This window comes from Leucopleurus acutus (genome assembly GCF_964270905.1).
Source record: "Leucopleurus acutus genome assembly, chromosome: 12".
Classification (NCBI taxonomy): Eukaryota; Metazoa; Chordata; class Mammalia; order Artiodactyla; family Delphinidae; genus Leucopleurus; species Leucopleurus acutus.
In genome coordinates this window covers 2,078,170-2,366,527 of record NC_139154.1, presented here as the reverse complement: position 1 = coordinate 2,366,527, position 288,358 = coordinate 2,078,170, and the positions used below count along the sequence as shown (strand labels likewise).

General features: G+C 37.7%; 1 protein-coding gene, 1 long non-coding RNA gene and 1 pseudogene across 3 annotated transcripts; 2 read left to right on the top strand and 1 right to left on the bottom strand.

Annotated features, from left to right (window-relative positions):
* Positions 1-68,763: 68,763 nt before the first annotated feature.
* On the bottom strand, positions 68,764-204,946 carry LOC309969798. Its single transcript, XR_014326644.1, has 2 exons — positions 204,620-204,946; positions 68,764-68,918 (listed from the first exon to the last, which is right to left on the bottom strand). It is a non-coding gene; the product is annotated as an uncharacterized lncRNA (long non-coding RNA).
* Positions 103,979-148,109, top strand: LOC309970128 (protein O-mannosyl-transferase TMTC2-like; annotated as a pseudogene). Its single transcript has 3 exons — positions 103,979-104,158; positions 145,694-146,752; positions 147,029-148,109. The product of its transcript is annotated as a protein O-mannosyl-transferase TMTC2-like (transcript).
* Positions 204,947-213,333: 8,387 nt separating the features above from the next.
* Positions 213,334-286,944, top strand: GCFC2 (GC-rich sequence DNA-binding factor 2). Its single transcript, XM_082851698.1, has 17 exons — positions 213,334-213,694; positions 217,990-218,115; positions 234,500-234,721; positions 235,630-235,730; positions 248,697-248,812; positions 258,717-258,903; positions 261,345-261,468; positions 262,464-262,545; positions 263,019-263,131; positions 263,887-264,086; positions 265,777-265,927; positions 271,727-271,851; positions 277,908-277,984; positions 279,457-279,523; positions 281,474-281,620; positions 284,688-284,812; positions 285,644-286,944. Exons 1-17 carry the CDS (start codon positions 213,406-213,408, stop codon positions 285,759-285,761), a joined length of 2,370 nt encoding a protein of 789 aa, XP_082707824.1. The 5' UTR covers positions 213,334-213,405; the 3' UTR covers positions 285,762-286,944.
* The last annotated feature ends 1,414 nt before the right edge of the window (positions 286,945-288,358 follow it).

Here is a 288,358-nt window from a genome sequence, read left to right as displayed (position 1 = left end):
TGCTCTTTGAAGTATCTTCCACTTTTTACAGCAATAAGAGGAGAAAATAAAGACCATTTGCTCCTTATTTCTGAAGTTTGAAAGCAACAAAGTGTGAAAAATGGATCCGCTACAGGATCCTCTACAGAGAAGAGCAAAGATCAGTACGTCACTAGTTTAGACACATGTTTTCACCATATTTTCAATCATAGGGAGTATAGAGCTGCTCAGATCTTTGAATCCCAGGTTCAGAAAAATATCACAGAATCTAGAAGAATCATTCAACCATTCTAAGATTTTTTACCATTGCTGACAATAGCATCGATAGCCTATGGATTTTCCTAAAAAAGAAAAAACATTTGAAAAGAGGAATTACAATGTTTTATATATTGCAAAACTTTAACTGACTGGATTTTTCAACCCTCAAAATAATTTTGTATCTCCATTTAATGTTTCCCTTTATTTAATTGAGTAATTTTTTTCTCTGACAGACTGCTGTTTAGAAAATCTTTTTTATTTTTTATGCACAATCATCTCTTTAAAGTTTTCTCCAGGTGTTGACAAATGGTCACATTTGGTTTTCTTTTTTCTAGCCACAGAAGTGGAAACATCTGTATCAGAGCATTAACATCAGGACACCTACTGAAATTTCTAAGGCTCTCCTACTCCATGCACCCACTCAGCCACTGCTCTCCTGAGACTATAACGTAGAATTATTTTCTTTTTATCTGGATTTCAGTTAAAAGGGTTTTTTAAAGTGTATATATTATGTAAATTCAAATGATTACGCTTTGCACATCAAAATCTATAGCAGATCTTCCAATGGTCTTATTATTCAGAGTATATGGACATTTAGTTACCAATTCCGCTGAAGGCAAAAGCTTTTAGAAGGTGGTACAGTGTTTTTTCAAGATGCTATTTAAATAACACTGATTTATATTTATCAAGAGTTAGGATGATCACATCTTAAGAGGAAATAACTGCATGGTCAATCTAGGTGTTTGGGACTGACTCTGATTGCTCACCTCTTAACCAATACTGTTGGTTTCCATGCAATTGCTCACTTATAGAATTGAAAATCTGACCTTGACTGTATCACAATAAATATTGGCCATGGCAAGACAACAGAATCATAAGTGTATAGTAATTTACTGAGAACATCCTAAATTAAAATTGGAGAAAATTCAGTTTTATCCATACTGACAAGTCATTGTGTGACATTTGAAAAAACTTAGGAGAGTAGCTAAATCTCTCTATGGCTTGATATATAATCTTAAAAATAGTTTTTATCATTTTATTTCTTCCATTGGTCAGGACCTGAAATCATTAAGGTAAATTTGACCATTTTTAAGGTGATTTAGAAAACAATCCATCTAAAGAACATTTGTGAGAAACAAGAATGTACCTCATTCCCCAAATAATTCCACTAGTTGTAAGTGTCTCTTAATACATTACACTAGAACCCCAAAGGTTTTTAATTATTTTGCATAAGGAATCACACTCTTTTATAATTCAACTAATTTTGGAAAATAAATATATTAAGGCCTTATTTTAAATAGCATGTCAAGTTCCCTTTCAATATGACACTTAGTCAAGAGAGGAATACTGAAGGAATAGAACATAAGCATGTTTCTGTGTGTAGGAACATAATGTATAGAAAAAATTTAAATATAAGGCTCCAGACAACAGGAAGAACCTGAACAACTGGGCTCTTCAGTTTCACAAAAAGAAAGCGAGAAACAGAATAGGTTAATGGGAAGGACATTGAGAAGAAATATGTCCTATTTCATAGTTTTGACTTTGGCTGATTTTCTGTGTAAGCCAAAGAGTTTTGTTTGGTCAGTTGGTTAGTGTTTGCTGGTTGGTTCTGTATGTCCCAGATCTCTATACTAAGTATTTGGAGTGCCTGATCCAAAAGCTCAAGAATTTGAGTAGTTACAACTTAAAAAAAAAAAATTATCTCCAGTGTGATCTAAAAAGAGAAGAAACCTAAATTCTCAAAGAGCACAGGTGTTCTTTAGCCCCAAGTCCATGTGCCTGGTGTATCCAAGACTAGATGGTGATTTGGGAAATGTGAAGTAATTAGAACTAAACCAGGGGAACACTGTAATAGTATTTAAAATGAACAACGCATATCAAGAGCATTCCAGGTTATGAAAATTAAAGACCCGATGAACATTATTTGTTATTTCATGCAAATGTCATTTATTAGAATGCATAGACAGGCAAAGGTATAGGTAAAACATTGGTGAAATGCAGGTCTCCAATGACTGCTACAAATAATTTATAAATAAATGCAGGTGTTTGAATTGTATTTTCAGATACCCCAATATTGGATCCTTTAAAGCAACTAACAAAATCTACCCAATTCTATCAGTTCTTTACAGAGAAAAGAACTTTTTCTTTTTTGTGACTGAAGACTGCCTGAAAATACAGTCTCCCAGGTGCTGATAAGTATATCTTTCATACTAGTATCATCTGCAAAGTAGTATCCAAAGAAACAAAAAGCCTAAAGAAATGCTTCTGAAGAGGTTATTATTAAATTTGGTGATTTCTCTAAATAATAGGGGTTCCTTAAAAAATTTATTAAAGAATAGTTGAGGGTTAAACAATTTATTTTTAAGAGAGATTCTACCTTGTTACTTACACCCTTAAAAATGTATTTGTTGAGAAGATTGACTTAATGAAGATTTGTTATATCCAGCTGCTTTTGAAATTGCTAAGAAAGAATAATTGAATTATTGGCATGGATAAAGTTGAGTAATAATGAGCCATAGCCATTTCTCACTTTTATGAATGCTTTAAGCTGCAACTAGCAGGAAACCCAACTCTCAGTAGTTTAAATAAATAAGAATTTCATTTTCTCAGGTAAGAAGGAGTTTGAAAGTAGATGATTACATGTTAGCTGCTCAAAAATACCACCAAGGACCCAAGTTCTTTCTGTCTTTCTGATATTTCATCCTTAGTATGTTGGCTTTTACACGTTACTCTCTGATTACAAGATGTCTGCTTTAGCTTTGGAGATCACATTTGCAGTTAAAGCAGAAAGAAGTGGGGATTGGGTAGCAACAGCTTCATCTATCCTCTGTTGTTAGGGTCCTAGACTATTTAGGTTGCAATAGCAAAATAAAATGTAGTAGGTGGCCTAAACAACAGTTATATTCTCACAGTTCTGGAGGCAGGGAAGTTCAAGATCAAGGGGCCAGGGAATTTGGTGTCTGGTGAAAAGTCTCTTCCCGGCTCTTTGCTGAAGGACTTACCTTCAGCTTCAGGTTCAGAGGATTCATCAGCAAAATAACCACTCCACACTTTAATAAGCAAGAAATAAGGAAATTTATTATATTAGTAGTAAGTTACAATATAAGGACAAGCAATATAGAGAGAGAGACACACACAGAGACAGAGGTACATACATCACCAATTTGGGAGAACAAGCAATATATATATAGATAGAAATAAAAGCATATACATCACCAATTGGGGAAACACCTACATCCAGACCCAAGCAATGCTGGGAAGTCCTTGGAACAGCAATCTGGAGTCCCAATTGGGAAGGTCCTGGGCAGTGCATCCACTCCACAGGTGCACTTCAGTGTGCAGTCCAAAGGAGTCCTTCTTTTAACATCAAGCATCAAGCTGATAACCATCAGCTTATGTGCAAATATGCAGCTCTGGCTATCATCATAAATGCTTTGATACTTTAGTCATAAGTTTCAGAATGTTTGTTGATCTCTGGGAGCTGGCCAGATTCCCAAACTCCAGGAAACTTCATGACTTACTCCCTTCTTTATCTGTTGGTTCTCAAGACCTACTTTCACTGTTTCTGCTGATCGGCACATAGTCCAGCAGTTTGGTATGTAGCTTCTTTCAGGGTCTTTGTCAAAGGCTTATTGTTGTCTCTGAAGCCTGAACAAGACTATTAAGTTTCCCAACACTGGCTTATAGACAATCACTTTCTCGCTGTGTTCATATGGTCTTTCCTTGGGAAAAAAAGAGAGTTGTCTCTCTCTTCTTCTTCTTATAATGGCACTAATCCTACCATGAAAGCCCTACCCTAATGACCTAATCTAAGCCTAATTATCTCCCAAAGACCTCACCTCCAAACACCATCACACTGGAAGCTAGGGCTTCAACAGATGAGTTTGGAGAGGATACAAACATCAATCCCATAAGAGTAAGGAAGGCAAAAACTTACCCAGGAACACTCAGCAGAGTGTTCAGACTCTCTGAAGACAAAAGCTTACCAGGAACACTCAGACTAAGCCATCTACTTAGTCTCATTGGTAAGAACTGGTTCACATGTACTCTTAGTACAAGAGCAGGGAAGGTGAAAGTTTAATGAGACACATTTTTGCCTTAAACAATATTAGGGATAGCCTGTCAAGTAAGTAAAAGGAAACGGATATTGGGTAGGTAACTACCAGTGACTGCTATACATGCTTAACTCAGCATAGTTTGCAAAAGTTCTAGGACTTCCTTTAGTTCTAATGAAACTGATGCTAATTTCAAGTCAAGTTTATAATACTTTTCTGAACAAAATTCAATACTATTAAGCAACATTTGATAAAGTCTTACAATGTCTAGCTACTTTATCAAGTAATTTTACTTAATTGTCACAACAACTCTATGAGGTAGGAATTAGCATCCCTGTAACTCTAGTCTCTGAAGGAGTATTAGGTCACATGTTCTACTCTGACATAAACAACAGCAAATAAACCAAGGCCAAATTCCACCCAAAGCTAGAACTCCTATCTGCCTCACAGTCAACATTCTGTTCAACATATGTTGTACTTTTCTGTATTTCAGAGACTGAGGAATGTCATTTCTTCAATTCTTAGTATTACATGGAATAGACGGACAAAAGAAGTAGGAAGAAAAGCAAGTTTAGCAAACTGGAATAAAAGAAAATATTAAGGAAAAATTAGGTTATGATTTTTTTCTAAAATATACCTAAGATAAAAGTAATAAAGTTTCAATTTTCTGAAGCTTATTTGTCCAGGCTTAATTAAGATTCAGCCCCTTCTTCCTCTGTGGCCTTAGATAAGTTACTTAACCTTTCAGAGCTGCATTTTCTTCTCTGTAAAATTTTTACTTTTCATATTAATACTTAGTTCTTATAATTATTGAAGAACTAAATAAACCAAGGTTATTACACATCTGACATCATGCCTGGCAAGCAATACACAATAATGTGTTTTTTCCTCATTTTCCTTAAAAGAATCAATTTTAGTTATCTGGGAAGTTCATCCCTAGTAGCAACTTATTTTACTAAAATGCCACATGAGCAAGGTTCTCGTGGTGTTAATAGAAATATTTATATAAAACTGTCTATTAAGCCCAAAGTCCAAGGTGATGAGGTGATTTGGTCCATTTTATCCTGCTTGCCTAAACCTATTGGAAAGTTGACTGCATGTGAAAGACTACACAAGCAATAACTTTGGCCTTATATATCAAAAATCACTGTACCTATGGTTTCTCTTTATATTTTTGTTAGCTAAGTCTTGCATCTATCATGCTATAAGTGAGGAGCCTCACTAATGGAAATGGTTGCTATCATCTATATTTACAATTGTATTATGGGAAGAGAAGAGTGAGGAGAAGTGGTAATTTGGAGGCGAAAATGTCCAAGGCTGGATCCCATTGTAGGGAGCTCTGGATGCCTTGAAGATTCTACACAACTGAGGAAGAAAGCCACCCAAATAACGAAAGAAGATGTAAATGGAGGAGAGGTGAAAGTGTGGAAAACATCAACAGAATGTTGGGGAATTTATTGGACAAAACTCCTCCTATATCAGTATGTCAAAGATCCATTTTGTTAATTCCCTTTAATTGCAACTTGTCACTTCAGGTATTTATTTGTCTTCATCCAAATCTATTCATATTTCCTAGAACCTCTCAGGGTGTGTTTAAGCTTTTGATAGATGCTAAAAGATAAAAGATGTTCTACCAATTTGGGAAAGTTATTTTATTCCTCATGCCTCAAAGTTACAACTGCACCAATAAGAGCACAACTTAAACTCCCTTTATATATTCTCATTAATTTAAAAACATTGCAGCTACCTCACTACTGTGTGTGGAAGGAGTGGTATAGGGTGTATGTGTGTATGTATGTGTATGATTGAGAAAGACAACAAATCAGGGACAGTGAAACTACATCACCTCATCAATTACCAGCATAAATGTTTACCAGTCCAGTGGGATTTGTAATGGTGTTTTGAAGTTAAATTAAGTCATTCATTTTAAAGAGAAACTTTATTCCCCCAGTGATTTCTTTGTAAACATGGGATTCATTGTTTTATTAGTGTTGGCCATGTTTACAGTTCTCTAGAGCGTGGGTTGGCAAACTATGGTTTCCTTCCATATCTGACAAAATACCATTTTTTTTTTTTGGTAAATAAAGTTTTACTGGAACACAGCCATACCAATTGTTATATATTATCTGTGACTGCTTTTACACTACAATGGCAGAGTTGAGTTGTTGCAATAAAAAAATGTATGGCTCAAAATGAAAATATTTACTATCTGGCCCTTCACAGAAAAAGGCTACTGACCCTTTCTCTTGACAGGAGGTCAGTCAAATTTAATATAGAGGTTGAAGAGGTGATACCTTGGAATATGGAATAAAATATTGACAGTTCAGTTTCTACTTATCTTTTCCCTCCAAACAAATGAAAAATTACACTTTACAATCATTTAATTCATGGGTTGACCAGGATACCCCCTGCTTGTCCATGGATTAGATGGTCACATTTATGGAATGTGGATAAGGTATCTTAAGGAAAAAGATTCCACATATGGAATCTTCTTCCACGATCCAGCATCCTTCCTCACTTTTTCACATCCAACCCAGGATGACATGGTACATTTTATATGTGACTAATTAACTAGATTTAAAAATCATATTATCTATCCAAATTAACCCTTATGAAATGGACACTTTAAAAGATTCATGCAGAACAGGAAGATCAAGGTGGTGGAGTAAGAGAAAATGGAACTCACCTTCCCCTCATGACCATATCAAAAATACATCCACGTGTGGAAAAATTCCCATGGACAATTAACTGAAAACTAGCAGGATACTTGCACAACCAAGGCTGAAAGAAAAATACACACATAATCAGGGAAGAAGGGAAGCAAAGCAATTGGGTTGGGATCTGTACCCCTGGGAGGAAACTAAGAGGACAAGGAAGATTACACAGGTGGACATATACCCTGGGGAATAAGTGGGTTGAACCACAGACTTGGTGTACCAGTCCTGGGGTCCTACAAGTAGGAGACAAGCCCCCTTGGCTGCTTGAAGAACTGGTGGGAGAGATAGAAAGGCTGGAGAAGCTTAGATTCCCATAATGAGGAGTGTATGGGTGCTGGCTTGCCCCCAGGCAGGGCAGAGAGAGGTTTGCCTTAGTGGTTGCACCTCACGGCACTTCCCAGGCCAACCAAGCAAATATCCCAGCCCTGCTCACTCCATGCCACAGCTTGACACTGGATCTAAGATGGCCAGGACCAGTCAAAAGACTTGACCTTGAGATGCAGAACCAACCAAGTCAACTGGGTGGTAGTGCTTACTCAAGAAGAACTCCAGACCACACTGCCAGAATTCTCACAACTGCCTCACTGTACTCCAACCCTAAGCCAAAAAACTGTCCAGATCCGCTCATTTCACACCACAATACAGTGTTAGACCTGAGACAGTCACAACCAGGGAAAAGACACAAATGTGGGTTGCCTCTGAGAGGAGCAGCAGATGCCTGCACAGACATAGCATCAAACCTCTGTAAGCACGTGAGCCCCACTTGCATCAGCATGCCCCACCTTTAGGGAAAATATCCCAGAAGGGACAGAAGGAAAAACACATTTGGAGAGAACAGAACCAGCTCATGCCTGACCCTCAGGGTTTCCACTCCAGCAATGTAGGAGCAAACTCTTACCCTGACAGAGCAGTGATGGAAACTGAACATAGAGGAAGTCCCACCTCACTCCCTGCAGAGGCTCTAACTTCTCCATCACCAGCCTCATCCATTACCAAGGTGATACAGCCAGCACACTCTAAATAAAGAGATGACTGGCACCCACATCAAGCCCAGGTCTCCCACTAAAGACATTGGGCACAAGAAAATTGCATAAGGATGTTCCCACATAAGAATACCACTCATAATCACAAGAGGTAACAGCCCATTCTGTGGCAGGTGGGACAGAATGTGACCTACACAGATGGTCTATGCCACAGATCTGTGTGCCCCAGCCTGAGACAGGTGTACACCAGTGCACATGGGGTCTGAGTGCTGGAACATAGGGTTTGGAGAGCAGACCTGAGGAGGGGACTGTAGTTGACTGTGAGGAGACAGCCTGAGGGGATGGGAGTGAGGAGCTCCACAACCAGGAAAGCTTGTGGAGGAAGCCTGGATTGCCACAGAAGTGAAGCATCATTGTTGAGTGATACACAAAAAGCAGAGCTGCCATTGCAGCCTCTCTCCTCAAGCACTGGTCCCTGCTTCCACTGGCATTTGGAAGGACTACCACTGGAGCCGACTCGAGTGCCCCTGCCATTGCTGACTCTAACCGCGCCCCCCACCCCGACCTGGGTGATCCGCTTACCCCAAGCACTACCTGATGGGCTCTCAAATTCCAATTGCTACCCCAGCACCCTCCCACCTGGGTGGCGCAATTGCCCTGATCACCACCGCGGCTCCTTCCTGCCTGATGGGCTTGTATGTTCTGGCAACCTCTGGAACAGACTCAGGTGAGAGGAGAAGGCAGAGGTGGGACTGAAACCACAGCTGAGCCTCAGGGGCCCTGTGACTAAGGAAAAAGAGCTGACCTCTCCTCACAGCTGTGCAAATTGGGGAGTTACACCTCCGCTGACAACTTTTTAAATTCAGTGACATATGAAAGGACAACAAGTGCTTTTGCAATTGAGATGGGTCTGGCTTTAGCAGCTGTGGGGTTTGTGGGCATGTACACCCTGGGATTGGGCCAGGCCAGAGTATGAGCTGCCTCCATAGCTCCCATAGAGGGTTCAAGTGCACAACTACTGCAGTCCTGGGACCTGACCTCAGTGAATCTGCACAAAGGGCCTGGTGGACCAATGCCTGAGAGTCACCAGGGCCAATTGCCTGCATACCCACAGTTAAGGTGGGAATGAGAGCATTGTCAACAGTGAGCTTTGTGTGCCCGCACAATGGGCAAAAGGGGACACAACAGAGCACATTCACAGGTGCACATATCCCGAGGAGGACTACTCAGTGGCTTCTCTCCCAGTAGGAGTGCTCCTATCCTGCCGACCTTGCACCACTAAGAAACAGATCTCAGAGCCTCTACTGTAACAACTCAAGAGTATGCCCTGTCCCTAACAGGGCAGTTACAACCACAGAGCAAAGGGGAATCCCTGCTCAATAGCTAAGGCAGGATCTTGTCACCACAACACCAATCAAGCCCCCTATTGGGGATAGTATGTGCTCTAGAGTGGGAGCTCGCTCCTATCCCTTCTTTAATCAAAGAATAAAACTTTCCTTTGCTCCTGAACCAAACACCTTCTCATTCTATTGGCTCCAATGAACAAGGCAGGAGGACTCTTGTTGGGGCCTGACTCAAAAAGCTCTGCAAAGGTGATTAGAATAAGGGCTCTTAGAGCTAGAAGATCGAGTACTCTTTCTTCCTGTTCTACAAAACCACCAGTAAGGTGAAGGAAGTGAAGCTCCCAAAGTTCAAGTAATTTGACCAATGACACCCAGGTCAGAAGTGGACAAACCAGATTTGATGCCATCTTTCTGCCGCCAAGTCAAGAACGCTTTTATAATATTAGTACATAATTCAGTGGCTTTAAGAATATTCAAGCGAGAGACCTTCAAGGTGGCAGAAGAGTAAGACGTGGAGATCACCTTCCTCCCCACATATACAACAGAAATACATCTATATGTGAAACAACTCCTACAGAACACATACTGAACGTAGGTAGAAGAACCACACTTCCCAAAAGGCAAGAAACTCCACACGTACCTGGGTAGGACAAAAGAAAAAAGAAAAAAACAGAGACAAAAGAATAGGTACGGAACCTGCACCACTGGGAGGGAGCTGTGAAGGACAAAAAGTTTCCACACATTAGGAAGCCCTTTCACTGGCAGAGATGGGGGGTGGCAGGGGGGAAGCTTCAGAGCCGTGGAGGAGAGTGCAGTAACAAGGGTGCAGAGGGCTAAGCAGAAAGATTCCTGCAGAGAGGATCAGTATCGACCAGCACTCACCAGGCTGAGAGGCTTCTCTGCTCACTTGTCAGCTGGGACGGTTTGGGGCTGGGAGCTGAGGCTCAGGCTTTGGAGGTGAGATCCCAGGGAGAGGACTGGGGTTGGCTGCATGAAAACAGCCTGGAGGGGGATAGTGTGCCACAGCTAGCCAGCAGGGGGTTGAGGAAAATATCTGGACCTGCCTAAGAGGCAAGAGGCAATTATATTGGGGTGCGTGAGGAGAGGGGATTCAGAGCACTGCCTAAACAAGATACAGAGACAGGCACGAGCTGGGGTTAACAGCGCAGACACCAGAGATGGGCATGAAATGCTAAGGCTGCTGCTGCAGCCACCAAGAAGCCTATGTAAAAGCACAGGTCACTATCCACACCTCTTCTCCCGGGAGACTGTGCAGCCTGCCACTGCCAGGGTCCCAAGATCCAGGGACAAATTCTCCAGGAGAACACACGGCGAGCCTCAGACCGTTGCAATGACACAACGGCTAGTGCCACCCCAGGCTCCCACTGCATTATGTACCCCTCCTTCCCCCAGCCTGAGTGAGCCAGAGTTCTTAATCAGCTGCTCCTTTAACCCCCTGCTGTCTGAGCAAAGAACAGATGCCCTCAGGCGACCTACATACACAGGTGGGACTAAATCCAGAACTGAACTCCAGGAGCTGTGTGAACAGAGAAAGGGAAATCTCTCCCAGCAGCATCAGGAGCAGCGGATTAAATCTCCACAATCAACTTGATGTACCCTGCATCTGTGGAATACCCGAATAGATAACGAATCTTCCAGAATTTGAGATGGTGGACTTTGGGAGGAACGATATATGTATTTTTTTCATTTTTCTCCTTTTTGCGAGTGTATTTGTGTATGCATCTTTGTGTTATTTTGTCTGTATAGCTTTGCTTTTACCAATTGTTCTAGGGTTCTCTCTGTCCATTTTTGTGCTTGTTTTTTAGTATAGATTTTACCACTTGTTATCATTGGTGGATTTGTTTTTGGTTTGGTTGCTCTCTTCTTTCTTTCTTCCTTTTTTTTTCTTTTTTTCTTATTTTTTAATTTTCTTATTTTTCATAATCATCTTTATTTTTATTTTAATAACTTTATTTTATTTTATATTTCTTTATTTTTTTTCCTCCCTTTTCTTCTGAGCCATGTGGCTGACAGAGTCTTGGTGCTCCAGTTGGGTGTCAGGCCTGTGCTGCTGAGGTGAGAGAGCCGAGTTCAGTATATTAGTCTACCAGAAAACTGCAAGCTCCACATAATATCAATCAGCGAAAACTCTCCCAAAGATCTCCATCTCGATGCTAAGACCCAGCTCCACTCAATGACCAGCATGCTACAGTGCTGGACACCCAATGCCAAACAACTAGAAAGACAGGAACACAACACCACCTATTAGAACAGAGGCGGCCTAAAATCATAATAAGGTCACAGACACCTAAAAACAAATCACCGTATGTGGTCCCACCCATCAGAAAGATAAGATCCAGCCTTATCCATCAGAACACAGACACTAGTCCACTCCAGCAGGAAGCCTACCTAACCCACTGAACAAAACCTAGCTACTGGGGGCAGACACCAAAAAGAACGGGAATTGCAAACCTGCAGTCTGTGAAAAAGAGATCCCAAACACAGTAAGTTATGCAAAAGGAGAAGACAGAGAAATGCACAGAAGATGAAGGAACAAGGTAAAAACCCACCAGACCCAAAAAAATGAAGAGGAAATAGACAGTCTACCTGAAAAAGAATTCAGAATAATGATAGTAAAGATGATCCAAAATCATGCAAATAGAATGGAGAATATACAAAAAAACCTCTAACAAGGACCTAGAAGAACTAAAGAGCAAACAAACAATGATGAACAACACAGTAAATGAAATTAAAAATTCTCTAGAAGGAATCAATAGCAGATAATGGAGTCAGAAGAATGGATAAGTGACCTGGAAGATAAAAGAGTGGAAATAACTACTGTGGAGCAGAAAAAGGAATGAAAGAATTAATGACAGTCTTAGCAACCTATGGCACAAAATTAAACACGCCAACATTCTAATTATAGGGGTCCCAGAAGAAGAAGAGAAAAAGAAATGGACTGAGAAAATATTTGAAGAGATTATAGTTGAAAACTTCCCTAATATGGGAAAGGAAATAGTCAATCAAGTCCAGGAAGCTCACGGAGTCCCATCAGGATAAATCCAAGGAGAAACACACCAAGACACATACTAATCAAACTATCAAAAATTAAATACAAAGAAAAAACTTTAAAAGCAGGAAGGGAAAAGCAACAAATAACATGGAAGGGAATCCACATAAGGTTAACAGCTGATCTTTCAGCTGAAACTCTGCAAGCCAGAAGGGAGTGACAGGACATATTTAAGGTGATGAAAGGAAAAAACCTACAACCAAGATTACTCTACCCAGGAGTGATCTCATTCAGATTTGACAGAGAAATTAAAACATTTACAGAAAAGCAAAAGCTAAGAGAATTCAGCACCACCAAACCAGTTTTACAAAAAATGCTAAAGGGACTTCTCTAGGCAGGAAACACAAGAGAAGGAAAAGACCTACATTAATAAACCTAAAACAATTAAGAAAATGGTAATAGGAACATACATATTGATAATTACCTTAAATGTAAATGGATTAAATGCTACAACCAAAAGACATAGACTGACTGAATGGATACAAAGTAAAACCCAAATATATGCTGTGTACAAGAGACCCACTTCAGACCTAGGGACACATACAGATTGAAAGGGAGGGGATGGAAAAAGATATTCCACGCAAATGGAAATCAAAAATAGCTGCAGTACTAATTCTCATATCAGACAAAATACACTTTAAAATAAAGACTATTAGAAGAGACAAAAAAGGACACTATGTAATGATCAAGGGATCAATTCAAGGGGAAGATATAACAATTATAAATATTTATGCACCCAAAATAGGAGCACCTCAATACATAAGGCAAATACTAATGGCCATAAAAGGAGAAATCAACAGTAACACAAATATAGTAGGGGACTTTAACACCCCATTTTCACCAATGGACAGATCATCCAAAATGAAAATAAATAAGAAAACACAAGCTTCAAATAATACATTAAACACGATGGACTTAATTGTTATTTATAGGACATTCATTCGAAAAACAGCAGATTAAACGTTCTTCTCAAGGACTCATGGAATATTCTCCAGGATAGATATATTGGGTCACAAATCAAGCCTTGGTAAATTGAAGAAAATTCAAATTGTATCAAGTATCTTTTCTGACCACAACACTATGAGACTAGATAACAATTACAGGAAAAATTCTGTAAAAAATAAAAACACATGGAGGTTAAACAATGCACTACTAAATAACCAAGAGATCACTGAAGAAATGAAAGAAGAAATCAAAAAAACCTAGCAACAAATGAAAATGCAAACACGACGACCCAAAATCTATGGGATGCAGCAAAAGCAGTTCAACTACAGAAGTTTATAGCAATACAATCCTACCTAAAGAAACAAAAAATATATCAAATAAACAACATAACCTTTCACTTAAAGCAATTATAGAAAGAGCAACAACAACAAAAAAAAGTGAGCAAAAGGAAAGAAATCATAAAAATCAGTTCAGAAAACAATGAAAAAGAAATGAAGAAAACAATAACAAAGATCAATAAAAGTAAAAGATGGGTTTTGAGAAGATAAACAAAATTGATAAACCATTAGCCAGATTCATCATTAAAAAAAGGGAGAAGACTCAAATCAATAGAATTAGAAATGAAAGAAAAGAAATAACAACTGACACTGCAGAAAGTCAAAGGATCCTGATAGATTTCTAAAAGCAATTATATGCCAAAAAATGGAAAACCTGGAAGAAATGGACAAAATCCTGGAAAATCTCAACCTCCTGAGAGTGACCAAGGAAGAAAGAGAAAATATAAACAGACCAATCACAAGCACTGAAATTGAGACTGTCATTAAAAATCTACCAACAAACAAAAGCTCAGGGCCACATAGCTTCACAGGTGAATTCTATCAAACATTTAGAGAAGAGCTAACACCTACCCCACTCAAACTCTACAAAAATATAGCAGAGGGAGGAAAATTCCCAAACTTATTCTTTGAAACCACAATTACCCTGATACCAAAACCAGACAAAGATGTCGCAAAGAAAGAAAACTACAGTCCAATATACTTGATGAACATAAATGCAAATATCCGCAACAAAATATTAGCAAACAGAATCCAACAGCACATTAAAAGGATCATACACCATGACCAAGTGGGGATGATCCCAGAAACGCAAATATTCTTCAATATACGCAACTCAATCAATGTGATATGCCATATTAACAAATTGAAAGATAAAAACCATATGATCATCTCAATAGATGCTGGAAAAACTTTCAACAAAATTAAACACCCATTTATGATAAAAACTCTCCAGAAAGTAGGCATAGAGAAAACTTACCTCAAAGTAATAAAGGCAATATATGACAAACCCACAGCCAACATCATCCTCAATGGTGAAAAACTGAAACCATTTCCCTAAGATCAGGAACAAGACAAGTTTGCCCACTCTCACCACTATTATTCAACATAGTTTGGAAGTTTTAGCCACAGCAATCAGAGAAGAAAAAGAAATAAAAGGAATCCAAATCAGAAAAGAAGAAGTAAAGTTTTCACTATTTGCAGATGACATGATACTATACACAGAGAATCCTAAAGATGCTACCAGAAAACTGCTAGAGCTAATCAATGAATTTGGTAAAGTAGCAGGATACAAAATTAGTGCGCAGAAATCTCTTGCATTCCTAAACACTAAGGATGAAAAATGTGAAAGAGAAATTAAGGAAACACTCCCTTGTACCATTGCAACAAAAAGAATAAAATATCTAGGAATAAACCTACCTAAGGAGACAAAAGACTTGAATGGAGAAAACTATAAGACACTGATGAAAAAATTAAAGACAATACAAACAGATGGAGAGATATACCATGTTCTTGGATTGGAAGAATCAACATTGTGAAAATGACTATAGTAGCCAAAGCAATCTATATATTCAGAGAAATCCCTGACAAACTACCAATGACATTTTTCACAGAACTAGAACAAAAAATTTCACTATTTGTATGGAAACACAAAAGACCCAGAATAGCCAAAGCAGCCAAAGCTGGAGGAAATCAGTCTCCTTGATTTCAGATTATACTACAAAGTTACTTTAATCAAGACAGTATGGTACTGGCACAAAAACAGAAATATAGATCAATGGAACAGGATAGAAATCCCAGAGATAAACGCATGCATATATGGGCACCTTATCTTTGATAAAGGAGGCAAGAATATACAATGGAGAAAAGACAGTTCTTTAATAAGTGGTGCTGGCAAAACTGGACAGCTACATGGAAAAGAATGAAATTAGAACACTTCCTAACACCATACACAAAAATAAACTCAAAATGGATCCAAGACCTAAATGTAAGGTCAAACACTATAACACTTAGAGGAAAACGTAGGCAGAAGACTCTATGATATAAATCACAGCAAGATCCTTTTTGACCCACTGCCTAGAGAAATGGAAACAAAAACAAAAATAAACAAATGGGACCTAATTAAACTTAAAAGCTTTTGCACAGAAGAGGAAACCATAAACAAGAAGGAAAGACAGCCCTCAGAATGGGAGAAAATATTTGCAAATGAAGCAACTGAGAAAGGATTAATCTCCAAAATTTACAAGAAACACATGCAACTCAAATTCAAAAAAACAAACAAAATCCAGAAATGGGCAGAAGACCTAAATGGACATTTCTCCACAGAATATATGAACATTGCCACACACACATGGAAGAATGCTCAACATCACTAATCAGTAGAAAAATACAAATCAAAAGTACAATGAGATATCATCTCACACCAGTCAGAATGGCCATCATCAAAAAATCTAGAAACAATAAATGCTGGAGAGGGTGTGGAGAAAAGGGAACCCTCTTGTACTGTTGATGGGAATGTAAATTGATACAGCCACTATGGAGAACAGTATGGAGGTTCCTTAAAAAAGTCAAAATAGAACTACCAAACAACCCAGCAATCCCAGTACTGGACATATACCCTGAGAAAACCATAATTCAAAAAGAGTCATGTACCAGAATATTCATTGCAGCTCTATTTACAATAGCTAGGACATGGTAGCAACCTAAGTGTCCACTGACAGAAAAATGGATAAAGAAGATGTGGCACATACATACAATGGAATATTACTCAGCCATAGAAGGAAAAGAAATTGAGTTATTTGTAGTGAGGTGGATGTACCTAGAGTCTGTCATACAGTGAAGTAAGTCAGAAAGAGAAAAACAAATACCGTATGTTAACACATATATATGGAATCAAAAAAATTGGTTATGAAAAACCTAGGAACAGGACAGGAATAAAGACGTAGACCTAGAGAATGTACTTGAGGACACGGGGAGGGTGAACTGTAAACTGGGACAAAGTGAGAGATTGACATGGGGATATATACAGTACCAAATGTAAAAGTGATAGCTACTGAGAAGCATTCACATAGCACAGGGAGATCAGCTTGGTGCTTTGTGACCCCCTAGAGGGGTGGGATAGGGAGGGTGGGAGGGAGACACAAGAGGGAGGCAATATGGGGATATATGTATATGTATAGCTGATTCACTGTTATAAAGCAGAAACTAACACACCATTGTAAAGAAATTACACTCCCATAAAGATGTTTATAAAGAAAGCCCCTATCCAGGGGATAATGAAACAAGTTTCTGTACCAAACTTACCCACCAAGGGGAAGGCACCAGAAGCAGGAGTAAATACATGCCTCAGCCTGTAGAAAGGAGACCACAAATACAGTAAGGTAGACAAAATGAGACAACAAAAATTATGTTGCAGACAAAGGAGCAAAATAAAAACCAACAAGAACAACGAAATGAAGAGAAGATAGGCAATCTACCTGAAAAATAATTCAGAGAAATGATAGTAAGGATGATCCAAGATCTCAAAAAAAAAAACCATGGGGGCAGAGATCAAGAAGACACAAGGGGCTTCCCTGATGGCACAGTGGTTGAGAGTCTGCCTGCCAATGCAGGGGGCATGGGTTCATGCCCTGGTCCAGGAAGATCCCACATGCTGCAGAGTGGCTAGGCCTGTGAGACATGGCCACTGAGCCTGCACGTTTGGAGCCTGTGCTTCACAACAGGAGAGGCCACAACAGTGAGAGACCCACGTACCAGAAAAAAAAAATAAAAGAAGGCACAAGAAATGTTTAACAAAAGTCTAGAAGAACTAGTGAACAAACAAGCAGAAATGAGAAACACAGTAACAAAAATGAAAAATGCACTAGAAGGAATCATTTGCAGAATAACTGTGGCAGAAGAATGGATGAGTGACCTGAAAGACATAATGGTGGAAAAATCTCCCATGGAACAGAATAAGGAAAAAAGAATTAAGGAAATGAGGACAGTCTCAGAGAGCTCTGGGACAACACTAATTGCCCTAACATTTGAACTGTAGGAGTCCCAGAAGAAGAAGAAAAAGAGAAAGGGTCTGAGAAAAATTCTGAAAAGATTATAGTCAAAGACTTTCCTAACATGGAAAAGGAAATAGGCACCCAAGTCCAGGAAGTGCAGAGAGTCTCATACAGGATAAAGCAAAGGAGGAATACACCGAGACACATATTAATCAAACCAACAAAATTTAAATACAAAGAGAAAATATTAAAAGCAACAAGGGAAAAGCAACAAATAACATACAAGGGAAACCTAATAAGATTAACAGCTGATTTTTCAGCATAAACTTTGCAGTCCAGAAGGGAGTGGTAAGATATATTTAAGTGATGAAAGGGAAAAACCTACAACCAAGAATACTATAACGCAGCAAGGCTCTCACTCAGATTCAATGGAGAAATCAAAAGATTTACAGACATGTAAAGGTTAAGAGAATTCAGCACCACCAAACAAGCTTTACAGCCAATACTAAAGGAACTTCTCTAGGCAGGAAACACAAAAGTAGAGAAGTAAAAGTAAGAGAAGAAAAAACACCTAAAAAATAAACCAAAAACAATTAAGAAAATGGCAATAGAAACATACATATTGATAATTAATTTAAATGCAAATGGATGAATGGATACAAAACACAACCCATATTTATGTTGTCTACAAGAGATCAACATTAGACCTAGGGAAACATACAGACTGAAAGTGAGGGGATGGAAAAAGATATTCCATGCAAATAGAAATCAAAAGAAACCTGTAGTATCAATACTCATGTCAGACAAAAGAGACTTTAAAATAAAGACAGTCACAAGAGACAAGGAAGGACACTACATAATGATCAAGGGATCAATCCAAAAAGAATATATAACAATTGTAAATATTTATGCACCCAACATAGGAGCACCTCAATATATAAGGTAAATGTTAACAGCCATAAAGGGGGAAATCGACAGTAAAACAGTAATACTGGGGGACTTCAACACTCCACTTACACCAATGGATAGATCATCCAGACAGAAAATTAATAAGGAAACACAAGCCTTAAATGACACATTAGACCAGGTATACCTAATTAATATCTATAGCACATTCCATCAAAAAGCAGTAGAATACATTTTCTTCTCAAGTTCATATGGAACATTCTCCAGGATAGATCACACCTTGGGTCACAAATCAAGCCTTGGTAAATTCCAGAAATTGGAAATCATATCAAGCATCTTTTCCAACCATAACACTATAAGATTAGAAATCAATTACAAGAAAAAAACACAAACACATGGAGACTAAACAATATATTACTAAAAAACCAATCGATCACTGAAGAAATCAAAGAGGAAATTAAAAAAACTACGTCGAGACAAGTGACAATGAAAACACAAGGATGCATACCTATGGGACACAGCAAAAGCAGTTCTAAGAAGGAAGTTTATAGCAATGCAATCGTAATTCAAGAAACAAGAAAAATCTCAAATAAACAAACTAACCTTACACCTAAAGCAACTAGAGAAAGGAGACAAACAGAACCCAAATTTAGTCAAATGAAAGAAATCATACAAACTAGAGCAGAAATAAATGAAATGGAAATGAAGAAAACAAAAGCAAAGATCGAAACTAAAAGCTGGTTCTTTGACATAAAGAAAATTGATGAAACATTAGCAAGATTCGTCAAGAAAAAAAAAAAAGCTTTTCACCTTTGCTAATCTGAGTGCCAGAAACCAAAAGACACCATCAACAGATCCACAGTTCGGAAGAATTTAGATCCACAATTCTAAAGAATTACCAGATATATCAGAAATACATCTACACGTGGAACAACCCCTAGAGAACACCTACTGAACGCTGGCAGAAGACCTCGGATCTCCCAAAAGGCAAAAAACTCCCCAAGTACCTGGGTACGGCAAAAGAAAAAAGAATAAACAGAGACAAAAGAATAGGGATGGGGACGGGACCTGCACCAGTGGGAGGGAGCTGTGAAGAAGGAAAGGTTTCCACACACTAGGAAGCACCTTCGTGGGTGGAGACTGTCGGTGGTGGAGGCAGGGAGCTTTGGGGTCGCAGAGGAGAGAGCAGCAACAGGGGGGCAAAGGGCAAAGCGGAGAGATTTCCACACAGAGGATCAGTGCCGACCAGCACTCACCAGCCTTAGAGATTTGTCTGCTCACCAACCGGGGTGGGCGAGGCTGGGAGCTGAGGCTCGGACTTTGGTTGGAGCACAGGGAGAGGACTGGCGGTGTGAACACAGCCTGAAGGGGTTAGTGCACCATGGCTAGCCGGGAAAGAGTCCGGGAAAAAGTCTGGACCTGCCAAAGAGGGAAGAGACATTTTCTTCCCTCTTTGTTTCCTGGCGCGCAAGGAGAGAGGATTAAGAGCACTGCTTAAAGGAGCTCCAGACAGAGGCACAAGCTGCGGCTAACAGCGTGGACCCCAGAGACAGGCATGAGACGCTAAGGCTGCTGCTGCCACCACCAAGAAGCCTGTGTGCAAGAACAGGTCACTCTCCACACCTCCCTTCTGGGGAGCCTGTACAGCCTGCCACTGCCAAGTTCCAGGGATCCAGGGACAACTTCCTAGGGAGAACGCACGGTGCGCCTCAGGCTGGTGCAACATCATGCCAGGCTCTTCCACTGCAGGCTCGCCCCGCACTCCATACCTCTCCCTCCCCACAGCCTGAGTGAGCCCCGAATCAGCGGCTCCTTTAACCCCGTCCTGTTTGAGCGAAGAAAAGATGCCATCCAGCGACCTACACACAGAGGTGGGGCCAAATTCAAAGCTGAAACCCGGGAGCTGTGCAAAAAAAAGAAGAGAAAAGGAAATGTCTCCCAGCAGCCTAAGGAGCAGCAGATTAAATCTCCACAATCAACTTGATGTACCCTGCATCAGTGGAATACCTGAATAGACAACGAATCATCCCAAATTGAGGAGGTGGAGTTTGAAAGGAAGCTTTATTATTTTTTCCCCTTTTCCTCTTTTTGTAAGTGTGTATGTGTATGCTTCTGTGTGAGATTTTGTCTGTATAGCTTTGCTTTCACCATTTGTCCTAGGGTTCTATCTGTCCATGTTTTCATTTCTTTTTTTTTTTTTACTTTAAAAATATTTTCTTCTTAATAATAATTTTTTATTTTAATTATTTTATTTTATTTTACCTTACTTTATTTTATTTTATCCTCTTTCTTTCAAATTTTTCTCCCTTTTATTCTGAGCTGTGTGGATGAAAGGCTCTTGGTGCTACAGCCAGCAGTCAGTGCTGTGCCTCTGAGGTGGGAGACCAAATTCAGGACACTGGTCCACAAGAGATCTCCCATCTCCACATAATATCAAATGGGGAAAATCTCCCAGAGATCTCCATCTCAATGCCAACACCCAGCATCACTCAAAAACCAGCAAGCTACAGTGCTGAAAACCCTATGCCAAGAAAACCCTAGCAAGAAAGGAACACAACCTCACCCATTATCAGAGAGTCTGCCTAAAATCATAATAAGTCCACAGGCACCCCAAAACACACCACCAGATGTGGACCTGCCCACCAGAGAGAAAAGATCCAGCATCATCCACCACAACACAGGCACTAGTCCCCTCCACCAGGAAACCAACACAGCCCACTGAACGAAATTTAGCCACTGGGTACAGACACCAAAAACAATGGGAACTACAAACCTGCAGGCTGCAAAAAGGAGACCCCAAACACAGTAAGATAAGCAAAATGAGAAGACAGAAAAACACAGAGAAGATGAAAGAGCAAGATAAAAACCCACCAGACCTAAAAAATGAAGACGAAATAGGCATTCTACTTGAAAAAGAATTCAGAAAAATGATCATAAAGATGATCCAAAATCTTGGAAATAGAATAGACAAAATGCAAGAAACATTTAACAAGGAACTAGAAGAACTAAAAATGAAACAAACAATGATGAACAACACAATAAATGAAATGAAAAACACTCTAGAAGGGATCAATAACAGAATAACTGAGGCAGCAGAACGGATAAGTGACCTGGAAGATAAAATAGTGGAAATAACTACTGCAGAGCAGAATAAAGAAAAAAGAATGAAGTGAACTGAGGACAGTCTCAGAGACTTCTGGAACAACATTAAACACACCAACATTCGAATTATAGCAGTTCCAGAAGAAGAAGAGAAAAATGAAGGGACTGAGACAATATTTGAAGATATTATAGTTTAAAACTTCCCTAATATGGGAAAGGAAATAGTTACTCAAGTACAGGAAGCACAGAGAGTCCCATACAGGATAAATCTAAGGAGAAACACACCAAGACATATATTAATCAAACTGTCAAAAATTAAATACAAAGAAAATATATTAAAAGCAGCAAGGGAAAAACAACAAATAACACACAAGGGAATCCCAATAAGATTAACACCTGATCTTTCAGCAGAAACTCTGAAAGACAGAAGGGACAGCCAGGACATATTTAAAGTGATGAAGGAGAAAAACGTACAACCAAGATTATTCTACCTAGCAAGGATCTCATTCAAATTTGATGGACAAATTAAAACCTTTACATACAAGCAAAAGCTGAGAGAGTTCGGCACCATCAAACCAGCTTTACAACAAAGGTTAAAGGATCTTCTCTAGGCAAGAAACACAAGAAAAGGAAAAGACCTAAAATAACAAACCCAAAACAATTAAGAAAATGGGAATAGAAACATACATACTGATAATTACCATAAATGTAAATGGATTAAATGCTCCCACCAAAAGGCACAGACTGGCTGAATGGATACAAAAACAAGACCCATATATATGCTGTCTGCAAGAGACCCACTTCAGACCTAGAGACACATACAGACTGAAAGTGAGGGGGTGGAAAAAGATATTCCATGCAAATGGAAACCTAAAGAAAGCTGAAGTAGCAATTCTCATATCAGAGAAAATAGACTTTAAAATAAAGACTATTAGAAGAGACAAAGAAGGACACTACATAATGATTAAGGAATCAACCCAAGAAGAAGATATAACAATTGTAAATATTTATGCACCCAACATAGAAGCACCTCAATACATAAGGCAAACACTAAAAACCATAAGAGGGGAAATCAACAGTAACACATTCATAGTAGGGGACTTTAACACCCTGGTTCACCAATGAACAGATCATCCAAAATGAAAATAAATAAGGAAACACAACCTTTAAATGATACATTAAACAAGATGGACTTAATTGGTATTTATAGGACATTCCATCAAAAACAACAGATTACACATTCTCCTCAAGTGCTCATGGAACATTATACAGGATAGATCATACCTTGGGTTACAAATCAAGCCTTGGTAAATTTAAGAAAATTGAAATAGTATCAAGTATCTTTTCCGACCACAACGCTATGAGATTAGATATCAATTACAGAAGAAGATCTGTAAAAAAATACAAACACATGGAGGCTAAATGATACACTGTTTAATAACTAAGTGATCACTGAAGAAATCAAAGAGGAAATCAAATAAAATACCTTGAAACAAATGACAATGGAGACACGATGACCCAAAACCTATGGAATGCAGCAAAAGCAGTTCTAAGAAGGAAGTTTATAGCAATACGATCCTACCTTAAGAAACAGGAAACATCTCAAATAAATAACCTAACCTTACACCTAAAGCAATTAGAGGAAGAAGAACAAAAAAAACCCCAAAGTTAGCAGAAGGAAAGAAATCATAAAGATCAAATCAGAGGGCTTCCCTGGTGGCGCAGTGGTTGAGAGGCCGCCTGCCGATGCAGGGGACATGGGTTCATGCCCCGGTCCGGGTAGATCCCATATGCTGTGGAGTGGCTAGGCCTGTGAGCCATGGCCACTGAGCCTGTGCGTCTGGAGACTGTGCTCCATAACAGGAGAGGCCACAACAGTGAGAGGTCCACGTACCACACACACACACACAAAAAAGATCAGATCAGAAATAAATGCAAAAGAAATGAAGGAAACGATACCAAAGATCAACAAAACTAAAAGCTGGTTCTTTGAGAAGATAAACAAAATTGATAAACCATTAGCCAGACTCATCAAGAAGAAAAGGAAGGAGACTCAAATCAATAGAATTAGAAATGAAACAGGAGAAGTAACAACTGACACTGCAGAAATACAAAGGATCATGAGAAATTACTAAAAGCAAGTCTATACCAATAAAATGGACAACTTGGAAGGAATGGACAAATTCTTAGAAATGCACAACCTGCCAAGACTGAATCAGGAAGAAATAGAAAATATGAACAGACCAATCACAAGCACTGAAATTGAAACTGTGATTAAAATTCTTCCAACAAACAAAAGCCCAGGACCAGATGGCTTCACAGGCGAATTCTATCAAACATTTAGAGAAGAACAAACACCTATCCTTCTCAAAATCCTCCAAAATATAGCAGAGAGTGTAACACTCCCAAACTCATTCTACAAGGCCACCATCACCCTGATACCAAAACCAGGCAAGAATGTCAGAAAGAAAGAAAACTACAGGCCAATATCACTGATGAACATAGATGCAAAAATCCTCAACAAAATACTAGCAAACAGAATCCAACAGCACATTAAAAGGATCATACACCATGATCAAGTGGGGTTTATTCCAGGAGTGCAAGGATTCTTTAATATATGTAAATCAATCAATGTGATACACCATATTAACAAATTGAAGGAGAAAAACCATATGGTCATCTCAATAGATGCAGAGAAAGCTTCCAAAAAAATTCAACACCCATTTATGATAAAAGCCCTCCAGAAAGTAGGCATAGAGGGAACTTTCCTTAAAATAATAAAGTCCATATATGAAAAACCCACAGCCAACATTGTCCTCAATGGTGAAAAACTGAAAACATTTCCATGAAGATCAGGAACAAGACAAGGTTGCCAACTCTCACCACTCTTATTCAACATAATTTTGGGAATTTTAGCCATACCAATCAGAGAAGAAAAGGAAATAAATGGAATCCAAATGGGAAAAGAAGAAAAAAAGCTGTCACTGTTTACAGATGACATGATACTATACATAGAAAATCCTAAAGATGCTAAAGTAGCAGGATACAAAATTAATGCACAGAAATCTCTGGCATTCTTATACACTAATGAAAAATCTGAAAGTGAAATCAAGAAAACACTCCCATTTACCATTGCAACAAAAAGAATAAAATATCTAGGAATAAACCTACCTAAGGAGACAAAAGACCAGTATGCAGAAAATTATAAGATACTCATGAAAGAAATTAAAGATGATACAAATAGATGGAGAGATATACCATGTTCTTGGATTGGAAGAATAAACATTGTGAAAATGACTCTACTACCCAAAGCAATCTACAGATTCAATGCAATCCCTATCAAACTACCACTGGCATATTTCACAGAACTAGAACAAAAAATTTCACCATTTGTATGGAAACACAAAAGACCCCGAATAGCCAAAACAATCTTGAGAGCCAAAAACCGAGCTGGAGGAATCAGGCTCCCTGACTTCAGACTATACTACAAAGCTACAGTAATCAAGACAGTATGGTACTGGTACACAAACAGCAGTATAGATCAATGGAACAGGATAGAAAGCCCAGAGATAAAACTACACACATATGGTCACCTTATCTTTGATAAAGGAGGCAAGAATATAAGAAAAGACAGCCTGTCTGGATAAAAGAAAACCTCTACAATAAATGGTGCTGGGAAAATTGGACAGATACATGTAAAAGAATGAAATTATAACACTCCCTAACACCATAGAGAAAAATAAACTCAAAATGGATTAAAGACTTAAATGTAAGGCCAGAAACTATCAAACTCTAAGAGGAAAACATAGGCCGAACAGTCTATGACAGGAATCACAGCAAGATCCTTTCTGACCCACCTCCTAGAGAAATGGAAATAAAAACAAAAATAAACAAATGGAACCTAACGAAACTTAAAAGCTTTTGCACAGCAAAAGAAACCATAAAGACGACCAAAAGACAACCCTCAGAATGGGAGAAAATATTTGCAAATGAAGCAACTGACAAAGGATTAATCTCCAAGATTTACAAGCAGCTTATGCAGCTCAATAATAAAAAAACAAACAACCTGATCCAAAAATGAGCAGAAGACCTAAATAGACATTTATCCAAAGAAGATATACAGATTGGCAACAAACACATGAAAGAATGTTCAACATCATTAATCATTAGAGAAATGCAAATCAAAACTACAATGAGATATTATCTCACACCAGTCACAATGGCCATCATCAAAAAATCTAGAAACAATAAATGCTGGAGAGGATGTAGAGAAAAGGGAACACTCTTGCACTGTTGGTGGGAATATAAAGTATTTTTGAAAGACAGTAACATGAAGCCAAAAGTTTCTGATGAAAAAAGACCCCACCATGCCTCAGAAGGTTTGATTCAGACCAACCAGAGTAAAATGAGAGTCACAATTGAACCTAAGACACCCCAAAGGAGATTGGAATTTAAAGATGCTCTGCCTTCATTGGAACCAGAGTTTTCCAGGGTTCCTTCCCATAGATCTTTGAAAAGAAATGCCTGAGTGTTTTCAAACCTGCTGTAGCCAAAATCCACAAACCTGAGTACTGAGTTCCTCATTAGTCTATTCCTAAGTGAAGGAATGATTGATATTCTACAGTTCTGCCTGATGTTGGTCTACCAGAGTGAAAAATATGGTAGACCACAAGCTCTTTCAAAAAAAATTAGTGAATGTTTAGACATAGGACTAATCTAACCTGTCTTGGATTTTATCTTTACTGCTCTTTAATTGTCTATGACCTAATAGGAAGAATTATCAGGGCCATTTCTGGAAAATGTTTTCTTCTGAAAGAAATGCATACTGTAGTTCCTGAGGGCAATTTTGGATTTAGCATCTCACATACCATCTCCATGTTGGAAAAAATAATAGCCAGGTGACTATATAAATGGCCATATGGGTAGATAAAGAATGGAACAATGACAGGTTAAAAAAATGCATTGTTATGGTTCTTTTTGTCACATGTAACAAATACCAATTTTGTCTAGCTTAAACACAAAACATATTAGCCAAAAATAAAATTTTGAAAGATGAGGGTGGGGTGAGAATAGGGAGAGTTGTTGCCCAGAATCCAAGAGTGAAAGAAACAAAGCCCTCAGAAAGACAGAAGCCATTGTTGCTTCAAAGACCTCAGCTATGGAAAACAATGAACCTTTAACTAAAAGTTATCTCAGTTCAAAATTTCATATTTCTAAGAGGAAAGACCTGATTGGCCCAGCTTACACAAGTCCAGCCCTAGGCCATTCACATTTGGCCTACAACAGGAGGTCTTACAGACCACCCATGATTAACATGACATCCTCTTCTGTTTGGGGAAAATTTTCAGTCAAGGTGGAGTCACTGAGGGGCAAGATCAAGACGATGAAGTAGGAAGACCTTGAGCTCCCCTTCCCCAATGAGCACATCAAAACTCCAACTACATATAGAGAAACTCTCTCTGAGAACAACCTGGAGACTAACACAACAGCTCTTCTTCAACCAAGGCTGTAAAGAAAGAACCACACAGAATCTGGTAAGGGGGAGGATAAGTAATCTAATTGGGACCCACAACTCTGGTGGATGAGTAGAAAAAAGGGGGATATCTCAAGCTTGGAGATCCTCCCTAAGGAGTAAGGGGATTGGAGCCCCATAATAAGTACCTCAGTCCTGGGTTTTGACACTGAGATAATGAGCTCCCTTAGCTGGTTTGAAAACCAGTGGGACTTACTGGGGGGCTGTAAGAAACTTAGAGCACACGTTTAAAGAGCACATGCACAGACTTGATTGCTCTCAGTCCCAGAATAGAGGCAGAAGATTGAAAACTGCCTGGTGCTCTGCCTGGCCTGCCAGGACCACCCCAGCACACACCCCAGCCTGCACAAGACCCCTGCTCCAAATCCTCCTGCTCTGGCACGACTCCCCATTAAATGGGAGATCGCCATTCACAACACACATGTGCACACCAGGGAAGGAGTGGAGCCACCTTGGGCAGCAGCCCTACATCTAGCCAGGGTGGAGACACAAGCCAGCACAGAAGTGCAGCTCCAACCCCTTGAGCCTCAACCCCACCTCTGACCAAGTTGGACACCTGGAGCCAGCTAAGAAGTTTGAATCCAAAACCTTGGTCCCCAGACATTCCCCTTATCAAGGCAGAGACTGCCATTACACCTGGGAGAAGCCCAATTCACTAAGGGATCCTGCTCTACCCCTTGGGCTACAGCCTTGGCCCTCAATAGGGCATCAACCACCACTGAGCTGAGGAGAAGCCCTGGATCACACCTGGCTCCAGCTCTAGCCCCTCCAACTCCAGCCTTACCTCTCATGGTGGTATGTGGGGAAGCTGCCAGTGCAACCCAGGAGAAGACACAGCCTGTGCTTACTTTAGTTCAAGCTTTCCCACCAAAACCACTGGGCACATGCAGACCACATGCAGATTTTCCCACAGAAGGACACAACTTTAAGACAAGGATAGTGTCATAGAGACGAAGAAACTCAAAAAAAATGAGAAGACAGATGTGTATGTTTCAAAGAAAATAACAAAATAAAATTCCAGAAAAAAAAAAACTAATGAAATGAAGATAATAATTTCCCTGAGAAAGAATTCAAAGCACAGTAATAAGGAATAAGACAAGGATGCCCATTCTCACTGGTAACTAGTAGTTACCAGTGGGGAGAGGAATGAAGGGAGGGGTAAGATAGGGAAAGGACATTAAGAAATACAAACTACTAGGTATAAAATAAGTAAGCTACAAGGATGTATTGTACAACACAGGGAATACAGCCAATATATTATAATTACTTTATATGAAGTCTAATCTATAAAAATATCAAATCACTATATTGTATAGTGAATGTCAGTTATCAAGAAGACAAGAAACAAGTGTTGGTGGGGATGTGGAAAATGAAACCCTTGTGCATACTTGGTGGGAATGTAAATTGGGGGCAGCCACTATGAAAAACAGTATGGAGGTTCTACAAAAAACTAAAAATAGAGCTACCATATGATCCAGTAATTCCTCTTCTGGGTATTTTCCCAAAGAAAATAAAAACACTAATTCAAAAAGATATATGTACCCCTATATTCATTGCAGCACTATTTACAATAGCTATGATATTGAAGCAACCTGAGTGGCCATTGTTAGATGAATAGATATAGAAGATATATATGTATATATATATATATATATATATATATATAAAATGGAATACTAGTCATCCATAAAAAGAATGAAATCTTGCCATTTGTGACAATATGGATGGACCTAGAGAGCACTATGCTAAATGAAATAAGTCAAAGAAAGACAAATACTGTATGATTTCACTCATATGTGGAATCTAAAAAAACAAAATAAATGAACAAACAAAACAAAACAGAACAGAAATATACTCATAGATACAGAGAACAAACTGGTGGTTACCAGAGGGGAGAGGGTGGGGGATGCATGAAATAGGTGAAGGGATTAAGAGGAACAAATTTCCAGCTATAAAATAAAGAAGTCAGAGGAATGTAATGTACACATAGGGAATATAGTCAATAATAGTGTAAATAATTTGTATGGTGATGGAAGATAACTGGACTCGTGAATATTTCATAATGTATAAAAATATTAAACTACAATGTTGTACATCTGAAACTAATATAATATTGTAAGGCAACTGCACTTCAATTAAATAAATAAATAAACAAACAAACAAATAAATAAATAAAATATTTAAATAAATAATTTTTTTTTTAAAGGTGGAGTCACTGTAAGGGGGAAATCAACCAGTACCTGAAATATCTACTCCAGGACAGAAGATGTGATAAATCAGATAGTAGTTCTTTGGGCTACAGGGTAACAGAAAACATTTAAATAGTTATGTTCAGGTGTGGGGGGGTGGAAGGATGGGGGTTGGGTTTTTTGTTTATTAGTTTTTTGTTTATTGGCATCAATCAACCATTCAGTGCCAGAATTTCCAAAATTCTGTTGGTTTTTCCATTGTAGTCATAAGCTAACTGCTGCATCTTCAATCATCACCTCTGCAATCAGGTCGGAAGAAGACAAAAAGGGAGGGGATGGTGCCTGGAACAAGAATGTACAACTGTTAACATGTATATCCATATGCAAAAGAATTAAGTTGGCCCCTCACCTCATGCCAAAACTAATTCAAAATGGACTGAAAGCCTAAATGTAAGAGTTAAAACTATAAAACTCTCAAAAGAAAACATGAAGTGTAAATTGTGACATTGGATTAGACAATTGTTTATTAGATGTAACACCTAAAGCACAATCAACCAAAGGAAAAAAAACAGATAAATTGGACTTCATAAAAACTTCTGTTCTTCAAAGGAAAAAATCAAGGTAATGAAAAGGCAATGCACAAAATGAGAGAAAACCTTTGCAAATCATATATCTAAGAAGGCTCTAGTATCCAGAATATATAGCTATTACAACTCAACAATATAAGAACAAATAATCCAGTTTAAAAATTGGCAAAGAATCTAAATAGGCATTTATCCAAAGAAGATAAACAAATGGCCAATAAGCCCATGAAAAGCAATTCAGCATCTCATTCCTAATGGGAAATGCAAATCAAAACCACAATGAGATACCACTTCACACCCAGTAGGATGCCTATAATAAAAAAAGACACAAAATAACAAGTGTTGGCAATGTTCCAATGTAGAGAAATCGGAACCTTCACGTAATTCTGGTTGGAATGTAAAATGGTGCTGTTGCTTTGGAAAACTCTTTGGCAGTTCGTCAAAAATTTGGACATAAAGTTGGCATTTAGCCCAGCAATTCCACCTTAGGTATATACCCAAGAGAATTAAAAACAAATGTGCACATAAATGCTCATAGCATAATAGCAAAAAGTTTAAACACAAATGCTTATCAACTGATGAATGGATAAACAAAATGTGGTATGTCCTTATAATGTAATATTATTCAGCCATAAAGTATATAAAGTACATATATATGAATACATGATACAATATGGAGGAATTTTGAAAATATTATGCTAGGTGAAACAAGCCAGACACAAAAGGCCACATATTATATACTCCATTTATATGAAATGTCCAGAATAGGCAAATGCATGGAGACATAAAGTAAACTATTATTTGCCACGGTCTGAAAGAAGAGAATAGGAGGTGAATGTTAATAGGTAGGAAGGTTCTTTTGAGGATGATGAAAATGTTCTAAAATTAAATGCTGTTGATGGTTACAAAACTGTGGATATATTAAGTCATTGAATTGTACACTTTAAATGGGTGAATTGTATGGTATGTGAATTACATTTCAATAAAGCTGTTAAAAACAAAATTTACAAACTAAATCAAAATAAAAAGGAAGAGGGCTTCCCTGGTGGTGCAGTGGTTGAGAGTCTGCCTGCCGATGCAGGGGACACGGGTTTGTGCCCCGGTCCGGGAAGATCCCACATGCCGCGGAATGGCTGGGCCTGTGAGCCACGGCCGCTGAGTCTGCGTGTCCAGAGCCTGTGCTCCGCAACGGGAGAGGCCACAACAGTGAGAGGCCCGTGTACTGCAAAAAAAATAATAAATAAATAAATAGGAAGAAAGAAAGGAAAAATGTATAAAACCCAAAGCAAAAAATTTTTTCTGAGTCTCATTGCATAACTGGTTTTACACGTAGACAGAAGTAGCTTCCTGGGGTTATAACTTCATGTTCCTGAAAAACTCTCTATGGCACCTGTAACTACTGCGCAAGACAACTCAGCATTACCTGTAAGAGAAATACAAATATCCAGGTTTTAAAGTGAATTTGAGTCTGAATTTTTAATTGCAGCTCTGCCACTTTGGAGAAACTCACATGCTCTCAATAGTCTTCTGGACAATGCTGCCAGGACTCTGCCCATTTCCCCTCTGATCCCTTTTCATTTTTGTGTAGATTGGTCTATAATGGTCTTCCTTCCCAAAGGCATGCACTGTATCTATTTGTTAGAGATACCCTCAGGCTGACAGGGATCCCTAAGTACCTGAGGATTGCAAACTTAAGAATGTCACTCAAAATCTGATTCTACAAGAATGAAGTCAGTAGTCACTGCAGTCATTGAGGGCAGAGATCAGGAATGAGGCACTCTGTGCTTTGGGAAAAACTGGTGGAACAAGCCTTCAGATCGTTAGATATTTTCAGATTTTATAAACCCAATTCTTTGCATCTTCTCATATCTAGAAAAGCACTAAAATCATTAACAGAGACATCTGCTCCTCATGAATAGCAGCAACCTTCTGCCAAAATGTGTGCTCAGTTACACATATCCCCTCTTCACTAAAATCATGTATCCCCCACTACCTCTTAGGAGCAGTTTGTCAGTTATCTGAGAGGCTGTCTCCTGGGCTATAGTCCTTAGTAAGCTCCAAATAAAACAATTTACAGCTCTCACATTGCACTTTTTTTTTTTCAGTTGACAGGATGTACATAATCCTTAGCCAGTGACCGATAGGTCCAGGGGTATAAATACCCTAGTCACCTTGTCTCCCATGAGGCAACTCTGAATTAAGCCCCACAGTAACAATAGAGCTTCCAGTGGTTTTGAGCCAAAGTCTTTGCTTGGCCTCCTACTTTTCTCTGTCCCAATTTCCCCACCCCAGCTAAGAACATTTCTTGATACCTACTACCACAGGTATCCTCATCTCAAATCTGCTTCTGGGGAACCCAATCTAAGGTAGCTTTCCTTATCTACAAAACAACAAGCATAGGGATAACAAGGAAAAGGTTCTATGACAACAGAGAAGGCCCTTGATAAACAGAGATTCTTCTTTGACTTCTAGTACCATGACCTGTCAGAACATTCTTATCCTTGGATAACTTCCTGTAGACCATAAACAGAAAGACTATGAGAAAACCAAAGAGGTAGTGGAATGTGTGAGTGAATAAATATGAAAAGAAATAAGACAGGAAAACAGGACGTCTTGGATGCAACACAGCAGTGGTTGGGAATGTGAACTCAGACTAAGGTTGGACCTAAAGTATCCCAGTTACCTGGACACATTATTTACTTCTCCAAGTCTTGATTTTCCCCTGTAAAATGGGGATAACAACAGGTCATCTCATAAAACTGTTAAGAGGATTAAATGAGATCCTGAGTGGACAGCACCTGGCATTAAGTAAAAATTAGCTATGTATTGTGGTGGTGGTGGCAGTGGTAGTTATTTTTTTGTATACGTATGTGGCAGTAGTAATAGAAGTAATCTGGGGGCACCAAAAACAAGTTTTACTGACTTCATAATTTTGCCACAATTGAAGTTAGATCCAATTTGACAACTAGGCTAAATTCCAAACTCCTTAAGGCAGATGCAGTTTTAAATCTTATTCCAAAGGGTAAAACCCTATGCCTCATGTTGAGCGTTGGAAGTGTTTTTTGCCTGGTGGCAGAAGGCACTAAGCTGCTGTTTCATGCAGGTGACACTGGGCAGAGATTTTAATCAGCCGCCAAGAGGGGTCTTTCTAACACCACCCAGGCTTCCAGTACTAGGAGAGGCACCACAGCTCTCAAACTAACACTCTGCTGAGCAGGAAAGCTTCATAAAATAGCATAGGGATATATGTTTATCTACTTGTTTTTAATTTTAGAAAGATGAAAAATGCATGGCTATGGGACTCAGGCAGGCATAAATTATACAGTGAGATATGTCAGTCAGCAAGCACAACAATGAGATGTAAGAAGTCTGAGGAATAGGCAAACACTTATAGAGGGCTGTCTGACACACAGCTCAGACACAGCACACTGAAAGGGCATGTTGTGGCAATGAGTAATACAAAAAGCATCCCAGGAAGCAGTGCATACCTCACCTGAAGCCAATTCCCCAGGGAAACCAGAGACAAGCTTCAGTTGTACATGTGTAAACAGAGTGACTTCATACATTCTGACTCAGGTTCAGTTCAACTAGTGTTCCTGCTTCACTTCTGTGAAGTCTATTCTCCACCAAAGTGATCCTTTTACAACCAATACCAGTTTATGTCACACCCCTAATCAAAAACCTTCCAATGGCTTCCATCACACATTGTACAAAATCCAAAATTCTTAACATGATCAGCAATCCCAACATAATCACTCCTGGGTCCCTAGCTTACCTTATTTCCTGCCCCTCCTCCCCTTGCTCATTCTACTCCAGTCCACTACCCTCTTTTGTCTTCCTCAAATTTGGCAAGTACACATGCTGTCTAGGAACTTTACTCCTGTTGCCCTGCCAGGAATGCTTCCCTTCCCCCTCCCCAGGTATTTCAGGGGCTCACTCCTTTACTGCATTCAAATCTCTGCTCAAGTGTTACCTTCTCAGAATAGCCTGCTACCCAACATATAATGTATTTATTTGTGTACATGTTTATACACTTTCTTGTCCTGGACTGTAAGTTCCATGAGGATAAGGACTTTCTTTTATTCATAGCTGTATATCCAGTGCCTAGAACTGAGCCTGGCATATAGTGAGCACTCAGTATTTGTTTAATGAATAAATGGTTGAATGAATGAATTCACTGAGTACATATTACATATGAGGCAACTGTGTTCGAAAACAGAATTCAATGGATAAAGGATCTTAGAATCTAGGTCTACACTGTATAACTTTCACAGGTGGCTACTGAACACCTAGAAGGGTGAACGTCCAAACTAAGATGTGCAATAAGTGTACTTACTGCTAAAAATCTACTGGAGTTTTGAAGACTTAGTATGAAAAAGAATGTAAATTGCCTCAATAATTTTTATATTGACTACTTTTTTGGTTTTATTTTAAACAATGTTATTTTATTCTTTATTTTTATTTTTGGCCTCACTGTGCAGCATGTGGCCAAAAAAAAAAAAAAAGAAAACTAAAATAACATTCTTTAGGAAAAAACAGGGATTTAACCCACACCCCCTGCATTGGGAGTGTGGAGTCTTAACCACTGGACTGCCAGGGTAATCCCTTGACTATGTTTTAACATGAAAATATTTTGGATATATTGGGTTACACAAAATATATGATTAAAATTAACTTTACCAGTTTCTTTCTTTTTTTTTTTTTTTTGTGTGGTACGCGGGCCTCTCACTGTTGTGGCCTCTCCCGTTGTGGAGCACAGGCTCCGGACACACAGGCTCAGTGGCCATGGCTCACGGTCCCAGCCGCTCTGCGACAGGTGGGATTCTCCCAGACCGGGACGTGAACCTGTGTCCCCTGCATCAGCAGGCAGACTCTCAACCACTGTGCCACCAGGGAAGCCCTGACTTTACCAGTTTCTTTCCACTTTTTTAATGTGGTTAATAGAAATTTTTAAGTTACATATTTCATTTGCTGTTTGTGCTTGAACTGAATTTCTATTGGGCCTAGATGATACAAAGGGAGTGGCAGATAGTAAATGGATTATTTCCAAATAGTATGAGTTAAGGAAGAAGGCTTTTTAAAGTTATCAACAAGGTGATATAGGGAGATCAAATGAGGGGCAATGTATGCAACCTGGATGTTCAAAGCCTGCTGAAGGAATTGATATATTAAGTGTTTTTTTTTAAAAGCAATGCTTCTCAATTGAGTGTGTATCACATCACCTGGAGATACTGTTACCATGCAGATTCTGAATTAATAGGTCTGGGGTAGGGCTTGAGATTCTGTGTTTCTTATAAGTTCCCAAGTGGTAGCAATATTGAAGCCTTGTGGACCACACTTTGAGTAGAGAAGTTTTGAAGGTCTGTTTAGAGTTGCCCAGGTGAAGGAGGTTGGGAAGGAATTCAGATAATCAGAAGTCTCACTCAAGGCTATTCCATCACCTCCCTGTAAACCGTGGAAAGACCTGGTTTCTTAGCTGCTAACACTGCATTTTTAAAGTTACCCATGGCCTAAAGTTTCTGCAGGGGCCATGGGTGCCTAGAGGAAACAAATCTGAGAAAGTCAAATTTGGAATTCTTACGTTCTAATTTACTAAGACATCCCCAAGCAACTACCTAGAGCAGGAATTACTCACATTGAGCCTGAAACTTGGACTGCCAGAACTTCAGTGCCAAAGTCAGGGCCTCAATTCAATACATACCCTCTTTCCTCCAGATCCACAATCTGGCCTCTGGAGTTCCCTGAAGGGGAGGGAAATATGGCATTTAGGGTTTAGTTAGCCAATGGCTCAATCTAAGTGGTTATGGTCCAACTCAACTCTTGCTTTCTTATGAGTAAGGGAATCCTGAATCTTGTAGTAAAGGAACACAAGGCAGCATAGGGGATTTATATAGGTTTGTCCCCACAGAGAGTGTCCAGGGTCTCAGGCAGGCACCTATGTTCAAATGATCACATATAGCATATTTGGGACTCAGTACATCACAGCAAGGTAAAGAAACACATTTGAGAGAAAGGTTATAGGAATATTAATGTGAGAGTAGTACACATTCCATGGGCAAGCTGGTGGTGATACAGAAAGAACATAAGCAAAAGCAGAGAATAAACTTTTCTACCCTGTTGGTGAGAATATAAATTTGTGCAGCCACTATGGAGAATAATATGGAGGCTCCTTAAAAAACTAAAAATAGAGTTACCATATAATCCAGCAATCCCACTCCTGGACATATATCCAGAAAAGATGAAAGGTCTAATTCAAAAAGATACATGCACCCCAATGTTCATTGCAGCACTGTTTACAATAGCCAACACATGGAAGCAACCTAAATGTCCATCGACAGAGGAATTGATAAAGAAGACATTTTATATGTATATATATAACTTAGCCATAAAAAAAGAATGAAATAATGCAATTTGCAGCAACATGGACCTGGATATTGTCATACTAAGTGAAGTAAATCAGACAGAGAAAGACAAATACCATATGATATTATTTATATGCAGAATCTAAAAAAATGATACAAATGAACTTATTTACAACACAGAAACAGACTCACAGACTTAGAGAATGAACTTATGGTTACCATAGGGGAAGGGTGGGAGGGAGGGATAGACTGGGAGTTTGGGATTGACATGTACACACTGTTATATTTAAAATAGATAACCAAAAATGACCTACTGTATAGCACACAGGTAACTCTGCTCAATATTCTGTAATAACCTAAATGGGAAAAGAATTTGAAAAAGAATAGATACATGTATATGTAACTGTATATGTATATGTAGAAATGAATCACTTTGCCATACACCTGAAGCTAACACAACATTGTTAATCAACTATACACCAATGTAAAATAGAAATATTAAAAAAAGAAGCAGACTAATAGATATAAAGAACAAACTGGTGGTTACCAATGGTGAGAGAGAAGGGGGAGGGGCAATATAGGCATAAGGGAGTAAGGGGTACAAACTATTATGTATAAAATAAGCTACAAGGATATATTGTACAACATGAGGAATATAGCAAATATTTTATAATAACTATAAATGGAGTATAAACTTAAAAATTGTGAATCACTGTATTGTACACCTGTAACTTATATAATATTGTACAGCAACTTATTTCAATTAAAAATAAATAAATTTTAAAAAAATTCAACTGTACATCAACAATACCTCAATTCAAAAAATAAATAAAATTTTTTAAAAAACACCCAAAACACAAAATTCAGGTCCAGATGGCTTCACAGGTGAATTCTACCAAACATTTAAAAAACAGTTAATACCTATCCTACTCAAATTATTCCCCCCAAATTGAAGAGGAATGTACACTCCAAAACTCATTTTACAAAGCCAGCATTACCCTGATACCATAATCAGGCAGACACCAGAGAAAACGAAAATTACAAGGCAACATCGCTGATGAACATAGATGTAAAAATCTTCAACAAAATATTAGCAAACAGAATTCAACAATACATTGAAAGATCATAAATCATGATCAAGTGAGATTTATCCCTGGAATGCAAGAATGGTTCAATATCCACAAATCAATCAATGTGATACACCACATTAAAAAATTGAAGAACAGTAATCAAGTGATTATCTCAACAGATGTGGAAAAAGCATTTTACAAATCTCAACATCTATTTATGATTAAAAACTCAACAAACTGGGTATAGAGGGGACATACCTCAACAAATAATGGCCATATATGACAAACCCACGGCTAAAATTACACTTGATGGTTAAAAAAAATGGAAGCTTTTCCTCTAAGATGAGTAACAAGACAAGGATGCCCATTCCTGCCACTTTTATTCAATATAGTATTGGAATTTCTAGCCACATCAATAAGGAAAGAAAAAGAAATAAAAAGCATCCAAATTGGAAGGGAAGAAGTAAATCTGTCACCATTTGTAGGAGACAAGATACTACATATAGAAAAGCTCAGGTCCACAGGGGAAACAAAAACTATTAGAACCAATAAATGAATTCAGTAAAGTTCTGGGGTAATAAATTAATATACAGAAATCTACTGAATCTACACTAATAATGAACTATCAGAAAAAGAAATTAAGAAAGTAATCCATTTACAATTGTATCAAAAAGAATAAAATATCTCAGAATGAATTTAATCAAGAAAGTGAAAGACCTGTACTCTGAAAACTATAAAACATTGATGAAAGATATGGAAGACAATGCAAACAAATGGAAATATATACTGTGCTCATGGATTGGAAGAATCAATATTGTTAAAATGTACATACTACCCAAAGCGATCTATGATTTAATGTAATCCTTATCAAAATATCAATGTCATTTTCCAAAGAACTAGAAAATATAATTCTAAATTTGTATGGAACCACAAAAGACCCTAAATAGTCAAAATAACCTTGAGAAAGAAGAACAAAGCTAGAGGTGTCATGCTCCCACACTTGAAACAATCCTTAAAGCTAGAACAATTAAAACAGTATGGTAGGGCTTCCCTGGTGGTGCAGTGGTTAAGAATCTGCCTACCAATGCAGGGGACATGGGTTCAAGCCCTGGTCCAGGATGATTCCACATGCTGCAGAGCAACTAAGTCCATGTGCCACAACTACTGAGCCTGTGCTCTAGAGCCTGTGAGCCACAACTACTGAGCCCACATGCCACAATTACTGAAGCCCACATGCCTAGAGCCTGTGCTCCACAACAAGAGAAGCCACTGCAATAAGAAGCCTGCACACTGCAATGAACAGTAGCTGCTGCTCACCACAACTAAAGAAAGCCCGTGCAAAGCAATGAACACCCAATGCAGCCAAAAATAAATAAGTAAAATAAATAAATTTAAAAAAAGAAAAAACAGCATGGTACTGGCAAAAAACAAACACATGCATCAATGGAAGAGAATGGAGAGCCCAGAAATAAACCGACATTTATATGGTAAATTAATCTATGACAAAGGAGGCAAGATATACAGTGGGGAAAAGACAGTCTCTTCAATAAATGTTGGGAAAACTGAACAGCTACATGAAACAGGATAAAACTGGACCACTTTCTTATAGTATGTACAAAAATAAACTAAAAATAGATGAAAAACATAAATTTAAGACCTGAAACCATAAAACTCCTAGAAGAAAACATAGGCAGTACACTCGACATAGATTTTAACAATTTTTTTTGGATATGTCTCCTCAGGCAACAGCAATAAAAGCAAAAATAAACAAATGGGACTATATCAGACTAAAACTCTTTTGCACAGTAAAGGAAATCACCAACAAAATGAAGAGGCAACCAGCTGAATGAGAGTTGTTTGTAAATGATATATTTGATATTGGATTAATATACAAAATCTATAAAAACCCATACAACTAACTATCAAAAAAACCCCAGAAAACCTGAGTTAAAAATGGGCAGAGGGGGCTTCCCTGGTGGCGCAGTGGTTGAGAGTCTGCCTGCCGATGCAGGGGACATGGGTTCGTGCCCCAGTCCAGGAGGATTCCACATGCCATGGAGCAGATGGGCCCATGAGCCATGGCCGCTGAGCCTGCACGTCCGGAGCCTGTGCTCTGTGACGGCAGAGGCCACAGCAGTGAGAGGCCTGCATACCACAAATAAAAATAAAAATGGGCAGAAAAGCTCAATAGATATTTTTCCAAAGAAGACATAAATATGGCTCAACATCACTAATTATCAGGGAAATGCAAATAAAATCCAAAACGAGTACCACCTCACATCTGTCAGAATGTCAGTTATCAAAAGGACAAGAAACAGAGATTGGTTCAAGATGGTGGAGTACAAGGATGTGCTCTCAGTCCCTCTGTGAGAACACCAGAATCACAACTAACTGCTGAACAAGCATCGACAGGAAGACACTGGAACTCACCAAAAAAGATACCCCACATCCAAAGACAAAGGAGAAGCCACAATGAGATGGTAGGAGGGGCACAATCACAATAAAATCAAATCCCATAACTGCTGGCTGGGTGCCACACAAACTGGAGAACACTTATTCCACAGAAGTCAATCCACTGTAGTGAAGGATCTGACTCCTATGTCAGGCTTCCAAATCTGGGGGTCTGACAACAGGAGGAGGAATTCCTAGAGAATCAGACTTTGAAGGCTAGCAGGATTTGATTGTAGAACTTCAACAGGGCTGGAGAAAGCAAAGACCCCACTCTTGGAGGGCACACACAAAGTAGTGGGACCCAGGGGCAGGAGTAGTGACCCCATAGGAGACTGAAACAGACCTACCTGCTAGTGTTGGAGGGTCTCCTGTAGAGGCGGGGTGGCTGTGTCTCACCATGCAGACAAGGACACTGGCAGCAGAAGTTCTGAGAAGTATTCTTTGGCGTGAGCCCTCTCAGAGTCTGCCATTAGCCCCACCAAAGAGCCATGTAGGCTCCACTGTTGGGTCGCCTCAGGCCAAACAACCAACAGGGAAGGAACCCAGCCCTACCCAGAAGCAGACAAGTGGATTAAAGTTTTTCTGAGCTCTGCCCACCAAAAGCAACAAAAGCAACAGCCAGCTCTACTCACCACCAGTGCCTCCCATCAGGAAACTTGCACAAAGCCTTGCACAAGCCTCATCCACCAGAGGGCAGACAGCAGAAGCAAGAAGAACTACAATCCTGCAGGCTGTGGAACAATAACCACATTCACAGAAAGACAGAAAAGATGAAAAGGCAGAGGGCTATGTACCAGATGAAGGAACAAGATAAAACCCCAGAAAAACAACTAAATGAAGTGGAGATAGGCAACCTCCCAGAAAAAGAATTCAGAATAATGATAGTGAAAATTATCCAGGACCTAGGAAAAAGAATGGAGGCAAAGATCGAGAAGATGCAAGAAATGTTTAACAAAGACTTAGAAGAATTAAAGAACAAAACAAACAGAGAAGAACAACACAACAACTGAAATGAAAAATACACTAGATGGAATCAATAGCAGAATAACTGAGGCAGAAGAACGGATAAGTGACTGGGAAGACAGAATGGTGGAATTCACCACTGTGGAACAGAATAAAGAAAAAAGAATGAGAAGAAATGAAGACAGCCTGAGAGACTTCTCGGACAACATTAAACACAACACCATTCGCATTATAGGGGTCCCAGAAGGAGAAGAGAGAGAGAAAGATCTGAGAAAATATTTAAAGAGATTATAGTCGAAAACTTCCCTAACATGGGAAAGGAAATAGCCACCCAAGTCCAGGAAGCCCAGCGAGTCCCATACAGGATAAACCCAAGGAGAAACATGTCGAGACACATAGTAATCAAATTGGCAAACATTAAAGACAAAGCAAAATTATTGAAAGCAGCAAGGGAAAAAAGACAAATAACATACATGGGAACTCCCATAAGGTTAACAGCTGATTTCTCAGCAGAAACTCTACAAGCCAGAAGGGAGTGGCATGATATACTTAAAGTGATGAAAGGGAAGAACCTACAACCAAGATTACTCTACCCAGCAAGGATCTTATTCAGATTCGATGGAGAAAACAAAAGCTTTACAGACAAGCAAAAGCTAAGAGAATTCAGCACCACCAAACCAGCTCTACAACAAATGCTAAAGGAACTTCTCTAAGTGGGAAACGCAAAAGAAGAAAAGGACCTACAAAAACAAACCCAAAACAATTAAGAAATGGTAACGGGAACATACATATTGATAATTACCTTAAACGTGAATGGATTAAATGCTCTAACGAAAAGACACAGGTTTGCTGAATGGATACAAAAGCAAGACCCATATATATGCTGTCTACAATAGACCCACTTCAGACCTAGGGACACATTCAGATTGAAAATGAGGGGATAGAAAAAGATATTCAATGTAAATGGAAATCAAAAGAAAGTTGGAGTAGCAATGCTCATACCAGAAAAAATATAGACTTTAAAATAAAGAATCTTACAAGAGACAAGGAAGGACACTACATAATGATCAAGGGTCAATCCAAGAAGAAGATATAACAATTATAAATATATATGCACCCAACATATGAGCACCTCATTACATAAGGCAACTGCTAATAGCTATAAAAGAGGAAATCCACAGTAACACAATAATAGTGGGGGACTTTAACACCTCACTTACACCAATGGACAGATCATCCACACAGAAAATTAATAAGGAAACACAAGCTTTAAATGACACAATAGACCAGATAGATTTAATTGGTATTTATAGGACATTCCATCCAAAAACAGCAGATTACACTTTCTTCTCAAGTGTGCACAGAACATACTCCAGGATAGATCACATCTTGGGTCACAAATCAAGCCTCAGTAAATTTAAGAAAGTGGAAATTGTATCAAGCATCCTTTCTGACCACAACACTATGAGATTAGAAACCAATTACAGGGAAAAAAATGTAAAAAACCCAAACACATGGAGGCTAAACAATACGTTACTCAATGACAAAGGGATCACTGAAGAAATCAAAGAGGAAATTAAAAAATACCTAGAGACAAATGATAATGAAAACACGATGATCCAAAACCTATAGGATGAAGCAAAAGCCGTTCTGTGAGGGAAGTTTATCGCTATACAAACCTAACTCAAGAAATAAGAAAAATCTCAAATAAACAATCTAAACTTATACCTAAAGGAACTAGAGAAAGAAGAAGAACAACAACAAAAAAACCCTAAGATAGCAGAAGGAAAGAAATCATAAAAACCAGAGCAGAAATAAATGATATAGAAACAAAAAACAATAGCAAAGATCAATAAAACTAAAAGCTTGTACTTTGAGAATATAAGCAAAATTGATAAACCATTAACAAGACTCATCAAGAAAAAGCAGGAGAGGACTCAAATCAATAAAACTAGAAATGAAAAAGGAGAAGTTACAACAGACACCGCAGAAATACAAAGCATCCTAAGGGACTACTACAAGCAGCTCTATGCCAGTAAAATGGACAACCTGGAAGAAATGGACAAATTCTTAGAAAGGTATAACCTTCCAAGACTGAACCAGGAAGAAACAGAAAATATGAACAGACCAATTACAAGTAATGAAATTGAAACTGTGATTAAAAATCTTCCAACAAACAGAAGTCCAGGACCAGATGGCTTCACAGGTGAATTCTATCAAATAGTTAGGGAAGAGCTAACACCCATCATTTTCAAATTCTTCCAAAAAATTGCAGAGGAAGCAACGCTCCCAAACTCATTCTATGAGGCCACCATCACCCTGATACCAAAACCAAAGATACAGCAAAAAAAGAAAATTACAGACCAATATCACTGATGAATATAGATGCAAAAATCCTCAACAAAATACTAGCAAACAGAATCCAACAACACATGAAAAAGATCATACACCATGATCAAGTGGGATTTATCCAAGGGATGCAAGGATTCTTCAATATATGCAAATAAATCAATGTGATACAACATATTAACAAGTGGAAGAATAAAAACCATATGATCATTTCAGTTAGAGGAATGTAATGTACACATAGGGAATATAGTGTAACAACTTTGTAAGGTGACAGAAGGTAATTGGACTCATGAATATTTCATAATATATAAAAATATTAAACCACAATGTTATACCTCTGAAACTAATATAATATTGTACATCAATTATAACTTAATTAAAAATACTTTAAGAAATTAAATTAACAGGACTTGGATATTGGACATGTGGAGAGAGATAAGTGTAGGCTGATTCTCATGTTTTGGGCTCAGAAAAAAGATAGGTGACAGTGCTGTGTTAGTATTCTGGTCTTGGGCCTGGAGAGAGGAATAAGTACTTCATTTTGGGACATGATGATTTTCAAGTGCCCAGAGAAAAGCCAAGTTTAGTAATTCAGCTAACTCTTGGATACATGAACCTGAAACTCAAGAGAGAAGTCATGGCTGGAGACAGATTTGAGTGTCATCACAACACAGGTGTACATTAAAATCATAAGAGTAGATAATACTGCCCAGGGATAGTGCAAAGGAAGAGGAAGGCTATGATACAAAGACAAATGCTAAGGAGGAAAAAGAAAGGTGCTTGGGATGAAGTGAGGTACGGTGCAATCAAGAGAAAATATCGGCAGGAAACGAGGAAGATTTCAAGAACGAATGGTGGTTAACATAACAAAATGTGGGGTCTATAAAACAGAAATAGGAAAGGTCCATTAGATTTGGCTATTAGGTTGTTGGTGACCTGTTCAGTAATTGTTTCAATAGAGTATTAAGATCAGAAATCAAGTTACACGAGATTGAAGAATAATTAAAAATGAAGAAAGCAGAGAAAGTAAATTTATTCACTTCAAAGAAGCATTGTGAGAAGGAAGGATAGGGTGGGACAGTGGCTCAAGGAAGACATGATCTATAAGGGTCTGAAGCAGTTTTTTTCTCTTTATTTTTGGTTTGCTTTAGAATGAGAGTAAAATTTCTACTTCAATATGGAAGAAATTTGTTTGCAAGAATTTGTAAATCCAGGGCCTAGGCCTAGCATCTGGGAGAGAACTTTTTATCTGTAGTGATAACACAGAAACAGGTACACACCAGTCATATCACATAGTGGTAACATGCATACACAGGCACATATACATACACATAAACACACACATCAAAATTAGTTTGGGACTATAATCTTAAAGTCCTTACATTTATTCTAATTTCGAGTTCTAATAAGATATAACAGAAAGATTATTTGATTAGGGAATCAAAGACCAAGGTCATAATCCTGGCTTTCTTTCCAAATGGCCATGTGACCTTTCAGTCATTTTATCCTTCTGAGATTCAGTGACTTTACCTGAAAACTTAGAGAGCTGAGCTGCATTAGGAATGACATCTTAAATATCAGCTCTGATGGACTGTCACAGACTGCTCAGCATGCTGTGTTGAATTGGTTTGAGGCTGTGTCTAAGCTTCCTAAGCACAACTATTATAATAGACTAGCAATCTCTGCCACAGGTAGGAAATCAGTAATACTGAGTGTTTACCATATCTAAACTCCTGAACCTGACATCCCATGATTCATTAAATGCGTTGTCATCCTGTCACACATTATGACTTTGACCCAGTAAAATGCTCTGTAGCCATTTACACCCCTTATTTATTCCAAATCCTTATTCTTTTACTAAAGAAGTGAGTGAATCTTACATCTCTAGTCTGAGTCTGTGGTCCTATTCAGAAACTAGACCTATTCCTTTCTGTTTATCTTTCTAATAGGCTTCTACAACAGCTATACAATTTAGGGAAATAAACCACTGGTTGTAAAATCTTCAGAGATTTGGAACTGCGTATATGAGGTTCCAAATTATGTCTATGATATTTTGGACTATGACAGAACTTATTTTCAAGCCAGCTCTATTGGTCCTTTCTTGCTAGATTCAAATGTCATATTTACAGCATTTCTAATACCCAAGTAAGGGATCCAATACCTAGTCCCTTACATCAGAATCTATTGCCCTACAATGGATGCAATCACAGAAGTGTATGACAAGCAGTCATCTAAAGCACATTAATGGAAGATTGCTCCTCTCCTCAAACCACCCACAAACAAATTCTCAAGGATATTTCTTTTCTAATAGACTGCGATAAATATAGCTTTGCTTACAACTTCAAGTGGACTCAGGCATTTTACAAAGCCTCGATCATTATCTTCATAAACTGTATGATTACTGTTTTTACACTATTTCCTATCATAGAGGCCCCAAACAGGGAAATATGGGGATGTTTTATAACTGTATGTATGACTGGTACTTGGTCAAAGAACCAGAGTGGCAATTCACAGAACTTTCAGCAGAACATCCTCAAACTCAAAAGGTGTTAATCCACAATCCCAGTGAACTTTGCCATCAATATCCTTCTTTATTGTGCTGTTTTTATTTGTAAGAAAGCTTTTTTTAATACAAAACTTGGTGGTTTCCTACTCCTTCAGCCACGTGCCTATCCCCTCAGGAGGTAACTAGGCAATTTTCTCTGTATGTGAACATTACTTCTATACCATTTGCTCTTTTATGTCCTGGAGGAACACTACTGACCTGTGTGCTCCTCCTCCATTGCCTCTCTTTGATATCTATCTTCTCTGTAGTCATTTCCATCTCATTGCTTTCTTCAGCATTTGGAAACTCTTATCTAGTTCTCCATATTACTGCTGCAATTATCCACAGGGTCTACTGTACTACTCCTAATACACTACAAGATTCTGCCAACTCATTTTTTTTTCAAAGCCATCATTTCAATTTCCAGCTGGCTTGTTTTTTGATTTTTGCCTCCTGTAAACAAGCTTACTTTGATGTTTATTGTCTTATTATTTTTTTAATGCACATCTACTTTTTTATTTATTTGAAAAAAACACCCAGCTTCCTATAAAAAGTAACTAAGAAAATAGGTTTTTTGTTTTTTGGGCTAAGTAACTTTCTACCCTTAGAGATAAGTTATTGTCTTATCTTTAATCTCATGTTTCATAGAATTCAGGCTTAATTGAATTTTATTGAAAGTAAAAGCAGATGCTGCCTTAAATTACTTTTGTTTCCTATAGTAAATCTTTTTTTCAAGTATGCCCTTCCTTTGCCTCATGTGAGCTCTGTTCTTTCAAGCTTCAAAATCTTTCATAGTCTCCAAATTGATATGTATGGATTTTTCCTCTAGTTTTATCCATAGTAAAAATGAGAATTCTACACAAGCCTGAAATCTCCTGTGGAAACAAGATGCTAAAAATTAGATGCTTTCTCAGTTTCAGCAAAAGCCACTTTAATAGGGACAACGAGGACTAGCTGCATAATTTTCTGGACCCAGTCAAAAGTGAAAATGCATGGTACCTTGTTCAAAAATTATTAAAAATTTCAAGATGGTGAGAGCAGAGTATTAATCCAAGCACAGGGTTCTTTTGAGTAAAGGAAACTGTGTAACTGTAAAGTAATACATCCACAAAGCCATCCCCAGGAGAATGACCCTCCACTCTCCAAAGTAGGTTGCTAGAGCACCAAGTATGTCTTATAAGGAAGTGTCTATAAAATGGATTTTCAAACCTTAGCCCTTCACTCATTGAAAAGGTTTCTAAAGGCAATCCCAGTTTTAACAGCTGAAGAGTGAGTTGGAATGTGGAAGAATTCTCTAGAGCAAAGTATCAGTGTGCTGTGAGAAAGGCCCTCCTCAATGAGCCTTAAATAGTTTACATAGAGAGGAGTTGTAAGCAAACAGTAAGAGCAGCTTTACTCTCATCCACAGAAATGCAGTATAGTGTTCCCAGGGAGAAATTTCTGAGAATCTACACAAGTGCCACCATGACAGTGTCAGTTTTGGCTATCTGCCAAGCCAGGAGAGCACCAAATCATGACAGTGCCAGTCAAGAATGTCCTTTCCTGGCCCTGCCTCCTGGTCTAAGCAAAGAGTCTGAGGAGCAGAGAAAAGAAAAGCTTTATATCGAGGTTTTGACTATTACCTAGCACTGAAATGAAACTGTTTTGTGAGTCTAAGTGATCAGAAACTGTTTCTATTATCTGAGAGTAACTGGACCAGCCAGCCAGTTCACCGAAGGTCAAGAGGAAAACTTAACATAGTGGGCTTGTATAGAGTTGCTTTATAATTAGACCTCATCAATTTTGCTTGTTCAAATACAGAGTTTGTGTCTCTCTTGTGGATCTCTTCAGTTTCCTCTTGTTTGCTGGATATAGACCTCTTGCTGGATCTTTAGATTGAGCACCAGTTGCCTTTTTCATGATCCAGCATTGCAAAGTGAGCAAGAGTAAGCAAGGTCTCAGGCAACTTCACTCAGTTTGGTGCAGCTGCAGCTCCAGGTGCCAAGCCTGTTGAGAATTCCTTCTGCTGCCTCAGGATACTCTCCCAGGTTCCTACCACTGCCCAGTAGGCCCAATTTCCCATCACCCTGACCCCAAAGAATTTGCGGATTTGAGAAGTTGTGACTACAAGACTTCCACTTCAGGAACAGCTTCCTCTAATTCTGTTCATGAAAGTTGGAGGAGAGAGTGCTACGGTCCACAATGAGTGAAGCTGTTGAGATTGGGCACCACTGGGGAGTCCCCACTTAGGGAGACTTGAGCCCTTAGTGCAGTTCTTTGACTAACAAATGCCACACTCTTTCCCTCAGCCTGCTCCTCCCTCCAGCCCAGCTCCTTCTGCTCAGAGCTAGAGCCCACCAGCAAGTTTCAGTTAAGGCACTGAATCCCCATCCTGGCTGTACATCAGAATCAACTGAAGAGCATTTCAAACATTGGATTATGTTTGGATTACATTCAGTCTCTAACTTGTCTTTGTCCATTATCCCGAGCATCAGCAATCATTGTCACTCTGCGACTTCATAAACTTTCACATTTGTCCACTCTTTAGGCAATTCAGCTGCATTTCCTCTAGCATTTTGTTCACCTTCATTTACCTTAAGAGCTGATGGAAATCACACCATCTCAGATATCTGGCTTCCTCACACAGGCCTTCTCTATCCCAAGTACAGCAAGCAGATTGCTTTCTTCCCTTGCCATTCTGAGCATTATCCAGGTGCTGAACACAAGATGCTGTGAATAAATGATGAAACCAAGTTTCAGCTTAGAGCTTTCTGTGTTCCATTTGCATAACTATAATATCAGATTCATTATTCATGAGCATATGCTATTATGGCCCTTCCCTTATAGCTCAATCCTCCACTGCCTCTGACTCTCAGATGTGCAAGATGAACCATCTCTCCTGCAGCTTGGAGCAATCTCTCCTTTCTGAGTGCACAATGGAGTGGTGGCCCTAATTCTAATGCAAAAAATGCATAAAATGGATACTTGGAAGCCTAACATTCACAACCTAACATAAAACAAAACCGAAGATTTTGATTCTGAAAATCATAAGCATATTGGGTCAACAAAAGAAGCTAAGGAGCTGGGATTGCCTTTAGAATTCTGGTGGAGTGAAAAGTTGGTCTATCTCTAAATAAAAGTAAATTATGGTGTATTGTAGGAGGTGTGCTAGGAAGGCTTTCTTAATCAAAATTCTCTCCCCTAGATAGATGCCTTTCATGCCTGGGATTCCACTATTAAAAATTATCAGGAAACATTGTCTCTTAGAAAGAAAACGTTCTTGAGAAGAATGCCATACTGGACCAGCTCACTTGTACATGGAGCTTCCTATGTGTCAGGTACTGTCCTAGGTGTTTTTCATATACTAATTCATGTGATCCTTAAAATAGACCTAGGATGTAGATAATATCATCATCATCTCCACTTTTCAAATGCGGAAAGTGAATCACCAAAAGCATGGGTAAATTGCCCAAAGTCATATGCAAGAATCAAGCCTAATTACAGAATCTGAATGTAAGCAATATATTGCAGGGCCTCTGGAAGATGACACATGTAAGGGGTCTCTCTGTACATCTGAAGATTACAGACAGAGTGGAAAATATTCTGAAAATAAGAAATGTGAAGGCATGCTGAATGGAGCAGGGGACAAAGCCCTTACTGTGCATATCATCTTATGCATATCATCTGCCCTCCAACCCTATTACCTTCATCCTCTTCTCCTTCCTGTCTCCCCTTCTCTTCCTCTATTCTCACACTCTGGCCTCCCTGCAGCAACTTGACACACCATGAAATCTCCCATTTCAAAGCCTTCACACTCACTCTTTTTCTTCCTAGAATGCTCAGAGATCCACATGATTCCCTCCTTTACCTCTTTCAGTTATCAGAGAAATCTTGTCTGACCACCCAGTATTGTCTGACTTGATCTTCCCAATAGCCCTTCAAGATCAATGTTGCCATATTTCTACTTATGCCCATTTTATAGATGAGAAAGATGAAGCCCAGTGATATTAATTCATTTGCTCAAGGTCATATAACAATAAGCAGCAGAGTCAGGACTTAAACTCAAAAATAACTGCAAGACTTTGATCATTTTTGGAACATCCAAACTCTGTCTTTTCACTTTTATCCCCCATAGATTGCATACCTAGTGCTTCTAAGATCTGTACTAGGAAGAACATGTCAGCATCTCTGTCAAAAAACTTTTACTCATGCAGTCACCATAGTTATAATAGGTCTCCATCTAAAGATATATCTGATCTAACCTTATCATTGCCAAGAAGATCAGTGATTTAATTTTTCAGTGAGCCTTGTTAATTATAGCCATAGACTCACATAACCAAGTATAACATGGAAGACCTGGAAGACCTCTAAAGTGTCTCAAGTTTTATCTTCCAGTTGGAGGTCATCTTGAAAGAATTGTAAAGTATTTTACAGCCATTCATCCATTCATTTAACAAATGTGTACTGAGCTTCTAATGTGGAAGGAACAGTTCTAGGTGCTGAGTATATAGTAGTGACCCAAAAGACAGCTCTTTCTCTCACAAAGCTCACACTGCAGGGGCAGGTAAGTAGTAGGGGGCAGCTAACAGACAAATAAATAAGTAAATGTACAACATGCCAGGTGATGATAAGTGCTGTGAAGAAAATGCAGGGTAAGTGGACAGAGATTTGGAGGGATTGGAGGGAAAGATGATGTGATGCTATTTTATATTGTGTGGTCAGACAAGATTTCTCTGATGAGGTGACAGTTGAAAGAGGTAAAAGAGGAAATCATGTCAATCTCTGAGTATTCCAGGAAGACAGAACAGTGAGTGTTTCATTTTTTCCCTGAATCTTTATGCAGAGGTGGCATGATTTAGTGAGAAGTTAGAGGCATAATGTAATCAATAAGACTTTGTTTAAAAAGAAAAAAAAACATAAAATTCACAAGATCTCCAGCCAAGTATACCTCATCCTCTTCTTTATTTCCAACAACTCTCATAGTTCTACTACATTGATTTATTTAACATATCATTAACAAAATGTGATTTATTTAACACATAATTAACAAAATTACTGGGCTCTCACGTAATGTCAGGTATCCCCACTTAGTGAATATGTCTTATTAGGTCTCTTTTATGATTAATACTTCATTGATAAAGGATACCTTTATTGTTCTTCCCTCTGCCAGAATGCAAGTATAGAATGAGAAAGCATTCAGTACTTGAGATGCTCTGGGTTGGATAAGAAGAATGGAGATATTGTATATTTTTCCTGACTTAAACAACCAAAAATACCTTGAGAAATACTTTGTGTTTTCAGTATTAGAATAAATCTATGGATTGCAAAGAGTGGATGATGCATTTGCATCACAGAGCAGAAATGAAATGACTAGTCTAGGCTCAGAGTCATTTGTTCTTTTAGTTTATGTCTAATCACTCTCTACTTCTCTCATGGAACCATTAACTTACACATGTATGGCTTCAGTCTAAGAAGAGAAGAAATGTTGCATGCAGTAAAGTCTTATTTTATTATGAATTCATTCTCTCTAGGTTCAGGTAATGCTCCATGGTTTTCTGTTTCTGTTGGGGAACAGACTGTCTCAGGGCTGTTATTTAACAGCCCTTTATTGGCAGAACACATGAACAAATGACTCTTGTTTATTTCAAGGAGAGAGCTGCTCCTACCAACTCCAGTTAGGGATTGCTGAAAACCAGAGTGTGGGTAATAGGGGATGTGACTCTTTCATTACACAGCACTTATTCACTTTCTAAGCCCTGTGGATACTGCCTCATCTAAGGTAGGAAAATCAGGGCTGCATCTTCCCTTTCCCTGACCAACTCTAAGTATGGGAGGTATTGGGAGCGGTCTATGAAGTCAAATGAAGTCTATGAAGTCACAGGGCCTATAACTAAGTGGTAAGAGAGTTGGAACTAGATCTCAACCTTTCAAATCCTTGTCAATGGCTCTTTTCATAATGTCCTTCCTTCTTTCACCCAAACTCTTTGGTCCACATATATTTGATTTTTTTTATTGGAGTATAATTGCTTTACAATATTGTGATAGTTTCCGTTGTACAACAAAGTGAATCAGCTATAAGTATACATATATCTACATATCCCCTCCTGCTTTAGCCTCCCTCCCATCCTCCCTATCCCACCCCTCTAGGTCGTCACAAAGCATCAAGCTTATCAACCTGTGCTATGCAGCAGCTTCCTACTAGCCATCCATTTTACATTTGGTAGTGTATATATCTTAATGCTACTCTCATTTCAACCCAGCTTCCTCTTCCCCACACCGTGTCCCCAAGTCCATTCTCTACTTCTACGTCTTTATTCCTGCCTTGCCATTAGGCTCATCAGTACCATTTCTTAGGTTCCATATATGTGCGTTAGCATACTGTATTTGTTTTTCTCCTTTTGACTTATTTCACTCTGTATGTACCTCATTACAAATAACTCAATTTTGTTCCTTTTTATGGCTGAGTAATATTCCATTGTATATATGTGCCACATCTTTATCTATTCATCTGCTGATGGACACTTAGGTTGCTTCCATGTCCTGGCCATTGTAAATAGTGCTGCAATGAACACTATGGTATATGTCTCTTTTTGAATTATGGTTTACTCAGGGTATGTGACCAGTAGTGGGATTACTGGGTCATATGGTAGTTCTATTTTTAGTTTTTTAAGGAACCTGCATACTGTTCTCCATAGTGGCTGTATCAATTTACATTCCCACCAACAGTGCAGGAGGGTTCCCTTTTCTCCACACCTTCTCCAGCATTTATTGTTTGTAGATTTTTTGATGATGGTCATTCTGACTGGTGTGAGGTGATATCTCATTGTGGTTTTGATTTGCATTTCTCTAATGATTAGTGATTTTGAGCATCCTTTCATGTGTCCTTAGCAATCTGTATGTCTTCTTTGGAGAAATGTCTTTTTAGGTCTTTTGCCCATTTTTGGATTGGGTTGTTAGTTTTCTTGATATTGAGCTGCATGAGCTGCTTGTATATTTTGGAGATTAATCCTTTGTCAGTTGCTTCTTTTGTAAATATTTTATCCCATTCTAAAGGTTGTCTTTTCATCTTCTTTATGGTTTCCTTTTCTGTGTAAAAGTTTTAAGTTTCATTAGGTCCCATTTGTTTATTTTTGATTTTATTTCCTTTACTCTAGGAGGTGGGTCAAAAAGATCTTGCTGTGATTTATGTCAAAGAGTGTTCTGCCTATGTTTTCCTGTAAGTTTTATGCTGTCTGGCCTTACATTTAGGTCTTTAATCCATTTGGAGTTTATTTTTATGTGTGGTGTCAGAGAGTATTCTAATTTCATTCTTTTACATGTATCTGTCCAGTTTTCCCATCACCACTTATTGAAGAGGCTGTGTTTTCTCCATTATATATCTTTGCCTCCTTTATTAAAGATAAGGTAACAATATGTGCATGGGTTTGTCTCTGGGCTTTCTATCCTGCTTCATTGATCTATATTTCTGTGTTAGTGCCAGTGCCATACTGTCTTGATTATTGTGGCTTTGTACAATAGTCTGAAGCCAGGGAGCCTTATTGCTGCAGCTCCGTTTTTCTTTCTCAAGGTTGCTTTGGCTATTCAGAGTCTTTTGTGTTTCCATTCAACTTGTAAAATTTTTTGCTCTAGTTCTGTGAAAAATGCCCTTGGTAGTTTGAGAGGGATTGCAATGAATCTGTAGATTGCTTTGGGCAGTAGAGTCATTTTCACAATGTTGATTCATTCAACCCAAGAAGATGGGTTTCCATTTGTTTGTATCATCTCTGATTTCTTTCATCAGTGTCTTATAGTATTCTGCATACAGGTCTTTTGCCTTCTTAGGTAAGTTTATTCCTAGGTATTTTATTTTCTTTGTTGCAATGGTAAATGGGAGTGTTTCCTTCATTTCACTTTCTGATATTTTGTTGTTTGTGTATAAGAATGCAAGGGGGCTTCCCTGGTGGCACAGGTGTTGAGAGTCCGCCTGCCAATGCAGGGGACACGGGTTCATGCCCCAGTCCGGGAAGATCTCACATGTCGCAGAGCGGCTAGGCCCATGAGCCACGGCTGCTGAGCCTGCACATCCGGAGCCTGTGCTCTGCAACGGGAGAGGCCACAGCAGTGAGAGGCCCGCGTACTGCAAAAAAAAAAAAAAAAAAAAAAGAATGCAAGCGTTTTCTATGCATTAATTTTGTATCCTGCTAATTTGCCAAATTCATTGATTAGCTCTAGTAGTTTTCTGGTGGCATCTTTATGATTTTCTATGTATAGTATCATGTCATCTGCAAACAGTCACAGTTTTACTTCTTCTTTTCCAATTTGGATTCCTTTTATTTATTTTTCTTCTGTGGGCTCTGTGGCTAAAAATTCCTAAACTATGTTGAACAATAGTGGTGAGAGTGGGCAACCTTGTCTTCTTCCTGATCTTAGGGGAAATGGTTTCAATTTTTTATCATTGAGAATGATTTTGGCTGTGGGTTTGTCATATATGGCTTTTATTATGTTGAGGTAGGTCCCGTGTATGCCCACTTCTGAAGAGTTTTTAATCATAAATGGGTGTTGAATTTTGTCAGAAGCCTTTTCTGCATCTATTGAGATGATCATATGGTTTTTCTCCTTCATTTTGTTAATATGGTGTATCACATTGATTGATTTGTGTATACTGAAGAATCCTTGCATTCCTGAGATAAACCCCACTTGATCATGGTGTATGATCCTTTTAATGTGCTGTTGATTCTGTTTGCTAGTATTTTGTTGAGGATTTTTGCATCTATGTTCATCAGTGATATTGGCCTGTAATTTTCTTTTTTTGTAGTATCTTTGTCTAGTTTTAGTATCAACATGATGGTGGCCTCATAGAATGAGTTTGGGAGTGTTCCTCCCTCTGCTATATTTTGGAAGATTGAGAAGGATAAGTGTTAGCTCTTCTCTAAATGTTTGATAGAATTTGCCTGTGAAGCCATCTGGTCCTGGGCTTTTGTTTGTTGGAAGATTTCTAATCACAGTTTCAATTTCAGTGCTTGTAATTGGTTAGTTCATGTTTTCTGTTTCTTCCTGGTTCAGGCTTGAAAGGTTGTATTTTTCTAAAAATTTGACCATTTCTTCCACATTGTCAATTTTATTGCCATATAGTTGCTTGTAGTAGTCTCCTGTGATCCTTTGTATTTCTGCAGTGTCAGTCGTTACTTGTCCTTTTTCCTTTCTAATTCTGTTGACTTGAGTCTTCTCCCTTTTTTTCCTGCTGAGTCTGGCTAATGGTTTATAAATTTTGTTTAACTACTCAAAGAACCAGCTTTTAGTTTTATTGATCTTTGTATTGTTTCCTTCATTTGTTTTCATTTATTTCAGATCTGATCTTTATGATTTCTTTCTTTTTGCTAATTTTGTGTTTTGGGGTATATTTTTTATTCTTCTTTCTCTAATTGCTTTAGTTGTAAGGTTAGGCTGTTTATTTGAGATTTTTCTTGTTTACATATTCCTTGTTTTCTAGTTTCTTGAGGTAGGATTGTTCCCTCTTAGAACTGCTTTTTCTGCATCCCATAGGTTTTGGGTTATCATGTTTTCATTGTCATTTGTTTCTAGGTATTTTTTTATTCTCTCTTTGATTTCTTCAGTGATCTCTTGGTTGTGTAGTGCTATATGGTTTAGCCTCCATGTGTGTATTTTTTTACAGATTTTTTTCCTGTAATGATATCTAGTCTCATAGCACTGTGGTCAGAAAAGATGCTTGATATGATTTCAGTTTTCTTAAATTTACTGAGGCTTGATTTGTGACCCAAGATGTGACATATCCTGAAGAATGTTCCGTGTGCACTTTAGAAGAAGGTGTATTCTGTTGGTTTTGGATGGAATGTCCTATAAATATCAACTAAGTCCATATGGACTAATGTGTCATTTAAAGCTTGTGTTCCCTTTTTATTTTCTGTTCGGATGATCTGTACATTGGTGTAATTGGGGTGTTAAAGTCACCTACTATTTTTGTGTTACTGTTGATTTTCCCTTTTATGGCTGTTAGCATTTGCCTTGTGTATTGAGGTGCTCCTATGTTGGGTGCATAGATATTTACAACTGTAATATCTTCTTCTTGGATTGATCCCTTGATCATTATATAGTATCCTTCCTTGTCTCTTGTAATAGTCTTTATTTTAAAGTCTATTTTGTCTGATATGAATGTTGCCACTCCAGCTTTCTTTTGTTTTCCATTTGCATGGAACATCTTTTTCCAACCCCTCACTTTCAGTCTGTATGTGTCCCTAGGTCTGAAGTGGGTCTCTTGTAGACAGCATATGTATGGGTCTTATTTTTGTATCCATTCAGCCAGTCTGTGTGTTTTGATTGGAGCATTTAATCAATTTACATTTAACATAATTATTGATATGTATGTTCATATTATGATTTTTTAATTGTTTTGGGTTTGTTTTTGTAAGTCTTTTCCTTCCCTTGTGTTTCCAGCCTAGAGAAGTTCCTTTAGCCTTTGTTATAAAGCTCATTTGGTGGTGCTGAATTCTCTTAACTTTTGCTTGTCTGTAAACTTTCTATTTCTCCCTCAAATCTGAATGAGATTCTTGCTGGGTAGAGTAATCTTGGCTGTAGGTTTTCCCCTTTCATCACTTGAAATATATCCTGTCAATCCCTTCTGACCTGTAGAGTTTCTGCTGAAAGATCAACTGTTAAACTTATGGGGATTTCCTTGTATGTTATTTGTTCCTTTTCCCTTGCTGTTTTTAATATTTTTTCTTTGTGTTTAATTTTTGCTATTTTGACTAATATGTGTCTCAGCATGTTTGTCTTTGGGTTTATCCTGTATGGGACTCTCTGTGCTTCCTGGACTTGATTGACTATTTCCTTTTCCATGTTGTGGATGTTTTCAGCTATAATCTCTTGAAATATTTTCTTAGACCCTTTCTTTTTTTCTTCTTCTCTGGGCCTCCTTTAATTCGAATGTTGGTGTGCTTAATGTTGTTCCAGAGGTCTCTGAGTCTGTCTTCCATTCTCTTCACTCTTTTTTCTTTATTTTGCTCTGTGAGAGTTATATCCACCATTCTATCTTCCAGCTCGTTTATCTGTTTTCTGCCTCAGTTATTCTGCTATTGATTCCTTCTAGAGTATTTTTAATTTCAGTCATTGTGTTGTTCATTACTGTTAGTTTGCTCTTTAGTTCTTCTAGGTCCTTGTTAAACATTTCTTGTATTTTCTCTAGTCTATTTCCAAGATTTTGGATCACTTTACTATCATTACTCTGAATTATTTTTCCAGTAGTTTGCCTATTTCTTCTTTATTTATTTGGTCTTGTGCATTTTTATCTTGCTCCTTGCCTGTAAGATATTTCTCTCTCTTTTCATTTAGTCTAATTTACAGTATTTGAGGTCTCCTTTCCCTAGGCTGCAGGGTCGTAGTTCTTCTTGCTTCTGTTCTCTGCCCCTGGTGGTGGGGTTGGTCCAATGTCTTGTGTAGGCTTCTTGATGGGAGGGACTTGTGCCTTCTTTCTGGTGGATGGAGCTGAGTCTTTTCTCTCTGATGAGTAGGACTGTTTCGGGTGGTGTGTTTTGGGGTGTTGTGAGCATAGTATGACTTTAGGTAGTCTGTGTGCTGATGAGTGGGTTTGTGCTCCTGTCTTGTTTGTTGTTTTCTAGGAGGTTTCCAGTGTTGGAAGCTGCTGGAAGTTGGGTGAAGCCAGGTCTTGGATTCAGATAGAGGCTTCTGTGAGAGCTCTTAGTGATTACTCTTCCCTAGGGCTGGGAATTCACTAGTGGTCTAGCATCCTGGACTTGGTGCTCCCACTCAAGAGCCTGTAGACCAACTTCTGGTCAAGGGACAAAGACCCCCTAAGTTGCTCATCTCAGCAATCAAGGATATTTACGAAAAAAAAAAAGACTAACAAAACCCCAGATCAAGAGTAAAATCAAACAAACAGAAACAGAAACAAGGAAACATGCACACACACAAAAGAAACAAAAACAGAACCAAATAAATCAAAGAGCAAGAGAACAACTGACAAACAAAAGAACCCAAGAATGAAATCAAACAATTAAGGAGAAAGCTGACAAAAACCCAAACCCAGAAAACAAAACCAAAGCAGAGTGCTAACTAAAGAATGAAACAAAGAAAAAAAAACTGATAAAAATGATATAAAAAGAAAGAAAAAGAGCAAGGGGAAAGAAGACAGAACAACAGAAAGCAACATAGAAACAGAAATATATATTAAAAAAAGAAAATATAAAGAAAAAAAGACAAACAAAACCCTGGAGAAATGGTAAAAACAAAATCAAACGAATGAAAACAGATACAAGGAAACACACACACATGTAAAAGAAACAAAAACAGAGCCAAATAAATCAAAAAGCAAGGAAACAACCAGACAAATAGAAGAACTCAAAAATGAAATCAAATAATTAGAATTAAAATGAACAAAAACACATAACCTAAAACAAAACCAAAGCAGTGTGCTAACTGAAGAATAAAGCAAGGAAACTGAACAAACTGATAAAAATGATTTAAAAATAATAATAATAACAAAATAAAATAAAAAGGGAAAAAACACAGGACAACAGAAAAGCAACGTAGAAATGGAAATATTAAAAAAAGAAAAATATATTAAAGAAAAAGAGGAAAAAAAATAAAGGAAAAGAACACAGAACAACAGAAAAACAAAGTAAAAGTAGAAATGCCTAAAAAAATTATAAATAAAAGTATGTTATAAAACAGGCAGATCCCAAAAGACTTAAAAAAAAAGAAACTAAAACAACAACAGACAAACAAAAAAGAAAGAAAAAGAAACCAAAAAAACCCACAAAAATCTAGAACTAACAACAGAATGAATCAAAACATGTTAAAGTTAATAGTAATAATGTTTTCCCTTGGATCTCTGCTGTAGGTTTCCTTCCACAAACCATGAGCCACAGCCCATCTCCACCTCCCCAAGAGGCTCTCCTCTGCATCTGGGCTGATCTCTAGAATTGCTGTGGGCCCTGTGGGGACCACTCAGTCTCTGATCTGGTTCAATTCCTAAGTGTGCTTGTCCCCAAAGTCCACAACTTTTAGAGCTAGACCGTTTTCATTTGTGGGAACACTCATTGTCTACTCAGATATTCCATAGATGCAGGGTCTACCTAGCTGACCATGGGGATTTAATCTGCAGCTTGTACAGCTGATGGAAAGATTTTTGATCTTCTTCCTTAGTCACCCTATCACTGGGGTTCAGCTTAGGTTTTATCCCCACATCTGCATGTGGTCCACCCTCAGGAGTCTGGTCCTGCAGCTGCTTTGGAGCTCTTGAGTCTGGCCCTGTGAGGACTGGGAGCAAAGGTGGTACAACTGCTTGGATTGGAGGATTCCTGGTGGCGCCAAATGCACAGGGAAGCTGATGGCCACGGGCACAAGAGATATGGCCCTAGTGAGGGTCTTTTCTGGTGCCTGGTGTAAGGCGCATGAGGGTGAGCTCTGGCAGGGGATTTTCTGGCTGCTGGCAGCAGGCATGCAAGGGCCAGCCCTGAGAGGGCTTTTTTATTTTTATTGTCCTGCCGCTGGCACATGAGGGCCAGTTCTGAGGGGGCTTTTTAAATTGCTTTTCAGACAGCACACAAGAGCCGGTCCTGAGCAAGCTTCTTTTAATGTCATTGGCAGGTGCTGGCATGTGGGAAGAGAGAGGTTACAATAGTGGCCCCTCCCCCTGCATGTGACTCAGCAATAGCACCCTGCTTCCATGGCAGTCCAGTCTTCCTTCATAGCCATTCCCTTCTGCAGATTTCTTTCCTCTCATCCCCTCAGTCCATCTCCTCACAGGTAACAGCTGTTCTCACTCTGGGCCTGTTCTCCAATCCCCATGCACCAGCTCCCAGCACCCTTGCACACCTGTGAACACATGTCCCAGTCTGGGGTGCTTAGGGCCACGGTATGGGCCATCTGTGTATTTCGCACTCTGTCCTGTCTGCCACAGATCAGCTGATTCACTCTCTTCTGACAGCCTCAAATGCTTCCCTTCTGTCCCAATCGATTTCCCCATCAGAGAGGGGGTTTCCCCAAATTCAAGAATCTCTCCTCTGCTTCAGCTCCCCTGCCCTGTTGTGCAGGTCCCATCCCACTACCTCTCCTCCTCCTTCTCCCTTCTTTTTTTCCATTCTACCAGTTATGCGGGGATCTTTATAGTCTTTTCCAGTGTCCAAGGTCTTCTGCTAGTTTTCAGGTGGTGTTCTGTGAGAATTTTTGCATCTATAGATGTATTCCTGATGCATCTGTGGAGAGAGATGACCTCCATATCCACCTACTCCTCCACCATCTTGAAACCCCCAGTCCACATGTTGAGCTTTGGTGATTTCTCTTCTGTCAAAGACGGCCCATAACTTTATAGGCCAGATTTCTTTGAGTGATACCTCTCTGAGGTGGTATAACTGTGAAAAGCACATAACAAAATTGTTCCTAAGTAAAGCCTTGTTGTAGGTAGGAATTACTCACTCTCATAACAATTATGGTTCCCACTTGTATTATGGGAAAAGTAAAACAGTCTTAAGGAATTGGTGAAATATTTTTCATAAACTAAGTGCAGAATAAACTGATTACTGCAAAGTATTATTCATTTGTTCTAACCAAAAAGCAATACTACTTCTTGATTATGAACCTCTTTATTTAATAAAATTTTAGAACTTATACTGTTAATAGAAGAGAGCAAGAACCCAGGGAGTCAGTTGTTTTGATGGAAATAAATAGCTTATGTATTCACAAAATCTCATGAAAACCAACAGAATATAAAAAAGAAAAAAGAATATCCCAAGATTTGTAGTTGATTTTAAGTTTTTTGAACGACCATTTTTTGGATCTTTTCAGAAAATGTAAACAACACATTTGCATTCCCATCAAGTTTATAACCTTTTTCATTGTCCAACAGGAATGTGAACTGTCTCAGAGAGATGACTGTGATTTATAATTCCAAAAAAAAATAAAAGTTTATTTAGTGGAAATGGGTCTGAATCATCAAAAAATCTAAATATAAAATAGTTTTCATTAGTATATTATTTTAAATACATTATGGACAAATTGGAACCCCCAACCATATCTGTCTGCATGGTTAGTTTAATGAGTGAATGAGTCATTTATAATGAGCAGCCATCCTGGGCATTAAAAACAATTTTGTTTAAATTTTTAAAGTTTATTTTCTTAGTAAACAGACCTCCTGACTACTACCCCTACTATAACCATAAAAAGAGAAAGCATATTGATATTTTATATTTTCTTAGCAGTCTTTTGTTTCACAAATATTTCAGTATTAATTTTTTTCCAACACATATAATCTCTGAATCTTATTGATGGAACTTAAGTCAACAAGATTTAACAGTATATGAACATAATTATATAAAAGTTTCAGTTCTCAGAAAGTAAAATTCTTAAGAAAACATCAACAGTCCTTAGAACCTTTAGATATATAGTATATACTTATGACTTTGATTCACAAGGGTCCAAACCTGCTCTAGCCTTTTGGAACACTTGCTCTTGGGATGCTCCCTCTGGAAAACTAGCTATTAAACTGAGGGAAGCCCAAAGCACATGCGAAGGTCATGCGGAGGTGCTCCAGGCTACAGCCCCAGATAAGCTTTCAAGTGAGCTCTCAGTGACAGCCAACATCAACGGCCAGCCATGTAAGTGAGCCATCTCAGATGTCCAGCACAGACAAGCCTTCAGAAGACTGCAGCCTCAGACAATATCTGACAGCATCTGCATGAGAGATTCTAAGAAAGATTTGTCCAGTTGAACCTAGTCAAGCCACACAACCATGATAGATAATAAGAAATTATTGTTGTAAGCCACTAAGTTTTGGAGTGGTTTGTTGTGCAGAAAAAAAAAATCACTGGAAAAGTCTCTATGACTAGGCTTTTTGGCCTGATTTATACCCTTTAGTTCCTTTCATGTTGCTAGATATAGAGTAAGTCTCTGAATCTGCTTATTTAAGGTCCAGGCAATTTTCTGATTTCTAACGAGTCCCATTTACTTCACTGTCCCACACTCCTCCCTTCCTCACAACTGAAATCACTGGACACACACAACAGCTCAACGTACCTTAATATTCTGAAACCACATCATCTCTCTGGACCTTTTAAATCCCAACTCCTTGTCTTGACGGCTATCTATCAACAAATCTCTACCATAGTTTCTCAACTATGACTACATATTGGAATCACTTGGGAAGAATTTAGAATGCATATGGTTACTATTTCCCACCCCCACAGATTCTCATCTAATTGGTCTAGAACAATATTTCTCTATACTGGCATTATTGATATTTTGGGCTAGATAATTCTTTGTCATGAGGGGCTGTCTGCTGTATTGTAGGATACTTGGCAGTATCCTGGTCTCTACCTACTAGATGTCAGTAGCACCCTTACGGCTTTGACAAACAAAAATATCTATAAATGTTGCCAAATGTCCACTTGGGGATAAAGTCACCCCCAGTTGAGAACCACTGGTCTAGGGTTTAGCCTGAGCATCAAGATATTTCCAAACTCCCTCAGAACATTCTAATGTGCAGTCAAGGTTGAGCACTACTAATCTAGAATAGTGCTGCTTTTTGAACTTAAGCGGCTTAATTCATGTATATGAACTTAATTCATGTATATGAATCACCTGGGGATCTTGTTAAAATGCAGATTCTGATTTAGTAAGTCTGGGGTGGGCCTAAGATTCTGCATTTCTAACAAGCTCCTAGGTGATGTGATGTGGTTCTCAGACCACACATTGTGTAACAAGGAAGTAGACCCTGATGGCTATACTTCCACTTAGCACCTTCACTAAGTACCTTACCCTAATTTCCCCCCAGGTTATTGGTGATTGTCAAAACACGGTACCTATATTCTCCACAGTAGGCAGAGATGCCTGAAAACATGGTAGAGCAGAGAAATTACTTCAGGTGAGTTATTCATTTCTTAGGACTCATTGTGCCATAGACTACATGTTACATTTCACCAGGGTAGGAGATGCCAGCAGATTAGAAGCAATTTTCCCTACAGTTTGCTGCTTGCTTGTTGCCAAGGGAAAACACCAAATAGTACCTTGAGCTACCAGCCTTTTTCAATAATACACTTCACATTGCCAGTCAGAAGAAAGGCTGTATGCAAGACCAGAGATATCCCCCTGCTGCCTGAACCCAGCTCCAGCTTTCCTTCTGCATTTTAAAGCCCACAAATTTAACATATGTCACAGAGGTTAAACAAATGAGTCAAGAAAACAGATTTTTAGTTTGAAGAGAGATTTCAGGAAGCAAATTCTACACTGAATCAAGACAGACTAGACTTCTAGAATTTACACAGAACTGTGGAAAGGTTACATCTCCCTCCACTCACAATACAGGAATGCAGAGAGTTTGTACAGTTCTGTTCTTTGATTTTGTCTGAGGGAAGTGCTCTCATTTTATTTTGGTGGTATTTATTTGCATTAAAATCACTTCAGAAGTATCTTCTCTCTCACCTGTAAATTTAGCCAGGAACTTGACAATCCCAGTGTCATATTATTTAAATCCTATTGGCTCCAAAGAAGGAAAAAACATCTCACTATCTGGGAATCTATGGTGAAGTACAAGCCTATCTATAGATTCTCCATCTGTACATCTCTATCTAAAGATTCTCTGGTTCAAGTGTGATATGCAGTACCACTGTTCTTGTCACCTGTAAAAGAAAAAAGGGGGGCTGTGAGTAACCTTGACTACTGACTGTCCACAGAAACAATGCTAATTTATTTGGGAGAGTTCTTTGAGCGTAGAAACTGTAAGAGATATTTCCTCTTCTACTTTTCTTCATGTCCCTCAGAGACAATATTAAATAAACTTCAAGTATGTGGACACTAATTAATTCTGAATAGATCTTCTGAAACCCATACCTACTTTTTCACTATGGAGAAAATTTTGACAGTGAAAAAGAAAGCTCAAGTTCCCATTTACTTCTCTTTTTCTGAAAACCTTATACGCAGTCAGACTTGTTAATTGGTTCCTGGCTGCCTCCCCGCTTGACTATATCCTAGCTCCTCTTAGATCACTCATTATCAATAAGATGGGTCAGGGACATTTATCAATGTCTGGAGACATTATTGGTTGCCACAACTGGGAGGTTGCTACTGGCATATCTGGATAGAGGCCAGGGTTGCTGTTATATGTCCTGCAGTACACAAGAAAATCCCCCATTTTTAGAAGCTCAGAAAAACCCTCCAATAAAGGCTGCTGGAGGCTGCAGGCCTCGTCTTACCACCTAAACTGCTACTCTGAAATAGAAGGCAGAAAAAGAGAAAGAGAAAAAGGACTCCTACAAGTAATTCTGAGGCAGGAGATAGATGGGCCCCAGGCTGAATAGTTTCTCCCCTGTGGACAGAAACTCCATAAAAGCAGGATGATGGAGGAGGCTGGGTCCTGCCCAGATAAGAGATAAAAGACCACATATTCCTCATTCTTGAGATCAAGGAGACCTCCCTGACTACACATGACGCTGAAAGGCTCTCTGGAGGTCAAAAAGGGAGGGGGTGCCACCTCATAGTAAGTGATGTCAGCTACCCATAAGCCTCATTGCTAGAATCTGTCTTGGTTAAGAGCTGCACACGCACACAGGGGAGGACCCTGAGATATACGAAATATGGACTCAGAACCAGGCAGAGCAAGATGACTGGTCAAAGGCAACTCAGAAGAAATGCCCCATAAAAGTGATTCAAAATACCATGAGGGTGCAACTCTTCCTCTGAGCCCACCTGTGTGTCTATCCATACGTACTGTACTCCTTTTTCTCCTAATACACACTTTACTTGCTTCACTACTTTCCTTCTCTATGTGGAAATTCATTTCTACATTGCTGATGGACTAGGGCCTTGTCACTGGCCACTGGTCCCTGGTGGTCTAGTGGCTAGGACTCAGTGGTCTCACTGTCGCAACCCAATCTCAATCTCTGGCCAGGAACAGACACCCTGCTTGAAGCCGCTGCAGGCTGAGGCCACCCAGGATTAATTCCTTTACTTATCCATGAAGACAGAGACCTTCTCATTCTTGTCCTTTTCTGTTACCCTGGAGGCTAACAGTGACTAAGACACATTAGGAACTTAATAAATATTTGTCAAAAAAAGAATAAATCCTACCCCTCAATTCAAGGATGTTCTCAAAGGAAAAGAATAAAAGGAGAAATCATAGCTATAAAATGAGCTATCCTGGGGTCAGCAGTCTGGGACTTTTTCAAGAAGTGTAGTACATCACAGTGTTTCTCAAACTAGTGTGCATATGAATTAACTGGGATCTTGTTAAAAATGAAGATTCTGCTTTATTAGCTCCAGGATCAGGCCAGAGAGTCTGCATTTCCCTCATTCTCCCAAACAAATCTGATACAGCCCAGGCCACACTTTGAGCAGCAGTAGACTGTGTCCAGCCTTGGAACCTTTCTCAGCTTCCACTTCCTGTTGTAGAAAACAGAGAGGATAATAAACTTTCTGCTATGCCCACATGAAAAAATTGTTGTGATGACTAAATTAAAAAATTATGATCTGACATGATCTAGAAAATTTACAAGGGATTTCAGAAATCATATAAACTAAACTCTTCAAATTTAAGTGAGAAACAGAGGCTCAAAGACATTTTAACTTGCCCAAGGTCACACTGGTGATTGGCTGTAGAGTTTAAACCAAATCCTCACCCGGACTCTCAATCCAGTCATCTTTCCCCTCTCTGTGTGCTGGCTGCACACACTGCCTCGTACCTAGTGCTGCAGGTCTGGCTGTTGTTTCATTGTCTCTGTTTTTCCCTTGATGGTGTTACATAATGCCTTGGCTAAAAATGAACTCCAGCCATTTAAGTCCACCTGCCACTACATCCATATCTGATTGAACATTCAGTGAGATGGTTGGCTGCTGCTATGTCTCTGAAATCAATCGTTACACTCCACTACTCCATTTTGTGCATTACGGTGAACTTATATTGGGTTTTGCTCCCCTGATGTATGAGAGAAGCACAAACCATAGGCAAAAAAGAGCAGTTAGCCTGTTGCCAAACAACAGAGAAGGTACTGAGCTGGTATCAAAACCCCACATTCAGATCCTCTGTGCATGCTCCAAACCTCTTCAGAAAGAACACAACCCTTCACTATTTACACCAAACTCTCATTAGTACAACACCCTGTTGTCTTAATATTAAAAACCTGCTCCTCAATATCGATTTAGGTGAAGGTAAATTATATTCAAAGCAGAACATTCTATCATTTATGATTCACTTTAAAATCCTACCCTATCATTGTCTCAAAATAATCTTGGATCTACTTTTCTTCCTCTCCTGCAAAGTAGATAATATTGTTCTAAGAACTCAAATTGCATTCCTGTCCTGTGTCTTTTGCCTCCCAGTTGAAGCAGGCCTCTGTGTCTCATGGATTTTAAGTGCCATCTAGTGGTAAATCTTCAGATGTTAAAAAGAATGCAATAAAGTTTATTAATTCATCAAGCATAGATGGGTCTCCAGATAATGGGATAATCCCTTTACCTGAAAATCACTGTATCTGCCATATGTGAATTACCAATATTCAAAATTTTTAAATACTAAAAAAAAAAAACTCAAATAAATGTGCATATTGGTTTGAGCATCCCCTTTAAAAATTATTGTAACTTCTCAAGCAAAAAGCATCTGAAAGATTCTTATAATTAGAGTTTATATTAGAAACAAATTGAGGCATTCTGCATTTTTTTTTAATTTGAAAGACATGTTTTTAAACCATAAAAGTAGTTTAGCCCTTCTGAGTAACTTGTATTGGTATTTTCTATTTGCTTTGACTATTCTACTCACTTCTTCCATCACAGAGAACAGCAACAACTTGGATTTCAACCTACAGAAAGACAAAAAATCTTTACTTTCTTTCTCTTCCTTGGAGAAGGAGATCCTGGAAAGATGGAGCCTTCCTTCTCTTCCTCCACTCACATAAGCCTTCAGTGTCTGCTCCTTCCTAAGTTTGTAATCTCCCAACCCACCACCTGCACTTAGGTGAATCTGGCTGAGTGCTGTAGGATTTGGGCCCCTCTGTCTATTTTATGTACAATGGCAGACAAACCAGAGTGGGCAGAAGTTAAGAAATATGTCTACACAAATGAAAATAAAAACACAACCATACAAAATCTATGGGATGCAGCAAAAGCAGTTCTTAGAGGGAAGTTCACAGTGATATAGGCCTTCCCCAAGAAGCAAGAAAAATCTCAAATAAACAACCTAACTTACCACTTGAAAGAATTAGAAAAAGAAGAACAAATAAAACCCAAAGTCAGCAGAAGGAAGAAATAATAAAAAACAGAGAAGAAATAAGTAAAATAGAGATTTAAAAAAACAATAGAGCTGGTTCTTTGAAAGGATAAACAAGATTGACAAACCTTGGCCAGGCTCAAAAAGAAGAAAAGAGAAAGAACCCAAATAAACAAAATAAGAAGTGAAAAAGGAGACATAACAATTGATACCACAGAAATACAAAAATAATAATAATAATAAGGGAACACTATGACAATTATATGCCAACAAATTCGACAACCTAGAAGAAATGGACAAGTTTCCAGAAACATACAGCCCACCAAAACTGAATCAAGAAGAAACAAATAATTTGAACAGACTGATGACTACAAATGACATAGAATCTATAATTTAAAAACTCCCTACAAACAGAAGTCCAGAACCAGATGGCTTCATAGGTGAATTCTATGAAACATAAAAAGAAGAATTTATGCTGATCCCTCTCCAATTCTTCCAAAAAATTGAAGAGCAGGGAACACTACCAAATTCATTCTATGAAGCCATCAGCACACTGATATCAAAACAAAAGACACCACCAAAAAAGAAAATTACAGGCCAATACCTTTGATGAATATAGATGGGAAAATTATCAACAAAATGTTAGCAAACTGAATCCAACAACACTTAAAAAAGATTATACACCCCGACCAAGTGGGATTCATCCCAAGTTCAAAAGGATGGTTCAATATACACAAATCAATATGATACACCACAGAAATAAAAGAAAAGACAAAATCACACAATCGAAGAGGACTGGGGTTGGCGGTGTGAACACAGCCTGAAGGGGTTAGTGCACCACGGCTAGCCGGGACGGAGTCCGGGAAAAGTTCTGGAGCTGCGGAAGAGGCAAGAGACTTTTTCTTCCCTCTTTGTTTCCTGGTGCGCGAGGAGAGGGGATTAAGAGCGCTGCTTAAAGGAGTTCCAGAGACAGGCATGAGCCGCGGCTAAAAGCGCGGACCCCAGAGACAGGCAGGAGACGCTAAGCCTGCTGCTGCCACCACCAAGAAACCTGTGTGCAAGCACAGGTCACTATCCACACCTCCCTTCCGGGGAGCCTATGCAGCCCGCCACTGCCAGGTTGCCAGGATCCAGGGACAACTTCCCTGGGAGAACACACGGCGAGCCTCAGGCTGGTGCAACGTCACGCCGGCTTCTGCCGTCGCAGGCTCGCCCCGCAATCCATGCCCTGGCTCCCCCCGGCCTGAGTGAGCCAGAGCCCCCGAATCAGCGGCTCCTTTAACCCCGTCCTGTCTGAGCGAAAATCAGACGCCCTCCAGCGACCTACAAGCAGAGGCGGGGCCAAATCCACAGCTGAGCCCCTGGAGCTGTGAGAACAAAGAAGAGAAAGGGAAATCTCTCCCAGCAGCCTCAGAAGCAGTGGATTAAAGCTACACAATCAACTAGATGTACCCTGCATCTGTGGAATACATGAATAGACTACGAATCATCCCAAATTGAGGAGGTGGACTTTGAGAGCAAGATTTATGATTTTTTCCCCTTTTCCTCTTTTAGTGAGTGTGTATGTGTATGCTTCTGTGTGAGATTTTGTCTGTATAGCTTTGCTTCCACCATTTGTCCTAGGGTTCTATCCTTCCGTTTTTTTTTTTAATTTTTTTTTCTTAATAATTAATTTTAATAACTTTCTTTTATTTTACTTTATCTTCTTTCTTTCTTTATTTCTTTCTTTCTTTCCTTCCTTCCTTCCTTCCTTCCTTCCCTCCTATAGACAACGAATCATCCCAAATTGAGGAGGTGGACTTTGAGAGCAAGATTTATGATTTTTACCACTTTTCCACTTTTTGTGAGTGTGTATGTGTATGCTTCTGTATGAGATTTTGTCTGTATAGCTTTGCTTCCACCATTTGTCCTAAGGTTCTATCCGTCCATTGTTTTTTTTTTAATTTTTTTCTTAATAATTATTTTTTAATTTAATAACTTTATTATATTTTACATTATTTTATCTTACTTTATCTTCTTTCTTTCTTTTTTCCTTCCTTCCCTCCTTCCCTCCTTCATTCCTTCCTCCCACCGTCCATCCCTCCCTCCCTCCTTTCTTTCTTTCTTTCCTTCTTTCCTTCTTTTCTTCTTCCTTCCTTCCTTCCTTCCTTCCTTCCTTCCTTCCTTTCTTTCTTCCTACTTCTACTAATTCTTTCTCTCTACTTTTTCTCCCTTTTATTCTGAGCCATGTGGATGAAAGGCTCTTGGTGCTGCAACCAGGAGTCAGTGCTGTGCCTCTGATGGGGGAGGGCCAACTTCAGGACACTGGTCAACAAGAGACCTCCCAGCTCCACATAATATCAAATGGTGAAAATCTCCCAGAGATCTCTGTCTCAATGCCAGCACCCACCTTCACTCAATGACCAGCAAGCTACAGTGCTGGACACCCTATGCCAAACAACTAGCAAAACAGGAACACAACCCCACCCATTAGTAGAGAGGCTGTCTAAACTCATAATAAGTCCAGACACCCCAAAACACACCACCAGACATGGACATGCCCACCAGAGAGACAAGATCCAGCCACATCCACCAGAACACAGGCACTACGCCCCTCAACCAGGAAGCCTACACAAGCCACTGAACTAATCTTAGCCACTGGGGACAGACACCAAAAAGAATGGAAACTACGAACCTGCAGCCTGCAAAAAGGAGACCCCAAATACAGTAAGATAAGCAAAATGAGAAGACTGAAAAACACACCACAGATGAAGGAGCAAGATAAAAATGCACCAGACCTAACAAATGAAGAGGAAATAGGCAGTCTACCTGAAAAACAATTCAGAATAATGATAGTAAAGATGATCCAAAATCTTGGAAATAGAATAGACAAAATGCAAGAAATGTTTAATAAGGACCTAGAAGAACTAAAGATGAAACAAGCAATGATGAACAACACAATAAATGAAATGAAAAATACTCTAGATGGGATCAATAGCAGAATAACTGAGGCAGAAGAACAGATAAGTGACCTGAAATATAAAATAGTGGAAATAACTACTGCAGAGCAGAATAATGAAAAAAGAATGAAAAGAACTGAGGACAGTCTCAGAGACCTCTGCGACAACACTAAACGCACCAACATTTGAAATATAGGGGTTCCAGAAGAAGAGAAAAAGAAAGGGACTGAGAAAATATTTGAAGAGATTATAGTTGAAAACTTCCCTAATATGGGAAAGGAAATAGTTAATCAAGTCCAAGAAGCACACAGAGTCCCATACAGGATAAATCCAAGGAGAAATATGCCAAGACACATATTAATCAAACTGTCAAAAATTAAATACAAAGAAAACATATTAAAAGCAGCCAGGGGAAACAACAAATAACACACAAGGGAATCCCCATAAGGTTAACAGCTTATCTTTCAGCAGAAACTCTGCAAGCCAGAAGTGACTGGCAGGACATATTGAAAGGGCTGAAGGAGAAAAACCTGCAACCAAGATTACTCTACCCAGCAAGGATCTCATTCATTTTGATGGAGAAATTAAAACCTTTACATACAGCAAAAGCTGAGAGAGTTCAGCACCACCAAACCAGCTTTACAACAATTGCTAAAGGAACTTCTCTAGTCAAGAAACACAAGAGAAGGAAAACACTGACAATAACAAACCCAAAACAATTAAGATAATGGAAATAGGAACACACATATCGATAATTACCTTAAATGTAAATGGATTAGATGTTCCCAACAAAAGACATAGACTGGCTGAATGGATACAAAAACAAGACCCATATATTTGCTTTCTACAAGAGACCCACTTCAGACCTAGAGACACATACAGACGGAAAGTAAGGGGATGGAAAAAGCTATTTCATGCAAATGGAAACCAAAGAAAGCTGGAGCAGCAATTCTCATATCAGACAAAATAGACATTAAAATAAAGACTATTAGAAGAGACAAAGAAGGACACTACATAATGATCAATGGATCATTCCAAGAAGAAGATTTAACAATAGTAAATATTTATGCACCCAACATAGGAGCACCTCAATACATAAGACAAATACTAACAGCCATAAATGGGGAAATCGACAGTAACTCAGTCATAGTAGGGTACCTTAACACCCCACTTTCACCAATGGACAGTTCATCCATAATGAAAATAAATAAGGAAACACAAGCTTTAAATGATACATTAAACAAGATGCACTTAATTGATATTTATAGGACATTCCAATTCCATCCAAAAACAACAGAATACACATTTTTCTCAAGTGCTCATGGAACATTCTCCAGGATATATCATATTTTGGGTCCCAAGTCAAGCCTTGGTAAATTTAAGAAAACTGAAATTGTTTCAAGTATCTTTTCTGACCACAGCGCTATGAGACTAGATATCAATTACAGGAAAAGATCTGTAGAAACTAAAAACACATGTAGGCTAAACAATACACTACTTAATAACGAAGTGGTCACTGAAGAAAGCAAAGAGGAAATTAAAAAGTACCTAGAAACAAATGACAATGACACGATGACCCAAAATCTATGGGATGCAGCAAAAGCAGTTCTAACAGGGAAGTTTATAGCAAAACAGTCCTACATTAAGAAACAGGAAACATCTCGAATAAACAACCTAACCTTGAACCTAAATCAATTAGAGAAATAAGAACAAAAAATCTCCAAAGTTAGCAGAAGTAAAGAAATCATAAAAATCAGATCAGAAATAAATGAAAAAGAAATGAAGGAAATGATAGCAAAGATCAATATAACTGAAAGCTGGTTCTTTGAGAAGATAAACGAAATTGATAAAGCATTAGCCAGACGCATCAAGAAAAAAAGGGAGAAGACTCAGATCAATAGAATTAGAAATGAAAAAGGAGAAGTAACAACTGACACTGCAGAAATACAAAGGATATTGAGAGATTACTACAAGCAACTCTAGGCCAATAAAATGGACAACCTGGAGGAAATGGACAAATTCTTAGAAATGCACAACCTGCCAAGACTGACTCAGGAAGAAATAGAAAATATGAACAGAACAATCACAAGCACTGAAATTGAAACTGTGATTTAAAATCTTCCATAAACAAAAGCCCAGGACCAGATAGCTTCACAAGTGAATTCTATCAAACACTTAGAGAAGAGCTAACACCTATCCTTCTCAAACTCTTCTAAAATATAGCAGAGGGAAGAACACTCCCAAACTCATTCTATGAGGCCACCATCACCGTGATACCAAAACCAAACAAGGATGTCACAATGAAAGAAAACTACAGGCCAATATCACCGATGAACATAGATGTAAAAGCCTCAACAAAATACTAGCAAACAAAATCCAACAGCACATTAAAAGGATCATACACCATGATCAACTGTGGTTTATTCCAGGAATGCAAGGATTCTTCAGTATACACAAATCAATCAATGTGATACACAATATTAACAAATTGAAGGAGAAAAACCATATGATCATCTCAATAGAGGCAGAGAAAGATTTTGACAAAATTTAACACCCATTTATGACAAGAACCCTGCAGAAAGTAGGCATACAGGGAACTTTCCTCAACATAATATAGGCCATATAAGACAAACCCACAGCCAACATCATCCTCAATGGTGAAAAACTGAATGCATTTCCACTAAGATCAGGAACAAGACAAGGTTGCCCACTCTCACCACTCTTATTCAACAGTTTTGGAAGTTTTAGCCACAGCAATCAGAGAAGAAAAGGAAATAAAAGGAATCCAAATCAGAAAAGAAGAAGTAAAGCTGTCACTGTTTGCAGATGACATGATACTCTACATAGAGAATCCTAAAGATGCTACCAGAAAACTACTAGAGCTAATCAATGAATTTGGTGAAGTAGCAGGATATGAAATTAATGCACAGAATTCTCTGGCGTTCCTATAAACTAATGATGAAAAAACAGAAAGTGAAATCAAGGAAACACTCCCATTTACCATCACAACAAAAAGAATAAAATATCTAGGAATAAACCTACCTAAGGAGACAAAAGACCTGTATGCATAAAATTATAAGACACTGATGAAAGAAATTAAAGATGATACAAATAGATGGAGAGATATACCATGTTCTTGGATTGGAAGAGTCAACATTGTGAAAATGATTCTACTACCCAAAGAAATCTACAGATTCAATGCAATCCCTATCAAACTACCACTGGTATTTTTCACAGAACTAGAACAAAAAATTTCACAATTTGTATGGAAACACAAAATACCCCGAATACCCAAAGTAATCTTGAGAATGAAAAACGGAGCTGGAGAAATCAGGCTCCTTGACTTCAGACTATACTACAAAGCTACAGTAATCAAGACAGTATGGTACTGGCACAAAAACAGAAAGATAGATCAATGGAAGAGGATAGAAAGCCCAGAGATAAACCCAAGCACATATGGTCACCTTATCTTCGATAAAGGATGCAGGAATGTACAGTGGAGAAAGGACAGCCTCTTCAATAAGTGGTGCTGGGAAAACTGGGCTGGTACATGTAAAAGCATGAGATTAGATCACTCCCTAACACCATACACAAAAATAAGCTCAAAATGGATTAAAGACTTAAATGTAAGGCCAGAAACTATCAAACTCTTAGAGGAAAACATAGGCAGAACACTCTCTGACATAAATTACAGCAAGATCCTTTCTGACCCACCTCCCAGAGAAATGGAAATAAAAACAAAAATAAACAAATGGGACCTAATGCAACTCCAAAACTTTTGCACAGCAAAGGAAACTATAAACAAAACCAAAATACAACCTTCAGAATGGGAGAAATTATTTGCAAATGAAGCAACTGACAAAGGATTAATCTCCAAAATTTATAAGCAGCTCATGCAGCTCAGTAACAAAAAAACAAACAACCCAATCCAAAAATGGAGAGAAGACCTATACAGACATTTCTCCAAAGAAGATATACAGACTGCCAACAAACACATGAAAGAATGCCCAACTTCATTAATAGTTAAAGAAATGCAAATCAAAACTGCAATGGGATATCATCTCACACCAGTCAGAATGGCCATCACCTAAAAATCTAGAAACTATAAATGCTGAAGAGGGTGTGAATTACAGGGAACCCTCTTGCACTGTTGGTGGGAATGTAAATTGATACAGCCACTGTGGAGAACAGATTGGAGGTTCCTTAAAAAAACTACAAATAGAACTACCATATGACCCAGCAATCCCACTCCTGGGCATATACACTGGGAAAACCATAATTCAAAATGAGTCATGTACCAAAATGTTCATTGCAGCTCTATTTACAATAACCCAGAGATGGAAAAAACCTAAGTATTCATCGTCGGATGAATGAATAAAGAAGATGTGGCACATATATACAATGGAATATTACTCAGCCATAATAGGAAACGAAATTCAGCTATTTGTAATGAGGTGGATAGAACTAGAGTCTGTCATACAGAGTGAAGTAAGTCAGAAAGAGAAAGACAAATACCATATGCTAACACATATATATGGAATTTAAGAAAAATAAATGTCATGAAGAACCTAGGGGTAAGATAGGAATAAAGACAGAGACCTACTAGAGAATGGACTTGATGATATGGGGAGGGGAAAGGGTAAGCTGTGATGAAGTGAGAGAGAGACATGGACATATATACACTACCAGACGTAAGGTAGATAGCTAGTGGGAAGAAGCCACATAGCACAGGGAGATCAGCTCGGTGCTTTGTGACCGACTGGAGGGGTGGAATAGGGAGGGTGGGAGGGAGGGAGATGTAAGAGGGAAGAGATATGGGAACATATGAAGATGTATAACTGATTCACTTTGTTATAAGGCAGAAACTAACACACCATTGTAAAGCAATTATACTCCAATAAAGATGTAAAAAACATAGAATTAGAAATGAAAAAGTAGAAGTAACAACTGACACTGCAGAAATACAAACAATCATGAGATATTACTACAAGCAACTATATGCCAATAAAACGGACAACCTGGAAGAAATGTACAAATTCTTAGAAATGCACAACCTTTTAAGGGTGAACCAGGAAGAAATAGAAAATATAAACATACCAAACACAAACACTGAAATCGAGACTGTGATTAAAAATCTTTCAACAAAAAAAAGCTCAGGACCAGATGACTTCACAGGTGAATTCTATCAAACATTTAGAGAAGAGCTAACACCCACTCTTCTCAAACTCTTCCAAAATATAGCAGAGGGAGAAACACTCCCAAACTCATTCTACAAGGCCATCCTCACCCTGATACCAAAAACAGAGAAACATGTCACAAAAAGAGAAAACTACAGGTCAGTATCACTGATGAATATAGATGCATGAATCCTCAGCAAAATACTAGCAAAGAGAATCCAGCAGCACATTAAATGCATCATACACCATGATCAACTGGGGGTAATGCAAGGATTCTTCAGTATATGCAAATCAATCAATGTGATACACCATATTAACAAATTGAAGGAGAAAAACCATATGATCATCTCAATAGATGAAGAAAAAGCTTTTGACAAAATTCTACACCCGTTTATGATAAAAATCCTCCAGAAAGCAGGCCTAGAGAGAACTTACCTCAACATAATAAACACCGTATATGATAAACCCACAGCCAACATCATTCTCAATGGTGATAAAATGAAACCATTTCCACTAAGATCAGGAAATAGACAAGGTTGCCCACTCTCACCAGTATTATTCAACATAGTTTTGGAAGTTTTAGCCATGGCAACCAGAGACGAAAAAGAAATAAAAGGAATCCAAGTCAGAAAAGAAGCAGTAAAACTGTCACTGTTTGCAGATGACATGATACTATACATAGAGAATCCTAACGATGCTACCAAAAACTACTACAGCTAATCAATGAATTTGGTAATGTAGCAGGATACAAAATTAATGCACAGAAATCCCTTGCATTGCTATGCATTTATGATGAATAATCTGAAACAGAAATTAAAGAAACACTCCCATTTACCACTGCAAGAAAAGAATAAAGCACCTAGGTATAAACCTACCTAAGGAGAGAAAAGACCTGTATGTAGAAAACTATAAGACACTGATGAAAGAAATTAAAGATGACACAAACGGATGGAGAGATATACCATGTTCTTGGATTGGAAGAGTCAACATTGTGAAAATGACTATACTACCCAAAGCAATCTACAGATTCAATGTAATCCCTATCAAACTACCAATGACATTTTTCACAGAGCTAGAACAAAAATTTCACAATTTTTATGGAAACACACAAGACCCTGAATAGCCAAAGCAATCTTGAGAAAGAAAAACGGAGCTGGAGGAATCAGGCTCCCTGACTTCAGATTATACTACAAAGCTACATTAATCAAGAGAGTATGGTACTGGCAGAAAAAACAGAAATATAGATCAATGCAACAGGATAGAAAGCCCACAGATAAACCCACACACATATGGTCACCTTATCTTTGATAAAGGAGGCAACAATATACAGTGGAGAAAAGACAACCTCTTAAATAAGTGGTGATGGGAAAACTGGACAGCTACATGTACAAGAATGAAATTAGAACACTCCCTAACACCATACGCAAAAATAAAATCCAAATTGATTAAAGACCTAAATGTTAGGCCAGACACTATAAAACTCTTAGAGGAAAACATAGGCAGAATACTCGATGACAGAAATCATAGCAAGATCCTTTTCACCCACCTCCTAGCAAAAGGGAAATAAAAACAAAAATAAACAAATGGGACCGATTGAAACTTAAAAGCTTTTGCACAGAAAAGGAAACCATAAACAGGACAAAAGGACAACCCTCAGAATATGAGTAAATATTTCCCAATGAAGAAACTGACAAAGGATTAATCTCCAAAATATACAAGCAGCTCATACAGCTCAATATCCAAGAAACAAACAACCCAATCCAAAAATGGGCAGAAGACCTAAATAGACATTTCACCAAAGAAGATATACAGATTGAAAAAAAACATATGAAAGGTTGCTTAAAATCACTAATCATTAGAGAAATGCAAATTAAAACTACAATGAGGTATCACCTCACACCAGTCAGAATAGCCATCATTTAAAAATCTACAAACAACAAATTCTGGAGAAGGTGTGGAGAAAAGGGAACCCTCTTGCACTGTTGGTGGGAATGTAAATTGATACAGCCACTATGGACAACAGTATGGAGGTTCCTTACAAAACTAAAAAGAGAACTGCCATATGACCCAGCATTCCCACTACTGGGCATATACCCTGAGAAAATCATAATTGAAAAAGCAACATATACCACGGTGTTCATTGCAGCACTATTTATAATAGCCAGGACATGGAAGCAACCTAAGTGTCCATCAACAGGTGAATGGATAAAGAAGATGTGGCACATATATACAATGGAATATTACTTTACCATAAACAGAAGTGAAATTCAGTTATTTGTAGTGAGGTGGATGGATCTAGAATCTGTCATACAGAGTGAAGTAAGTCAGAAAAAGGAAAACAAATACCATATGCTAACACATATATATGGAATCTAAAAAAAAAAAAAGTTCTTAAGAACCTAGGGGCAGGACAGGAATAAAGATGCAGACATAGAGAATGGACTTGAGGACACGGGGATGGGGAAGGGTAAGCTGGGATGAAATGAGAGAGTGGCATTGACATATATACACTACCAAATGTAAAACAGATAGCTAGTTGGAAGCGGGTGCATAGCACAGGGAGATTAGCTTGATGTTTGTGACCACCTAGAAGGGTGGGATAGCGAGGGTGGGAGGGAGGCTCTAGAGGGAGGGGATATGGGGATATATGTATATGTATAGCTGATTCACATTGTTATACAGCAGAAACAGAGACAACAATGTAAAGCAATTATACTCCAATAAAGATGTTTAAAAATAATTAATACATAAAAGTTTAAAGAAAAATTAATTTGATGATCAAGCATATACCATCAGCACACAATATGCTCCATGTATACAATATGATATAAGAAGTCAAGCATTTGACTTGCATTTCAGAGCTTTGTGGGGTGAGATATTACTTTTAAATAGTGGTAAATAGAGTATGTATATTACGTAGAAAAAGGTTACACTGAAAGATGTTCTTAGTTTATCTGAATATCCAAAAGAGACCATTTTCAATCTACCGCCTTTTAAATGTCCTGAATTTCCTCTTTTGAATGCAACAAAAAGGGCAAGTAACATTTATTAAGTGCCTCTCTGTTTAGGGTTCCATTTTAAATATCTCATTTATTCAATCAACAAGTATTTATTGAGGACTTCCCTTGCAGTCCAGTGGTTAAGACTTCACCTCCCAATGCAGGGGATGTGGGTTCGATTCCTGGTAGGTGAGCTAAGATTCCACATGCCTCGTGGCCAAGAAAACAAAACAAAGTAAAACGTAGAACAGAAACAATGTTGTGACAAGTTCAATAAAACTTTAAAAATATTTATCTATCTATCAAGCACTGATGTTTTGCCTGTCACAGTATGAGGTATTGGGCATAGAGAGATACAATCTTACCCCACCTACACGCTCATGGACCCCACAACCTAGAAGAGGAGGCAAAAATTGAATAAACACACTCATCCATATATGATTATAAATTGTGAACTATTTGATTTTTTTTAATTATAAGATGCTCTGGGAGAGTGTAACAGGAAGAGAGAGAAGGGAAACCCTCCCTGAGAAAATCTTTATTTGAGCTGACATCTGAAAGGTTTCCATTTGACAGCTAGAAGAAAGAATATTGCTGACAGACAGAGAACATGAGCAAGGGCTTTGGAGGTATATACTATCCCTATCCCCATTTAACAAAAGAGTAAACTGATGCGTAGAGAGATTAACTCACTTTACCTAAGGCAATGCAGCTAGTAAATGACAAGGTAGGAGTCAACTACATGTTTAATGCCAGAACTATAATAATAGAAAATAATTTAAAATTTCTTCTCAATTACGACACTGGTGAGTTTATCACTTCGCATGCTTCAGATCAAATGCCTCTCCTCTGAAGGTATTAGAAAAAAATTTCCCACATCAAGTGCATCATCTACAATACCTGGGCAAATCATTATTGTCATTATTATTATTTGCCTCCCTCAGAAGCTCCAGACATTGGAGAACTGCCAAGGATGGAGATATGAAGTTCATGGGACCAGAAGAATCGTACCATAAATCCTGATGCCATTTTGAGAACAGTAGAAAGCAAACAACCCATAACATTATACAGCAAGAAGATGCACAAATGTCACCTTCCCCCTGAGTATCAGAATAAAGTGCATTATGTAAATAAAAGGCTGACCATCAAGTACAAAGGATACAAAGAAAAACTGATGAAAAACAGGTGAACAAAATTAATCCCACTCTCCTAACTGAATGAACCAGATTACACAGTAGATATCTATGGAGCTGTCAGAGGCATTCTGACCAGGTTCCACTCCTGTTCAGTGTCCATTTTTACTATTTTTTCCTAACTAGCACCTAAAAATTTAATAAGTTATTAACAAGGATCTCGCCAAAGTCATACAGCCAAGTTTAGAGCTAAGAATGGAATTTGGGAATGCTGGTAAGACGATCTGTGCCAGGTGTTAAAGGGTAATTCTCAAAAAAATAGGTAAAATCACGACTTTCGTACAGATATAAAATAAACATATGCTAAAGATTTTAGTTAGCTCATTACTCAGTGAGAGAACAAGATGGGAAAATTGGTTCAAAATGAGAAGACAAAGAAGAGATACATCTATAGGTAGGAAATATTAAAATGAATGTGCAAATGGAGGCAAAACTGGCCTCATCCATGTTAGAGGAGGATAGTCAGTTGAACTTCTACTGGATAGGACAGAATTTGCATGTCTATGAACAGGAATTATTTTTGCATTGCTGTCAGTTATCTGCAATTTATAGAGTGGCAAAATAGCACAAAGACAGTGGAAGTCTGGAATTAGATAACCCTCACGATGTGCTCTAGAAAGTACATAGCGTTCCCTTGAGGCACAAATTTCACCCCTCACAGATGAAATAACCACCGTGGCAGAACTGATTATTTCAGTCAGATCCCTGCATAATGTAAGGTGAAATAAAATTTTTAAATAAGAGGCTTAATTCTCCCTGTTTAAAATAAGGGAAGAGATTCCCCTCCCCTCCTTTTTCTTAGAGAATTGACTTTAGAAAACTTAAAACGGTAAGTACTTTCTTCGCACTTTGAAATCTATATAAATCTTTCGAAAACTAGATAGGCTTTTTGTCAGGTGTATGACTCAGGAATGTCTTTTTCAAGGACCTGGGAGCCACCTTTTTGAAATGCTAACATCAAGGGAGATAGCACTCCTATTTCTGTGGAAGACTAATAGCCTAACTTTGGTGAGCATCTTCCCCCAAATTTGCAAAACTACCTCTTGTCATAAGGATATGAGGAATTTGTTTTTCCTTTGTATAGAGCCAATTAGTTAACACAGATGATCACCCTGATTACCAGAAGTTAGAATGAACTGTGTGTGACCAAGCGTTCTGTCAAGTCCTCTTGAGGACTAGTTATTGAGAGCATGTATGGAATGGGGTGTGTCTGTTGACGATATAAGGGGGTGAGGTTCCTTTCTGTCTTTGCACTCTCTTAGCAGATTGCCTGTGTTGCACATCACATTCTGGCTTAACAATTATTCAATAATAAAGCCATTTTATTTCGCTAGTACCTTTGTGGAGAGCTTATCCGGGTTGGGAGAAAATTCTGTTGTTAATTATATTTCCCCATCAATAATCAACCTACCCAGGTGTACACAAATCCCAGAAGCATCCAGCCAGATAAGAGTCCTGTGAACCAAATTGCTTGCTTCTGCTCGTCATTGCCTCCTTGCCTCTAGACACAACTTGGACCCCTTTTGCAATCACCAAAAGAACAATGAACAAGTTGCATCCATGCAAGCATACGGTTGTGTATATGGGATGATGTATGCCAGGGTTCCCCAACCCCCGGGCTGCAGAATGGTACCAGTCCATGGCCTGTTAAGAACAGGGCCGCACAGCAGGAGGTGAGTGGTGGGAGAGCTAGCAAAGCTTCATCTGCCGCTCCCCATCGCTGGCATTACTGCCTGAACCAACACCCCCCGCCCCCATCCCTGGAAAATTGTCTTCCACAAAACTGGTCCCTGGTGCCAAAAAGGTTGGGGGCCTCTGATGTATGAAATCAGGAGGACTGAGGATACAAGGAGGTCCAGGAAAAGGGGAACATTTGGAACAAAGATAGCATCCCTTGATTGTTGTTACTGTGATTGCTAAGCATGGAAAGTTGGCTTCCCAAATATGTCCTACACAACCTGTTGAGAGACAAATCTGAGTATATTGCTTACCACAGTTCAGGGAGAAAACCACCTAGCACTGCTTTGGCAACATTTGAGAAGGGGAAAGGTAATGTCAGAATGTACTGAGATTTGGAAGTTTTATTTAAGGCATATCTTTCCAGGGGGGTTGAGGGGGCAATTTGGGGGGCTTGATTAGAATTGTTAAGGATTATAATACAATAGTCCAGGATTGGTGGAAAGAGTAAGGTAAGGATTTTTAGGAGAAGGATTTAAAAGTCATAAGGCTTCAACTGTCTGTTGATGTTTTCCACTGAAGAGTTGATGGGTCTTTTGGGAACTTCCTATAATAAATAATCAGGCCATTTGCCTGAGTAGTAAAGTTATACTACTGAAGACAGAGGAACAGCACAAAGTCATATTAATATAGACAATAAGGCACGGCTTCAATTCTTAATGTCCATGATGAACCGTGGGGTAGATAGTTTTGATTATTAGCAGTTCAGACCAAAACTCAGCTATGTAGGAACTATTCTGTTTCTCTAACTCATTTTGCTTTTTTTCTTTTGGATTCTTTTAAGTTTCTAATATGCATACTTATTAGTATTACCCTGAATACACACACAAGATTTCTGGAGCAGAACAGATTAACCATGAACAACAAAAAATACAGGAAGATTTATTTTCCCACAGCCTCTTATTATACTGGAAAATTAATCTCAGGTCCACTTTTCCTAGGGCTGCATCTAAGTTTCAGGTACTTTCAAAGTATAAGGCACAGAGAGGGAGCCATTTCTGATTTTCTATGCCATTTGTTTTCCAAAAGCCCTCCCATCTGGTCCTGTCATTTGTCCATTGTTTACTCCTGAGGTATCCCTTTTCCCTCTCACCTGGCATGTTCATCCTGAAGCAACTTCTTCTCTCCCATTTCCATGCTAAGGGATAACTGCAGCTTTGAATTGAGCATGGACAATGAGGCTATCCAACTGTCCCTCTTGATCCAGATTCAACTTGTAGCCCTCCTCCTCTAAGTCTTTCTGTTTCCCCACAGGTCTATTGAGGAAACATGGTACAAGGCCCCTCTATATGGGCCATGACCCACATATGTCTCTGCTCTTATCTCTTTCCCTGTGTCTCTACTATAGATCTCCCAACCCAGGAAATCTTAGGAGATGGGGAAAGCCCTTGCTGCTTTCAAACATTCTCTCTGTGCCCCTTCTATATCAAGGTTTTGAAACATTGGCACCATTAACATTCTGAACCAGATAATTCTTTGTAGTGGAGGCTTGTCCTTTGGATTCTAGGATATGAAGGAGAGCAGAATATGTCACCCCAAAGTGTGTCATTCTGGTACATCGGTTATTTTGAATTAAAGTTACTTAAGAAACAGCCAGCGCAAGAAGAACACTGACTCTTCTTCACCCCCTGAGAAGGAGGAAATAAATTCCCCATGTGAAAGGTATCATCCATGTACCAGCAGGCAAAGAGACGGCCTTATCACCAGAGATAGGGAATTTAGGGCCAAGAAGACTGTGTAAACAAACCTTGTTACTTCTTCACTAATTTGCTACCCCAAGCCCAAACTTCTTTATCAATTCTTCCCAAATTTATTGTTTCTTTGTCTAAAAAGTAGAAAAGCTGCCTGCTTTGGTCACTTCTTTGAGTCATATTTTTATGAGCTCCTGTACATAAAAAAACTTAAGTTTGTTTTTCTCCTGTTAATTTATCTCATGGCAATTTAATTAGATCAGTCAAAGAAACCAGAACGGAAGAAGGGAAAAGTTTTCCTCCCCCACAGATGTTAGCAGCATCTACACACACCCAGTAAATATCTCTTAGCTGTGACAATCTGAAATGCAAAATGTTTCCTGCTGGGAGGAAAATAACCCCAGGTTAAGAACCACTAAAATCCTGAATTTTTGTGGAAAAAAAAACCAAAACACAGAAGTAAAGTCCCTGAGTATTTCCTTCCTGCTTGCTTCATTTCTCCCCTGAGATACTGAACTCAGGAAAGTTTCCCTGTGTGAATGCAGCAAGGGAAAGGGAAAAGAAATTTGGTGGGGAGAACATAGATTAATATCTGATAATTACCTGAACACACTATCTCATTCTGTGCTACTCAAGATCACCTGTGGCTTATTAAAAGTGCAGCATCTCAGGCCCCACCCCATAGCATAGCTACTAAATTAAAATCTTGACAATTCAACTAACAAGCTCTCTGCATGATTCTTATGCTGTGTAGAAATAAATGAAGACCATCCAAATGAAAACACACAGAGGTTTAATGTTTAGAGCTTGCTATAGCAAGGAAATCAGCCACCATCACTTACATTTGACTCTAAGACAGTCAGGGGAATGGCAAAGCTTTACAGTGGAAAAAAAGGGAAAGTTTAAGATATATCTTTTTTTTTTTTTTTTTTCTGCGTTACGCGGGCCTCTCACTCTTGTGGCCTCTCCCGTTGCGGAGCACAGGCTCCGGACGCGCAGGCTCAGCGGCCATGGCTCACGGGCCCAGCTGCTCCGCGGCACGTGGGATCTTCCCGGACCGGAGCACGGACCGTGTCCCCTGCATCAGCAGGCGGACTCTCAACCACTGCGCCAACCAGGGAAGCCCCTAAGATATATCTTGACCGGAGGTTATTGATGTGGGAACGCTGGATGAGGCTAACTAGAAGTAGGGCATCCTATGTGATTGGTTTGCAAATATATTTCACTTTCTCTGGTTGGTCCTGGGTTGGAGGTGGGGGCAAAAATTAGTGAAGCTGGCAGTTATTGACCAAATTCTAATTGTTCTGGGCTGATTGGCTCCCCAGGCTGGTTGCCATAGAGGTGTGGGTCAGGTTTTATTGTCCTGTATAGACTTGCCATTGTCCATTGGTATACTTCATATCTCAGCCACTAAAGCTTGAGAATCATTGCTCTTTCCAAAATATCTGGCTGAGCCTCGTCCTACAAATTTGAAGAAGGTGCCCCTAAGGAGCCGACAGTTTACCAGAGGAGAATGACACTAAAACTACCTGCCGTGCAAACTAACTGAGGGAGAGGGCCATTAGGGAGGCCAAAACAAGGTGTCCTGAGAACAGAGAGGAGGGAGTAATTTCCTCTGACAGGGATATCAGGGAAATTCATGCTCTCAGATGGTGCAGTATGGGTATTGAGCCTTGAAAGATCAGTGGGATTTCAGTACAAGAAGGGGAACTAAGGTAAACCTGCTATTTCTGAAAAAATAAAAGATTTTTAATCAAAGGAGAGAGTCTGCAGGGCTCAGAATAAAATCTGGTCTCTTTAGCTTGGAAGGAAGGGATTGGTCATACAATTCTCCTAGCAGCCCACATATTGTCCTGCACTGTATCTGTCTCTGTACCAGAAAAGGTATAAAGGTCAGAGTCAGTTACAGACTGCTAATTCAGAACAAATCACCCCTTGCCTTTTGGCAGGGAGCATCTCTGCCTCTGACCAACCCTTAAAGACTACAGATGCTCAAATAGCAGCACAGGTGTAACAGAAAGAAACCTGGGAAAGGGCCAAATCCTAGAAGGGGAAAGAAGGTGAAACTGTCATATAAATAACTTGTGCAGAGAATGAAGAAGGGACAAAGAGGAGGGGTCGGAATGAAGAATGGAGCCAACAAGGGACACACACACACAAAAAAGTTGAAGCAAAATGTAGAAGGTTGAATGAGAAAGGAAGGACCAGAGGAGGAAAAGCCTTCCCAGAGAGTCCATCACGAGCCCAGGAGGGAGACGGAAGTAAAATCTCCATGGGAAAAATAAAGGGGAAATGGACAATTTTATATCACTGGGATTACAGAAAAACAAGCAGAGTAGCAAATGATCATGTCTCCAGTGCTATATCCCCTCAGTGTAGAAAGTCCTAATGCTCAGGTCTTGTTAACTGACCATCCCCACCCATAGACCAGAATTGTAAAGCCCATTGGTCGGAGCTGTCTCACAGGCTCTATTCTAAAGGTAATTTGTATGTAGCATTCATGACATACCTATGAAAGTGGTAAGTTTTACTAATATCTGCATTTTATAAGGCATAGGCAGGTTAAGTAACTTGCCCCAAACCGAAGTAATGGATCTGGGATTGGTCGGAGCTGCGCAATGAGTCTCAGAGCAGGGAGAAGGGAGAGGAGCATCGGGGCAATTAGCACAGGGATCAGCTGAGGACTTCCTTCCCAGGGAATAAAGGGAATACAGCAGTCTGTCTCTGCCCATCTCCTCTCCTGAGCCCATAGTTCTTCTACCTTTACTCCTTTCATTCCTGGGTATTCAACTTTTATCTTTATAATCTGAGGAGAGCAAGGGGGGATACAACTAATCTTCCAAGCTTTCTTGTCCTCCAAGAGATATGTTAAAGACAGATGCTCTTAGATTTTAATCAAAGTCCATATATGGACATTCCCTCAAATCCACACTATTTTTACCTAATTCCTTTCTCAACAGAAAAATTCTGTGTCCAATTATTTTTTTAGTGAATATCCTGAAGCAAAGAGTCATTGCACATTAGTCAGGCAGACATAGTTTTCACTGAGAGAACTAACCCTCAGCTAAGGGGTAAATTAAATGCATTTAGTCTTTCTTTCAGGGAAAATCAAGGGAGAAAATTGATATTTGACCACAGCTGCTTTATGCGAGACACTGGGATAAGCACCTTTATATAAATTCATACTTGATTTGAATAACACTGGCAAATGGGCACTATTATCCATGATTGACAGCTAAAACACTGAGGATTAGTGGTTATCAAACCAAGTCACCTCACCAGAAATGGTGGAACTGAAGCCTAAGCTCTGTTTTGATGAATCTCAATCTTCTGCTCCCTTTGCATTTATAACAACTTATCTCTGCCCACCTAGGAGCTCAGCCGTCACAGTGTCTCCTTCGATTCCCATAGAACCTTGCTCCTTGGAAAGAATTTGTTGCTAATCATTTAAAATAGTGTATTTTCCCAAATGTGTTCTAGAGAACACTAGTACTATCAACTATGGGTTCCATAGGTAAATAAATTTGGAAAGCACTGGGCTAAACAAACAAACATTTCTTTTTACTGGAGAATTCTCAAAGCCTTGATCATAGTTATGAACATTGTGAAATAAGAAGTGGATAAAGAAATAGGATGGAATGGAGTACTGGGAAGTTATGTTATGATTCTCCAAAAGGGGATATTGTGAGACACTATAACGCAGTGGTTAAGATCACAGTCTCTGGGGCCAGATTGATTAGTTTCCAATCCCAGATCCATTACTTCAGTTTGGGGCAAGTTACTTAACCTGCCTATGCCTTGTAAAATGCAGATATTAGTAGAACTTACCACTTTCATAGGTATGTCATGAATGCTACATACAAATTACCTTTAGAATAGAGCCTGTGAGACAGCCATGAAAATGTGCCTCTCAGATCTCCTGCTGCAGGGAGCAAAAGTTGACTGACAGCCCCAGCTGCCAGCCCTCTGGGTCCACCATTGCATTTGTGCTGAGACCACAATTTCTCCCTGGCAGTGCACAGTGTGTGTACCAGTGCAAGCCCATTCCTGTGAGACATGAGACTTTTCTAACAAGTGACTAAGCTCTGGTGTGCCCATCCTCAGTGAAACTTCCTTAGCACTGCACTGTAATCTAAGATTCTTCCTATTCAATCCTCCTTTTTTCTACCTTTGCTTCTCTGCCTGTGCCTGTTTCTTCCCCTTCATTCTTTAGGTATTTCCCTAATAAATCTCATTTAATCCCATTTTGGCATTTGCTTCCTGGAAGACCTGACCTAACAAAGGCTGGTACAATCAGGCATAACCCACAAAGTTAGTTTGCCCATAGAGTCTGTTACTCAGGAAGCACCTTATGGGACACATTCCATGGAACACATCTTGGTAAAATAGTGAATACATCTGTATGTTAATTTTGCCTGTAGGTAGAGATACTTTAGGTATTTGTTGTTGGAGAGGAAAGTAGGGAGAGAAGAGCAGAAGAATCTTCAAGGTAATCCAAAATCAAATTCCATACCAACTAGCTACCCAACTTAGCACATATGACTGTCTCTGAGATAGTAAATAGACTCTGCTGGCATTTGGAGACATGAAATAATTTGTGAAACTTTAAGTTCTCTTCCTGCCTTAGGACTCTGTGAAATTAGCTTCATTAGAACCCAATTTTCCCTGGTAAGACTAGAAATAAAATGGGGGAAAAGGCAAGGATTGTATAATGCCAGTTCTCAGTCATACATTCATCAGCTCATTCACTCATTTAACAAACAAACATTGAGATCTCAATATGCATTGCATTCATTCCTAGGTGCTGAAGATAAAGTTTCAAGAGTCAGATGAAGAAACAACTTTTAACAAATATGATAAATGCTGTAAGAGAGAATTAAGTTCTACAAGAGCACAGAGGAGAAAGAACTTGACCTAACACTGAAAAGGACTCTTTTAGGATGACAAGGAGGGAAAGGGAAATCCACACAAAGAGAACGCTGTGTGAAGATTGGAAGTGTGAAAGAGGAAACACAGATTGCTCAAAAGCCGATGTTGATCATAATGTCTAGGGTTCATTATGAGGACAGACTGTAAAGACAGGTAGAGGTCAGATCACAATGGGCTTCCTAAAGCACCCTAAGGATTGTGCACTCACTTGGGATTCCAATTAGCCAGCTGGACATGGTGAAATAATTGATGAGAGTTTTGAAGATAATGTTGATAAGGATGTACATATACTGACATTTGGGGAATTTATGGAAAAATAATTTTAAAAACAGTTGGCAGTATCTACTAAAATTGTACATATGCAGGCTCTAAAACACAACTGTAACACATGCACCTGTGTATCAAAACAAAAAGTAAAGACTTTTCATACCCCCTCACCAAAAAAAGGATTTTCCACTTCCCCTGTAGAAGAGACAATGAACCATACAGTCCTGCTTGAAGTTGAGACACAAACACTCAATATGGGAGCACTGAAAACCTCCCTTGAGTGGATTGGGCCCAAACTGGTAGTTGCAAGACCCTATCAGTTCATGACATGGGTGTAATAAAGAAGGAATGGAGCACATGTGAATGTACATGGGAATATATGTGTATTATTGCTTTGTCCCCAGAAGAAAGTAAGCCCATTCCACTGAAAATCATCAGTATGGAATTGATTTGAAGCACTTACAAGTAATAGAAATACCCATGTTTTCTATCATAACCATAAAACATACTAACAAACTATGACTTCAGGGAGAGTTGAAATTTCAGAGAGACCACTGAATTTTTCTCTCTAACAAGTACCAGAGTAAACTGAAGTTAATCAAAAGAATAGAAAAGTTCTAAATTTGAAAAAAATTGGTTTTAGAGTCCTTGAACCATCTGACTGTTCTCTGTGCCCTCATTTCATTCTGTGTTCAAAATTTTTAATCCCCATTTTAAAAACCCATGCATATTTTTTGAACTGAGCTGAAATTTTGCATCATCACAAATTTCTGAGATGTTTTCTGCTCAAGAACTGATCATTAGTGAATTCATTTTGTATTCTAGTGGTTGTCAAAGTTAGTTCTGAAGGTGTTACATTGAGTTTTGACATTAATTGATGAACACTTAAACTCATCATAACTCTGTTCAGATTCAGAACAGCAGAAATTAGAAAGATGAATTTCAGGAGATGAATCAGGAGATGAAACTTCAGAATCACTACCATTGAATGATCAGAGTTCAATGACGTTCACACTGAATGCAATAAGGAATCCTGGCTGCCGTCAAGCATAGGGTTCTGGTGAGGGGGAAAAAAAGTTATTCTGCAGGTGTTGAACAAAGCTGGACCAAGTCAGCAGATCCAACTTCACAATCCTATGTCCTGGGAATGGATGAGAACTAGGTTTGCCTTATTTTTACTAAAGATGAGCATCTCCACAGCATGGAAAGGAAACTACTTAGGTTGAAATCATAAAGAGTTCCTATTTCTATCACTACCAAAATATTTGTGAAAATGGAAATTGTCAGCCTTAGGCTAGCAGACAGGAATTAAGGCTGTGAAATCCCATCAACTTTGACAAGCAAGTATTAAATAAATTCATGGAGCTAAGAGAGAAATAGAGCAGTTTTCCTTGGTAACAATAGGTACTTGCCTATCTAAGCTATTTGAATAGCTCATGGGTAGTTCAGTAAATTTTTTGAAATACAAAGCTTTCTGAAAACAGGAAAACATGATGAAAAGATGATTAGACAGGTTAAAATCAATAAATATTCAAAATCCATAACTGCAATATCAGGGTGGGTCCAAACGTCTAGGGTATCACATTCTTGGAATCGAAATCCAATCAACACAAATGACTTTCCTTCCACTCGTTTTACTCTTCAAAGCTCCACAAGGGAAGTTTGTTTTGTTTTGTCTTGCTTTTTTACCCTAACTTACAGACTTTCAATTATTCATGAGAAAGACCATGTGCTAAAAGGTATGGAGGAACACAGAGGAACTTAGAAGGTTTTTTGAAAACAAAAAAGTAATTAGTGGGCTTCCCTGGTGGCGCAGTGGTTGAGAGTCTGCATGCCGATGCAGGCGACACGGGTTCGCACCCCGGTCCGGGAAGATCCCACTTGATGCCACATGCCATGGAGCGGCTGGGCCCGTGAGACATGGCCGCTGAGCCTGCGCGTCCGGAGCCTGTGCTCCGCAATGGGAGAGGTCACAACAGTGAGAGGCCTGCATACCGCAAAACAAAACGAAAAGTAATTAGCTAAGATTTTAGGAAATATTGAATTTGTTAAAATAATAGCCACACCTCCTTTAGCCCTGGCATAGTTTTAGCATTTATATACTCTTATTTCTAGGAAGGATCAAGGTGGTAAAGAAAAAGGATGTGGAGCTCACCTCCTCCCACAAACACATCAAAAATACATCTACACGTGGAACAATTCTCATTGAAAACTAACTGGAAACTGTCAGAAGAACTCCTACAAACAAAGCTATAAGAAAGATACACATGCAATCAAGTAGGAAGGGAAAAGTGATCACGTCAGGACCTGTGCCCCTGAGAAGGGACTCAGAGGAAAAGGGAGATTACACAGACAGACACCCACCCTGGGGAGTGAGTGGCTCAAGCCAGACTGGGCTCCCCAGTCCTGGGTCCTACACAGGGGAGACAAGCACATTTGGCTGGTTGGAGGACCACTGGGAAAAACAGAAGTGCTGTGGGAAGCCTGGATTCAGCTCATGAGGAGTGCTCACTCACTGGCTAGCTCCTGAGGCAGGGCAGAGAGAGGTCTGCTCTAGTGGCTCCCAGGTTTCCCATGACGATCTTGCCATGCACCCCAGCCCAAGCTGAACAAATGTGCCAGCTCCACTGACAACACATCACAATGTGGCACTGGATCTGGGGCAGCCACAACCAGGAAAAGACCATAGGATGCACAGAAGACCTGGTCCCAGGGCAGAGACTGGGCAGGGTGCAGTGGCCATTGTTGGTGCTTACTCAAGCAGCCCAATCTCTGATGGTAGCCACTCACCCTCCATTACCTGCTGAGAGTCCACATGGACCCTTCCATCCCTGCAGAATTGTTCCACAACAGGGTAGGGGTGGCAGAGGCTAGGGGTAGTTATCACTGTGAGGGACAAATAGGCATTCCTCCAAAGGCTGCATCTGAGCAGAGCCATGGGCACCTACACAGGCAGCACATCAAACCTCTATCAGCACACAGACCTCACTTGCTTCAGCACTCCCTTCTTTTGGGCAAGAGTCCTCGTGCAGGGAAAGATAAAAAACACATACTTAAAGGGAATGGAGCCAGGTCAACCTGACCCTCAGGGCTTCTGTTCCAGCAAATTGGAATCAGACCCCACCCCCCTGATAGAGTGGTAATGGTTGCGAGCTGAAGGGAAGTCCCACTCACACTTGATGCCAGCTCTAGCCCTTCCATCTCCAGCCCTACCCCCTACCAACCGCTGCCATCACACCCTGAAGAAAGACGTGTCTTGTGTCCACATCAAACCTAGCTCTCCCCTAAAGACATTGGGCACATGTAGCAGACTACAGGGATGTTCCCACATATGAACACCTTTTTGAGACCACAATAGGTAACTGTTTCACATAAATTCATAGAGGCAGAGAGAGTTAAGCAAAATAAAAAGGCAGAGGAATTACTCTCAATTGAAAGAACAAGAGAAAGCCCCTGAAAAAATAAAAAATAAAACAGAAATAAACAATTTACTAGACAAAGAATTCAAAGCATTGGTAATAAAAATATTAACTAAATTAGAGAAAAGAATAGATGTACACAGTGAACATTTTAACAAGGAACAAGAAAGTATTTTTAAAAGACCCAGTCAGAAATGGGGAATTCAATAGCTGAAATGTAAACACACAAACACACTATAGGGAATGCATAGCAGACTAAGTGATACACAGGAATGCATAAGTGATCTGGTAGATAGCAATAATAGAACTCATCCAATCAGAGCAGCAAAAAGAACAACAAAATTTTTAAAATAAAAGCAATTTTAGAGATTTCTGGGATAACATTAAGCATTCCAACATTCATATTATATGGGTCCCAGAAGAAAAAGTGAGAGAGAAGGGGGTCAAAATGTATTTGAGATGATTATGGATGAAAAATTCCCAAGCCTCAAGAAGTAAACAGATATTCAGGCATAGGAATCACAGTGGGTCACAACCAAGATGAGCACAAAAGGACCCAAACCAAGGCATATCATAATTAAAATGGAAAAAGTTAAAGATAAAGAGAGAATTCCAAAGGCAGCAACAGAAAAACAGAGTCATACACAAGGGACCTCCCATAAGGCTGACTTGCCTGCAGAAACTTTGCAGGCCAGAAGGAAGTCACATAATATATTCAAAGGGTGGAAAGGGAAAAACCTGCAACCTAGGATACTCTACCCGGAAATATTACCATTTAGAATAGAAGGAGAGATAAAGAACTTCTCAGCCAAGCAAAAACTAAAAGAGTTCATCAATACTAAACCTACCCTAAAAGAAATATTAAAGGTTCTTCCCTAAGTGGAAAAGAAGTAAGAATCTATAAGAAAGGGAAAATCCCAATAAAAAGACAAATATAGATTAAGGGCAGAGGAGCAACCACTTAAATAAACCAGTACAAAGATTAGAAGACAAAAAAATTGTAAAAGCAACTATAACTACAATAAACTGTTAAGGGATAACCATGAAAATGTAAAATACGACATGAAAACACAAAATGTGGGGGAGGGGAAGAAAAAATGGAGATTTAAAAAAATGTGTTTAAACTTAAATGAATACCACATTAAAGCAAGTAGATATAGTTATAGGCCAACATATATGAACCCCATGATAACCACACATCAAAACCTACAATAGATACACAAAAAAATTAAAAATAAAGGAACACAAGCATACCATTAGAGAAAATTATCAAACCATAAGAGAAGAAAAAAAAAGAAGAAATGAAAGAGAAGGAATATAAAAACAACTGTCAGACAAGTAATAAAATGGGAATAAGTGCAAACCTATCAATAATTACTTTAAATGTCATGGACTAAATGCTCCAATCAAAAGACATAGGGTGGTTGATTGAAAAAAGACTCTTCTATATGCTGCCTATGAGATTCACTTCAGAGCTAAACACAAACAGAATGAAAGTGAGTGGATGGAAAAACATATTTCATGCAAATGGAAATGACAAGAAAGCAGAGGTAGTGATATATCAGACAAAATAGATTTTGAAACAAGGCTATAACAAGAGACAAAGAAGAGCATTATATAGTGATAAAGGGATCAATACTAGAAGAGGATATTACATAGGAACATACATATTGATAGCTACCTTAAATGTAAATGAAATAAATGTCCCAACCAAAAGACATAAACTGGCTGGATGGATACAAAAACAAGACCCATATATATGCAGTCCACAAGAGACCCACTTCAGACCTAGGGACACATACAGACTGAAAGTGAGGGCATGGAAAAAGATATTCTGCGTAAATGGAAATCAAAGGAAAGCTGGAGTAGCAATTCTCATATCAGACAAAATAGGCTTTAAAATAAAGACTATTACAAGAGACAAAGAAGGACACTACATAATGATCAAGGGATCAATCCAAGAAGAAGATGTAACAAGTGTAAATATTTATGCACCCAACATAGGAGCACCACAATACATAAAACAAATGCTAACAGCCATAAAAGGGGAAATTGACAGTAACACAATAATAGTAGGGGACTCTAACACCCCACTTTCACCAATGGACAGATCATCCAAAATGAAAATAAATAAAGAAACACAAGCTTTAAATGATACATTAAACAAGATGGACTTAATTGATATTTATAGGACATTCCATCCAAAAACAACAGAGTACACTTTCTTCTCAAGTACTCAGGGAACATTCTCCAGGATAGATCATATCATGGGTCACATATAAAGGCTTGGTAAATTTAAGAAAATTGAAATCATATCAAGTATCTTTCCCAACCACAATGCTATGAGACTAGATATCAATTACAGGAAAAAAATCTGTAAAAAATACAAACACATGGAGCCTAAAAAATACACAATTAATAACCAAGAGATCACTGAAGAAATCAAAGTGGAAATCAAAAAATACCTAGAAACAGGGCTTCCCTGGTGGTGCAGTGGTTGAGAGTCCGCCTGCCGATGCAGAGGACACGGGTTCGTGCCCCAGTCTGGGAGGATCCAGCATGCCATGGAGCAGCTGGGCACATGAGCCATGGCCACTGAGCCTGTGCGTCCGGAGCCTGTGCTCTGCAGTGGGAGAGGCCACAACAATGAGAGGCCTGGGTACTGAAAATATATATATATATATATATATATATATATATATATATATATACTTAGAAACAAATCACAGTGAAAACACAACAACCCACAACTTATGGGATGCAACAAAAGTCATTCTAAGAGGGAAGTTTATAGCAATAAAATCCTACCTCAAGAAACAAGAAACACCTCAAATAAACAACCTAACCTTACACCTAAAGCAATTAGAGAAAGAAGAACAAAAAACCCCCACAGTTAGCAGAAGGAAACAAATCATAAATATCAGATCAGAAAGAAATGAAGGAAATTATACCAAAGATCAATAAAACTAAAAACTGGTTCTTTCAGAAGATAAGCAAAATTGAAAAATCATTAGCCAGACTCATCTAGAAAAAAAGGGAGAAGACTCAAGTCAATAGAATTACAAATGAAAAAGGAGAAGTATCAAATGACACTGCAGAAATACAAAAGATCATGAGAGATTACTACAAGCAACTATATGCCAATAAAATGGACAACCTGGAAGAAATGGACAAATTCTTAGAAAAGCTCAACCTTCCGAGAGTGAACCAGGAAGAAATATAAAATATAAAAAGACCAATCACAAGCACTGAAATTGAAACTGTGATTAAAAATCTTCCAACAAACAAAAGCCCAGGACCAGATGACTTCACAGGCAAATTCTATCAAACATTTAGAGAAGAGTTGCCACCTATCCTTCTCAAACTCTTCCAAAACACAGCAGACGGAGGAACACTCCCAAACTCGTTCTAAAAGGCCACCATCCCTCTGATACCAAAACCAGACAAATATATCACAGATAAAGAAAACTACAGGCCAATACCTCTGATGAACATAGACGCAAAAATCCGCAACAAAATACTAGCAAACAGAATCCACAGCACATTAAAAGGATCATACACCATGATCAAGTGGGGTTAATCCCAGGAATGCAAGGATTCTTATACACAAATCAATCAATGTGATACACCATATTAACAAATTGAAGGAGAAAAACCATATGATCATCTCAATAGTGGAAGAAAAAGCTTTTGAAAAATTCAACACCAATTTATGATAATAACCCTCCATTTTATTCTAAATAATACATTTATATTGCATATCTATACACTAATGATGAAAAATCTGAAAGAGAAATTAAGGAAACACTCCCATTTATCACTGTAACAAAAAGAATAAAATAACTAGGAATAAACCTAGCTAAGGAGACAAAAGACCTGTATGCAGAAAACTATAAGACACGGATGAAAGAAATTAAAGATGACACAAACAGATGGAGAGATATACCATGTTCTCGGATTGTAAGAATCAGCATTGTGAAAATGCCTATACTACCCAAAGCAATCTACAGATTCAATGCAATCCCTATCAAACTACCACTGGCATTTTTCACAGAACTAGAACAAAAATTTCACAATTTGTATGACAACACACAACCCCGAATAGCAAAATCAATCTTGAGAAAGAAAAATGGAGCTGAAGGAATCAGGCTCCCAGACTTCAGACCATACTACAAAGCTACAGTAATCAAGATAGTATAGTACTGGCACAACAACAGAAATACAGATCCATGCAACAGGATAGAAAGCCCAGAGATAACCCCACGCACATATGGTCACCTTATTTTTGACAAAGGAGGCAAGAATATACAATGGAGAAAAGATAGCCTCTCCAATAAGTGGTGCTGGGGAAAGTGGACAGCCACATGTAAAAGAATGAAAATAGATAACTCCCTAACACCATACAAAAAAATAAGCTCAAAATGGATTAAAGACTTAAATGTAAGGCCAGAAACTATCTAACTCTTAGAGGAAAACATAGGTAGAACACTCTATGACATAAATCACAGCAAGATCCTTTTTTGACCTACCTCCTAGAGAAATGGAAATAAAAACAAAAATAAACAAATGAGATCTAATGAAACTTAAAGCTTTTTCACAGCAAAGGAAAACTTAAGATGACAAGACAACCCTCAGAATGGGATAAAATATTTGCAAATGAAGCAACTGACAAAGGATTAATCTCCAAAATTTACAAGGAGCTCATGCAGCTCAATATTAAAAAAATAAACAACTCAATCAAAAAATGGACTGAAGATGAAATAGACATTTCTCCAAAGATATACAGATTGCCAACAAGCACATGAAAGGTTGCTCAAAATCACTAATCATTAGAGAAATGTAAATCAAAACTACAATGAGGTATCACCTCACACCAGTCAGAATAGCCATCATCAAAAACTCTCCAAACAATACATGCTGGAGAGCTTGTGGTGGAAAGAGTACCCTCTTGCACTGTTGGTGGGAGTGTAAATTGATACAGACACTATGGAGAACAGTATGGAAGTTCCTTAAAAAACTAAAAGTAGAACTACCATATGACCCAGTAATCCCACTATTGGGCATATACCCTGAGAAAACCATAATTCAAAAAGAGACATGTACCACAATGTTCATTGCGACTCTGTTTACAATAGTCAGGACATGGAAGCAACCTCGGTGTCCATCGACACATGAATGGATAAAGAAGATGTGGCACATATATACAATGGAATATTACTCAGCCTTAAAAACTAATGAAATTGAGTTATTTCTAATGAGGTGGATGGACCTAGAGACTGCCGTACAGAGTGAAGTAAGTCAAAGAGTAAAACAAATACCATATGCTAACACATATATATGGACTCTTGAATTAAAAAAAAAAAAGATTTTGAAGAACCTAGAGGCAGGAATAAAGATTCAGGCATAGAGAATGGAACTGAGCACACAGGAAGGGGGAAGAGTAAGCTGGGAGTAAGTGATAGAGTGGCATGGGCATATATACACTACCAAATGTAAAATAGATAGCTAGTGGGAACAGGTGCATAGCACTGGAAGATCAGCTCAGTGCTTTTTTTTTTTTTTTTTTTTTTTTTTTTTTGTGGTACACGGGCCTCTCACTGTTGTGGCCTCTCCTGCTGCAGAGCACAGGCTCCGGACATGCAGGCTCAGTGGCCATGGCTCACGGGTCCAGCTGCTCCGCGGCATGTGGGATCTTCCCTGACCGGGGCACGAACCTGTGTCCCCTGCATCGGCAGGCAGACTCTCAACCACTGCACCACTAGGGAAGCCCAGCTCAGTGCTTTTTGACCACCATAGGGGTGGGATAGGGAGGATAGGAGGGAGACACAAGAGGGAGGAGATATGGGGATATATGTATATGTATAGCTGATTCACTTTGTTAGAAAGCAGATACTAACACACCATTGTAAAGCAATTATACTCCAATAAAGATGTTTAAAAAATTCAAAAGAGGATATTACACTCATTAACATATATGTACTTAATACAGAAGCATCTAAATATTTAAAGCAAATATTAAAAGACATAAAAGGATAGACTGACAACAAAACAATAATAGTAGGGAATTTTAACATACCACTGACAGCAATGGATAGATAATCCAGACAGAAAATGAATGCAGCAACAGTGGTCTTAAACAACACATTAGATCAGTTGGACTTAATAGGTATCTACAGGACATTCCATCCAAAACAGCAGAATACACATTCTTTTCAAGTGCACTTGGAATGTTTTCCAGGATAAATCACACACTAGGTCACAAAACAAAGCTCAACAAATTTAAGAGGATACAAACTATATATAATTTTACTTCTCACAACCTCTGTATAAGGAAAAGGATATAATTATTTCTAAATTGAAAATAGGTAAGCTCAGGCTTTAAAGAGCCCACTGATTTTTCAAAGCCATGTAGCTTGTTAATTCTGTAACCAGGTTTCAATCCAGGCAGCTTAACACAGAGCCCTATACATCATTTTATCTTCCAACTCCTGGCTCAGTTGACTTACTCATCAGAGATTTACAGTGAGCCCTTTCAGCTGAAGGCAGAAAAGAACTGTTTTCACTAACACCAGCCAACCAACTGACTGAGGCCATAGATTTTGAAATGTAATAGAGAGTTTTGGAATGGACTGTTATTCTTATAGATTACAATAGTGTTACTAGTGATATAGTAATTTGATCATAGAATCATCAATGAGCCTTCTTGTGGGTATTGTGTTCAATTTTATCCCTTAAAACCATTTATAAGTTTGAAAGCCAAGTAAGCCATCATAGTGATTATGTTTTCTTGAATCAGCATGCATCTCATGTTCCTCTGAGTTTGTTTCCTGTTTTGTGTTCTTTCAAACATTTTTTCTAGCAGTGTATATAATATGAACTAACACAAAGAATTACATTGTCAACTCAGATTCATAAGATCTCCTACATAGATCTTATACATTTTTAGTCTTAATAATAACTTCAATAATTTAAGTAGTCATAATGCACATACAGAACTTGGAAAAGTCCAAAACTGCCAACACCATGCCCCAGATTCTTTCTTGCTACATTAGGGCATGCTTTGGTCCAAATTAAACATATAAGGTCTTTATGTAATGGGTTACAGGTAGCATTTATATAAAAGAGAGCTAATTTAGTCAGGAGACATCTCTGTTTATACTTCGATAAGTACATAGCTTCTGTGACTTTTAGTGACTCATGCTCCAGAAACCCATAGATTCCCAGTTTATTATAAATAATTCTAGATAGGTCAGTACCTCTTGCTAAAAGTGTGTCATAGGTAATTAATTTCCCACTATTAACATTACTAGTCTGTTTTCCAGAAGGCTTATATTTTGCACATTTACAAAGGGATTTGACCAGGTCATCTTTCTCTCTTTCCCCAGGATTCCCTCCATAAAGTAAGAAAATAAATTCAAAGATACTAACAATTTCCTTCCAAATACTACTCATTGGTGACGTCTTTGAAATATAAAAAAACACAAGATGAAAATAGAAATGACCTGTAATTACTAAGCTTCACCAATCCATAAATATTTACTATTAAAAATGCTTTGTTTCACTGTAATCATTTTTCTATACAGATTATATTTCTATGCACATTGATTACTGAGAATCATATACTCCATATATAATGCATTGTAAACAGCTTATTACTCTGGACAATACATTACAACTATATGTCCTTATTTCTAAATAATCCTCCAAAGTCTTATTTTTAGTGATTGTATACTATTATGGCATATTGGTACACCATTCATATTTAATAAATAACCACTATTTTGTATTTAGATTGTTATACACTGGTGGCTTTTCTCCTCCATCAAACTTGCAATTTATACTACAATCCCAATGAGGTAGCATTCAAAGAGCAGAGATGAGCTATTTCCCAATGCTAGATATTAATATATATTTTTAATGTTATTAATCATGTAGGAACCTACACCAGCCTGGATGATTGAGTGTTTACCACTAGTAAGACCCTCCTATTGCTCCACACTGGCCATATTACATGAACAAAAAGTAAACTGTGTGTTAAGTTCTTAGTATTTGGGGGCTGTTTTTTACTTCAGCATAACCTAGTCTATTCCTACTTATACATTTGCAAATGTTTTTCTGTTTTTTTCTTTAACTTAAAGTTAGTTAATATTGGATTTTGCTATATAAAATTTTTTATAATGGCAAATAGCTTGATTTTTGAACACTGTGGATTCCTCCTCTGCTTTTACTAGTTGAAAGCCTTTTGCTAAATAGAGATGAGATATTCACCTATGTTGGCAATCTGTATATCTTCTTTGGAGAAATGTCTATTTCATCTTCTGTCCATTTTTGGATTGGGTTGTTTGTTTTTTTGATATTGAGCTGCATGAGCTGCTTGTAAATTTTGGAGATTAATCCTTTGTCAGTTGCTTCATTTGCAAATATTTTGTCCCATTCTGAGGGTTGTCTTTTCGTCTTGTTTATGGTTTTTTTGCTGTGCAAAAGCTCTTAAGTTTCATTAGGTTCCATTTGTTTATTTTTGTTTTAATTTCCATTCCTCTAGGAGGTGCTAGAGAATGGACTTGAGGATATGGGGAGAGGGAAGGATAAGCTGGGACAAAGTGAGAGAGTGGCATGGACATATATACACTACCAAATGTAAAATAGGTAGCTAGAGGGAAGCAGCCACATTGCACAGAGAGATCAGCTCGGTACTTTGTGACCACCTAGAGGGGTGGGATAGGGAGGGTTGGAGGGAGGGAGATGCAAGAGGGAAGAGATATGGGGACATATATATATGTATAAATGATTCACTTTGTTATAAAGCAGAAACTAACACACCATTGTAAAGCAATTATATTCGAATAAAGATGTTTAAAAAAAGTTCACCTATGTTTCCTTCTAGTTATTTTATGATTTTAGTTTTTGTATTTAATTTTCTTTTCTTAAATAGCATTTACTATATTTTTTAATCATTGGTTTAATACATACTTGAAGCAAAAAATCTTCAAAAATATAACCATGAACAAATGAAATAAAGGCAAAAACTTTTATTATGTCACTGCTCAAAGATAACCAGAGCTAAATTATATATGCTGTCAGCAAATAATCTTCCTATTCAGAGACATATTAATACATTTAGATGAATAAATAGAATAATTTATGTAAGAGTTTGAAGCCCATTTTTCAATACATAAAACAGAAATATTTCCTTAGAGAAATACTTTTTCAAATTTCTGCTTAATATTTTGTTATGTACATATGCCAAATGTAATTTTTTAGTTCATTATTTGGGGGTCTGAAAATTGTTTCAAATTTTTCACTTTTATAAATAACACAGTGATATAAATATATATATATTCTTATACATATACCAGACAGCAACAAGTAGGAGAACGAGTACACACTGGATCCTGCTGTTAGCAATGACTGAAGGTCCACCACAATGTCCAGCTCTTATGGTCTCCTCTCTTTGTATCTCTTCCATTCCTTTTTCCCTGCCTATGACATCTTTTACCTCATCTGCATGTAGAAAAATTAGGATTTCTATTCATCTGATTGATTTCATTCTCTCTTCAGTCTTGTTTTCTGGATTATTCCAGAAATATTATAACTTGTATTCATCATTTCAGAAGACCTAGTTTGTATAAGTTTTCAGTCTACCAATATTGTTCTGGTAACATATCTCATGTCTAATTAGTTCCAATAGAAGATAATAGTTTGGCTCAGAATAATTACAGCTCTTAATGCACAATAATAATATAGTGGTAATAAAAAGACCACATCTCTTTTCATAGTTTGGAATTTCCTATAAGCTCCTCTGAAGCCCATAGAAGATCATGTTTTCATTGCCAATCTCTGAGACCAAAAGGAATGCCAAAAAATCACATTTCAGTACACCATTAATATTTCTTTGCCCAGCTGTCTCTGTGAACTTTCAGATTGCAACCTAATCTGCTTTGCAAGATTTTCTACCTAAATGGCTTATCTCCAGATTAGATACTGAACACTCTTTCAGCTGCTAATTTTCTGCAGGCCATCAGTACTTCAAATTAGGGGCTATGTGTGTATTTGCAGTCATTTCTCAAGTCACAGAAACAACTGGTATAGTTTGCTCTAAAGTGACTAGAGAAATATATAACTTAATATCACACTCTTCATAGATCTCTTAAAGGTCCAAGAATAGGTAAAGTGAATAATAAAGGGATTGACAACTGCCTTATAAGAAATTTTAAAAGATTGGGTGCAGTCAGAGCAAGATGGCTGAGTGGAAGGACTTTGAGTTCACCTTCTCTCACAAACACACCAAAATCACAAATAAGTGATGAACAACCATCAATAAAAAAGACTAGAACCTATGAAGAAAATCTTCTACAAGTAAAGACATAAAGAAGAAACCACAACGAGATCCTAGGAGGGGTGCAATCACAATATAATTAAATCCCATATCCCTTGGGCGCATGACATATGAACTGGAGAATAATTATATTACAGAGGCTCTCCCATAGGACTGAGAGTTCTGAGTTCCACATCAGGCTCTCCAGCCCAGAGATCTGGCATTGGGAAGAGGAGCCCCCAGAGCATTTGGCTTTAAAGGCCAGGGGTGCTTAATTGTAGGGGCTCCACAAAACCTGGGGAAATGGAGACTTCACTCTTAAAGGGATCACACTGGAACCAATCTCATATCCACTGGAACCAAGAGCAAAAGCGGTAACTCCATAGGAGGCTGGGGTCTGGGCCAGACCTACCTGCTGGTCTTGGAGGACCTCTTGGGAAGGCAGGGGGCAGCTGCGGCTTACTCTGGGGTCATAAAAGCTAGTAGTGGATATATCATGGAGTGTTCACATGCATGAACTCTCCTCAAGGCAGAAAATTTGCTTGGGTCATTAGCACCAAGAACAGGGCCCACCCAACAGCCTGTAGGCTCCAGTGCTGGGAAGCACCAGGCCAAACAACTAACTGGGGAGAACACAGCCCCATCCATAAGCATACAGGCTGCTTAAAGACTTCCTGAACCCACAGCCATTGCTAGACATGCCCCTAGATATGGCCCTGCCTACCAAAATGCTAAGACCCAGCTCCACTCACCAGTAGGCAGGCACAAACCTCTCCCACCAGGAAGCCTGCAAAAGACTCAACACCACTCTCAACCAACATGAGGAAGAAACCAGAAGCAAGAAATCTACAGTCCCACACCCTGCAAATCAAGTTCACAAATGCAGGCCAGACACTAACCTGGGACCAAATAGTCCCTGGCCCTTCAGTGATGAGAGAGGGGTACAGTGCTGGGATGCATAGGACATCTTCTACATAGGGCCACTTCTCCAAGGTCAAGAAATGTAATTAACTGACCACATAAGTAAAAACACAAGTAGAAATTTAGACCAAAAAAAGGCAGTAAAGTTATATGTTTCAGACAAAGGAACAAAATAAAACCTGAGAACTAAGTGATGTGGAGATAGGCAACTTACCCAAGAAAGAGTTCAAAGTAACTATTGTAAAGATGATCCAAGAACTCAGGAGAAGAATGGATGCACAGAGGGGAAAATTAGAAGTATTTAACAAAGATTTAGAGAACATAAAGAACAACCAAACAGAGTAGAAGAATACAAAAACTGGGGAAAAAAAATAGAAGGAATCAATAGTAGAATAAATGAAGCAGAAGAATGGATCAGTGAGCCAGAAGACAGAATAGTGGAAATCAATACTGCAGAGCAGCAAAAAGAAAAAAGTACAAAAGGAAATGAGGACTGTTTAAGAAGCCTCTGGGACAACATTAAGCACACTAACATTAGCATTATAGGGGTCCAAGAAGGAGAAGAGAGAAAGAGAGAAAAGGCCAGAGGAAATATTGGAAGAGACAATGCCTGAAAATTTCCCTAACCTGGGAAAGGAAACAGTTAACAAAGTCCAGGGGACAAAGAAAGTCCCATACAAAATTAACCCACAGAGGAATACACCATAACACATTGTAATAAAAATGACAAAAATAAAGGCAAAAGGACAATATTAAAAGCAAAAAATAAAATAGAAGGAAACCCCTATAAGTTTATCAGCTGATTTTTTTCAGCACAAACTCTGCAGGCCAGAAGGAAGGGCACAATATCTTTAAAGTGATGAAAGGGAAAAACCTACAACCAAGAATATTCTATGCAGCAAGGCTCTTGTTCAATTGCTGAAAAAATCAAAAGCTTTACAGACAAGCAAAAGCTAAAAGAATTCAGCACCACCAAACCAGCTTTATAACAAGTACTAAAGGAACTTCTTCAGGTGGGAAAGAAAAGGTCACATCTAGAAACAAGAAAATTATGAAATGGAAAAACTCACCAGTAAAGGCAAACATACAGTAAAGATAGGAAATCATCTGCACACAAACTAGTAGGGAAGTTAAAAGACAAAAGTAGTAAAAGTCATCTGTATACACAATAAGCAGTTAAAAGATACACAAAACAATTAGATGTAAAATATGATATCAAAACCAGTAATTGTGAGGGGAGGAGAGTAAAAATTCAAGGTACTTAAAATGCATTTGAAATTAAGAGATGAGCAACCTGAAATAATCATATATATATATATATATATATATATGACAACTATTAGACTGCCATATATATATAGAGAGAGAGAGACTGTTATATGAAAAACCTCATGGTAACCGCAAAACAAAAATCTATGATAAATATACACATAAAAAAGAAAAAAGGGGACTGTTTCCTCAGGGGCCGCTTCCTGAATGAGGGAGTCACCAAGCGCTCCGGAGAGTCCACGTCGGCCAGAGCCGGCACCTCAGCCGGGTCTTGGAGGCGGTGCCCACGCAGGTCGCGGCTCTGTCACCGACTGGACCGCGGGTGGGAGCAGACTGCACCCGACGCATTCGGGTTCCCCGTCCACGCCGTGGTCGCTCCGCCGAGTGGTGCCCGCTGAGGCCGAAAGCAGCCGCCGCCTTGCAGATACACCAGAAATACATATACACGTGGAACAACTCCTACAGAACACCTACTGAAGGCTGGCAGAAGACCTCAGACCTCCCAAAAGGCAAGAAACTCCCCACATACCTGGGTAGGGCAAAAGAAAAAAAGAAAAAACAGAGACAAAAGAATAGGGACGGCACCTGCACCAGTGGGAGGGAGCTGTGAAGGAGGAAACGTTTCCACACACTAGGAAGCCCCTTCGCGGGCGGAGACTGCGGGAGGTGGAGGGGGGAGCTTCGAAGCCACGGAGGAGTGCACAGCAACGGGTGCGGAGGGCAAAGCGGGGAGATTCCCGCACAGAGGATCGGTGCCGACCGGCACTCACCAACCCGAGAGGCTTGTCTGCTCACCCGCCGGGGCGGGCGGGGCTGCGAGCTGAGGCCGGAGCGCAGGGAGAGGACTGGGGTTGGCGGCTTGAACATAGCCTGAAGGGGTTAGTGCACCAGAGCTAGCCGGGAGGGAGTCCGGGGAAAAGCCTGCACCTGCCGAAGAGGCAGGAGACTTTTCCTTCCCTCTTTGTTTCCTGGGGCGTGAGGAGAGGGGTTTAAGAACGTTGCTTAAAGGAACTCCAGAGACGAGCGCGAACCCCAGAGACGGGCACGAGCCGCGGCTGAAAGCGCGGAATCCAGAGACGGGCGCGAGCCGCGGCTGAAAGCGCAGACCCCAGAGGCGGGCGGGAGACGTTAAGGCTGCTGCTGCTGCCACCAAGGGGCCTATGTGCGAGCACAGGTCACTCTCCACACCCCTCTTCCGCAGAGCGTGTGCAGCCCGCCACTGCCAGGTTCCCGGGATCCAGGGACAACTTCCCCGAGAGAACGCACAGCCCGCCTCAGGCTGGTGCAAAGTCACGCCGGCCTTTGCCACCGCAGGCCCGCCCCGCACTCCATGCCCCTCCCTCCCCGCCGGCCTGAGTGCGCCAGAGCCCCCGAATCAGCGCTCTTTTAACCCCATCCTGTCTGAGCAAAAAACAGACGCCCTCCAGCGACCTACACGCAGTGGCAGGGCCAAATCCAAAGCTTAGCCCTGGGAGCTGTGAGAACAAAGAAGAGAAAGGGAAATCTCTCCCAGCAGCCTCAGAAACAGCGGATTAAAGCTCCACAATCAACTTGATATACCCTGCATCTGTGGAATACCTGAATAGACAACCAATCATCCCAAATTAAGGAAGTGGACTTTAGGAGCAAGATCTATGATTTTTTCCCTTTTCCTCTTTTTGTGAATGTGTATGTGTATGCTTCTGTGTGAGATCTTGTCTGTATAGTCTTGCTTCCACCATTTGTCCTAGGGTTCTATCCGTCCATGTTTTTTTATTAAATTTTTTTTCTTAATAATTAATTTTAATAACGTTATTATACTTTACCTTCGTTCTTTCTTTCTTTCTTTCTTTCTTTCCTTCCTTCCTTCCCTCCTTTAGACAACGAATCATCCCAAATTGAGGAGGTGGTCTCTGACAGCAAGATTTATGATTTTTCCCCATTTACCTCTTTTAGTGAGAGTGTATTTGTATGCTTCTGTGTAAGATTTTGTCTGTATAGCTTTGCTTCCAACATTTGTCCTAAGGTTCTATCCGTCCCTTTTTTTTTTCTAAATAAGAATTTTTTAATTCAATAACTTTATTATACTTTGTTTTATTTTTACTGTATCTTCTTTCTTTCTGTCTTTTTCCTTCTTTCCCTCCTTCCTTCCTTCTCCCTCCCTCTCTCCTTTCTTTCCTTCTTGCCTTCTTTCCTTCTTTGCTTCTTTCTTTCTTTCTTCCTTCCTCCCTACCCTCCTTTCCTTCTTTCTTTCCTCATACTTCTACTAATTCCCTCTACTTTTTCTCCCCTTTATCCTGAGCCGTGTGGATGAAAAGCGCTTGGTGCTCCAGCCAGGAGGCAGGGCTCTGCCTCTGAGGTAGGAGAGCCAACTTCAGGACACTGGTCAACAAGAGACTTCCTAGCTCCACATAATATCAAATGGCGAAAATCTCCCAGAGACCTCCATCTTAACACCAGCACCCAGCTTCACTCAACGACCAGCAAGCCACAGTGCTGGAAAACCTATGCCAAACAACTAGCAAAACATGAACACAACCCCACCCATTAGCAGAGAGGCTGCCTAAAATCATAATAAGGCCACAGACACCCCCAAACACACCACCAGACGTGAACCTGCCCACTAGAGAGACAAGATCCAGCCTCATCCACCACAACACAGGCACTAGTCCCCTCCACCAGGAAGCCTACACAACCCACTGAACCAACCTTAGCCACTGGAGACAGACATCAAAAACAGGAGGAACTACGAACCTGCAGCCTGCAAAAAGGAGACCCCAAACACAGTAAGATAAGCAAAATGAGAAGACAGAAAAACACACAGCAGATAAAGGAGCAAGATAAAAATGCACCAGACCTAACAAATGAAGAGGAAATAGGCAGTCTACCTGAAAGAGAATTCAGAATAATGATAGTAAGGTTGATCCGAAATCTTGGAGATAGAATGGACAATAGAATGGACAAAATGCAAGAATCAGTTAACAAGGACCTAGAAGAACTAAAGATGAAACAAGCAACGATGAACAACACAATAAATGAAATTAAAAGTACTCTAGATGGGATCAATAGCAGAATAACTGAGGCAGAAGAACGGATAAGTGACCTGGAAGATAAAATAGTGGAAATAACTACTGCAGAGCAGAATAAAGAAAAAAGAATGAAAAGAACTGAGGACAGTCTCAGAGACCTCTGGGACAACATTAAATGCACCAACATTCGAATTATAGGGGTTCCAGAAGAAGAAGAGAAAAAGAAAGGGACTGAGAAAATATTTGAAGAGATTATAGTTGAAAACTTCCCTAATATGGGAAAGGAAAGAGTTAATCAAGTCCAGGAAGCACAGAGAGTCCCATACAGGATAAATACAAGGAGAAATACGCCAAGACACATATTAATCAAACTGTCAAAAATTAAATACAAAGAAAGCATATTAAAAGCAGCAAGGGAATAACAACAAATAACACATAAGGGAATCCCCATAAGGTTAACAGCTGATCTCTCAGCAGAAACCCTACAAGCCAGAAGGGAGTGGCAGGACATACTGAAAGTGATGAAGGAGAAAAAGCTGCAGCCAAGACTACTCTACCCAGCAAGGATCTCATTCAGATTTGATGGAGAAATTAAAACCTTTACAGACAAGCAAAAGCTGAGAGAGTTCAGCACCACCAAACCAGCTTTACAACAAATGCTAAAGGATCTTCTCTAGGCAAGAAACACAAGAGAAGGAAAAGACCTGTAATAATGAACACAAAACAATTTAGAAAATGGGAATAGGAACATACATATCGATAATTACCTTAAATGTAAATGGACTAAATGCTCCCACCAAAAGACACAGATTAGCTGAATGGATACAAAAACAAGACCCTTATATATGCTGTCTACAAGAGACCCACTTCAGACCTAGAGACACATACAGACTGAAAGTAAGGGATGGAAAAAGATATTCCATGCAAATGGAAACCAAAAGAAAGCTGGAGTAGCAATTCTCATATCAGACAAAATAGACTTTAAAATAAGGACTATTAAAAGAGACAAAGAAGGACACTACATAATGATCAAGGGAATGATCCAAGAAGAAGATATAACAATTGTAAATATTTATGCACCCAACATACGAGCACCTCAATACATAAGGCAAATACTAACAGCCATAAAAGGGGAAATCGACAGTAACACATTCATAGTAGGGGACTTAAACACCCTACTTTCACCCATGGACAGATCATCCAAAATGAAAATAAATAAGGAAACACAAGCTTTAAATGATACATTAAACAAGATGGACTTAATTGATATTTATAGGACACTCCATCCAAAAACAACAGAATACACATTTTTCTCAAGTGCTCATGGAACGTTCTCCAGGATAGATCATATCTTAGGTCACAAATCAAGCCTTGGTAAATTTAAGAAAATTGAAATTGTATCAAGTATCTTTTCTGACCACAATGCTAGGAGACTAGATATCAATTACAGGAAAAGATCTGTAAAAAATACAAACACATGGAGGCTAAACAATACACTACTTAATAATGAAGTGATCACTGAAGAAATCAAAGAGGAAATCAAAAAATACCCAGAAACAAATGACAATGGAGACACAACGACCCAAAACCTGTGGGATGCAGCAAAAGCAGTTCTAAGGGGGAAGTTTATAGCAATACAAGCCCACCTTAAGAAGCAGGAAACATCTCGAATAAACAACCTAACCTTGCACCTCAAGCAATTAGAGAAAGAAGAACAAAAAAACCCCAAAGCTAGCAGAAGGAAAGAAATCATAAAAATCAGATCAGAAATAAATGAAAAAGAAATGAAGGAAACAATAGCAAAGATCAATAAAACTAAAAGCTGGTTCTTTGAGAAGATAAACAAAACAGATAAACCACTAGCCAGACTCATCAAGAAAAAAAGGGAGAAGACTCAAATCAATAGAATTAGAAAGGAAAAAGGAGAGGTAACAACTGACACTGCAGAAATAAAAGAGATCATGAGAGATTACTACAAGCAACTCTTTGCCAATAAAATGGACAATCTGGAAGAATGGACAAATTCTTAGAAATGCACAACCTGCCAAGACTGAATCAGGAAGAAATAGAAAATATGAACAGACCAATCACAAGCACTGAAATTGAAACTGTGATTAAAAACCTTCCAACAAAGAAAAGCCCAGGACCAGATGGCTTTACAGGCGAATTCTATCAAACATTTAGAGAAGAGCTAACACCTATCCTTCTCAAACTCTTCCAAAATATAGCAGAGGGAGGAACACTCCCAAACTCCTTCTACGAGGCCACCATCACCTTGATACCAAAACCAGACAAGGATGTCACAAAGAAAGAAAACTACAGGCCAATATCACTGATGAACATAGATGCAAAAATCCTCAACAAAATACTAGCAAACAGAATCCAACAGCCCATTAAAAGGATCATACACCATGATCAAGTGGGGTTTATTCCAGGAATGCAAGGATTCTTCAATATACGCAAATCTATCAATGTGATACACCATATTAACAAATTGAAGGAGAAAAACCATATGATCATCTCAATAGATGCAGAGAAAGCTTTTGACAAAATTCAACACCAATTTATGATAAAAAACCCTGCAGAAAGTAGGCATAGAGGGAACTTTCCTCAACATAATAAAGGCCATATATGACAAGCCCACAGCAAACATCATCCTCAATGGTGAAAAACTGAAAGCATTTCCACTAAGATCAGGAACAAGACAAGGTTGCCCACTCTCACCACTCTTATTCAACATAGTTTTGGAAGTTTTAGCCACAGCAATCAGAGAAGAAAAGGAAATAAAAGGAATCCAAATCGGAAAAGAAGAAGTAAAGTTGTCACTGTTTGCTGATGACATGATCCTATACACAGAGAACCCTAAAGATGCTACCAGAAAACTACTAGAGCTAATCAATGAATTTGGTAAAGTGGCAGGATACAAAATTAATGCACAGAAATCTCTGGCATTCCTATATACTAATGATGAAAAATCTGAAAGTGAAATCAAGAAAACACTCCCATTTACCATTGCAACAAAAAGAATAAAATATCTAGGAATAAACCTACCTAAGGAGACAAAAGACCTGTATGCAGAAAATTATAAGACACTGATGAAAGAAATTAAAGATGATACAAATAGATGGAGACATATACCATGTTCTTGGATTGGAAGAATCAACATTGTGAAAATGACTCTACTACCCAAAGCAATCTATAGATTCAATGCAATCCCTATCAAACTACCACTGGCATTTTTCACAGAACTAGAACAAAAAATTTCACAATTTGTATGGAAACACAAAAGACCCCGAATAGCCAAAGCAATCTTGAGAACGAAAGAAGGAACTGGAGGAATCAGGCTCCCTGACTTCAGACTATACTACAAAGCTACAGTTATCAAGACGGTATGGTACTGGCACAAAAACAGAAAGATAGATCAATGGAACAGGATAGAAAGCCCAGAGATAAACCCATGCACATATGGACACCTTATCTTTGATAAAGGTGGCTGTAATGTACAGTGGAGAAAGGACAGCCTCTTCAATAAGTGGTGCTGGGAAAACTGGACAGGTACATTTAAAAGTATGAGATTAGATCACTCCCTAACACCATACACAAAAATAAGCTCAAAATGGATTAAAGACCTAAATGTAAGGCCAGAAACTGTCAAACTCTTAGAGGAAAACATAGGCAGAACACTCTATGACATAAATCACAGCAAGATCCTTTCTGACCCACCTCCTAGAGTAATGGAAATAAAAACAAAAATAAACAAATGGGACCTAATGAAACTTCAAAGCTTTTGCACAGCAAAGGAAACCATAAACAAGACCAAAAGACAACCCTCAGAATGGGAGAAAATATTTGCAAATGAAGCAACCGACAAAGCATTAATCTCCAAAATTTACAAGCAGCTCATGCAGCTCAATAACAAGAAAACAAACAATCCAATCCAAAAATGGGCAGAAGACCTAAATAGACATTTCTCCAAAGAAGATATACAGACTGCCAACAAACACATGAAAGAATGCTCAACATCATTAATCATTAGAGAAATGCAAATCAAAACTACAATGAGATATCATCTCACACCAGTCAGAATGGCCATCATCAAAAAATCTAGAAACAATAAATGCTGGAGAGGGTGTGGAGAAAAGGGATCACTCTTGCACTGCTGGTGGGAATGTGAATTGGTTCAGCCACTATGGAGAACAGTATGGAGGTTCCTTAAAAAACTACAAATAGAACTACCATATGACCCAGCAATCCCACTACTGGGCATATACCCTGAGAAAACCGAAATTCAAAAAGAGTCATGTACCAAAATGTTCATTGCAGCTCTATTTACAATAGCCCAGAGATGGAAACAACCTAAGTGCCCCTCATTGGATGAATGGATAAAGAAGATGTGGCACATATATACAATGGAATATTACTCAGCCATAAAAAGAAACGAAATTGAGCTATTTGTAATGAGGTGGATAGACCTAGAGTCTGTCATACAGAGTGAAGTAAGTCAGAAAGAAAAATACAAATACCGTATGCTAACACATATATATGGAATTTAAGAAAAAAAAATGTCATGAAGAACCTAGGGGTAAGGCAGGAATAAAGACGCAGACCTCCTAGAGAACGGACTTGAGGTTATGGGGAGGGGGAAGGGTGAGCTGTGACAGGGCGAGAGAGAGTCATGGACATATACACACTAACAAACATAGTAAGGTAGATAGCTAGTGGGAAGCAGCCGCATGGCACAGGGATATTGGCTCGGTGCTTTGTGACAGCGTGGAGGGGTGGGATAGGGAGGGTGGGAGGGAGGGAGACGCAAGAGGGAAGAGATATGGGAACATATGTATATGTATAACTGATTCACTTTGTTATAAAGCAGAAACTAACACACCATTGTAAAGAAATTGTACCCCAATAAAGATGTTAAAAAAAAAAAGAAAGAAAAAGGAATTCAAACATAACACTAAAGATAGTCATCAAATCACATGAAAAGAGAGCAAAAGAAAAAAGAGGAAAAAAGACCTACAAAAACAAATCCAAAACAATTAACAAAATGGCAATAAGGACATACATATCAGGAGCTTCTGGGAGCCTGAACACAGGGAAATGCTGAAAGCAAATTGCTCTCAGAGAGGGACTGAAACCTCACCCCCTTTCTCCATGACTTGCCTTGTGCAACTCACCCATCTTGCTGTCCTTGCATTAGATGCATTGTAGTAAACAGCACATGATGAATACTGCTCTTGAGCACCTTCTGTGATTACTACACACACCTTTTACAGGGACACTTTCTTAAAATGAACAGCAAGAATCCAATTTACTCAGATATAATCCCAGAATCATGGAGTTGTTGCAGACCAGATTACACTTGTCTCACTAAGACTGGTTGAGCATCACACACCAAGAAGGACATTGGATTAAAAACAACTGCAAGCTTTGGATCTTGTCCTGCCTTAGAAGCAAGAAAAATGGAAAATTGATAATCAAAGTATGGATCAGTGATTATTCTGGTAGTCTAATTGATGTATATTTCAGGGCTAACAAAAGAACACTAACATTGATTGAGGGTAGGACTGGAGAATATTCACATTATCTTTTGTGAGGAAGAAGAGTTCCATCATCTATATAAATATATAATTATTAGAGAAGAGGACAAGATGGTGGAGTAGAAGGACATAGCTCACCTTTTCTTATGGAAACACCAGAATCACAACCGACTGCTGACAAATCATTGACAAAAAAATATCTGGAAACTACCACAAAAGATACTCTACATTTAAGGACAAAGAAGAAACCACAACAACACATTAGGAGGGGCACAGTCATGATAAAATCAAATCCCATACTTGCCAGGTGGGCAACCCACAAACTGGAAAATAATTAGACTATAGAAGATCTCCTACAGGAGTGAAAGTTCTGAGCCCACATCAGGCTCCCCATCCTGATGGTCTGGCAATGGGAGGAGTCCCCAGAGAATCTGGCTTTGAAAGCCATTGGGGTTTGTTCACAGGAATTCCACAAGACTGGGGAAAAAAGAAACTCCTCTCATGGAGGGTATGCACAAGGTATTAGGACACATGGAAAAAAACAGTGACCTCATAAGAGACTGGGCCAGACCTACCTGCTAATATTGGAGGGTCTCCTACAGAGAGGGGGTTCAGCTGTGGCTCACTGTGGGGACAAAGACACTGGCGGCAGTAATTCTGAGGAGTGCTCATTAGCATGAGTTCTCCTGGAGGTCACCATTTTCTCACGAAGACCTGGGCTCAATCCAACAGCCTGTAGGCTCCAATGCTGGGAGGCCTCAGGCCAAACAACCAACAGGGTAGGAATACAGCCCTTCCCATGAGCAAACAGACTGCTTAACGTCTTCCTGAGCACATGACTGCCCAACAAACACACCCTTTGACACAGCCCTGTCCACCAGAGGGACAAGACCCAGCTCCACACATCAGTAGCTGGGAACAAGTCCCTCCTACCAGGAAGCCTGCATAAGCCTCTTAGACAGCCTCATCCACCAGGTGGTAGACAGCAGAAGCAAGAACTATAACCTTGGAGGCCATGGAAGGGAAACAGCAATCACAGAATGTTAGACAAAATGAGAGAGCAAAGGAATATGTCTCAGATGAAGGAACAATATAAAACCCCAGAAGAACAACTAAGTGAAGCAGAGATATGCAACCAACCTTAAAAAGAATTCAGAGTAATGATAGTAAAGATGATTCAAGATCTCAGGAAAAGAATGGAGGCACAGATCGAGAAGATACAAGAAATACTTAACAAAGACTGAGAAGAACTAAAGAACAAACAGAGATAAACAATACAATAACTGAAATGAAAAATACACTAGAAGGAAGCAATAGCAGAATAACTGAAGCAGAAGAATGGATAAGTGACCTGGAAGAGAGAATGGTGGAAATCACTACCATGGAACAGAAGAAAGAAAAAAGAATGAAAAGAAATGGGGACAGTCTCAGAGCCTCTGGGACAACATTAAATGCACTAACATTCGAATTATAGGGGTCCCAGAAGTAGAAAACGAGAAAGGGCCTGAGAAAATATTTGACGAAATTATAGTCAAAAACTTTCCTAACATGGGAAAGAATATATTCACCCAAGTCCAGGAAGTGCAGAGAGTCCCATACAGGATAAAGACAAGGAGTAACATGCCAAGATACATTTTTTTTTTTGCGGTATGCGGGCTTCTCACTATTGTGGCCTCTCCCATCGCGGAGCACAGGTTCCAGACGCACAGGCTCAGCGGCCATGGCTTACGGGCCTAGCCGCTCTGTGGCATGTGGGATCTTCCTGGACTGGGGCATGAACCCGTGTCCCCTACATCAGCAGGCAGACTCTCAACCACTGCGCCACCAGGGAAGCCCGCCAAGATACATATTAATCAAACTAACAAAAATTAAATACACAGAAAAATATTAAAAGCAACAAAGGAAAAGCAACAAATAACATACAAGGGAATTCTCATAAGGTTATCAGAAGTTTTTTTAGCAGAAACTCTGCAGAACAGAAGGGAGTGGCATGATATATTTAAAGGGATGAAAGGGAAGAACCTGCAGACAAGAACACTCTACCAAGAAAGGCTCTCATTCAGTTTCGACAGAGAAATCAAAACCTTTACAGACAAGCAAAAGCTAAGAGACTTCAGCAACACAAAACCAGCTTTGCAACAAATGCTAGAGGAACTTCTCTAGGTGGAAAAGAAAAGGCCACAACTAAGAAACAAGAAAATTATGAATGGAAAAGCTCATTGGCAAAGACAAATATACAGTAAATGTAGGAAATCATCCACACACAAATATGATATCAACATCAGCAATTTTGAGAAGAAGAGAGCAGAAATACAGTATACTAGAAATGCATTTGAAATTAAAAGAGCAGCAACTTAAAACAATCTTGTTTATCTATAGACTGCTACATCAATCAAATTCACATGGCAACTACAAACTGAAAATCTACAATAGATATACAAACAAAAAAAGGGATCCAAACACAACACTAAAGTTAGTCATCAAATCAAAAGAGAAGAGAACAAAAGAGGAAGGGAAGAAAAAACACCTACCAAAACAAATCCAAAACAATTTTTAAAAATGGTAAAAAGAACATACATATCAATAATTACCTTAAACATAAATGAATTAAATGCTCCAACCAAAAGACATAAAGAGGCTGAATGAATACCAAAACAAGACCCATGTATATGCTGTCTACAAGTGACCCACTTCAGATCTAGGGACACAAACAGACTGAAAGTGAGGGGATTGAGAAAGATATTCCATGCAAATGGAAATCAAAAGAAAGATGGAGTAGCAATACTCATATCAGACTAAATAGATTTTAATTTCATTTTGATGTGGACCATTTTCTTAAGTCTTTATTGAATTTGTTACAATATTGCTTCTTTTTTTTATGTCTTGATTTTTTGGCCACAAAGCATGTGGGATCTTAGCTCCCCAACCAGGGATCAAACACACACACCCTGCATTGGAAGGCAAGGTCTTAACCAATGGACCACCAGGGAAGTCCCTGACACTAAATAGACTTTAAAATAAAGACTGTTACAAGAGACAAGGAAGGATACTACATAATGATCAAGTGATCAACCCAAGAAGAAGATATAACAATTGTAAATATCTACGCACCCAACATAGGAGAACCTCAATAATAAAGGAAAATACTAACAGCCATAAAAGGAGAAATTGACAGTAACACAGTAATACTGAGGGACTTTAACACCCCACTTTCATCATTGGACAGATCATCCAGACAGAAACTCAGTAAGGAAACACAGGCCTTAAATGACACATTAGACCAGATGGACTTAACTGATATCTATAGAGCCTTCCATCCAAAAGCAGCAGAATATACATTCTTCTCAAGTGCACATGGAACATTCTCTAGGATTGATTACATGCTAGGACATAAAGCAAGCCTCATTAAATTTAAGAAAATTGAAATCATATCAAGCATTTTTTCTGACCACAACACTATGAGACTAAAAATCAACTACAAGAAAAAGACTGTAAAGAACATAAACATGTGGAGGCTAAAAAAATATGCTACAAAACAATCAATGGATCACTGAAGAAAGCAAAGATGAAATCAAAAAATACCTAGAGACAGATGAAAATGAAAGCACCACTACCCAAAACCTATGGGATACAGCAAGAGCAGTTCTTAGAGGGAAGTTTATAGCAATACAATCTTACCTCAGGAAACAAGAAAAATCTGAAATAAACAACCTAACTTTGCACCTAAAGTAACTAGAGAAAGAAGAACAAACAAAACCCAAGTTAGTAGAAGAAGAGAAATCATAAGGTCAGAGCAGAAATAAATGAAATAGAGAGAAAGAAAATGATAGCAAAGGTCAATGAAACTAAGAGCTGGTTCTTTGAGAAGATAAACAAAATTCATGAACATTTAGCCAGACTCATCAAGAAAAAAAGGAAGAGGGCTCAAATCAATTAAGTTAGAAATGAAAAGGGAGAAGTTACAACTGATATCGTAGAAATGCAAAGCATCATAAGAGACTACTATATGCAACTACATGCCAATAAAACGAACTATATGCTAGAAGAAATGGAAAAATTCTTAGAAAGGTACAATCTCCCAAGACTGAACCAGGAAGAAATAGAAAATATGAACAGACCAATTGCAAGTACTGAAATTGAAACTGTGATTTAAAAGCTCCCAGCAAACAAAACTCCAGGACCAGATGGCTTCACAGGTGAATTCTATCAAACATTTAGAGAAGAGTTAACACTTATCCTTCTCAAACTCTTCCCAAAAATTGCAGAGGAAGGAAAACTCCCAAGCTCATTCTATGAGGCCATCATCACCCTGATACCAAAACCAGAAAAAGATACCAAAAAAAAAAAAGAAAGAAAGAAAATTACAGGCCAATATAACTGGTGAACATAGACACAAAAATCCTCAACAAAATACTAGCAATCCAAATCCAACAATACATTAAAAGGATCATATGCCATAATCAGGTAGGATTTATCCCAGGGATAAAAGGATTTTTCAATATCTGCAAATCAATCAGTGTAATACACCACATCAACAAATTGAAGACTAAAAACAATATGATCATCTCAATAGATGAAGAAAACCCTTTTGACAAAATTCAACATCCATTTATGTTGTGGGAAAGTGGGCATAGAGGGAACTTACCTCAACATAATAAAGGCCATATATGACAAACCTACAGTTAACATCATACTCAATGGTGAAAAGCTGAAAACATTTCCTTTAAGATCAGGAACAAGACAAGGATGTCCACTCTCACCACTTTTATTCAACATTGTTTTGGAAGTCCTATCCATGGCAAGCAGAGAAGTAGAAGAAATAAAAGGAATCGAATAAAGATGCTACCAGAACTACTAGAGCTCATCAATGAATTCAGTAAAGTTGCAGCATACAAAATTAATACACAGAAATCTCTTGCACTCTTATACACTAACAACAAAAGATCAGAAAGAGAAATTAAGGAAACAATCCCATTTATGATTGCATCAAAAATAATAATATACCTAGAAATAAACCTATCTAAGGTGGCAAAAACCTGTACTCCAAAAACTATAAGATGCTGAAACAAGAAATCAGATGACATAAACAGATGGAAAGATATACCATGTTCTTGGATTGGAAGAATCAATATTGTAAAAATGACTCTACTACTCAAGGCAAAATACAGATTCAATGCAATCCATATCAAATCACCAATGACAGTTTTTACAGAACTAGAACAAACAATCTTAAGATTTGTATGGTGACACAAAAGACCCCAAATAGCAAAAACAATCTTGAGAAAGCAAAGCGGAGCTGGAAGAATCAGGCTCCCTGACTTTAGACTATACTACAATGCTACAGTAATCAAAACAGTATGGTACACAGCACAAAGACAGACACAAAGATCAATGGAATAGGATAGAAAGCCCAGAAATAAACCCACATACCTATGGTCAGTTAATCTATGACAAAGGAGCCAATACTATGTAAGGGAGAAAAGACAGTCTCCTCAATAACTGGTCCTGGGAAAAATGGACAGCTATATGTGAAAGAATGAAATTAGATGACTCCCTAACACCATACACAAAAATAAACTCAAAATGGATTAAAGACCTAAATGTAAGACTGAATACTATAAAGCTCCTAGGGGACAATATAGGCAATACACTCTGACATAAATTGCAGCAATATCTTTTTGGATTCATCTCCTAGAGTAATGGAAATAAAAACAAAAATAAACTAATGAGACCTAATTAAACTTAAAAACTTTTGCACTGTAAAGGACACCGTAAGCAAAATGAAAAGACAAACTACAGAATGGGAGAAAATATTTGCAAATGATACTACCAACAAGGGATTCATTTCCAAAATATACAAACAGCTCATACAGCTCAATACCAAAAAACCAGACAACCCAATCAAAAAGTGGACAGAAGATCTAAATAGACATTTCTCCAAAGAAGACATAGAGATGGCCAAAAGGCACATGAAAAGATGACCAACATCACTAATTATTAAAGAAATGCAAATCAAAACTTATAATGAGGTATCAGCTCATACTGGTCAGAATGGCCATCATCAAAATGCCTACAAATAATAAATGCTGGAAAGGGTGTGCAACAAAAGGAACCCTCCTACAGTGTTGGTGGGAATGTAAATTGGTACAGCCACTGTGGAGAATAGTATGGAGGTTCTTTAAAAATCTAAAAGTAGAGTTACCATATGAGCCAGCAATTCCACTCCTGGGCATATATTCGGAGAAAACTATAATTGGAAATGATACATGCACCCCAATGTTCATGGCAGCACTATTTACAATAGCCAAGACATGGAAGCAACCTAAGTGTCCATCAACAAAGGATTGGATAAAGAAGATGTAGTACATGTATACAATGGAATATTACTCAGCCTAAAAAACAAAGACAAAAAAAAACATATAATGCCATTTGAAGCAACATGGATGGACCTAGAGATTATCATACTAAGTGAAGTAAGACAGAGAAAGACAAAAATCATATGATATTGCTTATACAGGAGTCTAAAATAATGATACAAATGAACTTATTTACAAAACAGAAATAGACTCACAGACATGGAAAACAAACTTATGGTTACCAAAGGGAACAAGGAAGAGGAGGGATAAATTAGGAGTTTGGGGTTAAAATATACACAGTACTATTTATGGAATAAATAACCAATAAGGAACTACTGTATAGCACAGGGAACTATACTCAATAACTTGTAGTAACCTATAATGGAAAAAAATCTAAAAATGAATAGAGGTATGTGATAGATGATAGGTAAAGAGATAGATAGATATAGATAGATAGATAGATGATAGATACATATAATTGAATCACTTTGCTGTATACCTGAAACTAACACAACATTGTAAATATTTCAACAAAATATTTTAATGAAAAAAATAAAAATAAATAAGTAAACAAATTAAAAGATTCAAATTATTTTTTAACTTAAAAATACAAAGGTAAAAAAAATACAAAGGTAGACAAGATAATTAAAAACTCTAAAATCAGAAACCCCATGAAAAAGGTGGCCAAATTCAAGAAATTTCAGAATTCAGTAACATTCATATCAAAAAGAGGCAAATAAAGAAGAATAGAGGTCATTGATAATCCCAAATGAAAACCTGTCAAAGCACAGTATGAAATTGATTTTAACATACACTTATCATTCTACAGATGATTATGCAAATGTGTTTTTTTAAAGATACAAAAATCTAAACTAGTCTGTTGTCACTGTTCCTTTTGAGAAATAGGCTGAGAAATGGGAGCTGAACTCAGAAAACTAAAGTGGAAATTTACCAAGAGTATAAAAAAGCAAGACCTAACTCCCTTTGCCACAAATTGCTCTCGGAGAAAATAGCTGAAACATTAAAAGTTTTAGTGAACAAATTGCTTGAAAATCTTGTTCTGTGCTCCTGTAACAATTAAAAGTGACCTTAACCTGCTGCTACACCTAATCCTGAATCATTACCCAAATCATTCAAACTCTAAACCTACTTCCCATCCTAGGCTTATAAAAACCGTTGGTAAATTCTCTTTTCAAAACACCACTGAGACTTTGTTCTTAGCAGTTCTCTTCCCCATCTGAAAGAACATAAATAAATTTGCTTGTGTGGCTGACACAGGTTTCCCCAGTGATCTTTGAGAGGTCTACAACACATGTTAGCTGAGCTTTCATTCTCTTTTGGTTTCATTGTTCTTCCTTTGTTTGTTGGGTTTTATTTTGTTATTGTGGTAAGAACACTTAATATGAGATCTACTCTTTTAACAAATTTTTTAAGTGCACAATATCATATTGTTTAACTATAGGCACAATGTTGTACAGCATATCTCTAGAAATTTTTCATCTTTCATAACTGAAACTCTATGCCAGCAGATCAACTCCTTGTTTTCCCCTCCCCTCAGCCCCTGTAAATCACCATTCTACTCTCTGTTTCTAGGAGTTTGACTATTTTGATATCTCATCTAAGTGTAATCTTACAGTGTTATTTGCCATTCTGTGACTGACATTTCACTTAGTATAAGGGCTTCAAGGCTTATTCTCATATATAGCAGCAGGATTTCCTTTTTTCTTAAGGCTGAATATTCCTTGTATATACATAACACATTTTCTTTATCCGTTCATTGGATGAGGGACATTTATGTGGCTTCCACATCTTGGCTACTGTGTACAATGCTGCAAATGAACACAGGAGTGCACCTATCTCCTCAAGATTTTGATTTTAATTCTTTTGGATAAATATCCAGAAGTGAGATTACCGGACCATATAGTAGTTCTATTTTTAATTTTTTGAGAAACCTCCATACTGTTTCCATAAGGGCTGCACCTTTCTACATTCCCATCAACCATGCACAATGGTTCTAGTCTCTCCACATTCCCATCAACACTTGTTTTCTTTCATTCTTTTAATAATAGCCACCCTGAGAAGTGTGCAGTGATATCTCATTATGGTTTGATTTGCGTTTTCCTGATGATTGAGGAAGTTAAGCATCTTTTCATATACGTGGTGATATGTATATTTGTGTGTGTGTGTGTGTGTGTGTGTGTGAGTGTATATATATATATATATATATATATATATATCTCACACACACACACACACACACACACACAAATATTTTCTTCCATTCCATAGGTTTCCTTTTCACTTTTGATTAATTCTTTTGCTGTGCAGAAGCGTTTTAGTTTGATGTAGCCCCCACTTGTCTATTTTTGCCTCTGTTTCTTGTGCTTTTGGTGTCATATTCAAGAAATCATTGCTAAAACTAATATCAAGAAGATTTCCCGCCGTTTTTCTTCTAGAAATTTTACAGTTTGGGGTACTATGTTTGTGTTTAATATATTTTGAGTTGATTTGGTGTATGGTATAAGGGTCTAATTTTATTCTTTTATGTGTAAATATCCAGTTTTCCCAGCACCATTTGTTGAAGAGACTATCCTTTTCCCAATTACCATTCAAGGTAATCTTGAAATAAACTTACACATATACAGTCAACTGATATTTGACAAGGGTACAAAGATTATATAATGGGGTTTTTTAATCGATGACTAAAATAAAATCAATGTAACATCAGTTTCCCATTCTGCAAACTGTCATCCCAACCTATTAAATACTCCAACTACTGTCTTAGCAATTGAATGTTCACACAATGTGCCTTGCTTACCCTTTATTCTACACCTCTCCACAAAGCATCTGCCCAATGTTATGAAACCATGGTTCATGTAAAACATGCTCAGCCACTCACACCGAAGTTTCACTACTCTCTTCCTTTTTTTCATAGATTGAACTAATCTTTTGATTATATCTGAGATGTTTCATATTAATTTTACCTTAGAGAAAGTTTGAGGAGCTGTTCATGAAGTTACCAATCTAGACTTGAGTAACTTCTCTGTACTTTTCAAGGATGTAATCTCTATGTAAACCTTTACCCCAGCAAGCATTGTCCAAAGGATGTTCTAATTGATGCATATATTATTAATCCTCCTACCTGTCAGAGCTCTTTTGTGTACACTAAGGGTCAAGTCCAACTCCTGTAGCAAATTTATAAGGGATAAGTGAGAATATTAGCCTTGAACTTATATACTAGTCATTATCCTGGTTCTTACATGACAGTGTTTTGTATGCATGTAGTATACTTTCTTTTATTTATTTATGTGTTTATTTCTGGCTGCATTGGGTTTATTTATTTATTTATTTATTTATGTGTTTATTTCTGGCTGCATTGGGTCTTCATTGCTGTGGGAGGGCTTTCTCTAGTTGTGGCGGGTGGAGCTACTCTTTGTTGTGGTGTGTGGGCTTCTCATTGCAGTGGTTTCTCTTGCTGTGGAGCACAGGCTCTAGGGAATGCAGGCTTCAGTAGTTGTGGCACGTGGGCTTCAGTAGTTGTGGCTCACAGACTCTAGAGCACAGGCTCAGTAGTTGTGGTGCACAGGCATAGTTGCTCCGTGGCATGTGGGATCTTCCCAGACCAGGGCTCAAACCTGTGTCCCTTGCATTGGCAAGTGGATTCTTAACCACTGTGCCACCAGGGAAGCCCTATATTTTCTTATTAGAAATTACAATGATATAAAATCACAGAAAGAATGTCTTATATAATAATCCACCTCCCTTCCATCCATCTTTGTAATGTGAAAATATTTTCCACTTCTTTACGTTTTGAGCCCCTTCACTCATTGCCCCACCCCCACCCCACCCCCAGTTCTGGCAACCACCAATGTATTCTCTGTATCTATGAGCTTTTCTTGTTTTTCTGTGGTACGTGGGCCTCTCACTGTTGTGGCCTTTCCCATTGCGGAGCGCAGGCTCTGGACGCACAGGCTCAGCGGCCATGGCTTATGGGCCCAGCCGCTCTGTGGCATGTGGGATCTTCCCGGACCAGGGCACGAACCCATGTCCCCTGCATCGGCAGGTGGACTCTCAACCACTGCGCCACCAGGAAAGCCCTATGAGCTTATTTTTTGCTTTTTTTTAGATTTACACATTCAAGAGAAATCATATGATGTTTATCTTTCTCTGCCTCACTTATTTCCCTTAGCATAATGTCCTCAAGTTCCATCTATGTTGTTATAAATGGCAAATGGATGAATAATATTCCATTGTGTATATAATACAACAATTTATTGATTGATTGATTGATTGATAACCAAGTTGTTTCCATGTCTTGGCTATGGTAAATAGTTCTGTAGTAAACATAGGGGATATATATATCCCCTATGCATATATCTTTTTGAGTTTGTGTTTTGTATACCCAGAAGTGGAATTGCTAGATCATATAGTAGCTCCATTTGTAATTTTTTCAGAAACCTCCATACTGTTTTTTATAGTGGCTGCACCAATTTACATCCCCACCAACAGTGCACAAGTGCTCCCTTTTCTCCACATCCTCCTCAGCATTTGTTACCACATGTCTTTTTGATGGTAGTCATTCTCATAAGTGTGAGGTGATATGTCATTGTGGTTTTGATTTGCATTTTCCTGATGATTAGTGATGCTGAGCATCTTTTCCTGTGTCTGTTGGCCATCTTTATGTCTTATTTGGAAAAATATGCCCTCTGCCCACTTTTAATCAAATCATTTAGAGTTTTTTAATTCAGTTGTATGAATTTTTTAATATATTTTTGATATTAACTCCTTAGCAGATATATGATTTGTAAATATTTTCTCCCATTCAATAAGTTGCCTTTTATTTTGTTGACAGTTTTCTTCATTGTGTAGAGCTTTTTAGTTTATTTTAGCCCCACTTGTTTATTTTTGCTTGTATTGCTTTTAGTTTTGGTGTCAGATTTAAAAACTCATCATCAAGACATATGTTGAGGGCTTATGTTGTCTTCTAAGAGTTTTATGGTTTCAGGACTTATGCTCAAGACTTTAATCAATTTTGAGTTAATTTCATGTACAGTTCAAGACAGTGGTCCAGTTTCATTCTTTTGCATGTGGCAGCTTTTCCAACACCATTTATTGAAGAGACAGTCCTTTCCCTATTTTATATTCTTGGCTCCTTTGTCATAAACTTATTGACCATATATGCATGGGTTTATTTCTGGGCTCTCTATTCTGTTTCATTGGTCTTTGTGTCTGGTTTGATGCCAATACCATTCTGTTTTACTTAGTATAGCTTTGTCAAAGAGTTTGAAATCAGGCAATATTATGCCTCTAGCTTTGTTCTTATTTCTCCAGATTGCTTTGGCTATTTGGGGTGTTTTGTGTTTTCATACAGATTTTAAGATTGTTTATTCTATTTCTGTGAAAAATATCATTTATATTTTGATAGTGATTGCATTGAATATGTAGATTGCCTTGGGTAGTATGGACATTTTAACAATATCAATTCTTCCAACCTATGAACATAGAATATTTTTCATTTATTTGTTTCTTCTTCATTTCTTTCCTTAACATCTTGTAGTTTCCAGTGTACAAGTCTTTCATCTCCTTGATTAAATTTATTCCTAGGTATTTTATTCTTTTTGATGCAATTGTAAATGGGTTTGTTTTCTTAATTTCTCTTTCTGATAGTTTATTATTTGAATATGAAAACACAACAGATTTTTGTGTACTCATTTTGTATTCTGCAACATTACTGAATTCATTTATTAGTTCTAAGTTTTTTTATGGGGTCTTAATAGTGACAGTTTACTTCTTCCTTTTCAACGTGGATACCCCCCCCCTTTTTTTTCCTTGCCTAATTGCTCTGGCTAAGACTTCAAATTCTATGTTTTTGGTTTTTTCTTTTTTCTGTTCAGCTTCAGTGATTTCCACTACTTTGTCTTTCAGCTCATTGATCCATTCCTCTATACCAGCTAATCTACTGTTGATTCCTTAGTGTATTTTTAGTTCAGTTATTGTATTATTCAGCTCTGCTTGGGTTTTCTTTATATTTTCTCCCTGCTAAAACTGCTAATTTCTCACTCTATTCATCTCAAGTTCTTTGAGCACCTTTATGATTATTACCTCAAACTCTTTATCAGGTATATTCCTTATTTCCACTTCACTTAGTTTTTCTGGGGTTTTATTTTGTTTCTTTGTTTGGCACATATTTCTCTCTCACCTCATTTTGCCTAATTCATTGTTTTTATTTCTATGTATTTGGTAGTTTGGTTACCTTTCTTGATCTTGGAGAAGTGGCCTTATGTAGGAAACATCCTATGGCGCCTAGTATCACACTCCCCTCTGGTCACCAGAGCTATGGGCTTTAGAATTGCCCTTTCTGTGTCCTGCATGGGTCCTTCTTTTGTAGTGGGCTGACTACTGTAGTCTTGGCTAGCCCTGGGCCTGGTTGGTTGTCAGGTCCTGTCTGGTACAGAGGCTGTGAACCACTGATGTGTAGGGCCGGGTTCTGACTCAGCTGGCTGCATGACCAGGGGAGTTCAAGTCTTGGTGCCCAGCTACAAATAAGTGGGCCAGATCATGAGGTGACAGGCTATGGAGCCCCAGGAGGTCCTGGGGCTGGTGCCAGCCCACTGGTGGGCAGAGCCAGGTCCCAGGGGTCTTGAAACTGTCAACATGCTGATGAGAAGGGCTATAGACCAAAGGGTCCCAGGGCTGCTAGCAGCCTGCTGGGTGGGGTCAGTTCCTAACATGGCTGGCTGCCAAGTCTGGGGTTGTCCTGGGGTTGGTGTTGGCATGCTTTAGGCGGGGGACCCAGGGCATTCCTGGGTGGTGTTAGCCTGCAGGTAGGTGGGCCATGTCTTGATACAGCTGGCTGCAGGGCCACAGTGGTCCTGAGGGTGATGCCCACCCACTAGTGAGTGAAGCCAGGTCTGGTGGCTAGTATGGGCCCACTGATAGGTGGAGCCAGGTACCAGGGTATCTGACTGCAGGACCCTGGGTGTCCTAGAGTTGGTGTCAGCCCACAGGTGGACAAGGCCAGAGACCAGGAGATCCTGGTAAATGTGTTGGTCCTGACACAGGTGGTTGGAGGCCCTCAGTGGCCCCAGGGCTGGTGTCTGCTCACTGCAGGGTGAGGCCAAGTCTCAGAGCTATTGCTGGCCTACTGGTGGGTAGAACTGGTCCTGGGGTCTCTGGCTGAAGGGCCTGGAGTTTCTGGATCTGGTATCAGCCTGCTGGTGTGCAGCACTGAGGCTCAGGGGGTCCTGGAGCTAGTGTCAGTCTACTTCTAGGTAAGGCAGATCCTGGGGGGGGGGGGGGTCTCTGGCATTTCTAGAAAGTTCCCAGATGATCCTGATGTCTCAGAGGTCCCTCTTTAAGATCTGAAGATGTAGATCATCTCAGCTTCTCTGGCTGTGTTCTTCTCTTTTCCTCCTTCTATAATTCTGTCTCTGACTTTCCATTCTCTTCTGTCTCTGACTCTCCATTCTCCCAATTCTTTGCCACAAAAATACCAAAACCACAAGTCTGAAAGATAATTAACTCTCCTCAGATGACAAATACTGAATTCTTTGTGGGAGATAAATATGGAAAAACTAAGTAGTCTCATAACAATTGCATTGTAACTTATACAAATATGCTACACCATGGATGAATCTCAAAAACATTATGCTAAGAGAAAAGTCAAACACGAAAGATTACATGCTGTATTATTCCATTTACATGAAATGCTAGAAATTTAAAAAAATATATAGTGACAAAACAGATTAATGGTTGCTCAGGTTGGAGGCCTGGGGAAGAGACTGACAACAGAGGGGCAAAAGAGAATTTTGGGAATGATGGGAATGCTCTAAATCTTGATTTACTGTGGTATGCAACTGCCAAGTCATTAAATTGTACACTTAAAACTGAGTGAATAGAGGAAGGCGGAAGATAGCGGAAGAGTAAGACGTGGAGATCACCTTCCTCCCCACAGATACACCAGAAATACATATACACGTGGAACAACTCCTACAGAACACCTACTGAAGGCTGGCAGAAGACCTCAGACCTCCCAAAAGGCAAGAAACTCCCCACATACCTGGGTAGGGCAAAAGAAAAAACAGAGACAAAAGAATAGGGACGGCACCTGCACCAGTGGGAGGGAGCTGTGAAGGAGGAAAAGTTTCCACACACTAGGAAGCCCCTTCGCGGGCGGAGACTGCGGGAGGTGGAGGGGGGGAGCTTCGAAGCTGCGGAGGACTGCACAGCAACGGGTGCGGAGGGCAAAGCGGGGAGATTCCCGCACAGAGGATCGGTGCCGACCGGCACTCACCAGCCCGAGAGGCTTGTCTGCTCACCCGCCGGGGCGGGCGGGGCTGCGAGCTGAGGCCGGAGGCAGGGAGAGGACTGGGGTTGGCGGCTTGAACATAGCCTGAAGGGGTTAGTGCACCAGAGCTAGCCGGGAGGGAGTCCCGGGAAAAGCCTGCACCTGCCGAAGAGGCAGGAGACTTTTCCTTCCCTCTTTGTTCCCTGGGGCGTGAGGAGAGGGGTTTAAGAACGCTGCTTAAAGGAACTCCAGAGACGGGCGCGAGCCGCGGCTAAAAGCGCGAACCGCAGAGATGGGCGCGAGCCGCAGCTGAAAGCGCGGACCCCAGAGACAGGCGCGAGCCGCGGCTGAAAGCGCGGAATCCAGAGACGGGCGCGAGCCGCGGCTGAAAGCGCGGAATCCAGAGACGGGCGCAAGCCGCGGCTAAAAGCGCGGACACCAGAGGCGGGCGGGAGACGTTAAGGCTGCTGCTGCCGCCACCGAGGGGCCTGTGTGCGAGCACAGGTCACTCTCCACACCCCTCTTCCGCGGAGCCTGTGCAGCCCGCCACTGCCAGGTTCCCGGGATCCAGGGACAACTTCCCCGGGACAGCGCACAGCGCGCCTCAGGCTGGTGCAAAGTCACGCCGGCCTTTGCCACCGCAGGCCCGCCCCGCACTCTGTGCCCCTCCGTCCCCGCCGGCCTGAGTGCGCCAGAGCCCCCAGTCAGCGGCTCTTTTAACCCCATCCTGTCTGAGCAAAAAACAGACGCCCTCCATCGATCTACACGCAGTGGCAGGGCCAAATCCAAAGCTTAGCCCTGGGAGCTGTGAGAACAAAGAAGAGAAAGGGAAATCTCTCCCAGCAGCCTCAGAAGCAACGGATTAAAGCTCCACAATCAACTTGATATACCCTGCATCTGTGGAATACCTGAATAGACAACCAATCATCCCAAATTAAGGAGGTGGACTTTGGGAGCAAGATCTATGATTTTTTTCCCTATTCCTCTTTGTGTGAAGGTGTATGTGTATGCTTCTGTGTGAGAGCTTGTCTGTATAGTCTTGCTTCCACCATTTGTCCTAGGGTTCTATCCGTCCATGTTTTTTTTTAATTTTTTTTTCTTAATAATTAATTTTAATAACAATATTATACTTTACCTTCGTTCTTTCTTTCTTTCTTTCCGTCCTTCCTTCCCTCCTTTAGACAACGAATCATCCCAAATTGAGGAGGTGGTCTCTGACAGCAAGATTTAGGATTTTTCCCCATTTACCTCTTTTAGTGAGGGTGTATGTGTATGCTTCTGTGTAAGATTTTGTCTGTATAGTTTTGCTGCCAACATTTGTCCTAAGGTTCTTTCTGTCCCTTTTTTTTTTTTCTAAATAAGAATTTTTTAATTCAATAACTTTATTATACTTTATTTTATTTTTACTGTATCTTCTTTCTTTCTGTCTTTTTTCCTTCTTTCCCTCCTTCCTTCCTTCCTCCCTCCCTCCCTCCCTCCTTTCTTTCCTTCTTGCCTTCTTTCCTTCTTTGCTTCTTTCTTTCTTTCTTCCTTCCTTCCTACCCTTCTTTCCTTCTTTCTTTCCTCATACTTCTACTAATTCCCTCTACTTTTTCTCCCCTTTATCCTGAGCCGTGTGGATGAAAAGCTTTTGGTGCTCCAGCCAGGAGGCAGGGCTCTGCCTCTGAGGTAGGAGAGCCAACTTCAGGACACTGGTCAACAAGAGACCTCCCAGCTCCACATAATATCAAACGGCAAAAATCTCCCAGAGACCTCCATCTTAACACCAGCACCCAGCTTCACTCAACGACCAGCAAGCCACAGTGCTGGAAAACCTATGCCAAACAACTAGCAAAACAGGAACACAACCTCACCCATTAGCAGAGAGGCTGCCTAAAATCATAATAAGGCCACAGACACCCCCAAACACACCACCAGACGTGAACCTGCCCACTAGAGAGACAAGATCCAGCCTCATCCACCACAACACAGGCACTAGTCCCCTCCACCAGGAAGCCTACACAACCCACTGAACCAACCTTAGCCACTGGAGACAGACATCAAAAACAGGAGGAACTACGAACCTGCAGCCTGCAAAAAGGAGACCCCAAACACAGTAAGATAAGCAAAATGAGAAGACAGAAAAACACACAGCAGATAAAGGAGCAAGATAAAAATGCACCAGACCTAACAAATGAAGAGGAAATAGGCAGTCTACCTGAAAGAGAATTCAGAATAATGATAGTAAGGTTGATCCGAAATCTTGGAGATAGAATGGACAATAGATTGGACAAAATGCAAGAATCAGTTAACAAGGACCTAGAAGAACTAAAGATGAAACAAGCAACGATGAACAACACAATAAATGAAATTAAAAGTATTCTAGATGGGATCAATAGCAGAATAACTGAGGCAGAAGAACGGATAAGTGACCTGGAAGATAAAATAGTGGAAATAACTACTGCAGAGCAGAATAAAGAAAAAAGAATGAAAAGAACTGAGGACAGTCTCAGAGACCTCTGGGACAACATTAAATGCACCAACATTCGAATTATAGGGGTTCCAGAAGAAGAAGAGAAAAAGAAAGGGACTGAGAAAATATTTGAAGAGATTATAGTTGAAAACTTCCCTAACATGGGAAAAGAAATAGTTAATCAAGTCCAGGAAGCACAGAGAGTCCCATACAAGATAAATACAAGGAGAAATACGCCAAGACACATATTAATCAAACTGTCAAAAATTAAATACAAAGAAAGCATATTAAAAGCAGCAAGGGAAAAACAACAAATAACACATAAGGGAATCCCCATAAGGTTAACAGCTGATCTCTCAGCAGAAACCCTACAAGCCAGAAGGGAGTGGCAGGACATACTGAAAGTGATGAAGGAGAAAAAGCTGCAGCCAAGACTACTCTACCCAGCAAGGATCTCATTCAGATTTGATGGAGAAATTAAAACCTTTACAGACAAGCAAAAGCTGAGAGAGTTCAGCACCACCAAACCAGCTTTACAACAAATGCTAAAGGATCTTTTTTAGGCAAGAAACACAAGAGAAGGAAAAGACCTATAATAACGAACCCAAAACAATTTAGAAAATGGGAATAGGAACATACATATCGATAATTACCTTAAATGTAAATGGACTAAATGCTCCCACCAAAAGACACAGATTAGCTGAATGGATACAAAAACAAGACCCTTATATATGCTGTCTACAAGAGACCCACTTCAGACCTAGAGACACATACAGACTGAAAGTAAGGGGATGGAAAAAGATATTCCATGCAAATGGAAACCAAAAGAAAGCTGGAGTAGCAATTCTCATATCAGACAAAATAGACTTTAAAATAAGGACTATTAAAAGAGACAAAGAAGGACACTACATAATGATCAAGGGATCGATCCAAGAAGAAGATATAACAATTGTAAATATTTATGCACCCAACATAGGAGCACCTCAATACATAAGGCAAATACTAACAGCCATAAAAGGGGAAATCGACAGTAACACATTCATAGTAGGGGACTTAAACACCCCACTTTCACCCATGGACAGATCATCCAAAATGAAAATAAATAAGGAAACACAAGCTTTAAATGATACGTTAAACAAGATGGACTTAATTGATATTTATAGGACACTCCATCCAAAAACAACAGAATACACATTTTTCTCAAGTGCTCATGGAACATTCTCCAGGATAGATCATATCTTAGGTCACAAATCAAGCCTTGGTAAATTTAAGAAAATTGAAATTGTATCAAGTATCTTTTCTGACCACAACGCCATGAGACTAGATATCAATTACAGGAAAAGATCTGTAAAAAATACAAACACATGGAGGCTAAACAATACACTACTTAATAATGAAGATATCACTGAAGAAATCAAAGAGGAAATCAAAAAATACCCAGAAACAAATGACAATGGAGACACAACGACCCAAAACCTGTGGGATGCAGCAAAAGCAGTTCTAAGGGGGAAGTTTATAGCAATACAAGCCCACCTTAAGAAGCAGGAAACATCTCGAATAAACAACCTAACCTTGCACCTCAAGCAATTAGAGAAAGAAGAACAAAAAAACCCCAAAGCTAGCAGAAGGAAAGAAATCATAAAAATCAGATCAGAAATAAATGAAATAGAAATGAAGGAAACAATAGCAAAGATCAATAAAACTAAAAGCTGGTTCTTTGAGAAGATAAACAAAATAGATAAACCACTAGCCAGACTCATCAAGAAAAAAAGGGAGAAGACTCAAATCAATAGAATTAGAAAGGAAAAAGGAGAGGTAACAACTGACACTGCAGAGATAAAAGAGATCATGAGAGATTACTACAAGCAACTCTATGCCAATAAAATGGACAATCTGGAAGAAATGGACAAATTCTTAGAAATGCACAACCTGCCAAGACTGAATCAGGAAGAAATAGAAAATATGAACAGACCAATCACAAGCACTGAAATTGAAACTGTGATTAAAAACCTTCCAACAAAGAAAAGCCCAGGACCAGATGGCTTTACAGGCGAATTCTATCAAACATTTAGAGAAGAGCTAACACCTATCCTTCTCAAACTCTTCCAAAATATAGCAGAGGGAGGACCACTCCCAAACTCCTTCTACGAGGCCACCATCACCTTGATACCAAAACCAGACAAGGATGTCACAAAGAAAGAAAACTACAGGCTAATATCACTGATGAACATAGATGCAAAAATCCTCAACAAAATACTAGCAAACAGAATCCAACAGCACATTAAAAGGATCATACACCATGATCAAGTGGGGTTTATTCCAGGAATGCAAGGATTCTTCAATATACGCAAATCTATCAATGTGATAAACCATATTAACAAATTGAAGGAGAAAAACCATATGATCATCTCAATAGATGCAGAGAAAGCTTTTGACAAAATTCAACACCCATTTATGATAAAAACCCTGCAGAAAGTAGGCATAGAGGGAACTTTCCTCAACATAATAAAGGCCATATATGACAAGCCCACAGCAAACATCATCCTCAATGGTGAAAAACTGAAAGCATTTCCACTAAGATCAGGAACAAGACAAGGTTGCCCACTCTCACCACTATTATTCAACATTGTTTTGGAAGTTTTAGCCACAGCAATCAGAGAAGAAAAGGAAATAAAAGGAATCCAAATCGGAAAAGAAGAAGTAAAGTTGTCACTGTTTGCAGATGACATGATCCTATACACAGAGAACCCTAAAGATGCTACCAGAAAACTACTAGAGCTAATCAATGAATTTGGTAAAGTGGCAGGATACAAAATTAATGCACAGAAATCTCTGGCATTCCTATATACTAATGATGAAAAATCTGAAAGTGAAATCAAGAAAACACTCCCATTTACCATTGCAACAAAAAGAATAAAATATCTAGGAATAAACCTACCTAAGGAGACAAAAGACCTGTATGCAGAAAATTATAAGACACTGATGAAAGAAATTAAAGATGATACAAATAGATGGAGACATATACCATGTTCTTGGATTGGAAGAATCAACATTGTGAAAATGACTCTACTACCCAAAGCAATCTATAGATTCAATGCAATCCCTATCAAACTACCACTGGCATTTTTCACAGAACTAGAACAAAAAATTTCACAATTTGTATGGAAACACAAAAGACCCCGAATAGCCAAAGCAATCTTGAGAACGAAAGAAGGAACTGGAGGAATCAGGCTCCCTGACTTCAGACTATACTACAAAGCTACAGTTATCAAGACGGTATGGTACTGGCACAAAAACAGAAAGATAGATCAATGGAACAGGATAGAAAGCCCAGAGATAAACCCATGCACATATGGACACCTTATCTTTGATAAAGGTGGCAGTAATGTACAATGGAGAAAGGACAGCCTCTTCAATAAGTGGTGCTGGGAAAACTGGACAGGTACATGTAAAAGTATGAGATTAGATCACTCCCTAACACCATACACAAAAATAAGCTCAAAATGGATTAAAGACCTAAATGTAAGGCCAGAAACTATTAAACTCTTAGAGGAAAACATAGGCAGAACACTCTATGACATAAATCACAGCAAGATCCTTTCTGACCCACCTCCTAGAGTAATGGAAATAAAAACAAAAATAAACAAATGGGACCTAATGAAACTTCAAAGCTTTTGCACAGCAAAGGAAACCATAAACAGGACCAAAAGACAACCCTTAGAATGGGAGAAAATATTTGCAAATGAAGCAACCGACAAAGCATTAATCTCCAAAATTTACAAGCAGCTCATGCAGCTCAATAACAAGAAAACAAACAACCCAATCCAAAAATGGGCAGAAGACCTAAATAGACATTTCTCCAAAGAAGATATACAGACTGCCAACAAACACATGAAAGAATGCTCAACATCATTAATCATTAGAGAAATGCAAATCAAAACTACAATGAGATATCATCTCACACCAGTCAGAATGGCCATCATCAAAAAATCTAGAAACAATAAATGCTGGAGAGGGTGTGGAGAAAAGGGATCACTCTTGCACTGCTGGTGGGAATGTGAATTGGTTCAGCCACTATGGAGAACAGTATGGAGGTTCCTTAAAAAACTACAAATAGAACTACCATATGACCCAGCAATCCCACTACTGGGCATATACCCTGAGAAAACCAAAATTCAAAAAGAGTCATGTACCAAAATGTTCATTGCAGCTCTATTTACAATAGCCCGGAGATGGAAACAACCTAAGTGCCCCTCATCGGATGAATGCATAAAGAAGATGTGGCACATATATACAATGGAATATTACTCAGCCATAAAAAGAAACGAAATTGAGCTATTTGTAATGAGGTGGATAGACCTAGAGTCTGTCATACAGAGTGAAGTAAGTCAGAAAGAAAAAGACAAATACCGTATGCTAACACATATATATGGAATTTAAGAAAAAAAAATGTCATGAAGAACCTAGGGGTAAAGCAGGAATAAAGACGCAGACCTCCTAGAGAACGGACTTGAGGTTATGGGGAGGGGGAAGGGTGAGCTGTGACAGGGCGAGAGAGAGTCATGGGCATATACACACTAACAAACGTAGTAAGGTAGATAGCTAGTGGGAAGCAGCCGCATGGCACAGGGATATTGGCTCGGTGCTTTGTGACAGCCTGGAGGGGTGGGATAGGGAGGGTGGGAGGGAGGGAGATGTAAGAGGGAAGAGATATGGGAACATATGTTTATGTATGACTGATTCACTTTGTTATAAAGCAGAAACTAACACACCATTGTGGAGCAATTATACCCCAATAAAGATGTTAAAAAAATAGAATCACAATTATTAATTTGCAGCTATATATTTAAAACTAACTGTATATAACAGATTTCTTACAGGAAAAAAATTATAGATCTAGCATTTGATTTATAACTACATAATATTCCCTAGGCTGGGTACATCATCAACATTTCAATCATTCACTTTTATCTGCTTGTACATACAATTATATGTCTATAAGAGGAGTGAAAGAAGTCATCCACAAAATGTATACATTGTATGATTCTATTTATATAAAGTTCCAAAACAGGCAAAACTAATAATTTGTGCCAGTAAAAATCGGTATTGAAGTTACTCTTGGGGATATTGACTGAAATGGGAAATATGGAAGATTCTGAGCTTCAGAATGTGGTAAATGCTGTAAAACTCTGTGTGAACCATTATGTGGGACTTGTTTTGTTTGAATCATAATGTATAATACCTAAATTTCACACCCTCTTCAGTATTTTTCTTTTGTACTTAGCCTATTTAAGAAGATAACTTATAAGACATTGTAATTATTGCATACATTCGTGTTGCCGTATGAGCATTTTATCCAAATTCTTGTCAGTTTTGTACTTCAGCAAACCAAATTAATGTTCCTTTAATTTTTACCCCTAAAGTTTACAAGCCATTTCTGGGCAACTAACTGAGACACACTTTGTCAAAAAAACATATATATATATATATATATATATATATATATATATATATATATATATATTCTAAACTATGGTTAGGTAAGTTTCCTTTTCCCATCAGAAACTCCAATATAGATTTCATAGCTAAACAGATTTTTTTTTATATCTTTCCTACCTTCTGACCACCATAAAAATAAAGAGTAAAAGGAGAGATAAAAACGGAATAAAAGTTCACCCTTTAGATTCTCCCCACGGAGTTTCTATACCGAATTTGTGACAGCTCAACTGTGTCTTCTGTTTGTATTATTTTTTTAAACTTTTGTTTTGTTGGAGTATAATTGCTTTACAATGTTATTTTGTATATGTTATTGATGCAAACCAGATTTCTTGCTTGATGTTAAAATGAGCAAGAGAAGAGGTGACAATCTCTCCTAAGCCATCTATAGGAGTCTGTTGAAAGCCAGAAAATTGTCATTCAACCATGCATGCTTTTTTTTCTTCTGGAAACATCAACAAACATTTGATGGACAAGTAGTATATGTACTTTATCAAAAGGAAAATAACTGTAACTCAATTTGGACTTACATTCTAATATTAGGAGGAAGGTTGTTATGGTAATTATGTAACAATTATGTTGAAGTTTCATATATATTTGACTAGAAACCATAAAATGTAAAAACAGTGATTAAAATTATATTCATTTGGCATAGTCCAATAGATGGCAATGCTAAAAAAAAAAAAAAAAAAACTGAGTGAATAATATTTCCCTTGACCTACTGAGGCAAAATTTACATATGATAATCTACTCATTTTAAGTGAAATATACATTATATTTATATTTATTAAATGATCTATTTAAATTTAAATTCATATATATTTTAATATATATGAATATGTATATAAATGTCTCCAAAAATAAAAAGAATTTAAATTAAACTGGTGGATTCTGCCCAACTGTCATCTGATCTTAAGAGTTTTATGTTTTTCTGTCTTCCACATCATGTGCAAAAGGACACTTATCCAGACTATATTACACATAATCTGTGTCTGAATTAATGAAAGTGAATGAGGCTCACTCTTCTCTTCCTGGCTTGAATTCAAAGGATGGCTATAGAATTGCATTTGTCAACTAATGAATACTGGCAATATTAGCTTTAGTTTGAACATGGTTTACCTAATGAAGAACATGTAAGCATAGCTCAACAAAGGAAACAGTGGCATGTAGGACAGATCTTCACAAATCTCCCTCTGTGGCAATGCTTGGTGTGGTTTCTTCTTTTCCATCCTGAGGAATAATTACACTAGTTCTCCTTTCTTCTCACCTGCCTCCTTGTGTCAGAATTGGCATCTCTATTACAACATAATTGCTGTCTGGAATATTCAATTAGGTTTTAATTAAATACTCCTCATTAATATAACTGTAATACAATAAAACATATGTCATTTGATTAGTTAAAAGTTCAAATATAAATTACATTCATTTTTATGCCAACATGCACTTTGCCTAATGAAATATTTGCCATCCTGCTATAAAAGTATTATATGTAATCTGCTTTTCTTTTAGAGATTTTTTTTAATGTCTGCAAGCAAAGTTTAAAGATTATATGCAACAACTCATATTGCTTTCCTTATCTCTACATTGACTGTTTAGAACAGAAAGGTTTTGGGGGTTTTTTTTGGGGGGGTGGATTTTATGTTTTGTTTTTGGACATATGGGTTTGTTCCCTCAATTTTTCACTATTACAGGTAAAAGTAAAGCAAACATACTTATAAATGAATCTTCACGATGTCTCTGATTATTTTCTTAGGATTGATTTCCAGAAATTGAATTATTGAATCAAAAGTATTAAGGGAATACTATAGTTTCAGCTCCTCCTGTCTTTACAGAGCATGGACAGGCTGGGTGCAAATACTTCCAGGCCCTGTGTAAACCCTGAACTTGATCTTCCCATAGAAAGGTAGAGTGACTGATATGTTTGGAGAATTGGGGTGAGCTGATACCCTGTCATACAGGTGTGTTTTCTGTGAAACACTTCCTATCTCCTGACATCTTGGCTCACTTACTTCTTGAAGTAAGATCACCAGGGCAAAGCTCCTCCACCTCCACCACCACCACCATCCCAGTGAGGAGTGACTGCTGTTTTAAGCTTCAGGACCTATAAGTTGTATGGGGTTGGAATGGGCAGTAGAAAGTCATAGTTATCATATCTCCAGGTCTAGGATAGGAAGGAGGAGAAGAGGCCCCATCAAGTTCTCCAATCCATTTCACTCAGTAGTCCTCTGCTTTAGAACACTTTGTACTCTTGACTCAACTTGAGACTTTATCTACAAAAATCCAAGTGGGGAATAGGGGTAATTAAAAGGATTCAAACAGCAAAGTTTTCATTAAACCTCCAACAAAAGGATATAAAGCAAGAGCTCAGAGAAGAGAGAGCAGTAAATTCACACTTTGAAACACTCCTCATGCTCCAAATAAATAGCAGTGATAGAAAAAATATGAAAGGGAAACAAACAACAAAGTACATAAAAACTGTTCAAAAATAAGATATAAATACCTTCAAGGACCAGACATGGAAAAGAAATACAAAGTGGGAGCTAAGCACTGGATCAAGAAGCAAACAGGAGCAAATAGTAATTCAGTCCCTATGAAGTAATGGGGAATAAAAGTGATCCACCAGGCTAGTCAAAGAATCAGAGGAAGACCCACTGCCTAAGAGAGATTTTGGTGAAGGACCTCCAAATCATGAAAGAAGGCTAAAAAAAACTACAAAGTCCACCTAGGACTACAGATTATAGGAGCCATGGGAGGCCAAAAGACAAAGAGTAAACAAAATTCAAAAAAATATGATGATATCTAATGCTAAGAAAAACATTTAAAAACTTAATATGAATACATTCCAAATGAAATCAATTTTATAGAACAGTCTGAAGGACTTTAAAATAAACATGTTAGGCCCTTCAATTACATAAATGAATAAAATATAGCCATAAAAAAGAATAGGAAATTATAATACAAAAGCAAGCATAATTTTTAAAGGACAAGTGTATATATAAAAGAGATAGCTAGAAATTTTTAAAAATAAAAATGATTAAAATTAAAAAAACTATAGAATGAGATAAATTCTAGAAAGGACACAGTGGAAGAGAGAATTAATCAATCAGAAAATAGTCTGAGGATTCATCACAAGCACAACAATGAATCCAGAAAAAAATTATACACACACATATACAAATATGTGCATATGCATACATACATATACACATACATACACATAAATATGTACAGAACAGTAAGAGACATGGAGGAGAAAATTGAGAGATGTCTGCATATGTCCAGTAGGATACCCAGAGACTAGGGGAAAGAGCAGAGGAGTAATTTTTGACAAATTAATGGTTAGGATTTTTCCAGAATTGCAAGTATGTGTACTCAGAGTAAACATGGACTACAAATACTAAGATAAATTTAAAAATTCCTACTAAGCTACAGAGTATAATTTAGAACATTAAGGAAAAAATAGCAAATCTTAAAAGCTACCAGAAAGAAAAGAAATACTACTTAACAGAAACATCGATTGATGGCAGATTTCTCTTTTCCAGAAAAAGATTTAAAAAGATAATGGAGTAAAATCTTAAAAGCACTGAGGGATAATAATTGTCTTTTTGGGGAGATGTAGAGGGTTTCTTCTTCACAATCTCTCCAACATCTAAGTATCTAAATGCTGAAACATTCTAGGATTTAGTTCTTGGATCTCTTCTGTTCTTTATTTCCTCTCACTCCCTCGTGAGCTCATCTAGTCTCATAGCTTTAAAGCTCATTTATATGTCAATGAATTCTTTTGTTTCATAACAAATTTCCACAACACTGACTTAAAATACCAATTTATTATTATCTCTCATTATTCTGGGGGTAGATAGTCACAGCTGAGGAGTCTGAGGTTGAAGACACATAAAGCTAGTTTAGTTACAGGTTTGGTGCTTAGCTTAGGATGACTGGTACAATAGGGTCCAGTTAGACATCTTTATTTCCAGAAAGAGTTCTAACTTCTTCACCACGTGGTAGTCTCAGAGTAGCATATCTTCTCACATGGTGGCTGATGCCCAGAGTAAATACTCAAGAAATTCATGCAGAAGCTGTGTGTTCTTAAATATCCTATAACATCACTTCTGCCACATTCTATTGGTTAAATAATTCATTAAGGCTTATAGTCGATTTTCAACACAGTTGCTAGAGTGGTTATTTTATTTTATTTTTTTTGTGGTACACGGGCCTCTCACTGTTGTGGCCTCTCCCGCTGTGGAGCACAGGCTCCGGATGCACAGGCTCAGTGGCCATGGCTCACAGGCCCAGCTGCTCTGAGGCATGTGGGATCTTCCCGGACCGGGGCACGAACCCGTGTCCCCTGCATCAGCAGGTGGACTCTCAACCACTGCGCCACCAGGGAAGCCCTAGAGTGGTTATTTTAAATCTATGACAGTTCATGTTTTTTTATGCCCAAAACCCCCCAGTGGATTCCCATATCATTCAGAATAAAAACCAAAGTCCTTACAAATCCAATGACATTATCTTATCCAATCTATCCAATCTGATTTTTGTTCTTCTCTGACTTCATCTCAAAATATTCTTCCCCACAGCCTCCCAAGCCTTCACCTCACTCCAGCACAACAGAATCCTTAATATGCCTTGAACACATCAGATATTGGATACCCTCCCACCTCAGAGCTTTTCACCTTTCCCCTCTGCTCAGACCACTCTTCCATAGGATATCTGTAGAGCTTGATCCCTCACTTACTCAAAGCTTTTCTCAGATACTCAGATGCAGTGTTCCCTTGCAATCTGCCACCACCCAACACTCTTTATCCCCTCCTCCATTTTATATTTTCACCACAGGAGTTATGATCATTAGAAATAGTATTTGTTGATTTATTTACTTATTTATTTATTTCTTTGTTCACTAAAGTTTAAGTTCCTCAAAGCAAAGATTTTAATTTTGTTCCTCATGTATCTCACACCTAAAAGAGATTACATGACTACCAGTCTAAAGCAAGTAGATATAGTAATGTGTTAACATACTTGAAAACCAGGGTAACCACAAATCAAAAACATACAAAAAATTCACAAAAAAAGGAAGAGAATTCAAGCATAATACAAAACAAAATCATCAAACCACAAAAAGGAAAAACAAAAAGAAATAAAGAAAAAATAAACTGGGAAACAAGGTTTAAAATGACAATAAATATATACTTATCAATAATTACCTTAAATATCAATGGTCTAAATTCTGCAATCAAAAGACATAGAGTGGAAGACTGGATAACAAAACAAGAACCTACAATATGCTGCCTACAAAAGACCCACTTTAGGGTAAAGGACACACATAGGTTGAAAGTGAGGGAAGGGAAAAAGATATTTCATGCAAACAGAAATGACAAGAAAGTAGGGATAGCAGTACTCATATCAGGCAAAATAGACTTTAAAACAAAGACCATAAAGAAAGATAAAGAAGGACACTATATAATGGAAAAAGGATCAATAAAAGAAGAGGATATTAGACTCATTAACATATATGCATCCAATATATGAGTGCCTAAATATATAAAACAAATACCAACAGACATGAAGGGAGAAATTGATGGAAATGCAATAATAGTAGGAGAATTTAACACCCCACTCACATCAATGGACAGATCTTCTATACAGAGAATCAATAAAGCAATAGAGATTCCAAATAACACAATAGAACATTTAGACTTAATTGATATTCTCAGGACATTACATCCAAAAAAACTGAATACACATTTTTTCAAGCACACATGGAACATTCTCTAGGATAGACCACATACTAGGACACAAAACAAGCCTCAACAAATTTAAGAGGATAGAAATTATTTCAAGCAACTTTTCTGACCACAACAGCATAAAAGTAGAAATCAATGACAGAAAGAGAAATGAGAAAAATAAATGATTACATGGAGATTAAGTAACATGCTACTAAAAAATCAATGGGTCAATGATCAAATCAAAGAGGAAATTTAAAAATACCTTGAGACAAATGACAATGAAAACAAAACCATACAAAATCTATGGGATACAGCAAAAGCAGTTTTTAGAGGGAAATTCATAGCAATACAAGCTTACCTCAAAAAACAAGAAAAATCTGAAATAAACAATCTAAACTACTATGTGAAAGAATTAGAAAAAGAAGAGCAAACAATACTTAAAGTCAACAGAAGGAAGGAAATAATAAAGGTCAGAGAGGAAATAAGTAAAATAGAGATTTAAAAAACAACAGAAAAAATCAATAAAATCAAGATCTTTTTTTAAAGTATAAATAAGATTGAAAACTTCTAGCCAAATCCACCAAGAAGAAAAGACGACCCAAATAAAATTTTTAGAAAAAGAAATGAAAAAGTTAAAATAACAACCCATACCAGGGAAATGCCAAAAACTATATGAGAATACTATGAATAATTATATGCCAACAAATTGGACAGCCTAGAAGAAATGGACAAGTTTCTACAAACATACCATCCACCAAAACTGAGTCAAGGAAAAATAGATAATTTGAATAGACATCACTAGAAGTGATATCAAATATGTAATAAAAAAAATACTCCCTGAAAACAAAAGTCCAGGACCAGATGGCTTCACAGGCAAATTCTAACAAACATAAATAAAAGAACTCATACTTATCCTTCTTAAACTTTTCCAAAAGGTTGAAGAGGAAGGAACACTCCCACAGTCATTGATACCAAAACCAGACAAAGACACTACAAAAAAATAAATTAAAAAAATTACAGGCCAATATCTTTGATGAATATAGATGCCAAAAACCTCAACAAAATGTTAGCAAATCAAATCTAACAATACATACATGGTGTACAATATCATACACCATGATAAGGTTGTATTTATCCCAGGGTCAAAAGGATGGTTCAACATATACAAATCAATGTGATGCACCACACCAACAAAAGAAAAGACAAAAACCACATGATCATCTCAATAGATGGAGAAAAAACATTTGATAAAATTTAACATCCATTCATGATAAAAACTCTCACCAAAGAGGGTATAGAGGAAATATATCTCAACATAATATAAGCCATTTATGACAAACCCACAGCCAACATAATACTCAATGATGAAAAGCTGAAAGACTTCTCACTAAAATCTGGAGCAAGACAAGGATGCCCACTCCCACCACTTCTATTCAATATAGTATTGGAAAGCCTAACCACAGCAATCAGACAAGAAAAAGAAATAAAATTTAACAAAACTGGAAGGGAAGAGGTAAAATTGTCATTATATGCAGATGACACATACTCTATACAGAAAACACTAAAGAGTCCACACAAAAACTATTAGAAGTGTTAAACAAATTCAGCAAGGTAGGATACAAGATTAACATACAGATATCTGTTGCATTTCTTTACACTAATAATAAAATATCAGAAATAAAAAGTAAAAAAAAAATCCCATTTAAAATCATGTCAAAAATAAAATAACTAGGAATAAACTTCACCAAGAAGGTGAAAGACTTATACACTGAGAACTACAAAACACTGATAAAGGAAATTGAAGATCATTTAAAGAAATGGAAAAATGTCCCACGCTCTGGGATTGGAAAACTTAATATTGTTAAAATAACCATACCACACAAAGCAATGTACAGATTTAATGTAATCCCTACCAAATTACCTATGACATTTTTCACAGAAGTAGAATAATCCTAAAATTTATATGGAATCATAAAAGACCCAGAATTGCCAAAGTAATCCTGAGGAAAAAGAAAAAAAGCTAGAGGCATAACCCTCCCAGACTTCACACAGTCTTACAAAGCTGCAGTAATCAAAACAGCATTGTATTGTCACAGAAACAGACATGGATCTGTGGAAAAGAATAGCAAGACCAGAAATAAACTCACACACCTACAGTCAGTTAATCTTTGACAAATGAGGCAAGAACATACAATGGAGAAAAGACAGTCTCTTCATCAAGTGGTGCTGGGAAATCTGAACAACCACACGTATATCAGTGAAGTTAGAACATTCCCTCACACCATACACAAAAATAAACTCAAGATGGACTTAAATATAAGATATGACACTATAAAACTCTTAGGAGATAACTTAGGTAAAACATTCTGTGACATAAATCATAGCAATGTTTTCTTAGGTCAGTCTCCCAAGGCAATAGAAATAAAGCAAAAATAAACAAATGAGACCTAATCAAACTTACAAACTCTTGCACAGAAAAGGAAACCATAAACAAAACTAAAAGGCAACATACAGACTGGGGGAAAATATTTTCAAATTATGTGACCAACAACTGCTTAATTTCCAAAATATACAAACAGCTCATACAACTTAATATAAAAAAATACCCAATCAAAAAATGGGCAGAAGACATAAATAGACATTTCTCCAAATGGCCAATATGTACATGAAAAGATGCTCAATATCACTAATTATTACAGAAATGCAAATCAAAGCTATCATGAGGTATCACCTCATACCAGTCAGAATAGCCATCATTAAAAAGTCTACAAATAATAAATGCTGGAGAGGGTGTGGAGAAAAGGGAACCCTCCTACACTGTTGGTGGGAATGTAAATTGGTGCAGCCACTATGGAGAACAGTATGGACATTCCTTAAAAAAACTAAAAATAAAGTTACCATATGATCTTGCAGTCCCATTCCTGGGCATATATCTGTAGAAAACTATAACTTGAAAAGATACATGTACCCCTATGTTCGGAGCAGCACTATTTACAATAGCCAAGACATGGAAACAACCTAAATGTCTATAGACAGATAAATGAATAAAGAAGATGTTGTGTGTGTGTGTGTGTGTGTGTGTGTGTGTGTGTCTGTGAGTGTGTATATATACACAGTGGAATACTACTCAGCCATAAAAATGAATAAAACAGTGCTATTTGCACCAACATGTATGGACCTAGAGATTATCATACTAAGTGAAGTAAGTCAGACAGAGAAAGACATATAAAATATGATATCACTTATTTGTGGAATCTAAGATAATGATACAAATGAACTTATTTACAAAACAGAAACAGACTCACAGACATAGAAAACAATCTTATGGTTACCAAGGCAGAAGGAGGAGGACAGACAAATTACGAGTTTGGGATTAACAGATACACACTACTATATATAAATAAATAACCAACAAAGAGCTACTGTATAGAACGGGGAAGTATATTCAACATCTTGTAATAACCTATAATGGAAAAGAATGTGAAAAAGAATTTATATGTATAACTGAATCACTTTGCTGTACACCTGAAACTAACACAACATTGTAAATCAACTATACTTCAACTTAAAAAAGAAATTTAAAGTAATACATGGTGACATTTCACTTAAGGAGCAATTAAATCTTTAATTCATCATTATTTCTGTTTATCTGTATAGCCATATGTGAAAATAACCCTTTGGTTTTTTTTAAAGTAATTTTTTAAAGTTTCCTATAATTAGTTTTCTGTAAACTTTCCATGTTTTAAAAGTCACTTTTTGGATGTTTATAACTGAAGCACACCACCAACAAGGACACAAATTAGATCAGCTGCTGGCTTAGGAACAAACATTCTCATGTCACCCATCACTCTTCGGGCACTCTTTTTATTTTGCCCTTCACCTGGGAGGAGTTTTACAGTTTTTTTCCCCTGGACAAGTTTTATTGAACAGTAGGCAATCTATGAGAGAAAAAAAAGCAGCAATTGCCCAGATCCCTGCATAGTGCTGTTTGAGAATTATATGAATAATATATGTAAAGCACATAGAGAAGCAAGTGTTCTATATATGTTTGCTGTTATTACTTCATAATGAGAAACTAATAGATAATTATACAATGGAGAAGTAAAATATTAACATACTGCAGAGAAAGAAATTAATACTAAAAGACTCATCTAAAAGAATTTAAAGCTGTTTCATCTAGGGGGAGGAAAACAGGGTGTTACTAGTTTTTTATAACAAGCCTCATAGAATATTTTACTCTATAGTTATGTTAAAAATAAAAACCTATAAGAAAATAAGGAAGGAAGCTGGAAGGCAAACACTAACCAGAAGAAAGCTGGTATAACAATATTCATACTAGATAAAATAGAATTTAATTATTTAAGAAGGCTAAAGAAGGATATTATGTAATTACAATAATATAATATTTTTGAACGTGTGCATACTTAGCATCATAGCTATACAATAGATAAAGCAAAAACTGACAGATTTACAAGAAGAAGTATTTTTTAAAGCATACACAACCTTATTACCACAGTCAGAAGTCAGTATATTAGCAAAAGAAAAATTAGGGTATGGATTATTTGAGCAATAATTAGATATTCACAGAGTCAAACTCTGGGTCACAAAGAAAGTCTCAACAAATGAAATAAAATTTTAAAATCCAGATCATACAGACAATATTCTGTGACCATAATGAAACTGAAATACATATCAATAGTAAAAAGAAAAAAAATTTAAAGAAATCCATATGTTTGAAAACATAGAAAAAATTCTCTTAAATAGCTCATAGGCTAATAAAAACAATAGAAATTAATAAAAAGTGAATAATGATGAAAATTTCATATATCAAAACTAGTGAATACAGATGGAGAAAGCATCTATTGAGTTGCAGCTCTCAGAGATGCAAAGTATGTAGAGAAAGAACATCAGGAGACAGAACTTGGAGAGAAATCTCCACATTCTGGAGAAAAATATGGAGGAGATGCTAGCCAAGGAGAGCTGGAAAGAGGTACATAATCAAAAAGATAGGAGGAGAATGATAATAGTAATGTGTTAAAGAGCAAAGCTGTGTTATCAAGACTAATCAGGACTTTCTCCCAGAAACTCCATGGGTCCACATTTTTTACAATGATTTTCGCGGTACTCTTCTAACCTATAGTGGCAGCCACAGTCCTACTGGCCACTCTGCACTCTTTCTTCTCCCTTGAACCAGGCCGTCGGGGGCTGAATCCCTGGAGCTACCATTTCATCAATGTCCTATTGCACCCAGCAGTCACTGGTCTCTTCAGGAACTTCTCCAAGATACTCCTTGTGATGGACATTGGACCTTCATGGCTGGCTTGCTCTTCCTCTCTCACTCCATTCACATAGAGGCAGTGGCAGGAATTGTGAGATGGACTGATGTTGGGACCAGTCTTTTTCCTCTCATTGCCTGCTACATTAAACACTATTCTACAAGAAACTACTCAGCCAGGTCCTGGGGCTGGCTCCTGGGCATGGTACTGTGGGCAGGATGCAGCATGTTGTGGAAGGAACAAGGAGTGACTGTCCTTGCAATCTCAGCAGTTTATGATATGTTTGTCATTCACAGGCTGAAAATGAAACAGATCTTACCCACCATTTACAAAAGGAAGAACTTGTCTCTTTTTCTCAGCATTACTTTGTTAGCTTTCTGGGGAACCTCCCTTGTTGGTGTCTGTTTATACTGTATAGGAAACAAACCACTAAGCTTTTCCAGCTTTGACAACCCAGTTGCTGATTTGCTTACCTCCTACCTCGCATGTTCATTTTCTTCTACTGGCCAACCAGGAAACTTTGGCTGTTGCTATGCCCAGATGCCTTCAGTTTTAATTAGTCAATGGATGCCATGCCCCTGCTCAAAACAAATTTGTGATTGGAGAAACCTACACACTATAGTCTTCTATGCTGGACTCCTCCATGCCTACTGTGGTTTGAAAAGCCCAAGCATAGAAAGAGAATGCGACAGTAGATTTGTAACAAACGGCAAGCAGAATGTAAATGAGCATAACTATCATTCAGAGGTGGAGTACCGGAACTCAGAGATTGAGCCCAGTTTTGCATCAAAAGTAGAAAATGGCATTAAAACCCCAATGCAGGGGACACGGGTTCCAGCCCTGGTCCGGGAAGATCCCACATGCCACGGAGCAACTAAGCCCTTGCACCACAACTACTGAGCCTGCACTCTAGAGCCCACGTGACACAACTACTGAAGCCCGCGCACCTAGAGCCCGTGCTCCACAACAAGCGAAGCCACCGCAATGAGAAGCCTGCGCACCACAACGAAAAGTAGCCCCCGCTTGCTGCAACTAGAGAAAGCCCACATGGAACAATGAAGACACAATACAGCCAAAAATAAAATAAATAAATTTATTAAAAATAATAATGCATCACAGAGAACACAGCTTGCCTCTATGGAAAACATTGTTGTTCTGTCTTCATCTTTGTTAATAATATATTTTGTTCCTGCCACAAACCTGTTTTTCTATATCTGCTTTGTAATTGCACAATAAGTATTGTATATTCCTAGTACTGGCTTCTGCCTCCTCCTTACAGTGGCTGCCAGAGCCCTTTATGTCAAAGTCTAAAAGTAGTTTCTCAAGAGCTTGATCTTTTATGCTACAGCTACATTAATTGTTTTCTATGAACTCAAGACTGCAATCAGGAATGGTGACTGGCAGAATGAGGAAATACTATATAGGTCAGGGATAAAAATAAACCTAGATAAAGGATGGAGTAACCTTGGAAATGTTCTGAAGAGTCAGAGCAAAATTTCTGAAGCTAAAAGCACCTATAGAAATACTTTGTACTACCAAAGCAACATGGCTGACATGCTTTATAATGTAAGGTTACTTCTACAAGAGAGGAACAGGTTTGCAGAAGCACTACATTATGATAAATTGGCAATCAGAAGCATGCCTACATTGGCTTCTTCGTATTTAAACATCGGTATTATTCTAATGAACCAAGGAAAGACGGAAGAAACCTGATGCACATTTCTTAAGTGTTCTGAGATCTCCCTCCAAAACCTAAGGGACCCTCATGCACACATAAGAGTTCGGTAACCAGCTGTCTGTACAACATGGGGAAACACTATTATGAGCAGGGACACTATGAGGATGCTTTTAGTGTATACAAGGAAGCAATTCAGAAAATACCAAGGCAATTTGCCCCACAGAGCTTGTATAGCATGATGGGTGAAGTATACGTGCTATTAAGTAAACTCCCTGAAGCAGAGCATTGGTGTATGGAATCACTGAGATCCAAGACCGACCATATCCCTGCTCATCTTACCTATGGGAAACAGGTCATAAGGGTGAGACTGAAAAGTTCTCCTTGAAGGCTATTGACCTGGATCCCACCAAAGGAAGTGTTAAAAGCATTTTGGGGAGTATTCACTTTGCTGTTCACACAGCGGTTCATACCAAAAAAGCAGAACATTGGAAACCTCCTGAAGGACATAATAATTACCCATAGAACTGTAAAGTAGAGCACTTAAAATAGGATCTTTTGGCATTCGTAAAGTGGGGAGAGAGTCTTAAGTTTCAAGTTTTGTTCATTTCTGAAAGCTAATTTAGGAAGTATATTGTTCATTAAACATTGTGAGAGGAAGTCAGAGTGTGTGTTAAGGCAAGGTAAACTATTTAAAATCAAATGTTCATAGGGAGTGATTAAAGAGTAGTGTGAATCCTGGTGAGTTGGCAGGTTATCCTGAAGCTGCTGTCTTCCCTCTTTGGGACAGCCTGCTTATCAGTTTCTAAAACTTAGAAAACTCCTTTTTAATACCGTGTGAGGATCTGTCAAAATCTACACTTTTTTCCTGACTTGTGCACATAAAGTTTCATGATTTGGATGTCACTGTCATTTGGTCATCATTTGTTTTTCATGTTCTGAAAAGGATATGCAGAATAAAACAAACCATGTTTCACACTGGTGCTGTAGGAGGATTTGCCCAGCCTGCAAGACTTATGTGTGTCAGGCAGACATTTTTTACTTTGATGTCACCAATATTTTCTACTCCAAAACTGCCTAGGAAAATTCATTGTATTAATTTCTAGGCTTTTGAAATTGCCTTTTAAAATGGTTATTCCTGGTTAATGCATATGCTTATATGGAGTAAATAAAACTAATCTTAAAAATTGTTCTAGTTCCAATAACCAACTAGCAGCTATTAGACAAAAGGGAAGGTGGTTCATGCCTCCTAGAAGTTACTGGTTAAAAAATCAAGTCTGTATGCTCTCTCACTGGCTTGCATCTCTAGCATCATGTTGCCCCACTTCCCCCCAGCTCTTCCCCAATCCAGCACAATGAGCATCACCCAGCTCTTTGAATTTGCCATGCCTCCCCAACAAAGGGATCTTGCTGTTCCCTCTGCCTGAAAGCTGTCTTCTCTACCTCTTTTTCTTGCTACCTCATGTTCAATTTACAGATAACATTTTTTGGCAAATTATAAATACTCAATAAATATTTTGGTGTGACATAGACTAGCTAAATACTCAAATGTTTTGTCTTGTTTGACTATGTGCCTTTAGGAGTTGAGTCTAGTATAATGCCCTTCAAAATCAGGCCACAAACCAGGAGCTTCCTCCAATCCCAAGGGGAGGCAGATAACAGGGTGTTATCAGGATGCCAGTGAAAACAGGCACAGGATCAATAAGGTGTGCCATCTTTGAGAAAATGTTCATCACCCCAAAAGCATGACATGAATGGGACTATGAAAATGTATGTCCTGTAAGTCAAGGCCATCTCAAGGGCACATAGCAGTAATTTTAAGTACAGGTCCTACTAAAATATCAGAAATGGTGTTTCTGAAACTTTGGTTGTAAAGCATACAATCGACAAAACCCCATTTAGATTGTCTTTTGTGGTTTGGCTAGCAAAGTGATGTCATGGCATAGTTGAAGTGCCTGGGTGAGGTATCGCAAAAGGGACAGTCTCCCACCTCTGAAACCAACTTATCTACTCGTTTGGCTCTGGCCAGCCTGTCAGTTCTTGGTCACTGGTTCTCAGAAGAGTGTTGTTGTGTTTGGTTGTCTGCCTGCTTCTCTTGCCAAGATGCAAAATTCTCAAGAGTTTAGGTTGACAGGTAAAGGATGACAAAGCATTCAAATAATGCATGTCTAGAGCACTGTTAATGTTCCAGTATCTCTCAGCCACCCCAAGCTTCAGTGGTCTGCATGTTTTATTGTGGCACACCATGCCCTCTCAAGGCAGGTTTCAGGTAGCCTAGATGTCAGTAGCAGCTATCTCCTCATGAGATAACTGACCTCAAATGTGGCCAGCTTCCTGGAAACTTGGCATATGTGCCTTGGGTCAAAAAGTTGACCAGTGCGTGTGTCTGTCCTTATTTATTTATTTATTTATTTATTTATCATCTTTATTGGAGTATAATTGCTTTACAATGTTGTGATAGTTTCTGTTGTATAACAAAGTGAATCAGCTAAATGTATACACATATTCCCATATCCCCTCCCTCCCACCCTCCCTATCCAACCTCTCTAGAGGTCACAAAGCACAGAGCTGATCTCCCTGTGCTATACATCTGCTTCCCACTAGCTATCTATTTTACATTAGTTAGTGTATATATGTCAATGCTACTCTTTCACTTCGTCCCAGCTTCCATTTCCCCCCTTTCCGCCATGTCCTCAAGTCCATTATCTTTGTCTGTATCTTTATTCCTGTCCTGCCACTAAGTTCATTAAAACCTTTTTTTTTTTTAGATTTCATATATATGTGTTAGCATATGGTTGTTTTTTTCTCCTTCTGACTTACTTCACTCTGTATGACAGACTCTAGGTCCATCCAACTCGCTACAAAAAACTCAATTTTGTTTCTTTTTATGGCTAATATTCCACTGTATACATGTGCCACAACTTCCATTCATCTGTAATGTTTCTTTTTTTTATAACTTTATTTATTTTTGGCTGCATTGGGTTTTGGTTGCTGTGCGTGGCTTTCTCTAGTTGCGGAGAACGGGGGCTACTCTTTGTTGCAGTGTATGGGCTTCTGATTGCGGTGGCTTCTCTTGTTGCAGAGCACAGGCTCTAGGTATGTGGGCTTCAGTAGTTGTGTCATGCAGGCTCAGTAGTTGTGGCTCCCAGGCTCTGGAGCGCAGGCTTAGTAGTTGTGGCACATGGGCTTAGTTGCTCCGTGGCATGTGGGATCTTCCTAGACCAGGGCTTGAACCCGTGTATCCTGCATTGGCAGGCTGATTCTTCTTAACCACTGCACCACCAGGGAAGTCCCTGTAATGTTTATTTTTATGGCTGAGTAATATTCAATTGTATATATGTGCCACATTTTATATATGTGCCATTGTATATATGTGTCCATCTGTAGATGGACATTTAGGTTGCTTCCATCATCATTTAAATGCAAAGGACAAACCGTCCAGAATTCCATGAAACATCCCATCCTGTATCCAAGACCAAGGATATGGTACAAAGTTTGAGAATGGTAAGTCCTGCAGCAGAATGAACATCCACCCATATAGACCCAGCACCCTTGAAAGAACTGGTCTGCTCATTACCAGGTGCTTGCCACCTAGCTTTGCAGCAATTCAGAGAATGGGTAGCAGAGTCCCAGGACAGTAGCTGCAGGAAGTTGTGGACATGGTACCACATATGCTTCACTATTTGCAGTGAATATATCTATTTATAAATCCTCAAGGTCTCAGAAACTCTGGCTACCATTTCACCAGTGAGCCTTGAAGCTGGCCCATAGAGATTCCCAGTCACCCAAGACCTTCCAGGGTCTGTGGATGACATTGCTGAATATCTAAGCCAGGTAAGCCATCAAATAGATTACTTGGCTCAGGTTGGATGTCCAGGTTGTTTTCAAGCAATGGACAAGATGTGGAGGAGAGATACAACTCACTTATCCTTTCCTACAAGGCAAGGAACTGCACCATGCTCAGCACCCATGAAAAAGTACGTCCTGACATTTCTACTTGCAGGAGAGTTAAATGGATCTAGAAAGGGAGCTACAATATCAATGGGAAAAATAAGAAATGTGTCCTTACAGTACTGCCAAAGCCAAATGACATGACAATGATGTTATGTGGAAAAAGCATTTTAAAGAAAACAAACTATAGGAGATGATCTGTTGCTGACGAGTATTTTTCAGAAATAAGCAAAATTCTAGTTACACTCCACCAACCAGGAGCAGCCAACTGGCAATCCTCTGCCAACCAAGATGGTTAGAATTCTAAAGCCACACTATATGACAAAGTAATATGTGCAAAAAACAAATGAATAATTTTATCATGTAAATTTAAAACCAAGAAATTGTCTAGAGTTTAACAAAATTAGACAACTTGTTTTAATATAAAGAAAGAAGTAAATATAACATCTAGTTCATAGAAAACTCATTTTTCCTTTCCCTTCTAAATAAAGGTGATTATTTTTCAAAATTGTAGTTTGAATGGGTGTCCAATTATTAATCTTTCCCTGGGGACCCACTTATTTCCACTGGGCCTTAAGGCATAGGAAAGAGTAGCATGGTTTCACAAGGTCAATTTTGATTTTTTTTTCTGGGAATGGCAGGAGAAATGGTGTTTGGGTGCACCAGGCACTGAGTCAGATCTTTACTCAGTCCCCTGAACACAGAGCAGCACCTGCAAGAGGGGGAGAGGAGTGCTCTCCGACAGGGGAGGTAATGTTGAGAGGAAGAGAGAGGAGGGTTTGAACTTCCATAGAACTGGAGTCCTGCACTGGTCTCCAGCAACTGTGTAGGGTCCTACCAGCTAGGTAAATGTAATAGTATCCATACTACTACCATAGAAAGCAATAAGACCTCCAAATCAGAACTTTCATCCCGGAGAGCTGACTGTTAAAACCTTGCCAACACACCACTGCTCTTGTTATTTACTCTCCCATTCTTTAAGCTCTGTTATTTACTCTCCAATTCTTTAAGCTCTCTCACACTCTTATTCCTTCCACCCATACTCTTCATCAGTTGTAGACTTTCATTCCTTTCATCTGTACTGTTTGCCCTGTCTGAAAGCCCTCGCTGGGCCTTGCTTCCTTCCACATACTATCTGGACTCCCTCTTCCTTCAGAGCACTTTGTCCTTTGCTCCCTTAACAACCTAGCTCTACCCCCATCTAAAATTCCCTGGCCATGAATCAATCAAACCTATGCCTTTTTCTCCTACCTCATGGCATCCAAGCATTGCTGGAGAAAATGTCATAGCCCTGGGTGTTGAAACCATGTTAGCCTCTCAGTCTCCTCAGTGCTTTTCAGAAATCTATCTACTTGTGTTTGACCAGCTTAGCTGTTCTGAAATTTACCTACTTTCCCTAAGTTAATTATCATTCTCTCTGCATGTAACCTCATCTCCTACTTCAAGGGGAAAAAAATTAAATAGTAACCACAGAGCAGGAATTCTCTCAACTTCTTGATCATTAGCTACCTATACGTTATCTTATATCTTCTCCTTGTATTTCAATTGTAGTATTATTCCTGATTCTTTCCTTCTTTCTTCACTGTACCTCAGTTTTCTCATCTATAAAACAGATAATAATATTGACCTCATGGGGTATTTGTGAGTATTAAATAAGCCATCACTTAATAAATTGAATACGCACTTGTAAGGTTTCTTAAAATATATTTATTGAGATATAATCCACATATCACAAAATAAATACATATAAAGTATATAATTCAATGATTTCAGTATATTCACTATCACCACAATCCAAATTTAGAACATTTTTTTAACCCTAAAAAGAAACCCTGTATTCATGAGCAATCATTCCCCATTTCCATCTCCCTGTAGCCCCTGAAAACTGCTAAACTATGTTACATCTCTGTAGATTTACCTATTCTGGACATTTCATATAAATGGAATCATACACTATCTGTTCTTTTGTTATTGGTGCCTTTCACTTAGCACAACGTTTTTCAAGTTTCAACTTGCAAGGTTTTAAAAAACAGTCTCTGACACATAGTAAATGTGCTGTGTGTACTACTGTTTGCAATTATCATTTCCTGGGCTTATTATTCCTCAACAACTAAGTCCCAACACTTTCCATGTTTCTGGAACTCCAGCAATTTTTCTCTCTCTGTGGTATTTTCAACTTTCATTTTCTACTTTCATCTCTATCTTGGCATATAAACCCTCTCAAATGTATCCAATATCTAGTTACCTCCTATCTCTCTCTCCAGATAAAATTACTTTAAAAACTATTCATCTATTAATGCCACATTTTTCTATTAAGTTCTCACAAATAGTCTAGCATTTAGTAGTGGAAAGGACTTCTCAGAGAACTGCCATTGAGATAGACCCTCAAAACCACCATGTTTGATCTATTAATTTGAACTGTATGAAATGTCCAATATATAACGTCTGACTTACAAAAATGGCAATTTTATAGCATTCAATCTGTCAATGTTCTCCAGCCAAACATTACCAGGAACACACCTGTAGTTGAGCAAGCTGGGTTCATTGCTTCTTACAATGAGGGAGAATGCACACCATGGGGAACTGTGTGGTGACTTAGTAGGAGGGTGTTAGAAAACATCACAGATTGGGCTTGTCTAAGATAACTAGGGGGTGGGGTGGTGGATGGTGGAGTTAAGGAAAAAGGGCTTTGCTCTGGACTGGATGCTTTCAGGAAGCAGAAGCAATTCTAAGATTAAGTAAATCTAATCTAGGAGGAAAAACTAGAATGAAGATAAAAAAACTGTAATTGACAAAGAAGCAGTAGTCACTCATATAAGCCAGGATAAGAGGATGTTGGTCAATTTTGTGATTTGGACAGTGTTCACAGACATGATTACAGAGTAGTCTTGGTTTTGTCTTCATCCATCATGACTTTGTCTCATGTTGATGTTGTGTACGAATATTTATCTTCAACAAAAGAACATCATAGCCTTGCTGTGAGTGCTGGGTCAGCACCCAGCAACATGTGGCTTGATGATAGTACCAGGCCAACTTCTGGATGTACGGGACTGCTTTTCTTCTTCTCAGTTCACCATTGCTGAAATTTTCTTAATCAAGATCCAAAGATTGTCCAGAGAACAGAGCCTACAGTTGAACTAGGGTTAAACCCTCCTTTTTCCGCCATAAGATGAGTTGTTGAATCATCTGACATAATAATGGCTATGCAGTAACATTTAGTACTCTAGATGAGATACATTGGCCAATGGCAAAAAGAGAAATTACCTGAAACAAAATGATTTCTCATTCATTTTTGTAGTAAGTCTCAAAGCCAGGGACCTAGAATATAAAACCCAGGCAATGAAAATACATGTGTCTGTTTTAGAAAGCAAGGTAGCCTTTTTTTTTTTATCTTAGTCATGGATTATTCTACTTGCTCTCCAGTATTTAAGCACAACAAGAAGTGATTGTTAGAGTACAATTTTTTTCCTTCACTAGCTAAAAATAAATAAAAAACAATGTGACTGTCAATGATAGGTCTAGCTAATGAGTTTAAATTTAAACTGGTTTATTGGGTTTCTGGAGATAAAGCTGTGTAATTTTTAAGTTTTCCTAGGTTTAAAGACAAGTTTTTGACATTCTTTTCCCATTGTCTGTGCATGTGTGTGTGTGTGTGTGTGTGTGTGTGTGTTTTACTGTGGGAGTTTTAGCCCATATATTATTCATTAAAAGGGAGTTAGCTTTCCTTACAGGAAATTTTCGGAAGTGGAATGTGCTTGCCTCTTTGTACAGGGTTTTGAGCATTCTTTTCAGGGAAACATGATTTCCTGATACTTTTAAAATTTCTGAAAAATCTCTAACAATTATCCTGAATACACATGTTAAGTTAGTGTGTGACAGGTATGTGTATTTCACGTAAGTAGTACTCTAGTAGGCACATTATATTAAGAATACTGTTGACCCCTGAATAATGTGGGGATTAAGGCACTGACTTCCATGTAGTTTAAAATACGTGTTGGATAACTTTAGAGTTGGCCCTCTGCAGTTCTGTAGTATGTATTTATTCAAAAAATCCACATGTAAGTGGATTCACACAGTTCAAACCCATGTTGTTCAAGGGTCAACTGTAAGAGTATACATTAGTACAACAGGAACAGGGCAAATTTTTGTCCCTCGAGTTGGGCAGATTCTTTGAGTAGAGTAGAGTTAAACAGTTCCTGAAAGCAGGCTTCTGTGCCTCTGAAGATAAAAAACTGATTGTTGTAGGGAGGGTGTTCTCATTTCTAAAAGGCCAAGTCTTGCTGATACAGTTGTAATGATTTTAGTAAAAGCATTTTGCCAATGTCAGGTAAAGCTTTCATTTTTATAAAATTATACAAAGATTAGGATTAATAATGTGAGGAAACTTTAAGTTATGGAAGGTTCTATAAAAATAATCTACCTTGTTAATATTTGAAGGAACAGTTATTTAATTGGTCAGCAGACAGTTAAATTCATAGTCATAGCTATGATCTGAGAAAAATACATCATAAAGTTTTGTTTTCTCTTAAGTTGCCAAAGATCATACAGAGTCAAAGTAATAGAATGGAGATAAGGGATATCATATTGAGATGTCTTTTAGTTACTTAACTGAGGGTATCAAAATACACTAACAATTAATATTAATGGTAAAGGAAAAGCAAACCAAGTGATGATGAACTAGAAAATTAATCTTTTCCATTGTCTTGGAAGGAAGCTGGTTTTTCTCTAGTCAACAACATGTTCCATCATCTTGGATGGAAGATTTCTGTAGTGAGAGGCTTCTGGACAATTCCTAAGAATCCTAAATTTAAGGTCTCTGAATTAATAGACATCCAATAATCAGAAGAAAGTGCTGCATGTCTTTAAAGTTGAGAACAACACCTTAGAGTTTTAGTAGGATGCCAGTTGTTTACATTGCCAGATAAGGTCTGTTCCATTGAGACTCAATGGCAGTTATTTCTCTACTACCTCTTTTAGAAAACTCAATATCCAGGTTTCAGAATATTTAGAGTCTATCTCAGTGGGTGTTTAGAAATTCAACTTGTTACTGATAAACCTGGATGCACCATATGAATTTCTATATTCTGTGTTCTGTCATATCAGCTTGTAATCAACAAGAATCTACCATTGGAAATAATGTCCAAATGCATGAGGTGACTTATTTTTAATTCAGAAGGAGATAAGCTGTAATTATAAGAGGAGATTGATCTTACTGCCATCAAAGTTAATGGCAATAATATGAGCCTTGAAATCTTGAGGTGTCTTAGAGCTTTGAGAGTTATAGGTTTGGAATTCCTGGTGGTCTCATTTTTCCTGAAATTTGTAGATGATAATAATAGTGAAGATTTTTAGTTAAAGTTAAAGCTGGAATGGAGTAGATAAAACTCAGAAGAATGTGTGCCCACTATGAAAATGAAGTTAAGAGAGTGAATTGACAGAGAGAGATGAATTAAGCAGATATGAAGAGAAAGTATATGAAAAGAAAGAGAGTCAATTTCTAGTTTCAGGTCTGTACAAAAACTTCTTATATTTCTATTCACAAAACACCTCTCTCTCTCTCATTAACACATTATTTTCTTAATTAGCTTGAATTAGTGTATGTTCTTTGCTCCCCTGGGCCAAAGTTGGCACAACTTGATCCTCAATTAGAATAATAAACTGCAATGATACAAAACACATCCAATATATTTAAATCACAAGTACAAATAAAAAATTGTAAATACTAATTGTTAGAGGTGGGACCAAGATGGCAGAGTACACAAAAATCTCTTTCATCCCTATACACTAACAACAAAAAATCTGAAAGAGAAATTAAGGAAACACTCTCATGAACCACTGCAACAAAAAGAATAAAATACCTAGGAATAAACCTATCTAAGGAGACAAAAGACCTGTATGCAGAAAACTATGACACTGATGAAAGAAATCAAAGATGACACAAACAGATGGAGAGATATACCAGGTTCTTGGATTGGAGGAATCAACATTGTGAAAATGACTATACTGCCCAAAGAAATCTACAGATTCAGTGCAATCACTCTCAAACTACCAAGGGCATTTTTCACAGAACTAGAACAAAAAATTTTATAATTTGTGTGGAAACACAAAAGACCCCGAATAGCCAAAACAAATTTGAGAAAGAAAAATGCAGCTGGAGGAATAAGGCTCCCTGACTTCAGAGTATACTACAAAGCTACAGTAATCAAGACAGTATGGTACTAGCACAAAAACAGAAATATAGATCAATGGAACAGGATAGAAAGTCCAGAGATAAACCCATGCATATATGGTCATCTTATCTTTGACAAAGGAAGCAAGAATAAACAATGGAAAAAAGACAGCCTCTTCAATAAATGGTGATAGGAAAACTGGACAGCTACATGTAAAAGAATGAAATTAGAACACTTCTTAACACCATACACAGAAATAAACCCCAAATGGATTACAGACCTAAATGTAAGGCCAGACACTACAAAACTCTTAGAGCAAAACATAGAACACTTTTTGACATAAATCACAGCAAGATCCTTTTTGACCTACCTCCTAGAGAAATGGAAATAAAAGCAAAAATAAACAAATGGGACCTAATGAAACTTAAAAGCTTTTGCACAGCAAAGAACACAAACAAGAGGAAAAGATAGCCCTCAGAATGGGAGAAAATATTTGCAAATGAAGCAACTGATAAAGGATTAATCTCCCAATTTACAAGCAGCTCATACAGCTCAATATCAAAGAAACAAACAACCCAATCCAAAAATGGGCAGAAGACCTAAACAGACATTTCTCCAAAGAAGATATACAGATTGCCAACAAACACATGAAAGGTTGCTCAACATCACTAATCATTAGAGAAATGCAAATCAAAACTACAATGAGGTATCACCTCACACCAGTCAGAATGGTCATCATCAAAAAATCTAGAAACAATAAATGCTGGAGAGGGTGTGGAGAAAAGGGCACACTCTGGCACTGTTGGTGGGAATGTAAATTGATACAGCCACTATGGAAAACAGTATGGAGGTTCCTTAAAAAACTAAAAATAGAACTACCATATGACCCAGCAATCCCACTCCTGGGCATATACCCTGAGAAAACCATAATTCAAAAAGAGACATGTACCACAATGTTCATTGCAGCACTATTTACAATAACTAGGACATGGAAGCAACCTCAGTATCCATTGACAGGTGAATGGATAAAGAAGATGTGGCACATATATACAATGGAATATTACTCAGCCATAAAAGGGAATGAAATTGAGTTATTTGTTGTGAGGTGGAAAGATATACAGTCTGTCATACAGAGTGAAGTAAGTCAGAAAGAGGAAAGCAAATACTGTATGCTAACACATATATATGGAATCTAAAAAAAAAATTATTCTGATGAACCTAGGGGCAGGAGAGGAGAAAAGATGCAGACATAGAGAATGGACTTGAGGACATGGGGGGAGTGGGGGAATGCGAAACTGGGACAAAATGAGAAAGGAGCATTGGCATATATACACTACCAAATGTAAATTTGATAGCTAGTGTGAAGCAGCTGCATAGCACAGGGAGATCAGCTCCGGGCTTTGTGACCACCTAGAGGGGTGGGATAGGGAGGGTGGGAGGGAGGCTCAAGAGGGAGGGAATATGAGGATATATGTATACATATAGCTAATTCACTTTGTTATACAGCAGAAACTAACACAACATTGTAAAGCAATTATACTCTAATAAAGATGAAAAATAAATAAATAAATAGAAAAATAAGTAAATAAAAGGAAAAGAAGGAAACTTATTAAAAGAAAAAAAAAAGATGGCAGAGTAGAAAGACCCTGAGCTTACGTCTCCCAATGAATATATCAAACTTACAACTACATACAGTAAGTCCCCTACATACGAACCTTCAAGTTGCAAACTTCCAAAGATGCGAACATGCATTTGCATATCCAATCAGGTAAGTTAGTTTATGTGTCTGGCATACATTGTCACGTGTGTGCATCCTCTACAAGTGATTGTGTTTTTGTGTACTTTTCTGTACAGTACTGTAAAGAGTACAATAGTACAGCATCTTTATTTCGAGCCAAGAATGTCCAGAAGCAAGTGTAAAAGCAGCAGTGATGTAGATGCTACTACTGTACTTTTCAAGGTACTGTATTGTAAGATTAAAAATGTTTTCTTTATTTTTTGTTTGTTTTTTATATATTATTTATGTGAAAAGTATTATAAACTTATTACAGTACAGTACTATATAGCCAATTGTGTTAGTTGGGTACGTAGGCTTACTTTGTTGGATTTACAAACAAAGTGGACTTATGAATGGACTTACGAATGCACTCTCAGAATGGAATTTGTTCATATATAGGGGACTTACTGTATATAGTAAATCTTACTGAGAACAACGTGAAGACTAGCAGAATGGCTCTTCTACAAGCAAGCTGTAAAGAAAGAACCACACTGAGTCTAGTAGGAGGGAAGGGAAAACAATCTAGTCAAGACCTGTACCTCTAGTGAGTGACCTAGAGAGGAAAGGGATAGCAGAGGCTCGGGGGTTCTCCCTGGGGAGTGAAGAGTTTGAGACCTGTATTAAGAGCCCCTGGTGTCTGACACTTGAAAGACAAGCCCTCTTACCTGGTTTGAAAACCAGTGGGGCTTACAGGAGGACTGTAAGAAAACAAGACTCTGCTTTTGAAAAGTGCACACACAGATTTGTTTGCTCTAAGTTCCAGCATAGAGGCAGCAGATTAAAAATTGTCTGATGCTCTGGCTGGCATGCAAAAAATGCCCCAGCATGACTGACAGCATGCACTGAGCTCCTACTCCAGCACTTTCTTCTCTGGCATTGCTCCCCACTAAAGGGGAGACCTCACTTGGCAGCATTCACATGTGTGTACTTAGGAAGGAGTGGGTCCATCTCTAGCCAGGGCAGAAACCACCACTGACAGTGAGTGCATGCACCAGAGAGAGAGTAGATCCAATTTAGTAGTGTGGCTCCAACCACTCTTGCAATGACCACACTGCTAACCAAGGCAGATCAACCAGGGGGAAAAATCAGAAACTGCTCAGGCATGTGGCCCCAAGCCCTCAGACCCAGGCCATGCCCCCAACGAAGGCATGCACTACCACCTCACCAGGAAGAAGCCCACCTCCCTCAAGCTTCCTTCTCCAGATCCATGGGTGCCAGCCCCAACTCTGATAGGGCAGTGATGACCTTGGACATGCCCTGGTTTACATCTGCCTCTGGCCACAGCTTGTCTGACTCCAGCCATACCTCCAACCAAGGTGGCTGCTAGTGCACCCCAAAAGAATATGTGGCCTGTGCTCACTTTATGTCCAGCTCTCCCACCAAGCCTAGTGGGCACATGCAGACTGCATAAGGACACTCCCACAAAAGAACATGCCTTCAAGACTGGGATAGATAACTGTTTCACCTAATTTCATAAAGACAAACAGAGAAAGTCAGACAAAATGAGAAAATAGAGGAATATGTTTCAAATTAAATATCAAGATAAAACCCCAGAAAAAAAAATGGTAAAACTGAGATAAATAATTTATCTGATAAGTTCAAAGCAATACTAATAAAAGTGCTAACTGAACTCAAGAAAAGAATAGATGAACACAGTGAGAACTTCCAAAAAGAATTAGAAAATACAAAACAAAACAAACTAGTCAAACATAAAGAGTACAATAACTGGAATGAAAAATACACTAGAAAGAATTAACACCATGTCAGTTGATACAGAACACATAAGCAGTATGGAACATAGATTAGTGGAAATAACCCAATCTGGATAGCAAAAATTTTGAAAAAATTTAATGAGGATAATTTAAGAAACACCTGGGGGCTTCCCTGGTGGCGCAGTGGTTGAGAGTCCGCCTGCCGATGCAGGGGACGCGGGTTCGTGCCCCATTCCGGGAGGATCCCATATGCCGCGGAGCGGCTGGGCCCGTGAGCCATGGCCGCTGGGCCTGCACGTCCGGAGCCTGTGCTCTGCAGTGGGGGAGGCCACAACAGTGAGAGGCCCACGTACCGCAAAAAAAAAAAAAAAAAAAAAAACACCTGGGACAACATCAAGCATAGTAACCTTTGCATTATAGGATCTCAGAAGGAGAAGAGAGGGAGAAATGGGTAGAAAATGTATTTGATGAAATTATGGCTGAAAACTTTTACAACCTGGATAAGGCAACAGATATCCAGGTACAGGAAGCACAGACAGTCCCAAATAAGATGAACCCAAAGAGAACCACAGCAAGACATATCATAATTGAAGTGGCAAACGTTAAAAGAGAGAATTTTACAGGCAGCAAAGGAGAAACAAAGAGTCACATGCAAGGGAATTTCCATAAGGTTATCAGCTGATATTTTCAGCAGAAACTTTGCAGGAGAGAAGGAAGGGGCATGCAGTATTTAAAGTGCTGAAAAGAAAAAACTCACAACCTAAGAAAACTACCCAGTAAAGTTAACATTCAGAATTGGAGGAGAGACAAAGAATTTCCCAGGCAAGCAAAAATTAAATGAGTTAATCACCACTAAACTGACCTTATAAGAAATGCTAAAGTGTCTTTTTTAAATAAAAATAAAAGGCTATAACAAAGTATAGAAAGCTAAAAATCCCACTAGTAATGTCAAATATATAAGGCAATGGATCAAACACTTAAGCTAGCACAAAAGTAAAAAGACAAAAATTGTAATTAAAAAAACCCTCTAACTATAATAAACAATTAAGGGATAGGCATGAAGATGATGTAAAATATGACATCAAAAACACAAAATGTGGTTGGAGGAGTAAAAATATAGGTCTTTTAGGTTGTGTTTGAACATAAATGACTGCAGGTTTAAAGCAAATAAATAAAGTTATACGTTGACATATATGAACTCCATGGTAACCAAAAATCAAAAACCTATAATAGATACACAAAAATGAGAGAGAAAGTTAGCCAAACAACACACTACAGAAAATCATCAAACCACAAGGGAAAAAGACTAAAAGGAGAAAAAAAGAAGAGAGAAGAATTACAAGAACAACCAGAATACAAATAAGAAAATTGCAATAAGTACAAACCTATCAATAATCACTTTAAAGGTCAATAGACTAAATTATTCAATCAAAAGGTATAGGGTGGCTGATTGGGTAAAACAAGACTCATCTCTTTGATGCCTACAACAGACTCACTTTGGTGTTAAAGAAATACACAGGTTGAAAGTGAAAAGATGGAAAAGGTTATTTCATGCAAATGGAAATGAAAAGAAAGCTGAGGTAGCAATACTCAGACAAAGCAGCCTTTTAAACAAAGTCTATTTTTAGTTTTTCAAGGAACCTCCATACGTAAAGAATGGACTTGAGGACATGGGGAGGGGGATGGGTAAGCTGGGACAAAGTGAGAGAGTGGCATGGACATATATACACTACCAAATGTAAAATAGATAGCTAGTGGAAAGCAGCCACATAGCACAGGGAGATCAGATCAGTGCTTTGTGACCACCTGGAGGGGTGGGATGGGGAGGGTGGGAGGGAGGAGATATGGGGATGTATGTATATGCATGGCTGATTGACTTTGTTGTAAAGCAGAAACTAACACACCATTGTGGAGCAATTATACTCCAATAAAGGTGTTAAATAAAATAAAATAATAAAATAAAATCATGGGGCAAAAAGTCTATAACAAAAACAAAGAAGGGCATTATATAGTAATAAAGGGGTCAATACAAGAAGAGGATATAACATTTGCAAACATATGTGCACTCAATAAAGGAGGAAGTAAATATATAAAACAAATTTTAACAGACATAAAGGGAGAAATTGACAGCAATATATTAATAATAGGGGACTTTTACATCCCACTTACATAAATGGATAGATCATCCAAACAGAAAATCCAAAGAAACAGTGGCCTTAAATGACATACTAGAACACATGGATTTAATATATATCTATAGGACATCCCATCCTAGAAGAGCAGAATACAAATTCTTTTGAAGTTCACATGGAATTTTCTCCATGACAGCTTACATGTTAAGCCACAAAACAAGTCTCAATAAATTTAATAAAATTGAAATTATATCAAGCACAGTTTCAGACCACAACAGTATGAAACTAGAAATTAATTACAGGAAGAAAAATGGAAACAAACAAACAAAAAAGTGGAGACTAAAGAGCATGCTTAAAAAATTAATGGGTCAACAAAAAAATCAAAGAAGAAATTAGAAACTACCTTAAAACAAATGGAAATAAAAACGACTTTCCAAACTTTATGAGATGCAACAAAAGCCCTTCTAAGATGGAGATTTATAGTGATACAGACTTACCAAAAGAAACAGGAAAAATCTCAAATAAACACCCTAACTTACAATGTAAAGGAATTAGAAAAAGAACAAAGAAAGCCCAAGGTCAGCAGAAAGAAAGAAATAAGATCAGAGTGGAAATAAATAAAATAGAGACCAAACAAACAACAACAATAGAAGAGTTCAATAATCCAGTTTGTTGAAAACCAAGTGCTAGTTTTTTGAAAAGAAAAGCAAAATTGATAAACTTTAGCCAGACTCATTAAGAAAAGAAAAAACAGGTGGTCAAAATTATGAAAATTAGAAATGAAAGATAAGTTATAACCAATATCAAAGAAATATAAAAAAGTCATGAGAATGTTATAGTTTTATACCAACAAATTAGGAAAAGAAGAAATGGATAAATTCCTAGAAACATAGAATCTTGCAAGACTGTATCAGGATGAAAAAGATAATCTGAACAGACCAATTTCTGGTATTGATATTGAATTAGTAATTTTAAAATTCCCAACAAACAAAAGTCCAGGACTGGACAATTTCACAGGGGAATTCCAGCATGCATTTAAAGAAGAGGTAATACCTATTGTTCTCAAACCATTCCAAATAACTAAAGAGGAGGGAATATTCCTGAACTCATTCGATGAAGCAAGCAGTACCCCGATACCAAAACCAGACATAGACATTACTAAAAAAGAAAATTACAGCCCAATAGCACTGATGAACATAGATGCAAAGACCCTTAACAAAATATTAGCAAGCCAAGTACAACAATGCATAAAGAGTATCATTCACCATGATCAAGTGAGATTTATTCCAGCAATGCAAGGATGGTTCAACACCGACAGTTCAATCAACATGATAGCCCACATTAACCTAAAAGAAAGATCAAAACCATATAATAATCTTAATAGATGCACAAAAAACATTTCACAAAAGTCAACATCCATTCATGATAAAAAAAAAAAAACTCTCATCAAAGTTGATATAGAGGGAACATACCCCAACATAATAATTAAGGCCATTTAAGGCAAACCAACACCTAATATAATACTCAACAGTTAAAAGCTGAGAGCTTCCCTGGTGGTGCAGTGGTTGAGAGTCCACCTGCCGATGCAGGGGACACGGGTTCGTGCCCTGGTCCGGGAAGATCCCACATGCTGCGGAGCAGCTAGGCCTGTGAGCCATGTCCACTGAGCCTACGCGTCTGGAGCCTATGCTCTGCAATGGGAGAGGCCACAACAGTGAGAGGCCCGTGTACCAGAAGAAAAAAAAAAGCTGAAAGCAAACAAGACCAGGATAGCCTCTTTGACCACTTCTCTTTAACATAGCACTAGAAACCCTAGCCACAGCAATTAGACAAGAAAAATAAATTAAAAGAGTCCAAATTGGAAAAGAAGTAAAACTGTCACTGTTTGCAGATGACATAACACTATATACAGAAAACACTAGATACTCCACAAAAAAACAAATTTAGAACTAAGCAATAAATTCAGTAGAGTTGCAGGATACAAGATTAATATACAGAAATCTGTTGCTTTTGTGTACACTAATAGTGAACTATCGAAAGATAAAGCAAGAAAACATCCCATTTACCGTCACATCAAAAAGAATAAATTTAGCAATAAATTTAACCAGTGATGTGTAAGATCTACACTCTGAAAGCTATAAGATATCAATGATGAAAACTGAAGATGATACTAGTAAATGAAAAGATATCCCATGTTTGAGGATTGGAATAATTAATATTGTTAAAATATCCATACTATTCCAAGAAAAATACAAATTACATGCAATCCATATCAAAATACACATGACGGAAGAGACCTTCAAGATGGCAGAAGAGTAAGACGTGGAGATCACCTTCTCCCCCACAAATACATCAGAAATACATCTACATGTGAAACAACTCCTACAGAACACCTACTGAACGCTGGCAGAACACCTCACACTTCCCCAAAGGCAAGAAACTCCCCACGTACCTGGGTAAGGCAAAAGAAAACAGAAAAAATAGAGACAAAAGAATAGGGAGGGGACCTGCACCACTAGGAGGGAGCTGTGAAGGAGGAAATGTTTCCACACACTAGGAAGCCCCTTCACTGGCGGAGACGGGGGGTGGTGGGGAGGAAGTTTCAGAGCCATGGAGGAGAGCACAGTAACAGTGGTGCAGAGGGCAAAGCGGAGAGATTCCCACACAGTGGACCAGTGTCTACAAGCACTCACCAGCCTGAGAGGCTTGTCTGCTCACATGCCGGCCAAAACGGGTGGGGGCTTGGACCTGAGGCTCCAGCATCTTCAAACGTCAGATCTCAGGGAGAGGACTGGGGTTGGCTGTGTGAACACAGCATGAGCAGGGCTAGTGCACCACAGCTAGGCAGGAGGAAGTCTGGGAAAAAGTCTGGAAATGCCTAAGAGCAAGGGACCATTGCTTCAGGGTGCACAAGAAGGGGGATTCAGAGCACCACCTAAACGAGCTACAGAGACGGGCGTGAGCCATGGCTTTCAGCCTGGACCCCAGAGATGGGCATGAAACGCTAAGGCTGCTGCTGCAGCCACCAAGAAGCCTGTGTGCAAGCACAGGTCACTATCCACACCTCCCTTCCCAGGAGCCTGTGCAGCCCGCCACTGCCAGGGTCCCATGATCCAGGGACAACTTCCCTGGGAGAACACACGGCATGCTTCAGGCTGTTGCAACATCACACCTCTGCCGCTGCATGCTCACCCTGCATTCCATATCCTTCCCTACCCCTGCCCTGAGTGAGCCAGAGCCCCCAATCAGCTGCTGCTTTAACCCCATCCCGTCTAAGCGAACAACAGATGCCCTCAGGCTACCTACACACAGAGGCGGGGCCAAATCCAAAGATGAACCCCAGGAGCTGTGCGAACAAAGAAGAGAAAGGGAAATCTCTGCCAGCAGCCTCAGGAGCAGTGGATTAAATCTCCACAATCAACTTGAGGTACCCTGCATCTGTGGAATACCTGAATAGAAAATGAATCATCCCAAAATTGAGTCAATGGACTTTGGGAGCAATGAAATCTATGTATTTTTCCTTTTTCTCTTTTTGTGAGTGTGTATGTGTATGCTTCTTTGTGTGATTTTATCTGTGTAGCTTTGCTTTTACCATTTGTCCTAGGGTTCTGTCTGTCCATTTTGTTTTTTTTAGTATACTTTTCAGTGCTCGTTATCATTGATGGATTTGTTTTTTGGTTAAGTTGCTCTCTTCTTTCTTTCTTTTTATTATTACTTTTTAATTTTTAATAATTATTTTTTATTTTAATAACTTTATCTTATTTTATATATTTCTTTCTTTTTGTCTCCCTTTTCTTCTGAGCCATGTGGCTCACAGGGTCTTGGTGCCCCAGCCAGGTGCAAGGCCTATGCCTCTGAAGTGAGAGAGCTGAGTTCAGGACATTGGTCCACCAGAGATCTCACAGCTCCATGTAATATCAAATGGCAAAAGCTCTCCCAGAGATCTCCATCTTCACACTAAGACCCAGCTCCACTCAAAGAACAGAAGGATACAGTGCTGGACACCCTATGACAAACAAATAGCAAGACAGGAACACAACCCCACCAATTAGCAAAGAGGCTGCCTAAAATCATAATAAGGTCACAGACAAACCAAAACACACCACAAGACACAGTCCTGCCCACAAGAAAGACAAGATCCAGTCTCATCCACCAGAACACAGGCACTAGTGCCCTTCACCAGGAAGCCTACAAAATGCTCTGAAACAACCTTAGCCACTGGGGGCAGACAACAAAAACAATAGGAACTACAAACCTGCAGCCTGTGAAAAGGAGACCACAAACACAGTAAGTTAAGCAAAATGAGCAGACAGGGAAACACACAGCAGATGAAGGAGCAAGCTAAAAACCCACCAGACCACAAAAATGAAGAGGAAATAGGCAGTCTATCTGAAAAAATTTCAGAGTAGTGATAGTATAGATGATCCAAAATCTTGAAAATAGAATGAAGAAAATACAAGAAACATTTAACAATGTTAATGTTAAATGTTAAATGACCTAGATGAAATAAAGAGCAAACAAACAATGATGAACTACACAATAAATGGAATTAAAAATTCTCTAGAAGGAATAAATAGCAGAATAACTGAGGCAGAAGAACGGATAAGTGATCTAGAAGAAAAAATAGTGGAAATAACTACTGCAGAGCAGAATAAAGAAAAAAGAATGAAAAGAATTGAGGACAGTCTCAGAGACCTCTGGGAAAATATTACATGCATCAACATTCAAATTATAGGGGTCTCAGAAGAAGAAGAGAAAAAGAAAGGGGCTGAGAAAATATTCGAAGAGTTTATATTTGGAAACTTCCGAAATATGAGAAAGAAAATAGTTAATAAAGTCCAGGAATCGTAGAGAGTCCCATACAGGATAAATCCAAGGAGAAACACACCAAGACATATATATATATTTTTTTTACATATCACACCACTTTATTTTTTTTTTCAAATACATAATTTTTATTGCACACCTGAAATTCTTTTTTTTCAAATACATGATTTTTATTGCACACCTGAAATTATTTTTAACTTCTTTTTTGGAGTATAATTGCTTTACAATGGTGTGTTAGTTTCTGCTTTATAACAAAGTGAATCAGTTATACATATACATATGTTCCCATATCCCTTCCCTCTTGCATCTCCCTCCCTCTCACCCTCCCTATCCCACCACTCTAGGTGGTCACAAAGCACAAAGCTGATCTCCCTGTGCTATGCGGCTGCTTCCCATTAGCTATCAATTTTACATTTGGTAGTGTATATATGGCCATGCCACTCTCTCACTTCGTCACAGCTCGCCCTTCCCCCTCCCCATATCCTCAAGTCCATTCTCTAGTAGGTCTGTGTCTTTACTCCTGTCTTACCCCTAGGTTCTTCAAGACTTTTTTTTCTTAAATTCCATATATATGTGTTAGCATACGGTATTTGCCTTTCTCTTTCTAACGTATTTCACTCTATATGACAGACTCTAGGCTCATCCACCTCACTACAAATAACTCAATTTCGTTTCTTTTTATGGCTGACTAATATTCCACTGTATATATGTGCCACATCTTCTTTACCCATTTTTCCGATGATGCACACTAGGGTTGCTTCCATCTCCTGGCTATTGTAAATAGAGCTGCAATGAACATTTTGGTACATGATTCTTTTTGAATTATGGTTTTCTCAGGGTATATGCCCAGTAGTGGGATTGCTGGGTCATATGGTAGTTCTATTTGTAGTTTTTTAAGGAACCTCCATACTGTTCTCCATAGTGGCTGTACCAATTCACATTCCCACCAGCAGTGCAAGAGTGTTCCCTTTTCTCCACACCCCCTCCAGCATTTTTTTTTTCTAGATTTTTTGATGATGGCCATTCTGACCGGTGTGAGATGATACCTCATTGTAGTTTTGATTTGCATTTCTCTAATGATTAGTGATGTTGAGTATCCTTTCATGTTTTTGTTGGAAATCTGTATATCTTCTTTGGAGAAATGTCTATGTAGGTCATCTGCCCACTTTTGTATCGGGTTGTTTGTTTTTTTGGTATTGAACTGCATGAGCTCTTTGGAAATTTTGGAGATTAATCCTTTGTCGGTTCCTACATTTGCAAATATTTTCTCCTATTCTGAGGGTTGTCTTTTGGTCTTGTTTATGGTTTCCTTTACTGTGCAAAAGCTTTTAACTTTCATTAGGTCCATTTGTTTATTTTTGTTTTTATTTCCATTTCTCTAGGAGGTGGCTCAAAAAGGATCTTGCTGTGATTTATGTCATAGAGTGTTCTGCCTATGTTTTCCTCTAAGAGTTTGATAGTTTCTGCCCTTACATTTAGGTCTTTAATCCATTTTGACCTTATTTTGGTGTATGGTGTTAGAGAGTGTTCTAATCTCATACTTTTACATGTACCTGACCAGTTTTCCCAGCACCACTTATTGAAGAGGCTCTCCTTTCCCCATTGTACATTCCTGCATCCTTTATCAAAGATAAGGTGACCATATGAGCATTGGTTTATCTCTGAGCTTTCTATCCTGTTCCATTGATCTATCTTTCTGTTTTTGTGCCAGTACCATACTGTCTTGATTACCGTAGCTTTGTAGTATAGTCTGACGTCAGGGAGCCTGGTTCCTCCAGGACCATTTTTCGTTCTCAAGATTGCATTGGCTATTCGGGGTCTTTTGTGTTTCCATACAAATTGTGAAAATTTTTATTCTACATTTGTGAAAAATGCCAGTGGTAGTTTGATAGGGATTGCATTGAATCTGTAGATTGCTTTGGGTAGTAGAGTCATTTTCACAATGTTGATTCTTCCAATCCAAGAACATAGTATATCTCTCCATCTATTTGTATCATCTTTAATTTCTTTCATCAGTGTCTTATAATTTTCTGCATACAGGTCTTTTGTCTCCTTAGGTAGGTTTATTCCTAGATATTTTATTCTTTTTGTTGCAATGGTAAATGGGAGTGTTTTCTTGATTTCACTTTTAGATTTTTCATCATTAGTGTATAGGAATGCCAGAGATTTCTGTGCATTAATTTTGTATCCTGCTACTTTACCAAATTCATTGATTAGCTCTAGTAGTTTTCTGGTAGCATCTTTGGGATTCTCTGTGTATAGCATCATGTCATCAGCAAACAGTGACAGCTTTACTTCTTCTTTTCCAACTTGGATACATTTCATTTTCTTTTCTTCTCTGATTGCTGTAGCTAAAACATCCAAAACTAAGCTGAAAAAGAGTGGTGAGAGTGGGCAACCTTGTCTTTTTCCTGATCTTAGTGGAAATGCTTTCAGTTTTTTACCATTGAGGATGATGTTGGCTGTGAGTTTGTCATATATGGCCTTATTATGTTGAGGAAACTTCCCTCTATGCCTACTTTCTGCAGGGTTTTTAATATGTATCGGTGTTGAATTTTGCCGAAAGCTTTCTGTGCATCTATTGAGATGATCATATGGTTTTTCTCCTTCAGTTTGTTAATATCGTGTATCATGATGATTGATTTTTGTGTATTGAAGAATCCTTACATTCCTGGAATAAACCCCACTTGATCATGGTGTATGATCCTTTTAATGGGCTGTTGGATTCTGTTTGCTAGTATTTTGTTGAGGATTTTTGCATCTATGTTCATCAGTAATATTGGCCTGTAGTTTTCTTTCGTTATGACATCTTTGTCTGCTTTTGGTATCAGGGTGATGGTGGCCTCATAGAAGGACTTTGCAAGTGTTCCTTCCTCTGCTATATTTTGGAAGAGTTTGAGAAGGATAGGTGTTAGCTCTTCTCTAAATGTTTGATAGAATTGGCCTGTGAAGCCATCTGGTCCTGGACTTTTGTTGGTTGAAAGATTTTTAATCACAATTTCAATTACAGTGCTTGTGATTGGCCTATTCATATTTTCTATTTCTTCCTGATACAGTCTTGGCAGGTTGTGCATTTCTAAGATTTGCCCATTTCTTCCAGGTTGTCCATTTTACTGGCATAGTGGCTTCTAGTAATCTCTCATGATCTTTGATATTTCTGCAGTGTCAGTTGTTACTTTTCCTTTTTCATTTCTAATTCTATTGATTTGAGTCTTCACCCTTTTTTTCTTGATGAGTCTGGCTAATGGTTTATCAATTTGGTTTATCTTCTCAAAGAAAAAGCTTTTAGTTTTACTCATCTTTGCTATTGTTTCCTTCATTTCTTTTATTTCTGATCTGATCTTTATGATTTCTTTCCTTGTGCTAACTTTGGGGTTTTTTGTTCTTCTTTCTCTAATTGCTTTAGGTGCAAGTTTAGGTTGTTTATTCAAGATGTTTTCTGTTTGTTAAGGTAGGGTTGTATTACTGTAAACTTCCCTCTTAGAACTGCTTTTGCTGAATCTCATAGGTTTGGGGTCATCTTGTCTCCATTGTCATTGTTTCTAGTTATTGTTTGATTTCCTCTTTGATTTCTTCAGTGATCACTTCGTTATTAAGTAGTGTATTGTTTTGCCTCCATGTGTTTGTATTTTTTACAGATCTTTTCCTGTAATTGATATCTAGTCTCATAGCGTTGTGGTCAGAAAAGATACTTGATATGATTTCAATTTTCTTAAATATACCAAGGCTTGATTTGTGACCCAAGATATAATCTATCCTGGAGAATGTTCCATGAGCACTTGAGAAAAAAGTGTATTCTGTTGTTGTTGGATGGAATGTCCTATAAATATCAATTAAGTCCGTCTTGTTTAAAGTACCATTTAAAGCTTGGGTTTCCTTATTTATTTTCATTTTGGATGATCTGTCCATTGATGAAAGTGGGTTGTTAAAGTCCCCTACTATGAATGTGTTACTGTCGATTTCCCAATTTATGGCTGTTAGTATTTGCCTTATGTATTGAGGTGCTCCTATGCTGGGTGCATAAATATTTACAATTGTTATATCTTCTTCTTGGATCTATCCCTTGATGATTATGTAGTGTCCTTCTCTGTGTCTTGTAATAGACTTTATTTTAAAGTCTCTATTTTCTGATATGAGAACTGCTACTCCAGCTTTCTTTTTATTTCCATTTGCATGGAATATCTTTTTCCATACCCTCACTTTCAGTCTGTATGTGTCCCTAGGTCTGAAGTGTGTCTCTTTTACACAGCACATATATGGGTCTTGTTTTTGTATCCATTCAGCCAGTCTGTGTCTTTCAGTGGGAGCATTTAATCCATTTACATGTAAGGTAATTATCAATATGTATGTTCCTATACCCATTTTCTTAATTGTTTTGGGTTTGTTATTGTAGGTCTTTTCTTTCTCTTGTGTTTCTTGCCTAGAGAAGTTCCTTTAGCATTTGTTGTAAAGCTGGTTTGGTGGTGCTGAACTCTGTCAGCTTTTGCTTGTCTGTAAAGGTTTTAATTTCTCCATCAAATCTGAATGAGATCCTTGCTGGGTAGAGTAATCTTGGTTGCAGGTTTTTCTCCTTCTTCACTTTAAATATGTCCTGCCACTCCCTTCTGGCTTGCAGAGTTTCTGATGAAAGATCAGCTGTTAACCTTATGGGGATTTCCTTGTGTGTTATTTGTTGTTTTTCCCTTTCTGCTTTTAATATGTTTTCTTTGCAGTTAATTTTTGACAGTTTGATTAATATGTGTCTTGGCGTGATTCTCCTTGGATTTATCCTGTATGGGACTCTCTGTGTTTCCTGGACTTGGTTAACAATTTCCATTCCCATATTAGGAAATTTTCAACTATAATCTTTTCAAATATTTTCTCAGTCCCTTTCTTTTTCTCTTCTTCTTCTTGGACCCCTATAATTCGAATGTTGGTGCATTTAATGTTGTCCCAGAGATCTCTAAGACTGTCCTCAGTTCTTTTCATTCTTTTTTCTTTATTCTTCTCTGCAGTAGTTATTTCCACTATTTTATCTTCCAGGTCACTTATCCGTTCTTCTGCCTCAGGTATTCTGCTATTGATCCCTTCTAGAGTATTTTTAATTTCATTAACTTTGTCGTTCATCATTGGTTGTTTCATCTTTAGTTCTTCTAGGTCCTTGTTAAATGTTTCTTGCATTTTCTCTATTCTATTTCCAAGATTTTGGATCATCTTTACTATCATTATTCTGAATTCTTTTTCAGGTAGACTGCCTATTTACCCTTCATTTGTTAGGTCTGGTGGGTTTTTATCTTGCTCCTTCATTTGCTGTGTGTTTTTCTGTCTTCCCATTTTGCTTATCTTACTGTGTTTGTGGTCTCCTTTTTGCAGGCTGCAGGTTCGTAGTTCCCATTGTTTTTGGTGTCTGTCCCCAGTGGCTAAAGTTGGTTCAGTGGGTTGTGTAGGCTTCCTGGTGGAGGGGACTAACACCTGTGTTCTGGTGGATGAGGCTGGATCTTGTCTTTCTGGTGGGCAGGTCCACATCTGGTTGTGTGTTTTGGGGTGTCTGTGGACTTACTATGATTTTAGGCACCCTCTCTGCTAATTGGTGGGGTTGTGTTCCTGTCTTGCTAGTTGTTTGGCATAGGGTGTCCAGCACTGTAGCTTCCTGGTCATTGAGTGAAGCTGGGTGTTGGTGTTGAGATGGAGATCTCTGAGAGATTTTCGCCATTTGATATTCTGTGGAGCTGGGAGGTCTCTTGTGGACCAGTGTCCTGAAGTTGCCCCCCCCCACCTCAGAGGCACAGCACTGACTCCTGGCCGCAGCACCAACAGACTTTCATCCACACAGCTTAAACATAAGCCATCTTTTAACGGATAAGAAAGCCACAACAGATTTTAAGACATTCAATTATCTTTTTTTCTTTTCCTCTGTGCTCAGTCTAGCTCCACTTGCTCATATGGGTCTGCATTCGAAGGCCTCATCCCCTGCACTTCAGGCCAGACTTTCGCCAAGACACAGGTTAATCAATCAAAAATTAAATACAAAGAAAACATATTAAAAGCAGTAAGGGAAAAACAACAAATAACACATAAGGGAATCCCCATAAGGTTAACAGCTGATCTTTCAGCAGAAATTCTACAAGCCAGAAGGGAGAGGCAGAACCTATTGAATGTGATGGAAGGGAAAAACCAATAACCAAAATTACTCCACCAAGCAACTATCTCCTTCAGATTCGATGGAGAAATTAAAACCTTTATACAAAGCAAAAACTAAGAGAATTCAGCACCACCAAACCAGCTTTACAACAAATGCTAAAGGAACTTCTCTGGGCATGAAACACAAGAGAAGGAAAAGACCTACAATAACAAACTCAAAGCAATTAAGAAAATGGGAATAAGAACATATATATCAATAATTATCTTAAATGTAAATGGATTAAATGCTCTAAACAAAAGACATAGACTGGCTGAATGGATACAAAAACAAGACCCATATATATGCTATGTATAAGAGACCCACTTCAGACCTAGGGACACATACAGACTGAAAGTGAGGGTATGGAAAAAGATATTCCGTGCAAATGGAAATATAAAGAAAGCTGGAGTAGCAATTCTCATATCAGACAAAACACACTTTAAAATAAAGTCTATTACAAGAGACATAGAAGGACACTCCATAATGATAAATGGATCAATCCAAGGAGAGACATAACATTGTAAACATTTATGCATCCAACATAGGAGCACCTTAATACACAGGCAAATGCTAACAGCCATAAAAGGGGAAATTGACAGTAACACAATCAAAGTAGGGGACTTTAACACCCCACTTTCACCAAAGAGCAGATAATCCAAAATTGAAAATAAGGAAACACAAGCTTTAAATGATACATTAAACAAAAGTGACTTAATTGATACTTATAGGACATTCCAACCAAAAACAACATATACACTAATATGTATAAAATGGATAACTAATAAAAACCTGCTGTATAAAAAAATAAAATTTAAAAAACCAAAACCAAAAACAACAGAATACACTTTCTTCTCAAGTGCTTATGGAACATTCTCCAGGATAGATCATATCTTGGGTCACAAATCAAGCTTTGGTAAATTTAAGAAAATTGAAATTGTATCAAGTATCTTTTCTGACCACAACGTTATGAGACTAGATACAAATTACAGGGAAAAATCTGCAAAATATACAAACACATGGAGGCTAAATAATACACTACTTAATAAACAAGAGATCACTTAAGAAATAAAAGATGAAATTAAAAAACACCTAGAAAAAGATGACAAGGAAACACCACGAACTAAAACCTATGGGATGCAGTAAAAGCAGTTCTAAGAGGGGAGTTTATAGCAGTATAATCCTACCTTAAGAAACAAGAAACATCTCAAATAAACAATGTAACCTTACACCTAAAGCAATTAGAGAAAGAAGAACAACAACAAAAAAACCCCCCAAATTTAGCAGAAGGAAAGAACTCATAAAGAGCAGATCAGAAGAAAATGAAAAAGAAATGAAGAAAACAATAGCAAAGATCAATAAAAATAAAATCTGAGTTTTTGAGAAGATAAAAAAAAGTGGTAAACCATTAGCCAGACTCATCAAGGAAAAAAAGGAGAAGACTTAAATAAACAGAATTAGAAATGCAAAAGGAAAAGTAACAACTGACACTGCAGAAAGACAAAGGTTCACAAGAGATTACTACAGGCAAGTATACGCCAATAAAATGGACAACCTGGAAGAAATGGACAATTTCTTAGAAAAGTACAACCTTCCGAGACTAAACCAGGAAGAAATAGAAAATATAAAAAGACCAATCACAAGTACTGAAATTGAGACTGTGATTAAAAATCTTCCATCAAACAAAAACCCAGGAGCAGATGACTTCACAGGCAAATTCTATCAAACATTTAGAGAACAGCTAACACCTATCCTTCTCAAACTCTTCCAAAATATAGCAGAGGGAGGAACACTCACAAACTCATTCTACGAGGCCACCATCACCCTGATACCAAAACCAGGCAAAGATATCACAAAGAAAGAATACTATATGTCAATATCACTGATGAAAATAGATGCAAAAATCCTCAACAAAATACTAGCAAACAGAATCCAACAACACATTAAAAGGGTAATACACCATGATCAAGAGGGTTTTTTCCCAGGAATGCAAGGATTCTCAATATATGTAAATCAATCAATGTGATACACCATATTAACAAATTGAAGGATAAAATCATATGGTCATCTCAATAGATGCAGAAAAAGCTTTCAACAAAATTCCACACTGATTTATGCCAAAAAACCCTCCACAAAGTAGGCATAGAGGGAACTGACCTCAACATACTAAAGGTCATATATGACAAACACACAGCCAACATCATTCTCAATGGTGAAAAACTGAAACCATTTCCACTAAAACCTGGAATAAGACAAGGTTGTCCACTTTCACCACTATTATTCAACATAGTTTTGGAAGTTTTAGCCATAGCAATCAGAGAAGAAAAAGAAATAAAAGGAATCCAAATCAGAAAAGAAGTAAAGCTGTCAGTGTTTGTAGATGACATGATACTATACATAGAGAATCCTAAAGATGCTACCAGAAAACTACTAGAGCTAATCAATGAAATTGGTAAAGTAGCAGGATACAAAAATAATGCAGAGAAATCTCTTCCATTCCTATACACTAAGGATGAAAAATTTGAAAGAGAAATTAAGGAAACACTCCCATTTACCATTGCAAAAAGAATAATAAAATACCTAGGTATAAACCTACCTAAGGAGACAAAAAACCTGTATGCAGAAAAGTATAAGACACTGTTGAAAGAAATTAAAGATGATAAAACAGATGGAGAGATATACCATGTTCTTGGATTGGAAGAATCAACATTCTGAAAATGACTATAATACCCAAAGCAATCTACAGATTCAATGAAATCTTTATCAAACTACCAATGGCATTTTTCACAGAACTAGAACAAAAAAATTCACAATTTGTATGGAAACACAAAAGACCCCGAATAGCCAAAGCAATCTTGAGAAGGAAAAAGGGAGCTGGAGGAATCAGGCTCCCTGACTTCAGACTATTGTACAAAGCCACAATAATCAAGACAGTATGGCAGTGGCACTAACACAGAAATATAGATCAGTGGAACAGGATAGAATGCTTAGAGATAAACCCACGCACATATGGTCATCTTATCTTTAATAAATGAAGCCAAGATATATAATGGAGGAAAGACAGCCTTTTCAATAAGTAGTTATCAGAAAACTGGACAGATACATGTTAAATAATGAAATAGAATACTCTCTAACACCATACATAAAAATAAACTCCAAATGGATTAAAGACCTAAATGTAAGGCAAGACACTATAAAACTCTTAGAGGAAAACATAGGCAGAACACTCTATGACATAAATTACAGCAAGATCCTTTCTGACTCACCTCCTAGTGTAATGGAAATAAAAACAAAAATAAACAAATGGGACCTAATGAAACTTCAAAGCTTTTGCACAGCAAAGGAAACCATAAACAAGACCAAAAGACAACCCTCAGAATGGGAGAAAATATTTGCAAATGAAGCAACTGACAAAGATTAATCTCCAAATTTTATAAGCAGCTCATGCAGTTCAATATCAAAAAAAACAAACAACCCAATACAAAAGTGGGCAGAAGACCTAAATAGACATTTCTCCAAAGAAGATATACAGATTGCCAACAAAAACATGAAAGGATGCTCAACATCACTAATCATTAGAGAAATAAAACTCAAAACTACTATGAGGTATCACCTCACACCAGTCAAGAATGGCCATCATCAAAAAATCTAGAAACAATAAATGCTGGAGAAGGTCTGGAGAAAATGGAACCCTCTTGCACTGTTGATGGGAATGTAAATTGATGCAGCCACTATGGAGAACAGAATGGAGGTTCCTTAAAAATCTAAAAGTAGAACTACGATATGACCCTGCACTCCCATTACTGGGCCTATACTCTGAGAAAACCAAAATTCAAAAAGAGTCATGTACCAAAATGTTCACTGCAGCTCTATTTACAATAGCCAGGGGCTTCCCTGGTGGTCCAGTGGTTGAGAGTCTGCCTGCCAATGCAGGGGACACGTGTTCGTGCCCTGGTCCGGGAAGATCTCACATGCCACAAAGCGGCTGGGCCCGTGAGCCATGGCCACTGAGCCTGCGTGTCTGGAGCCAGTGCTCCGCAATGGGAGAGGCCACAACAGTGAGAGGCCCACATACCACAAAAAAATAAAAAATAAAATAAATAAATAAATAAATAAAATAATAATAATAAAATCCAATAGCCAGGACATGGAAGCAACCTAAGTGTCCATCAACAGATGAATGGATAAAGAAGATGTGGCACATATATACAATGGAATATTAATCAACCATAAAAAGAAATGAAATTGAGTTATTTTTAGTGAGGTGGATGGACCTAGAGTCTGTCATACGGAGTGAAGTAAGTCAGAAAGAGCAAATACCATATGCTAACACATATATATGGAATCTAAAAAAAAAAAAAAAAGAAAAAAATGGTTATGAAGAACTTAGAGGAATAAAGACATAGACCTAGGCAATGAACTTAAGGACACCGGGAGGGGGAAGGGTAAGCTGGGATGAATTGAGAGAGTGACATGGACTTATATATCCTACCAAATTTAAAATAGATAGCTAGTGGGAAGAAGCTGCATAGCATAGGGAGATCAGTTCAGTGCTTTGTGACCATCTAGAGGGGTGGGATAGGGAGGGTGGGAGAGAGATGCAAGAGGAAGGAGATATGTTGATATATGTATATGTATAGCTGATTCACTTTGCTATAAAGCAGATATTAACACACCATTGGAAAGCAATTCTACTCCCATATGATGTTAAGAAAAAAATACACATCACATTTTTCACAGAACTAGAACAAATAATTCTAAAATTTGTACTGAACCACAAAATGCCCAGAATAGCCAAAGGAAACAGGAAAAAAGACCAAAGCTGGAGGTTTCCTACCTCCTGGGTTTAGATTATACTACAATTTCACATTAATCAAAACAGTATGGTATTGGCACAAAAACAGACACATAGACCAAAGGTATAGAATTGAGAGCTCAGAAACAAACCCATACACATACGTTTAATTAATGTATGACAAAGGAGGCAAGAATATAAAACAAAGAAACACAGTCTCTTCAATAAGTGGTGTTGGGAAAACTGGACAGCTATATGTAAGAATGAAATTAGAATATTTTCTCACAGCATATACAAAACTAAACTCAAAATGGATTAAAGACATAAATGTAATATGAAACCATAAAACTTCTGGGAAAAAAAACATAGACAGTACACTCTTTCACATAGGTCTTAGCAATATTTTTTTGGATCCATCTCATCAGGCAAGGGAAAAAAGAACAAAAATAAACAAATGGGACCTGATCAAACTTAGAAGCTTTTGCATAGCAAAGGAACCTGGAAACAAAACAGAGATGCAACCTACTGAATGACGTGTCTGATAAGGGGTTAATATTCAAATTATATGAAGAACTCATACAACTCAATATCAAAAAATCAAATAACGCAATTAAAAATTGGGCAGAAGACCTGAATAAGCATTTTTTCCAAAGAAGACATGCAGATGGTCACCAGGCACATTAAATGATCCTCCACAACATTTCATCAGGGAAATGTGAATCAAAACCACAATGAGGGACTTCCCTGGTGGTTAAGAATTGGCCTGCCAATGCAGGGGACATGGGTTCGAGCCCTGTTTCAAGAAGATCCCACATGCCATGGAGCAACTAAGCCAATGTGCCACAACTACTAATCCTGTGCTCTAGAGTCCGTGAGCCACCACAACTACTGAAGCCCATGTGCCTAGAGCCTGTGCTCTACAATAAGAGAAGCCACTGCAATGAGAAGCCCACACACTGAAACAAAAAGTAGTCCTCACTTGCCACAACTAGAGAAAGCCCGCATGCTGCAATGAAGACCCAAAGCAGCCAAAACTAAATTAAAAAAAAAAAAGAAAACACAGTGAGATATCACCTCATACCTGTCAGAACAGCTATCACCAAAAAGACAAGCAATAACAAGTGTTGATGTGGATGCAGAGAAAAGGAAACCCTTGTACACTGTTGGTGGGAATGTAAATTAGTGCAGCCACTATGGAAAACAGTATGGAGAGTCCTCAAAAAACTAAAAATAGAGCTACCATATGATCAAGAAACTCCACACCTGGATAATATCCAAAGAAAATGGAAACACTAATTAGAAAGATATATTTGCACCCCAGTGCTCATAACAGCATTATTTACAATAGCCAATATATGGAAGCAATTGAAATGTCCATCAACACATCAATGGATAAAGAAGATGTAGGGTATAGATATAAACATAGATGGAGATATAGATATATAGATATGAAATAGAATATTGCCCATAATAAGGAGTGAAATTTTGCCTGTTGCAACAACACAGATGGACATGGAGGGTATTACACTTAGTGAAATAAGTCAGACAGATAAAGATAAATACTGTATGTTTTCACTTATATGTGGAATCTAAAAAATGAAACAACACAAGGGCCTATGGAGCCCACATAGGGGGAATACCTAGAACATATATCTCTGGTGACCAGAGGTAAGTGTGCTGTCGGACTGCATAGGACATCTCCTACACAGGGTCACTTCTACAAGATTGTTAAATATAACCAAACTATCTAATTAATAGAAATAAATACAGAGAATTAAGCAAAATCAGAAGAAAGAGTAGCATGTTCCAAATGAAGGAACAAGATATAAATCCCAGAAGAACTATGTGAAGGAGAATAAGCAATCTACTCAATAAAGGGATTAAGGTAATAATCATAAAGTGTTTAATGAATTTGGAAGAAAAACAGGTGCCACAGTGAGAAGTTTAACACAGAGTTAGAAAAGAACCAAACAGATCTAAATTAAACTGAAATTAAAAATACTATAGAAGGAATCAACAGCATATTAGATGGTACAGATAAATAGATCAGTGAACTGGAAGACAAAATAGTGAAAATTACCTAAGCTGAGCAGAAAAAAAAAAAAAGAGGATTTTCTTAAAGGATAGTTTGAGATCTCTGGCACTATATCAAGCACACTAATATTTGCATGATAGGGGTCCCCAAAGGAGAATAGAGCAAGAAGAGGGCAGAGAACTTATTTGAAAAAAATAATAGCTGACAACTTCCCTTACCTGGGAAAGGAAACAGACGTCAGAGTCCAGGAAGCACAGACATTTCCAAACAAGATGAACCCAAAGAGGTACACACCAAGACACATTATAATTAAAATGATAAAAATAAAGAGAATCTTAAAAGCAGCAGGAGAAAAGAAAAGGAAAAGAGTGCTCATGTGACACTATTAGTGACTTTTCAGCAGAAACATTGCAGGCAAAAGGCAGTGGAACAATGTATTCAAAGTGATGAGAGGAAAAAATTTACAACCAAGAATACTCCATCTGCAAGGCTTTTATTCAAATTTGATGGAGAGATCAAAAGTTATACAGACAAATAAAGTTAAAAGAGTTCAGCATACAAAACTAGCTTTATAAGAAATCTTGAAGGGACTTTTCCAAACGATAAAGAAAAGGCCACAAGTGGAAGCATGAAAATTACAAAAGGACAAATCTCACTGGTAAAGGCAAATAGAGATAGTAAATCAGCTACATATAATCCAGGTACTAAGGTTAAAAGTCAAAAGTAGTAAAATCATCTATATCCATAATACACAGTTAAAGAATACACAAAACAAAAAGATGCAAAATATGATGTAAAACACAATAAATGTGGGGGAGAGGAGAAAAAAGCAGGACTGTTAAAATGCTTTTGAAATTAAGAGATCAGTAACTTAAAATAACCACATATATATAGATTGCTATATATAAACCTCATGGTACCCACAAACCAAAAATCTATAATAGATACACACACAGTAAAGAGAAAGAAATGCAAAATAACAATAAAAATAGTCATCAAATCACGAGGGAAGGAAGAAAATGAAGAAAGGGGAGAAAAGAACTACAAAAACAGCTGGAAAACAATTTACAAAATGGCAATATTAATAATTACTTTAAATGTAAATGGACTAAATTCTACAATGAAATGAAAGATTGGCTGAATGTTTTTTTTTTTTATTTATATGTTGCCTGTAAGTCACTCACTTCAGATCTAAAGACACACACAGACTGAAAGTGAGGGGATAGAAAAAGGTACTCCATACAAATAGAAACAACAAGAAAGCTGGAGTTGCAGTATCTATATCAGACAAATTAGACTTTAATGCAAAGACTATAATAAGAGACAAAGAAGGACATTACAAAATGATAAAAGGATCAACCATTCAAGAAGGTATAACAATTCTAAATATGTGTGCAAACAACACAGGCAAAACTAATAATATAAAGCAAATATTAGCAAATATTTGGGGAGAAATTGACAGTAACACAATAATAGTAGGAGATTTTAACAGCTCAGTTACATCAATGGACAGATCATCCAGAGAGAAAATTAACAGGGAAACACTGGCCTTGAATGATACATTAAACCAGGTGGATTAGTAAATATACATAGAACATTCCATCCAAAAGCAGCAGAATACACATTCTTTTCAATTGTACATGGGATATTCTCCAGGGTAGATCTGCTGTTATGCCACAGAACAAGTCTCAATAAATTTAAGAAGATTGAAATCATACAAGGTATCTTTTCCAGTCACACACTATGAGATTAGAAATCAACTACAATGAAAAACACTACAAGAAAACCCCACAAGCATGTGAAGGCTAAATAATGTGCCACTAAACAAGCAATAGGTAACTGAACAAATTAAAGGAGAAATCAAAAAGTACCTGAAGACAAATAAAAATAGAAACACAACAATCTAAAATCTATGGGGCACAGCAAAAGCAGTTCTAAGATAGAAGATTATAGGAATACAAACCTACCTCCGGAAGTAAATATCTCACATAAAGAATCTAACCTTACTAGAAATTAATAAAATCCAGACTAAAAAAACACTAGAAAAGATCAATGAAACTATGAAATTTTTCTTTGAAAAAAATAAATTGATAAAACTTTAGCCAGGCTCATCAAGAAAAAAAAAGAAAGGGTCCAAATAATAAAATCAGAAATGAAAGAGGAGAAAGTACAAACAACACCACAGAAATACAAAAAAAAAAAAAAAAATCATAAGAGCCAGAGTTATATGCCAGAAAATTGGACAACCAAGAAGATATGGATAAATTCCTATCCAAAAGGCCAAGATAGGACACCTTCACAAGGTGAACTCTAACAAACATTTAAAGAAGAGTTAACACTTATTCTTCTCAAACTATTCCAAAAAAAGAAAATAACTAAAAACAAGGGAGAAAGGAATGCCTTCAAACTAATTATATGAGGCCAGGATCAGCCTGACACAAAGACCAGACAAAGATATCTTCTATGGCTATCAGCATAACTGATGCCTTTTTGGGCCCTTACAGTTTCTCCTGTCCTTTTGTGGACCCTATCCAGGACTGTGCTGTGTGGCAAATCACTTCTCTGTCACCAAGAGCTTTGTAGTTAATAGATATTTTTCAATAATCATTAGGACCAGGTAGCCTCTATGTTCTGTTTGTCCCCAAGCAATGATGAAAACCTTCCGTTATGTATCACCAGCCCCTACGAAACTAGTTACCTATTCATAAATCTTGTCTTAGGACAACACACTCTATATGAAAGAACCTACCCACATTCCCTAAGTTAACTAAAAAATTGTCCCAGTGACCTCTCAACAGTGTGGAGAACAGCTGCAAATGCTTCCAGATCATTGTCTGCCTAATCCCTAATCCACCCCGTGAGTAAGTTATCCTATAATAAACTGATCCATTGATTATATGGAGCTGCATGCCTCATTTTTTGGTCTCAAGATGCCTTCTGAGTTTGGTGGGCACTTTCTGTTCCCTCCATCCTCAAACATATCTCAGAAGGAATATTTATAGGCCAATACCACTGATGGACATAGATGCAAAAATCCTCAATAAAATATTAGCAAAATGATTTCAATAACACATTAAAAGTATCATCCATCATGATCAAGTGGAATTTCTCCCAGAGATGTAAAGCTGGTTCAATATCTGCACATCAATCAGTGTGATAGTGAGAACTTTCCAAGATGGTGGAGGATTAGGAGGACGTGGAGTTCATCTCTCCCCACAAACACAAGAATACATGAACAAATGGAACAATTCTCACAGAACACCTGCTGAACACTAGCAGAGAACCTCGGACACCTAAAAGGACAAGAAAGATCCCCACATAACAATGTAGGACAAAAGAAACAAGAAGGGAAAAGGAAGAAGATAGGAAGCAAGATGAGACCTGCAGGGAGCTGAAGGTGAGGACAGTCCCCACATCTGAGGAAGCACCCTCACTGGCGGAGAGATCAGCTGGGACAGAAAGGGAGCCTCAGGGGCTTGGAGGATAGCCCAGCAACTGGTCTGTGGCAGGCAGGATAGAGTGACACCTACACAGATGGTCCATGCCACAGTCCTGTGCACCCCAGGCTGAGACGGTGTCTGCCAGTGTGCACTAAGACTAGGTGTTGGAACGTGGGGTTTGGAAAGCAGACCCAGGGAGGTGACTGCTGTTTGCTGTGATGATGCAACCTGAGGGGATGGGAGTGAGGAGCTCCACAACCAGGAATGCTTGTGGAAAAATCCCAGATCACCACAGAAGCAAAGCACCACTGTTGAGTGACATACAAAGGGCAGAGCCGCCATTGCAGCCTCTCTCTTCATGCACCAGCCCCTTCCTCTATGGGCATTAGGGAGGGTTCCCACCAAAGCCAGCTCACACACACCTGCCATTGCCTCCTCCTCTCCCCCAACCCCCAGCCTGGGCAACATGCTCGCCCTTATCACTATCTAACGGGCGCATACCTTCCAATCCCTACCCCCACACTCTCCCGCCTGGGCTGCTCACTTGCCCCAGTGGCCGCCTGAAGGGCTTGTGCATTCCAATCATTACACCAGCACCCTCCTCCCTGGGCAGCCTGCTCACTCCAATCGCCTCCTCAGCTCCTTCCTGCCTGACTGGCTCATGTACCCTGGCAACCTCTGGAACAGACTCTAGAGGGAGGAGCACATGCATCCCCTCTGAGGTGGGGATGAAACCACAACTGAGACCCAGGGGCCATGTGACTAAGGAAGAAGAACTGAAGTCACTCCTCACAGCTGCACAAACCACAAAGTTATACCTCCACTGAATTTAGGGCTTCCTAAATTCAGCACCTGCAAAACATCCAAAGGGCAATTGCTCCTGCCCTTTTGGTCAGGGTCTGGCTTTAGCAGCTATGGGCTTTGTGGGCACATACGCACGGGAATTGGGCCAGGCCAAAGTTTGAGCTGCCTCCATAGTTCCCACAGCAGGTCCAGGTGCACAGCTACTGCAGTCCTGGGACCTGACCTCAGTGGATCTGCACTGGTGGCCTGGTGAAAACAATACCTGAGAGTCACCAGGGCCAATTGCTGGCATACACACTGTTAAGATGGGACCAAGAGCAGTGCCAGCACAGTGTATTTTGTGAGCCTGTACAGCAAGCAGAGGGGACACAACACAGAATATTCAGAGGTGCACAGCTCCAGAGGAGGAATACTCAATAGCTTCTCTCCCAGTAGGAATGCTCCAATCCCACCTACCTCACACCACAGATCAGAATCACAGCAAAGAAACAGATCTGGTGGCCTCTACTCCAACAACTCGGGAGCAGACTCCACCCCTGAGAGGGCAGTGACAACCACAGAACAAATGGGAGGCCCCACTCAATATCTACAGCAGGATCTGGTCACCACAACACCAATCAAACCCCCTATCAAGGGGATAAAGACACAAGCCTCTGGACCAACCTTGCTCACCAAGGTTCAGACACCAGCAGTAAAAGGAAAGGAGACCAGAAACACAGTAAGTTTGACGAAATGAGAAGACAAAGAAATATGTTGCAGATAAAGGAGCAAGATAAAAACCTACAAGAACAACTAAGTGAAGAGGAGGTAGGCAATCTACCCCAAAAATAATTCAAAGTAATGATAGTTAAGATGATCCAAGATCTTGGAAAAAGAATGGTGGCATGGATAGAGAAGATACAAGAAATATTTAACAAAGACCTAGAAGAACTAAACAAGAAACAGGTGAGCAATACAATAGCTGAAATAAAAAATACACTAGAAGAAATCAATAGCAGGATAACTGAGGCAGAAAAATGAAAAAGACCTGAAGGACAGAATGGTGGAAATCTCTGCCATGAAACAGAATAAAGAAAAAGAATGAAATGAAATGAGGACAGCCTCAGAGACCTCTGGGACAACATTAAATGCACCAACATTCAAAATATATGGGTCCCAAAGAAGAAAACGAGAAACCGTCTGAGAAAATATTTGAAGAGATTATAGTCAAAAACTTACCTAACATGGGAAAGAAAATAGTTAATAAAGTCCAGGAATACAAAGAAAAAAATATTAAAATCAACAAGGGAAAAGCAACAAATAACAAAAAAGGGAACTCCATAAGGTTATCAGCTGATTTTTCAGCAGAAACTCTGCAGGCCAGAAGGGAGTGGCATGATATATCTAAAGTGATGAAAGGGAAAAACCTACAATGAAGAATACTCTACCCAGCAAGGCTTTCATTCAGATTCAACAGAGAAAGCAAAAGCTTTACAGAAAAGCAAAGGCTAAGAGAAATCAGCACCACCAAACCAGCTTACAACAAATGCTAAAGGAACTTCTCTAGGTGGGACACACAAGAGAAGAGAACAAAAGATGAAGGGAAGGAAATAGACCTACAAAAACAAACCCAAAACAAGAAAATGGCAATAGGAATATACATGTCAATAATTACCTTAAATGTAAATGGATTAAATGCTCCAACCAAAAGACATGGACTGGCTGAATGGATACAAAAACAGAACCCATATATATGCTGCTTACAAGACAACTCACTACAAGATGGAAAGTGAGGGGATGGAAGAAGATACTCCATGCAAGTGGAAATCAAAAGAACCCTGAAGTAGCAATACATATATCTGAAAAAATAGACTTTAAAATAAAGACTGTTAACAAGACACAAGGAAGGGCATGACATAATGATCAAAGACTAAATGCAAGAAGAAGACATAATAGTTGTAAATATATATGCACCCAACATAGGAGTACTACAATATATAAGGCAAATGCTAACGGCCATGAAAGAGGAAATCAACAGTAACACAATAATAGTGGGGGACTTTAACACCACACTTACACCAACGGACAGATCATCAAGACAGAAAACCAATAAAGAAACACAAGTCTTAAATGACACATTAGACCAGATAGACTCAATTGATGTTTATAGGACATTCCATCCGAAAGCAGCAGAATATACTCTTGTCAAGTGCACATGGAACATTCTCCAAGATAGATCACATCCTGAGTCACAAATTAAGCCTTGGTAAATTTAAGAAAATTGAAATCATATCAAGCATCTTTTCTGAACACAACTCTATAAGATTAGAAATCAATTATAGGAAAAAAAAACACAAGCACATGGAGACTAAACAATATGTTACTAAACAGCCAGTGGATCACTGAAGAAATCAAAGAGGAAATCAAAAAATACCTAGAGACAAATAACAATGAAAACATAATGATCCAAAACATATGGTTTGCAGCAAAAGGAGCTATGAGGGAAGTTTATAGCAATACAATCTTACCTCAAGAAACAAGAAAAATCTCAAATAAACAACCGAACCTTACACCAAAGGAACTAGAGAAAGAAAAACAAACAAAACCCCAAGTTAGTAGAAAGAAAGAAATCATAAAGATTAGAGCAGAAATAAATGAAATAGAGACAAAGAAAATAATAGCAAAGATCAATGAATATAAAAGCTGGTTCACTGAGAACACAAAACTGATAAACCTTTGGCCAGAATCATCAAGAAAAAAAAGGGAGAGAGCTCAAATCAATAAAATTAGAAAAGAAAAAGGAGAAGTTACAATGGACACCACAGAAATAAAAAGGATCATAAGAGACTACTACAAGCAACTATGCGTTAATAAAATGGACAACCTAGAAGAAATGGACAAATTCTTAGAAAGGCACAACCTTCCAAGACTGAAGTAGGAAGAAATAAAAATATGAACAGACCAATCATAAGTACTGAAATTGAAACTGTGATAAAAATCTTCCAACAAACAGAAGTCCATAACCAGATGGATTCACAGGTGAATTATATCAAACATTTAGAGAAGAGTTAACACCTATCTTTCTGAAACTCTGCTAGAAAACTGCAGAGGAAAGAAGACACCCAAGCTCATTCTACGAGGCCACCATCATCCTGATACCAAAACTAGAAAAAGATATCACACAAAAAAATTATAGACCAATGTCACTGATGAGCATAGACACAAAAATCCTCAACAAAATACTAGCAAACTGAATCCAAAAACACACTAAAAGGATCATACAATGTGATCAGGTGGGATTTAACCCAGGGATGCAGGGATTTTTCAATATCTGCAAATCAATCAACGTGATACACTACAACAACAAATTGAAGAATAAAAACCATATGATCATCTCAATAGATGCAGAAAAAGCTTTTGACAAAATTCAGCACTGATCTATGATAAAAACTCTCCAGAAAGTGGGGCATAGAGAGAACCTACCTCAACATAATAAAGGCCATATATGACAAACCCACAGCAAACATCATTCTCAATGGTGAAGAACTGAAAACGTTTCCTCTAAGATCAGGAAAAAGACGAGGATGTCCACTTGTGCCACTCTTGTTCAACATAGTTTTGGAGGTTTTAGCCACAGAAATCAGAGAACAAAAAGAAATAAAAGGAATCCAAATCAGAAAAGAAGAAGTAAAACTGTCACTGTTTGCAGATGACAAGATACTATACATAGAGAATCCTAAAGATGCTACCAGAAAGCTACTAGAGCTAATCAATGAATTTCGTAAAGTTGCAGGATACAAAATTAATGCACAGAAATCTCTTGCATTCCTACACACTAATGATGAAAGTCCTGAAAGAGAAATTAAGGAAACACTCCCATTTACCACTGCAACAAAAAGAATAAAATACCTAGGTATAAACCTACCTAAGGGGACAAAAGACTTGTATGCAGAAAACTATAAGACACTGATGAAAGAAATTAAAGATGATACAAACAGATGGAGAGATATACCATGTTCTTGGATAAGAAGAATCAACATTCTGAAAATGCCTATACTACCCAAAGCAATCTACAGATTCAATGCAATCCCTATCAAACTACCAACGGCATTTTTCACAGAACTAGTACAAAAATTTTCACAATTTATATGGAAACACACAAGATGCCAAATAGCCAAGTCAATCTTGAGAAAGAAAAATCAGGCTCCCTGACTTCAGACTATACTACAAAGCTACATTAATCAAAACAGTATGGTACTGCCACAAAAACAGAAATATAGATCAGTGGAACAGGATAGAAAGCCCAGAGATAAACCCACACACATATGGTCACATAATCTATGACAGTGGAGGCAAGAATATACAATGGAGAAAAGACAGTCTCTTCAATAAGTGGTGCTGGGAAAACTGGACAGCTACATGTAAAAGAACAAAATTAGAACACTCCCTAACACCATATACAAAAGTAAACTTAAAATGGATTAAAGACCTAAATGTAAGCCAGACACTATAAAACTCTTAGAGGAAAACATAGGCAGAACATTCTATGACATAAATCACTATTGGACCCACCTCCTAGAAAAATGGAAATAAAAACAAAAATAAACAAATGAGACCTAATGAATTTTAAGAGCTTTTGCACAGCAAAGGAAACTATAAACAAGACAAAAAGAAAACACTCAGAATGGGAGAAAATATTTGCCAATGAAGCAACTGACAAAGGATTAATCTCCAAAATATACAAGCAGCTCATGCAGCTCAGTATCCAAAAAACAAACAACCCAATCCAGAAATGGGCAGAAGACCTAAATAGACAGTACTCCAAAGAAGAAATACAGATTGCCAATGAACACATGAAAGGATGCTCAACATCACTAATCATTAGAGAAATGCTAATCAAATCTACAGTGAGGTATCACCTCACACTGGTAAGAATGACCACTATCAAAAACTCTACAAACAATAAATGCTGGAGAGGGTGTGGAGAAAAGGAAACCCTCTTGCACTGTTGGTGGGAATGTAAATTGATACAGCCACTATAGAGAACAGTATGGAGTTTCCTTAAAAAACTAAAAATAGAACTACTGTATGACCCAGCAATCCCACTACTGGGCATATACCCTGAAAAAAACATAATTCAAAAAGAGACATGTTTCACAATGTTCATTGCAGCACTATTTACAATAGCCAGGACATTGAGGCAACCTAAATGTCCATCAACAGAGGAATGGATAAAGAAGATGCGGTACATATATACAATGGAATATTAGTCATAAAAAAGAATGAAATAATGCCATTTGCAGCAACGTGGATAAACCTAGAGATTGTCATACTGAGTGAAGTAAGTCAGACAAAGACAAATATGATATGATATCGCTTATAAGTGGAATCTAAAAAAATGTACAAGTGGACTTATCTACGAAACAGAAATAGAGTTACAGATATAGAAAACAAACTTATGGTTACAGGATGTAAAAGGGGGAAGGATAAATTGGAAGATTGGGACTGACATATAGACAGTACTATATGTAAAATAGATAACTAATAAAGGCCTACTGTATAGCACAGGGAACTCTACTCAATACTCTGCAATAGTCTATATGGGAAAAGTATATTAAAAAGAGTGGATATATGTATATGTATAACTGATTCACTTTGCTGTACACCTGAAACTACGACAACATTGTAAATCCACCATAGTTCAATAAAAAAAATTTAAAGTATTACCAACTGTAAGTGTGATAATTTTATTGTGACTATTTTTTTAATAATATAGTCTTTATGTTTTAGACATACCTGAAATATTTTGGATGAAACACCATGTGTGTGACATATTTTGAAATAATGTGTAAAAAGACTAGCTGGGAGTAGAGATGAAACAAGTTGTCCATGAGTTGAAAATTATCAAAGCTGAATAATGAGAGTTCATTAAATTCTTCTGTGTACTTATTATATATGTTTGGAAATTTTCCATTATATAATTTTTAATTAAATTAGGTCAATTGGATAGCCATATAAAAATTAATTTGACTGTCATCTCACTCCATACCCAAAAAATATCAACTCCAGGTACATTATAGATCTATATCCATAATATACTATCAGAGACTATATTTTTGACCTTGGGATATATAGAAAGATTTCTAAAATAAGACACAAAAAGCACAAAAGATAAAGGAAATGATAAATAAATTGCTTTACATTAACATTAAAGATTTAAGAATTTCTCTTCACACACACAAAAAACCAAAAACCATTAAGAGAGTGAAAAAGCCAAACACAAGGTGGTAGAACATATTTGCAATATGTGTAACAGTCAAAGGGCTCATATACATAAAACATAACAAATAGCTATGTGCCATTAAGAAAAAAACAAGCAATAGAAAATGGATGAGACTTGAATAGGAAAGTCACAAAAGAGGAACTTTAGGTAGGATGTATGTGTGTGTGTGTATGTGTAATACATACATATATATTATATATATTATTTATATGTATATATGAATAAGGGCTCTTATTCATTAGTAATCAAGGAAATTCTAATTAAAGCCATTAGGACCCAGAGGACTAAAAGTAAGACAATTGACAATACCAAGTGTTAGAAAGGATAAAGAAACATGAAAACTTTTATACATGTAAATTTATGGAAGTATAAATTTAGGTGGCTACTACCTTGGAAAGCTGGCATTTTCCACTGAAATTAAAGATATGCATAATCCATGATCCCAATATTTCACTCATAGGACAATATCCAACAGAACTGTGTGAACATTACCCCGAGACAGGTATAAGTTTTAATGACTATATTATTTGCAATATGGCTGTGAGATGATAGATATATATATATTTCTATTATAGGTTCCTATGGAGCCTTCCCAGGAACAGATCCCCATGTCCCCTGCCTCTTGTTTTTAGGAGAGCTTTAGCCTCCTAAAACCTTCCCTGAATGCCAATGAGCAAATTTAATCAGAGAAATGCAGAAACTAAGGAAAACAGTCAAGCAAGAAAAAATAATAGTAGTTTAGACATAAGACAAAGTCAAGCACTTCTAGTTCCTTCTTAAAGGTTATAGATAATATCCTGAGCCATATCCTTGAGTTGTTTTTCAGATACTAAAACCCCCAACAGGTGAAAGAAGTTAACTGCTGACCACCAGCATGTAGACCCCAGACCAGCTGGAACTAGAAGGTTGATGATGTTGACTCTGAAACACCACTCAGTTACCTCACCACCAACAAATCAGAATATCCATGAGCTGATCAAGCACCCTGCAACCCTCTTCCTCACCTTGCATTTTAAAACCTTTCCCTGAAAGCCAACAGGGATTTTGGGTCTCTGTGTATGTGCCTCCCATTCTCCTTTCTTGGCCCTGAATAAATGCTGTACTTTCCTTCACTACAACCCAGTGTTGGTAAATAGGCTTTGCTGGGTGTTGGGTGAGTGGACTCAAGTTTGGTTCAGTAACAGTCTCTGCTCCTGGTTCCTGGCACAGAGCTCCTGAAATCCTTGTACTTTCCTAAGTGATAAGAGCATGAGGAGCATCTTTTGTTCTAATATTTGGTCTTTGACCCCAGTTCCTGACACAGGGCTCCTGAAAACCTTGTAATTTCCTGGGTTATAGGAGTGTCTTTTGTTCTAGTGAGGTGACCCTGGATGGGCTGCTGGACAGGGTCAGTCACAGGGAAGACCAAGCCATGATTAGAAGTTTGAAATTTTTAGCCCTGCTCTCCTCATTCTCTTGAGAAAGGAGAATGGCTGAAAATGGAGTTAATAATCCATTGTGCCTATGTGATGAAGCCCCCATAAAAATCCCAATTATATGGGGTTGAGAGAGTTTCCAGGTTAGTGAACACATCCAAGTACCAGGAGAGAGACACACCCCAACTCCAAGGGGACAGAAGTTCCTGTACTCAAAACACTGCCAGACCTTTCCCTACGTATCTCTTCATCTGGCTGTTCATCTGTATCCTTTATCATATCCTTTAGCAAACTGGTAAGTTTTTCCCTGTAAGCTGTTCTAGCAAATAATTGAATCCAATAGGGAAAAATCCATGAGAACCTTTGATCTTAAGCCAGGTCATTCAGAAGTTGTGGGTAACCTGGAGACCTACTACTTGAGATTGGCATCTGAAGTGGGGGATAGTCTCATGGGACTGGGCCCTTAACCAGTGGAGCTGATGCTATCCCCAGGTAAACAGTGTCACAATTTGGTTTAATTGTAGTATATCCAACTGGTATCACAAAATTGTTTGGTGGGAGAAACTCCCAAACACTTAGTGTCAGAGCATTGTAAGTGTGGTAGTAATGTGAGAGTAAAGGGAAATACAGGAGGATAACTGTGTTCTTCCTTACACAGGAGGGAAGGACTGGGCTCTTTTCCTTAAAACAGTGGTGAAAACCTAAAAACTACCAAGCATCAACATTATAATAGATAAACTGTGGTATGCTCATACAATGAAGTACTGCACAGAATAAAAACCATTTTGGGTTTACAGTTACACAGAGAAATGTGGAACTATAATACAAACACTATTAAGCAAAAAAGAGAAAAAGTCCAGGCCCAAAACAATAAACACATGGTGATTCCATTTATGTAAAGTTCAAAAACACAAACAGGGCTTCCCTGGTGGCGCAGCGGTTGAGAGTCTGCCTGCCGATGCAGGGGACACGGGTTCGGGCCCTGGTCTGGGATGATCCCACATGCCGTGGAGCGACTAGGCCTGTAAGCCACGACTACTGAGCCTGCGCGTTTGGAGCCTGTGCTCCACAGCGGGAGAGACCACAACAGTGAGAGGCCCGCGCACCGCGATGAAGAGTGGCCCCCACTTGCCACAACTAGAGAAAGCCCTCGCACAGAAAACGAAGACCCAACACAGCAAACATAAATTAATTAATTAACAAACTCCTACCCCCAACATCTTCTTAAAAAAAAAAAAAACAGACAAAACTACACCATAGTGTTTAAAGACGCATGCTTAGGTGGTAAAACGTCTTTTAAGCAAGAAAGTCATTACTATAAAATCATAATAATGATTACTTTGAGAAGCAGTGAGAGGGAAATGGGGACTGAAAGGGCGGCATAAAAGAGATTGCTCGAGTACTAGCAATGTTTTGTCTCTTTAATTTGATGGTGGTTACAGAGGGATTTGCTCTGCAATAAGTCCATGACCTGTACATTTTTGTTTTGTGTATTTTTATGGACGCATTTCACAGTTCATAGTAGAAAATAAAAACTCAATTTAAAAAAACTCCAGTTGAGGCACTGAAAAGAAGCTTGGACTTAGAAAACTGATTGTTGGAATAGAAGCAAAGCTCTAGAATTTTTTGTCTAGAATTAAGGGGCAAAAGATTCAAAATGAAGAAATTCACTCATGATCACCCTTGACACTGTTCTTTGTTATATCTTTTCATCTTACTAAATTGCCATGTATATTGATCTTAAATTGATTGCAATGCATGAACAGGCTGTGGTCACCACAGCATGAGCTATTTCACATTGCTGCATTTCCTTGAGGAAAGTTGCCCTTGTGATGTGTCATGTAGTAGTTGAAACAAAAGGCTTCAGATTATGCTGCCTGGATTTAAATCACTGTCCCATGACTTTCTAGCTAGTACTTTAACTTGGGAACTTTTCTTTTTTAATGTAAGTCTTTTATTGAGGTAACACTGGTTTGTAACACTACATAAGTTTCATGTGTACAACATTATATTTCAACTTCTGTATACACTACAGCATGCTCACCAAAAAAAGTTTTTCCATTCATCAGAATACAGTTGACCCCTTTACCAATTTCTCCTTCCTCCTACCTCTCTTGCCCCCTGGTAACGACTATTCTGTTCTCTGTATCTATATGGGGGGGTGTTGTTTGTTTGTTTTGGTTTGTTCATTGATTTTCTTTTCTTTTTTTACAGTCCATATATGAGTGAAATCATATGGTATTTGTCTTTCTCTGTCTGACCTATTTCACTTAACATAATACCTTCAAGGTCCACACATGTTGCTGTGAATGGCAAGATTTTATCTTTTTATGGCTGAGTAGTATTTCACTGTCCATCCTTATCCACTGTCCATGGATGGGCACTTAGGTTATTTCTAAATAGCTATATTATATATGTTATATATTATATAAATATATATGATATTAACTCCTTACTGGTTATGTGATTTGCAAAATTTTCTCCCTTTTGGTAAGTTGCTTTTCATTTTGTTAATGGTTTCCTTTTCTGGGCGGAAGTTTTTCAGTTTGATGTAATCCCATGTGTTTATTTTTGCTTTTGTTTCCCTTTCCTAAGGAGACATATCTAGAAAGACATTGCTAAGACCAGTGTCAAAGAGTATACTGACCGTGTTTTCTTCTAGGAGTTTTGTGGTTTCAGGTCTTACATTCAAGCCTTTAATCCATTTTGAATTGATGTTTGTGTATGCTGTAAGATAGTGATCTAGTTTCATTCTTTTTCACTCTGTCCAGTTTTCCCAATACCATTTGAAGAGACTATCCTTTTTCCATCGTATGTTCTTTACTCCTTTGTGCTAAGTTCACTGAAAGTATATTATGAATTTATTTCTGGGCTTTCAATTCTCCATTAATATATGTATCTGTTTTTCTGCCAATACCATGCTGTGTTGATTACTATAGCTTTGTAGTATAATTTGAAATCAGGGAGTATGATACCCCCAACTTTGTTCTTTTTCTTTCAGATTGATTTCACTATTTAGGGTCTTTTATGGTTCCACATAGATTTTAGGATTTTTTGTTCTATTTCTGTGAAAAATGTCATTGGGATTTTGACAGGAATTGTATTGAATCTGTAGTTTGCTTTAGATAGTTATAGGCATTTTAACAATGTTAACTCTTTCAATCCATGTGCATGGAATATCTTTTCATTTCTTAGTGTTTTTTTTCAATTTCTTTCAACAATGTTTTATAATTTTCAGTGTATGGATCTTTCACCTCCTTGGTCAAATTTATTCCTAGGTATTTTATTTTTTTATGTAGTTGAAAATGGGATTGTTTTGATTTCTTTTACTTTCAGTTTGTTGTTAATGTATAGAAATACAACATATTTTGTATATTGATTTTGTACCCTGTAATTTTACAGTATTTCTTTATTATTTCTAATGGTGTTTTGGTGGAGTTTTTAGGGTTTTCTACATATAAAACCATGTCATCCACAAACAGTGATAGTTTTACTTCTTCCTTTCTGATGTAGATGCCTTTTATTGCTGTTTCTTGCCTAACTGCTCTGATGAGGACTTCCAATACTATGTTGAATAAGAGTGGTGAGAGTGGGCATCCTTGACTTGTTCCTGATTGTAGAGGGATAGCTTTCAGTTTCACCATTGAGTATGATGTAAGCTGTGGGCTTAACATATATGGCCTTTATTATGTTGGGGTACATTCCTTCTATACCCATCTTATTGAGAGTTTTTGTCATAAATGTGTGTTGAATTTTGTCAATGCTTTTTATGCAACTATTAAGATAATCATGTGGTTTTTACCTTTCATTTTGTTAATGTGGTATATCATGTTGATTGATTTGCAGATGTTGAAATATCCTTGCATCCCTGGAATAAATCCCGCTTGCTCACGGTGTATGATCCTTTTAATGCATTGTTGTATTTGGTTTGCTAATATTTTATTGAGGATTTTTGCACCCATGTTCATTAGAGACGTTGGCCTGTAATTTTCTTTCTGTGTGTTGTCCTTGGTAGTTATGGTATCAGGGGAGTGTTGGATTCATAAAATGAGTTAGAAAGCATTCCCTCTTCTTCAATTTTTTGGAAGAATTTGAGAAGGATAGACATTAAATCTTTGAATGTTTGGCATAATTTACCTGTGAAGCTAACTGATCCTGAACTTTTGTTTTGTGGGTGGTTTTTGATTACTGTTTCAATCTGCTTACTTACTTACTTACTCTTACTAGTGATTGGTATATTCAAATTTGCTATTTCTTCATGATTTAGTCTTGGAAGGTTGTATGAATTTAGCTATTTCTTCTAGGTTGTCCAATTTGTTGTTGTGTAGCTATTCATAGTATTCTCTTATAACCCTTTGTATTTCTGTAGTATCCATTGTAATTTCTCCTCTTTTTTTCTGATTTTATCTGAAACTTCTCTCCTTTTTTCTTAGTGAGTGTAGCTAAAGGTTTGTCAATTTTGTTTACCTTTTCAAAGAACTAGCTCTTAGTTATATTGATCTTTTCTATTGTTTTTGTAGTGTCTATTTCATTTATTTTCACTCTGATCTTTATTATTACTTTCCTTCTGTTGACCTTGGGCTTCATTTTTTCTTCTTTTTCTAGTTCCTTTAGGTGTAAAATTAGATTGTTTATTTGAGATTTTTCTTATTTCTTGAGGTAGGCCTTTATCACTATGAACTTCCCTCTTAGAACTGTTTTTGCTGCCTCCCACAGATTTTGGTATGTTGTATTTTCATTTTCATTTGTCTTCAGGTATTTTTCAATTTCTCCTTTGATATCTTCATCGACCCAATAGGCTGTTGTTTAGTCTTCACATATTTGTGATTCTCCCAGCTTTCTTTTTGTAGTTGATACGTAGTTTCCTACCATTGTGATTGGAAAAGATGCTGATATTATTTCAGTCTTCTTAAATTTATTGAGACTTGTTTTATGTCCTAATGTATGGTCTCACCTTGATTCTCAAGGTTCCATTGAGAAGAATTTGTATTTGCTGTATTTGGATGGAATGTTCTAGATTTAAGGCCATTGTTTTCTTGTTGACTCTCTGTCTGGATGGTCTATCCATTGATGGAAGTGGGGTTTTAAAATCCCCTACTATTATTGTGTTGCTGTCAATTTCACCCTTTAAGTCTGTTAATAATTGCTTTATATATTATGGTGCTCCTGTGTTAGATGCATATATATTAATAACTGTTATATCTTCTTGATGATATGTCCCCTTTATCATAATATAATGTCTACCTTTGTCTCTCGCTACATTTTTTGGCTTGCAATTTATTTTATCTGATATGAGTATGGCTACACTCACTTTCTTTTGTCTGCCATTTGCTTCGAGTATCATGTTTCATCCTACTTTGCACTTATGTTTGCTTTTAGAGCTGAGATGAGTCTCCTGGAGGCAGCACATAGTTGGAGCTTGTTTTTTAATCCATCTATCAGCTCTGTGTCTCTTGATTAATGAATTCAACTCATTAGTATTTAGGGTGATTATTGATAAATGGGGACTTAGTACTGCCATTTTATCTTTTGTCTTCTGGTTACTCTATATCTCTGTTGTTTCTTTTTCCTTGTGTTTTTGTCTGCCATTTTGGTTTGGTGATATTTCTGTCTCCTCTCTTTTTATATTGTATGTCCCTGCTTCAGATTTATGTTTTGTGATTACCATGAGGTTTGTATAAAATTTCTCATAGATAAAATAGTCATTTTTCTGCTGATGGCATCTTATCTTCATTTGCCTTTAATGGTTCTGTCCTTTTCTTCTGCCTCTTTTATGTTTTTGTTGTTTCAAATTATCCCTTTTTATGTTGTGAGTTCATTACCAAATTGAAGTAGCTATAGTTATTTTTTCCTGCTTTCTCCCTTTATCCTATAATTGTTTAACAACCTATTTGGATACAGAGTTGCAAGTTTCTGACTCTGTCTATTTATCACCCTACTCAAACTTTTGTGTAGTTTTTTGCCTTTTCATTTCAGGTAGAAGAGCTCCTTCCAACATTTCATGCAAGGCAGATCTAGTTGTGATGAACTCCCTCAGCTTTTATTTGTCTGGGAAAGCCTTCATTTCTCTTTCATATCTGAAAGATAACATTGCTGGATAGAGTATTCTTGGCTAACAGTTTTTATCTCTCAATATTTTGAGTATGTCATTCCATTCTCCTAGCCTGTGGAGTTTCTGTTGAGAAATCTGCTGATAGCCTAATGAGGGTTCCTTTGTAGGTTACCCCCACCCCACCCGGCTGCCTTTAAAATTCTTTCTTTGTCATTGACTTCTGACAGTTTGAATATGTGTCTTGGAGAAGGTATTTTTGCATTAAGGCAATTAAGTGTTCTTTTAGTTTCATTGACTTATATACCCATTTCCTTCCCCAGGTTTGGGAATTTTTCAGCTATTACTTCTTTAAATCAACTCACTGCTCCCTTCTCACTCTCATCTCCTTCTGAGATACCTATTATCATTATGTTGTCCTTCCTAATGGAGTCAGAGAGTTATTGTAGAATTTCTTCATTTTTTTTTTATCTTAGCTCTCTCTCCTTTTCTACCTGTATCATTTCTAGATATCTATCTTTGTTCTTGCAAATTCTGTCTTCCATATGGTCTGTTTGATTTTCAGTGCTGTCTAATGTATTCTTAATCTCATTTTTTGAGTTCTTCATCTCCAGAATTTCTGTTTGGTTCTTTTTCAGAGTTTCAGTCTCTTTGATAAAGTATTCCTTTGTTCATTAATTTTATTCTTGAGCTCATTGAACTGTCTTTCTGAGTTTTCTTAGAGCTCATTGAGTTTCTTCATGTTATCAATTAGATCAGAATTCTGGAGAATTGTCATTTTCTTTTGCAATACTCTGTTATTGTGTTTTTTCATGGTGCTTGATGAGTTGTTCCTCTGCCAGAGCATTTGAAGTAGTGAACACTTTTCTTCTTTAGGTAAAGTATTTTCTACTAGATTCTAACAACTCAACAAGTTAGTAATTAGAGGTCTTTATTTTCCTTTTCAGTAAGTGGCACTAGAGCACAAGCTTTTGATATCTCTTACCTGAGCTGCCTCCGGCTATATTTGAGAATCCACCTTCTTTCTACCCTCCACCTCCTCTTCCAGAGGTGTTGCCAATGGCCTCATTGTCACTGTTTGTGTCTCCGGGGTCACTGGTGCCTTGCTGCTGCCAGTGTTGCTGCTGTCAATGGTATCACCACCTAGGGCACTGGGATGGCAGATGCCTCCATCACATCCAAGTTTGCCTGGGTCACACAGAGGGAGATGAAGCGTGGCAGGTAGAGCCATGGTCACAGGCACCTCTGCCATATCCAGGGTTTTTAGGTTTGGGGGTGCCAATGCTGTGGGCAGGGAGCCAGAATTGTGGGCACCTCCACAGCTGGAAGGACAAGGTCACAGGCCCCACTGCTGCTTTTGTTTGGTTCCCTGTGGCCACAGATGTCACTGTGGTCAGGATGCTGGAGTCACATATGCTACCTCCCCTGCTGCTACCAGGCTCTCTGGGGCTCAGTCTCCATGGCCAGAGGGCCAGGATTACAAGCACCACCTCTACTTTTCCCTGGTTCTGTCTCTTCTATGTGTTCCAGTCCACCCACCTTTAGATGTACAGATGTGTGGAACTCTCCAGCATCTTGGTGTGTTGGGCAAAGAAACATTTGTTGAGTCAGGGATGTTTTATTGTTGTATATTAAAGGGGGAAGATTAAAAGAGCATCTCACACCACCATGATGCTGACATCTGTCCTAGGGAGCTTTTCTTAATTTTTCTCTTTGTTCCTCTGTTTCCTCACCCAAGAAAGCAGGGATAATGCTCCAACTAGTAAGAATGCTATAAGTATAAAATGAAATAATATATGTTAAGTGCTTGTCATAATACCTGACACATAGTAGTTGTTCAATAAATTTTGGCTGCTATTCTTATTTTATTGCCTACCAAAAATTAGTGCTTTTAAGATCTCACTCTTATAAGAAGTGAAACTAAAATAATTCCCTACTGAGATCAAATATGCTTTCTGGTCCCTAAGTTAAACAATTCTGAAAGAATTATATTTTCCTGTTTTTCATGCTAAATAATACTGGGCTGAACAAAGATATTTGTTACCAGAAGCACCTGCTCCTGGAAGTTAAGACTGTGAGCCAACTAAAAACAGCTTACTTGTCAAGATTAACAGCTGGCTCAAGAAGATTGAAATCATATAAAGTATCTTTTCTGGCCACAGTGGTATGAAACTAGAAACCAACAAGAGGAAAGCTGGAAAATTTATAAGTGGAAACTAAACAATACACTCCTAAACAACCAATAGTTCAAATAAGAAATAAAAATTTTAAAAAATCTCAAAACAAATGGAAATGGAAGTACAACACACCAAAACCTACAGCATGCTGCAAAAGCAGTTAATAGAGGACATTTTATTGTTATAAATGAATATATTAAGAAAATAGAGAGATCCCAAATAAACTACATATCAAGGAACTAAAAAAAAAAGAACAAACTAAGCCCCAAAATAAGCAGAAGGAAGGAAATAACAAAAATCAGAGTAAATGAAATAGAGACAGGAAAAAATAGAAAATACTAACAAAACTAAGAGCTGTTTTTTTGAAAAGATAAACAAAATTGACAAACTTTTAGCTAGACTAACCACAGGGTGGGGGAAAGAAGACTCAAATAAATAAAATCAGAAATGAAAGAGGAGACATTACAAAAGTTACCACAAAAATACATAAGATCATAAAAGACTACTATGAACAATTATACACCAGCAAATTGGATAACCTAGAATAAATGGATAAATTCCTAGAAACTCATACCTTACCAAGACTGAACCATGAAGAAATAGAAAATATGAACAGACCAATAATAAGTGAGGAAATTGAATCAGTAATCAAAAACCTTCCAACACAGAAGTGTCCAGGATGAGATGGTTTCATTAATGAATTCTATCAAACACTTAGAGACGAATTAAAGCCAATCCTTCTCAAACTATTTCAAAAAAAAGTGAAGAAGAGGGAACCATCCCAAACTCATTTTAAGAGGCCCTAATACCAAATCCAGCTAAGGTCACTACAAGAAAACTATAGACCAATATCCCTGATGGATATAGATACAAAAATTCTCAACAAAATATTAGCAAGCTGAATTCAACAACATATTAAAGAGATCATGCACCATGATCAAGTGGGATTTATCCCCAGGATGCAAGGATGATTCAACATATGCAAATCAAAAATGTGATACAACACATTAAATAGAATAAAAGGTGAAAACAATATGATCCTCTCAGTAGATGCAGAAAAAGCATTTGACAAAATACAACATCCTTTCATGATAAAAAAGCCCTCAACAAATTAGGTATAGAAGGAACATACTTCAACATAATAAAGGCCATGTACAACAAACCCACAGCTAACATCATACTCAATGGTGAAAGAGTGAAAGCTTTTTCTCTAAGATCACAAACAAGACAGATGTCCACTCTCACCTCTTATTCAACACAGTAGTGAAATTCCTAGTTAGAGCAATTAGACAAGATAAAGAAATAAAAGGTATCCAAATCAGAAAGGAAGAAGTAAAATTGTCATTATTTGACCTTATATATAGGAAACCCTAAAAACTATACATGCACACACATACAAACACACACAAATTATTAGAAAGAATACGTAAACTCAAAAAAATTGCAGAATACAATATCAACACACAAAAAGCAGCTGCATTTATACACTCTAACAATGAACAATCAAAAATGGAAATTTGGAGAACAATCCCATTTACAATAGCATCAAACAGGAAAAAATACTTTGGAATAAATTCAACCAAGGAGGTAAAGACTTCTACACTGAAAACTACAAAACATTGATGAAAGAAATTAAAGAATATACCATAAAGGGAAAGACATCCTGTGTTTATGAATTGGAAGACAATATTGTTACAACGTCCATACTACCTCCAAAGAGTCTACATATTCAAAGCAATCCCTATTAAAATCTCAATTTTTACAGAAATAGGAAAAAAATCCTAAAATTCATCTGGAAGCACAAAACACCCTAAATAGCCAAAACAACTCTATTAAAGAAATCAAAGTTGAAGGCATCACATCTCCTGATTTTTAAACCTATTGTAAAACTACAACGATCAAAAGACTATGGTACTGGATGAGGGGAAGACGGCGGAAGAGTAAGACGTGGAGATCACCTTCCTCCCCACAGATACACCAGAAATACATCTACACATGGAACAACTCCTACAGAACACCTACTGAACACTGGCAGAAGACCTAAGACCTCCCAAAAGGCAAGAAACTCCCCACGTACCTGGGTAGGGCAAAAGAAAAAAAGAAAAAACAGAGACAAAAGAATAGGGACGTCACCTGCACCTGTGGGAGGGAGCTGTGAAGGAGGAAAGGTTTCCACACACTAGGAAGCCCCTTCGCGGGCGGAGACTGCAGGTGGCGGAGGGGGGGAGCTTCGGAGCCGCAGAGGAGAGTGCAGCCACAGGGATGCAGAGGGCAAAGTGGGAGACTCCCGCACAGAGAATCAGTGTCGACTGGCACCCACCAGCCCAAGAGGCTTGTCTGCTCACCCGCTGGGGCAGGCGGGGCTGCGAGCTGAGGCTCGGGCTTTGGTCGGAGCGCAGGGAGAGGACTGGGGCTGGCAGCGTGAACACAGCCTGAAGGTGGTTAGTGCGCCATGGCTAGCCGGGAGGGAGTCCGGGGAAAAGTCTGCAACTGCCAAAGAGGCAAGAGACTTTTTCTTCCCTCTTTGTTTCCTGGTGCGCGAGGAGAGGGGATTAAGAGCGCTGCTTGGAGGAGCTCCAGAGACGGGCATGAGCCGCGGCTAAAAGTGCGGACCCAAGAGAGAGTCAGGAGATGATAAGACTGATGCTGCCGCCACCAAGAAACCTGTGTGCAAGCACAGGTCACTATCCACACCTCCCTTCTGGGGAGCCTATGCAGCCCACCACTGCCAGGTTCCTGGGATCCAGGGACGATTTCCCCGGGAGAATGCACGGCGAGCCTCATGCTGGTGCAACGTCACGCCGGCTTCTGCCGCCGTAGGCTCACCCCACAATCCGTGCCCCTGGCTCCCCCCGGCCTGACTGAGCCAGAGCCCCCGAATTAGAGGCTCCTTTAATCCCGTCCTGTCTGAGCGAAAAACAGACGCCCTCTGGCGACCTACACTCAGAGGCGGGGCCAAATCCAAAGCTGAGCCCCTGGGAGCTGTGAGAACAAAGAAGAGAAAGGGAAATCTCTCCCAGCAGCCTAACAAGCAGTGGATTAAAGCTCCACAATCAACTTGATGTACCCTGCCTCTGTGGAATACATGAATAGACAACGAATCATCCCAAATTGAGGAGGTGGACTTTGAGAGCAAGATTTATGATTTTTTCCCCTCTTCCTCTTTTTGTGAGTATGTATGTGTATGCTTCTGTATGAGATTTTGTCTGTACAGCTTTGCTTCCACAATTTGTCCTAAGGTTCTATACATCCGTTGTTTTTTTAATTAATTTTTTTCTTAATAATTATTTTTTTAATTTAATAACTTTATATTATACTTTATTTTATTTTACTTTATCTTCTTTCTTTCTTTCTTTTTTCCTTCCTTCCCTACTGCCTTCCTTCCTTCCTTCCTCCCTCCGGCCCTCCCTCCCTCCCTCTCTCCTTTCTTTCTTTCTTTCCTTCTTTTCTTCTTCCTTCCTCCCTCCCTTCCTTCCTTCCTTCCTTCCTTCCTTCCTTCCTTCCTTCCTTCCTTTCTTTCTTTCTTCCTAATTCTACTAATTCTTTCTCTCTACTTTTGCTCCCTTTTTTTCTGAGCCGTGTGGATGAAAGGCACTTGGTACTGCAGGCAGGAGTCAGTGCTGTGTCTCTGAGGTGGGAGAGCCAACTTCAGGACACTGGTCCACAAGAGACCTCCCAGCTCCACATAATACCAAATGGCAAAAATCTCCCAGAGATCTCCATCTCAACGCAAGCACCCAGCTTCACTCAACAACCAGCAAGCTACAGTGCTGGACACCCTATGCCAAAGAACTAGCAAAACAGGAACACAACCCCACCCATTAGCAGAGAGGCTGCCTAAAATCATAATAAGTCCACAGACACCCCAAAACACACAACCAGACGTGGACCTGCCCACCAGAAAGACAAGATCCAGCCTCATCCACCAGAACACAGGCACTAATCCCCTCCACCATAAGCCTACACAACCCACTGAACCAACCTTAGCCACTGGGGACAGACACCAAAAAAAATGGGAACTATGAACTTGCAGCCTTCAAAAAGGAGACCCCAAACACAGTAAGATAAGCAAAATGAGAAGTCAGAAAAACACACCGCAGATGAAGGAGCAAGACAAAAACCCACCAGTTCTAACAAATTAAGAGGAAATAGGCAGTCTACCTGAAAAAAAATTCAGAATAATGATAGTAAAGATGATCCAAAATCTTGGAAATAGAATAGACAAAATGCAAGAAATGTTTAACAAGGACCTAGAAGAACTAAAGATGAAACAAACAACGATGAACAACACAATAAAGGAAATTAAGAATACTCTAGATGGGATCAATAGCAGAATAACTGAGGCAGAAGAACGGATAAGTGACCTGGAAGATAAAATAGTGGAAATAACTACTGCAGAGCAGAATAAAGAAAAAAGAATGAAAAGAACTGAGGACAGTCTCAGAGACCTCTGGGACAACATTTAACACACCAACATTAGAATTATAGGGGTTCCAGAAAAAGAAGAGAAAAAGAAAGGGACTGAGAAAATATTTGAAGAGTTTATAGTTGAAAACCTCCCTAATATGGGAAAGGAAATAGTTATTCAATTCCAGGAAGCACAGAGAGTCCCATACAGGATAAATCCAAGGAGAAACAGGCCAAGACACATATTAATCAAACTGTCAAAAATTAGATACAAAGAAAGCATATTAAAAGCAGCAAGGGAAAAACAATAAATAACACACAAGGAAATCCCCACAAGGTTAACAGCTGATCTTTCAGCAGAAACTCTGCAAGTCAGAAGGGACTGGCAGGACATATTTAAAGTGAAGAAGGAGAAAAACCTGCAACCAAGATTACTCTACCCAGCAAGGATCTCATTCAGATTTGATGGAGAAATTAAAACCTTTACAGACAAGCAAAAGCTGAGAGAGTTCAGCACCACCAAACCAGCTTTACAACAAATGCTAAAGGAACTTCTCTAGGCAAGAAACACAAGAGAAGGAAAAGACCTACAACAGCGAACCCAAAACAATTTAGAAAATGGGAATAGGAACATACATATCGATAATTACCTTAAATATAAATGGACTAAATGCTCCCACCAAAAGACACAGATTGGCTGAATGGATACAAAAACAAGACCCATATATATGCTGTCTACAAGAGACCCACTTCAGACCTAGAGACAAATACAGACTGAAAGTAAGGGGATGGAAAAAGATATTTCATGCAAATGAAAACCAAAAGAAAGTTGGAGTAGCAATTCTCATATCAGACAAAATAGACATTAAAATAAAGACTATTCAAAGGGACAAAGAAGGACACTACATGATGATCAAGCGATCGATCCAAGAAGAAGATATAACAATTGTAAATATTTATGCACCCAACATAGGAGCACCTCAATACATAAGGCAAATTCTAACAGCCATAAAAGGGGAAATCAACAGTAACACATTCATAGTAGGGGACGTTAACACCCCTCTTTCACCAATGGACAGATCATCCAAAATGAAAATAAATAAGGAAACACAAGCTTTAAATGATACGTTAAACAAGATGGACTTAATTGATATTTATAGGACACTCCACCCAAAAACAACAGAAAACACATTTTTCTCAAGTGCTCATGGAACATTCTCCAGGATAGATTATATCTTGGGTCACAAATCAAGCCTTGGTAAATTTAAGAAAATTGAAATTGTATCAAGTATCTTTTCCGACCACAACGCCATGAGACTAGATATCAGTTACAGGGAAAGATCTGTAAAAAATACAAACACATCGAGGCTAAATAATACACTACTTAATAACAAAGTGATCACTGAAGAAATCAAAGAGGAAATAAAAAGATACCTAGAAACAAATGACAATGGAGACACGACGACCCAAAACCTATGGGATGCAGCAAATCAGTTCTAAGAGGGAAGTGTATAGCAATACAAGCCCACCTTAAGAAACAGGAAACATCTCGAATAAACAACCTAACCTTGCACCTAAAGCAATTAGAGAAAGAAGAACAAAAAACCCCCAAAGATAGCAGAAGGAAAGAAATCATAAAAATCAGATCAGAAATAAATGAAAAAGAAATGAAGGAAACGATAGCAATGATCAAAAAAACTAAAGGCTGGCTCTTTGAGAAGATAAACAAAATTGATAAACCATTATCCAGACTCATCAATAAAATAAGGGAGAAGACTCAAATCAATAGAATTAGAAATGAAAAAGGAGAAGTAACAACTGACACTGCAGAAATACTAAAGATCATGGGAGATTACTACAAGCAACTCTATGCCAATAAAATGGAAAACCTGGAAGAAATGGACAAATTCTTAGAAATACACACCCTGACAAGACTGAATCAGGAAGAAATAGAAAATATGAACAGACTAATCACAAGCACTGAAATTGAAACTGTGATTAAAAATCTTCCAACAAACAAAAGCCCAGGACCAGATGTCTTCACAGGCGAATTCTATCAAACATTTAGAGAAGAGCTAACACCTATCTTTCTCAAACTCTTCCAAAATAGAGCAGAGGGAGGAACACTCCCAAATTCATTCTATGAGGCCACCATCACCTTGATACCAAAGCCAGACAAGGATGTCACAAAGAAAGAAAACTACAGGTCAATATCACTGATGAACATACATGCAAAAATCCTCAACAAAATACTAGCAAACAGAATCCAACAGAACATTAAAAGGATCATACACCATGATCAAGTGGGGTTTATTCCAGGAATGCAAGGATTCTTCAATATACGCAAGTCAATCAATGTTACACCATATTAACAAATTGAAGGAGAAAAACCATATGATCATCTCAATAGATGCAGAGAAAGCTTTCGACAAAATTCAACACCCATTTATGATAAAAACACTACAGAAAGTAGGCATAGAGGGAACTTTCCTCAACATAATAAAGGCCATATATGACAAACCCACAGCCAACATCATACTCAATGGTGAAAAACTGAAAGCATTTCCACTAAGATCAGGAACAAGACAAGGTTGCCCACTCTCACCACTCTTATTTAACATAGTTTTGGAAGTTTTAGCCACAGGAATCAGAGAAGCAAAGGAAATAAAAGGAATCCAAATCGGAAAAGAAGAATTAAAGCTGTCACTGTTTGCAGATGACATGATACTATACATAGAGAATTCTAAAGATGCTACCAGAAAACTACTAGAGCTAATCAATGAATTTGGTAAAGTAGCAGGATACAAAATTAACGCACAGAAATCTCTGTCATTCCTATACATACATACAACATTCCTATAATGTTGAAAAATCTGAAAGTGAAATCAAGGAAACACTCCCATTTACCATTGCAACAAAAAGAATAAAATATCTAGGAATAAATCTACCTAAGGAGAGAAAAGACCTGTATGCAGAAAATTATAAGACACTGATGAAAGAAATTAAAGATGATACAAATAGATGGAGAGACATACCATGTTCTTGGATTGGAAGAATCAACATTGTGAAAATGATTCTACTACCCAAAGCAATCTACAGATTCAATGCAATCCCTATCAAACTACCACTGGCATTTTTCACAGAACTAGAACAAAAAATTTTACAATTTGTATGGAGACACAAAAGACCCCAAATAGCCAAAGCAATCTTGAGAACGAAAAACGGAGATGGAGGAATCAGGCTCCCTGACTTCAGACTATACTACAAAGCTACAGTAATCAAGACAGTATGGTACTGGCACAAAAACAGAAAGATAGATCAATAGAACAGGTAGAAAGCCCAGAGATAAACCCACGCACATATGGTCACCTTATCTTTGATAAAGGAGGCAGGAATGTACAGTGGAGAAAGGAGAGCCTCTTCAATAAGTGGTGCTGGGAAAACTGGTCAGGTACATGTAAAAGTATGAGATTAGATCACTCCCTAACACCATACACAAAAATAAGCTCAAAATGGATTAAAGACCTAAACGTAAGGCCAGAAACTATCAAACTCTTAGAGGAAAACATAGGCAGGACACTCTATGACATAAATCACAGCAAGATCCTTTTTGATCCACCTCCTAGAGAAATGGAAATAAAAATAAAAATAAACAAATGGGACCTAATGAAACTTCACAGCTTTTGCACAGCAAAGGAAACCATAAACAAGACCAAAAGACAACCCTCAGAATGGGAGAAAATATTTGCAAATGAAACAACTGACAAAGCATTAATCTCCAAAAGTTATAAGCAGCTCATGCAGCTCAATAACAAAAAAACAAACAACCCAATCCAAAAATGGGCAGAAGACCTAAATAGACATTTCTCCAAAGAAGATATACAGACTGCCAACAAACACATGAAAGAATGCTCAACATCATTAATCATTAGAGAAATGCAAATCAAAACTACAGTGAGATATCATCCCACACCAGTCAGAATGGCCGTCATCAAAAAATCTAGAAACAATAAATGCTGGAGAGGGTGTGGAGAAAAGGGAACCCTCTTGCACTTGTGGTGGGAATGTGAATTGGTACAGCCACTATGGAGAACAGTATGGAGGTCCCTTAAAAAACTACAAATAGAACTACTATATGACCCAGCAATCCCACTACTGGGCATATAACCTGAGAAAACCATAATTCAAAAAGAGTCAGGTACCAAAATGTTCATTGCAGCTCTATTTACAATAGCCTGGAGATGGAAACAACCTAAGTGTCCATCATCGGATGAATGGATAAAGAAGATGTGGCACATATATACAATGGAATATTACTCTGCCATAAAAAGAAACGAAATTGAGCTATTTATAATGAGGTGGATAGACCTAGAGTCTGTCATACAGAGTGAAGTACGTCAGAAAGAGAAAGATAAATACCGTTTGCTAACACATATATATGGAATTTAAGAAAAAAAATGTCATGAGGAGCCTAGGGGTAGGACAGGAATAAAGACACAGACCTACTATCGAACGGACTTGAGGATATGGGGAGGGGGAAGGGTGAGCTGTGACAAAGCAAGAGAGAGGCATGGACATATATACACTACCAAACGTAAGGTAGATAGCTAGTGGGAAGCAGCCGCATAGCACAGGGAGATCAGCTCAGTGCTTTGTGACCACCTGGAGGGGTGGGATAGGGAGGGTGGGAGGGAGGGAGACGCAAGAGGGAAGAGATATGGGAACATATGTATATGTATAACTGATTCACTTTGTTATAAAGCAGAAACTAACACACCATTGTAAAGCAATTATACCCCAATAAAGATGTTAAAAAAAAAAAAGAACACACAGGAGTTTCAAGTAAGATAAAAAAAAAAAAAGAGTATGGTACTGCCATAAAGACAGACATGTAGAACAATGATACAGAATAGAGAACCCAGAAATAAACCCACACATATACGGTCAACTAATCTTTGACAGAAGTACCAAGAACACACAATGGGAAAGAATAGTCTCTTCAACAGATGGTGTTGGGGAAACTGGATATCCACATGCAAAAGAACAAAATTGTATGCTTATCTTACACCATATACAAAAATCATTTCAAAATATATTAAACACTTAAACATAAAATCTTAAACTGTAAAATTCTTAAAAGAAAATTTAAGGGAAAATCTTCATGACATTGGTCTTGGCAATGATTTATTGGATATGATCCCAAAAGCACTGGCAACAGAATCAAAAATAGACAAGTAGGATTACATCAAACTAAAAAGCTTCTGCCCAGCAAAGGAAATGATCAACAGACTGAAAAGGCAAACTATGGAAAGGGAGAAAAATATTGACAAACCATATATATGATGAGAGATTAATATCCAAAATATATAAGGTAGTACTACAACTCAATGACAAAACAAAACCAACAACAACAACAAAACCAAATAACCCAATTTTAAAATGGGCAAAGGATTTGAATAGACTTTCTCCAAAGAAGCCAACAGCTATGTGAAAGATGCTGAACATCACTAATCAGGGAAATGCCAATCAAAACCACAATGAGATATCACTTCACATCTGCTAGGATGGCTGGTATCAATCAGTCAATCAATCAATAGTCAACAAGTGTTGGCAAGGTTGTGGAGAAACTGGAATGTTTGCACACAGTTGGTGGGAATGTGAAATGTGCAGTTGTTATGGAAAACAGTAGGGAAGTTCCTCAAAAAATTAAAAATAAAACTACCATATGATCCAGCCATCCCACTTCTGGGTATTTATCCACAAGAATTGAAATCAGGATCTTGAAGACATATTTGCACTCCCACATTTATTGCAAGACTCTTCACAATAGCCAAGGTATGGAAACCACCTAAATGTCTATTGTCCAATGAATGGATAAAGAAAATATGGTATATAGAGACAATGGAATATCATTCATCATTAAAAAGGAAGGAAATCCCACTATATGTGACAAAATGGATGAGCTTTGAGGACATTATGCTAAGTCACAGAAGGGTAAATACTGCATGATTCCACTTACATGAGGTACCTAAAATAGCCAAACTCATAGAAGCAAAAAGGAGAATGGTGATTGCCAGGGGCAGGGAGGAGGAGGAATGGGGAGTTAAAGTACAACAGGTAAAAAGCTTTGGTTAAAAGGAAAAAGTTCTAGAGATCTGCTGTAGAACATTGTGTTTATAATTAACAATACTGTACTGTACACTTAAAAATTTGTTAAGAGTGTAGATCTTACGTTAAGTATTTTGAGCATCATTTTTTTAAAGTAATTTCCAACAAGCCAAACTGTAGGGATAATTTGGCTAATAGCACCTGACCACCGGGAGCATGACCCCCATGTATATCATGACCCTTTGGGCCCAGGACAAGAGACCGTCATAGTAAGTCCTCAGAAATAGATACTGAAAAAATGAAAACAAAATTAGGTCCATACTTTTGTGGATCTATTTCCACAATAAGTGTTTTTAATTCCCAAAGGAGAGAGTGATAACTTATTAATAAGACTTCTCAATATTTGTTCTCTGAGAAAATCTGATGTAGGTTTGGCTTAAAAATGAAAATATATCTATTACTTATAACAACAGAGAATGAAAAGTAGCTCTATTATGAGAAAGGAGGCAATTTCCAAGATTGACACAATCCTTCTGTAAGTAGCACATTTCTCACTAGAGAGAGCTCAGAACCCACTGATCAATGGCTAGAGAAGCAGAATAAAATGTCACTTCACTAGCGGATAAACGATTTCCAAAAGCTGGGAATATTTCATATGCCAATTTTTTTCAATTATTAACCTCTGCAATTTTAAATTATATAAAATATGAATAATGCAAAGTTTCCTAATAACCAGTTGATTAATTTAATAAGCTAGTATTGTAAATTAGTATAGTGGGGGCAAATAAGATATATGGCATTATTCATGTCATCTTGGGGGAAGAAATTCCTCGTATTCATGAGAAAGAGCAAATAATATAAAGTAGTGATGATTATGGGTACCTAAAAAGGCTTCTTGCTCTCTTGTTGCTCTTTACCTGTTTCTAAAGGTAATTCTGTGGGGCTGTCCTTGTTATCTCTGTGCTTCTTTTTAAATAACATCCCCATTTTTCAAATACATTTTTTTTTTCTTATGGACCAACGTATTTAACCAGGTTCGACTGAAGCCTTGATACTTGGAAGCAATCATTTGATTTTTGCTTATTTGTGCACCTATCATTTATGTGCAGATTTTACTGTGTAGATTTTACTGTTTAGCTTTCAGAGACAATCTCAAACACACACACACCTGCGGTTTTTTTTTTTTTTTTTTTCTGTTTTAATTCTTGGTTGGAGGGAACTTCACTCTCTCCAGAAAGTAGAAGAGCAGATCGAGTCCCAGTCCAGGATGTGGGCATAACGCCTGATTCCCAGATAGGGTTTGCACAAGAAGAGCCTGTGAGTGCAGCTTTCCGTGGAACTCACCTCCGGAAGTCAGCGAGATTCTCTGCGACCATCTGCACAATCTGGCCTTGCAAAGTAAAAACGCTCTACATGCCTCAGCCCTGGGAACCGAACTCGGTCGAACAGATCGAAGGGAACAAAGCACGCATGCGCATGGCGAAGCTGGAGTCGAAGACGCGCCGGTAGGGCGCACGCGTGCGGCGGAAAGGCGGGAGGCGGGAGTGCGCGTCTGGGTGACTGCTGTAGGCCTGGGTTAGCCAAAGCAGGAAGTGAACCTGCTATGGCTCACAGGCCGAGAAGGACTTTCCGGCAGCGCCGAGCGGACTCTAGTGACAGCGACAGCACCCAGGAGCCATTTGCTGAACCCGGGGCGCCGGGGGAGCAGGCAGACCTGGGCCCTGCGGAGGAAGGGCTGCCGTTTGGAGGAGGCCGCGCGGAAGCGGCGGAACTACCCCGCCGGGCCCGGGGTCGGGGTCGGGGTCGGGGCCGGGGCCGCGGCCGGGTCTGGGCCAGTTCCCGGCACGCCGCGAGAGTGGCTTCGCGTTTGGACGGAGGTTCGGACGTCCCAGGTGACGCGGGGCAGCAGGGTGGGTGCCTGGGGCAGCAGGGTGGATGCCCGGGGCGGGGTGTGGGGAGGATGGGGAAAGAGGCCGCGGGATTCTCCAGAGGTTTCTACAACCCTTTGCCAACCATGAACAAAGATGATACCTGCCTGCGATCACTGGCCTGCTGCCTGTATCTCCGTATTGGGCCCCTTGGGGGAGTAGAAAGAATACTGCAAGGTTTGGGCTTGTCCGTGTTTGCACTGTCAGATAAACCCTCACTAATTATATATAGCTTTAGTGCTGCACTTTATGCTTATGAAGAACCTAAATCGTCACAGAAGGGTTTAAAAATTCCTAATACTCCTAGGTAGGTGAAGGTACTTTCTGTCCCCAATTCTTTTCCTCGAAAACAAGCAAAACGATACACTAGAAAAATTTAGGTGACAGGCTTTGGGACATTTTCTTTTGCGTTTTGTTTTTTAAGCGGTTATTTAAAGAAAAGATAAAAATAGCAATATATGCCACTAACAACAGATTGGTGACCCTGTAGAGTACCAATAATGGTGTTAAATACAATGTAGTAATTTTGAAGTACCTTTGCGTTCTTAAAAATAGAATTCAAGCAGCATAAACTTGTTTACATAAGATGTGTTCTAGTTTGAATTGGAGTTTAATAATAATATAGTTAAAAATAAAACTATATAGTTAGGCAAAGTTAGAAATAAAAACACAGGAACAAGGACTTGGAAGGAACTTGTATAAATAGGGTCTTGAAGTTTAAATACATTAACTTCTGACTCAGAAGTTATGTTTCATTCTAAAAGGAACTTCTAAAAAAATTCAGTAGTGAAGCTTGTAGTAAAGGCCCTAAAAGCAACCAGCTTCTCCAGATAAATGGCACTTTTTACCTACTTTTGTCTGCAAACCATGTTTCTCCAGGATACCTAACACTCAGGTTTAATGAACTGAGGTAATCCCTGGCCTGTTGACATGAGTAGAATCTCCAGTTTGTCACCTGTGGATGATGCCACCAATAGAATGATGATTCAGCATTTCTGGCTTGTCGCAGGATGAAATAACCATGTAGAAAACAAACCTATGTTGCTAATGATATGTTACATAATTTATTGTTATTTTCAAGACAGTATACATGGTATAATTTCAATAAATAAAAAAGTATCTGTAAAAAAATATATAGTTTTTGGTTAGTCTTGAGGTAAAAAAATTTTCTCTCATTTTTAGTCCAAGTGATTTTGGTGATTTCTTAGTCATTGTTATAATCACCTGTTTATCTGAAGTTCTGATGACTTTTAAAATATTTTTTGCTTTATGTAAGAGTCATCTGGTTAAACTTTAATGGGGAGGGGGGGTCCCAGGAGTTGCCTGTTCTCTTGCCTTCTAAAACAGTGAAACAGTGGTTCTCAAACTTTTTGGTCTTAAGTGTACCCTTTTGGTCTTAAAGGTATACATACCCATTATACTCTTAAGAATAATTAAGGATCCCAAAGAGCTTTTGTTTCTGTGGATTATATCTATAATAATTCTGTGGATTATATCTATAATATTTACCATCTTAGGAATTAAGATGAATTTTTATTAATTCTTTTTTAAAATTAACTCATTATATGTACAGATAAACCTTTTTAATGAAAAATAACTGTTTTCTGAAAAATAGTAAGAGTGACATTTTCAATTTGCAGATCTCTTTAATGTCTGGCTTAATGGAAGACAGCTGAATTCTCACAGATATTTCTGCATTCAGTCTATTGAAATATGTTGTTTTGTTTGAATGTATGAAGAAAACCACAGATAGATGATTAGGAGTACTTAAGAGCCTTTTTAGTTCATTGAAAGTGTTCTGCTTTAATATTACAATGAAGCTCAAAAAGTAATAGGTTCTTAAAGGTTAGTTTGCAATGTGTGTCGACTGAAGAAAATGCACAATGTGAAAGTTTGTGAGTTAAGTTTTATTGGGGGCAAAATGAGAACTATAGCCCAGGAGACAGCGTTTCAGGTAGCTTTGAGAAACTGCTCCACAGAGGTAGGGGAGAGGTCAGTATTACATATATGATATTAGTGAAGAGGGGTTTGTGTGGTCAAACACACATTTTGGCAGAGGCTTGCTGCTAGTCATGAGGAGCAGACATCACCATTAATGATTTTAGTGCTTTTCCAGATATGAGGAGATGTAAGGATTGGGCTCATAAAATCTTCTGAAAATATCTGTCTGAAGGCCTGTTCTGCCAGTTTTTCCCAAAGCACAGAGTACCTCATTCCTCATCTCTGCCCTGAACTCCTTTCAGGGTGTATTGAAAATCAGCAGCTACAGCAGTTTGTGACTTAATCCTTGTAGATGCAGAAGGCAAGTGCCAATTTTTAGTTGGCATGAGGAAGCTGAAACCGTATCAGTCAATTTTTTTGTACTCCACTAGATTAAAATCTGTCGGTGTGTTTTGCACTTTGAATGGCTCTTTTACCCATGCATGACTGGTAACATCATGCATTGACTCTTTGGAAAGTAGTGGTTCACCGAGTTGCAGTTCTTGCAAGTGTTAGTACAATTTATTACAATGTCAAAAGAAAAACTCTCTTAATGCTACTACTGACATCATCAGTCTTTAAGTATTGGAAAGCTATCAAGTTCACAGTAGAGGGTATGTTTTCCCAAAATTATAGACTTCACTTGAAATTTCTAATTCTTGAAGTGATAGGCACAACTTTGCTCGTTTTTAAGAAAATGTTTGTCAGATACCCATGTCTGAATAACTAGAGTTTGTCTGTCATTCTTTCAAGTAGAAAGGTTTTCCTCCTCAAAGATAGTGGTTAAGTTCAACTTGCAGCTCATCACACAAGTGCTTTTCCTTGAGGCAACCATTGCATTTCATTATGAGCCAGAAGTGCTTTATGCATGCTTCCATTTTGATCCACAGAATATTAAAAAGATGTGTACTCAGGGCCAAAATTTAATAAAATTAATTTTTTATTGTTTCATTAAGGACAATAAGTGAAACTGACTATTTTTCTTGCTAGTACAAGGTGGAAAAGAATACAGTGGATGCTTCTGCAGATTGGTATCACTGTTATGATTCATACTAAAAGATTTGCAGTTTTACCCACCAACGGAGTAGAAAGGGCAAGTAATAAGTTAATGTTGTGATGAAAGTAGTTTGGCTTTTCCACCTCCAAGGGTTGATGGATCATACTCTGAGAACCACTGCTCTGGTGTAACTTTACTTCACTTTAAGAAGATGTAGGAGTTGTTATAAATAGCAGTAGCTAAGAAAGATGTAAGCTAGAGCTATATTCCTTTTTTTTTACACTTGATCTTAGCCAAATGGCCAAGAAGCGATATATTACTTTGTCTTTTAATTCTTGATTTTACTCCAGCTTTTTTGAAATTTATATAGGTTTTCTAATTAAGGAACGTTCTTAATGTAAGAGTACTTATTTATGTAATCTTAAATCTTAAGGTTATTCACAACTATTACAAAATATTAATGAACTAACAAGTCCTTTTTTGTCAATAATACCATAAATTCCTTTACACTTTTCTCATTCGATTCTCACAATACCTCTGTGGGTGTTCTCTCTTAATGCTGTCTTTGTTTAATAGATTAATTGACTGTGTCCTTTCCAGAATCACACAATGGAAATAGATCCACGATTTGGTTTGAGGCTACAGTACTCATTATAGTACTTCTTACCACCAGCCATTGAAATGTAACTTAGTATTTATATTACAAGAGCCTAAATTCCAGAATTGGATGAAATTTGATTGAAAGCCCAGCTTCTCCATTTAGTAACTTTGTGACATTGGACATGTTATTTAGCCTTTCCAATCCTTAATATTCTCATCAGTAATAGCATTTACTTTATAGCGTTGTGAATGTTAAATGAAATAAATCTCGTAAACCAGACTTCAGTATGTCTAGCATATAGGAAATGTACGTTAAGTATTCTTTTCTTTTTCTACTTATTCACTATCACTGTTTTTCTTTTTTCATTTAAATATCCTTTCACTTTTTGTCATTTTCTTTTTTCTCTTATGTTCCCTTTCCTCTTTTCGTTTCATTCTTTAATGAAGAGAGTATTTTACTAGTTAAGTAGATAACACAAATAGGATACGTCCTTGTACATTTATTAGACCATCCACTGATTTCAGAAAGAATGGAAATTAGGAAAGATCTGCATATCTACTTTAAATATGTGGAGTAAAATTAAAACACCATATTTTACATATGCCATGTGTTGTTCATAATTTCAATTATTGATTCCAACATCTTGCTCTTTCTTGTTATATTCAAAAAACGTCCTGTTAGAATCCAGAGCGGTTGATCTTTCAACAGACGAAGAGGATGGAACACATCGTTCTTCAGAAAGTAAAGATGATCAGAGTTCATCTTCCAATAGCTCTAGCTCTCTGGAAGAAGAGTTTACATCACTAGGTTGGTAACTTTTGAATATTGTTTAAGAACTTTATTTCTAATATTAGTATTTTTCTATAGCAGTGATTTTTTTTAATTTTTATTTTTTTATACTGCAGGTTCTTATTAGTTATCTGTTTTATACATATTAGTGTATATATGTCAATCCCAATCTCCCAATTCATCCCACCCCCCACCACCCCACTTTTCCCCCTTGGTGCCCTTGCGTTTGTTCTCTACATCTGTGTCACTGTTTTCCTTGCAAACCGGTTCATCTGTACCATTTTTCTAGATTCCACATATATGCGTTAATATACGATATTTGTTTTTCTCTTTCTGACTTACGTTGTTCTGTATGACAGTCTCTAGGTCCATCCACGTCTCTACAAATGACCCAGTTTCGTTCCTTTTTATGGCTAATATTCCATTGTATATATGTACCACATCTTCTTTATCCATTCGTCTGTCAATGGGCATTTAGGTTGCTTCCATGACCTGGCTATTGTAAATAGTGCTGCAGTGAACACTGGGGTGCATGTGTCTTTTTGAATTATGGTTTTCTCTGGGTATATATATGCCCAGTAGTGGGATTACTGGGTCATATGGTAATTCTATATTTCGTTTCTGAAGGAACCTCCATATTGTTCTACATAGTGGCTGTATCAATTTACATTCCCACCAACAGTGCAAGAGCGTTCCCTTTTCTCCACACCCTCTCCAGCATGTGTTGTTTGTAGATTTTCTGGTGATGCCCATTGTAACTGGAGTGAGGTAATACCTCATTGTAGTTTTGATTTGCATTTCTCTAATAATTAGTGATGTTGAGCAGCTTTTCATGTGCCTCTTGGCCATCTGTATGTCTTCTTTGGAGAAATGTCTGTTTACGTCTTCTACCATTTTTTGATTGGGTTCTTTGTTTTTTTTTTTAATATTGAGCTACATGAGCTGTTTATATATTTTGAAGATTAATCCTTTGTCCGTTGATTCATCTGCAAATATTTTGTCCCATTCTGAGGGCTGTCTTTTCATCTTGTTTACAGTTTCCTTTGCTATGCAAAAGCTTTTAAGTTTCATTAGGTCCCCTTTGTTTATTTTTGTTTTTATTTCCATTACTCTAGGAGGTGGATCAAAAAAGAACTTGCCATGATTTATGTCAAAGAGTGTTCTTCCTATGTTTTCCTCTAAGAGTTTCCCGTCTTACATTAGGTCTTTAATCCGTTTTGAGGTTTTTTTTGTGTGTGATGTTAGGGAGTGTTCTAATTTCATTCTTCTACATGTAGCTGTCCAGTTTTCCTAGCACCACTCATTAAAGAGACTGTCTTTTCTCCATTGCATATCCTTGCCTCCTTTGTCATAGATTAGTTGACCATAGGTGCGTGAGTTTATCTCTGGGCTTTCTATCCTGTTCCATTATTCTGTATTTCTGTTTTTGTGCCAGAACCATATTGTCTTGATTAGTGTAGCTTTGTAGTATAATCTGAAGTCAGGGAGTCTGATTCCTCCAGCTCCGTTTTTTTCCCTCAAGATTGCTTTGGCTATTTGGGGTCTTTTGTGTCTCCATACAAATTTTCAGATTTTTTTGTTCTAGTTCTATAAAAAATGCTATTGGTAATTTGATGGGGATTGCATTGAATCTGTAGATTGCTTTGGGTAGTATAGTCATTTTCACAATATTGGTTCTTCCAATCCAAGAACATGGTATATCTCTCCATCTGTTTGTGTCATCTTTGATTTCTTTCATCAGTGTCTTATAGTCTTCTGAGTACAGGCCTTTTACCTCCTTAGGTAGATTTATTCCTAGGTATTCTATTCTTTTTGTTGCAATGGTGGATGGGATTATTTCCTTAATTTCTCTTTCTGATCTTTTGTTGTTAGTTTATAGAAATGCAAGCGATTTCTCTGCATTCATTTTGTATCCTGCAACTTTTCCAAATTCATTGATTAGCTCTAGTAGTTTTCTGGTGGCATCTTTAGGATCCTCTATGTATAGTATCATGTCATCTGCAAACAGTGACAGTTTTACTACTTCTTTTCCAATTTGGATTCCTTTTATTTCTTATTCTTTTCTGATTGCCATGGCTAGGATTTCCAAAACTATGTTGAATAATATTTGTGAGAGTGGACATCCTTGTCTTGTTTCTGATCTTAGAGGAAATGCTTTCAGTTTTTCACCATTGAGAATGATGATTGCTGTGGGTTTGTCGTATATGGCCTTTATTATGTTGAGGTAGGTTCCCTCTATGCCCACTTTCTGGAGAGTTTTTATCATAAATGGGTGTTGAATTTTGTCAGAAGCTTTTTCTGCAGCTATTAAGATGATCATATGGTTTTCATTCTTCAGTTTGTTAATGTGGTGTATCACATTGGTTGATTTGCATGTATTGAAGAATCCTTGCATCCCTGGGATAAATCCCACTTGGTCATGGTGTATGATCCTTTTAATGTGTTTTGGATTCTGTTTGCTAGTATTTTGTTGAGGAGATTTGCATCTGTATTCATCAGTGATACTGGTCTGTAATTTTCTTTTTTTGTAGTATCTTTGTCTGGTTTTCGTATCAGGGTGATGGTGGCCTCGTAGAATGAGTTTGGGAGTATTCATTCCTCTACAATTTTTTGGAAGAGTTTGAGGAGGATGGGTGTTAGCTCTTCTCTAAATGTTTGATAGAATTCACCTGTGAAGCCACCTGGTCCTGGACTTTCATTTGTTGGAAGATTTTTAGTCATGGTTTCCATTTCATTACTTGTGATTGGTGTGTTCATATTTTCTATTTCTTCCTGGTTCAGTCTTGGAAGGTTATACCTTTCTAAGAATTTGTCCATTTCTTTCAGGTTGTCCATTTTATTGGCATACTTTGTATTTCTGTGGTGTCCATTGTAACTTCTTCTTTTTCATTTCTATATTTATTGATTTGAGTCCTCTCCCTCTTTTTCTTGATGAGTCTAGCTAAAGGTTTATCAATTTTATCTTCTCAAAGAACCACCTTTTAGTTTTATTGAGCTTTGCTATTGTTTTTTTGTTTCTATTTCATTTATTTCTGCTCTGATCTTTATGATTTCTTTCCTTCTGCTAACTTTGGGTTTTGTTCTTCTTTCTCTAGTTCTTTTAAGTGTAAAGTTAGATTGCTTGGGATTTTTTTTTTCTTGAGGTAGGATTATATTGCTATAAACTTCCCTCCTAGAACTGCTTTTGCTGCATTCCAGAGGTTTTGGATCGTCATGTTTTCATTGTCATTCATCTCTAGGTATTTTTGATTTCCTCTTTGATTCCTTCAGTGATCCCTTGGTTATTTAATAACGTATTGTTTAGCCTCCATGTGTTTGTGTTTTTTGTGTTTTTTTTCCTGTAATTTATTTCTTATCTCATAGCGTTGAGGTCAGAAAAGATGCTTGATATGATGTCCGTTTTCTTAAATTTACTGAGGCTTGATTTGTGACCGAAGATGTGATCTATCCTGGAGAATGTTCCAGGCGCACTTCAGAAGAAAGTGTAATCTGCTGTTTTTGAATGGAATGTCCTATAAATATCAATTAAATCTATCTGGTCTATTGTGTCATTTAAAGCTTGTGTTTCCTCATTAATTTTTTGTCTGGATGATCTGTCCATTGGTGTACATGAGGTGTTAAAAGTCCCCCACTATTATTGTGTTGCTGTTGATTTCCTCTTTTATAGCTGTTAGCTTTTGCATTATGTATTGAGGTGCTCCCATGTGGGTGCATATATGTTTATAATTGTTATGTCTTCTTCTTGGATTGATCCCTTGATCATTATGTAGTGTCCTTCCTTGTGTCTCTAACATTCTTTATTTTAAAGTCTGTTTTATTTGAAATGAGTATTGCTACTCCAGCTTCTTTTGATTTCCATTCACATGGAATATCTTTTTCCATCCCTTCACTTTCAGTCTGTGTGTGTCCCAAGGACTGAAGGAGGTCTCTTGTGGACAGCATATATTTGGATCTTGTTTTTGTATCCATGCAGCAAGCCTGTGTCTTTTGGTAGGAGGATTTAATCCATTCACATTTAAGGTAATTATCGATATGTATGTTACTATTACCATTTTCTTACTTGTTTTGGGTTTGTGTTCATAGGTCCTTTTCTTCTCTTGTGTTTCCCACTTAGAGAAGTTCCTTAGCATTTGTTGTAGAGCTGGTTTGGTGGTGCTGAATTCTTTTAGCTTTTGCTTGTCTGTAAAGCTTTTGATTTCTCCGTTGAATCTGAATGAGATCTTTGCAGGTAGAGTAGTCTTGGTTGTAGGTTCTTCCCTTTCATCACTTTTAAATATATTGTGCCTCTCCCTTCTGGGAGGGTTGTCCATTTTATTGGCATACTTTATATTTCAGGTTGTCCATTGTCACTGCTCCTTCCCCCTGGATGAGGCTATCTACAGTTTCTGCTGAGAAATCAGCTGTTAACCTTATGGGAGCTCCCTTGTATGTTACTTGTCATTTTTGCCTTGTTGCTTTTAATAATTTTTCTTTGTCTTTAATTTTTTTCAATTTGATTACTATGTGTCTCGGCATGTTTCTCCTTGGGTTTATCCTGCCTGGGACTCTCTGCACTTCCTGGACTTGGGTGGCTGTTTCCTTTCCCATGTTAGGGAAGTTTTCTACTATTATCTCTTCAAATATTTTCTCAGGTCCTTTCTCTCTCTCTTCTCCTTCTGGGACCCCTATAAGGCAAATGTTGGTGCGTTTAATGTTGTCCCAGAGGTCTCTTAGGTTGTCTTCATTTCTTTTCATTCATTTTTCTTTAGTCTGTTCCATGGTAGTGAATTCCACCATTCTGTCTTCCAGGTAACTTACCCGTTCTTCTGCCTCAGTTATTCTGCTATTGATTCCTTCTAGTGTATTTTTTATTTCAGTTAGTGTATTGTTCATGTCTGTTTTTTCTTTAATTCTTCTAGGTGTTTGTTCTTTCAGTTCTTCTAGGTCTTTGTTAAACATTTTTTGCATTTTCTTGATCTTTGTCTTCATTCTTTTTCTGAGGCCCTGGATCATCTTCACTATCATTATTCTGAATTCTTTTTCTGGAAGGTTGCCTATCTCCACTTCATTTAGTTGTTTTTCTGGGGTTTTATCTTGATCCTTCATCTGGTACATAGTCCTCTTCCTTTTCATTTTGTCTCTCTGTGAATGTGGTTTTCGTTCCACAGGCAGGATTGTAGTTCTTCTTGCTTCTGCTGTCTGTCCTCTGGTGGATGAGGCTATCTAAGAGGCTTGTGCAAGCTTCCTGATGGGAGGGACTGGTGGTGGGTAGAGCTGGGTGTTGCTCTGGTGGGCAGAGCTCAGTAAAACTTTAATCCGCTTGTCTGCTGATGGGTGGGGCTGAGTTCCCTCCCTGTTAGTTGTTTGACCTGAGGTGACCCAGCACTGGAGGCTACAGTCTCTTTGATGGGGCTAATGGCAGACTCCGGAAGGGCTCATGCCAAGGAGTACTTCCCAGAACTTCTGCTGCCAGTGTCCTTGTCCCCGTGGTGAGCCACAGCCACCCCCTGCCTCTGTAGGAGACCCTCCAACACTAGCAGGTAGGTCTGGTTCAGTCTCCTATGGGGTCACTGCTCCTTCCCCCTGGGTCCTGATGTGCTCACTACTTTGTGTGTGCCCTCCAAGAGTGGGGTCTCTGTTTCCCCCAGTCCTGTTGAAGTCCTGCAGTCAAATCCCGCTAGCCTTCAAAGTCTGATTCCCTGGGAATTCCTCCTCCCGTTGCTGGACCCCCAGGTTGGGAAGCCTGACGTGGGGCTCAGAACCTTCACTCCAGTGGGTAGACTTCTGTGGTATAAGTGTTCTCCAGTTTGTGAATCACCCACCCAGTGGTTATGGGATTTGATTTTATTGTGATTGCGCCCCACCTCCCGTCTCATTGTGGCTTTTCCTTTGTCTTTTGACGTAGTTTATCATTTTTGGTGAGTTCCAGCGTCTTCCTGCCAATGATTGTTCAGCAGTTAGTTGTGATTCCAGTGCTCTCATGAGAGGGAGTGAGCGCACGTCCTTGTACTCCACCATCTTGAGCCAATCTCCTATACCAGTAATACTTATTATTAATAAACTCTAGCAAAGTGTGGGGCAAATAAGTCATTACTAATGATTGTCAGGGGACCAAAATTGGCTGCTCGGTTCCATTACATAACATGCCTATGGTCAGATGGCTTATAAGAGGCAGAGCTAGGATTCCAACCCAGGGAATCTGCTCCAGAGCCTAGGTTCTTAAGCACTGTGCTATAATGGGTGATTCATGACAGTATCTAAACATGGTAAGAATTTGTCTGTGAGGATGTTTCAGGTATAGGATGTAGCATATATAAAACTCTAGGGAAGGGCTTCCCTGGTGGCGCAGTGGTTGAGGGTCCGCCTGCCGATGCACGGGACATGGGTTCGTGCCCCGGTCTGGGAGGATTCCACGTGCCACAGAGCAGCTAGGCCCGTGGGCCATGGCCGCTGAGCCTGCGCGTCCGGAGCCTGTGCATCCAGAGCCTGTGCATCCGGAGCCTGTGCTCCGAACAAGAGAGGCCACAGCAGTGAGAGGCCCGCGTACCGCAAAAAAAAAAAAAACTCTAGGGAAGATAACATAGCATGTGCAGAGAACTAAAAAGTAGTTGTTGGACTGAAAATACTTGGTTTAAGTTTAATAAAGAAGAACAAAAAGAAAGCAGAGGGACTGACTGGAGTCAAATAATACAGGGTTTTAAGGGAACTACTGAAAATTTTATGCAAATAGATGACATGACCATTTTTTTGTTTTAGAAAGATAAATCCAGTTCAGGGGTTGGCAGATTACCACCTGTGGGCCAAATGTGGCCCACTATCTGCTTTTGTGAATGAAATTTTATTAAAGCCATGCTCATTCAATTATGTATTGTCTTTGGCTGCTTTTGCACTACAATGGCAGAGCTAAGAAGTTGCAACAGAGACTTTAGGGCCCAGAAAGCCAGAAATATTTACTGGCCTTCTACCTAGCTCACGGGTTCTTAACTTGTCTTGTGCTGTGGACTCTTTTCAGTCTCATGAAGCCTAAGACCCCTTCTGAAGAAAACAAAGTAAAATGTATAGCTTTATAAAGGAAACATTAATTTGAAATATAATTGTTAAAATATTTTTTTAAAGATTTGTAGTATAGTAGTAAGTGCTTTATTAACATGTGAAATAACAGGAACCAGAAGCTCTTCTAATTTTTTTTCTAAAACAATTTCATAAGCTACAGAAGTAATTAGTGATGAAGCCAGTATTAAGAATTGAAGCCTAGTAGACAAGTGAAGCTTTGTCTAGACTCTAGGTACAGTGCTGTCCAATAAAACTTTCTGTGAAGGTTCTGTATCTTCACAGTCCAGTACATTAGCCACTAGCCACATGTATCTATAGAGTTCTTGAAATGTGGCTAGTGTGACTAAGGAACTGGACTTTTAATTTACTTAAATTTAAATAGTCACATATGGCTGGTGGTTACCGTACTGAACAGTGGTGCTGTAGAAGATGGCAGATTAGACAGTGTTGGTAGCATTGGGAACCTAAGGAGAAAATGCAGTGTTTGGAAATATGTAGGATAGTTTTAAATTATCATAGTGCCTGAGGTGTTGCTGGCATGTAGTGCCCTGAAGGCAAGAGATGATAAAGATAAAGAATGTGGGACAGTTTACCGAGGTGAAGAATTGTCCCTCCTCTGATGCCCCTTTGAGAAACACTGATTGAAAGATGAAAACTTGTCCTGTAAGGAACACTTCGTGTTTTTTTTTTTTTTTTCTTTTTTTCTGGAGAGGAAAAGAGGAAGAAGGAATGAGATAAGTGTAAGGACTGGTATGTGGAAGATGGAGTGCATTTATTTTTTTGTTCAGATGATAGAACTATTAGAATGATCCAGTACTGGAATATCGACCTTGAGATGTGCACTGTTGCAGAGACTGCTTACCAATTGGGCATGATATTAACCTTTATTCTTTTTTTTAATTGAAGTATAGTTGATTTACAATATTGTATTAGTTTCAGGTGTATAGCAAACTGATTCAGTTATATATATACTTTTCAGATTATTTTCTATTATAGGTTATTGTAAGATATTGAATATAGTTCCCTGTGCTGTACAGTAGGTCCTTGTTGTTTATCTATTTTATGTATAGTAGTTTGTATCTATTAATCCCATACTCCTAATTTATCCCTCCCCCACACCCTTTCCCCTCTGGTAAACATAAGTTTTTTCCTATGTCTGTGAGTCTTTTTTTTTTCTGTTCTTGCCTCCTTTGTCATAGATTAATTGACAGTAGTTGTGTGTATTTATTTCTAGGCCCTCTGTTGTTTTCCATTGATCTATATATCTTCTTTTCCATTGATCTATATATCTTCTTTTGTGCCAATACCATGCTGTTTTGATTACTGTAGCTCTATAGGACTGTCTGAAGTCTGGGAGAGTTATGCTTCCAGCTTTCTTCTTTCTCCTCAGGATTGCTTTGGCAATTCTGGGTATTTTGTGGCCTTATAAATTTTAGGATTATTTGTTCTAGTTCTGTGAAAAATGTCATGGGCAATTTGATAGGGATTGCATTAAATCTGTAGATTGCCTTGTATGGCCATTTTAACAATATTAATTCTTCCAATCCAAGAGCAGGTGATATCTTTCCATTTCTTTGAATCATCATCAATTTCCTGTATCACTGTTTTATATACAGCTCTTAGCATATAGGTCTTTCACCTCCTTAGGTTTCTTCCTAGGATATTTTCTTTTTTGGAATTTTTTTTTTGATGTGATTTTAAATGGGTTTGTTTTTCTACTTTCTTATTCTGATATTTCATTGTTAAAGAAATGCAACAGATTTCTGTATATTAATCTTGTATCCTATCTTGCTGAATTTATTTATTCTAATAGTTTTTATGTGGAAGCTTTATGGTTTTCTGTATAGAGTATCATGTCATCTATGTATAATGATAGTTTTATCTCTTATGTTCCAGTTTGGATACATTTTATTTCTTGTCCAATTGCTGTGGCTAGGACAGCCAAAACTATGTTGAATAGAAGCGGTGAGATATTTGTCTTTCTCTGTGTGACTGACTTCACTTAGTATGATAATCTCCAGGTCCATCCATGTTGCTGCAAATGGCATTATTTCATTCTTTTCAATAAATGTTACAAATATCATATGATATCACTTATATGCAGAATCGAAAAAAATGATGCAAATGAACTTATTTACAAAACAGAGTCACAGACTTGGAGAATGAACTTATGGTTACCAGGGGAGAAAGGTGAGAGGGAGGGATAGATTGGGAGTTTGGGATTGACATGTACACACTGCTATATTTAAAATAGATAACCAACAAAGACCTACTGAATAGCACAGGGAACTCTGCTCAATGCTCTGTAATAACCTAAATGGGAAAAAAATTTGAAAAAGAATAGATACATGTATAAGTATAACTGAATTATTTTGTTGTATACCTGAAATTAACAGAACATTGTTAATCAACTATACTCCAGTATAAAATAATAAATAAATAGAGACACAATTCTTATTTGCATTCCTTGTAGAAAAATCAAGTACACGTAGCACTGCTGCCTAGAATCATTACATTTCTTTAAAATGTAAGCAGAATTAAATCTTTCATGATTATTTTATGAGATGGTAATATATTTTTCTCCTTTGACCCATGTACTTGGTAATGTATTGGAATAAATTCTGGAATGTATACTGACTAAGAAAAAAAAATGGTAAGAGTGACATCCTTGTTCAGAATTTAGTGGGAAGGCATTCAGCTTTTCACCATGGAGTATTATATAGGCTGTGGGTTTGTCATAAATAGCTTTTATTATGTTGAGATATGTTCCCTCTATACCCACTTTGGTGAGAGTTTTTATAATGAATGGATGTTGAGGTTTGTCAGATGCTTTTTTATGCATCTATTGAGATAGTCATGTGATTTGGGGCTTTCCTTTTGTCAATGTGGTGTATCACATTGATTGATTTGTGTATGTTGAACCATCCTTGTGACCCTGGGATGAAGCCAGCCTGATCATGGTATATAATCTTTTTTATGTATTGTTGGATTTGATTTGCTAATATTTTGTTGAGGATTTTTGCATCGATGTTTATCAAAGATATTGGCCTATAATTTTCTTTTTTTTTGGTAGTGTCTTTCTCTGATTTTGGTAGCAGGGTGATGGTGGCTTCATAGAATGAATTTGGGAGTGTTCCCTCATCTTCAGTCTTCTGGAAGAGTTTGAGAAGGATAAGTATAAGTTCCTCATTGTATGTTTGGTAGAATTCCCCTGTGAAGCTGTCAGGTCCTGGGCTTTTGTTTGTAGGGAGTTTTTTTATTACTGGTTCTATTTCACTTCTAGTGATCAGTCTGTTCAAAGTATCTGTATCTTCTTGATTCAGTTTTGGCAGACTGTATGTTTCTAGAAACTTGTTCATTCCTTCTTGGTTGTCCAATTTGTTGGCATATAATTGTTCATAGTATTCTCTTACGATTTTTTGTATTTCTGTGGTATCAGTGTTATTTCTCCTCTTCCATTTCTTATTTTATTTATTTGGTTCCTCTGTCTTTTCTTCTTGGTGAGCCTGGCTAGAGGTTTGTCGATTTTGTTTATCTTTTCAAAAAACCGGCTCTTGGTTTTATTGATCTTTTCTATTGTTTTTTTGATCTCTATTTTATTTATGTCCTCTCCGATCTTTATTATTTCCTTCCTTCTGCTGACTTTGGGTTTTGTTTGTTCTTTTTCAGATTCTTTTAAGTGGTAGGTTAGGTTGTTTATTTGAGAAATTTCTTGTTTCTTGAGGAAGGATTGTATCACTATCAACTTCCCTCCTAGAACTGCTTTGCTGTATCCCATAGATTTTATATGGTTGTGTTTTCATTGTGATTTATCTTCAGGTATTTTCTGACTTCTTTTATTTCATTGTTGATGCATTGATTTTTTATTAGTGTGTTGTTTAGTCTCCACGTGTTTGTTCTTTTCCCATTTTTCTGTCTTTGGTTGATTTCTACTTTCATACCAGTATGGTCAGAAATGCTTAAAATACTTTCTATACTCTTAAATTTTTTGAGGCTTGTTTTGTGCCCCAGTATGTGGTTAACCCTACTGAATGTTCCATGTTCACTTGAAAAGAATGTGTATTCTGCTTTGTTTGGCTGTAGTATCCTGTAGAAATCAATTAAGTCCAACTGGTCTGTTGTGTCATTTAGGTCCTCTGTTGCCTTATTGATTTGCTGTCTGGAACGTCTGTCCATTGATGTCAGTGGGGTATTAAAGTCTCCCACTATTATTGTATTCCTGTCAATTTCTCCCTTTGTGCCTGTTAGTATTTGCTTTATATATGTAGGTGCTCCTATATTGGGTACATATATGTTAATGGGTGTAATACCCTCTTCTTGTATTGATCCCTTTATCATTATATAATGTCCTTCTTTGTCTTTATGGCCTTTGTTTTAAAGTCTGTTTTGTCTGATATGAGTATTGCTACTACCACTTTCTCGTCATTTCCATTTGCATGGAATATCTTTTTCCATCCCCTCATTTTCTATCTGTGTGTGTCTTCCACCCTGATGTGAGTCTCTGGTAGGCATCATATTATGGGTTCTTGTTTTCTTATGCAACCTGCCCCTCTGTGTCTTTTAATCAGAGCATTTAGTCCATTGACATTGAAAGTAGTTATTGATAGTTATGTATTTGTTGCCATCTTAAACCTTGTTTTCCAGTTATTTTTGTAGTTCTTTTCTGGTTCTTCTTTTTGTTTTTCCTTTTGTAGTTTGATGGTTTTCTTTTATATATTATGCCTGAGTTCCTTTCTTTTTGGTTTTTGTGAATCGATTGTATGTTTTAAATTTGTGGTTACCATGGGGTTCAAGTATGTTGACCCATAACTATACTTGCTTTAAAGTGATAGTCATACAAGTTCAAACACATTGTAAAAAAAATCTACATCATTAGAGTCCACCTCTCTCACATTTTTTTATTTTGATGTCATATTTTACATCTTCATGCTTATTCTTTTGCTGTTCATTGTAGTTATAATTGCTTTTACAAAAATATTTGTAATTATTTTTTAATCTATGTACTAGCTTATTTAAGTGGTCTTCAATCCTTTTATATATTGGCTTTCCCATTGTGATTTTCCCTTACCTATAGATTCTTGTTTCTCTTTTATTTAGAGAAGACCTTTCAATATTTCTTCTAGGGTAGGTTTAGTAATACTGACTTTTTTTAGTTTTTGCTTGTCTGAGAAATTCTTTCTCTCCTTCTATTCTAAATGATAATCTTGCTGGGTAGAATATCCTAGGTTGCAGGGTTTTCCCTTTCAGGACTTTGAATATATCATGCCACTCCCTTCTGGCCTGCAGAGTTTCTGCAGAGAAATCAATTGATAGCCTTATGGTGGTTCCCTTGTAATTAACTCTTTGTTTTTCTCTTGCTACCTTTAGAATCCTCTCTTTAACTTTTGCCATTTTAATTATGATGTATCTTGGTGGGTCACTTTGGGTTCATCTTGTTTGGGACCCTCTGTGTTTCCTGTGCCTGGATATCTGTTTCCTTCTTCAAGGTTTGGGATGTTTTCAGCCATAATTTCTTCAAATATATTTTAAATCCCCTTTTCTCTCTCTTCTCCTTATGGAACCTCTATTATGCATAGTTTGGCATGCTTTATATTATCGCATAGCTCTTACATGTTATCTTCATATTCTGTTCATTTGTCTTTCTGTCTGCTGTTCTGATTGAGTGATTTCCATTATTCTGTCTTCCAGATCACTTACACGTTCTGTGTTATTTAGTCTGCTATTCATTGCTTCTAGATTGGTTTTTATTTCAGCAGTTGAGTTGTCTAATTTTGATTTGGTTCATCTTCATAGTTTCTAGTTCCTTGTTACAGTGCTCTGCATTTCTATTGATAATCTTTCTTAATTCCTTTAGCATTTTTATTACCTTCTTTTTGGACTCAAGGTCTAGTAGACTGGTGAGGTTTGTTTCAGAAATTATTTGTTCTTTCAGGGGATTTCTCTTGTTCTTTTAATTAAGAGTAGTTCCTCTGCTTTTTCATTTTACTTAACTTTCTCTCTCTCTGTGAATTTAGGAGAAACATTTATCTACTGTGGTCTTGAAGGGGTGTTTTTATGTGGGAGCATCCCTGTGTAGACCCCGTGAGTCAAATATTTTTGGTGTGTGGGCTGGTTTTGGTGTGGGTGCCAGCCATGTCTTTCCTTCACATTTGCTGGCCATTAACCCCTTGATAGGGGGTGTGATTGGTGTTGAAGCGTCTAGAACCTGGGCTCTGTGGTGGGCAGGACCGCCTCTTTGCTCTGAGGCTATCACAGCTCTGTTGGGAGTGGGGTCTGCTCCACAACTGTTGGAGTAGAAGCCCTGAAGTTTGTGTTTGATGAGATTTCATTGCCGTTGAGTGCATGCCCTGCCCCAAAGGAGGCGACAGTTGGTGCAAGTGGGGCCTGTATGGTCACATTGAGCCCATGCACTGCCTAGGCAGGCATCTGCAGTTCCTCTCAGACTCAGTGCAACATTGTGTCCCTTTCTCTGTTGTGTTTCACTCCAGACCTAGTGGTAGGCTCTTTTGTGGAGTGGGCTGTGGCTGGAGGCTGGGGCGCTGTGGCTGCAGGATCAAGGTTGTTGTGCTGCTGCCTGGGACCTGGGCTGCCTCTGTGGCACACCTCTCCCAGGACCTGTCCACCCCAATTCCAGCTCCAGGCTGAGGTGTGGAGTGGGCAGGGCTGGAGCATTCTCACTGGGAAATGAACCACTGCATGCTGCTGCCCAGGGCCTTTCCACTGAACCTCAATGCCCAGCCATTGTGCATTTCTGTGATACCACCTGGTGTGCTCACTGACAAAGTGTGCCACAGCTGGACTCACCCCTCACTGTGTACATTGACAGTGGGCTCCATGTTTCAGCCTGGACCACACCCCAGGTGGTCAGGGCTGTCTCCACTGTCTCCACACAGGTAAATGGAGTCCTCTCCCACATCCTGTCTGCCCAAAATTCAGCACTTAACGTGTTTGTGGTCCCACTTGGCACATGGTTCGGATTGGTAAGTGAGGTGAGGCTTGGGAAGTGCAGCAAGGCATCAGCCACCAGCACTGGTCCCTTTCCATCGTGATTGTTAGGAAGCCAGCATGCCTGCACTCCTCACAAGTATAGTCTAGGCTTCCGCAGCCCCTCTGTCTGTCCCAGCAGATTTCCCAGCTGGCAGGGGGCTCCCCAGGCAAGGGTCTGCCCATGTGGACCTTCTGTCCTTTACAGATCTCTCCCAGGGGCACAGGTCCTGTCGCTTTTTTTTTTTTCCCTGTCCTACCCAGTTACATGGAGATCCTTCTTGCAGCTTTGGTTATGTGGGAGATCTGCCTGTTTCCAGTTGGTTTTCTATGAGAATTGTTCCACATGTAGATGTATTTTTTATGTGTTCGTGGTGAGAGGTGAGCTCCTACTCTGCCATCTTGATCCCCCTCGTAACCTCTACTCCTCAGATAGGATGATCTATGTGAAAATTATTTTTGAGTTATAAATCTACAAAAACATGATGTTTTTATTATTATAAAGCAATATGCTAACATTAATTCATCTCATGTCTGACCAACATCTGCTATGTGGGAACCCTTGAGCTAGGTGTTAGATATAGACAGGACAGGATAGAATACTCTTCTCTTCCTTGAACTTATATTTCTTCATTGTAGTTTGAGAGAGGATTAGCTTTATGTAACACTAGTATCTCACTAGTGAGTCCATTGCTTGTGATTTATTAATTAAACCCCACCAAATCACTTGCTGGTGAATTGCTTCAAGTATTTCTGTTTCTGTATTCATACACTTGAATATTTGAACCTAAGTGTATCACCTTAACTCTGGTGACCCATTAAAATCCCCTAAGGGGCTTCCCTGGTGGCGCAGTGGTTGAGAGTCCGCCTGCCATTGCAGGGGACACGGGTTCGTTACCCGGTCTGGGAAGATCCCACATGCCGCCGAGCGGCTGGGCCCGTGAGCCATGGCTGCTGAGCCTGTGCGTCTGGAGCCTGTGCTCCGCAACGGGAGAGGCCACAGCAGTGAGAGGCCCCCGTACGGCAAAAAAAGAAAAAAAATAAAATCCCCTAGGGGGCTATAAAAACATACTGCTGCTCAACTCCACCTCAGATCAACTGCATTTAGATCCCATGTTTTGGATGGGAGACTAGTTATCAGATGATCAACCTTCCCAGGTGATTCTAATGCATATAGCCAGGGTCAAGAAATGCTGCCGTTATCCTGAGTGTTTTGGGAGGATGAAGAGACACCTTACCTGCATCATTTTCCTGGTACTATTCTACAAGAAATTCTAGTCTATAAAAAGTAAATCACTTATTTAATATTCCTTGTTTTTAATGAGCTTATGTTGCTTTATAGTGTTCATCACTTACTGCTTCATAATTAATTCAAGCACTACTTGTTTTCCTTAGTTCTGGTGTCAAGTATATTGATCTATAATTTCTGAAATCTCTCTATCTCTTTCAAAAATCAGAGTATTTGTGTATCTCCTGGCATATGGCGTCTTTTCTATTTATTTCTCAAAGGATTTGGACCAATTTGTGGGAAAGGTTAGAAAATTTTACTCAGTGGCTTGGTATCCCTAATTAATATCTTGAAGTGCTTGAAACAATGATTTCTCTTGCTATTTTGTTTACGTTAGTATTTTGCTTAAGAAACCATTTGTTTCCAGAGTGTAAAGGTAAATTTCAGCTTAGATCATGCATGAAGAAACTTGTTTTGAGTTAGAAGAGCCTATATTAATGAAGTTTGTACTGAATAAAATGAAGAAAAAATAAAACAATCCTCTATTAAAAGATGTTGTCCCTTAAGTATTTTAAACCTGGTAAATTACCTGATTATTTCTTTTATACTTTTTTAACTTATGTTTATTCATGTGAGAATCGCCACAGGACCTTGGAGGCTGATTTGAATGTGTGCTGGGTTTTAGTCTGTTTCTCACTCCCTATGTGCCTGGATGCCCAAAGGCGAGGGGCAGGTCATAGTAGAATGTCCCTGTTACTTTATAAGGCAGACTGCTCTACCACTTATCATTCTACCCTCCATGCTCCAAGAGTAACTCCATGCTCAGCCCTCTCCACATCCCTACCCTGATAATTTCAGAGCTTCTGGAAATGAGAAGTAGCCCTCAACAAAAAGTCAGCAAAAACACCTGATGAAGAAGGTAGAAAAAAGATAAATTGGAGTCGTTTCAATATTTTCTGATACTTCTAGATTTGTTTCATCTCTTTAATTTATATTTAATCTCTATCAAAATAATTATCTTCTTTTGAAACAGATTTTGAGTCATTATATCAAAATAGTGAAAAAATTGGAAAAACGGTGCTCTTTTCCTTTAAATATGAGGAATATTTCTCTCTGTTAGTATTTTGTTTTCAATGTCCTCCTCTTTGTTTCTTTCAGTAAATATCCCTGATGCAGCTTTTATTCAGGCAGCCTACCGAAAACGTGAATTGGCCAGGGCCCAAGAGGACTATATTTCTTTGGATGTAAAACATGCCTTCACCATCTCTGGTATGAAGAAAAACACTGAATATCCTGAGAGTGAGCCTGATGATCATGAAAATATAATACCATTTACCCCAAAGCCTCAAACACTTAGACAAAAGATGGCTGAAACAACAGGTACATATTTAATTTATTTATAATAAATGAACATTAAGGCATTTTTCATTAGAATATAATTTATGATAAAAATATCCATAAAAACATAATGTAGTATCTCCTATTCTAAAGGTTGTTTAAGTTATTTTTTAAATACCAATTTACTGACATCATGGCTTCTAAAATACATGTCTGTTTCAAAATGTTATCAAAGGGTACATGCAATAATAATGTTTACTGTTATCTGATCTCCACTTGATCTTTCTTGACAGGTTAAAAAATTTGTAGAGTTTCCTATTTTTGATATTGAAAACTTTTGTTGTCACCTTTTATAAGATTATTTTTAACATGGAAACATCGGTAGGATTTTGGTGTCATGTGTTAAAATCTTCCCTGCTCTAGTAAAAAGTTTTCCTTAACCAATAATCCTTAGGTATCAAAGAACTATTTTCACATTTCTCATTTATAAACAATAATGTTTTACCAAGGTTTTGTCATTTCAAATAATACTATTTCAGAATGAGACTTTTGGTTCCTATTAACCCAGAAATTATTTTTGCATGTTTAGATTCTCAGGTAGAATTGAGAATCTCTGATAAAACCAAATGTTGCATTTTTTCCAAGCTTTTTCATATGTGAGACCATCATGTTTTGAGTGAGACAGTTTGGTGATAAATGCAGATTCTGAAGTCAGATTGCTAGATTCAGGTCCTAGGTTCAACACAGTCCTTAGATAGAGGACTGTGTTATGTAACATCCTGTTATCTTAGTTTCTTTATTTATAAAGAGAGAGTGAATTATGAATTGTGAGGAAAAGGTTAACACATATAAAGAGCTGCTAAGCCATTTATAAGCTCCCCAATTGCTAATTGCTGCTGCTATTAGAATGGAAAAATATGGAATATTTATACATGAACTTTTTTTTCAAGCAACCAGAAATGAAGAAACAAGTGAAGATAGTGAAGAAGATAAAAAATATCAAGATATTTGGGAACAGCAGCAGATGAGAAGAGCAGTTAAAATCACAGAGGTAATAATCTTTTATGCCATATGTATTAGTTTCCTGTGGCTACTGTAACAAACTACCACAAACTTGATGGCTAAAACAACAGACATTTATTCTCTCACAGTTGTTGAGGCTAGAAGTCTCAATTCAAGGTGTTGACAGGGCTGTGCTCCTTTTGAAGGCCCTAGGAAAGAATTCTTTTTTTTTTTCCTTTCTTTCCCCCCTTTTTCTTTTTTTAATTGAAGTAGAGTTGACATAACAGTATTATGTTAGTTTCAGGTGTACAAGATAGTGATTGACTTTTAAATACATTATGAAATAAATCACCATGATAAGTCTAGTAACAATCTTTCACCATGCAAAATTATTACAGTGTAATTGACTATGTTCTTTATGCTGTATATCATATCCCTGTGACTTATTTTATAACTGGAAGTTTGTACCTCTTAATCCCCTTCACTTATTCCACCCTACCCCCATCCGCCTCCCCTCAGGCAACCACCAGTTTCCTCTTTGTGTCCATATTGTCTGTTTCTGTTTTGTTTGTTTCATTTTTTAGATTCCACATATAAGTGAGATCAAAGAGATTGTCCTTCTCTGTCTTGTTACACTTAGCATAATACCCTCTATGTCCATCCATGTTGTTGCAAATGGCATGATTTCATTCTTTTTTATGGCTGAATAATATTCAGTTGTGTATATATACCACATATTCTTTATCTGTTTGTATATCAATGGACACTTAAGTTGCTTCCATATCTTGGCAGTTGTGAATAATGCTGCAATGAGCATAGGGTTGCATATAACTTTTCAAATTAACATTTTTGTTTTCTTCAGGTAATTACCCAGAGTGGAATTGCAGGATCATATGGTAGTTCTATTTTTAATATTTTGAGGAATCTCCATGCTGTTTTCTGCGGTGGCTGCACCAATTTACATTCCCACCAACAATGCACAAGGGTTCCCTTTTCTCCACATCCTTGCCAACCCTTGTTGTTTGTTGTCTTTTTGATAATAACCATTCTAATAGGTGTGAGGTATCTTATTTTGGTGTTGATTTGTATTTCCCTGATGTTTAGTGATGTTGAGCATCTTTTCATGTTTCGGTTGGCCATTTGTAAATCTTCTTTGAAGAAATGTCTTTTCAGATCCTCTGTGTATTTTTTGATCAGATTTCTTTTTGATATTGAGGTGTATGAGTTCTTTTTATAATTTGAATATTAACAATTTATCAGATATATCATTTGCAGATACCTCCTCCCATTCAGTAGAGTGCCTTGTTTTATTGATGGTTTCCTTTGCTTGTGCAGAAGGTTTTCAATTTGTAGTCTGATGTGATTATCTTTGCTTTTATTGCCCTTGTCTGAGAAGACATATCCAAAAAATATTGCTGAGACTCATGTTGAAGAGCATACTACCTATGTTTTCTTCTAGTTTTATGGTTTCAAAAATGAGTTTTGTATATGGTATAAGAAAGTGGTCCAGTTTCATTCTTTTGCATGTAGCTGTCCAGTTTTCCCAGCACCATTTATTGAAGGGACTATCTTGTCCCGCATTGTATATCCTTGTCACCTTTGTTGTAGATTAATGGACCATATAAGTATGGGTTTATATCTGGGCTCTCTGTTCTGTTCCATTGATCTATGTGTCTGTTTTTGTGACAGTAACATACTGTTTTGATTACAATATAGTTTGAAATATATAATGTGAAACCACGGAGCTTGAAATCTCTAGCTTTGTTCTTTCTTAAGATTGCTTTGGCTGTTTCAGGGTCTTTTATAGTTGCATATAAATGTCAAAATTACTTGTTCTAGTTCCATGAAATATTTCATTGGTATTTTGGTAGGGATTGCATTGAATCTCCCAGCAGAGAATTCTTTCTTGCTTTTTGTAAGTTCTGGTAGCTCCAGGTATTTCTTGCTTTGTGACTACATAACTTCTGTCTCTACCTCCTTCTCCACATGGCCTTCTCTATGCCTCTAATTTGTGTGTCTCTTATGAGGATACTTGTCATTGGATTTAGGGTCTACTTGGATAATCCAGGATGATCTCATCTTGAGATTCTTCACTTAGTTATAACCACAAAGACCCTTTTTCCAAATGAGGTCATATTCAGAGGTTCCAGGGGTTAGGATATAGACCTATCTAGGGAGGCCATCATTCAACCCACTATACCATGTACATTATGTTCTTTTCCCACTAGATTATAAATACTTTCTACATATTGCAAGTCCCTTGAGGGAACCATCTTTTTTACTTTTAATTTTTACATTAAATTTTTAAATTTTTAAATTTTACATCTAATTTACTTTTATATGGTAGATGCCTAAATGTGAAGTTCAAACAAATAAATAGTGAGGGTTAAAACAAAACTAACAAACAAAAAAAAGTATTATACTTGGGGTAGAAAGTCCTAGATTTGGGTTGTGGCTCTACCACTAAAATACACTCTCCCTGAAGTCAAGAATTATTAAGTATGTTTTTCAGTGTTATATCCCATAGTGCCTGATATTGTGAGAGCTCAATAATTATTTGTATGACTTTGAGAAAATAATTTCATTTTTCTAAATCTCAGTTTTCTCATCAATAAATTGGGAATAATAAAGTGGGAATGATAATGTTACCTACCTGAGTAGGTGGCTGTAAGGCTCAAAGTTATAATGGTCTAATCTAAGTCAAAGTGCTTATAAATTGTATAACATGCAAGTTTTATTTTTAATCTTTTTAATAGGAGTGCTTTGAAAGATTTTTTGTTCTTTTAAGCAAGAAAGTATTGTATGATCTTCATGTTATTAAAACTAAAAAGCTAAGTAAAAGTAAGCCTTCAGTTACAATTAATTTAGAAGTCTCTGAGCCATTTTTTTTTTTTTTAGTTATTTGCAATCTGAATTTTTTTGCTATTAGTAAGAACTGGTAATTATTTGCTTGTTTTTTTTCCTTCCTTTTTTATTTCTTTCTTTTGTTCCAATGTGTGTTTTTTGAACTTTTCTCTTAGGGTAATGGCCAAGCATGGTATTACTAATAAAGAAGATGAACATTTTTATGGCACTTACTACATTTTTCTCTTTTGTCTTCTAGAGAAAATTTAGATCACTCTGTAATGCCACTGTTATTATGGGAATGTTTTACCATAATCTTGCCAGCTTTAAGTATAAGTTCACTTGGTGAAAATGGAATCTCAAGTTTATTTGATTTGCATTTTTATTACTGATGTGGGTGCATTTACTGATTTCTTTATTAAAGACTTACTGCATGCCACTGTACTCATTTCCTGTGACTGCTCTAACAAATTACTACAAACTGAATGACTTGAAACAACCAAATTCTATTTTCTCACACTTTTGGAGGCCAGAAGTCCAAAATCAAGGTGCTGATATGGCTACACTCCTTCCAAAAAGCTCTAGAGGATAATCTATTCCTTGACTATTTTAGCTTCTGTTGGCTGTTGGCGTTCCTTGGCATATAGCTGTATCTCTCTACTCCATCTTCACATCACCTCCTCTTTTTGCATCCCAAACTCTCTCTCCTTCTTTTCTATGAGGCTACATGTAATTACAGTTAGGACTCATTTAGATAATCCAGGATAAGCTCCTATTCTCCAGAACCTGAACTTAATCACATCTTTTGCCATATAACGTAATATTCATTCACAGGTTTGGGATTTTAGAACCTGGGCATATCTTTTGGGGATCACCGTGTAGCCTCTATAACTACTTAACAGTGGTAGACAAAAGCATGTACAATCTTTGCAGGGGAGAGACAGCTAAACAAAATAATTATAGTAAAATCTTACAAGGTTCTGTGACAGAATTCTGTACAGGGTTCTGAAATAGCACAAAGGAACAAGTGAGTGGTCAGTTTTGTAGGCGAGAGGGTGGATGGGAAGGTTTGGAAAAGCCTGTAAGTAAATGGTCAAATTTGAATGAGTCTTTGAAAGATGTTTATGATGTAAGGGATTTGAAGCAAAAGAGGATATCAGGGGTGAAGACATGAAGTTTGAAAAGGTCTGGTTAATTTGGGAATTTGTAGGTATGATTCAAACTGGATAGGAGACTTGGTAAGAATTGATATGAGAAATGATGGAGTCTCGTGGAAAATATAAAAACTATAGTTTAGCCATTGAGTTGACTAATTATCTGGTCCACTTCTTCACATATCCTTTTCTAAAACAGGTTCTTCAGAACCTTTTCAACATTCTAAGCATGATGGTGATGAGTGAGTTACGATGAGCCAGAGGACAGTAATATGAAATGTACTGAGTTACAACATGTATTAGCTAGGAATACATTCCTCTGCAATTAACAGAAAACCCAAATAATGGTGGCTTAAAGAAAATTAAAAGCTTTACCTAGAAACCCACCAGCAGACTTCCATTTGCTTTCCTTTCATTAGACTGGAGTTAGGTGGCAACATCTATCATGAAAAACCAGTATTTGGTTTGTTGTTTTAATTTATTTTACTGAAGTATAGTTTATTTACAATATTGTGTTAATTTCTACTGTACAGGAAAGTGATTCAGTTATACATATATATACATTCTTTTTCATATTCTTTTCCATTATGATTTATCACAGGATATTGAATAGAGTTCCCTGGGCTATAGAGTAGGACCTTGTTGATTATCCATTCTGTATATAATAATTTCCATCTGCTAATCCCAAACTCCCAATGTACCCCTCCCCCACTCCCCCTTGGCAACCACAAGTCTGTTCTCTATGTCTGTGAGTGTGTTTCTGTTTTGTAGATACATTCATTTCTGTCATATTTTAGACTCCACATATAAGTGATATCATATGGTATTTGTCTTTCTCTTTCTGACTGACTTCACTTAGTATGATAATATCTAGGGCCATCCATGTTGCTGCAAATGGCATTATTTCATTCCTTTTTACGGCTGAGTAGTATTCCATTGTATATATGTACCACATCATCTTTATCCATTCATCTTCAGTGGACATTTAGGTTGTTTCCATGTCTTGGCTATTGTAAATAGTGTTGCAATGAACATTGGGGTGCATGTATCTTTTTGAATTACAGTTTTCTCTGGATGTATGCCCAGGAGTGGGATTGCAAGATCATATGGCAACTCTACTTTTAGTTTTTTGAGGAACCTCCATACTATTTTCCACAGTGGCTGCACCAATTAACCTTCCCAACAACAGTGTAGGAGGGTTCCCTTTTCTCCATACCCTCTCCAGCATTTGTTATTTGTATACTTTTTAATGATGGCCATTCTGACTGGTGTGAGGTGATACCTCATTGTAATTTTGTTTTGCATTTTTCTAATAATTATCAGTATTCAGCATCTTTTCGTGTGCCTGTTGGACATCTGTATGTCTTTTTAGAGAAATTTCTATTTAGGTCTTCTGCCCATTTTTCTATTGGGTTGGTTTTTTTTATTACTGAGTTGTGTGAGCTGTTTGTAGATTTTGGAAATTAAGCCCCTGTCAGTTACATCATTTGCAAATATTTTCTTCCAGTCTGTAGGTTGTCTTTTCATTTTGTTTATGGTTTCCTTTGCGGTGCAAAAGCTTATACGTTTGATTAGGTCCAACTTGTTTATTTTTGCTTCTATTTCTGTTGCCTTGGGAGACTGACCTAAGAAAACATTGGTATGATTTATTTCAGAGAATGTTTTGCCTATGTTCTCTTCTAAGAGTTTTATGGTGTCATGTCTTATATTTAAGTCTGTAAGCCATTTTGAGTTTATTTTTTTGTGTATGGAGTAAGGGTATGTTCTAACTTCATTGATTTACATGTGGCTGTCCAACTTTCCCAACATCACTTCCTGAAGAGACTGTCTTTTCTCCATTGTATATTCTTGCCTCCTTTGTTGAAGATTAATTGACCATAGGTGTGTGGGTTTATTTCTGGTCTCTCTCTTCTTTTCCATTGATCCATATGTCTGTTTTTGTGCCGGTACCATGCTGTTTTTATTACTGTGGCTTTCTAGGATTGCCTGAAGTTTGGGAGGGTTATACCTCCAGCTTTGTTCATTTTCTTCAGGATTGCTGTGGCAATTCTGGGTATTTTATGGTTCTATATAAATTTTATGATTATTTGTTGTAGTTCGGTGAAAAATGGTATGGGTAATTTGATAGGGACCAGATTAAATCTGTAGATTGCTTTGGGTAGCATGGCCTTTTTAACAATATTAATTATTCCAATCCAAGAGCGTGGGATATCTCCCATTTCTTTAAATCATTTTCAATTTCCTTTATTCATGTTTTATATTTCTCAGCATATATCTTTCACCTCCTTGGTGAGGTTTATTCCTAAGTATTTTCTTTTTTGATACAATTTTAAAAGGGATTGTTTTTTTTCTTTCCCTTTCTGGTATTTCATTATTAGTGTAAAGAAATGCAGCCAATTTCCGTGTGTTAATCTTGTATCCTGGCTACCTTGTGAATTCGTTTATCAGTTCTGATAGTTTTTCTGTAGGTCATTAGGGTTTTCTACATATGTCATATAATGACAATTTTACCTCTTCCCTTCCAATTTGGATCCCTTTTATTTCTTTTTCTTGTCTGATTGCTGTGGCTAGGACTTCCAGTACTATGTTGAATAGAAGAGGTGAGAGTTAGCATCCTTGTGTTGATCTAGATTTTAGCGTGAAGGCTTTCAGTTTTTCACCACTGAGTATTATATTGGCTGTAGATTTGTCATAGTTTTTATTATGTTGAAATATGTTCTCTCTATACCCAGTTTGGTATGAGTTTTTATCATAAATGAATGTTGAATTTTGTCAAATGCTTTTTCTGTATCTGTTGAGATGATCATGTAGTTTTTGTCTTTTCTGTGTCAGTGTGGTGTATCACATTGATTGATTTGCACATTTTGAACCATCCTTGTGACCCTGGGATGAATCCAACTTGGTCATAGTGTATGATCTTTCTTATGTGTTGTTGGATTCAGTTTGCTAGTATTTTATTGAGAATTTTTGCATCTGTAATCATCAAAGATACTGGCCTGTAATTTTCTTCTTTTGTAGTGTCTTTGTCTGGTTCTAGAAACTTGTCCATTTCTTCTAGGTTGTTCAATTTGTTGGCATATGATTGTTCATAGTATTCGCTTATGGGTTTTTGTATTTCTGCAGTATCAGTTGTGATTTCTCCTCTTTCATTTCTCATTTTGTTTATTTGATTCCCCTCTCTTTTCTTCTTGGTGAGCCTGTCTAGAGGTTTGTCTTGTTTATCCTTTCAAAGAACCAGCTCTTGGTTTTATTGCTTTCTTTCTATTGTTTTTTTAATCCCTATTTCATTTATTTCCTCTCTGGTCCTTATTATTTCCTTCCTTCTGCTTACTTTGGGTTTTGTTTGTTCTTCTTTTTCTAATTCTTTTAGGTGTTAGGGTAGGTTTTTATTTGAGATTTTTCTTGTTCTTTGAGGGAGGCCTGTATCACAATGAACTGCCCTCTAAGAACTGCTCTGCTGTAACCCATGGATTTTTGTATGATTGTATTTTCATTGTCATTTGTCTCAAGGTATTTTTTAATTTCCTCTTTGATTTCATCATTGACCCATTGGGTTTTTTGGTAGCATGTTGTTTAGTCTCCAGGTAATCTTTTTTTTTCTCGTTTCTTTTTTTGTGGTTGATTTCAGTTTCATGCTGCTGTGGTTAGAAAACCTTCTTGAAAAAATTTCTCTGCTCTTAAATTTGTTGAGGCTTGTTTTGTGCCTCAGTATGTGGTCAACCCTAGAGAATGTTCCATGTGTACTTGAAAAGACTGTGTATTGGGTTTTTTGGATATAATGTCCTGAAAATATCAATTAAGTCTAAATGCTCTAGTGTATCATTTAGGATCTCTGCTGCGTTATTGATTTTCTGTCTAGAAGATTTGTCCATTGATATGAGTAGGGTGTTTAAGTCTCCTACTATTATTGTACTCCCATCCCTTTTTCCCTTTATGTCTGTTAGTATTTGTTTTATGTTTTGGGGTGCTCCTATATTGGGTGCATATATGTTGACGAATGTAATATCCTCCTCTTGTATTGATCCTTTCATCATTATATAGTGTTCTTTTTCTTTATGGCCTTTGTTTTAAAGTCCATTTTGCCTGATATGAGTAGTGCTACCCCTGCTTTCTTGTCATTTCTGTTTGCATGAGTTATCTTTTTCCATTCCCTCATTTTCAGTCTGTGTCCTTCACTCTTAAGTGGATCTCTTGTAGACAGCATATGGTAGGCTCTTGTTTTTTAATCCAATCTGCCACTCTGTATTTTTTGATTGCAGCATTTAGTCCATTGACATTTAAGGTAATTATTGATAGATATGTATTTATTGCCATTTTTAACCTTGTTTTCCAGTTGATTTTGTATTTTTTCTTTGTTCCTTTTTGTTTTTCCTTTTGTGGTTTGGTGATTTTCTTTTGTATTATGCTTGTTCTCTTCTTTTGGGTTTTTGTGAATCTGTTGTATGTTTTTTGATTTGTGGTAACCCATATGGTTTTCAAATATGTTAACCCATTACTATATCTACTTGCTTTAGACTGATAGTCATATAGGCTCGAACACATTCTAAAATTTAAAAATCTACATTTTTTTACTCTCCTACCTGGCATTTTATGATTTTGATACCCTCTTTTACATCTTCATGTTTATCCTTTTTCTGTTCATTTTGCTTATCATCCCTTTCACAAAAATGTTTGGTTTTTACTTTAATCTGTATATTGGCTTAAGTGATTTACTTTCCATTTTTGATTTTCTCTTTTATATAGATTATTGCTTTTCTATTTAGAGAAGGCCTTTAATTATTTCTTTTAGTATATGTTTAGTATTGCTGTTATTCTTTTAGTTTTTGCTCTTCTGAGAAATTCTGTCTCTCTCCTTCTATTCCAAATGATAATCTTGCTGAGTAGAGTATCCTAGGTTGCAGATTTTTTCCTTTCAGGACTTTGACTATATCTTGCCACTCCCTTCTGTCCTGCAATGTTTTCTATAGGAAAATCAGGTAATAGCCTTATGGTGGTTCCCTTGTAATTAACTCTTTTTACTCCCTTCTGGCCTGCAATGTTTTCTATAGGGAAATCAGGTAATAGCCTTATGTGGGTTCCCTTGTAATTAACCCTTTTTCTCTTGGTGCCTTTAGAATCCTCTCTTTATCTTTAATTTTTGCCACTTTAATCATAATATGTCTTGGTGTAGGTCTGCTTGGGTTCATCTTGTTTGGGACCCTCTGTGCTTCCTGTGCCTAGATATCTGTTTCCTTCTTTAGGTTTGGGAAGTTTTCAGCCATAATTTCTTCAAATACATTTTCAATCCCCTTATCTCTTTCTTCCCCTTCTGAAATTCCTATTATGCATAGATTGGCACGCTTTATATTTAAGAGTTTTAAAACTTTCATTGTGGACATATAATAATATAATGAATCCCCCTCTGTGGACCATGATTCAGCTTCAAAAATTGCCAACTATTGGCTAATTTTGTTTCATCAATGCCCTCATGTACTCACCCTGCCCGTATTATTATTTTTTAGTTAATAGACTTTTTTTTTTAGAGAAGTTTTAGGTTCACAAAAAATTAAGCAGATAATATGCAGCATTCCCACCTCTCCCTCGTCACCCAGTTTCTCCCATTATTAACATCTTGCAGTAGTGTGGTACATTTGTTGCAGTTGATGAACCAATACTGAGACATTATTATTAACCAAAGTCTATAACTTTTATTACAGTTCACTCTTTGTGTTGTACAGTTCTATGAGCATAAGCTGTTTATTCCACAATTTGTAGAGTCAATTATCCCTAAGACCATAAATGTCTGGACTAAATCTAAACTGTCTTCTAAATCTTTAGTCCAGGAACCAATGAAGTGATAAAAAAAAAAACCTTGGAACTAATTGAAAATTGTAAAGTTGAGAAAACAGCAGACCATACTAAAAATCACCACTCCTGGTACATAAAAGCAACTGTAGCACAAGTCATCTTTGCCCAAATTGTGGGTGGGGCTGTGGGCTGGGGAGGAGCCTGTATCCTGCCCTGGCCCTTGTGGGCCTAGAGGAGACAGAACCCACTCTTCAAGGGACAGTAACTTTAATTGAAGGAACATTGTTGAGGCAGCAGGAGCAGGAAGGAGAGCATAGAAGTTTCCACAAGGATGACTGGAGTCAGAACATCCAAGGTCCTTGCGGCAGGGAAGAGAAGCCTTTGAGTCAAGTACCGCAGCTCAGTGCTTTGGCCTGGGTGCTATACATGTCACTTCTGCTCAGACTTCCTTATCTGCAAGGAGGCATGTGGCTGTGCCCGGCTTCATGGGAGTGCGGAAGTATCCTACCTTAACGGCAGTGTCCATGTACTCCAGTTGCTGGGGCCTCCATGGACTGTGACCCATGGAGACTGCTACTGCCGTTAAGTCCCAGAGGTGGAGATGGGGGAGCGGTTCGGGGCTGCTTCAAGGCCTGGGCCCCACCAGTGGGTGGCCCTGGCAAGGGCTCTGGAACTCTGCAGGACACAGCCCTCAGCCTGTCCCTGAGCCCCCAGCTCACCCTCCAGCCTGAGGCCAGAGGGCCTGGAGGGCCCCAGGGAGAAGGCTACGATCCTCTTCTCACTGCACTCTCTGCAGCGAGGACCACTGCCAGGCTGATTGTTGGCAGAGCGGGACCTCTGACCACTGGCAAGCTTTATATTATCCCATAGATCTTTTATATTGCTTCCATTTTTTTCATTTCTTTTATATTGGCTTTCTGTCTGCTGTTCTGATTGGGGGATTTACATTATTTTGTCTTTCAGAACACATTCATTCTGCATTATTCAGTCTGCTATTTATTGCCTTTAGCTCAGCTTTCATCTGGGCAACTGAGTTTTCTAATTTTTCTTGGCTCCTCTATATAGTTTCTAGTCCCTTTTTACAGTAATATGTATTTCAATTATAGCCTTTCTTAATTCCTTCAGTATTTTCACTATCTTCTTTTTGAAATAAATCAGTATCTATTAGATGAAGATGTCTATTTCACTGTTCTTTCAGGGCAATTCTCTTGATCTTTTAATTGGGAGTGGTTGTTCTGCTTCTTCATTTTACTTATATTTCTCTTACTCTATGAGTTTAGGAGAAACAGTTAACTACTGTGGTCTTGGAGGGCTATTTTAATGTGGGAGTATCCATGTGTAGCCTGCACGGGTTTAATATATTTGGTGGGAGGGCTATTTTAGTATGGCTGCCTCTTTCCTCAGTGTGTGCTGGCCGTTATCACCTTTAAAAGGGGGTGTGACTGGTGTCGTGGTGACCCGAGCCTGAACTGAATGTTGAGCGGAGCCTCCTCTTTGCTCTGTAGTTGTCACAGCCCTGTTGGCGGCAGCGTCTACCCCCTAGTTGTTGGAGTAGAAACCCTCAGATCTGTTTCTGATGTGCAGTGTGAGATAGGTGGAATTGGAGCACTCCCACTGAGAGAGAAGCCACTGAGTGTTCCTCTACCAGAGCTATCCACTGTGAAGTGCGCTCCATGGTGTCACCTGAAACCCACTGTGCAAGCTCACAAAGTGTACTGTTGGTGGCATGCCCTTGGCCCCACCTCAACTTTGGGAATGCAGGCAGTAGTCCCTGGTGTCCCTCAGGCCCTGTGTTAACAAAGCCACCAGCGCAAATCAACCAGTGCAGATCCACTGAAGTCAGGTACCACGACTGCAGTAGTTGCACACCTGGACCCTCCATGGGAGCTATGGAAGCAACCCAGACCCTGTCCCAGCCTGCATGTGCATGCGCCCACAGAGCCCACAGATGCTAAGGCCAGACCCATCAGAGCTGCAGGAGCACCCATTGTCCATTCAGATATCATGAAGTCGCTGAGTTTTTACAAAGCCAGTGACCGTGGCATAAATCTGCAGATCACACAGTCGTGGGGAGATGGCTTAGATTTCAGCCCTGCTTCCTAAGTTGTGTGACCCCTGGTAATCAACTTGGATTTCAGCCCCGCCTCCACTTGTGGGCAACCCCATGGCACTTGCGTGCTCCCAGAGCTTGTAGAGGTGGTCCCAAGCCAGCTGAGAGTGTGCAGAGAAAGAGACTGCTATGGCGGCCCCGCCCCTCCCTTCACTCACATGCACATTAACGGTGGCGTTTCAGCGGCAGCTCCACTCCCTCTGTGAGCATGCCAAGTGTGAGGCTGCTAATGGCAGGCACCGCCCCTCCCTTCTCACACCCCCTTAACAATGACACTTTCCTTCTACGGCGGGCCCAGGCTTCTTCCATGTATACCTAGCGGTTGTCGCTGTACCACACTCCAGCCCCTTCCTGCTGTCTCCACACAGCCAACCCCAGTCCTCCCCTTGGGTCTGTCCTCTAAAGCTGGAGTATCAGCACCCAGCCCTCGTGTGCACCAGCCGATGTGCATCTCAGACTGGGGAGTGCAGGGCAGTGGCCCAGACCATCTGTTCTGGCCTCTCTGTGCAAACTGGCTGCTGCTGTCTCCTCTGAGCCTCTGAAGCTCCCTTTCTGTCCCACCTGAGGGGCCTTCCAAGGTATGGGAACCTTTTCCTCTTTCATGACTCCCTCCCAGGGACACAGGTCCCATCCCGCTTCCCTTTTTTTTCTTTCATCCTACCCAATTACATGGAGATCTTTCTTGCACTTTTAGGTTCTGAGATCTGCCAGGTTCAGTAGGTATTCTGTGAGAATTGTTCCACAGAGATGTATTTTTCATGTATTTGTGGGTGGAGGTGACCTCCATGTCCTTCTATTCTGCCACCTTGATTGGAGCCTCCAGTATGTGGTTTTTTGAGAGTATATTAGATCATAAACAGAACTAGCTATATAAACACTGAGAACAAAGCTTTCATGAAAAATAAGATTTTGTAATTTGCCTCTTGCACGTGAATTTAAATTTCTAAATTTTAAAACTGTGTGCAAATTTTAAAAACATTTTATTACAACCATAAAAAATGTCAGAGGCTTGGAATTTTGAGCTGATGAGACCTTGGTGTATCCAATCTGCTTTCATGCTATTAATATTTGCAAGACTAATGAATGTTGAAAACAATATAAACTTTCATATTACTTTTAGGGACGAGACATAGATCTTTCTCATAGCAGTGAATCTCAAACAGTGAAGAAGTTTGATGCTTCCATTTCATTTCCACCAGTAAATTTAGAAATTATAAAGAAGCAACTAAATACTAGGTAAGTAATATCAATTTTAAAATTTACATTTGTGATAGACATTTAATAGTGAAAAAAATTAGCACTATAATCTTTTTAACTATTAAATATTAGTATTAAACAGATTTATAGGCAAAAATTAGCATCACCTGTATTAGCACATTAATATAACTGATTTCCTTTTTTATATGTCTTTTAGTGTTTATAATAAATATATATCGTATAGTTACAATCAATAAAATCAAGGTCTGCTTTTTTCACTGACTATTTTTGTTAGCATTTATCTGCATTGTTAAATAGCCTTTAATATTTAAAAATAATATGCCGGGAGTGATGGCAGCAAGATGCCAGAATAAGAAGCCCTAGACCTCGTTGCCTCACAGAGATACCAACTTAACAACAACATACTGTCCAAAAAGCCTTTCTGAGTACTCCAGAAATCAGGAAGTTGTAGTACCCCAGGCAAGCTCAAAGCCCAAAATAGCCACATTGTAATGGGTAAGAAAAACCACTTCATTCCAACTGCATCTAGCCTCTCTCACAAGCCAGCACTGCTTTTGATGGAGAGAAAAAACCCAAGTCATAGTTTTTCCATTGGGAAGGAGAAAGAAGAGTGGAACACTGTCTTTTGGAGGTACTGTCCAAGAGACTTGTTTCTGTCTTGTCTGTCTCAGAGCACTGATGAGGAACCATCATACGTTAGATGCCTGAGGGCCACAGAGGACAAGGAAGAGCTAAGCAGCCTGTTGCAGAGCCGGAAAGTCTGTAGTACTACAAACACCAGAGGGAACAAGAGACTACAGAATCCTGAAAAAGAAACCCACAAATCTCTATAATTAGGAAATTTCGTATAGAAGCCCAGAGAAGGTGCATCCCCCAGGAAAGGTTTGAGAAGACACTCTTCCCCACACAACACCACTGGGAATCTCCAGTCAGGCTGATTGAAATGCACTTAAGGGAAACAACTTCATATGGGGGAGAAACTCCCCTTAAGTGCATTTTCAAATACACAAAACACAACAAAAAGATAACCAGATACATGAATAAACAAGGAAACATGGCCCAATCAAAGGGCCCAAATTAATTCCAGAACTAAAAGAAACAGAAGTCTATGAATTACCTGACAGAGAATTCAGAATAATCTTCTTAAGCTTAATGTCTTCTTAAAGAAGCTTAATGTGCCATAAGAGATCACAGACAACTAAAGAAATCAGGGAAATGATACATGAACAAGGTTGGAATACCAACAGAGATGGAAACTAAGAAAGAACCAGAGGTTCTAGAGCTGAAAGTGTAATAACTGAACTAAAAAATTTAATGAAGGGGGCTTCCCTCGTGGCACAGTGGTGAGAGTCCACCTGCCGATGCAGGGGACATGAGATCATGCCCTGGTCCGGGAAGATCCCACATGCCACGGAGCGTCTGGGCCCGTGAGCCATGGCCACTGAGCCTGCACATCCGGAGCCTGTGCTCCGCAACGGGAGAGGCCACAAAAGTGAGAGGCCCACGTACCAAAAAAAAAAAAAAAAAAGGAAATTTACTGAAGGTAGCAGACTATATCAAGCAGAAGAAACAAGCGAGACCTCAAAGAGTGATCATTTGAAATTACCAAAAGAGTAAAAGAAATTACCAAAAGAGTAGCAAAAAGAAAAGTGAAGAAAGCCTAAGGGATTTATATGATGCTATCAAGCAGAACAACATATACATTATGGGAATCCAAGAAGGAAAAGAGTAGCAGAATGGGACAGAGAGCTTATCTGAAGATATAATGGCCAAAGACTTACCAGTCTGAGGAAGGAAATGGGCATTCAACTTCAAAAAGTTAAAAGAACTCCAACAAGGATGAACACAAGGAGGCTTACAATGAGACGATTATAATCAAACTTTCTAGATACAAAGAATTTAAAAAGCCACAAGACAAAAGCACCTCATCATGTACAAGAGGGCCCCATAAGATTAACAGGAGACTTCTCAACAGAAACATTACAGGGGCCAGAAGGGAGTAGGATGAAGGAGAAATAAAAAACTCAGGTAAACAAAGCTGAGGGAGTTCGTCACACTAGACCTGCCTTAACAAAAATTGCTGAAAGATATCCTTCAAGTTGAAATGAAAGGACACTAGACAGTAGCACGAACCATACAAAAATACAAAGTTCTCTGGTAAAGGTAAATATATATATAAATATAGAATCCTGTAATACTGTAAGAGTGGTGTAAAAATCACTTTTAGTATAGAATTTTAAAGGTAAAAGCACAAAAATAACATGTTAGTGGATACAGAATTTTTAAGTGTAATTTGTGATATCAATAACGAGATGGAGGGGGAGATATAAAGGAGTAGAGTTTTTGTATGTTGAAGTTAAGATGTCAGTTTAAAATAGATTACTAGAATTATAAGATGTTTTTTGGTAATCCCCATGGTAAACATAAAGAAAGTACCTGTAGAAGGTATGCAGAGGAAAATGAAAACGATCTAGAGCACATCACTACAAAAAAATCAACAAAACGCAAGGCAGCAACAAAGTGAGAGAGTGGCGTGGACATATATACACTACCAAACGTAAAATAGTTAGCTAGTGGGAAGCAGCCGCATAGCACAGGGAGATCTGCTTGGTGGTTTGTGACCGCCTAGAGGCGTGGGATAGGGAGGGTGGAGGGGAGGGAGACACAAGAGGGAAGAGATATGGGAACATATGTATATGTATATGTATAACTGATTGACTTTGTTATAAAGCAGAAACTAACACACCATTGTAAAGCAATTATACTCCAATAAAGATGTTAAAAAAAAAAGGGAGAGGGACAAAATAACTACAAGACAGACAAAAAACAATTTAAAAATAACAGTCGTAAGTCCTTCCATATCAGTAATTACTTCAAATGTGAATGGATTATATTCTATAATCAAAAGACATAGTGGCTGAATAGGTTGGGAAAAATAAAAGAAGCAAGATCTGGGAATTCCCTGGTGGTCCAGTGGTTAGGATTCTGTGCTTTCAGTGCCTAGCACCTGGGTTTGATCCCTGGTCAGGGAACTAAGGTCCCACAAGCTGCACAGCCAAAAAATTTTAAAAAGCAAGAGCCAACTATATACTATCTGCAGGAGGCTCACTTAGATTTAAGGTTGCATATAGGATGAAAGTTATAGGATTGCAAAAAGATTCCATGAAAACAGTAAACAAAAGAGAGCAGGAGTGGCATTACTTAGAGAAAAGAATTTTAAGTTTAAAACTACAAGAGACAAGGATATTATGTAATATAAAAGGGTCAACTTATTGGGACAATATAGCAACTATTTATATATATATGTACCCAACAGTAGAGCACCTAACTGTATAAAGCAAATATTGACAGAGCTGAAGGGAGAAATAGCAATATAATAATAGTATGAGACCTCAATATCACACTTTCAAATAATTGATGAAATAGAGAATCTTAAGGAAACAGTGATCTTGAACAAAGCTAAATGAACCTAACAAATATATGGAATGTTCCACCCAACAGCAGCAGAATATACTTTCTTTTCAACCACACAGACCATACTCTGCAGGATAGATCCCACATTAAGTCACAAACAATTCTTAACAAATTTAAGGTTGAAATCATACCTTTTCCAAGCACAGTGCAGTGAGACTAGAAATCGGTAACAGAAAGGGAAAGGGAAAATTCACAAATGTGTGGAAACTAAGCACGCTCTTGAACAGCCAATGTACCAACGAAGAAATCAAAATGGAAACTATAAAGTATCTTGAGGCAAATGAAAACAAAAACACCAAAAGTTATGGGATGCAGCAAAAGCAGTACTAAGAGGGAAGTTTATAGCAATGAACACATTAAAAAAGAAGAAAGATATCAAATCAACAACCTAACTGTACCTCAAAAAACTTCAAAAAGAACAAACTGAGCCCAGTTATCAGAAGGAAGGAAATAGTAAAGATTAGAGCAGAAATAAACATAATAGAGCATAGAAAAACAACTGAAGAAAAATCAAAACTGAATTTTTTTTTTAAGATCAAAAAAATTTGACAAACCCTTAGCCAGGCTAAGTGAAAAAGAGAATAGGTTCAAATAACAAAAATAAGAAAGAGAAACGTTACAGCTAATGCCACAGAAACAAAAAGGATCATAAGATACTATAAACAATTATACACCAACAAACTAGATAACCAAGAAGAAATGGATCAATTTCAAGAAACATACAACCTACCAAGACTGATTTATAAAGAGATGAAAAATTTGAACAAATCTGTTACTAGTAAGGAGATTGAATTAGTAGTCAAAAACCTACCAACAAAGAAAAGCCCAGGACAGATAACCTCACTGGATAATTCTACCAAACATTTAAAGATGAATTAACACCATTCCTTCTCAAACCCTTCCAAAAAACTGAAGAGGTGATAACATTCCCAAACTCATTCTATGAGGTCAGCATTACCCTGATCCCAAAATCTGAGACAAAGATAGTACAAGAAAAGAAAGTTAATAAGCCAATATCCCTGATGAATATTGATGTAAAAACCCTCAGTAAAATACTAGCAAATGTAATTAACAATACATTAAGAGGATTATACACATGACCAAGTGGGATTTATTCCTGGAATACAAGAATGAGTCATAAGAAAATCAGTGTGGTATACTACATTAACAGAATGAAGGGCAAAAACCACATGGTCATCTCAATTGATACAGAAGACACCTTTGACAAAATTAAGCACACTTTCATGATAAAAACCCTCACCCAACTAGGAATAGGAAGAAATTACTTGAACATAATAAAGACCATATATGAGTAGCCCACAGCTAACATCATATTCAGTGGTGGAAAACCAAAAGCTTTCCCTGTAAGATCAGGAACAAGGTAAGGATGCCTATTCTTGTGCCTTCTAATCAAAGTATTTGGAGTCCTAGCCAGAGAATTCACGCAAGAAAAATAGATTGATAAATAAATAAATAAAAGACATCCAAATAGGAAAGGAAGAAGTAAAATTATCTCTGTTCACAGATGATATGGTCTCTTATGTAGGAAAGCTTGAAGACTACACTTACATACACACACACACCCTGTAAGAGCTAATAAATCTGGCAAATTGCAGAATGAAATATCAACACATAAAAATCAGTTGTTTTTATGCACTAACAATGAAAAGTCCAAAACTATATATTTAGAAAACACTCATTTACAATAGAATTAAAAAGAATAAAATTTAGGAATTAACTTAGTCAAGGAGGCAAAAGATTTGTACATCAAAAATTACAAAACATTGCTGAAAGAAATGGAAGACGTAAGTAAATGGAAAGACATCCCATGTTCATGGATTAGAAAACAATACTATTAAAATGTCCATATTACCCAAAGCAGTCTATAGATGCAGTGCATTCTCTATCAAAATCCCAATGGCATTTTTTGCAGAGATAGGAAGAAATCCTGAAATTCATATGGAATCTCAAAGGACCCAAGAAAGAAAAAGCACAGGCAACAAAAGCAAAAATAGACAAGTGGGACTACATCAAACTAAAATATTTTCTGCCTAACAAAGGAAATAATCAACAGAGTGAAAAGGCAACCAACAGAATAAGAGAAAATATTTGTAAACCATATATATGATAAGTGGTTAATACCCAAAATATATAAGTAGCCCATGTAACTCAACAACAGACTATCCAACTGAAAAATGAGTAAAGGACTGGAATAGACATTTCTCAAAGAAGACATACAAGTGGTGAACAAACCTGAAAACATGCTCAACATCACTAATCAGGGAATTAACAAATCATAACCACACTGAGCTATCACCTCATACCCATTAAGGTGGCCACTATGAAAAATACAGAAATTGACTAGTATTGTCAAAGATATAGAGAAAAGGGAACTCTTATACACTGTTGGTGGGAATGTAAAATGGTCAGTTGCTATGGAGAACAATTTCTGAAAAAGTTAAAAATAGAATTACCATATGATCCAGCAATCCAACTTTTGGATATATAGCCAAAAGAATTCAAAAGAAAACAGTTCAAGAGATATTTGCACATTACAGCCTTATTTACAATAGCTTGGAGGTAGAAGCAACTTAAATGTCCATCAGCAGATGAATGGGTAAAGAAAATGTGGTATTTACACACAGTGGAGTATTTATTATCAGTGGTAAAAAAAAAGAAATCCTGTCATGCCACAACATGGATGAACCTTGAGGACTAAGTGAAATAAACCAGTTACAAAAAGATAAGTACTGCATGATTCTACTTATATGAGGTATCTAAAGTAGTCATACTCTTAGGAACTGAAAGTAGAATAGTGGTTGCCAAGGGTGGAGGGAGATGGGGAGTTGTTGATCAGTGGGTATAGAATTTCAGTTCTGCAAGATGAAAAAGTTCTAAAGATCTGTTATACAACAATGTGCATATCGTTAATACTACTGTAATATACTTTAATGGTTAAGTGTAAATTTTGTTATATGTTTTTGACTACAATAAAAAATAAGTATATTAGTAATATTTTGTTCATCGATACAGTTAGTATATCATGATTTATTTAAGTATTTCTGTGTTGGGCATTGACATTTTGATTTCTAAATGTGTCTTATTATAAATAATGCTACAGATGTTCATTATGAACGTTTTGTTCCTATAAGTCACTTAAACTGTTATTTTCTTTTTTTTTATAAATTTATTTATTTATTTTTGTCTGTGTTGGGTTTTCATTGTGGTGCACAGGCTTCTCATTGTGGTGGCTTCTCTTGTTGCGGAGCACAGACTCTAGGCGCATAGGCTCAGTAGTTGCGGCTCACGGGCTCTAGAGTGCAGCCTCAATAGTTGTGGTGCACAGGCTCAGTTGCTCCGCGGTATGTGGGATCTTCCCGGACCAGGGCTCAAACCCATGTCCCCTGCATTGGCAGGCGATTCTTAACTACTGTGCCACCAGGGAAGTCCCAAAATGGTTATATTATTTCTTAAGATATGTTTCCAGGGAAAGTTAACTGCAGCAAAAGTTAGACATATTTTTATGCTTCTTGATACAAATACATTTCTAAAGCACAGCTAACCATTCATTATCTATTGCTATTAATAGTTATCTCTTAAATAGTATTAATCTCACATTTATAAAAGGTATTTTTTGTTAAAAATAAGGCAAACCCCGTAATAGGTTGTTTTGTTTTAAATATTTTCTGTTTTACTACTTAGGATCTAGTGTGCATCTTTAGATATATGAAAGAATAAGTATGACAGTAAAAGTCTAATTAGTCCTTACAACATTTAATACAAGGAGAGAGCTTGGTTCTCCTGCCACCAAAGCAAGTATTCTTAAAGAACATTTTCATTGCTTTTTTTATTTTATACCTGGGAATTTTTTTCTAATACCTTCGAATAGGTTCAGAATTTTCTCCCCCTGTATCTTTTGTATAAATCAGGTTTGCAGTAGCTTCATTCCTTGATCACATTGCAACTAAAATATGTTGGTCATGGTTTATTTAAATAGTTTAATGCAGAAAAGGACCTTTTGTAACATTTTATTGTGAAATATATGAAAATTTTAGATGTACCATTTTTTAGATTTCAGGTTATCTGTTTTCTAGGAGGTTGGCAAACTACCAGCCTACTGCCCATTTTTCTATATAAGGTTTTATTGAAACATAGCCATGCTTGTGCAGTGTATTATCTATAGCTGCTTTTGTGCTACAACATAAAATTGAGGAGTTACAACAGCAACCATCGAGCTTCCAAAGCCTAAAATGTTTACTATCTGGCCCTTTACCAAAAAAGTTTGCCACTCTGTTCTAGGTCATTGTTTTTCAGTAGTGATGTTAAATGATGAGATTATCTTGATTAAAGATGATTTTTGTAATGTTTTCACTATCATTTACTCTCCTTCTGATACAGAGCTAGAATTATAGATAGATTGCATCTAGAATCACATATAACTCAGAACCTTTTTTTTTGAGATTGTGTTTGAGAGAGTTGTCTTGCATGAGTAATAGAACAGAAAAAAATAGCAGACCACTGATATAGATTAGCATTTCACTTTATCCAGATAAATGTTATTTTTAACTTTAGTGTACTTTATTTTTTTTTATTAACGGGGTTCTTTATTTTAAAAGAAAACATATTTTATGGTTTAAAGACAGAAAAGTCAAACAGTACAAAAACTTATACAGAGAAAAGGAAGTCATCTTCCCCAGAGGAAACCATTTCTACCAGTTTATGTTTCCTTGCAGAAGTAATATATATGTATGTCTGTATAAGCACATACGTACTTATATATTGCCCCATTTTTAATACAAAATTGAAGCACACTTATATACCCTGTTCCATACCTTGTTTTTCCATATATGTACTTACACATTTACTGCTGTAACTGGTAATACTACACTTAAAGCATTTTGTTAATAATGCTTGCTGTACATTATTATCTTGATTTATTTCTTAACTGCCTCTATTTTTTATATAAAGCAAGGAAAGACTTTCAGAGACAAATGCAGTAGTCATTGTTCAAGGGAAACTTGAAAAGAGGACATTTGGCCTAAGCAAGTGCTTACTAATAGTTTTCATTTTAGAGGAGGTTAGCAGAAGTTTAGTTTTTTTTAATTGTTTGATTCAAGTCCAAATACTATGAATTTGTTATTTCATTTAGTTAATTCTCTAATTCTGATGTGCTCACAGTGTCAAATATTAGTGTAAAACACATTCTAGATTTTTTGTGTGTTTCTTATTCCTCCATTGGCATGTATATGTAAGGGGTAAGTGAATTTTAAAAGATAAGCAGATGTTGAATTGTATTTGAGAGTTTTTTTATGTTATATCAGTTGATACATGTGATGTTCACAAGAGATGAAAGAAACTGGGCTTCCTGAACATCAACAGAGCAGTATAGGGTTTACAGCAACAACAGAGGGAATGAAATACACCCACCTCACGGAACATCAAATTCTAATGACAAAACAGAAACCATTGTGAGTCACGAAACAGATAAATTATTACCAAAATAATTTATAAATTTTAATATTAAAGTAATATTTAATGTTAGTTAATTTATTAATATTTATTAATTTAATATTAATTAATATTTAGATGTTATTGAAATTTTAATTTTTAATATTAAATATTTTGATGTTGATATTAAATATTTTAATAATTATAAATTATAATACTTATAATATTATAAATTACCAAATCATAACATGCTCAAATGGTTGTTTTTTTTAATGCTTGGCTTATTTATTTATTTATTTATTTTTAGCTGTGTTGGGTCTTTGTTTCTGTGCGAGGGCTTTGTCTAGTTGTGGCAAGCAGGGGCCACTCTTCATTGCAGTGAGCGGGCCTCTCACTATCGCAGCCTCTCTTGTTGCGGAGCACAGGCTCCAGAAGCGCAGGCTCAGTAGTTGTGGCTCACGGGCCTAGTTGCTCCGCGGCATGTGGGATCTTCCCAGACCAGGGCTCGAACCCGTGTCTCCTGCATTAGCAGGCAGATTCTCAACCACTGAGCCACCAGGGAAGCCCTCAAATGGTTTTAATATCAGCTCAGGTACCCATATTGCAAGGAAGACCACAGACTGATTTAACAGTAACTCCACATGGACTCCTGTGTTTCAAATATAAAACCACTGATTATTGCAGGAACTCACCTTGTTTATAAAATCTGATCAATCCACACTTACTAACTTCTCCTCTAAGACTAACTTATGATTAGCTCCAGCACCTAAAAATCTTTAAGTGTCCTTTCTACCTTTCCCTTTGAAACCTCTTTTATACTGGTGTTTTCCTTTGCTCTACAAGTCTTATAAACCCAGGTTTATATGATTGTCAGTTTCCTTGGTGGTCTTTGTAAGGTAGATTTGAAAAATTTTTTCGTTAGACCGCTACTTACTATATTAGAAATAAAAGTTTGTAATATAAAACGATTTTTATTTATTTTTATTTTATATTTATTTAGATTAACATTACTACAGGATACTCACCGCTCTCACCTGAGGGAATATGAAAAATACATAGAAGATGTCAAGAGCTCAAAGAGTACCATCCAGAACCTAGAGAATTCATCAAATCAAGTTCTAAATTTTAAATTCTATAAAAGCATGAAAGTTTATGTGGAGAATTTAATTGACTGTCTTGATAAAAAGGTACATGTCTATAAATATGTAATCATTTCCTTTTTATGGAGAAATTCCCTTACAATGTGATTTTTTTTAAGTCTAAATCCCATAAATAAATATTTCATCTAGGACTTTTCCTACACATTTTTGACATACTGGAGTATTAAGTATTCCCTCAATGTTGGACAGTTAGGTGTAGTTTGTAATCATTTTGCAACTTATAAATAGCAGTATAAATTTTTAAAATTCCATTTGTTTAAGAAAAGTTCCTAGAAAGTAAATTATTAAGTGAAAGGGTCTAAATATTTTTAAGGCTTACGAAACATTGCTAAATTATCCTCCAGAAAGGTTGTATCAGTTTCTAGTTTACTACATTAAAAAATGGTTTTTGTTTTTACATATTTATTTTGATCTCAAACAAACCCTTTGTTTTGTTAATGTAGTTTTTCTTCTTTTGAATTATTTGTGTCCTTTGCACTGCTATCTTCTTGGTTTATATGGAGGTTTTTTGTAGGGTTTTTTTCCTTTTTTCTTTTTCCAGTATATGGTGAACAGTTCTTTATTGCTTAAAAATTTTAGTGCTTTATCCTATTTGATGTAGGTAAACATTCCAATTTGCCTTGTCTTTTGATTTTGTTTGCAATGGTTTTTTCACATTAGATGTGTTTTTTTGTTTTTAATTTTTTTTATTGAAGTATAGTTGATTTACAACGTGTTAGTTTCTGGTATATGGCAAAGTGATTCGGTTATGTATATGTATGTTCTTTTTCATATTCTTTTCCATTATGGTTTATTACAGGATATTGAATATAGTTCCCCGTGATGTACAGTCGGACCTGGTTGTTTATTTTATATATAGTAGTTTGTATCCACTAATCCCAAACTCCTAATTTATCCCTCCCCCACCCCCTTTCTCCTTTGGTAACCATAAATTTGTTTTCTGTGTCTATGACACAGAAATATGTTTTCTGTGTCTGTTTCTGTTTTGTAAATAAGTTCATTTGTGTCATATTTTAGATTCTGCATATAAGTGATATCATTTGGTATTTGTCTTTCTCTTTCTGACTTATTTAGTGTGATAATCTCTAGGTCCACCCATGTTGCTGCAAATGGCATTATTTCATTCTTTTTTATGGCTGAGTAGTATTCCATTGTGTGTGTGTGTGTGTGTGTGTGTGTGTGTGTGTGCGTGTGTGTGTGCGCGCGTGCGTGTGTACACCACATCTTCCTTATCCATTCATCTGTCAGTGGACATTTAGGTTGTTTCCATGTCTTGGCTATTGTAAATAATGCTGCTGTGAACATTGGTATGCATGTCTCTTTTCGAATTAGAGTTTTCTCCAGATGCATGCCCAGGAGTGGGATTGCAAGATCATACGGCAACTCTATTTTTAGTTTTTTAAGGAACCCCCATACTGTTTTCCATAATGGCTGCACCAGTTTACATTCCCACCAACAGTGTAGCAGGGTTCCCTTTTCTCCACACCCTCTCCAGCATTTGTTACATGTAGACTTTTTGATGTTGGCCATTGTGACCAGTGTGAGGTGATACCTCATCGTAGTTTTGATTTGCATTTCTCTAGTAATTAGCAATGACATCAGATGTTTTGAAATTTTTGTGTTAATCAGATTTATGAATCATTCTTTTCCATTATAATTTCTGATTTTGTTTATACATACTAAGTCCTTACACTGGGGTCTTAAGTTGTCCTTTTTTTAAAGTAGACTAATCATTTTAAAAATATACTCTACTTTCTGCATTACTTTTAATTTACTTTTAAAATATTACCAAGTAATTGTATTTTCTCCCCTATTGTTTTAAGTTGACTACCTTTAATATCACTTGGTAGTTACTTTTCTGAAGTATCTATTACGATGTAACTTTCTTCAGTCATCCTTGAAGAATTACACTGTCAAAGGCTTGAATCCATAGCATTAGCTATGGAACATCATTGGAGTGGGGGGGATTGTTGCCCAAGAAATATAAAAATGCCGGTTTCAACTAATCACTCAATTCTGCTTGACAGCTTTCTTACTTGTCTGGTTAGGTCTCTTCCATTCTCTATTTTTTTTAATTTTACCAGTTTCCTCAAGTGTTCCCTACAGTCTGCCCCCCGTCAGTCTGTGAAAAATAGCTGCAGTCATCATTTCCTCCTCCTCTTTTGCTCAAAAAAGAATCCTTCTTATCTATCCACTCTTACCATGTTCCTGACTCCAGCCTATTAGGTTTTATTATTTATGATATTTATAGCTGTTTTAATACAGTAAGTTGATTTTCTAGTTTTATTAGTATTAAAAGTATTGGAAGCTAGGTCTGTTCCTCACAGTGTTCTTTTAATTGAGATGAGATGGTATAAAAAATGTTTCTGTATATGAGAATTGAGCATGTAATATGCTTATATATAAATATTATTTTTTATAATTCATTAAGGATGACCCACAAAATGTTACTTATATATGTATTTCAGATTATCAACATCCAAGAAATAGAATCAGCCATGCATGCACTCCTTGTAAAACAAGCCATGATCTTTATGAAACGCAGGCAAGATGAATTAAAACATGAATCAGCGTATTTACAACAGTTATCACGTTAGTGTTTTTCATGTTCAATGTGATTTTTTATTCATTAAGCTAAATTATCAGCTAAAAGATAAAAATATTTTTATTCCTGTATAAAAAATGTTTTTTGAGTATTTTCCCACTAACCTTTCACCTACCCCCTTCCAAAACTCCCAAACCATTTAAGCTAGGGCTTCAAAATGTCTTAAATGCAGTCTAAAACTAAAAAATGAAAATTATAACTTCTAATCACTTAGTATTTGAAACAAAATATTTATAGGACCATTTAATGACTGTTTGGAGATGACTTGAAATAAATATATAGACTGTCAGAAATATAACTTTATAAATTTTCCATAGCCCGTCCACAGATTGTTTGTGGAGGTTAAAGAAATTCTGGTGGGTTCAGCATAGAATCATCTGTAAGATCTCATTATATTAATAAAAGATTTGGATGCTTCCCTTTAGTTCTCACACTGGTTTTGTATTTTCAGAGATGTCTTCCATTGGTTAAGGTGCTGTCAGGGTATAGTGAAAGAAATGGGACCATAGCATCAAGTAGATGATAAAAGCAAAATCAGAATGACTCAAATACATGACATTCAGTTGGTCATAAATTACGGTACATGCTAAAATAGGAAATAATATGAATGACGTATTGGTAATGCAAATGTTTCTAGCATTTGACTATAGGGACAGAAAAAAACTGGTGAAAACTGCTGAAAAAGAATACTAGGGAAAGAAACTTCATATTAAATTTTGTTACTGTTCTCAAGTGCTGAACTATATTCACCAGACAAGGTATATTTTCTTAGACTAGCAAACTCAATGACTGTTAATATTGTGATAGGGTAACATTGCAATTTCATTGCATGATGAAATATGCAATTTAAGCATATTCTATTTGTGTGTGTGTTTATATATACAGATATGTATATATACCTAAGATATAACTTGTTTTCAAAGTGTTTCACTGTATCTCTTTTAAGAATTTGCAGTATGAAATCAATTTTATTCATTAACAGGCAAAGCTGAGACGTCAACAAATAGAAGCTTGGCTATAGATGAAAAAACTCAATGGATTTTAGAAGAGATTGAATCTCGAAGGTAACTATATAAAGACTTAAAGCATCATTGAGCAAGTATTTTTTACTGCTTAAATACAATTAACCATATAGTATAAATAACCATAACCTAGCATATTAATTTGTGAGAATGATATAAAACCAAAATTTATGGTTTAAAGATGCACTGGTATATTTGGATCAGTCAGAAGGAATGGGTAAAATGGCATTTATCAGGCTGGGAATGGCTCATACCTAAGAAGCCGGTCCTAATTACATTGTTACCTGCTCTTCCAAATCTGGGTAGGCTATGGGAATGTCTTACAGGAAAAAAGAGGGAGAACCAATTCAGATTAATGAAGCTAAAATGTCAAAAATATTAACATAAAATTGCATGCAAATGTGATGGTTTATTTCTGGGTATTTTAAGTAAATGATGACTTTTTGTTTTAAAGCATTTCTTTTCAACAGGAGCTATTTGTTTTTTATTTATTTTTGGTTTATTGCAAAATATAGGGCACAAAGAAGACAAGCAAGGGTTCTTTCTGGGAATTGTACTCATCAGGAAGGAACATCTAGTGATGATGAACTACCTTCAGCAGACATGATGGACTTCCAAAAAAGCCAAGGTCAGTTATCAAGTTTCTAATGTGTCTTGAAGTATTGAAATGATGGAAAATGCTTTGCTGTGATTGCCCTTAATTATTTAAGCTATGTAAAATAGTTGGTAAAATTCAGGAAAAAAGGAATACATTTTTTTTCCATATAAGACTTGTCCTTTCCTCTGAAAAAATGGATAAAATGGAGGAGCATGATGAGTATTCCTTTTCATCTCGTTATAAAGGAACCATGAACATTTTTGGCTTCATTTCTCTACTGCATACTTTCTATATTATAATTTTTAATTTAAAATAATTGAATTTAGTAAAGCCCAGTTTTAGCATTATAAGAAGGTAAAATATGTATAGTTGAGTGTGGGCTTTACAGTCAACCAGATGAGTTCAAAGAGGGGATCTAGTCTGTGTGATCATTGGCAGATTCCTTGACTTCACTATATCTGATATTGTTTGTTTGCTTGTTCTTTGTCTGTAAATAGGTAGGCTAGAAACACCTACCTTATAGGAAACATAGTTATGATGATGAAATGAGGTAATGTATTTATAATGTTTTGGCATATAGCAGGGGCTCAATAAATGGCAGACTTTATTAGTGTCAATTGTTACTAAAGTGTTTTTTTAATAAAACCTAATTTATATGTTAACGTCAAAGGATAGTTTTCAGCTCAATTGATTACATAAGTTATACATAACTATGTTTATAGGAGACAAACTTCAAGATCACAAACTTAAAATGCATAATATACAGAGACTCATTTTCTTCACAGGTGACATTTTACGGGATCATAAGAAGATTTTTGAAGATGTACACGATGATTTTTGTAATATCCAGAATATTTTATTGAAATTTCAACAATGGCGAGAAAAGTTTCCTGATTCTTATTATGAAGCTTTCATTAGTTTATGCATTCCGAAGCTTTTAAATCCCCTAATACGATTTCAGTTGATTGATTGGAATCCTCTTAAGGTACATAAGCTTAACATGTGAAAAAAATAATCCTGATCACATTTAGTTACTTAAATCCTCTAGTTATCAGGTTAACTGTAAAGTACCATTCCTTTAGAGTTGGAATTGATAATTTGTGCTTTGGAGTAATAGTCTGCACTCATCTTTTCTTGGTTCTCACTCTGTTTTTAAGGCTGAGTGACACTTAACATCAGTAAAGGAAACACTTTTTCTTTTAAATCTTCTTCTATGATAAGTTTAAGATCACTCAAAAAAGTAAAGCTAGTATTAGACCTTAAGAATTTTACAGTCTGTTTGAGTGAAATTCAAAATAGGTACCAAGAGTTCTGAAGTTAGAGATGACATAATGGGAATACTTGGCTAGGAAAGCTACAATGAAGATGAGGAATTTAAATGAGGATTTGAAGGATATATAGAATTTAAACAGGAAGACAGAGGAAGGAAAAGGTATTTTATGAAGGTACATAGGGAGAAATATTAGTTGAGTAGAGACTGCATAGATCCTAAATTAAGAGATATGAACTTGTTTTGATAGATAATGGGAGGCGTGACATGATGAAGGTAATGTTTTAGGAAGCCCTGAGCAACAGGCTAACTTGGAGGCTAGGGAGAAAGAGTTGAAGGTATATACTGAAAGGCTATTGCTGTAGCCCAAGTGCAGGGTGAAGAGTTCCTCACGTGGGGTGATAGTGACAAAGGGAAGAGAAAGAAAGTGTTGATTACAAGTGGCGTTATGAAGTAAGAATCAGTAAAATACTGAGAATAAACCTAACACAACATATCAGAAAGATGACCTCAAGATTTGGAGTCTGAGTTATTAGTACAATGGTAGTTCCATTCATAAAAATGGTGACTTTTCAGAGAGGAAAACGGTTTTGATGGAAGTTTTACTTTATAGACAATGAAATGATGATGGGACATCCATGTGGATATGCCTGTTAAGCAAACAGAAATGAGAAAATGAAACTCTAGGGAGAAAGGAGAGCTGAAAATAAAGATTTAACAAAGTAAAGGATGGATCCTTGTCGTTTTATCTTCCTCTGCTCTAGTCATGCATGCCTTTAGGCTCTGTGTTAGGGCCATGCAGTGTTCATAGTTTAGGAGCCAAGCTTATCGCTAAGAAAGTGGTAGATAGTTGGTCGGAAAGCAGCCTAGTTGTTAACCACTCCAGCTGAACTGAGTACTCTGTTACATCTAGCAAAGATCTGTTCATTCAGTTATTCAATAAATAATAATTGGCCATCTGCTGTTTGTTTAATAATAAGCTAAACCACATGCAAAGTATATATTTGTGCCAGTGAGACTCGAGAGAGCCAGAAGTGAATTTTGCGTGAGCTAAGTGTATTTTTATAAATAAATTACGTGGCTATTTTAACTGCTGTTGTTATAAATGTATACTTTGCTCCTAACAGTACCTGCCATGTAGTAGGCTCTGAACACATAGTGGACATTTCTGGATATGAATGAATGCATGAAACGCAGTGTTCTGTCCTACTGCCTAGACATCATGTCTTAGTCATGTTATCCTGCCTAGCCTTGGCGGTCTAGTACTGTATACATTGGGTTAAAATATGGAATTATTCTCCTTTGATCCTTAGAGAAGCTCTGGTAATTACTGAAAAAGTTAACTATTTAAAAATAAACTAATGTTTAAGAATTTATTTATAACTTAGATAATTTTATTTATAAGTTTGATTCCATAGGTTTAAAACAGATGCCATGGTTCACATCTATAGAAGAATTTATAGATAGCAGTATGGAAGATTCAAAGAAGGAAGATAGTTCTGATAAGAAAATCTTGTCTACTGTCATCAGCAAAACAATTATTCCTCGACTTACAGGTACTGTTTTGTAATCTTGATAAAATTAAATTGTTCTTTGGCAAAGTGTGAGATCATTAATTTCTGTTAACAGTCACAAATTTTTTTGGACGTTTTTGAACACAGCAACTGTAATATGCAGTAAAAAGCAATAGATGTTATAATTTAAGCTGGTTAAAAAATCCTTGTTTGTGCAAGTGATTGGCTATCAAACTCCTGATACTTTTGGATCTTTAGTATTTGTGACATTAGCGTTACTTTTATTTTTATTTTTTTTAATTAATTAATTTTATTTTAGGCTGCGTTGGGTCTTCATTGCTGCGCGCAGGCTTTTCTCTAGTTGGCGGCAAGCGGGCTGTAGAGTGCAGACTCAGTAGTTGTGGCGCACGGGCTTAGTTGCTCTGCGGCATGTGGAATCTTCCTGGACCAGGGCTCAAACCCATGTCCCCTGCATTGGCAGGTGGATTCTTAACCACTGCACCACCAGGGAAGCCGTAGCATTACTTTCATTACTTTTTTATAAGTCATTTATTAGGGGCACACTTTCATCTCTACTACATGTATTTCTTTCTTTCCCTTAACTTCTCCCCTATGTTTCTTTTTTTTTTTTTATTTTTATTGGAGTATGGTTGATGTACAATGTTGTGTTAGTTTCAGATGTACAGCAAAGTGAATCAGTTATACATATCCACTCTCTTTTTGGATTCTTTTCCCATGTAGGCCATCACAGAGTATTGAGTAGAGTTCCCTGTGCTATACAGTAGGTCCTTATTAGTTATCAATTTTATATATAGTAGTATGTACATGTCAATCCCAATCTCTTCATTTACCCCTCCCCCGCATCCCCTGGTAACCATAAGTGTGTTTTCCATATCCATGACTCTACTTCTATTTTATAAATAAATTCATTTGTACCCTTATTTTTAGATTCCACATATAAGCGATAACATGTGATATTTGTCTTTGTCTGACTTACTTCACCCAGTATGGCAATCTCTGGGTCTGTCCATGTTGCTGCAGATGGCATTATTTGTTCTTCTTTATGGCTGAGTAATATTCCATTGTATATATGTACCACATCTTCTTTATACATTCCTCTGTTGATGGACATTCAGGTTGCTTCCATGTCCTGGCTATTGTAAACAGTGCTGCAGTGAACATTGGGGTGCATGTATCATTTTGAATTATGGTTTTCTCCAGGTATTTGCCCAGGAGTGAGATTGCTGGGTCTTAGGGTAGTTCTATTTTTAGTTTTTTAAGGGACCTCCCATACTGTTCTCCATAGTGGCTGTACCAATTCACATCCCCATCAACAATGTAGGAGGGTTCCCTTTTCTCCACACCCCCTCTAGCACTTACTGTTTGTGGACTTTTTGATGATTGCCATTCTGACCGGTGTGAGGTTATACCTCATTGTAGTTTTGATTTGCATTTCTCTGATAATTAGTGATGTTGAGCAGCTTTTCATGTGCTTTTTGGCCATCTGTATGTCTTCTTCTTCGGAGAAATGCCTATGCAGATCTTCTGCCCATTTTTTGATTGGGTTATTTGTTTTTTTGATATTGAGCTGCATGAGCTGTTTGTATGTTTTGGAGATTAATCCCTTGTTGGTTCCTTCATTTGCAATTATTTTCTCCCATTCTGAGGCTTGTCTCTTTGTTTTGTTTATGGTTTCCTTTGCTGTACAAAAGATTTCAAGTTTAGGGAATTCTCTGGCAGTCCAGTGGTTAGGACTCCATGTTCTCACTTCTGATGTCCTGGGTTTGATCCCTGGTTGGGGAACTGAAATCCCACAAGCCATGTGGCATGGCCCAGAAAAAGATTTAAGTTTAATTAGATCCCATTTGTTTATTTTTGTTTTTATTTTTACTGGGAGGTGGATCAAAAAAGATCTTGCTGAAATTTATGTTAGAGACTGTTCTGCCTACGTTTTCCTCTAAGAGTTTTATAGTGGCTGGCCTTACATTTAGGTCTTTAATCCATTTTGAGTTTATTTTTGTGTAGTGTGTTTCTTCTTTCTTTAAAAAACATTACTACATTTCCCTCACATCTGCCACCAGCACTCAGAAGTCCTTGGGCATTGATGCTTGTGCTTCAGTCTGAAGACTTGTTTTATCTGAAATTGTACTTGATAAGGATCTGTTCCACCATGTCACTGAGAATGAATTCTGACAGCAAAGTCTGCAGAACTCTTAAAAGATGAAGCAACTTACTTTATAGTGCTTCTCAGCCAACTTGACTATACTTTAAAGATTTTTTTTCATATAACTTGTAGTGCAATCATGGGTATCTTAGAAAGATAGTACTTTTAACTATTTACTTTTAGCTATTAAGCACTATTAATGATAGCATAGAATATATGTGCCTCATTTAAGTACTCATCTGGAAACTCCAAATATTTCACTTACAATTAAACAGTTCCTCAAATAAGTAGCATTATGAGAAATTAATACTGTATATTTATTCTCAAGTCCTATCCTGGACCTTCTTCATGAGCTCCCTGGGTAATCCCTGGCATACTCTCCTCTAGTGCCATCTATATCTGTGTTGCTCAGTATGGTAACCACTAGCAATATGTAGCTATTAAAATATAAATTTCAAATTAGTAAAATTAAAATTCAGTTCTCAGTCACACTAGACACATTTTAAATCTTCAGTAGCCATATATCACTCATGGCTATCATATTAAATAGTGCAGATGTAAGATGTTTTTTTCCATCATCACAGAAAGTTCTTTTGGATGGTACTATTCTGCTTCATTTTAAATCAAAAAGAACTGGAAGAACAAGTCCAGATGTCTTCTTAGAGCACCAGATCTCTCTTATCAAAGTATCTTCTGAGTACATCTACTTGACAACTTAAACTCCACATGCAAAATCATACTTGCCATCTTTGCTGCAGACCTGCTCCTCTTATATTCCTTGTCTGGAAAATGGTACCTCCATCTACCCACATATTCAAACCAGAACTTTCAAGTCATCTACTCCTCCCTTTTTCTTACCTCCTTACATAAGCAATTGCCAAGTCTGTTTTTTTTTTCCTTTTTCTAACCCATTTTCTATACAAAAACCATGGTGATCTATCTAAAATATGTCGGATTCTGTCATACCTCACGTAAAACACTTTAATTATTCTTAACTGTCTTTAGGATGAAGTCTAAACTCTTTAACATGCTTTCTAGGCCTTTCAGGATTTTGTCTCTGTTTAGTAGTGCTTTAGCCCCATCTCCTGCCATGCTCGGTTCCTTCTTCCCTTCATTACCACCTCTACTGGACTTAAGCTATATTCTCCTTGGCCTTTATATCTTCTGCCGTCCATCCACTTGACAAATCCCCTAACTCTACCTCTTTCATCTAGCTAATTTCTCCTCATCTTTCAGAACTCAGTATGGACATTACTTCTAGGAACTGGATTAGGCATACCTTTCCGTGTTCCTGTGGCACTCTGAACTCATACTTAGGGTGGCATCTATGCATTAAATTATAATTGCTTACCTAAATGTTTGTATTTGCCATTAGACAGAATTGTTCAGAGGCAGTTACCTAGTCTTACTTATTGCTTTGTTTCCTGTCGTTAATGTTAGGCACATAGTAGGCTCTCAGTATTAGTTGACCAAATATTTCTAAGATTATTACAAGCCTAACCTTCTAGATGCCTGAGAAATCACTGTTTTATATTTGACCTGGGATGTTTCTTTTTAACCTATTTACATTTTTAAAAGTTATTTAGGGCTTCCCTGGTGGCGCAGTGGTTGAGAATCCGCCTGCCGATGCAGGGGACACGGGTTCGTGCCCCAGTCTGGGAAAGATCCCACATGCCGCGGAGCAGCTGGGCCCGTGAGCCATGGCCATTGAGCCTGCGCGTCTGGAGCCTGTGCTCTGCAACAGGAGAGGCCACAACAGTGAGAGGCCCGCGTACCGCAAAGAAAAATTTAAAAAGTTATTTAACATGTATTTTACAAGGGTCAAGCACAGTTGTTACTTCAGTGTATACAACAATGAACAAAATAATAATCCCTGCTCTCATGGAGCTTACATTCCATGAAGAAGACAAAGGATAAACAAGATAAATAAATAAAATGTAGAGTATGTTGGTTAAAAGGGCCAAGGAGAAAAATAAAGTAAGGGAAAGAGATACAAATTATGAAAGAGTAGTGCAATTTAAAATAGGCTGGCCAGGGAAAGCTTTCCTGGGAAGGTCACAAATGAGCAGATTCCAAAAGGAAGTAAAGAAGTGGGCCATGTGAATATCTGAGGTAACAGCATCCAAGGCAGCAGAAACAGCAAGTACAAAGGCCCTGAGGCAGGAGCTAGCCTGATTTGCTTGAAAAACAGCACATAAGCCAGGGTAACTTTAGTAGAGTGAGCAATGGGGAGTCTAAGAAGAGGTGAGCAGGATGACTGGCTGTGTCATATGGGGCCTTATAATCATTTGTAAGGACTTTTACTTAAGTGAAAGAGTGAGAAGCAGTTGGAGAGTTTAGAGCAGAGAAGTGATGAGATCTGCCTTAACATTTTAACAGAATTACTCTGGTTTTTGTGTTGAGAATGAACTGTAGGCAGCCCAGTTAGGAAACTTTTGCAGTAATCCAAGCAACAGATGATAGTAGCTTAGGCTTGAGTGTTAAAAGTGGAGGTGGCTGGAAAGTGGTTGAATTCTGTATAAAGTATAAATATAAATAGAAAAGAGAAGGTAAGTGACCAGAGTCCTGAGGTACTCCAGCATTTAGAAAGTCAACAAGATGACAAACAGACAGTAAAGGAGACCAGAGAGGTAGGTGGGAAACAGGAGTAGTATCCTGGAAGCCAAGTAAAGAAAAGTGTTGCAATTGTTGCTGATAAATCAGATGGGGAGTAGAATCAACCATTAGATTTTACAAATGTGAAGGTTATCTGTGACTTGGTAAGAGTAGTTTAGGAGAATAGTTGGAGGTAAGGCCTAACTGAAGTGAATTCAGGAGTTTGAGGAGAGAAAATGGAGATAGGAAGTTTTTCAAGTAATTTTGTTATAAAATGAAGCAAAGAAGTAAAACAGCACTGGAGGGGAAAGTAGGGTCAAGGGAGGGATTATTTTTAATACAAGAGAAATAATTGTAGACTGATAGAAAAGATCCAGTGGAAGTGAGAGGGCCGAATTCCGGGAACAGGATCTTCAAGAAAGCCAAAGGGGTTGGGGTCTTTTGTACAAATAAAGGGTTCGCCTTGGCAAGGAGTGTAGTGCTTCGTCCATAGGAACAGGAGACAAGTTAGAGTTTATGAGCACAGGTGCTGGTAGTTGTGTACATGCTGTAGGAGGACCTTGTGGAGCTTCTCTTCGGATTGATTCTATTTTTCTCATCAAATGGGGAAGTAATCAGCTGAGAGTGAGAGCAAGTGTGGAGAAAAGAAAACATAAGAAATAGTCATCTGGAAGAGTAAAGTCCATTAACTGAGAGCAAGGAGGAAGGATAAGGCAGGAAATAATTGTCTAGGCCAGAGGGAAGGAGAATGGACCAGGGAAACAGAATGCGATTGCTGGGCAGCATTAAGGTCTCACTGGAGTTTCATGGTGATCAATTTAAAGTGTATTTTTTTCCAGCCATGTTTTAGCCGCATGGTTGCAGGCACAGATGCTGTGACAAGGTGATTTAACTAGAGTTGCAGTTGAGCCAGACTGCAACAACAGAGAGTGTATGCAAATACATAATGGTACTGATTGTCATGGATTTTAAACCACATAAGGAGGGAAGTAGTGTTTGCTAAAGGCCTCAATTGTTTATATGTGACAAGCAAAGCTCAGTCTAGTAACTAAATTGTGCACCACCTAAAATTTTTGTTTCAGACTTTGTAGAATTCATTTGGGATCCTTTGTCAACCTCACAGACAACAAATTTAATAACACAGAGCAGAATGATTTTTGAAGAACATTCCACTTGTGAAAATGAAGTTATTAGTAAAGGCAAACAGGTAATAATTTCTAGAATTATGAATTTCTTGATATATTTGTAAATCAATAAAATTTATTATAAATCTTTGTTTACGGAAGATGCAGAAGAAGTAATTATCAGAAAACTATTTAGGGAAAAATATTTAGGATTGACCATTTTTTGCTCTTTATAATTAATAAGATGAAAGAATACACCTTGATATTTCTGAACACTCTTACAGGAATGGTAATGCTTATAAAAGGATACACATACATTCAATAAGATCCAGATTATTACTTTCATTCTTATTAGCTTATTTCTCTCTGTTCAGTGGTCTGATTTGTGTTCTCATGGCCCAGCCAGCTGTCTTTCGGGTTTGTGAATATACATTGGCCCTGCAGAGATGAAAAGGCATAAATATATTAGTGCAAATTCATTCCTTCTAAAAGAAAAAAATACTAATTACCTTTGTTTTTTTGCAAAAGTGTAGTAGTATTATGACCTTACTTTAACAATGATTTTAAAACTAGGCTAACATTCATTATACTAACTAGTTTTCTATAATCTGCCAAAGTTGAGAACAGTAATCTCTTTGAGGATTCAAGCTTCAATAGGATAGATTCTCATCTTAGCATAATTTAGAATTGAGTTTCACTGAACATAAGACATAAAGAGGAGGGAACTTTTTAGAGGCTCTTTTGAGAGTGTTGAATCTTACTCTTATTGTAGTACTCTTTTTTATAATTCTGTTTGTTGATAATATTGTATACTCATGCAGTTAAATAAGTAAACCAATTTTACGTTGAGTTTTAAGAGAATTAAGAGAGAGATTGACAGACTGGAGGGTACCCAGAGTGGAATAGCCAAGATGGTTGAAAAAGCAAGGAGACATGTCATATTCATATTCTGAACACCAGTAAGTTTTAGCTTGGAATTGCTGTCATGAAGGAGGGAAGCTGTAAGAAATAAGAGGGAGAATAAGGATACCAGCATGATTCTGCCTTTAAGAAGCATGTTATCTTAGAGGAAACAAGATGTACATAAACTGTTATTTCAAATAGGAAGTAAGTGGGAGTGACAAGGAGCACTTGTTTATCTAACTCCTGCTATGTACTAGGCACTCTGTTAGGTCTTGTTCCTGTATCATCCCACTTAGTCCCAGCAATCCTATTAACAACGGTGATAGCTTTATCTTACAGTTGAAGAATCTGAATCTTGAAAAGTTGTTCACAGTAAAGCCTTGAGTCAGAACTAGGATTTGTACCTTGGTTATTAGTCTTACTTTAAAGCCCAGGCTCATCTCACTGACCACATTGCCTCCCCATGAGTGGCCCAGATAAAGGGCTATGAACCTCAAAAGAGAGGCAGGAGAGAGAATTTACTTTCTGCAGTGAAAGAATTTTTGTTAGATGTGGCATTTGAGCAGGGACCTGAAGGAAGGAATAGAATTTGAACAGTAGCAACTGATGGAGAAAGGGCATTTTCCACTTACCCCCAACAGGATAAAAACATGTGAAAATCATGCAGGAATTAGAGAGATTCAACTAAAAAGAAGATGTGCATAGAGATAGTGTTTATATTTGAAGAAGGAATAGATTTATTCTGTGTTGTTATAAAGCATAGAACCAAGATTAGTAGGTTAGAGCTACAAGAAAGCAGCTATATAGTCCTGTATTTGCTCTCTATGTGGGATTATTTAACTATAGCCCAAATGTAAATAGTGCTTTGCCATTTTTTAAACACTTTCACATTTTCTCATTTGATCCTCGCAACCTTGTAAAATGTGTTGACTTTAATTGCATTTTACAGGTGAAGGAGCTGGGGCCCAGAGTTCCAAGTCACTTTTAAAAGATTAAAGTGGCAGGCCCAGCACTTTGTAACCACTAAAGTCTTTCAGTGGTGTTATGGATTCACTCATGAAGTCTTTATACTGGTAATTTTAATTCTGGAAGCCATCCCACTCTGAATGTTGAAAATGGGGTCTTTGCATTCGTAGGAGACTAGAACTACATCAGGACTTTCAACTTTGGCACTCTTGGCATTTGGAACAGATAGTTCTTTGTGGGAGGCTGTCCTATGCATTAAGATCCCCTGGTCTCTACTCACTAGATACCAGTAAGCACTTCCCCGTCTTGACAACCAAAAATATCTCTAGACTTACAAAATATTCTGAGGCATGGCAAAATTATCCCTACTTGAGAATCAGTGTACTATGTAATATTCCAGGTTAGTAACACAGTTTGCCAGTGATTTTTTTCAGTGATATTTAAGAATTGAAGAGAATGAGAAAGGTTCCAGAAGAACAAGTCAGACAGCATAGTTCCTGATTTTGAAGTGAAAAGCAAATGATTCTGTAAACTAATGTCTGGTGAGAATAGTTTTGATTCTGGTTAATGTTCTAAAATAGATTATTACAGAGATGGATTACGAGCACTTAAAATAAGAAAGCAGTGTTTACTGTAATCTTTCATTGATGGGGTTCCTAAACACAAACAACTGTTTATCAAAGCATATTCTTCCATATTATCTCAGTTACTTTCACTGATAAATAAGGTACTGTACAGGTACAGTAGATAATGTATTTAAATATGTTAAGATTTTCATACGGATCAAATGGGAAAAGATATGGTACAGTCAGATATACAGAAAACTGGTAGAGTATACCTAAAGAATACTGACCCATAGGACCAGAATCTTCTCAGCTTTGTCCTGTTCAGTATTTTTATTGAACTGGATGAAGATGTAAAATACATGCTAATAAAATTTCTCAATGGCAGAAAGCTAGGAATTCTGTCATAGATCTATGGATAAAAGAATTAGAATCCAAAAGAATTTCAAAATACTGAGAAAATGGACTGACTCTCAAAACATAAAATGTAAAAGGAATATACATATGTCCTACCATTGTGTTCAAAAATTCAACTGCATAAATACAAGATGGGAGAGGCACAGCTTTGAGGCAACCATAGGTAACACAGAGAGGGATTATAATCAACCGTAAACCCAATATGAGTCAACAGTGTCACTTGAGTAGCAGAAAGACTAATGGGAGTTCATCCTACTAGGTGTCTGCTCTTTTGAGTAAAAATGTTGTATGTGCTTTCCTCACAAGTAAGACTTCCCTGGGTATTTTGCATTTAATTTTAGGTTAAAGTATATTAAATGGAGAGTGTCTAAGATGGTATGGGAAAGAGAAAATGTAGAAAAGTGAGACATCAATCTTAAACCTGAAGAGTTTTCATAGGGAAGGATGATTAGATTTGCTCTGCATGATCCTGAGAAGTAACCGGGACCAACGTATGGAAGGTGTAGTAGGGGAGAGAAGTTTGTTTCTCATTAACTGAAATCTAATAGTCAAAAGATGCCCGAAGTTATGCACAGCCTCAGGGGATAGTGCATAGGTTGGTTGACCGGTTAGTGGAAATGTGAAAGTGACATCAGATGAATGCTTAGATAGATTGGTAGTTTTCAAATTTCTTTTTCTATCCACAGAAACTTTTCAAATAAAGTCTTACACACCCCTGTACACAGACACACACAAAAGTAATGCTGCTCTTGCTGTGGTGAGCACCTACTCTCATTCTCCCCTGAGGGCCTCAACATCTGCCCATGCCACCCAGGATTATCACTATGGATATGCAGAGCATCATAAAAACTACTAGCCAGAGCTTTTAAGTGCCTTTTCAGAGCTGTTTTAGAGTCTCTATACAGTGCTCACTTGAGCAACACACATACTAAAATTGGAATGATACACAGATTAGGATGGCCCCTGTGCAAGGGTGACACACAGATTCGTGAAGCATCCCATATTTTTATCATGTGTGTGAAACTTTTGAAAATTGTAAAGCATTGTAGAATTTAAAGAACCTTTCAATAAGAAAATAAAAATAATAAAATAAAAATAAAGTCTGTGTACAGAAGTGTCTGTAGTTGTTAAAACTTTACGCTTTAGAGAACTTTGTTTTTCCACCAAAGGTATTTTACTACTTGGAAAAGTTAATGAGCTCCGAGTTATAAAATATGTGAATTTAAGTTTTCTTTTGTTTTAAACAATTATTTGGAAATAATGGCAAACTTACAGAAAACTCTCGTGAATAAAAATAGCATATTCATAGGCCTTTTACCCAGATTGACTTGTCGTTAATATTTTGCCCCATTTGCATTAGTGTTTGCTCTCCCATTAGATATACACACACACACACGATTTTTTTTCTCCTGAACACTTTGAGAGTAAGTTGCGTATTTGCTAAGGATAGTCTGTTACATAACCATAGTACAGTTAGCAATTTCAGTAAATTTAACAGTACTTAATCTACCATCCATATTCTACTTCTGTCATTTGACTCAATAAAGTCCTTTATAGCATTTTTTAGAGAACTATTTTTAAGAAACAAAAATTAATATGGAAATATTTATCAAGGCTGAGATTCAAAATCATTTACATTAAGTGGAAAAAAATCAAAGCATAATTGTATTTTAAAAGAATTCAAGAGGGCTTCCCTGGTGGCGCAGTGGTTGAGAGTCCGCCTGCCGATGCAGGGGACACAGGTTCGTGCCCCAGTCCGGGAAGATCCCACATGCTGCGGAGCGGCTGGGCCCGTGAGCCATGGCCGCTGAGCCTGCACGTCCGGAGCCTGTGCTCCACAACGGGAGAGGCCACAACAGTGAGAGGCCCACGTACCGCAAAAACAAAAACAAAAAAAAAAAAGAATTCAAAATGTTTGAGAGAGTAAAAGAAAATTGAGTTTTTGTTTTTAATGTTAATATTGATATGCAGCCATTTGAGGAATATGTTACAGATACTTAAGTGAAAAGAGAAACAAGACTTCAGTTAGATACACCTTTTATGAAAAAATATATTTGGTTGAATTCTACATTTATGAGTAACTTGCTTAGTATAGGGTATATGACAGCTTAATTTGTGCTACACACATTGTCACTGACTTAAAAAAAATAACTTTCCCTCTAGTATGTAGTATGCCGTTTCCATTTTTCAAATATGGATTCCTTTTTTAAGTGTAAGACCAGTATCTTATTATAGAAATTTTTATCCTAGTACAAAGACTGATACTGTTGTAGGATATTTTCAGCCTACCTTTTATTTCAGAATTTTAATACTAATGGACATGTACACTCGTATCCTACTTCTTCCACTTAAATATTAAACATTTAAATTTGCATGTTACTACAGTCTTCATAAACTTTAGCTAAATATTTCATGCACTGGATGGACATAACATGATGTCCTTAAAAGTTCCCATGATTCAATGTTTTGGTTATTTTCAATTTTTGATATACAAACAATAAAATGAATTTGCCAAAGTGAATATACTATGTCAAAGGATATTGACAAACCAGTGAAGAAACCATATTTATAAAGCATCTACAAATCAATAAGAGATAGAACCTAATTTAAATTTAAAAAAAAAAACATATGTAGACAAGCATCTTAATTGGATACTTTGCAAAGGGACATATCCAAATGGTAAATAAGAATATGAGAAGATGCTTAACATCAGATTACACAATAGGAAAATAAAAATTAAAACATAATAAAATATGACTACATACTCACCAGAATTGTAAGTATTTAAAAACCCTAAAAATACCAGGATTTAGTAAGGGTGTAGAGAAACAGGATTTCTCATACATGGCTAGTGGGAATATAAATGGCATACCACTATTTCAGAAATCAATTTGGCATTCTGTACAAAGTTGAACATATAAACATGAACTGTATTTCAGCAGTTCTATCTCTACATATGCCCATTAGAATTGTATGCCCATGCATACTAAAAGACATGTTCTACAAGAACTTTTATAGCAACATGATTCATAGTAACCCCTAAACTGAAGACCATCTAAATAAATGTTCCATCATGCAACAGAATATTGTGCTGCAGTGAAAAGGCACCAACTACTGCAACATGCAACACCATGGATGAACGAAGTTCTCTTGTACCTAGTTGATAGTTATTTTAACACCTAAGTCTGTGAGTGTGTACAAATTTGCACTATTCTGTTAAAATTGCTTCTTTTGGTAAACACATTTCTACCTATAACTATCAGTGATGCTTTTAAATTTTTTTAAAATAGGATTTACTTAAATCCATTGTTTCAAGAATGAAGAAGGCAATAGATGATGATGTTTTTATTCCTCTATATCCAGAGAGGTAAGAGTTGCTAATTTCTAGATTTTATGAAATAGTTACTCCTGTAATACAGATTCATTTAAGAGTGTAATGTAGAAGAAACTAAATGTATTAAGTGTTTACAAAACACACATACCTATTAGGATGCAAATTGAGATTTCAACAAATATTTTTCAGTCACCTTTTGTATTGCCGTGTATGATGTCTGGCACTTGGACATAGGTTTTAGGGGGGTTTTTTGGTTGGGGGTGGTGGTTAATGATATTCCTAAGAACATGACAGTTGGCATGGCAGAGTGCTTAGAACCACAGATTCTGGAGCCCAGATTCACTATTACTAGATATTTGACCTTGGGCCTTTCTGTGCATCAGTGTCCTTGTATATAAAATTGGGCATTAAATTAATGCCTGCCTCACAGGACATTGTGAAGATGAAGAGAGTGCTCAGAACAATGCCTGACACGGAAAGCCCAGCATAAGGCCTGGAACATCACTGAGGGGCCAGAAACTGCATCTTTGAATTCTGTATTTACCTTTAAATGATCAAACAAGTAGTATTTGATGCGTATTCTTACATTTGTTAAGAAGGCATCAGTTATAGTAATGGATCATGAACTGAAGCTGTAGAGTACTTACAGGATGGAAGAGCTGTATGGAAAGAAAAAGGAACTTCTAAGCTTGCTAGTTAATGTGAATCCTGAAGAGATGCCTGCATGTAAAAATTCCCCCCCAGTAAGGTTTGTAATATTTTAGATAAGTAATATAGTCCCATGGTTAAAAAGTATGAATGTGTATTTTTAAACTTTGTTTATGTTTAAAATGAAATGTCTTACTCCCTCCCATTCCTGACCTCCATCCACCCAGTTTTTGCCCTTCCTTCTCTGTACACATACATGCATGCAAGAATGCTCAATGTTGGTAATTTTTTTTACCTTTTCAGAATTTCTTTATGCAATTAGAATTAAATACTTATAGAATTTTAATACTTATAATGCAATTAGAATTAATCTTATTTTCCTCTCCTTTTTTATATATTTACTTATAAAGTAAGTATATTGTAGTCATAACCATTGTTTTGTACCTTACTTTTTTGACTTAGTACATCTTTGAGATCTTTTTATGACATCACATAAGTTGTTTCCTCAGTCTTTTTTAAGCTGCACAATATGCCATTATATAGATGTACTGTAATTGACGAGCATGTAAGCAGTAAACCATTACTGACAATGTTGGGAATAATTTTACGGACATATTATTCTGTACATGTGGAAATGTATCTACAGAAGGCATTCTCAGACATGGATTTATTGAGTCAAAGTGTGCATGCATTTGTAATTTTAGTAGATATCACCAGAGCACCTCCTTTTATATTCTGTTAAGGCTTAGTTTGGTTGATTTTAAAAAAACAAAACCATTCAGGTTTTTAAACTCTGTTTCTGAAAGAAGAACAGTCATTTGCATTTTCTTCTTTCTCTTTCTTTTGCTTCAAATTAGTGCTGTAGAAAACAGAATGTCACCACATTCAAAGTTCCAAGAAAGACAGTTCTGGTCAGGTCTAAAGGTAAGCAGAAAACGGCAGAAATAAAAATAATTGTTTTTATTTTTTAAAAAGTTTACTATAGAGTGAAGATCAGCAAAATTCTGTAAAGGACCAGACAGTAAATATTTTAGGCTTTGTAGGTCATACGGTCTCTGTTGAACTGTTCAGCTCCGCCACTGTAGTACAAACAGTCATAGACAATATGTAAACAAATGAGCGCATGTCTTTGGTTCAGTAAGCTTTATTATCATTTAAAATTATAAAAACCATTCTTGGGACTTCCCTGGCAGTCCAGTGGTTAAGACTCCACGCTCCCAATGCAGGGGCCTGGGGGTTTGATCCCTGGTCAGGGAACTAGATCTCCCATGCTGCAACTAAGAGTCCGCATGCCACAACTAAAAGAGCCCATGTGCCACAGTCCCGCATGCTGCAATGAAGATCCCTCATGCCGCAACTAAGACCTGACGCAGCCAAATAAATAAATACTTTAATACATACATACATAAATAAATAAACATTCTTAGTTCACCAACTCTACGAAAACAGGCAGTAAGCTGTATTTAACTCACAAGCCATAGTTGTCTCACCCCTGGTCTAAATGATACAGGATGAAGTTGGTGCTAAGTCAGTGGCAAAGGAAGGTAAGGAAAAGATGGATTCAAAAGATATTAATTACGTATGAAGAATGTAGGGTGTTAGTCAAGTTTTTGACTTTGGCACCCTGGTAACTTATGATGACATTCTTTGAGGGCGTTGGAGGGGTCACAGGAAGAAGGAAAGGTTTGGGAGGAGAGAAAAGATCTGTTTTGGACATAGTGAATTTAATATCTATGGGACAAATGGAGGCAATTGGATATATGATTCTGAATTGCAGGGGACAGATCTGAGCTGGAGATTTGGGAGTCAACCACATATAGGCAGTATTTGGAGGCATGGTCATGAATGACAACTTCTGAGGAGATTGCGTGAAGCATGAGAAGAAGGCTAAGGATAGACCCTTAGGAGATACTGAGATAAGAGGTGGGCAGAGAAAGTGGAGTCTTCAGAGAGGCCTTAAGAATGAGTTGTGAAACTAAGAATGGTCATAAGAGAGTGGCATCAGGGAAACTAAGTGAAGGGCCTTCAAGAACGAAGACAGAGTGTTAATGCCACTGAAGAGAATTAGAAAGAAGACAAATTTTTTTACTGGATTTGATGATGATAAGGTAATGGGTGACCTCAGCAAGAACAATTTTGATAGGGTGAATCAATACTTGTCATGTGGTTGAGTCAGGGAAAAGGCTTTTCAAGAAGAGGGAGCAACATCAAAAATGACATTGTGAAAAGGCATTGCATATTAGTACAATTGGATGTAGTTTAGCACCTAGCGTGATACATATATTACTGGAAAGTGGAAGATACCATAAAATTCACAGAAAGATCTGCATTTAGAGGAGGGAAATGCAACCCATGTTATTTCTATTAGATTTTCTAAAAAGTATTTTACCCAAGGTATCTCCAAAGTCACAGGTTATTATTAATCTTATTTTCTATATTAGAGCAGTGAGGTTCTCAGGTTTGATTGATTTCTCAAGGTCACACATTGGTAACAGTAGCACTGGCTTTAACAGCAGTGCTTTTATGAATCCTGAGGTCCTGTGGTCTTGTATCTGATGGCCCAAGCCTCCAGGAGAGTATGGATTGAGAAGGAAGATTATTGATCAGGAAAGGCTCCAGCAAGGTAATTTGAAATAGATTTTGAGCGGTTGTCTTAAAAAAATGAAAATAGGATGAACAAATATATGGAGGTTGGAAAGAATCAAGTATTTATTCAGAATGTTTTCTGTTGATTCTAAAATTTACGGATCCAACAGTGCCAATTGTAGTGAGAGTTTAAAAGAGTTTGACCAACTTTTTATGTTTGTTGGATACTATTACAGTTTTCCTTTGGAGAAAAGGTACATAGTCACTTGACATTTTATTGTGTTTTAGCTCTTCCGCAATATTCTTCTTTGGAATGAACTCCTCCCAGAAGACACTTTGCAAGAGCTAGGACTAGGGAAGCTGCTGAATCGTTATCTTATTATAGCTCTTCTCAATGCCATACCTGGGCCAGATGTTGTTAAAAAGTGCAACCAGGTAAGTTGTGTAGAAACTGATTCTAATTTTATCGTTTTTAAAATTTAGTTATTAAAATCAATTTTGTAGCAAAATAATTAAAATTATGGTACTCACATTAACAACAAATTAATTTAACAGACTAGAAACCCAGAAGAACCCAGTATTTTAAAAAAGTATACTGGTTAACTGTTTACAAAATGAATGTTAGATCCTCACCTCTCACTACATACCAATGTAAATTACAGGTGAAGTAAAGAATTAAGTGTAAAAAAATGAAACTATAAAATATTGTACTAAGAAGATAAATGACTATACCTGATGTTAAGGGAGTCCTTTCTGAACTTAAAAGCAAAAATGGTGAGCAAAAATAATAGATTTGATAAAAATATAAAACTTCAGTAAACCAAAAATGTATCAGGATTATTTGATTATTGTTAAAACTGGAAGATGGGTTCATTGGGCTCACTATACTTATTCTTTCTCCTGTTGTTTATGTTTGAAATTTTCTATAACGAAAAGTTAAAAAGAAAGTTGAAAAACAGAAAAATAAGTTACGATGCATAACGAGGATAAATACCCACATTTTTAAAAAGCAGTAAACAATTCAAATATTCTTATTGAAAATGACCAAAAGACATGCAACATGGTGAATTGCCTAATTCACCAAAAAAAGAATATGCAAAGATAACTTCTAAACATGTGGAAAATATTAACAGTACTAATAATCACAGAATTGCAAATAATACAGTAAGGATATTGTTTTTACCTGTTATGCTGGCAAATTTTTTGCTGTTATTTCCATTATAATTTCCAGTATTGTCATAAGCACAGGGAAACAACAGCCCCACATCATTCCAGGGATACCATTCATCTAGAACGTATGGAGTGGCAATTCTGGGAAATAGTTTCTGCACTATGGAAAGAGGAATACAATTCTGGAAACTATTTTGGCATGATTGCTATAAAACCTTTAAAGTTTATACCCTTTTACTTAGCAGTTTTACTTCTAGGAAATTATCCTATGTTAAAAAATCAGATGTGCATAAAGGTTTCTACGTACAAAGAATATTATTGTAGCATTATTTATAATAGATGACAGTTGGAAAGAACCTAAATGTCTAAAAACATTAGTGTCTATCCATAAGATAAAAGTCATGAGGAAAACTTTTTAAGAATGTGGGAAAATATTTACATTCTTAAATAAAATTTTTAAAAATATAAATATATATGTAATATTAGATAGCAGTTCCTAGACAACCTCCATTTTTCTAGCTGTGGTTTTTATTTCATGTAGTTTTAAACTACATTATCTACCAGAAATTTCAATCATCATCCATCCTATGTGTGTTTCAGGTTTCAGTTTAGTTCTCTTTGACCATAGGCTCTACTATGCAGAAGTAAGGAAGAGGATATATGACATTCTCTCCACAGCTTGTGGCCAGAAAATCAGGCCAAGACAATGTGTTTATAAGTCCCAGGATCATTTATGGAAAAGCTAGATAGTTCCTTCAGAATTTTATTGAGACTTGTGGTACAAAACAAGGGGAAAGCAAGGGCAAATGACATTAAATTCCAAGTCAGTAAGGGCTGGTTTTTAAACTTTAAAAAGATACAGTTTGCATGATAAGACTTATAGGACTTTCTGCCTTAGGCAATCAGTGTGTCTGTATTTTTTCTGGATAATTGAAAAAGGTGATTAAAAAATAGGATAAATCATTTTCCTCAACTGTGTTTTCAGTGTTGACCAGTCAGATTTATTTTAGAAAGAGTGCATTCCAGAACTTTCATTTAACATATTTTATAATATATATATGGTGCAACTTTCTACTTTCTAGAAGTACGTACTGATCTTGATCTTACCAACTATAGCAAAACCAAGAATTTCTTTAAATAGTATGATCTCAGATTTTTCCTTGCTCCCATTCTCTCTCCTTTTTTAAAAAAATTCTTCCTTCTGCTATGAGGACGTTTTTCTTTTCTTTTTTTAATTTTGTTAACATTTTTCTTTTTTTCCAAAACTTTTCCCCAAATCTTGTATTACCTTTAACATGATGATGATAAGTGTTGTTTGGGGTTATTTTTCCCCCCAAAAGAAATAAAATGAATGCACATACATTGACTCTTTATGCTGCCATGGACGTTTAAAGCAATGTATTAAATTACAAGAAAATCAAAACCATAATTAATTTTTTTCACTCAGTGTATCTTAGAATGACCTTGATTTATTTCTTCATGTAGATTATACACAAACTCACCCAATTTCTTACTGTGAAATCACATTAAATGTACCTATTTTGGGCTTCCCTGGTGGCGCAGTGATTGAGAGTCCGCCTGCCGATGCAGGAGACACGGGTTTGTGCCCCGGTCCGTGAAGATCCCACATGCTGCGGAGCAGCTGGGCCCGTGAGCCATGGCCGCTGAGCCTGCGCATCCGGAGCCTGTGCTCCGCAGCAGGAGAGGCCACAACAGTGAGAGGCCCGCGTACCGCAAAAAAAAAAGTACCTATTTTATACAGTTGACCCTTGAACAACACAGGTTTGAACTGCATGGGTCCACTTCTACATGGATTGTTTCAATAAATACATACTAGAGTACTACACAATCCACAGTTGGTTGAATCCTTGGATGCCGAACCACAGATATGGAGGGCCGACTGTAAAGTTAATACACTGATTTTCGACTGCGAATGGGTCACTGCCCGTAACCCCCTGCATTGTTTAAGGGTCAAATGTAGGTATGTTAACTAAAAGTGTTTTGTGTCTACACATTTCTGGTGTTTAGTTATAAATGTTTTGTACAATTTAATCGCTCAGGAATACAGAGTATTGAAAGTATTACAAGTACTAGGAAGTATTTATAAAGAGTAGTCTATTTTGAGCTCTCGGTATCAAAATATGATTTTTTTTTAAGTATAAAACCTTGACAGAAAAAGGGGAAATTCTCAAAAGTTATTTAACCATGAACTATAAAATGGTAGAGTAATACTCAACCAACATGAGTACTATGAGGATTAAATGAAATTATGTTAGCTAAAGTCCTTAGATAATAACTGTCATTATTAAAAATAATGTGTTTTGATTATCAGATAGCAGCATGTTTACCAGAAAAATGGTTCCAAAATTCTGCCATGAGAACATCTATTCCCCAGCTAGAAAACTTCATCCAGTTTTTACTGCAGTCTGCACGTAAATTATCTACAAGTGAAATCAGGTAATGCATATTTTATTTGTACCTCCATAAGCATAGTTTAGGGTTCCATTCTCAGCAATTTTTAGAAAGATTTGTACTTTACTTTTAAAAATCTAAGACTGTCACTGAAGAGTTAAGAGATATTTTCATGTATGATCTTTAGAATCACTCAATATTTTATATTCACACCTCATGCATATTAGTTCATATTTTTAAATGTAAATCTCTTGCAAAATAAGCACTTCCAGAAAACTGTATCACAGGGGAATTTAAAATTAAAACTATAAATCAAAAGCCTCTTATCAAGCATGTTTTAAATGTCTTCTTAATTTTCCTAGCCATTTCAAAATCTCAACATTTGTTATGTACAGGTCTGCAACCTGGCATTTACCCAGCAGTAGCTAGATCTCTGTTTTGGATATCTCATTCACAGAACTAGATGTTTAAGGACTTAAATACAGTGGTATTCTGGTAAACCACCTCTCCAAAAAGAAAAAACGTTAAAACCTCAAATTGTAGCATTTGATGATATCTGTGGATAAATACTGCTGCCAGGATAGCCCATATAAGCTGCTGGTAGCAGCAAACCACAACTCAGATTTCTGATAGATTTGATCTATGCTTTTCTCCTTTTTTATAGTCATTCACATTAAAATTTGCCAGAATACATCCACTAATAGTCTGTATTGGAACTTCATGATTATGTGGAGAAGGTAGCATCTAAATATTTTATGCTATCTCAGATATTGGCATAAGGTAAAGTTTTTGTTTCAGATTAGCTACTTATGATTCACTGTGCCCTTACACATTGCATTTCTAAAAGGGAAAATGCTTTTTTGTTTTTTTTTTCAGGGATGAAGTCAAAGAAATAATTCTTATTCTGTTGAAAATAAAAGCTTTGAATCAAGCAGAATCCTTCATAGAAGAATATCACCTAGACCATCTTAAATCAGTAATTGAAGAAGTTTGAGTGAACTTTACAGGAAAGTACTAAAATGAGGTTTTAATATAGTCACACTTGGCTCTTTTGCTTGGAGAAAGAAGGAAAAAAAGAAAAAATGTTGCCACTTCTTTATTCCCAGTAATGGAGGAGAGGATTTGCAACACCCAAAAAGCAGGACTCTGTCTTTCCATTCCTTCCACCTTCTACCTTCTGGTATCATGAAAGGCTGCCCCTTTTTTTTGCAGTGTTTGCAGGAATTAGACACACAGGAACAGTAAGAGTTTAACATATTTCCATTTCCATTTGATTTTTCCATCGACTTTTCCAGCTTAAGAAAGGAGTTGAAGGAAGCTTGTCATAGCTGTTTTGGCCTTGGTTGGTCTTCTGTCCTGAACCATAAAAACCTCTTTTAGTTCTCTTCATTTTAACTATCTCTGTTTACAGATGAGTTTAAATGAAAATCTTAATCGGGATGAATTACTTGTTAAGTATTCTGATTAAGGCATTTTAGGGCTTTTGATAACTAATGCTTGTCAAATTGTTCTTCAGAAATGTGTACCAATGTATTGTACCAACAGAAGTCTAAGAAAGGTCAATGAATCTCTACCAGCAATAGGTATTATCTTTTTTTTTTAACTCATTTGCACTTAATAGGTGAAAAAAATCTTATTTTAATGACTTGTTTTGGCTATTAGAGAGTGACTACTTGTCTTTTGGCCATTTGTAATTCTTTTTGAAATATCCATTCATCTTTTTCTTATGGATTTGTAAGAGCTTTATATTTTAAAGATACTGATGTTCTGGGAATTCCCTGGCATCCAGTGGTTAGGACTCTGCACTTCCACTGCTGAGGTCACAGGTTCGATCCCTGGTCGGGGAACTAAGATCCTGCAAGCCACACAGCACGGCCAAAAATAAAAACAAAGCAAAGATACCCATGTTTTGGCTGTGCTATGTTATAGTTTCCCTCATTTGCCATTTTCTTTAAATTTGTGTATGTTTTTGGTGTACTGAGTTATCGCTTGTTAGGTAGTTACTATTTTTTGTTGTGTTTTTTTTGTCATTGGTGGTAGGCCTAGACAGGAAACAAAATTTTTTTTTTGACATCTTTATTGGGGTATAATTGCTTTACAATGGTGTGTTAGTTTCTGCTTTATAACAAAGTGAATCAGTTATACATATACATATGTTCCCATATCTCTTCCCTCTTGCGTCTCCCTCCCTCCCACCTTCCCTATCCCACCCCTCTAGGTGGTCACAAAGCACCGAGCTGATCTCCCTGTGCTATGCGGCTGCTTCCCACTAGCTATCTACCTTACGTTTGGTATTGTATATATGTCCATGCCTCTCTCTCGCTTTAGGAAACAAATATTTTAAATATTCAGCACAGGGACTTCCCTGGTGGCGCAGTGGTTAAGAATCCACCTGCCAATGCAGGGGACACGGGTTCAATCCCTGGTCTGGGAAGATCCCACATTGCCACAGAGCAACTAAGCCTGTGTGCCACAACTACTTAAGCCTGCACATCTAGAGCCTGTGCTCTGCAACAAGAGAAGCCACCGCAATGAGAAGCCCCCACGCACCACAATGAAGAGTAGTCCCTGCTCACCGCAACTAGAGAAAGCCTGCGTGCAGCAACGAAGACCCAATGCAGCCAAAAATAAAAATAAATAAAATTAATTTATTATAAATAAATATTCAGCAATGTGATTCATTTTCTAATAAAAAATTTGTGTGATTAAGAAAGTGAGGCAAGGTCATTGAATCAAAAAGAAATTGAGGGACTTCCCTGGTGGTCCAGTGGTTAAGAATCCACCTTCCAATGCAGGGGACTCGGGTTCGATCCTGGCTGGGGAACTAAGATCCCACATGCTGTGGGGCAACTAGGCCTGCATGCGGCAACTAGTGAGAGCCCCTAAACAAAGAGCCCCGCGCACTGCAATGAAGACCCAGCGCAGCCAAAAAAAAAAAATTCTTTGTGGCACTCTCAATAACTATAAAATAAAAACTTTGAAACATGCTATGTGTATGAGAATTAATTTTAAAAAAAAGAACATTTTTCAAAGAGTTTACTAAAATAATTTTTGTTAAATCTATTTGTTTAAATAACTTGAGGGCCATCCTAAATGTATTATGCAAATTGTTGCCCAAAAGACAATCAGGAAAAAATTGATTATGTGTAGGATTTGAGCACGTGGCCTCTGACATTATCACCCCCAGTTTTGAAGCTGCATGTAATTTATTTTAGCAGATTGGTGTGTGATTTCTACTACAGTGAAGACTCATGATTCACTGGTATGAACAGTGTTTTAAAGTTTATTTTGGTTACACAAATTATGAAGAGTAGAATCTCATCTAGAAAATTCAAGCCATTGCTAAAAAGGATTTAGCATTCTTACACAATTATGTTCCCAGAGGTAACTGCTGTTTTCATTTTGTTATCCTTTCAGACCTTTTCTCTACTTAAAAAGTATGTATGTGTGTATACACACACAAAGACCTTTGTTTTTTATATAAATGGCAGATACTTTATTGTATATGAAATTTGTAACTTTTTAATTGTTAAAGTGTACATTTGAAATTTCCCTATAATTTTTGCATTTGTAATTAAAGGTGGGTTAGAT

What these genes read in the sequence shown, in the direction of transcription:
- GCFC2 (XM_082851698.1), top strand. Translation starts at nt 213,406, where the DNA reads ATGGCTCACAGGCCGAGAAGGACTTTCCGGCAGCGCCGAGCGGACTCT. An exon ending in AAAGATGGCTGAAACAACAG is followed by an intron (nt 234,722 to 235,629) that starts GTACATATTTAA and finishes TTTTTTTTCAAG; the next exon opens with CAACCAGAAATGAAGAAACA. An exon ending in GAAGAGATTGAATCTCGAAG is followed by an intron (nt 262,546 to 263,018) that starts GTAACTATATAA and finishes TGCAAAATATAG; the next exon opens with GGCACAAAGAAGACAAGCAA.